This window comes from Schistocerca nitens, chromosome 5, assembly GCF_023898315.1.
Source record: "Schistocerca nitens isolate TAMUIC-IGC-003100 chromosome 5, iqSchNite1.1, whole genome shotgun sequence".
In the NCBI taxonomy this organism is placed as follows: Eukaryota; Metazoa; Arthropoda; class Insecta; order Orthoptera; family Acrididae; genus Schistocerca; species Schistocerca nitens.
Window position 1 is genome coordinate 200,260,053 of NC_064618.1, and position 288,358 is coordinate 200,548,410.

The following is a 288,358-nucleotide window of genomic DNA, read 5'->3' on the forward strand; positions in this document are numbered from 1 at the left end:
AGAACAGAACTGAAAGAAAGGGTAGCTTGAAGGGGCAGAGGGGAACAAAGGAAGAGGGAGCCATTTGTTGCTGGACCTTTGAGTGGCAGCAACAGAAGAGAGATGAGCTTTGTTGTTGTTCTCATAGTGGCATGGCAAATCGAATTGGTTGACATTTTAAAAACTACATGGATTTTTGTATTTCCCAACCACTAATGGTATGAGCTTCTCAGAACCATATGGGTTACAACACGACCACCGCAAGTCCCCCCTCCTGGGGGTTAGAATAGGCCTGAGGTATTCCTGCCTGTCGTAAGAGGCAACTAAAATGAGTTTCACACGTTTCGGCCTTTATGTGATGGTCCCCTGTTGGGTTTGACCTCTATTCTTCAAAATTTTCCCCAAGAGCGAGCCACTTGGGTGCATTGTGTCCACCATGCATTGAGATCTTTAGGCCACTTTCTCGTCGTCGCATTGCAGTCCCGCCCATTCTCTCTTGGGCGACTCAGTTTTTTGTTCAGCATTTAGAGGACAAGTTTGTGGAGGTGGACGGCTTGTCCAAAATGAGATCTGGGTCAGTCTTGATCAAAACAGCATCGCCTGCCCAGTCAAGGGAGTTACTTGCCTGTGACAAGCTGGGGGATGTTTCTGTAACCATCACTCCCTGTAAGAGCTTAAATATGGTCCAGGGTATCATATTTCACAGGGACCTTCTTTTGCAGTCCGATGATGAGCTGCACGCCAATTTAGAGCGGTGAGGTGTACATTTCGTCCGGCGTGTCCACTGGAGTGCAAGGGATAATCAGGTTGCTACCGGTGCCTTCATCGTGGCCTATGAGGGTGATACATTGCCCGAGAAGGTCAAGGTGATGTAAAGCTGTATATCCCTCCTCCGATGCAGTGCTTTAAACCAACACTGCATAGCATTTTTCCTACATGTAAGTTATTTGCATGTAAATCTGTAGAATTCCAACAGATGGCAGCAGCACCTGTGTCAGTGTCTCCTCGACTTCTGTGAGCTTATGTGTAACATTGTTGTTCCTGAAATCTCTGTTGTATTGTTTGTTGTATCTTTGACAAACGTGTTCTGTGATCTGTAATGGCGGCTGTAGACTGATATTGAATTAGTGTCTGCATTTACGAAGCAAATATGGAATTTTGAAGTCTTCAAAAATCATTTTTATACAGAAAAGATATGGAATTATAGATATCAATGTTGAATCTGGGTTTTCTTTTGGTTCTAGTGGGGAAAATATATCAAAATATAAGTGTAGTGTTTTTGCTACAACATGCAACAAGGGCAGTTCTTTACAGTGTACAGTAATTGCCAGATTCATTTATTTGTAGTTGTTTCTTAAATAGAAAATCACTATTTGAATCTAAATAAAAGTTTTCATTGCTAATGGAAGTAATAATGGATTTAAATTATTTTTATTTTAGAGGTATGGATGTACAATTCATTGACAACAAAGGACAGAAAAGAAAGAGGAGGATGATATTCTTGCCATCCTTGAGATGCCCTCTGGGAATGAAGATGATTTCTCATCAGATGACTCAATTTTTGACCCAACTGTAAACATAGACACAATAGTTGACAATATTAAGGAGTATTGTCCAACAGACTCTGAATCTGACAACTGTAATAATGAAACTTCTCATGTCTCCACAGTTCCAGCACTAGACTTGCCTCATACGCATAATATGAATGATAAATCTAAGTCATCAAGGAAAAAGCTGAGAAGAGATCATGTAACATGGAAGCTGCGTAGTTTTGATTTTTCAGTTGATAAAAAAATATTCAAAGGGAAGCTCCATCTACCAGATGAAGTTTGTGCTTTGGAAACACCATTTCAGTTCTTCAAATATATGTTTACAGATGGGTTACTGAATCACATTGCAGAACAAACAATATTATACAGTGTTCAAAAAGATCCAACAAAGCCTTATAATACAAACTCTGAAGATCTTTCAAAATTCATAGGAATCTGAATCATATCATCAGTCATGTCTGCAAGAAACACTAGGCTGTATTGGGACCCAGCCGTGGGGTTATCTGTGATGTGTGAAACAATGTCAGTGAATAAATTTGAGAAATTGAGTCCGTTTTTGCAATTCAACGACAGCACCAAGGAAATTCCTCATGATCAGCCAAATTGTGATAAGCTGCATAAAATTCGTCCAGTCATAGAGACACTAAAGAAGCAGTTTTCCACAATACCACTTGCAGAGAATCTTGCAATAGATGAGCAGATGTGTGCAACAAAATCAAGGCACCATCTAAAGCAGGGCTTAACAACTGGCCAGTTTTGAGCGCGAGTACTCGCGTCTGCTCAGGCACGTGCTCGCGAGCAGCTGCAAGGTCGCGGAGTATGGAGGGAGGGGAAATGCGCGCGCACGTTTGAATAGGGCCGCAGCGTGCCTATTGAATTCGCGCCGACTGTGTAACGTTTAAAGTACTACGATCAGCTCTTAACAGTCACTTCGCTGGTTAAGAATCATGTGAAGTCGCCGTTGTGTAACCCCAACCATGCTTTCGCAGTTCAACCCCCATTGGGAGGAATTTTATCTGTTTACTGAAAAAGATGGTGTTGCAAAATGTTTAGTATGTCACAAAACGGTGAATTCTTTTACGAAATTTAATTTGCAGCGACATTATATGTCGTACCACGCGAAAGACTACGGACGTTGAAAATGTGATTGACCAGATCGTGCACAGGAAGTTATTAAACATAAAAGGAAGCTATCCGAAGAAGATCTGGACAACGAAGAAAAATCAACTGAGGCAGCTCTGAGTGGGTTACAAAATTGCTTTGCTTTTAGCAAACTCCCTGCGCCCCTTAACTGATGGCGATTTAGTAAAAGAATGTTTGGTAGTTGCAGCGGAACATTTGTGTCCATCTCAAGTTGAACAGTTTCGGATTTTGCCATTATCTAACATGACCATTATGCGTCGCATACAGGACATGGCAGACGACGTCCAGAGCCAGCTTGCAAATATCTGTTAAGATTTTATGGCGTATTCTCTAGCTCTGGACGAAAGTGTTGATATCACTGGAACAGCGCAGCTTGCCATATTTGTTAGAGGTGTTAACAGAGACCTACAGGTGAGGGAGGAGATCCTCGATGTAGTAGCCATGAAGAACACTACAACCGGAGGTGATATTTTAAGTAGTGTTGAAGAAAGTGTTGAAAATATAGGATTGTCGTAGAATTCTTTAGTTTCAGTGTCTACAGATGGTAGAGGCATACACTAAGCTAATAAAATTATGTGGCAAGTGTACATTCTCCTTTATTTGTTTCATTTGTCGCAGTAATTCGTGAGTGATATCCCTGCAGGTGGCCGCGGATTTACACTGACTGGCGGCAGCTGTTGTGTACCCCACGTGACTCTCCCCACTCTCCGCTCTGGTCCGGTAGTGGGGGTAGCGTGCTCGTGCTGCTCCGTGCTCGCGCCTTGCTGCTCACAGCTTGCTCCGCGAGCAAGTATGTTGTGAAGCCCTGATCTAAAGCAATACATACCTGATAAGCAACACAAATGAGGTTACAAAATTTTCATGTTGTGGTATATCTGGCTTCACTTAGGATTTTGAAATTTATACGGGACAGGAAAATCTTCCAGCACACCCCTTGCAAGATGAACCGGACTTAGGTGCCAGTAGCCATGTGGTTGTCAGATTAGCACGATCTATCGTAGAGGGAGACCAAGAGATGAATACACTAAGCAGATTCAGAAGGGTGTAGGCTGCAGTAGGTACTGAGAGATGAAGCAGCTTGCACAGGATAAAGTAGCATGGAGAGCTGCATCAAACCAGTCTCTGAACTGAAGACCACAACAACAACATTCCAAAGCATGTGGGTAATAAGTTGTACCTTGACAACTACTATAAAATCTTAACTATAATGACATACTTGGCTTCTCAAGGAATTTTGTCTCTGGGAACTGTTAGGAGAAACAGAATTCCAGACTGTGAACTTCCAATGGATGATGATTTGCGAAGGAAGTCAAGGGAAACCTGTGGAGTATGTGACAAATGTAAGTGGAAGAGATGTATCCTCTGTAGTATGGAAAGACAATAAATGTAACATTACTGTCAACATATGCAGGGGAACTACCAAGGTGTGCAGCCGAAAGGTACAATTGCAAGAAGAAACAGAGAGAAGTGATAAGTGTTCCTTATGTGATACAGGAATATAACAAACATATGGGGGTGTGGGCCTTCATGACAGTCTGCTTGGACGCTACAAAATTGTAATAAGGAGCAAAAAATGGTATGTCAGACTATTTTATCACCTACTAGATGTTGCAAACCACCAATGCCTGGATTCCCTACAAGCGTGTTGCAAAGCAAAACACAGGTTTAAAAACACTGAAATTGTCTGAATTTCGGATGGACGTTGGGAGAAGTCTGCAAAGTAAGAGGAACACAAGAAAAGCGAGGTAGACCAACATCCAGTCCTCAGAATGAAGGGAAAAGGTCTCCTGTTGCAGCTCAGCCAACAATTGATGTACAGAGAGATGGTGTTGGTCAGTGGCCAAAAGTGATGAAAAGCGTCAACGTTGTAAGTGTGCCAGCTGCAAGGCATTTACGGTAGTCCAGTGTGAAAAGTGTGGAGTAGCTCTGTGTGAAGAACATTGATTGCTTCAAAATTTATCACATTGAATAAGGGTAATTTATTACAGTGTTTGTTTCTAAATATTTCATGGTGACTGACAGTTTTGCAAAATTATGACTGTATTGTGCTGAATTGCATCTCAGAAGCTATGAAATATTGATTGTACAGTTTGTTAAATGTGCTAATCTAACCTAATTCATGTCACACTGCATGATGTAGCATTTCTGCCCGATATTAGTCTCACTGCATGATTTAGTGTTCCCGCACATTTTTCGTTTTGTACCCATAATGCAATAATAAATGAAAATTTGTGGAATCTTAAAAGTTATTCAGTTTTTCTGCTCAAAATTACTGAAATAATTTTTTTACCATGATTTAATAACTATAAATAAATTCATGCAGTGTTGGGTTAAGTGCTGGATGTTTGGCCATATGTCTTCCCGCTGTACTTCCAGTGTCACATGGCGAGATTACGGACACCCATCACATCCCAATACTCCATGTGCCCCGCCTCCTATCTATGTCAACTGCGGAGAGCACTATTTGCCTTGCTCGCCAGACGGCAGGAATCTCCAGAAAGAAAGGAAAATCATGGAGTAAAAGACCCTGGACTGACTGACATACACTGACGCTAAGAGAGAATTTGAATGCCTGCATCCTGTGTATATGACATTGTCTTAAACTGCCGCTACAACAGTTCTGGCACCATGAGCTCCGCCAACCAAAGCCACCACTCACAGCCGGAAGACTACACCTGGCCCCTTGATGGTGGGGGCCATTTCCCCCTCTGTTGCTCCTGCACCACCTACTTCGGGAGCAAGAGCCTCCCAACCATCAGGGACGTCCATCCCCACTTCTAAGCCAGAGAAGTGTAAGTCTTCTTTGGCTTCTCTTGCTAGGAAGGGGTCTCTTGGGTCACTCCCTTCCCAGGTTTCTGCTAGCAGGAAAGACAACACCCGCCAGTGGCTGAAGAGCCCAAAGCAGCTGGTTGTAGGGCTTCACGCTCATCCTCAGTCTTGGAGACTGAGCCAGTGAAGTCCTCTCAGCCAGGGAAACCCAAAGAGCAGTGAGAGAAATCCAAAAAGAAAACCCCTAAGATCAAGGAAATTGCGGTGGCACCCACACCACCGCTACCTACAAGCTCTGCGTCTGAGAAGGGGATGGAGATTTTGGCGTCGGCGCAGGACCTAGATCTCGCCAGACCCTCAAACACAATGTAAATAGACTGCTCAGGCAAAAAGTCGGTGGCAGCAGGTGACCCTGAGGTGTAAACTGCCTCATTGAATGTTCCATGTCTTCCTAGTCTCACGATGTCATCCTCCAGTGGAATTGCAGCAGTTTTTCTCACCACCTGTATGAGCTACGGTAACTGCTAAGCTTTACACCTGCTATCTGCATTGCCCTCCAGGAAACCTGGATCTCGGCAATGCGGACCCCTGCACTCTGCGGCTATAAGGGATATTACAGGAACCGTAGCAACTGTAATCGAGTGTCAGATGGAGTTTGCGTTTATGTCCTAAACTCAGTCTGTGGTGACACTGTGCCCCTTCAAACCCCTCTTGAAGCTGTGGCTGTCAGCATAAGGACGATGTAGGAAATAACTGTGTGCAATGTATATCTTCCTCCAGATGGTGCAGTTCCCCCTGAATGTATTAGATGCACTGATTGGTCAACTCCATAAACATTTCCTACTTTTGGGAGATTTTAATGCCCATAACCCCTTGTGGGGTGGTACCATGCTTACTGGCTGGGGCAGAGATGTCGAAACTTGACTATCACAGTTCTACCTCTGCCTCTTAAATACTGAGGCCACCATACATTTCAGTGTGACTCATGGCAGTTACTCGGCCATTGATTTATCAATTTGCAGCCCAGGACTTCTCCCATCTCTCCACTGGAGAGCACATGACTACCTGTGTGGTAGTGACCAGTTACCCATCTTCCTGTCAGTGGTCCAGTACCAGGCCTACGGACGCCTGCCCAGATGGGCTTTAAACAAGGCGGACTGGAAAACTTTCACCTCTGCTGCCACCATTGAATCTCCCCCACGCGGTAACATCAATGTGATGCTTGAGCAGGTGACTACAACAATCGTTTCTTCAACAGAAAACGCAATCCCTCGCTCTTTAGGATGGTTGACGGAAGTCGCTGAAGCAATTATGGAGCATCGGCTAGCTCTACAGTGGCACCCTTCCCTGGAGCACCTCATAGCCTTTAAACGGCTCTGTGCCCGTGTTCGTTACCTTATCAAATGATGGAAGGAGGAGTGTTGGGAGAGATACATCTCGACTATTGGGTGCCATGTGTCTCATTCCGAGGTCTGGCAAAGATAAAACGTCTTTTTGGGTACCAGGCCCCAACATGTGTCCCTGATGTTAGTGTAAATGGCGTGTTATCTGCCGACGCAAACACAATTTACAAGCGCTTTGCTCAAGCATCTGTGTTGGAGAATTACCCCCACCCCCAGCCTTTCGCACACTCAAACGGCGGCTGGAAGGGAAAGTCCTCTCATTCACTACTCAACACAGTGAATCCTATAAGCTCCATTTACAGAGTGGGAGTTCCTCAGTGCCCTTGTACATTGCCCTGACAGCTCCTGGGCCTGATCATATCCACAGGCAGATGATTAAACATCTCTCATCTGACTACAAGTGACACCACCTCATCTTCAACCGGATCTGGTGCAGTGGCGTCTTTCCATCGCAATGGCGGGAGAGCACCATCATTCTGGTGCTCAACCCGGTAAAAACCCCCTTGATGTGGATAGCTATCGGCCCATCACCCTCACCAACATTGTTCGTATTCTGCTGGAATGTACGGTGGGTGGGTTGGATCCTGGAATCACGTGGCCTGCCGGCTCCATGTCAGGGTCGCTTCAGCCGGGGTCGCTCTACCACCGATAATCTTGTGTCCATCGATTCAGCCATGCGAACAGCCTTTTCCAGACGGCAGCACCTGGTTTCCATCTTTTTTTGACTTATGTAAAGCATATGACATGGCCTGGTGACATCATATCCTTGCCACATTATATGAGTGGAGTCTCTGAGACACGCTCCCAACTTTTATCCAAAACTTCCTGTCGCTCTGTACTTTCTATGTCCAAGATGGTACCTCCCACAGTTCCATATCCAGGAGAATGGAGTCCCACAGGGCTCTGTATCATGTCTCTCTATTTTTAGTGGCCATTATTGGTCTAGCAGCAGTTGTCTGGCCCTCTGTCTCACCTTCTCTGCATGCAGACGACTTCTGCATTTCATACTGCAGCTCCAGCACTGGTGTTGCTAAGCAGCGCCTTCAGGGAGCCATCCACAAGGCGCAGTCATGGGCTCTAGCCCACGGCTTCCAGTTTTCAGCCACAAAGTCGTGTGTCATGCATTTCTGCTGGCGTCATCGAGAGCCAGCACTTTACCTTAATGACGATCCACTCACTGTAGTGGAGACATATCGATTCCTATGACTGGTTTTTGATGCTCGATTGACTTGGCTCCCTCATCTTCGTCAGCTTAAGCAGAAGTGCTGGCAGCACCTCAGTGCCCTCTGTTGCCTGAGCTACACCAGTTGGGGTGCAGATCGCTCTACTCAGCTGCAGCTCTACAGAGCCCTTGTCCAATCCCGAATTGAGTATGGGAGTGTGGTGTATGGTTCGGCAGTGCTGTCAGTGTTGCATTTACTCGACCCTGTGCACCACAGCGCTGTTTGACTACTGACAGGAGCTTTTAGGACGAGTCTGGTGACCAGCGTGCTGGTGGAGGCTGGTGTCCCTCCATTGCAGATCAGAAGTGTGTAACTGCTCGCCAGTTACACAGCACACATTCGTAGTTCCCCTTTTCCCGCTCGCGGCAATTCATCCCCTGCATCGGCAGCCCAGGTTGGGGCTAACGATTGTGGTTCACGTGCGGTCCCTTCTCTCCGAACTGGAGTCCTTCCGTTTACTACCTCTACCTGCGGTCCATTCACGTACCCCTCCGTGGTGTACGCCTCGGCCGCAGCTTGGTCTGGACCTTTCACGTGGCCCTAAGGACTCCATTAACCCTGCGGCTCTCCGCTGTCACTTCCTCTCCATTCGTGATATGTTCTGGGGCTCTGAAGTGGTTTACACCGATGGCTGATGGTGTGTTGGCTTTGCCTACGTGCACGGCGGCCGTATTGAACAGCATTCCTTACCTGATGGGTGCAGTGTATTCACTGCAAAGCTGGTGGCCATTTCTCGTGCACTTCAGTGTCTCCGTTCATGCCCTGGGGAGTCTTTTTTTTTTATGTACTGACGCCTTGAGCAGCCTGAAAACTGTTGACCAGTGCTACCGTCGTCATCCTTTGGTAGCGTCCATCTAGGAGTCCATCTATGCCCTGGAACGGTCCAGTCGTTCACTGGTGCTCATCTGGACCCTTGGTCACGTCAGAATCCCAGGAAATGAACTTTCTGACAGGCTGGCCAATCAGGTTACACAGAAACCACTTCTGGAGATGGGCATCCCCGCAAGTGACCTACATTCGTTATTACACCACAACGTTTTTCAGCTTTGGGAGATGGAGTGGCATAATCTCAGTATGCACAACAAACTGCGAGCCATTAAGGGGACCACGTATGTGTGGAAGTTTTCGATGAGGGTATCTCTGAGGGACTCTGTGGTTCTCTGTAGGCTCCTGCATGGGCTACCTCCTGCAACGTGAAGACCCACCTCAGTGTCGGTACGGCTCAGTGTCGATGCAGCGGCCGGTTGACAGTGGTCCATGTTCTCCTGGTACGTCCTTCTTTGGCTGTTCCGCGACGTCATCTTTGGTTGCCAGACTCGTTATCATTGATTTTAGCAGACATCGCCTCATTGGCTGATTTGGTTTTACGTTTCATCTGTGAGAGTGGGTTTTATCATTCAATCTGAGTTTTAGCTCATGTACTTTGTCCCTCTGTGTCCTCCACCCTAGTGCTTTTAGGGTGAAGGTTTTAATGTGTTGCAGGGTGCTGGCTTTTCCTTTTTATTTTGGTGGTTGGCCAGCCACTGTAATCTGCTTCCTTGATTTACTCTCTTCTAACTCTTTCTTGCATCTCTCTGTTGTTCTTTTGTCCTCTTTCGTTCCTTTTAGTGTTTGTTGCCTCTTCTTCATTCTTGTGGTCTTTCCTTTCTTTCCGTTTTGTGTTATATGTCTTGTCTATTTTATTCTGACATTTGTGGAATTGTTTTATTAGGAACAAGGGACCAATGACCTCGTAGTTTGGTCCCTTTCCACCTCTTTTAAAACAACCAACCAACCATCTTTTGTCCTTGTTATCTCGTCTTTTTTCCAGGAATCAAGTTACAGAAAACGCCAACTCCGTCGATATTGAATACATCTCTTCGATGATACAGATGAGAGAGCTTGGATTGAAATTACCATGTCCACTCATCGGCGTCTTCCAAAAAAATTTACTCTGCGACTCTCCATAGATGCTGACAGCACTGATTTTATGCCTCTTACGACAGTGCTATAGCTCAGAGCTCACAAACCCAGAAATTCCTTTTTTCTGAGAGATTTCATGAGCCTTTTCCTGAAGCATCAGCCAGACAAGGGAATTTGCCGAGAGTTGATGTGTTTGATCCTTTTGAACAGTAAATCCTCCACTTCATCATATTTGGCTTGCTCATGTGCTTGCTATTGCTGCTAAATGAACAACTTGGCAGACTTACCTCTATTTTCTGTATTTAACTTACTATCGATGAGAGAGTAGACTTTGGTATCTGAAAGTGTTCTGCAGCCTGGGTTCTATTCTACTTTGCACTGCCAACAACATGTAAGATTTGCTGCTTTCATGGTAGCGTCAGAGTATTATGAGCTAGTTACTGTTGGCGGTAGCATATTGCGATTGATTGTTTCAGTAGCATATCGCGAGTGATGGAGCGAAAAAAAAAACACACACACACACACACAGACAGATACAGATACAGATACAGATATATATATATATATATATATATATATATATATATATATATATATATATATATATATATATAACAGAGGGAAACATTCCACGTGGAAAAAATATATCTAAAAATGAAATATGTCTGCTTGTGTCTGTATGTGTGGATGGATATGTGTGTGTGTGCGAGTGTATACCTGTCCTTTTTTCCCCCTAAGGTAAGTCTTTCCGCTCCCGGGATTGGAATGACTCCTTACCCTCCCCCTTAAAACCCACATCCTTTCGTCTTTCCCTCTCCTTCCCTCTTTCCTGATGAGGCGACAGTTTGTTGCGAAAGCTTGAATTTTGTGTGTATATTTGTGTTTGTTTGTGTGTCTATCGACCTGCCAGCGCTATATATATATATATATATATATATATATATATATATATATATATATATATATATATATATATATATATATATATATATTTGCTGTTAACAAATGGTCAAACAGAGACAGAGCTCTAGATCTCAGAGGCGTTGGACTTGGTTAACCACAGCATCCTGCTGCAAAAGATGTACACTTAAGGAATCGCCATGACTGGTTTAAAAGCTAGGTGAAAGATTAATAGCCTTATGTTTAATTAAATGAAATAAAGCCCTCATTCTTCCACTTAAATCATAAAGCATAGTGTTCCCCAAGGCTCATTCTTAGGCTCCTTGTTTTTTACTTCCAATAAATGATCTCCCACATAGCTTATCAAACAGGAAAACCGTTCTGTTTGTCACTTGAGACCACTGTTCTTGTGTCAGCTACAGAAGAATCTCTGTAGTCTGCTGTAGATAGAACCACAGATCAACTGAACTCATGGCTTAAAGATAACAGGCTGCTTCTTAATGTAAAAAAGACAGTTGGAATAACTTTTCACACTGCCCAAGAAAGATGTATGGTAATCTATGTCAGTGGACAAAAATAATGTTGAATTTGGCAATGAAACTACGTTCTTGGGGGTTTAAATTACTAATACCCTTACTTGGAAAACACACAGTGATTTAACTAGCACAAAACACAGATCAAGAAGGAATGTTATAAACATGAGTACTCTAATGACAATGTATTATTCTTCCACTCGATACTTAATTATTATGGAATTATTTTTTGGGGTCAGAGTCCTGAGTCTGTTAAGTTCTTTAAACTTAAAAAGAAAGGAATCAGAATAATTTTATTCAAACAGAAAAAAAAAACTAAACCGCTATTTAAGAATCTGAATATATTGTGCCTTCTGTGCCAATACATACTAGAAATATTGCATTTCACGAAGAGAACCATTAACAGACTTGACAGAAATATGGACTATCACAATCATGACACAAGATCAACAATCTCTTTAAGACTAAGTCCTCATTAAACTAACTTGTACAGTAATGGTGTTAAATGTATGGGAATAAAAGAGATCCAGGAGGTAAATAAATATAAAATGAAACTAAAATGTCTTTTAATGAAACACTGTTTTTACACCATCTAGGAATTTTTGAAATCTGACCTGTTGTAATAAACAAAAGCATATAAAAACGGTCTTCACTTAAACCATTTTCATGCACATCTTTTTCTGTCCGTAGAAAAAAAGTAAATGAATTAAAAGTGTTACTGTTGGACTACACTAGTCACCTTGCCCACTCATACAGCACATAAGAAAATAAGATGCTAAACCATATGAAGTTGTAGCTATTAGAACCTGTGCTGTATGGGTAAAAATTGTTATCTGTTTATAAAATTTCTGACTGCTGTATGCAAAGAACTTTTAGTAAACATTGTGTGAGAATACTGTATGATATTCATGCTGCGTATGTTGCTGTATGTAGTTTGCATTCTCTTATCCCGTGTAATCCTATTTTTGTATTGACTTCTCCCATATCGATTGTACAAGCTTCTGTATTGATTTGATCTATGGAACAGATAATAAATAAATAAAGTAACTCAAACATAAATAAAGAGCAGGAATAATAATTTTGGTGGTTTTCTTATGTAGCTGTCACAGGTGTAATCACTTTTCTGCTCTAAAAAAAAAACTGAAAACTAATAACACATTCAGTGAAGTGCTTTTTTTTTTTTAGCATCTCCAGACACTATTAACATTACGAATAATTACACGTTTTAATATTATATGCTTGAAAACAGCTTGCAACGGCACCACCCCTGAGACACAATAATACCAATAAAAAGACAACATAGCACTGCTTATGGAGGTTCGCATTTTGTAATCAAATTTCGTATGCTGCAAATAACCTAAAGTTTCAAATCACAAAAGCAAACTGTGCAAAGGATTTTTTTTTTTTGTGCAGTTGCTGAAACATGGGACTCAAATGCCGTGAACATAATTAAACAAGGGAATCATTGCAGTCAAAGACGAGTCCAGATTCTGATAACAAGAAAGGAGAAGCAGTTGTGATGAGAATGTGAAACAAGGAACAGAAAGTGCCGACAGTAACGTGTCAAATACATTGTTCTTAAGCAAAATTGTCATTCATCCTATAAAAACCAGAGAGACGAAAAGTGTCGTCTATTCACAATGATACATTGTCAATAAGAGCAAAAAGTGCCACATGAATGAACTCAATTTTCATACAGCTTAAGATAGAGAGCAACCAAAGTAACAAGAGGTTACCAGTACTCTAGGTGAGTGTGGGATGAAATTTCTGTGCAGTATCTTGCAGATGGCACATTTTGCTCATTGTTTATTTCTCGGATGTTTCACACTAATGACCCATCTAGGCTATCACAACATTCATATGTGAAATATCAAGGTACCAGGTGGTTATAATTAAAGTACACCTATTCACAGAGGTCCATAGTTGGTTGTAATTATTGTGTGGCAGGGAAAGTTGGTAGATGTGCTAATGCGTTAATGCGGAAACAATTTACACTGGAAATAAATTATTTACAGTTGTGTCCACCTGGTGCAAATCCAGCACTGTTTACATTTTGTGTGACCACACGACATCGACACTGTCATTTGAGAAGCCATAACGTGAATGAATAGCATAGATGTCAAGAAGAGAGACCGTGTGCTATTAGTGAAACTGTTTTATGCTAACAGCAGCCATTACAGTGCCGCGTTGAGAGAGCATCACTGACTGATGTCTGAGAAGAGGTCTGATGTCATTAAATGGTTTAAAATAGATGGTGATGAAATTCGAAAACACGCGTGAGCATAGTGTGGCACCTGGCAGAGGAAGGCATCCTATTCCAATGGAAGTTATTGCCGAGCTTGCTGTTGCTGTGACTGACCATGCAGCAAGTGCCTAAGGTAGTGCTCAAGCAGTGTCATGAGAAATGTCCATACCATGGTCATCAGTATGGAAAGTTTTGTGGTCTGTTTTACACTGGTACTTACACAAGATCCAGATGGTGCAGCAATTGAAACATTACAATCTGCAGCAAAGTTCTGTATTCTCTCTCCGATTTCTGGCACAGATCGAAGTTGACAATATTCTACGGAGTGGTGAGGCACAGTTCACACTACAGGGTGTTGTGAATATACAGAAATGCTGAATTTGGGGTATTGTTAAAGCATGTATTGTGGACGAAGAACCATTGCACTGACCGTATGTGACTGTGTAGTGTGGATTCACAAGCACCTTTATTCTCGGCCCGTTCGACTTTGATAAGAATACATCCAGTGGGCCTGTTAGGTGTACTGTGACATCTACATGTTATCAAGACCTCCTTGCACATCATGTGATTTCTACTGTGGAAGAGGGCAACTGTGTGGCAACCAGTTTTCGTGCATGATGGGGCAACACCATATATCACTTGCCCAGTGAAAGATCTGTTTAATGCAACCTTCCGTGAATGTGTTATCTCGAGGGCTTCTCTGGATGGATAGTATGCAAGATCATCTGATCCAAATCCATGTGACTTTTGGCCCTGGGGATGTCTAAAAGAGTGCATTTACCAGGGACACATTTGGTTTCTACCTGATCTGAAGGCCAGTATATAGGAACATGTTGCTCAGATTCCACTGGAATGGCTGCGAACGACTGTTGATACATTGTTTATGGATGCAACAACTCATCGATGTATTGACTAAACTGTGTAAGCACTTGTTTGACCTTTTCTGCCAGTGTTCTGTTTCTAATCTATTACATATGGAAACATTTCTATACGTCTTCTTGTATCCGCAGCAACAGACTTCCGTCTGTTGGCCAAAGTTGGAACTAACTTTTTCTCCAGCAGAAATCGGTTCCGCATTAACGCATAGTTCCCATACAAATTACAGCCCACACAGGCCCTTTGTGAGTAGCTGCACTTTTTTTATAACCACCTGGTATCAGCAGTCTCTGTAGTCCATCTGAACCAGTTTAAGTCCGTGCATACTAGTAGCTCCTTACAATAAACCCTTGCAAAACTTCGGTAAGATTAATATGTCTTTCTTTCTGTAATTAAACCTAATGACAGTTACCAGTTTTATTTAACCAAAAATGATGACGAAGTTATTACAGTACAAACTTGGCTTAGGAAAGGAAACCTGCTGTGACCACTTCAAATGACCCATACCGGCATTTGCCTTAAATGATTTAGGGGCACCGCAGAAACCCTTAATGTGGATGACCGGATTTGGGTTCAAAATGCAATTCACTTGAACCCAAGTACATTAACTTGACCACCATGCCATCTCACTTGGTTGCAGTAGAAGAAGCGTCTAATGCTACAAGCTGATGTGAAGCCAGGTGAAATTTATTATTAAAACAGAACTAGTGGTTGTTGTCAGGTGTAATGAAATAAAAAAAGAATTTTTTTCCATTCCAATAGATGGACAATTATGTCGTAGATCACAAAAAGTTCAAGTCGAACCACCTACAGTTTCTGCTCCTGTGATTTCCAGCCAGTCACTTACAACAGTTATAAAATGTAAAGTCACTCAGTACTAAAAGCGAATATGTACCTTCACTCATATCCATTTAATGACAGACTAAAACTAATAATTGTCCATCCATTGGGTTGTATTCCTTGTTCATTCTTCTCACCTCTGTTCTCCTAGAATTCCTGTGTTTGAATTTCCTCTCCTTATGGATTAAAGACATCACCGATGTGTTGCTGCACCACACTTTTTTTTCCATTACACCCAACTGCACAATATAATTCATTTGCTCCATTGCTACTTCTCAACCAGCAGTGTTAGAGAATGAGTACCTTACCTCTCTCTGTAATTATCATCTACTGTTGCTGGTTATTCCTGTCAGAACACAGTGGTTGTATCCATTTTCAAAGAACTTCAGTGATATCTACATTTTCAAAAATTTTGCGCAAATGCAAGTACGTTACCTTTCTTTAAAATGTGTAAATATCAGTATTTCTTTTTTAATTCCCTTGTGGCTGAAAAATTTGAAAAGTATTGCTATAAACACACTCTGGCCCTAGGAAGCAATGAAAGAAAAAGAAAACTAATGTTTCTAAAAAGCCACACGAACAGATAGTGATACTGGGAAACTTTGTAGCAGTGGAAGTGATTGTGATAGCTGCGAGGTAAAGAAACATGTCGTAGGGGCCAAGTTTGGGTATAATGATTACCTGACTTCTGTATCTAATACAATGCTATTTGATAATCACACTAGACAAAAAACTTGGTCATCACAGGGAACCTGACGCTACTGGACCCTACTGCTGTGTAACACCACGTCTGGACTTGATAATGGCTTCACTTTTGTGAAGAATAGAGTCCACCAGTTTTTTCAGGTATGCCAGGTCCATCTGAAGTCACTCCTTGTTAATTGGATCCTGTTGGGTTACTAAATGACTTGAGATGTTGATAGCTACATTTGCCCTCACCATCCCAAATAGTCCTTGACATGTCATGATCATCATTAAGAAATGGCAACACTTGGTCACCCAAAATATCCAAATTTACATTATTCTCATTTGCATTAACTTAAATGAGTGGGAAAAAGACGAAAAAAATTGAGGAACAATATGTAATCATCGCCAGCCTGGACTACATCTCCTACACACTGCAGGTTAAGCACCTCATTGGGCCGTCAATCCACTAGACGCCATGCATCATTTGAAAAGAGGAAAAATCATGACTCATCAGATCACACTACAAGGCTCCATGCAGATACTGTCCAGTTTCTGTGTTTAACCCATTGAAGACTTGCAGCTTTATGTGCCTTTGTGAACTATGACCTTATAAGACGTATCTGACTCCAAATGTTCAGTACATGTAGTCCCATATTTGTTTGCTCAGAAACGAGTTGATATGGGTTTGTATCCCTGAAACCTTGAATTACTGTTAGGTTTGCAGACGGTTCTCTTTGACCGGGTGAAGGACTAGTGTCAGGTCCCTGTCAGTTAGGACCTTTTCATTAACAGTGTTCTAACACTGAATTACTTGGCTGCGAGTGGTTCACCATTCCTTGTAGATATGTTGGATTGTCCACGTTGGCTCAGCAAATCAGACAATTTTACTCTTGCTGTGAAGATGGGCATGTCCAACCACAGTAGCTCCTTTCAGTCACGCCTGCACATAGACCCATCTTACTACACTGCTTTTTTACAGCTGATTGGCTCATGAACACCACTTCACTGCCATGACTTACAGCATCAGTGGAGTGCCACATGGCTGCCCAGTACCAGTTCTATACCATACTCGCTGAATATACAGCATTGCCTGGGTATGTATTTATTTCAGCCTTCTATTACTCTGTCTCCTCCTTCCCCTGTCTCTGTCCATCCTCTCCTCCCCCATCTCTCTGCCCATCCATATCTTCGTCTACCCACACTCTGTCCATCTCTGCCTCCACCTTCTCCCTAACGATCTTTCCCTCACCATTATGTCCGTCTCCTCCCCCACCCCCCTCCCCCACCCTCCTCCCCCACCCCCCTCCTGCACCCTCTTGTTCTACATCTCCTCTTGCCCCCTCTCGCTGACCAGCTCCTCCATCCCTCTTGCCTCCTCCTCTCCCTGATCGTTGATTATTTTGATGGCTAGGTAGCAGAATATCTTAACTTTATATACTTCGTGACCATCAACACTGATGTTAAGTTTCTTGCAGTCCTCATTTCTGCTACTTCTCATTACTTTCGTCTTTCTTCGATGCATTCTCAATCTGTATTGTGTATTTATCTAAAAACAAAGATGATGTGACTTACCAAACGAAGCGCTGGCAGGTCGATAGACACACAAACTAACACAAACAAACACACAAAATTCAAGCTTTCGCAACAAACTGTTGCCTCATCAGGAAAGAGGGAAGGAGAGGGAAAGACGAAACGATGTGGGTTTTAAGGGAGAGGGTAAGGAGTCATTCCAATCCCGGGAGCGGAAAGACTTACCTTAGGGGGAAAAAAGGACAGGTATACACTCGCACACACACACATATCCATCCACACATATACAGACACAAGCAGACATATTTAAAGACAAAGAGTTTGGGCAGAGATGTTTCCCACGTGGAATGTTTCCCTCTATTATATTCATATCATTAATTTGTATTCTGTATTTATTAGATTGTCCATTCCATTCAGATCATGCAAGTTCTCTTCACTTTCACACAGGATAGCAATGCCATCAGCGAATAGTATCATTGATATCCTTTCACTTTGATTTTTAATCCCATGCCTGAACCTTTCTGTTATTTCCATCATTGCTTCTTCGATGTACAAATTGAACAGCAGGAGCGAAAGACTACATCCCTGTCTTACACCATTTTTAATCCGAGCACTTCGTTCTTGGTCGTCCACTCTTATTATTCCCTCTTGGCTCTTGTACATATATGTATATTACCTGTCTCCCTATAGCTTACCCCTATTTTTCTCAGAATTTTGAACATCTTGCACTATTTTACATTATCGAACACTTTCTCAAAGTCGACAGTGTATGTGCCTTGAGTTTTCTTTATTCTTGTTTCCATTATCAGCCACAACGTCAGAATTGCCTCTCTGGTGCCTTTACCTCTTCTAAAGCCAAACTGGTCGTCATCTAACACATCCTCATTTTTTTCCATGCTTCTGTATGTTATTCTTGTCAGCACCTTGGATGCACTAGCTGTTAAGCTGACTGTGCAATAGTTCTCGCACTTGTTGGCCCTTACAGTCTTCGGAATTGTGTGGATGATATTTTTCCGAAAGTCAGATGGTATGTCGCCAGACTCATACATTGTATACACTGATGTGAATAGTCGTTTTGTTGCCACTTCCTCCAATGATTTTAGAATTTCTGATGGAATGTTATCTATCCTTTCTGCCTTATTTGCTCTTATGTCCTCCAAAGCTCTCTTAAATTATGATTCTAATACTGGATCCCCTATCTCTTCTAGATCGACTCCTGTGTCTTCTTCTACCACATCAAACAGATCTTCAACCTCATAGAGGCCTTCAGTGTACTCTTTGTACCTATCTGCTCTCTCCTTTGCATTTAATAGCGGAATTCCCATACACTCTTAATGTTGCAACCCTTGCTTTTAATTTCACCGAAGGTTGTTTTGACTTGCCTATATGCTGAGTGAGTCCTTCCATAAATCATTTCTTTTTCAATTTCTTCACATTTTTCATGCAGCCACTTCATCTTATCTTCCCTGCACTTCCTGTTTATTTCATTCCTCAGTGACTTGCATTTTTATATTCCAGAATTTCTCTGAACGTTTTTGTACTTCTTTCTTCCATCGATCAGTTGAAGTATTTCTTCTGTTACCCATGGTTTCTTCGGAGTTACCTTCTTTGTACCTAGCTTTTCTTTCCAACTTCTGTGATTGCCCTTTTTAAGAGATGTCAGTTCATCTTCAACTGTACTGTCTACTGAGCTATTCCTTATTGATGGCTCTATAGCCTTAGAGAACTTGAAGCCGATCTTGTCATTCTTTAGTACTTCTGTATAACACTTCTTTGCGTATTGATTCTTTTTGACTAATGTGTTCAACTTCAGCCTACTGTTCATCACTACTAAATTGTGATATGAGTCTATATCTGTTCCTCGGTACGCCTTACAGTCCAGTATCTAATTTCGGAATCTTTGTCTGACCATGATGTAATCTAGCTGAAATCTTCCTGTGTCACCCAGCCTTTTCCAAGTACACTTCCTTCTCTTGTGATTCTTGAACAGAGTTCGCAATTACTAGCTGAAATTGAATACAGAACTCAATTATTCTTTCTCCTCTCTCATTTCTTGTCCCAAACCCATGTTCTCCTGCAACCATTTTTTCTACTCCTTTCCTTCAACTGCATTCCAGTCCCCCATGACTATTAGATTTTCTCTCCCTTTACGTACTATACTATCCTTTTAATATCCTCATATACTTTCTCTATCTCTTTATCTTCAGTATGCGATGTCGGTATGTATACCTGAACTATCATGGTGTTGGCTTGCTGTCAATTCCGATGTGAACATTCCTGCCACTAAACTGTTCACAGTAACACACGGTCTACCCTACCTTCCTATTCATAACGAATCGTACTCCCGTTATACCTTTTTCTGCTGCTGTTGACATTAACCTGTACTCATCTGACCAGAAATGCTTGCCTTCTTTCCGTTTCACTTCACTGACCCCTACTATATCTAGATTGAGCCTTTGCATTTCCCTTTGGAGGTTTCCTAGCTTCCTTACCACGTTTAAGCTTCTGACATTCCATGCCCCGAGTCGTAGAACATTATCCTTTCCTAGGTTATTCAATCTGTTTCTCATGGTCACCTCCCCCTTGGCAGTACCCTTCTGAAGATTCAAATGGGAGACTATTCCGGAATCTTTTGGCAATGGAGAGATCAATTACAGACCACATGTCCTGTGGATAAACGTTATATGTCTTTGATGCAGTGTTTTCCATTGCCTTCTGCATCCTCTTGCCGTTGGTCATTGCTGATTCTTCCATCTTTAGGGGCTGTTTCCCACCCCAAGAACAAGGGAGTGTCCTGAACATCTGTCCCCCCCTCCGCCCTCTTTGACAAAGCCATTGGCAGAATGAGGGTGACTTCTTATGCCAGAAGTCTTCAGCCGCCAATGCTGATTACTAATCAAAATTTAAGTGGTGGCGTGTTTCGAACCTGGGACTGAGGACAGATGCTACCCCTAGACCATTGGTGCAGGTTCCAGATTACCCTAAAAAAAGAAATCAAAGAGTCTCCATGAACAAGCTGGCTCCAAGACAATAGTTCTCTCTCAATCCACCATTCAGGATGCGTGCTTAAGTAATTTGGTTCTCCATCATATTGGAACCACACATACAGGATGATCCATTGATAGTGACGCGCCAAATATCTCACGAAATAAACATCAAACGAAAAAACTACAAAGAACGAACTCGTGTGGTTGGCCCTCTGCCATAGGTCAACGGATATCAACTGCGTTTTTCTTAAATAGGAACCCTCATTTTTTATTACATATTCGTGTAGTCGTAAAGAAATATGAATGTTTTAGTTGGACTACTTTTTTCGCTTTGTGAGAGATGGCGCTGTAATAGTCACAAACGTATAAGTATGTGGTATCACGTTACATTCCGCCAGTGCGGACGGAATTTGCTTCGTGATATATTACCCGTGTTAAAATGGACCATTTCACAATTGCGGAAATGGTCGATATCGTGTTGATGTATGGCTATTGTGATCAAAATGCCCAACGGGCATGTGCTATGTATGCTGCTCGATATCCTGGACGACACCATCCAACTGTCCGGACCGTTCGCCGGATAGTTACGTTATTTAAGGGAACAGGAAGTGTTCAGCCACATGTGAAACGTCAACCACGACCTGCAACAAATGATGATGCCCAAGTAGGTGTTTTAGCTGCTGTTGCGGCTAATCCGCACATCAGTAGCAGACAAATTGCGCGAAAATCGGGAATCTGAAAAACATCGGTGTTGAGAATGCTACATCAACATCGATTGCATCCGCACCATATTTCTAAGCATCAGGAATTGCATGGCGACGACTTTGAACGTCGTGTACAGTTCTGCCACTGGGCGCAAGAGAAATTACGGGACGATAACAGATTTTTTGCACGCGTTCTGTTTAGCGATGAAGCGTCATTCACCAACAGCGGTAACGTAAACCGGCATAATATGCAGTATTGGGCAACGGAAAATCCACGATGGCTGTGACAAGTGGAACATCACCGACTTTGGCGGGTTAATGTGTGGTGCGGCATTGTGAGAGGAAGGATAATTGGCCCCCATTTTATCGAAGGCAATAATGTTGTATCAATGTTACTACAAGATGTTTCACTGCATGACAGAATGGCGATGTACTTCCAACATGATGGATGTCCGGCATATAGCTCGTGTGCGGTTGAAGCAGTATTGAATAGCATACTTACACATACTGACAGAGACAGTTCAGTTTCCTAAGCTCACTGGCGTAGAAGAAAACACGAGGTCTGAAGAATTCATTGTGGCCTTGAAAGAATTACAATGATAAGTTTTATAAAGATTTTTAGGGCACTGTCTCTTACATCTGTTTCCTAGCTGTTTTCGAGTCTGGTTGCCATTTCAGTTGAAAGCACCCAAGTGCAAGTGCAGATGTAACTGACATGCAAGGTAATTCCAGTTTGAAAGACAAATCTTTTTGCGTTAAAATGTCCGGGTCATCTACATTGCTTTCCTCAGGTAGAGTTTCCAAGTCTTCATAATGAGGTGGCAAAAGTGCTACAATATTTGGATCGACATATTTGTGTGAAAAACATTTTTTCGATTATGAAGATAAATAATCCACGATGAATGCAACACTGTGTGAAATTTTCTGCATCTGTCTGTATGCCAACGTTTAGTGTCAGAAAAAACTTATGTCTTCAGCGCGCCGAAATAATGAAATAATACTTATTTCTTTTATAACCTTTGTGAAATGTAAAACCAAGTGGTATGCAGTGCGACTGCGCTGCAATTTAAATGCGTTCACAATTTTCCCCTCTTCACCATCCTCCCACTAATACAGCGTGGTGCAGCGGTGGGGGAAATGTCAAGCGAGTCTGAGTGCTTTGGCACTCGTACCCGGGGCGTGACCGCGAGCCAAAATCTTGGCCACCCGCATGTTAAATACTTGTCAATGATCTTAATACATAAATTCATACATATAAATCATACTGAATTTGAAAAGGTGCTTCTTATTAGCGTCCATGCTTGAACTACAGTGCGATCCATATAAACCTTCAATGAGTCATAACATTTGAACCAATAAAAGGACATATTTATAATTTTGTGAGATAATACACAATTGGGAGATTACATATATACAAAGCTCTCACAGCAAATGTTGAAAGTGCTCTCCACCGGTATCGATGCACAACTGAATCACTTCACTATATTCCGTGACGCTCCCTGAAATGGATTCTCGCCATTGTTGCTTATTTCGTGTGTAGCGACCTCACAGAGTTCTGCAGTTGTCTGTGGCCTAGTACACTCTGGTGATTTTGGGGGAGGGGAGGATGGGGCACAAAATTTTTGAGATTATTTGGTCACCAAAGAAACTAGTTATAAGCTGCATGAAAGGTTTAGACATGTGACACGTTGCTCCATCTTGTAGGAAGTAGCATTCTGTAAGTTTGACATCATCCAGCTGCTCCTCATATGTATTGAAGATGCCCGTATAAGGTGAAAGAAAATGGGCCCAACAATCCTATGGCAGTCTATGTTTACCACTGTGACTGTTTAGCACACCAGTTGTTTCCAGCTTTCTTACATTCGATAAAATTGTTGGTTTTGTTGGAACATCGCGCTCAGTGAATTCTATCAGGAATGCGCGTTGTGCTGTAATCAGTGAGTCAGTCTTCCAGTATATTTTCACAATAGAAACCCGCTAAGTGTGTACTGCACGTTTCTGCCAACTGAAGGCTGCGAACGAATAACTAATTTTGCTCGTTATTGTCAAGCGGTCCGGACTACACACTCACAGATTCGCAAGCTGCGACCGACGAGACTACGAACGAATTAATACGAGCCGAGCAAGTGCGCAATTTTACCGGACAAAGCATCTCATGTTTACAAACTGCGACCGACGAGGCTACGAAGGAATTAACACGAGCCGAGCAAGTGCGCCATTTTACCGGACAAATCATCGCATTAGCAGAAACGACAATCAACTTGCCAACAATGGAAGGTACGATTCTCCCAGAGCTAATGAGACCATTCCCGTCTCTACGAGCTTTCGGAGGGAAATTATTACCCTCTGAAGTAGTTCAGGTTTATGTGGATCGCCCTGTATAACGCGTTTGAAACGTAAGTGGAGCAAGAGGTAGCAATAATCAGTGAAGATGTATATTCTTGAAGGTGACTACTTTCAATGATTTGCTTCGATTCATTTCACAAAATCCATTATGTAAAATTCCTGCAGAGCTGCTACAACGAACATGGAGATACAAACTAAGCGTTTTTTCAACAGATCTTCAAGGAAAAAGATAAGTAAATTGTGCTATAGAATTTTGTCAGGCATAACGCTGAACTCAGTCAGGTGTTGACTATACATGTTAAATCCCTCCATGATTTTGGGGCCTGTATGCTGTTCGGATTCGTCTACCATACAGGGTTAACTGTTATCTCCATAATATGTGAATTTGTTATATATTAAAAATAAAGATTTGTAGGTTGACATATTCTATTGGCAAAGTTATCCCACAACATTTAACTTCGTAACTTTCCACTCGGTCGTTCCTGTGACAGTATTCTTTCTCTAAAATTGATGCACTTGCTATTTTCTATTACTACTTAAAGTTCGCGTCATCATCACGGGAACATTCTATGTGAATCAGACTTTCGTTAGAACCACCATAGAATAATTTGCACAATAAACAGAACACATGGAGTATGGGAAGAAATGTGAAATTAATTGTGTGAGTACGTTTACGTCAACGTGAGCTGATGCTGATGATTTTAGGAAATGTACGTCGTAAGAACATTTGACATTAAAAGTAATTATTCTTTATTTATATCATTGGTAAACCAATATTCTACAGCATTGTAGTCGTTTTTAAATTTGGTGACGTTTTAATACGTTACAGTTGAATTAGCGTACATAACATACCGTGATAATGAGTAAAAACGGAATCAGTTTTGTGAAACCAAATTCTGTGTCAAATAAATTGGCACTTAACACAATACTTGCACTGCGTTGCTACTGAAATAAGCAAAAAGAATGAAATCTCTGGGCACAGTACTGACGGTGCAAAACATATGAAGGGCTTATTTCAATGGTGGTACAAGTCCATTACCTTCACTTTTCTGTCTATAATGCTTCTGAAATTAATGAGCCAAACAAACAGAAAGAAAGGTTCATCTGTAGCAAGAAGCCATATGCTTGAATAATTTTGGTATCCGAACTGCAGGTTTTTCAACGCTTATTTAACTTTAGGACTCTGTATCTCAATATGAACAAAAGTGGACTTGTACCACTATTGAAATAAGCCCTTCATATGAAAGTGACAAAATATTTATCCTTATCCTCCAATGTCACTAACGATTGAACATTGTTGACACAGGATTAATTTAATGGCAATGACTGCTTTTGACCTCAATACTTGATTATCAGATGTTTTAATTTCTATACACACCGTATGTTACTATATATTCTTTATGAATGCTACACCATATACAACATACCTGTAAATTTATTATATCAGATTATTTACAATAAGATGGGTTATACACTCTATGACCAAAAAGAACGATTAAGTAATTACGATAGATAAAAACTTCACTGGATAATGGTTGGAAACGAAACATATTGGAGCACTGAAAGGAAGCGTAGGAGAAGGAGGGAAATACAAGAGGAGTATTTAGCACAGATTCTGTGGATAGAAAAGGAAGAGCAATGAAATGTAATCACTTGGAGCGCTGGAATTGTGGAAGGATGTTTTCCCATCCTTTTTTTAAAAGGATATGAATAAAATTATGCAAAGTACTTTAATGTCTGTTGTGGATGGATATGAAAACAAAGTGAGTACTGTAAGAAGAAAGACGCAAAGGAGAAAGACTGACAGTTTCTGAAGAGGCACGAGAAAGAAAAATTGCCACGGAGGGATTAGTTAAGTCCTGAAGCAAACGGAAGAACAGAAGAAACTTATCTTCGTAGCTATACTACAGTGCATGGTTTCGGTCTAGCTTTAAATTATAATTTTTCTGAAAGGTATCAGAATCTTACTACTGTGTTAGAAAAAGTCTGTGGAATTCTGCAGAAAATTTGGCCGGAGTAAAACAGACGCCTGTGCTTGATTTTGAAGACGTTATTCGTCTGAGCAGAATTCGACCGTCCTTCTGTAGTTGCTCTGTATTAGAAAAAGAAGTAAAAAAGAAGAGTCAGAATATATGCAATGACCCTGCATTTACTTAAATATCCACAGGTTCCACGGTCTAGCTGTGACCAGCAAGGCAGCAGAAAGCAGCGTGGCTGAGAAAACTTCAACGGCGCATGCGCGGTTGTCAGTGGGCGGCCGCCCGCTTGCGAGTCGTGGCTTCGGCCCCTTCCAGCTTGTACTCGAGGGTGCCACTACGGTAGGCGCGCGGGTTTTCAGACAGCCGCTCAGTGAGGTCCTGCTGGCGCTCTTCTTCTGTAGCCTCCGACAGCGCCTTTCCACGGCCGTAGAACGTGTCTTCCGTGTACAGCCGGTCCTTCTGCCGGTACGTTCCGTGCAGCTGCGAAAATATAAGCGTTCCGTTGAATTTACACCACACAAAAAACATAGTGGCATAATGAAGGAAAACAGTTCCAACAATTCCATTAGAATTTTCAGCAATGCCACAAAACGCCAAGGAAGAATGCACATCAACGGAGCTAGACATTTACGAAATCATAAAAAATACCTCAAAATCAACCAAACAACTGGCGATGACTCGATTACAGGAGACTTACAGAAAAGGTCAGAACCAAAGTTTTTAAGAGACCTATGGACTTGACTTATGAGAACACTCGGAAAACAGAAAAGATCACAGAAGTGTGGAGACAAACTAAATGTCAACAATAATAAGCAGTTACTGTGTAGTAGACTCTGTACTCGTTGTGCCACAATGCTGAGAAGAGTTTGTTGTGAAGAAACAGAGGCAAAGTGCTTCTCATCAAAGTGGCGAATTAAGATGATATTCTAGTTTTCAAAAAATGGTAGCACTAGGCACTATAAAAAGGCATGTCTGTCAGGTGAGACAGCAGGCAGAGGTATTCCTAAGGAAAACAAAATTACTTTTCAGTTGCCCAAGTTAAAGCATATTGAATATAAGTCAGATATGAGAGGGAAGATGGTTGCTTTTGAGTATATTGATGGACTAACCAAGCATGCAATATCTCTTAAACGCTACAATATCCCTCAAGTCTACCTCATGAGAAAGCATATGTCACTGGTAGTGTTCCAATAACGATAAAAAGGAGTGAATGATCTGCAAAAAATTTCACATTTTCGTGCATAATACAGTCACTTTTGTGATGCACTTTTCTAATGGACCATAACATACACAGAGGAAGAGGACAATGAAGGAGAAAAAAATAGTCATAATTATTCATAGGTCTTTCTGGAGATCCATATCAACTTTGCTCACTTCCTGATTTTGTCGTGTGAAATAATATTATGGAAGTTTTTCTGACAGTTTATTGTTTATTTTATTAAAATTTTTAAATTTCTACAGTTATATAAATCATAATTTAGAGAAAGGGCATATGTCCAGTCTATATAATCCACAATAATTGCCTTATATGTCACATGCTGGAGTAGTTTTCCTTCCAGTATTGTGACAAAATATGCAAAACTTCAGAAAACTTTCATGTAAAAACTTTTGTTTCGAACTATCTATGAAGTTTATCATATCTACTGAAAATTTTCACATATGTTAGATATGTCCTTTTTACATCTTTCAGTTCAATTACAAATGAGAGTCATTTCTACTATTGACTTGCAAACTACTTTCAAAACTTCTCCTAAATGAATAAAAGAAACTTTAGAAAAGTAACTGAGAGAATGCCAGATTGGAACCTAAAGGGTAGCTCATGCACAGAACCTATTTTTATCTTACAATGAAAAATTCTCCACAAAACATTAACCAGCACATGTGTTGTACCATTTATTGATATGCAGAAAGCATTTGATCGTGAAGGTAGAGGAAATTGATAAAACCATGAAAGAATCTGGTGTTGAATTGAAATCAGCAGTGAAGGCAATATATAAGGAAAATGTTTAAGAAAAACCTCTCAACAACTCGAAATAGAACCTGTTGGTTCAGAAAAAAATGGATCGGGAAACCAGAGTTAAAAATCAATAAACAAAATCCATAACACTAGGAAGGAATTAAAGTATAATGTTTAGCTTTTTCAGACGATTTTTCAATAATTTTAGAAAATCTGAAAGAAACATCACTCAAATTAACGATCTGGAAAGAACAATCAATAGAAGTCATCGCAGAATTTCAACTGAAAAAAACAAACTTTATGATAAAGACAAAAAAAATTTGCACAAAATATGTAGAAACACATGTAAGTAAAGTAGGAGGACTTTGTTTATTTATATATCATGGAGGAATGGGAAAGCAAAATGGAGTATGGAGATTTTTAATAGATGTATGAATTTATAAAGTGAATTCACTGCATGGTTTACGCAAAACTATCTGCAGCAAGAAGTAATCCCTAGAAATAAAAAAGTAAAATACTGTATCACAGTGAAGATACTAGGATGTTTATTTTCATATTCTGTCGCTTGCTATACACAATCTATTAATCCTACAGAAAAAGATCAACAGGACCTTTTTTTGTAGGAAATATAACGTAGGTAAATTTTGTTCTAGGATATGTTTTTGCTGGAGACAACAATTTTCGAGTTATTGAAGAAAAACGCTTTGAATGTCACTTTTGTACGTTTTGATTGAATAACTACGTTAAGGTAGGACTAATAGTTTGTGCTTAACACGCAAGAGAATATGAAAATCTTGCACATGGATTTGAAGGCGCTGAGGGTTGCGTAAAACCCATGTGTAGGAGCATCTGAATCCCCCTGCACAAGGACAACAAAAACAAACAATAAGCTACAAGCTAGGTATGATAGAGATACTTGAAAGATGAAGTACTAGAAAAGTAATGGGCACTATACAAGCATCAAAGGGTTGGAAAAATGGAAGCGATGAAGGGAGCTACAAAAATACACAAAAATATTAGAAATAATGGAAAAGTGAAGATAAATCTTCTTTGGACACCTCTACCCAATGGATGGCAACAAGATAACAAAAATTTTTGTAACTGTGGCAAAAGAACTTAATAGCAGGGATGACAGGCATAAGAAAAGTACTAGAGAAAAACAGTGTAAAAGAATCGTAAATAACGGAAAGAGACTAATTTAAGAATAATATTAAATTTTTATTTTCAAGATTGATGGAAGACAGGAAAATACAACGTGGCAAGAAGATGAAAGACTTCTGGTAAATTGGGAAACAACAATGAAAGAAAAAAATGAAGTTGTGTGATTGCAGTTGGTCAAATCGAAGTTTAAAAATGAAAGAGTTTTGAGGTGAGCATGAAAATCGTGCTGTATGTGATTGATAATTATATATGATTAAATTCAATTCTAGAGCACTAGAGCCAAAAACTGCTGAAAAAGTTCATTTATGAAATCACTGCAGTGTCAAACTAGCGGTTGCATGAATTGTAACATCGAATCAAAAAGCCATTTGTGTTTCTGGCGAATTGGCTCTAATGGTTCCTTGGATCGAGTCTTTTATATTGATTGCGGGAGAATACTGCTATTCCAGTTGACGAGTGATCATGAGTCACAGATACATGTATAATGCCTACTGATGACCTAGCGCAATGCTCAGAAGTGAATGCTGAACTATAGCCAAATGCAACTTTGCCATGTTTAGGAAAAGTACTAGACGTTTATAGACACCATGTGGATTGGACGCTATCTTCTGGCTATTTGGAACCACAAATGAACTCGTGGATGTGGACGACTTTCGTAAGAAAAAGGAAGATTTGGGTTCAATGCTATGTGAAGAAGGTATCATTACAGACATGGCACAAGCTCGAAGTCGACGGTGTATATGAGATGGCTTAGCAGTAGCAGGAAAAAGTAGACACTGGCCGAGTGTAAGGCATAAAACATATTCTACAGGGACACCAGACGACGGCTACTATAGGACATCAACACTTCTATTCGAATATCCTCTCGTCTTATTTTTCATGAATATTATTTTTCACACTATGTTTGCCGGCCGAAGTGGCCGTGCGGTTAAAGGCGCTGCAGTCTGGAACCGCAAGACCGCTACGGTCGCAGGTTCGAATCCTGCCTCGGGCATGGATGTTTGTGATGTCCTTAGGTTAGTTAGGTTTAACTAGTTCTAAGTTCTAGGGGACTAATGACCTCAGCAGTTGAGTCCCATAGTGCTCAGAGCCATTTGAACCATTTGAACCACACTATGTTACAAAATAAAGGTAAATAACTGTTCACACAACACTTCCTATGTGGTGCATATTTACAACTACAAAATAAACACATATTGTGAACAAATGAAGAGATACTGGGAGGAAACGAAGAAAAGTGCTAATTAGGTTCAAATGCGTTCTTTAATTGGTCATAAAAGAAACTTGACCAAATGAAGTCAACAACAGATTATGATCCTGTCATGCACATCCATATGTTGATGCTGGTACAGTACATTTTGCTTGTCTACTAAATAACAATTTACGAATAAGAGAAGCAAATAGATAATGAATATATGTGCACCTTAAAAAATGGTTCAAATGGTTCTGAGCACTATGGGACTTAACTTCTGAGGTCATCAGTCCCCTAGAACTTAGAACTACATAACCCTATTTAAATTAAGGACATCACACACATCCACGCCCGAGGCAGAATTCTAACCTGCGACCGTAGCTGTCGCGCGGTTACAGACTGTAGCTCCTAGAACCGCTCGGCCACTCCGGCCGGCTGTGTAACCTAATTTAAGAAACAGTAGAGGGTGTTCTCTAGCTTCCATGTTTTGAATACTTGACTACACCTGACCTCTGTTTTGTAGTTAAATTTTTGCATCGGCTTTGTCGTCAAATGAGGGGTTAGTTAGGTCAAATGTAAGGCTCTTCTGTGATGTAAGCTCTATTCTTTATGATCTCCTTAAATGAGTTACTTCCCCTGCAAATGTTACGTGGTTCATGTAAAGCAGTTTAAAAAGACACTATGTTTTGGAATTACATGACACAGGGCCATGTCTCAGTATAACACTTTAGACATGCTAATTACTTTCCACTTCACAACTTGGAAACTAGCTTGAGAAATTAATTATATTTTTATCAATTTGCGTATTCACATGCACAAAATTAGTTACACTCATTACAATTATTTATCAGCCTTTTTCTATACTATGTCCCAGCTTCCAGAATGATCTGTTTACAAGAATTGGAGAACAGTACGCAGTACTTTGAAGTTGTTGTTATCACCTAAGTGAAGTTCTGAAATAAGCAATTCACAGGCCGAAAACGCAACAAGCAAAGATGCAGTATGACTATGTTTAAAATGCTCTTGGTGAGCAAGTTTACCAAAGAGCGAAAGATAAAGTATAGCAGACATCACAGTCACCATTCTTTCGTCTAACAGTGATTTCCGTAAATCAGTACTTGTGCAAGAGCTAGAAGTGACATTTTCTTTGAATATGTAACAGAAATTCACTAAAGTGCTATCTGAACTCACCTTGTCCCAAATGTATATGTTGAAGGCAAAGTTGACGTGGAAGTACTGGTGGTGATTGTCGTGGAAGATAGCGTCTGGCTGCCAGGGCTGCCACCAGTACGCCTTGAAGTTGATGCCCGAGTGATCGATTATGCCGTGGTAGTACGTGTAGAGCGCCACGCCACAGAAGGGGACTGTAAATTATTAATGTTGACTTTGATTAGCATTCAGCAAAAAGAATGTTCAAATGTGTGTCAAATCTTATGGGACTTAACTGCTAAGGTTATCAGTCCGTAAGCTTACACACTACTTAACCTAAATTATCCTAAGGACAAACACACACACCCATGCCCGATGGAGGACTCGAACCTCCGCCGGGACCAGCCGCACAGTCCATGACTGCAGCGCCTGAGACCGCTCGGCTAATCCCGCGCGGCAGCATTCAGCAAATATGTTTATACACAGCTATTAAATTATTTCCCACACTTCACTCACTGATTTTCACAGATTTAAATTACAGTTGAGATATTTCTAACAACTGCACATTTGTCAAAGTCAGACCGAGCGTGGCAGCACAGTCGTTAGCATACTGGACTCGCATTCGGGAGGACGACTGTTCAGTCCCGCGTCCGGCAATTTGATTTAGGTTTTCCGTGATTTCCCTAAATCGCTTTAGGCAAATGGTGGGGTAGTTCCTTTGAAAGGGCAAGGCTGACTTCCTTCCCAAATCCAATGAGAATGAAGTCCTCGCTGTTTGGTCTTTTCCACTAAATCAACCCAACCCCAACCCAAGATGCACAGTTAGTCAAAGTCAGTTCCAGTTTCACAGTCCAAGGGCAAGAGGATGCAGCAAACATCTGTTCCTCCACTACATGACTCCTTACGGTGTAAGTCTGATGATGATTTCTATGAAAATGTAAGCGGTGGCTGGAATCTAGCACTTCCACAGACCACGGAATGTTATACTTGAAACGTGCAATTCCCACCATTGATACCTTAGGGTAAAATATTCAGTTAAGTATCTATATACTTTTAACCTTGATAACTTGGAACACGCAGTAGAAAGGGTACATTTTTAATTTGTGTTGCACACTGTGTGGTGTCGTCCAAAGAGCGAGGTGCCAAGGCAAGGTTGGTACCTCGCGACGGAGCCACGAGTAAACATAGTCGCTGCCAGAAGCAACAACAAATGAGAGACGGTGGTATAGACACGCCCACAAGAGCTTCCATGCGCAACGGCACCAGCTCGCTCATCGCCGATGACAGCAGCACCTTCTCTCTTTCGAGACAGCAGAGCGACAGTTGCATTGCACATAACTCTGCATAAATGTTAATCGTCAAGTGCACTCTGTCAGAAGAGACTGTAGTGTGCGTCATTTACGACGGCGGCCGAGTTTAGGTTCGTTCTGCGCATCTGACGTCATAAAACACAGTCAGCCAATGAACAGAGAACGACATTGCCAGAGCTCGACTGCAATGCAGAGCACGGACGAGTGTCTTCAGTTTCAGAAATGTTCAGTCATAAATAAAGTAATTGAACAAAAGCAATGTCTTCATAGCAGACTTTCTTTTATAGAAAGTTTGGAAAAAGCGTTCTTTATACCAATTGCTTCATATTCTATTAATTAATTAAACCAAACAAGCAATAAGCCTCCTAATTCAGGCGGTAGCAAGGAAAGATGTTTGTATCATTCTCACGAACCGCTTTTTCGCAATAAAGAACAGCGGTAATTATTTCCTATTGTGTTTTGACGAAACGTGACTAATTGATAATCAGACCAACAGTGTTTGTCGGTATTTGGCGTGATGTTTGAGTCTTCCAGGAGTTCTGTTGAACGATAAGCTGCGTTAGCATAATGGTTAAGATGTTTGGCTGCTATGTGATGGGTTCTGAGTTCAAAGCTTGATTGGTGCACAATACTTTCTTTACTTAAAAACAATATCGAAGTGTCTTACTTCATGAATTTTATTCGTTTGAATGTAATTTTTTGAAATTTCTAGTGCTTTGTCTCTTCATTGTAATCATAAGTTTTCGGTTTTTTTAATTTTGTCGTCCAATATTTCTTTTCACAGCAATTAAAAACAATGAAAAGGCACACATACACTATTCATGTTATCTGTTTTGTTTGTATATCTTCTCTTCCGCAATCTCTGTTTTACTATTCATATTGAGATATATTCTTTTGCGACAGCAAAAAATCAAATGGCTCTGAGCACTATGGGACTCAACTGCTGAGGTCATTAGTCCCCTAGAACTTAGAACTAGTTAAACCTAACTAACCTAAGGACATCACACACATCCATGCCCGAGGCAGGATTCGAACCTGCGACCGTAGCGGTCTCGCGGCTCCAGACTGCAGCGCCAGAACCGCGCGGCCACTTCGGCCGGCTTTGCGACAGCATTAAAAGTATTATTTAGAGCAGAATTTCGGCTCGTAAGTTGCCGAGCTTCTTGATTGTCTGACTCAATTCTTTGCTTCGCTGCTTTGGCAACATCATATTCAATGTTTTCGTCGACTGATCTATGTTTTGGCAAGTATTTGCTATCCGTTGTGACAAACACACATTGTTTGCGCATTGCGCCTCACTGACAATATATTTTAGTTTCTATGTTTTATTACGTCCACAATCCAGTTTTGTGTACTTAGCCAACTTTGGTTTAATCAGAACGTTTTAGAAAAAAAGCGAAATGACTCTGGTATAAATAAAAGTTTTATTACAGTCGCTGAAGATGGAATATTTCCCAATATTACATACGACCCCTATCTGGTGGCGATGTGGCTCTGAGCGCTATGGGACTCAACATCTATGATCATCAGTCCCCTAGAAGTTAGAACTACTTAAACCTAACTAACCTAAGGACATCACACAACACCCAGTCATCACGAGGCAGAGAAAATCCCTGACCCCGCCGGGAATCGAACCCGGGCGCGGGAAGCGAGAACGCTACCGCACGACCGCGAGCTGCGGACACCTATCTGGTACTTAAATTAAATGAGGCATTGTTATACAGTAAATTTTATATGAAATTTAGGTATATTGTCCACATTTCATTCTCAACATTGTGGCAACTAAAATCGACCATACGGAAAGTACACACTAAGGACTTTTACCTTTGCAAACTCTTCAAATTTTCGTGCAATGGTTTACTACATTTAATGCTGCACAATAACTGCGTTGAACATCGAAACAAAATTAAGTCATTTATGGGCGGGGGGGGGGGGGGGGAGGTATCAGTCAAGAAGATGTGTGAAAATCAAATTTTTGGGCCAAATAGTTTTTGTGAGATCGAATGATAAGTGTGTCAAAGCAGTCGGAACACCATGTGTCTGCACAGGCGGCGAGCAGTGTAGTGATGACAAAATAGCGCGGAATGCGGGGAGCACGTCTCTGTAGCAGCGAAAGGGTTAATGCGGCTGTGGTGGCTTTACTTCATAAACTGCGCGCTCCCCCCTAAACGTAAGTTTGCGAACTATACTATGGCGCTGCTTCTCATGCCGCGTGCGTCGTTTGCAACTGGCAACGCAGCAATCTCCCGCGTCTGGGCGGGCATGCGCGAGCCGCAAAGATAATTGAACTATAGTTCTTTATCAGGTGATACAATAATGTTCAATGGCAGAAATAAATAATCATTACTTTCCTGCGGGCGTGGCATGTTACAGAATTAAGTATTTCATCTTGTTCAATATCTATTGAAGTGATCTGATATTTTATATGTTGTAGTATCATCTCAGCCCCTTCTGGCGTAAAGCTAAGAACCCACCACTGTACTGACGAGTATTATTTCGTCTGGTACAACAGAGTGGCTGTTAGGTGTAGAGGATATGCACAGTGAGGACTCCAGGAGCTGCTAGTGGACTCACCGAAGTGGCAGGGGATGACGAAGAGCGGCAGACACAGCGTAATCTGGATGTGCATGATCTCCACTGGGTGGATGGCTGTCACGGAGAAGGCCGTCGGTTGCTTGTACTTGTGGTGCAGCTTGTGGAAGTGCTTGTACAGGAACGGCGTGTGGTAGATGCGGTGCAGCCAGTAGGTCGCGTAGTCCTGTGAGGATGCAAATGTTGCAGTGTGATGGTAATCGATATCGATACAGTTTTTCAATATTAAGTCAACGTGAACATAATCGTTGTACTAATAGCAGAGTCATCTGTTAGGTGCTGTTGTAACGTTTTTCTATACCAAACATTAAATTGTAAAATACAGCGAGAACTGCCACTGTTGTGTAATACCGAGTTATGCAAATAGTTTGTTATTAAACCAAACATTAAACTGTGTTTAGCCGGCCGATGTGGACGAGTGGTTCTAGGCGCTACAGTCTGGAACCGCGCGACCGCTACGGTCGCAGGTTCGAATCCTGCCTCGGGCATGGATGTGTGTGATGTCCTTAGGTTAGTTAGGTTTAAGTAGTTCTAAGTTCTGGAGGACTGATGACCTCAGATGTTAAGTCCCATAGTGCTCAGAGCCATTTGAACCAGGTATGTAGGTGCTTTGTAAAACGTACTGGCTTAACGTGAATGGTCAGTTAGGCATTCTTATTACGAAAGCAGACCATAGTTTGAGTCATTAAAGCGAGCAGTGCACAAGATAGACGTACAGTACCAATCGTTCGCCGATTCTGAAGTCGCCACTGTTGCGACACCTTCGAACTCCCGCGTGTGCCTCTGCGGCTGCCGCTGTTAGGTGACTCTGTAGGCAGTGATCTGATAGCCCATGTTTTTGAGCACTTCTCGTAATTTATTGTGGCCGACGCAGTCAAAGGCTTTAGCATAATCAATAAAGCAAAGATACACATCTTTCTGGAATTCTTTTGAATTATGGAGAAGGCAAGAGACTTCCGGAAAGACCTGTATCTTGCTTTATTGATTGTGCTAAAACCTTTGACTGTGTCGGCCACAATAAATTAAAACCTTAGAGTACCAGATCGCCTTACATGGAACTTATACTCTGATCAAAAAGCCACGGTGAGGACCACATATGGAGCAACTAAATGGGAGAAGATTCAGAAAGGAGTACAAGGCTGCATATGGGGCCCTGTGTATTCAGTCTCTAACGCAGAACACGTTATGAGGAATGCCGGGCTAGGTGAAGAAGAAACTGTAATTAAAATAGCTAGGATAAATACCTGTATAAATAACCTAATATATGCAGATGATACCATACTGATGACAGAGCGTGAAGAAGAGTTAAAGATCTTCTTACTGAAGGTGAAAGAAGAAAGTGCTAAGACTGGTCTAAGGTTGAATGTCAAGAAAACGAAAATTATGGCAACTAAATCTCTCTCTTCATAGCGTATAGGAGGAGATAAAATGGGGGTAGTTTATGTGTTCAATTTTCTCGGCTCCCAGATTTCTGCTGATGGTGACTGTAGTTGCGACATCAAGAGATGCTTGTTACTTGGTACGAAAGCAATGTCCAACCTTGACAATCTTCTGAGAAGTAGAGACGTAAATTTAACAACTAATGTCCGTTTCGTGAGGGCTATGGCGTTTCCAGATGTGCGGATGTGAGATTTGAACCATAAGAAAGACTGAATGGCGTAGAACAGACACTTTTGAATTGTGATGTTGGAGGAAACTCCTTGGACTTCCTTGGATCGCAAAGAGAATGAATAGGTCAATATTACAGCTAAAAAAACCAGACTGCTCTTTGAAAGGTCTGACACTGAAACAACAACTTACCTACTATGGGCACAGCATGAGAAGACATGATCCACTGGGGAAGACGTTAAAGCTGGGAAGAACAAAGGCAGTAGGAGAAGAGGGCGGCAAAGGGTAAGACGGATGGATGGCATCACAGAAGTAAAGGATTGCAACATGGCATGTCTCCAGGAGAAAGTGCAGGACAGAAGAAATTGGCAGTTTTTAGTTCATGGAGTCACGGAGAGTCTGAATCGGCTAAACGAATGGAGAAAGAGAGGGAAAGAGATAGTGAGAGAGGGGGGGGGGGGGGGGGGGGCAAGTGGCGGCGGTGCGACTGTGGCCCCTCCTAGACGAAGGTGCCTGCTTTCTTCGGCAGACTGTAACACCAGTTCTCATCCGCCATCATCTTGGACCCTGCAGCGACCATCTACATTCTACGGACTCAACCCCGCTGTAGGCCCGGCTGAACCCGTTTGTTTTGCTGGATCTGTATCGTCAACGGCGGCGCTTACCATCGGGTGATCCAGTGACATAATGGCCGACTGTTCGGGGTTGTGAATCCTGGTGTGCCTCGTTGAACCCGCAGAGAGCTCTGTGGCTATTTTTTAGCTGGAAAGACTCTGATTGTGATTCAGGACACCGTTGGTATGGCTAGCCTAAGGCAAGTTGGCTCTTAACGCGTGGCTCCACTCTTGTAGGTTACGGTGTTTAATTGGAGCACAGTTTTTGGGACAAATTATAGTAAGTTTTATTAATTGTGTTCATAAATGTGGATAGTTGTTGTCTATGTAAAAAGAAAATGTTTTCCATTTTATTGAGGCTTAATGTCCGTATCTCGGCAGTACTTTTTCCCTGCATGGATAATTCAGGATTTGTAAACTTGTTTCATTAAATTTGCTTTATTATGACACCTTTTTAAATTATTGTTGTGGAATTTTATAACTGCTGAGGAAATTGTTGAGTGTATCTATTTTACTGTTTGAAATTATATTATTTTAGATTGACTAAATGAGACTTTTGAATATTGTTGTCCTCTTTTATAGGAGTTTTTGAAATAAAAGTGTAACGTCTTCTGAAGAAACGTATCACACTCATCTCAGTCTAGCCCTTGCATGTATTTATTCGGTACCAAATTGTACTCTTTAACTTTGCTCGTTTGCGGAGGGTGCTGGCGGCGAAAGTTTGCCATCTGCTCTTAGAACATTACTTGTTGGTTCAAGCCTCGCCTCCTTCTCCGAGGACAAGCAGATTATAACAAACAAAATAAGCGACCAGCTAATTGTTTAATGCGTCGCAGAACTGTAAAAGTCGATGCTGAGCAGCTAGAATGACCAGGTACAGCCTCTTGGCTTATTTTTCTTGATAACAATAACAACCGCTACGCACAACTACATGAATCAACAGTATTTTGACGGTGGCTGCTTCATAGCTGCGGCGCACAATGTTGTTTCGTAGCTAAGGTTGACAACGAGCGTAAACAGTCCGTAGCAGCACGCATTGACAGAATACCGAAGCAACGACTGTGCTCATATCCGCAGCCAAAGGCCTTTAAGCTCCTCCTACGAACAAATGTCCAGACTTCAGAATATTTGCATTTGGAGACCCTATTTATTGGAAAACGTTCTTGTGTCGATGAATACTACTACTTCTCAAATTATTAGGTACTTTTTAAATCTTCTGTTCGTTTACAACGTAAATTACCATAAGTAATAACGTTTTTGAAGCCAACAGCTCACTTGCTTGAATGAGTACTAGAAATAATGTAGCTTTGTTTTTCGTCACATTTATGAACAATACTTCACTTAGGATTTCTGGAAGGAACATTAGCACATAATTTCTTTTGTAAATTAGTATTTGGTATTTTTATTTTTCTGACGTGTTACACATCCTCAAGGATGTCCTCGTTATGGGTCTACAGAAAGATCAGTTTATCAGATCGAAGCAATAAAATCTAAGAAAATTTTGTCTCCAATTGCAATCTAAAAACGTTATACGATCAAAGAAGTTATGCAGGAGAGATCTTATATTCGAACTACGTTTGATTTATTTTGTTACTCAACTTCCGACGTTCTTCACGATGTACTGCCAGCCACAGCTTAAGTAGAATTTTGGGCTGATAAATTTTTCCTCCTCGCCGCATAGCAGTTTCAGTTACTTCCAACGTGGGAGACAGAACGTCGGAAATCCAATAGCGTTAAACTAGAGGTTTACTGCGCTTCTCTCATTCTGCCCAATGCGTGTTAAAAATGGGCCGAATGGCAGGCGCTGTTTCAGTTGAACTATGTCCTCGTTAAACAATGCGGTATCGGTCAGAGAGAATGTAACCTGTAACTGCCTACGTAACAAACAGGGTTCGGTGCACGCACAAAAGTCAGTCTCGAATTTGATTCATACTGCGTATCTAAAGCGATAAAGCTTACGTTGTTCTTATCTCTAGATTTCCGAGATTGTAGTCCAATACATCGACAGCTTCTCTTACCTATCTTCATCTCGTGTGTCGAGCTTGGATTTCGGTTGCTCTTTATCTGAACCCCAAGCAACCAATCTATTATTATTATTATTATTATTATTCTTATTCGTGGATCTTTCACAACAATATTTGTCTGCCAGCGCCGAAAATTGTCTTCCACTGCAAATACGCTACTGAGGCGTTTCCTGCATTGGACTGGCGCGTTTTGCAACGATGTCTGAGCAAACTGATCGCTGCATTAGACGTTTTACTTAAAGCTTATGTCTCTGTTTATTGAATAATCCGAACAGAATGTTGCACATTATGTAATTTCTTTGCTTTCACTTTGAATATTCACAACTGCGACGGAAGTCATATAGGAATCACTTGGACCTCACAATTACAATCACGTACCACCCTCGTATTCGCAGCTTAACTAGAGTCCAGACAATGAACAATCGAAATCTACGCTAGACATACCTGAGGAACACATCTAGGAGAACTTAAGTAATTTGAGAAAGATTGTTCATCTCGACTAAAAACATATGGATATTATTAATTTCACCGGGTAAATTTGAAAGATCACGCTATTATAACAGAACGAACAGTTCGCAACCTAACATTCTATGCATCGTTAGTCTCAAACACTTTTTCTTCTCACAGAAAACTATAATCGACAGTCCAACCAATCCGACTGTCATTAGTTTTTTATGTATTACTCTTAATTTAGCGGAAGCAGCACTGACTGGAAGATAATTTAAACTGCGAATAATTGCCTCGAGGCATGTCTGATTGTTCGTAGTCGTTAAATCGAAGCTTGTATATGAAACTGGTACTATTTTTTGCGAATTTTAATTCTCGATATTCTGCTCGAGGTGGTGTATGAGCGAAATGACGCAGAGGCTGCAGAAGAAATGCGAAGAAATCGAAAAAGAAAGATTGATTCAGCATACACTTTCTTTTTGATTCATCATTTTCTGACTGGTTTGATGCGATCTCCATGAATTCCTCTCCTGAGCTAACCTCTTCATCTCAGATTAGCATTTGCATCTTACGTGCTCAATTATTTGCTGGATGTATTCCAGTCTCTGTCTTCCTCTACAGTTTTTACCCTCTGCAGATTCCTCTAGTACCAAAGAAGTTACTGCTAGTGTCTGAACAAGTGTCCTGTCATCCTGTCCCTTCTTATTGTCAACGTTTTCCGTATGTTCCTTTCTTCCCCGATTCTTCAGAGAACCTCTCATTCCTTATCAGTCTATCTAATTTTCATCATTCTACTGTAGCGCCACATCTCAAACGCTTCGACTCTCTTTGATTCTGGTTTTACCATTGTCCATGATTAACGACCATACAATACAGTGTCCAAACGTACATTCTCCGAAATTTCTTCCTGAAATTAAGGCCTATGTTTGATAACAGAACACTTCTCTTGATCAGGAATGCCCTCTTTGCCTATGCTAGCCTGCTTGTTACGTCCTTCTTGCTTCGTCCGTCATGGTTTATGACTGAGAAGTTCATTCTGAAACTGTCCGGCATTTGGCGAAGTTTGAAAGTTTCCGTGGCTAGGGATCTAATACAGAATCTTGACGTTCTGTGATTAATCTCACGGAGGAAGCTTTTGACGGTGCTGCTTTATCCGTTCTAAGGAAAGGTTTCAATCTTGCATCGTCTCCCAAGTGTTCGCTAGTGGTTGTTCTGTTGAATAGGCTGGTTTCAAACTACCTCCTGATGTTGCAGAGGAGGCTAGGAAGGAAGCATGTCGTGAATTGATTGGGGCATACCAATTGATGCAAACATTACCATATAGAACTCTGTACCATAAGGACACAGTCAATAAGTGACTATGCAAATCACAATACATAAAATTACTAATTTCGTTTATTACTATCATTGTACTCTGAATTTGTATGGTTATTTGACTGCAATAAACTTATTATTAAAATTTAATTTGTCTTATCATACATTCCTTCAATTTCTTCGCTTTCTGCAGAGCTAGGAGGTATATACTCTATGCTCATGTCTGTTTTTTTATGTTTTTCTTATGTACTGAAGTTGTTGAACTTGTAAATACATTGACCTCTAAAGAAGAAATTACTGAACTGCTTGACAGTAACAGTGAAATGCTCAAAATGGAAATTTTAATGCCAACAGTTCCTATAGTAAAAAGGACAAAAGTGTAAGTTCAACAATAAAAAGAAACTACAACTGCAGATATGTTTTAATCCATGTGGGCACAAACTCCATCTGCAGCATTAGTTAGGAAGAAATAGTGACTGAAACACAGAATCTTGATTAGATCAGCAAAAACTGTGTGCAAACCCTCTAGTGGTAATTGGTGGTATAATTCACAGATCAGCAAGCGATACTTTCGTTAACAGAATAAACACCTGCATTAGGGAACAGTGCGTCAGACTTGGAGCCGTATTCATTGAATGAAAGTTTTTACAAGATAAATGTCTGGGGGAAGAAAGACTAAACCTCAAAATGTTAGGCTCTATAAACTTCAGGAAAATGTTGATAGACATGTGTGAAACCTCTAAAAGCAAGACAGGCCAATACATTCTGATAGGGGTGACAAAACAAAGGTACGAACTGAAAAATATTAAGTGTGTATACCAAAGAGGATGCAGTGAAAATCACAGTCAAAAACAAAAATTACGTACTGATGCAATGGAATATCAACTGCTTACAGCAGACCTACCTAACTTAATTGATGAACCTAAAATTCTGCTTTCAGAATCTGTAAATATAAAAATAATTTGTGTGAATAAATACTGGGTAACAGAAGATTGTCTACAAGTGTTAAATACACTCCTGGAAATTGAAATAAGAACACCGTGAATTCATTGTCCCAGGAAGGGGAAACTTTATTGACACATTCCTGGGGTCAGATACATCACATGATCACACTGACAGAACCACAGGCACATAGACACAGGCAACAGAGCATGCACAATGTCGGCACTAGTACAGTGTATATCCACCTTTCGCAGCAATGCAGGCTGCTATTCTCCCATGGAGACGATCGTAGAGATGCTGGATGTAGTCCTGTGGAACGGCTTGCCATGCCATTTCCACCTGGCGCCTCAGTTGGACCAGCGTTCGTGCTGGACGTGCAGACCGCGTGAGACGACGCTTCATCCAGTCCCAAACATGCTCAATGGGGGACAGATCCGGAGATCTTGGTGGCCAGGTTAGTTGACTTACACCTTCTAGAGCACGTTGGGTGGCACGGGATACATGCGGACGTGCATTGTCCTGTTGGAACAGCAAGTTCCCTTGCCGGTCTAGGAATGGTAGAACGATGGGTTCGATGACGGTTTGGATGTACCGTGCACTATTCAGTGTCCCCTCGACGATCACCAGTGGTGTACGGCCAGTGTAGGAGATCGCTCCCCACACCATGATGCCGGGTGTTGGCCCTGTGTGCCTCGGTCGTATGCCGTCCTGATTGTGGCGCTCACCTGCACGGCGCCAAACACGCATACGACCATCATTGGCACCAAGGCAGAAGCGACTCTCATCGCTGAAGACGACACGTCTCCATTCGTCCCTCCATTCACGCCTGTCGCGACACCACTGGAGGCGGGCTGCACGATGTTGGGGCGTGAGCGGAAGACGGCCTAACGGTGTGCGGGACCGTAGCCCAGCTTCATGGAGACGGTTGCGAATGGTCCTCGCCGATACCCCAGGAGCAACAGTGTCCCTAATTTGCTGGGAAGTGGCGGTGCGGTCCCCTACGGCACTGCGTAGGATCCTACGGTCTTGGCGTGCATCCGTGCGTCGCTGCGGTCCGGTCCCAGGTCGACAGGCACGTGCACCTTCCGCCGACCACTGGCGACAACATCGATGTACTGTGGAGACCTCACGCCCCACGTGTTGAGCAATTCGGCGGTACGTCCACCCGGCCTCCCGCATGCCCACTATACGCCCTCGCTCAAAGTCCGTCAACTGCACATACGGTTCACGTCCACGCTGTCGCGGCATGCTACCAGTGTTAAAGACTGCGATGGAGCTCCGTATGCCACGGCAAACTCGTTGACACTGACGGCGGCGGTGTACAAATGCTGCGCAGCTAGCGCCATTCGACGGCCAACACCGCGGGTCCTGGTGTGTCCGCTGTGCCGTGCGTGTGATCATTGCTTGTACAGCCCTCTCGCAGTGTCCGGAGCAAGTATGGTGGGTGTGACACACCGGTGTCAATGTGTTCTTTTTTCCATTTCCAGGAGTGTAGGATTAGTGATTTTAAGGTAGCTAACAGCTTTTGTAGGAGTACCAAATCTTTTGGAGACTCCTGCATTCTTGTTGATTCTTTGGTAAATTATAAAATAAGAGAAAATTTTAATTTTTTTTATGGAGAGAGTGTGTTCGATAGTTGCTTTATGGAGTTAAGTGGCTTTCACAAAATTTTGCAACTTAATTAAGAAATATGGTTTCAAGTCGAAGTTCCTGAAGGCACTAGAGCAAACAGCAGATGAACGACCTGCGCTGATAATATTATGTCACACTGCCAAATTGAAAATGCGATGAAGGAGACCTAGGTATTTCAGATCATTCAGCTCTGTTTACTGATGTCCCAAAAGTGGAGTTATTAATCCAGGTGAAGTAATATCACAGCGTCTGAAACAGCTGGTTTACGTTCGCTTAGAGCTGATCCGGATTATGTTATTTTACCTGCGGACAAGATCAAAGCTACCGTTGTTTTGGACAAGCAGGATTACGCTGCAGTGTTTGCTGTCTGATTCAGCTTATCGCAAGCTCGGTGCTGATTTCACAAAATGTGTTTAGAGAAAGACTAACAGCCTCCTGAAGAAAAGTTCCTTGTTGCAGGAGACTATCAAGAGTTTTAATTGTTTCTGTGCTGTTCCTCCTACGTTATACGGTCTCCGTAAGTTCGTCCGATTGTGAATAAAATCGATGCTCCGACAAATCGTGTGCCAAAACAACTTTTACTCTGTTGACCCATGTAGTAGGTCGATGGGGGCGCCACATTAAGAACTCGGTGGATTTATTACGTCGAATAGAGGGAATGCGTTTGAATGACTCTGATATTATTGTAAGTTTTGATGTGGTCTCTCTCTTCACTCGTGTTCGTCTTTATGATTCGTTACGGTTGTTTGAGTTTAGGTTTGGTGCTGATTTAACGTACTTATTTCGACATGTATTGACTTCCACTTACTATTTATTCAGTGACCAGTAACTACCAGCAGACAAATGGAAACCCGTTGTCTCAATGACTGCCAATTTGTTTATGGAAGATTTCGAAGAACGTGCATTGGAGTCGGCGGCTTTGAAAACTGCGTGTTTTTCCAGCTTTGTGAACAATACTTTTATTCTTTGGCCTCATGTCAGTGAGAACTTGAACAACTTTTTAGAAACCTGAATTCAATCCACCCGAATACTGTTTTCACGATGGAGGTGGAAAAAGAGGGCTGTCTTCCCTACCTTGACATATTGATAAGGAGGAAGGTGGATGGTACGTTGGGACATGCCTACTCATATTAACACAATGACTTGTATCTGCAGGCTGATAGTTGTCAACATCCGGTGCAACGTGGGGGGAAGGTACTTGGCACCTTGCTTCACAGGGCCCATGTCATCTCAGACTCTTTAACAGTTTGTCAGCTGAGGTAGCCCATCTCGAGGTCATCTTTCTTCAGAATGGTTATAGTGAAAGACTGATCAGACGAGCGTTGCGCTATCTACCAACTGTGCGTATCGCGTGGTTGATGATGATACTGCGCTGGCACCAAAGTCTACGACCTTTTTGCCTCACGCAAGAAGCTTTTCGAACAGGATTGGTTGTACACTCCTGGAAATGGAAAAAAGAACACATTGACACCGGTGTGTCAGACCCACCATACTTGCTCCGGACACTGCGAGAGGGCTGTACAAGCAATGATCACACGCACGGCACAGCGGACACACCAGGAACCGCGGTGTTGGCCGTCGAATGGCGCTAGCTGCGCAGCATTTGTGCACCGCCGCCGTCAGTGTCAGCCAGTTTGCCGTGGCATACGGAGCTCCATCGCAGTCTTTAACACTGGTAGCATGCCGCGACAGCGTGGACGTGAACCGTATGTGCAGTTGACGGACTTTGAGCGAGGGCGTATAGTGGGCATGCGGGAGGCCGGGTGGACGTACCGCCGAATTGCTCAACACGTGGGGCGTGAGGTCTCCACAGTACATCGATGTTGTCGCCAGTGGTCGGCGGAAGGTGCACGTGCCCGTCGACCTGGGACCGGACCGCAGCGACGCACGGATGCACGCCAAGACCGTAGGATCCTACGCAGTGCCGTAGGGGACCGCACCGCCACTTCCCAGCAAATTAGGGACACTGTTGCTCCTGGGGTATCGGCGAGGACCATTCGCAACCGTCTCCATGAAGCTGGGCTACGGTCCCGCACACCGTTAGGCCGTCTTCCTCTCACGCCCCAACATCGTGCAGCCCGCCTCCAGTGGTGTCGCGACAGGCGTGAATGGAGGGACGAATGGAGACGTGTCGTCTTCAGCGATGAGAGTCGCTTCTGCCTTGGTGCCAATGATGGTCGTATGCGTGTTTGGCGCCGTGCAGGTGAGCGCCACAATCAGGACTGCATACGACCGAGGCACACAGGGCCAACACCCGGCATCATGGTGTGGGGAGCGATCTCCTACACTGGCCGTACACCACTGGTGATCGTCGAGGGGTCACTGAATAGTGCACGGTACATCCAAACCGTCATCGAACCCATCGTTCTACCATTCCTAGACCGGCAAGGGAACTTTCTGTTCCAACAGGACAATGCACGTCCGCATGTATCCCGTGCCACCCAACGTGCTCTAGAAGGTGTAAGTCAACTACTCTGGCCAGCACGATCTCCGGATCTGTCCCCCATTGAGCATGTTTGGGACTGGATGAAGCGTCGTCTCACGCGGTCTGCACGTCCAGCACGAACGCTGGTCCAACTGAGGCGCCAGGTGGAAATGGCATGGCAAGCCGTTCCACAGGACTACATCCAGCATCTCTACGATCGTCTCCATGGGAGAATAGCAGCCTGCATTGCTGCGAAAGGTGGATATACACTGTACTAGTGCCGACATTGTGCATGCTCTGTTGCCTGTGTCTATGTGCCTGTGGTTCTGTCAGTGTGATCATGTGATGTATCTGACCCCAGGAATGTGTCAATAAAGTTTCCCCTTCCTGGGACAATGAATTCACGGTGTTCTTATTTCAATTTCCAGGAGTGTATTTTGCGAAAATATGATGTGAAGTGTGTTTTTCGACCACTTTCTAAGATGAGCTTCCTCTTAGGTTGAGTAACGTATAATGCTGGTTTGTGTAAGGCGGGTCTACTGTATTCCTTGCCGCTGTGGCACGTCATATATTGGTCAGGCTATCAGGACCGTGGAGGATCGGTGTACTGAGCACAAGCGGCACAAACGCTTACAACAGCCGAGCAAATCCGCCTTTGCAGAACACTGTTTTGCCACCGATCATCCTATGGAAGACAATGGAATGGAGATTCTGGTATGCATTTCCAGCTATTGGGATAGTGTTATTAAGGAAGCTGCTGAAATTACGTTAGCTAGTAACCTTATAAATAGAGATGGTGTTTTTTCTGTTTAAAAAAAAAATTCAGCATAGAATCCTGCTCTCCCCGCTGTCAAAAAGCAGCGGGAAAAAGTATATGCTGCCTCACCCGTTGATTATTACTTTCTTTATGGATAACTTCTGACGTCGATCATCTTTGTCTTGCGACGGCGCCAGTGTTTACCGTATGTGTGTGGGTACGTGCGCGAACCCGAGCGCGCGCCCGCGTGTGTGTGTGTGTTTTATCTTTCCGGAATTCCTCTGATAACCGATGTTTTAAATTCCCTTGCATAGCGCTTTATTGCTGCAGGTTTCGAAAATGGTAGGGTGCGCTCCTGTCGAAATATCGGCGGTTGTCGGAGACGTCACCTTGCTTCATTCCCGTAAGTTATTTGGAAATTGCCACACAGTCGCTACTTAGTGACCGGGTGCACTGTCATACTGATACGAACATTTATTGTCTCTGAACTGTTTCTCTACTGTGTGCAGTACAGAACGCTGTAAAATGTATTCATTTCCCTTGGCAGTTAGCATTTTCTTAAGGCGATAAGAGACCACATCCTACCCACGAAAAACACCCTCAGACCGTAAGACAACCTTCTCAGTAGTTCACTGTTGGCACTTCAAATGATGGCAGATAACGTTCTCGAGGCATTCGCCAAACCCAAACTCTTACGTAGGATCGCCACACGATATAGTGTGATTCACCATTACAAACCACTCGTTTTCAGTCATCCACGGTCGAGTGGCTCGCTCTTTACATAACCCCAAGCGGCACTTAGCACTGACTTCAGAAATTGTGCTAAGTGAACTGCTGGTAGCACTTTAGAACTCACAAGTGATTCCGTCCATTGGTTTCATGCGATTTTCTTACATCCGCCCTCCGCAATGCTCGACGGTCCCTATCCGTCTGCATATAATGTCTGCCTCTTCTTGGTTTAGCTGTCGTTGTTCCTTCGCGTCTCCACTTAACAACGACGTCAACAACAATCGACCTGGCCAGGTCGAAATGTCCCTGATGGATTTGTTACCCAGGTGACATCTAACTACTTCACGTTCGAAGTCACGGAGCTCTCTTGACCGACCTGCTGTTACTGCTGCTCTACTGAAACAGACTATTTCCTGCCTCTTGTTATACTCTTGTGTCCTCCTCTCGAGACACCTAGTTGTCAATTCCGCGTTACATAAGTGTCCAGATAATTTTGATCAGCCAATTACGCGTTCATAAGGGTGTCCGGATAATTTTGATCAGGTAGTGTACGTCGTTTGAGCAGATCTAGAAATTGTGGAAATTCAGCAATTCGGGAGACTGTCCGGCTGTGATTATACTGTGACTCACCTGGTATATGAATATAACCGCCCACTGCAGGAACCACCAGGTCCAGCCGTATTCGTCGAACTCGTAGTAGACCCTGCTCCAGCCGCCGTTGCTGATGTAGCAGGCGAGCGTGGCCGTGAAGGAGCTGGTGATGAGCAGGCTGAAGGAGCCCACGAGGATCTCGTGGCGCTCCAGCTCCGGCGACAGGAACTTGGTGGGCTGGCACTTCCACTCCTCGGGGCGGTCGCGCTGCCGCACGTAGAAGTACCACTGCGAACAGGCGAGGACCACACTCACTCAGGCGGCCTGTAGCCAATTTTCTGGAATCGTTCTGACGTATAGGACTAAGGCAAAAAAGTGGGCAACTGTCTCTGAAAATGTTATGCAACATATACTACTGGCCATTAAAATTGCTACAGCAAGAAGAAATGGAGATCATAAACGGGTATTCATTGGACAAATATATTTTACTATAACTGATACGTGATTACATTTTCACGCAATTTGGGTGCATAGATCCTGAGAAATCAGTACCCAGAACAACCACCTCTGGCCGCAATAACGGCCTTGATACGCCTGGGCATTGAGTCAGAGCTTGGATGGCGTGGCCCATGCAGCTTCCACACGATACCACAAGTCATCAAGAGTAGTGACTGGCGTATTGTGACGAGCCAGTTGCTTGGCCACCATTGACCAGAAGTTTTCAGTTGGTGAGAGATCTGGAGAATGTGCTGGCCAGGGCAGCAGTCGAACATTTTCTGTATCCAGAAAGCCCCTACAGGACCTGCAACATGCGGTCGTGCATTATCCTGCTGAAATGTAGGGTTTCGCAGGGATCGAATGAAGGGTAGAGCCACGGGTCGTAACACATTTGAAATGTAACGTCCACTGATCAAATTGCCGTCAATGCGAACAAGAGGTGACTGAGACGTGTAACCAATGACACCCCATACTATCACGCCGGGTGATACGCCAGTATGGCGATGACGAAAACACGCTCCAATGTGCGTTCACCGCGATGTCGCCAAACACGGATGCGACCATCATGCTGCTGTAACCAGAACCGGATTCATCCGAAAAAATGACGTTTTGCCATTCGTGCACCCAGGTTCGTCGTTGAGTACACCATCGACTGCTAGTGATACGAGGCCGTTGAGTCCAGCACGGCGTTCCGTATTACCCTCCTGAACCCACCGATTCCATATTCTGCTAACAGTCATTGGATCTTGACCAACGCGAGCAGCAATGTCGCGATACGATAAGCCATAATCGCGGTAGGCTACAATCCGACTTTTATCAAAGTCGGAAACATGATGGTACGCATTTCTCCTCCCTACACGAGGCATCACAACAACGTTTCACCAGGCAACGCCGGTCAACTGCTGTTTGTGTATGAGAAATCGATTGGAAACTTTCCTCATGTCAGCGCATTGTAGGTGTCACCACCGGCGCCAACCTTGTGTGAATGCTCTGAAAAGCTAATAATTTGCATATCACAGCATCTTCTTCCTGTCGGTTAAATTTCGCGTCTGTAGCACGTCATCTTCGTGGTGTAGCAATCTTAATGGCCAGTAGTGTATTTCAGAATATTTTATGCTCATTCCCTTGATCATTGCAGTCGATTTCTGACGCTTCTTCGCAAATGCGGACTATATTCGATACCACCAGTTGTTTCTTTTATTCTTTTACTTCTTATTTTTATTTACTTTTTAGTACAGTGAAGAATTGAGAGTCTCTGACCTTGCTAGCGAAGGATAAGAGTCTTTTTAACAGGAACAGGCTAAACCATAAAAATGTTCAGAGTCCAAGACTGGGTCCCCCACCCCCATACTCCATGCGGTGGACGGGACGGCTTTTTCTGCCGGAAAAACAGCAGCATTGTTTGTGGAATGCTTTAGAAAGATAAGAAATCTCTAGTCAACTGTCGCTCTCCAGAGGCTGGCGTGTGAACAGCCGTTTGCCTCAGGAGTCACTCCACAAAATAATGTCGGTCTAAATTTCAGATTCAGTGACCTGATAGGTTCTTACTGTTGATTTTGAAGAGCACGCATTACCTTATCTATCACTGCATGCTGGATGTCTCATAGGGCTGTTTCAAAATTATACCGTGGAGAGGGAGAGACTTCCTGCCTTCCTCCCCAACCCAGAACACTAGTTGTGAGATATGGTGAAAAGCCGAATGAATTACAGATTGTTTATCATTTTAAGATAAGCTTTAATGAACAGAACTCGCAATGTCTGCCACCATTGGCCAGCGACACAGCGAAATTTCATAGCGTCCACAAAGAGTACACGCACTGATAGACGATGGAAGAGTAATGACTTGCAGCTAGGCAGTGGAGGATGTCGCCAATTGAGCTCTAAGTAAAGGGAGAGAACTGAACTTAGAGCCTCCAGCCAGCACCGCCACTGACTTCATATTTAAGTAATCTAGCTAAGATGGGCCACCGTTGCATTCACCGATTCTCTAGGTATGTGCTATTAGTTCACTCCCTTCAGGAGAGGTATACACAGTTTTAATGCATTGAACCAGCCAGTTTCTTGCAATAAGTACTTTGGCGATCTTACTGGTGTTGAGCCTATTTTTCCGTGTTCCTCCTGTAATTTACTAACCATGCTTACGGTCACTAGTCGTATTTGTGGATTTTTCATATAACTTTGCATTTATCAAGCTACCTGCCTATGCGAAGGTTAGAGTTTTCCATTAGAACCCCACCGGCCGGTGTGGACGAGCGGTTCTAGGCGCTTCAGTCCGGAACCGCGCGACCGCTACGGTCGCAGGTTCGAATCCTGCCTCGGTCATGGATGTGTGTGATGTCCTTAGGTTAGTTAGGTTTAAGTAGTTCTAAGTTCTAGGGGACTGATTACCTCAGCAGTTAAGTCCCGTAGTGCTCAGAGCCATCCATTAGAACCCCTTGTACAAGTATTAAATATTCAATTATTTATCTCACTTAGTAAGACTTGCACCAGGCGAGCGGTCTACCCGACGGGAGGCCCTCGTCACACGCCATTCTTTTTTTTAACTGATCTGTTCTCTTTATCAATAATAAATGTGATTGTTATAGTAACCAATTGTTTCTGTTATAGATTAGAAGATCCCTCGTCTCATTAATATCTCTATGTGCGAGGTGTGGTACCCATATTGTCTTGCTTGATTGGTCCACCCTGTTAATTACCATTATTAAGATCTTTTTGTTGCGTGACATTATCATTTCCTTTAATTAATTTGCATGATAAACTGTATGCTTCCCTCCTCTGTAGGCCACCTTAGATCTGACTCTAGCATCATAGGGGTGTTCAAAAAACCACTATCGACACCCCACACTAAGATTCACGGACGTCTCTGCTTTTTTACCTCGACCTTCTTGTGGTTCAGCATTCTCTCTATGATTTGATCGCAGTTTTGTGAACCTCCCTATGGTATCATGACAAGCTCTCTATGTCGTTAGTCGTTGTGTAACATCAGTGAAGACTGCGGCTTAACATTGTGTTTTGCTCAGTTCCGATTTCTAAATGTATCAGTTTTTATTAAGCTTAAATTTATTTTTCATTGCTGTTTTAGCATACTTCCACCTGGGATTCAAACAAATCAGAGACCCCCCAGCAAGCATGAACGTTGACGAAGCCTCTCGCGGTCTGATGCAGGCTAAGTAACCAGATTAAAATCCTGGCGGTTTGCCACTCCTGCGAACTGGGGCACGCTCCTTTCAGTTTACAAGAAATGTATTCGCAATTGTGAATACAAATGAGACTCCACATGTACAATTTACTGGCGACGTATGAAAATTTGAGCCGGACCGGGTCTCGAATGCTGATTTTCTTCTTTACACGTGTGGTCGCCGCCTTAACTACTTCGTCTTTCCGGCACGCGTCCAGGACCGACCCGAACCTCCACATGTTAACCGTCTGTCCACGTCCTGCATTTGCACACTCGCTACGCTGTGACTCTTGCAGGGGAAGACACTTACCTTTTACTGTCGCGGACTTTGCGTAGGCACGTAAAGACTACTTGCAGTGTCTGTAGACTTTGCGTAGTAGACCGTTAAAGACAGACATTACAAATAGTAGTCTATTTGTTTCCTCCGACAGGGATTGTAAGAGCTGTGGAAACGGCTGGGTGAGGTAGCGCAGCGTTGCATTCTGACGAGGGGACCTTCTGGGAGGTGCATCGAGTTATGAGCTCCCACTTCGCCTGCTTATAGTGTGAATAGGCACCTATCACACCAATGCGGCCTCGTTTTTGAAATATTGCCTGTTAAAGTTTCGGTAGCTATTTATATATAGAAAAGTTTCACGATTGTGGCAAGTGAGCGAGTAGCCGAGTAAGGCCGGGTGTGGTGGATGGTCGGAGGATGGGAGTACTGTTTCGCAGCATCCTGTGTTGATCTGGCGTCCGCACTGAGATCGTCATCAATATGGTCGCTTAAGAGGAGTCTTGGGCGACCAGGTTAACTAAGGAGGGGTGCACCGCGCCAGGCAGGAAACTGAGCAGCCAAAAGTCCCCGTGGCGGTCAGCAGAGGGATAGCGTCAGAGAGTGGGAACTGTCTAGCAGCCTGTCCGATACGGCCAGACCTACACCCAACTCTTTTTAGTCTCACTTGCTCTTACTTTCGGTATTCGCTCATATTCCTACGATTTCTTCCTAGATCAAACAATTACGCACACATTATTTGCTAGAAAGTGTCACCCTTTCTTCGAATTCCGCATTCAGCCATTACAAAATTCAGGCACATACCTGAAGACTTGACTACATATTTTTCCATGAGTTGTATTTGCAATTTCTAACTTAAATGAGCTGCTTCACTAGTGACTTCAAAAAATAAGGAAGGCTAGATTTGACACACTTTAAAAAAAAAAAAAAGTGGCAAGCGAGCGAGACCCCCGTCTAGGCGACCCTGGTTCGAGACCTGTCTATACTACTTTTGTTTTCTTTTTGTTTTTTCAAATGCTTGTTTTAATTTATAATTACTCATGAAAATTTTGCAAGGAATTGATTGAAAAGAATTACAAGCCTCTATAAATCAAAATTACACATTGAATGTCACATTTTGTTTCAATATTTTGCGTTTATTTTTATTTTAACAGGAAACTAACCGCAATCAAAACGTTGGCATACATAAATTTGCCTATTTACCTGAAAATTGAGAAAAGTTGTTAAAATATTTCTTTAAAAATAATCATAAACCCGTCATACAAATGTTGGGACAGGGTCCTACAAAATTTTGTAGCTGTCAGATCGTTGACGCGTCGTCGCGCCTAAAACCCGTTTATGGTCCGTGACCGTTGGCGTTTCCCTATTTGTACCTGCCGTTCCACGAATAAAAGGGCCCTACTGTCTGTGTACGTGAGTAGCGACGGTTATAACTGCCGAATAAACGTTTCTCGTCACTTGAAAGCTTGGCTTTGAAGTGTGCAGCCGTTTACCCTTTAAAATGGAGCAAAAAGTGCAAGTTGTTCACGACTTGTCAGTCTGTGCAATTTTGACAATATTGAACATTTGGTGTGCTCCACCTAACAATGAAGAGCGGCAGGAGTTAACAAATTTTGACAAAATTTGACATTCAATGTGTACTTTTGATTTGTAGAGGCTTGTAATTCTTTTTGATCAATTCCTTGCGGAATTTTGATGATTAATTATAAATTAAAAAGGCATTTTAAAGAAAAGGAAACAAAAGTAGCATTGACGGGTCTTGAACCAGGGTCGCCTGGACGGGAATCTCGCTCCCTTGTCACTCGGCTACTCGCTCACTTGCGAGATTAGTGAAACTTTCCTGTATAATAAAGAGCTGCCGCAACTTTACAGGCAATGTTTCAAAAACGAGGCCGCATTGGCACCTACAATTTTAGAGTGTGATAGGTGCCTACCCACACTATAAGCAGGCGAAGTGGGGAGCTCATTACGCGATGCACCTCCCAGAAGGTTCCCTCGTAAGCTGTCCTCCAAACTTCTTTCGTCTGAGAGGTGACACACAAACTATAGCAATAACGATAAAAATGTTAAATAATAGCCTCTGCTAAGCCATCTTTTTGTTCACCCATTCTAGCGAAGGTACAACTGCAATTTGGTTCGAGTTAATTATTTGCAGCCTTCCAGGTCGAAGCCATGAACGCAGCTTAAGTTAGCAGCGAACAGCTCCAAGGCATCAGTATTTCACCGGCGAGGGGTGGAGAAGTTTTCGATCAGTTCCTGACCAGTCGAATGTGCGGCAGTCTTAACAATTATATTACAAAGCTTACTGCAGTGCCTAGAAAAGTAAAGATTTATGACTATTGACAGCGATACGTTCGTCGGGTGAATACGTTAAGCTCAGCGACTCCTTTGATGATATTCAGTAGGTATCAGCTATATACTGACAGAAGTTTCTATCCCCTCTCTCTCTCTCTCGTAGTTTAATTTGCATAATCGTCCCCCCCCCCCCCCCCCCCCCCCCAAGACCTTGCCGTTGGTGGGGAGGCTTCCGTGCCTCAGCGATACAGATAGCCGTACCGTAGGTGCAACCACAACGGAGGCGTATCTGTTGAGAGGCCAGACAAACGTGTGGTTCCTGAAGAGGGGCAGCAGCCTTTTCAGTAGTTGCAGGGGCAACAGTCTGGATGATTGACTGATCTGGCCTTGTAACACTAACCAAAACAGCCTTGCTGTGCTGGTACTGTGAACGGCTGAAAGCAAGGGGAATCTACGGCCGTAATTTTTCTCGAGGCCATGCAGCTTTACTGTATGGTTAAATGATGATGGCGTCCTCTTGGGTAAAATATTCCGGAAGTAAAATAGTCCCCCATTCGGATCTCCGGGCGGGGACTACTCAAGAGGACGTCGTTACCAGGAGAAAGAACACTGGCGTTCTACGGATCGGAGCGTGGAACGTCAGATCTCTTAAGCTGGCAGGTAGATTAGAAAATTTAAAAGGTGAAATGGATAGGTTAAAGTTAGATATAGTGGGAATTAGTGAAGTTCGGTGGCAGGAGGAACAAGACTTTTGGTCAGGTGAATACAGGGTTATAAATACAAAATCAAATAGGTGTAGTGCAGGAGTAGGTTCAATAATGAATAAAAAATAGGAGTGCGGGTAAGCTCCTACAAACAGCATAGTGAACGCATTATTGTGGCCGATATAGACACGAAGCCCTCGCCGACTACAGTAGTACAAGTTTATATGCCAACTAGCTCTGCAGATGACGAAGAAATTGATGAAATGTATGATGAGATAAAAGAAATTATTCAGGTAGTGAAGCGAGACGAAAATTTAATAGTCATGGGTGACTGGAATTCGATAGTAGGAAAAGGAAGAGAAGGAAACGTAGTGGGTGATTATGGATTGGGGGTAAGAAATGAAAGAGGAAGCCGCCTGATAGAATTTTGCACAGAGCACAACTTAATCATAGCTAACACTTGGTTCAAGAATCATAAAAGAAGATTGTATACATGGAAGAAGACTGGAGATACTGACGGGTTTCAGATAGATTACATAATGGTAAATTGTAAGACATTTCCAGGGGCAGATTGGACTCTGATCACAATCTATTGGTTATGAACTGTAGATTAAAACTGAAGAAACTGCAAAAAGGTGGGAATTTAAGGAGATGGGACCTGGATAAACTGACTAAACCAGAGGTTGTACAGAGTTTCAGGGAGAGCATAAGGGAACAATTGACAAGAATGGGGGAAAGAAATACAGTAGAAGAAGAATCGGTAGCTCTGAGAGATGAAGTAGTGAAGGCAGCAGAGGACCTAGTAGGTAAAAAGACGAGGGCTAGTAGAAATCCTTGGGTAACAGAAGAAATATTGAATTTAATTGATGAAAGGAGAAAATATAAAAATGCAGTAAATGAAGCAGGCAAAAAGGAATACAAACGTCTCAAAAACGAGATCGACAGGAAATGCAAACTGGCTAAGCAGGGATGGCTAGAGGACAAATGTAAGGATGTAGAGGGTTATCTCACTAGGAGTAAGATAGATATTGCCTACAGGAAAATTAAAGAGACCTTTGGAGAAAAGAGAACCACTTGTATGAATATCAAGAGCTCAGATGGAAACCCAGTTCTAAGCAAAGGCCGGCCGCGGTGGTCTCGCGGTTCTAGGCGCGCAGTCCGAAACCGTGCGACTGCTACGGTCGCAGGTTCGAATCCTGCCTCGGGCATGGATGTGTGTGATGTTCTTAGGTTAGTTAGGTTTAAGTAGTTCTAAGTTCTAGGGGACTAATGACCACAGCAGTTGAGTCCCATAGTGCTCAGAGCCATTTTCTAAGCAAAGAAGGGAAAGCAGAAAGGTGGAGGGAGTATATAGAGGGCCTATACAAGGGCAATGTACTTGAGGACAATATTATGGAAATGGAAGAGGATGTAGATGAAGATGAAATGGGAGATACGATACAGCGTGAAGAGTTTGACAGAACACTGAAAGACGTGAGTCGAAACAAGGCCCCGGGAGTAGACAACATTCCATTAGAACTACTGACGGCCTTGGGAGAGCCAGTCCTGACAAAACTCTACCATCTGGTAAGCAAGATGTATGAGACAGGCGTAATACCCTCAGACTTCAAGAAGAATATAATTATTCGGATCCCAAAGAAAGTAGGTGCTGACAGATGTGAAAATAACCGAACATTCAATTTCATAAGTCACGGATGCAAAATACTAACGCGTATTCTCTACAGACGAATGGAAAAACTGGTAGAAGCTGACCTCAGGGAATGATCAGTTTGGATTCCGTAGAAATATTGGAACACGTGCGGCAAAACTGACCCTACGACTTACCTTAGAAGCTAGATTAAGGAAAGGCAAACCTACGTTTCTAGCATTAGTAGACTTAGAGAAAGCTTTTGACAATGTTGGCTGGAATACTCTCTTTCAAATTCTGAAGGTGGCAGGGGTAAAATACAGGGAGCGAAAGGCTATTTACAATTTGTACAGCAACCAGATGGCAGTTATAAGAGTCGAGGGGCACGAAAGGGAAGCAGTGGTTGGGAAGGGAGTGAGACAGGGTTGTAGCCTATCCCCGATGTTATTCAATCTGTATATTGCGCAAGCAGTGAAGGAAACAAAAGAAAAATTCAGAGTAGGTATTAAAATCCATAGAGAAGAAATAAAAACTTTGAGGTTCGCCAATGACATTGTAATTCTGTCAGAGACAGCGAAGGACTTGGAAGAGCAGTTGAACGGAATGGACAGTGTCATGAAAGGAGGGTATAAGACGAACATCAACAAAAGCAAAACGAGGATAATGGAATGTAGTCGAATTAAGTCGGGTGATGCTGAGGGAATTAGATTAGGAAATGAGACTCTTAAAGTAGTAAATGAGTTTTGCTATTTGGGGAGCAAAATAACTGATGATGGTCGAAGTAGAGAGGATATAAAATGTAGACTGGCAGTGGCAAGGAAAGCGTTTCTGAAGAAAATAAATTTAACATCGAGTATTGATTTAAGTGTCAGGAAGACGTTTCTGAAAGTATTTGTATGGAGTGTAGCCATGTATGGAAGTGAAACATGGACGATAACCAGTTTGGACAAGAAGAGAATAGAAGCTTTCGAAATGTGGTGCTACAGAAGAATGCTGAAGATTAGATGGGTAGACCATATAACTAATGAGGAGGTATTGAATAGGACTGGGGAGAAGAGGCGTTTGTGGCACAACTTAACCAGAAGAAGGGATCTGTTGGTAGGAAATGTCTGAGGCATCAAGGGATCACCAATTTAGTATTGGAGGGCAGCGTGGAGGGTAAAAATCGTAGAGGGAGACCAAGAGATGAATACACTAAACAGATTCAGAAGGATGTAGGTTGCAGTAGGTACTGGGAGATGAAGAAGCTTGCACAGGATAGAGTAGCATGGAGAGCTGCATCAAACCAGTCTCAGGACTGAAGACCACAACAACAACAACAACAACAACAACAATCGTCCGTAATTATTCGGAAAAAGTCCGCAGCTCGTGGTCTTGAGGTAGCGTTCTCGCTTCCTGCGCACGGGGTCCCGGGTTCGATTCCCGGCGGGGTCAGGGATTTTTCTCTGCCTCGTGATGACTGGATGTTGTGTGTTCATCATCATTTCATCCTCATTGACTCGCAAGTCGCCGAAGTGGCGTCAACTAAAAAGGACTTGCAATACGGCGGCCGCACTTCCCCGCATGGGGCCTCCCGGCCAACAGTGCCATACGATCATCATCATCATTCGGAAAAAAATCGTAACATTTTGCAAGCGTTCACTATACTCGTCAACTCTATACAGCTACAGCTACGTGTTATTTATGTCTGCATTGTGATCCCGCAGGGATACGTATGGAGATGTTTTTAACAATGGCTCAGAAGTACGATAGTAGCTGATCTACACAGATGCCATGCTCTCATCAAGAAGAATCGAAAAAATCTGTAGAAATCCTTTTCCTTTCCCGGACACATCCTAGTTCAAGCCACATTCAGGTCCATATGATTCTATCAAAATGACGCGGAAATCGCCGTTTTTGAAGTAATCAAAGGACCATTGACAAGCTACTTTCAAAAAGTGTTTGAGAAGTAAAAAGAAGTCAGAAAAAGCTGTGTTGGCCAACTGTTGCAGGATGAATTAGTGTCATGTTACGGTAACAGGTCACAAGTTTTTTTTTTAAAACCTAGGGCAAGTCTGATTCAGGTGATACAGGATGTAGGTTCACTATGCAAAGACTTCGCAAAGGAAGACACTGTTGTAATTGTGGGTGGGGCAGGGAAGTGCATAGACAGAGATCATAATTATTCTTATTCAGTTGAGAGTGACTTGGTGAAGATAGCTGTAGCAACGACACATACCAATGTTGGGTTTGTGTCTGTTCTGAGTCGCCATGATCGGTCTTATTTAAACTCTTCTGTTAGGAGAGTTAATTTGGAGGTGGAAGGCTGCTTGGGTCAGGTATGGGGTTTCGTAATGGCGAGTTTCCTCCTGACCTTATCAGTAGGTGGGACCACACTAGGAACTTGGCCTTCACTTCAACAGGAAAGGGAACGGGAAACAGTCTGGGCTAATAGTAAATAACTGTAGGGGGCCACTATCACATGTGGTAAAGTACCAGCGGTTACAAGTGACAGAAAAGCAGATTCTTTAGGGTAGGGAGGGTAGAACCAAAATATGTTCAGAGAAGATTGAAAATGATATTCACATTGACAAAACAGTACGCTAGAAAACAAATTTTAAAGTACAAAATTCGTGCAAACAGCCCCCAATTGAAACAGCTGATGTTCAGAAGCTTAAAGTAACAGAAAAATTAGGGTCATCCAATAGTAATTGAGCCAGTGCCCAAAATCAGTTATCCTCATTGCATAAGAATATCTGTGGACTGAGGGATAAGATAATGAGTTGCTTATTCGTGTCGAAGAATTAGAATTGAACAAACCAGTTGATTTAATCTGCCTCTCTGAACATCATGTGACCACTGGAATAGATATATTATATGTTACAGGATTTAAGCTAGCCTCTTACTGCTTTAGAGAAAATATGGAGAAAGGAAGAGCTGCCACATTTGCCACAAACTGCTGTAATTTCAAGCGCATTGATTTTAATAAATTTTGCTCAGAGCAGCACTTAGATGCTTGTGCAATAGATATAGTATTTCGTAATAAGTCCTTTATAATAGTAAGTATATACGGAGCACCTTCAGGAAACTTGAACTTCTTCATAATAAAATCTGGAGGCTCTGTTGTCCCATTTCACAGTAAAAAACAAAGAAATAGTGGTTGCTGGTGATTTTAATGTGGATTTATTGAAAAGCTCTGTCAGTGAGCGATTATTGCAATCAATAACACTGTCATTCAACTGAATTCCTACTGTGAACGTTGCAATTTGGGTATGTAAATGATCTGAGACCGCTATTGATAATGCCTTTGTAGAGAAATCTAGGGAAAGAGTCGTATCACAAAACCAGTAGTAAGCGGGCTACCTGATCATGACATTCAGCTTCTTACGTTAAATGTTGAAACTTGTCAAGATACAAAATCTATTAAATCTGAGTACAGAAGGGTAATGAATCAGTAAAAATTGAGAATTTTTGGAGGTTGCTCAAAGGCATGAAATGGATAGATGTTTACAGTATTTCTGACTCAAATGGAAAATACGAAATATTCGTTAATTAGAATGTAATTTTACGGTTTATCAAAATTTCATTCTGATGAAGACATCTTCAGCAGGTGTCGAAACCTAGGTGAAAGTACCTAACAGTTATTTGCAACCGGTTGGCAGTATGTTGAAACTAGCATACGATTGTTGAGTGACAGCCATGTTCAAAACTGTAAATATTCGTTAATAAAGTTACTTCCTCATTTGGAAATTGTTTTATCCTAAAGGTAATCGAAATCAAACTTAAGTCTATAAATAAACCATAGATTAGACAAGGAATAAACGTATCAAGTGGAACAAAAAGCAAGCTGCATATACTGTCTAGGAAAAGCTCTGCAGTGCATCACAAAGAATATTGCAAGATACTGAAGCAGGTAATCCAGAAATCTAAGGAGCTTTATTATGACATAAAGATAATTACGTCAGGCAACAAAGCTGTAAAAATAACTGAGACATTGGTAACAAGTGTATGTAGTGTTGCAAACTTCTTAAACAAGTACCTTGTTTTTGTTACTGACAGCTTGGGGTTATCAGGTTCGGTGAACATTGTAATGTATTTGAGATCAGTCTTTAAAAATAACTTCAATAAAATGGAAATGATACTCACATCTCCCCAAGATCCATCATAAAATCCTTAAAATACAAGTATTCGAATGATTATGATAATGTATCAACGAAGTTAATCAAAGAATGTTACTTGATTTGAGTTCTGTCTTAAGTTATTTGTGTAATCAATCTCTTATAAGGGGAATATGTCCATACTGGATGAAATATGCTGAAGTTAAGCCTCTTTTCAAGAAGCGGGTTAAAGAGATACCGTAAAACTATCGACCAATTTCACTTTGGCCGACTTTTTCAAAAATAATTAGAAGGTAGTGTTCAAGCACCTTCTTACGCATCTGACTTCCGATATGGAGAAGGCGATTTACACGTACAGTGAGAATTGACTTAACTCCTTAGCTAACGAAGTAGAAGCTACTGGCATTTTCTGTGATCTGTCAAAAGCCTCTGACTGCGTGAATCACAGCATTTTCTTAAGTAAATAAGAATATTACTGTGTCGCTTGTAGTGCAGCAAAATGGTTCGAGTCTCACCTAGCTAACAGAAAGCAAAGGGTGTCGTTACGAAGTAACAGTGGAGTAAGCAATCAGTGTTCATCTGACTGGGAATTAATTACATGTGGTGTTTCTCAAGATTCCATCTTGCGGCCGTTGATTTTTCTTGTGTATATAATGAACTTTCGTCTGTTACTTTGCCAGAAGGTAAATTTGTTATGTTTTCAGATGATACGAACTTAGCAATAAATAGCAAGACAAGTACAGATTTAGAAATGGTTGCTAATCAAATTTTCACTGACATTAATAAATTATTTAAAGCTAATTCACTGTCATTAAATTTTGAAAAGACCCACTATATGCAATTCAGAACCTGTAATAGATTTCCTTCCAGCATGTGTATAACATACGAAGACACTCAGATAGAAGATGATGACAGTATTACATTTCTGGGATTATAACTCGATGAGAAATTCAGTTGGGGAAGGCACACCACAGAATTGCTGAAGCGCTGAACAATTCTGTATTTGCAATGCGAATGATGTCACATGTAGGAGACCTTAAAAAAAAAAACCACTTGCATACTTTGCTTACTTTCATTTTATTGTATCATTTGGGATCAAATATCAAATTTTGGGGTAAATCGTCAGACCAAGAAAATATTTTTAGAGTGGAAAAGCGTGTAAGAAGACTCATTTGTGGTGTAAGTTCAGGAACATCATGTAGAAATGTGTTTAAGGAACTAGGTATTCTAACCACTGCTTCTCAATACATTTATTCCTTAATGAAATTTGTTGCAAATAATATGTCTCTATTTCCAACCAATAGCTCAATACATAATATCAATACTAGGAATAAGAACTATCTACATAAAGACCTAAAATCACTTACCTTGGTCCGAAAACGGGTCCAGTATTCAGGGAAACACATTTTCAATAAATTGCTGGAAAGCATTAAAAACTTGGTTTCAGATAAAGCACAGTTTAAGAAGAGTTTGAAATACTTTTTGGTAGGCAACTCCTTCTACTCTATAGATGAATATCTTAAAAGGGACTGTTAGATTAACTTAAGTAAAACTATCTATCAGATTTCAGTGTTGAAAACACGTCGTCACACCAGTCAATATTAGGAGATTTTGTGTATGAAAAATTTATTAAAAGTGCATAACTATGTTTCATTCTGACAGTGTATTAATTCCGTAAATATTAGCAGTTCCAGTTTACTGTAATGTACTCACATACTTTGACAATCTCTGGACAAATGGTCGGGGAAATGACTATTATATTCAAATGTTCTATGTTTTTTTATGTTATACTTTCTGACATGTTCCACACCCACGGCAATCATCTCACTTTTGGGTCTATGGAGCGAAAACTGAATCTAATCTATTCTACATTTTTATACATCATGTCTACATATTAAGTTCTCAACATAGTCACCCTGGCGACGAACACATGTCTCCCAACGAGACACTAGTTTGTTGATATCGTCACTGTAGACCGTTTGACTTTGTTGACGGAGCAGCTTTAACCAGTCACAATGTATTTATAGTAAGCAGTTCAGAAAGTTAAACCACCATCATCAGATAAAAATCAGTGTTTTAACTTATTGTTTTCTGGTATCAGACAGGGCCGTAGGTTACCCCAAAGTCGCACACACATCACACACGTCTCTTATTAACTGACATCAGTCTAACTGATTATAGAGGAGGTTTAACGCCCTGAAACGCGTTCTCGTAGTAAAAAGTCCTGACTGTTTAAAGTAGCTTGTAGTTTCAGCTGAGCAGGTCTTAAGACATAGAGGAAGAACCTCGAGTTTGTTCGTGTTGCGCGCGTCATCGGTAGCGGACGGATCGCGAGATAACTCGTGTTTATTATAAGCTGCCTTTAGACTTCATCGAGTTAGGAGTTTACACCAGTAGGAATTATAGAAAACATGATTGCCTTCATGTCGCTTTTGGTTATTTAGCTTTGTGAGTGTACTGTGATATTTAAAAGTGTAGTGTTAGCAGTTAGCCAACACTACGCACACTACTTGGTTGAGGAGGCCGAATGCACGCGTTAACTCACGCAGGCTAGCGTGAGGTCTGAAACAGGATACGTAATGAATGCTATAAAGAAAAGTACGTAGCTGCTGGAATACTTAACTTTAATCCATAATTGTTGTACATCGCTCTTGACGATACAAGTGAGACTCTGTAGATACATGCAATGTAATGCTAATGGCGCCTTGCTAGGTCGTAGCCATTGACTTAGCTGAAGGCTATTCTAACTATCTGCTCTGCAAATGAGCGAGGCTTCGTCAGTGTGCATCGCTAGCTAAGTCGTCCGTACAACTGGGGGGAGTGCTAGTCCGTCTCTCGAGACCTGCCGTGTGGTGGCGCTCGGTCTGCGATCACTGACAGTGGCGACACGCGGGTCCGACATATACTAATGGACCGCGGCCGATTTAAAGCTTCCACCTAGCAAGTGTGGTGTCTGGCGGTGACACCACAAAAAGATTTACCATTTCCGTCTCGAAGTTCCTCCTACTTTTAGAGATGGCGAATGAACGACCCTGAAGAACTTCTGGAGGATTTTTTCCGATGGGTATCCACATGTTCGTAGTGTGAATGAAAATCTGAATGACTGTGTGGAGGAATGAATTAATTGATTCTGAAGACGATCTCAGTGACAGTGACATTTTTAGACCTGTAGAGAAACGAAGGTGGCAATGTTGCCAAGTTCAGCTGTTCATTATGTGGTCAGTATATTTCCAAAGCAATATGTCTCTGTAGCCTCCGTGGTTATCCTGAGCTTTGGTGACGACCTGATTGAACTGTTTTGCAAGGATCAGAACTCAAATGGTCTCCTGTTACATAACTTAGACGTGAAGAACTACCTCGGCCTAATTTTTCTAATGAGACAAACAAGGAAAGGTAGATGGAACGATTATTGGTCAACAGATCCTCTAATAGATACCCCAATACTTTCAGTACTACAAGTCGCAATAGATTTGAATTGATTTAGAGATTCAGGCCCTTTATTGACAACACAAAATTGAAAAATAGGCTTGGGAGTCACTTCAGAGTCCAGCTTGTGCTGGATTATTTCCTCGATAAATTCAGGACAGTTTACAAATCAAAGAAACAGTTGTCTTTGGACGAGAGGACGATTCTATGGAGACGCCTGACGTTTCGAACGTACAATACTGCAAAGATTACAAAGTGTGGGTCACTTGTTAAGATGGCGCTCGAGAGTGTCACACGCTGTATCTGAAATATGGCGGTTTACGCTGGAGAAAGAATTGGAGCAAGCTATTCTCTCGGTTCTTGGCCATTATCTTGGTATCTGGCACCGTAACTACAGGACAGTTTTTACAACAGCAGTTCTACTGAGTCTGTGGTACTATTACAGCAATCTCTGTAAGTCAAAGCATCAAGAATGAGGAAAGGTATCATAATTTTCTGTAGTAAAGGCGGCATTCTTCTTCTTCTCGTATGGAAAGACAAGCACGATGTCAGAATGATATAAAAAATTCATGACGTTTCTGTCTCAAATACAGGGAGCAAAAACAGAAAAACTGGAGAGGATATACTGAAGCCTGCGCGGTGAAAAGCAATACAATGCCCACATGAAAGGAGTTGATCATGCGGATCAGTATATTTCGTCCTATCCTATTGTAAGGAAATCGATGAAATTGAAAAAAAAATTGTCCAGTAATAAACTGTGGACTTTTCAGCTCTTACAATTTACAATACCCTGAATCCAGAGAAAAAAATATAAGCAATTTCTCCTTTTGGTGATGGCATACTGGATCGCCGACGATGATAAAGAAGGCTGTGATAGTCAATTCACTGAAATTATTAACATATTTAGATGAGAGGGCGAAAAGTGCATTTCGCGCAATTAAAAACAGCTTTTCTTACAAATAAATAGAGAAATATTAAAAGTAGCGGCAGTACTGTAAACTTTAGATATGTAAGAAATTAATTAATGTATAATTTAAATTGCTTGTTAATATTTACACTTATAAATTTGAAAAGGGAGGAAAATCATAGTAATTATTGTTTGCAAGTAAATTATGATAGATAAAAGAAAAGTGTTAACAGCATAATATTTATCGGAAAATTTCCGTGTGATTGGATATATACAGGGTGATTCAAAAAGAATACCACAACTTTAGGCATTTAAAACTCTGCAACGACAAAAGGCAGAGCTAAGCACTATCTGTCGGCGAATTAAGGGAGCTATAAAGTTTCATTTAGTTGTACATTTGTTCGCTTGAGGCGCTGTTGACTAGGCGTCAGCGTCAGTTGATGCTAAGATGGCGACCGCTCAATAGAAAGCTTTTTGTGTTATTGAGTACGGCAGAAGTGAATCGACGACAGTTGTTCAGCGTGCATTTCGAACGAAGTATGGTGTTAAACCTCCTGATAGGTGGTGTATTAAATGTTGGTATAAACCTGAACGTCAACAAACCTGAACGTCAACTACCCGAGGCGATGGATCGGCCGCCAGGCAGCCCGTGACAGAGCACTTCATCACTGGCCTACAAGAAGCCCTGATCTTACCCCCTGCGATTTTTTCTTATGGGGGCATGTTAAGGATATGGTGTTTCGGCCACCTCTCCCAGCCACCATTGATGATTTGAAACGAGAAATAACAGCAGCTATCCAAACTGTTACGCCTGATATGCTACAGAGAGTGTGGAACGAGTTGGAGTATCGGGTTGATATTGCTCGAGTGTCTGGAGGGGGCCATACTGAACATCTCTGAACTTGTTTTTGAGTGAAAAAAAACCTTTTTAAATACTCTTTGTAATGATGTATAACAGAAGGTTATATTATGTTTCTTTCATTAAATACACATTTTTAACGTTGTGGTATTCTTTTTGAATCACCATGTATTATGTGTATAAAAGGTTAAAATTAAGAATTACAACAGTTTTTACGTTCAGTACTTTAACTGACATCAGTGGTGCTTGACCGAGGTTTCCAGGGTGAACAGCAGCAATTTGGAGGAGTCGACGTTTGGACGTCGTTGAAGGCGGTCACACGGTATTAGCCTGTATTAGGAGAAAGTTTTATATGAGGAGCGGTGAAATAGCCGCTATTTCATGTGTGTGAATAATTCAGAGTTCCTACTTTCGGACACAGATATTTTTCAGTATCTGACGAACTTGTTACTTTTCGGATTACGCGAGATACAAGCCGCACTTATAAGGTCTCAGTGTGCAGCGACTGTGGAATTTATGTTCTGATATGCTGTGTAACTATAACAGCTTCCTACAAATAACTCACGCAATTAATCGTGGTTTGTTCACCCGCCTCCAAGATCTTAAGAAACTCAGTGAGGTTCTCAAATTAATTTACTGTGAACAGTGACTTTCGATTTTTCTATGTTCTTACCGGAAATAAACTCGAATACGTGAGTTCGCGCGTGATTTTTGCATAGCAAATCCTGCCTGTATTTATATTAATAACTTTGTGGAACATTGGGTACTATGCCACGAATGTGAGTTGGCGCCCCATACACGAAACATAGCCCAACATGTAAGTCCTACCACATTTACAGAGGCCCATTGAAGTGTTTGTGCTGCGTACTGTGTGGGTAAATCTTTTCGAGCAGTAGATGATACAGGGGGTTTAGAAGTTTGATTTTCGGCCAGCTGATGAGGAAGATTATATTTTATTTCGTCATCCACACCACATGAAGATTCCTATACAAACTGTACGGTCATACTGCAACCAACCTGTCTGCATGCTGTACATGATGCATTTATATCTGGAGTTACGGTCCGGGGTGCAATGTCATATGACAACAGGAGCAATCTCGTGGGTATCCCAAGCATCCTGACTGCAGCGTTCTACGTCAATCTGGTGATTCGAACTCCTGTGCTGCCAATCGTGAACAGTATTGCAGTGGGTGTTTTCCAACAGGATAACGCTCGCCCACATACCGCTGTTGTAACCTGTCATGCTCTACAGAGTCAACCTGTTGCCTTGGCCTGCTCGATCACCAGACCTGTCTCCAGTGAGTATATATAGAACATAATGGGACGATAACCTCAGCGTCATCTATAAACAGCATTAACTGTCCCTGTATTGACGACCAAAATGCAACGGGCATGGAATTCCATTCCACAAACTGACATCCAGCACCTCTAAACAGAATGCATACACGTTTGCATGCTTGCACGGCGGTTACACCGGTTATTAATGTACCAGCATTCCATATTTGCAATGGCTTCTCTCATGCTTACATTAACGTGTGATCTTGCAGTTTTAATCATTTTAACGTTACCTACCCAAATGTATACCCGAAATCTCATTACTCTACGTTAATTATTTTCTGGTACTACGATTGTTTCCGTCAGTGTAATACCGTTTTGTATGCGGTAGTCATATGAATGCACGGAAAGGGTATTAGAACACCTGCAAGACAATCACGTCGTGTGGGCTGCATACTGAACGGGCAGCGCACAATACCCGACTACTGCCATAAATGGGAACAACAATAGGAGCTCATAAACCAAATACACACCAATCAAGAAAACATTTTCAGCAGAAAGGAAAAAAAAAAAAAGGAAAGAGTGGTTTGTGAGGCACTTACGTGTAGGAAACCGCCAATGCTGAAGTACATGAAGTAGGAGACGAATGAGGCGACCAGCCAGTAGACGCGCAGGTTCTTGAGGCGCAGCGCCTCCAGGCTGAGGTTCTGCCACGAGAAGTCCCAGCCCTCGGAGCGGTCGCCCAGCTCCCAGCCCAGGTAGCGCGCCGTGTGCACGGCCGTCAGCAGCCACTCACCTGCACAGCACAACCACAACACCTCGCGTCACCAGCATACCCATAGCCGAGAGCCGCGCTCTGCTACAACTAGCGTCGCTGTTGTACTGAGAGCGCGTAAAAATTTCGCAGCCGTTCTATCAAGGTCGCTAACACAACTACTTGTTCTCAGTAAAAGTTCACAACATTTGTTACTGTACTGGCTGTCCCCAACCATGCGTTGCTGTGGCTCAGTCTGGTTAAATGGAAAAGAAAGACGAGAAAAAGCACAGGTTTCTACTACGAGAATGTATGGGAACTGGATATACACTCCTGGAAATGGAAAAAAGAACACATTGACACCGGTGTGTCAGATCCACCATACTTGCTCCGGACACTGCGAGAGGGCTGTACAAGCAATGATCACACGCACGGCACAGCGGACACACCAGGAACCGCGGTGTTGGCCGTCGAACGGCGCTAGCTGCGCAGCATTTGTGCACCGCCGCCGTCAGTGTCAGCCAGTTTGCCGTGGCATACGGAGCTCCATCGCAGTCTTTAACACTGGTAGCATGCCGCGACAGCGTGGACGTGAACCGTATGTGCAGTTGACGGACTTTGAGCGAGGGCGTATAGTGGGCATGCGGGAGGCCGGGTGGACGTACCGCCGAATTGCTCAATACGTGGGGCGTGAGGTCTCCACAGTACATCGATGTTGTCGCCAGTGGTCGGCGGAAGGTGCACGTGCCCGTCGACCTGGGACCGGACCGCAGCGACGCACGGTTGCACGCCAAGACCGTAGGATCCTACGCAGTGCCGTAGGGGACCGCACCGCCACTTCCCAGCAAATTAGGGACACTGTTGCTCCTGGGGTATCGGCGAGGACCATTCGCAACCGTCTCCATGAAGCTGGGCTACGGTCCCGCACACCGTTAGGCCGTCTTCCGCTCACGCCCCAACATCGTGCAGCCCGCCTCCAGTGGCGTCGCGACAGGCGTGAATGGAGGGACGAATGGAGACGTGTCGTCTTCAGCGATGAGAGTCGCTTCTGCCTTGGTGCCAATGATGGTCGTATGCGTGTTTGGCGCCGTGCAGGTGAGCGCCACAATCAGGACTGCATACGACCGAGGCACACAGGGCCAACACCTGGCATCATGGTGTGGGGAGCGATCTCCTACACTGGCCGTACACCACTGGTGATCGTCGAGGGGACACTGAATAGTGCACGGTACATCCAAACCGTCATCGAACCCATCGTTCTACCATTCCTAGACCGGCAAGGGAACTTGCTGTTCCAACAGGACAATGCACGTCCGCATGTATCCCGTGCCACCCAACGTGCTCTAGAAGGTGTAAGTCAACTACCCTGGCCAGCAAGATCTCCGGATCTGTCCCCCATTGAGCATGTTTGGGACTGGATGAAGCGTCGTCTCACGCGGTCTGCACGTCCAGCACGAACGCTGGTCCAACTGAGGCGCCAGGTGGAAATGGCATGGCAAGCCGTTCCACAGGACTACATCCAGCATCTCTACGATCGTCTCCATGGGAGAATAGCAGCCTGCATTGCTGCGAAAGGTGGATATACACTGTACTAGTGCCGACATTGTGCATGCTCTGTTGCCTGTGTCTATGTGCCTGTGGTTCTGTCAGTGTGATCATGTGATGTATCTGACCCCAGGAATGTGTCAATAAAGTTTCCCCTTCCTGGGACAATGAATTCACGGTGTTCTTATTTCAATTTCCAGGAGTGTAGGTCCCAATCTCCTACTCTGCACCTTACTCTGTCCATCTTCTCCTCCCTCTCTCTACATCTACATCTACATCTACATCAACATTTATACTCCGCAAGCCACCCAACGGTGTGTGGCGGAGGGCACTTGACGTGCCACTGTCATTATCTTCTTTTCCTGTTCCAGTCGCGTATGGTTCGCGGGAAGAACGACTACCGGAAAGCCTCCGTGCGCGCTCGAATCTCTCTAATTTTACAGTCGTGATCTCCTCGGGAGGTATAAGTAGGGGGAAGCAATATATTCGATTCCTCAGAAACGCACCCTCTCGAAACCTGGACAGCAAGCTACACCGCGAAGCAGAGCGCCTCTCTTGCAGAGTCTGCCACATAAGTTTGCTAAACATCTCCGTAACGTTATCACGCTTACCAAATAACCCTGTAACGAAACGCGCCGCTCTTCATTGGATCTTCTCTATCTCCTCTGTCAACCCGACCTGCTACGGATCCCACACTAATGAGCAATACTCAAGTACAGGTCGAACGAGTGTTTCGTAAGCCACCTCCTTTGTTGATGGACTACATTTTCTAAGGACTCTCCCAATGAATCTCAACCTGGCACCCGCCTTACCAACAATTAATTTTATATGATCATTCCACTTCAAATCGTTCCGTACGCATACTCCCAGATATTTTACAGAAGTAACTGCTACTAGTGTTTGTTCCGCTATCATATAGTCATACAATAAATGATCCTTCTTTCTATGTATTCGCAATACATTACGTTTGTCTATGTTAAGGGACAGTTGCCACTCCCTCCACCAAGTGCCTATCCGCTGCAGATCTTCCTGCATTTCGCTGCAATTTTCTAATGCTGCAACTTCTCTGTATACTACAGCATCATCCGCGAAAAGCCGCATGGAACTTCCGACACTATCTACTAGGTCATTTATATATATTGTGAAAAGCAATGGCCCCATAACACTCCCCTGTGGCACGTCAGAGGTTACTTTAACGTCTGTAGACGTCTCTCCGTTGAGAACAACATGGTGTGTTCTGTTTGCTAAAAACTCTTCAATCCAGTCACACAGCTGGTCTGATATTCCGTAGGCTCTTACTTTGTTTATCAGGCGACAGTGCGGAACTGTATCGAACGCCTTCCAGAAGTCAAGGAAAATAGCATCTACCTGGGAGCCTGTATCTAATATTTTCTGGGTCTCATGAACAAATAAAGCGAGTTGGGTCTCACACGATCGCTGTTTCCGGAATCCATGTTGATTCCTACAGAGTAGATTCTGGGTTTCCAGAAATGACATGATACGCGAGCATAAAACATGTTCTAAAGTTCTACAACAGATCGATGTCAGAGATTTAAGCCTATAGTTTTGCGCATCTGCTCGACGACGCTTCCTGAAAACTGGAACTACCTGTGCTCTTTTCCAATCATTTGGAACCTTCCGTTAGCTTCGTCCATCTCCTCCTCCTTCCCCTCTCTCTGACCATCATCTCCTCCCTCTTTCTGTGTCCACCTTCTCTCACTCTCTCTCTACCTCCTGTTGCCCCCATCACCTCCTTTCCGCTTTCTATTTTCTATGTCCATTTCCTTTCACCCCTCTGCTCATCTCCTATTCCTCTCTCTCTCTGACCTTGAACCTTCTTTGTTATTATTGCAAATTCAGATTCTGTAGCAGCATTCTAATCATAATTCGATAAGCCATAAATACAATTTTTCTGTTTGCTCACAGTGTTTCACCTTTATACAGTTTATATGTATGTATCGTTGAATATTATGTTCAGCGTGATTTTAATTAAACTTTCAAAACGTTGTAGAAATAGCCCCACTGATTAGAGTGACGTCAAACTGCAAAGGAATATTATCGGAGAAGGGGGAAAACGTATGGCAGAAGAAAAAAAAAGTAGTGTGGAAATTGGCCAATAAATGGCGCTGTATGTGTCAGAATATGTAAATGAAAACACCTGTCATGCGCACGACCCACTGAAGTTGGTATAAACACACCGGGTACACAGCTTATCCTCCTTTCGCGTCTGCGACGTTCGCCATGGCTGTCGTAATGCTCGTAAAGCTGTATTACAAGAATGATGACTATGCACACGTCGCTGTGCAGAAGTTCCGGAAATTGAAGGTTCAAATGGTTCAAATGGCTCTGAGCACTATGGGACTTAACATCTGAGGTCATCAGTTCCCTAGAACTTACAACTACTTAAACCTAACTAACCTAAGGACATCACACACATCCATGCCCGAGGCAGGATTCGAACCTGCTACCGTAGCAGCAGCGCAGTTCCGGAGTGAAGCGCCTAGAACCGCTCGGCGACCGCGGCCGGCGGAAACTGAAGGGTTTGAAGAAAGGCGTTGGTCCGATGACTGCCGTGGGTTTGGAGAAAATGATTCGGAAAATCGAAAAGACGGGTTCTTTTGGTGTGCAACCTGGTAAAGGTTGCATCGACGCGCCCCTGTTTCCACGTCGCGTTCTCTTCACAGATGACTGTAGGTTCACAAGGGATTGTGTTCTGAATGCTCAAAATAGCCATGTCTGGGCGGACGAAAACCCTCATGCCACGCATGTTTAGGGATTTCAAGACGGGTTTAGAATTAACGTGCGGGCAGGTATTCTGGACGGTCATGCGATTGGACCATACCTCCTTCCATCCAAGCTTACGGGTCCCGCATACTTTGTATTCCTACGACAAGTACTGGACCGGTTCTTGGAAGCTGTGCCATTGAATGTCCATCAGGAAATGTGGTTTCAGCATGATGGAGCACCACTTCACTTTTCACTGGCTGTCCGGAGACATCTCAACAGACGGTATGGTGAAAGATGGATAGGCGGTGGTGGTGTAATCGCGTGTCTGCCACAATCGCCGGATTTAACCCCTATGGACTACTTCTTGTGGGGTCGTATGAATGGCCTAATTTATGAGTCACCAGTAGAGACAGATGAAGATCTGATGGCACGAGTTCTGGCCGCTGCACAAGACACTGAAGAGACACCAGGTGGGATGGAGAGAGTGTACCAGAACATGCTTTGGAGGTACAGTGTGTGTAACAACGTTGGTGGTCGCCACATCGAGCCGCTTTTGTAATGCATCGGTACGTTGCGGTTGGTGCCGTAGATGCTGGGTTCCTGTTGTTGTCGACTAAGGTAAACCATAAGGTGTAAGTTGTAATGGAAATGCGTAAGTAATAACGGAACGAGTCAGTATTCTTTTCAAATGGATTGCAACAATTGTGCTAGGTGACGCCTAAGTAGATTCCCCACGTAGGTGTGGATGAGACAATCATCTGCCTTGAAACTGTCGTAGAACGGATACGATACGTTTCCGGACATGGGTTCCTATTCAAAATGTTATGTACTCACTACCCTCTACATGTCCTAGAAGTTTGTAACAGGAATTTCCGACCACCCTGTATGTATTCCTCGTGCTTACGTCATTGGTTTGGAAAGAGCCTTACTTGTGTACTCTCCCCTTCATGTCTAACAAAACCTGATTTGTATACACTTGACAGAATACAACCGTAAAAAGCCACTTATATCTCGCTAAAGCCGGACACTTGGTAACCCTACTCCCGAAAGTGGATCAGTTGACTCTCCAGTTGAACTACAGTTGACCTTCTGCTTCGCTCTGCTGTCATAGGGCCATGCACCCCTTAAAAACCTGTTGGACGGAAGGATATTGAGCAACGCACTAATTCCGCTCATGTGACAGGCGCTACAAAATAGCGGGAAATAGGCGGCGCGTTCTGTGCGCCCGACGGGAACTACAGTGTCGTCTCGCCGGTTAACGCCTGCTGCTCAGGCAACCCTTCTCACTCTGCAGTAGTGTGTGGAGTCTCACTTCCCCTCGTCTATAGCAGTCACAAAACATCCAACATCCTTAGGAGAACTCTAAGTTAACCTACCTCCAGAACTCATAGGTTTATGAAATTCGACTTGTTGACGTACTGTCAGATATTTTCTTTTAAGTCGTGAGACATTCTATTCGTTCTTTTCCTTTCTTTCGCTGAACTTTTCATGTCTACATTAAGTGGCACGTCCAGAATCCTCTATAATCTGTGAAACTTGAGTTTCTCCCGGCGTATGAAATGCTCAGTCAACTTACGGGAATGGCTAGGTGACATCATCGACAACCATCGATATTTCGACATGTGCACACTTCGTCATTTCCAACGCACCAACACAACGAACGAGTGCTCCGCAAGGTAAGTTAAATCTCCAGTAAGCGGGGCTTGGCCGGCCAAGAATCATAATACGGGTTATGCAAAAGACAACACACACACACACACACACACACAAAATGGTTCAAATGGTTCAAATGGCTCTGAGCACTATGGGACTCAACTGCTGTTGTCATTAGTCCCCTAGAACTTAGAACTACTTAAACCTAACTAACCTAAGGACATCACACACATCCATGCCCGAGGCAGGATTCGAACCTGCGACCGTAGCAGTCGCACGGTTCCGGACTGCGCGCCTATAACCGCGAGACCACCGCGGCCGGCGGTTCAAATGGCTCTGAGCACTATGGGACTCAACTGCTGAGGTCATTAGTCCACTAGAACTTACAAGGGAACCTCCCCATCGCACCACCCTCAGATTTAGTTATAATTTGGCACAGTGGATAGGCCTTGAAAAACTGAACACAGATCAATCGAGAAAACAGGAAGAAATTGTGTGGAACTATGAAAAAATAAGCAAAATATACAGACTGAGTAGTCCGTGGGCAACATAGGCAACATCAAGGGTAACGTGGGCACAGGAGCGCCGTGGTCCCGTGGTTAGCGTGAGCAGCTGCGGAGCGAGAGGTCCTTGGTTCAAGTCTTCCTTCCAGCAAAAAGTTTAAGTTTTTATTTTCAGACAATTATCTGAGTTCAGGCACTCACACATAATCAATTTCGCTCTCCAAAATTCCGGGACATGTTCAGATTTGCTTGGACATAATCAGGATTTGACGGTCTACACACGGAAAAATTTGAAAACGTTAAAAACATATGTTTTGACAGAGCACAGAGAAAACTGTGCGACTGTGAAACTGTTGCATTCATTTGTTGCAGTTTATGTAACACACACTTATGTATTTTGGAGTGATTATCACATCCACAAGAAAACCTAAATCGGGCAAGGTAGAAAAATCTTTTTACCCATTCGCCAAGTGTGCAAGTTAGGTGGGTCGACAACAAATTCCTGTCTTGTGACACACATGCCGTCACCAGTGTCGTACAGAATATATCAGACGTGTTTTCCTGGATCAAATGTTTTCGGTTGCCATTGGAGAGGCACGTCCTTTCGTCTACTAATCGCACGGTTTTGCGGTGCGGTCGCAAAACACAGACACTTAACTTATTACAGTGAACAGAGACGTCAATGAACGAACGAACAGATCATAACTTCCAAAAATAATGTGAGTAAACTTTTCGCTTGAGGGTAGACTTGAACCAAGAACCTCTCTCTCTACAGCTGCTCACGCTAACCACGGGACCACTGCGCTCCTGTGCACACATTACCCTTGATGTTGCCTATGTTGCACACGGACTACTCAGTTTGTATATTTTGCTTATTTTTTTCATAGTCCCACACAACTTCTTCCTGTTTTCTTGATTGATCTGTGTTCAGTTTTTCAAGGCCTATCCACTGTGCCTAATTATAACTAAATCTGAGGGGGGTGCGATGGTGAGGTTCCCTTGTTAGAACTAGTTAAACCTAACTAACCTAAGGACATCACAAACATCCATGCCCGAGGCAGGATTCGAACCTGCGACCGTAGCGGTCTTGCGGTTCCAGACTGCAGCGCCTTTAACCGCACGGCCACTTTGGCCGGCACACACACACACACACACACATACACACACACGCGTCTTTAACAAGTAGCATCACCCCATAATCAAAGACGATGATTGAAGTTATCGATGGTGAATATTAATTATGATTGTTTTAGAAACTTTTATTATTATTTTATTCGTGGCTGTAATTTTCAGCAACTGTAGTATATATTTTTCAGAATAATTTAATCGTCGGTTGCAGATATATTTTTAATCATTATTTTAGGAATTTACGTAGTCGATTCAACTTCTTTCTTTTTAAAAACGGTATTTCGATTTAACTCAAGATACGTCTTTCAATTTGTATATTAATGATCCTTGCCAATTATTACGTAATTCGCAGTTGGAGGTTCGTTGTGGCTCTGTGTTCATGGGAAGACGACTCGGTGTAGAGAGATGACTCGTTTTCCCGGCTGCTTTCTTCCCACGTTTTGGATCGCGATGTCGCTGCTTCTTGATATTAATAGGGGCACCTTGTGTTTGATGTTGTTGTTAAACAATTTATTATCTATACTCACCACAGTCTTTCTACTGGCTTTGTCTAATGGAAGGATTAGTAAGTTCATAAAGATTTCTTTCCATTTCGGAATTTTCGGCCGCGGTGGTCTAGCGGTTCTGGCGCTGCAGTCCGGAAGCGCGGGACTGCTACGGTCGCAGGTTCGAATCCTGCCTCGGGCATGGGTGTGTGTGATGTCCTTAGGTTAGTTAGGTTTAAGTAGTTCTAAGTTCTAGGGGACTTATGACCTAAGATGTTGAGTCCCATAGTGCTCAGAGCCATTTCGGCATTTTCCTTGTCATTTATTTAATGTAGGTTACATAGATAAGTTAGAAACTATAGTTGCTGTGGTAGACGGAGTGAGCTATGTGGGTGACTATTCAGCCAGTGGATGATCTCTTGCAGGCAGGGAATGGCTTAAAGTTTGGTACCAAGATCGGTGTTGCATCGAAACGGTTCGGCGAGGTTCCGGTGATCGGACTAAACTTTTGTTTACTAATTTACCAAATGGCTCCGACCGTTCGACATGAAAACTTGTGCTCCAGAGTCTCTAGTTCGCTGCACGTGTCGCAGTTGTCTGTACGGACCAGTTTATTATTGGTCGGTATCGTCGTGGTTTTAACAACCACCGGCTGAGGACGCAAAGTTAACTCTGACCAGGGAGAGAATTAATGACACTTACTTACCCGTTGGTAACATATATTTACAACCGGTAACTTCTGATGTCGGTCATCTTTGGTAGTGTGGTGGTGCTAGTTGTTTAGGGTGTGTGCTCGTGTTAAATGGTTCAAATGACTCTGAGCACTATGGGACTTAACATCTATGGTTATCAGTCCCCTAGAACTTAGAACTACTTAAACCTAACTAACCTAAGGACAGCACACAACACCCAGCCATCACGAGGCAGAGAAAAGCCCTGACCCCGCCGGGAATCGAACCCGGGAACCCGGGCGTGGGAAGCGAGAACGCTACCGCACGACCACGAGATGCGGGCGTGGTCGTGTTATCTTCCTGCATCCACCGTAGTATGCTACGTGGTCGACGTAGCCGCGCCTACCGAGGGTTTAAATTTCCTTGCACAGCATTCTGTCTTTGCATTTGTGGCTTGAAATTAGCTGTGTGTCTCTTGGCGAAGTATCGGTGGTTGTCGAAGACATCACTCGGCTGCGTTCCAGTAATTTATTTGTTTTCTATAACGTGTTTTGCTTTTTACACTCTCTATCTCTTAATTTTTTACCTCTTATTGTTCATTTCAGCTCCAGAGGCAAGTTAACAATTCCTAGATGCCGAAACAATATCCCACTGTGACCAAACTGTCAGTTCTTCTTGTACAAGTCTTCCGTAGAGTTTTTTTCTCACTTACTCTCATTATAACTTCATTTGCACTTTACCCCACACTTGTTCGATTGAGTGGCCATTAAAATGCTTCCACGTTACCGTTATTCGGAATTCCGAAGGTCCATATTTACTTTCAGTTGATGCTATTATTGAGACTATCCATTCATGAATTTATTCTTCATTTCAGTATCAATGTCCCACATAACCCTTACGTCCAGAAGTTCGACGTTGGCCGTGGTCTGCTTTTTCTGGCGCCTTTCTGAGAAGAACAAGTTTATTATTTGCTCTCCGAATCAAAATCATGAACCTGTACCTGATACGAAGGAAACCAAGTATGACATACGAGCGGTCGTATCATAATTAACATTTTAGGGACAGCCTCGGTCACAGTGGTTAGGGCAGGAGAATGGCTGCTTTTCACGCATTTTCCAATGGTCATAGCACTGTAACTATAAATGCAACAAAACCGTGTGATGTGTCATTTGGAAGCATGAAATTTGCCTTAACTATTTCTAAAAGAAAAGACGACTGAGGATGTGTTAGACGATGATCAGTTTGGTTTCAGGAAAGGTAAAGGCACCTGAGAAGCACTGCGGCTGGTAATGGAAGCAAGACTAGGGAAAAATCAAGACACGTTCATAGGACTTGTCGACCTGTAAAAAGCGTTCGACAATGTAAAGTGGTGCAAGATGTTCGAAATTCTGAGAAAAGTAGGGATAAGCTATAGAGGCAGACGGGTAATATACAATACGTACAAGAGCCAAGAGGTACTAATAAAAGTGGACGACCAAGAACGAAGTGCTCGTATCTAAAAGGGTGTAAGAGAGTGATGTAGTCTTTTGCCCCTACTGTTGAATTTGTACATCGAAGAAGCAATGATGGAAATAAAAGAAAAGTTCAGGAGTAGTACTAAATTTCAAGATGAAAGGACATCAGTGATACGATTTGCTAATGACATTGCTATCTTGAGTGAAAGTGAAGAAGAAGTACATGATATGCTGAATGGGATGAAAAACCTAATGAGTAGAGGATAATAGTAAATAGAAGAAAGACGAAAGTAATGATAAGTAGCAGAAATGCGAACAGCGAGAAACTTAACACCAGGATTGATGGTCACGAAGTAGATGAAATTAAGGAATTCTACTACCTAGGCAGCAAAATAAGCAATGACGGACGGAGCAAGGAGAACATGAAAAGTAGACTAGCAACGGCAAAAACTGCATTCTGGGCAGATAGAAGTTTACTGGTATCAAACATGGTCCTTAATTTGAGGAAGAAATATCTGAGAATGTATATTTGGAGCACAGCATTATATGGTTGTGAAGGGTGAACTGTGAGAAAACAGGAACAGAAGAGAATCGAAGCATTGCAGATGTGGTGCTACAGACGAATGTTGAAAATTAGTTGGACTGATAAGGTGAGGAATGAGGAGGCTCTGTGCAGAATCGGAGAGGAAAGGAATTTGTGGAAATCACTGACAAGAGGAAGAGACAGGGTGATAGGACATTGTTAAGATATCAGGGAATGACGATCATGGTACTAGAGGGAGCTGTAGAGGAAGACAGATTGGAATATGTCCAGTAAATAATTGAGGACGTAGGTTGCAAGTGCTGCTCTGAGTTGAAAAAAAAATGGCATAGGAGAGGGATTATGAGACAGCAAGATTAGCAGATATAGAAACATACCGAAGTGTGTTGTTATTCCAAATAAACTTGTACACGCCGTTCGTGTTCATAATGTGGCTGCGTGTGGTATGTTTTGAAACTCCCTCAGTCATACAGAGAGCTGCATCAAATCGTTACACCGCACGGACGTATGTTTTCGGCATGCTTTTCCCTTTTGGCTCTTACTGAATTCGGAGGACATTTTGAGGTAGGTGTTGTGTTGGTGAGTGTGTGTGTGTGTGTGTGTGTGTGAAAGAGAAAGAGAGAGAGAGAGAGAGAGAGAAGAGAGAGAGAGAATTGTAAACACTGACCAGTAATGTAGTATATATATTTCGTACCGTCGTTATCCGAGATTAGCCGGCCGCTGTGGACTAGCGGTTTTAGGCGCTTCAGTCCGGAACCACGCGGCTGCTACGGTCGCAGATTCGAATCCTGCCTCGGGAAAGGATGTATGTGATGTCCTTAGGTTAGTTAGGTTTAAGTATTTCTAAGTCTAGGGCACTCGTGACCTCAGATGTTAAGTCCCATAGTGCTTAGAGCCATTTGAACCATTATTAGAGATTATTTTTAATTTGTTCTAAAAATTTATATACATAGATAAAACCAATCTGTAATAATGTAGCTGCAGAGGACGGACACAAATGTGGAAACGTTGCGAGAAATTCATGGTTGAACTTAAATGGGGATGCTAGACAAACTGGCAGGTTGCGCTGTTTTAACGTGAGCACAAACGACAACTTCGCAATGTCCTATATATGCTGAAAGTGTCAGTCATGGTCAGAACAGTGTTCTGCAAAGTTGTGAGTGAATTATGTCGCAGCTAAGTGAATTCGAACGTGGGCAAGTTGTTGGTGCTAGCACGGTGGGTTCTCCTGTAACCAAGGTAACCGAAGTGTTTGGCCTTTCTAGAGACACCGTATCGAAGATTTATATTGAATGCAGGGAAAGCGGGAAAATATCATCCGCTAAATCACAACGCTGACGTCTGTGCTGAGCGATGGTCACGGACGGTCATTACAGAGGGTTGTGAAGAAAAGTAAGAGGACGATAGCTGCCAGACCCCCTGCAGAACTGATTGTCGCACTCTCAAACCCTGTCAGCACCAAATCAGCACGAGGAGACATCCATACCCAGGGAAATGCAAGGCGAACTAGAATTCCGAAACCACTCATTAGCGATACAAATGCCGTTAACAAGAGAGCGCGGTGCCGTAGCCTAAATTCTGGACTATGGAGCAACGGAAGGACGTCATTTGGTCGATAAGTTTCGTTTTGCACTTTTCCCAACTTTTGGCCGAGTTTACGTCCCAAGAGCGAAACATGGCGGGGGTCTGGTGGTTACTGGGGCAGTCATATCATGGTCCTCCACGGACCACCATCGTTACACTGCAAGATCGCGTTACTGCCAATGATTATGTGACCATTCGGGCTAATCAGATCCATTCCATGATGCAGTATTTTTCCCCCAATGATGCTGCTTCATTCCAAGACGACAGACCATTTTCCATCGCCCACCGACTGGTTTTGTGAGCACAGGGATGAATTATCGCTTGTCCGCTTGCCACCAGTCGTCAATGTTATTGAGTCTTTTTGGTCTACCTTGGTTAGAATGACGCGTGATCGCTATCCAGCTCCATTATCGTCACCTAAGCCTGCCACTGCTTTGCAGGATGAATGATATAAGATGGAGTGTGGAGAAAGCTTCTGATATAAAGCTCTCTGCTGCCTTGATCGCGTGTATTTACACTGGAGTACTAGTTTCGACAGGACTAAGCTGCCATCTTCAGATCCACAGAGTAAAGCATAATTTCATAACCTGCACTCTGTGGATCTAAAGATGGCAGCATAGTCCTGTCGAAACTAGTAATCAGTGCAAGGGAGGGGTAGAAAACCTATGTGCACTCCGTGTGCATACTGGGGGGAGTCATTCAAGATGTGGAAAGGGTCCTTCCGGATGCCATGAAGGGTACAGGGTACACCCATCTGCAGGTGGTCGCTAATGTCGGCACCAATGATGTGTGTCGCTATGGATCGGAGGAAATCCTCTCTGGCTTCCGGCGGCTATCTGATCGGGTGAAGACTGCCAGTCTCGCTAGCGGGATGAAAGCAGAGCTCACCATCTGCAGCATCGTCGACAGGACTGACTGCGGACCTTTGGTACAGAGCCGAGTGGAGGGTCTGAATCAGAGGCTGAGACGGTTCTGCGACCGTGTGGGCTGCAGATTCCTCGACTTGCGCCATAGGGTGGTGGGGTTTCGGGTTCCGCTGGATAGGTCAGGAGTCCACTACACCCAGCAGGCGGCTACACGGGTAGCAGGGGTTGTGTGGCGTGGACTGGGCGTTTTTTTTAGGTTAGATGGCCTCGGGCAAGTACAGAAAGGCAACAGCCTCAAAGGGTGCGGGGCAAAGTCAGAACATGCGGGGATCAAGCAGCAATCGGTATTGTAATTGTAAACTGTCGAAGCTGCGTTGGTAAAGTACCGGAACTTCAAGCGCTGATAGAAAGCACCGAAGCTGAAATCGTTATAGGTACGGAAAGCTGGCTGAAGGCAGAGATAAATTCTGCCGAAATTTTTACAAAGGCACAGACGGTGTTTAGAAAGGATAGATTGCATGCAACGGGTGGTGGCGTGTTTGTCGCTGTTAGTAGTAGTTTATCCTGTAGTGAAGTAGAAGTGGATAGTTCCTGTGAATTACTATGGGTAGAGGTTATACTCAACAACCAAGCTAGGTTAATAATTGGCTCCTTTTAACGACCTCCCGACTCAGCAGCATTAATGGCAGAACAACTGAGAGAAAATCTGGAATACATTTCACATAAATTTCCTCAGCATGTTATAATCTTAGGTGGAGATTTCAATTTACCAGACATAGACTGGGACACTCAGATGTTTATGACGGGTGGTAGGGACAGAGCATCGAGTGACATTATACTGAGTGCACTATCCGAAAATTACCTCGAGCAATTAAACAGAGAACCGACTCGTGGAGATAACATCTTGGACCTACTGATAACAAACAGACCCGAACTTTTCGACTCTGTAAGTGCAGAACAGGGAATCAGTGATCATAAGGCCGTTGCAGCATCCCTGAATATGGAAGTAAATAGGAATATAAAAAAGGGAGGAAAGTTTATCTGTTTAGCAAGAGTAATAGGAGGCAGATTTCAGACTACCAAACAGATCAAAACGAAAATTTCTATTCCGACACTGACAATGTTGAGTGTTTATGGAAAAAGTTCAAGGCAATTGTAAAATGCGTTTTAGACAGGTACGTGCCGAGTAAAACTGTGAGACACGGGAAAAACCCACCGTGGTACAACAACAAAGTTAGGAAACTACTGCGAAAGCAAAGAGAGCTTCACTCCAAGTTTAAACGCAGCCAAAACCTCTCAGACAAACAGAAGCTAAACGATGTCAAAATTAGCGTAAGGAGGGCTATGCGTGAAGCGTTCAGTGAATTCGAAAGTAAAATTCTATGTACCGACTTCACAGAAAATCCTAGGAAGTTCTGGTGTTACGTTAAATCAGTAAGTGGCTCGAAACAGCATATCCAGACATTCTGGGATGATCATGGCATTGAAACAGAGGATGACACGCGTAAGGTGAAATACTAAACACCATTTTCCAAAGCTGTTTCACAGAGGAAGACCGCACTGCAGTTCCTTCTCTAAATCCTCGCACGAACGAAAAAATGACTGACATCGAAATAAGTATCCAAGGAATAGAAAAGCAACTGAAATCACTCAACAGAGGAAAGTCCACTGGACCTGTTGGGATACCAATTCGATTCTACACAGAGTACGCGAAAGAACTTACCCCCCTTCTAACAGCCGTGTACCGCAAGTCTCTTGAGGAACGGAAGGTTCCAAATGATTGGAAAAGAGCACAGGTAGTTCCAGTTTTCAAGAAGGGTCGTCGAGCAGATGCGCAAAATTATAGGCCTATATCTCTGACATCGATCTGTTGTAGAATTTTAGAACATGTTTTTTGCTCGCGTATCATGTCATTTCTGGAAACCCAGAATCTACTCTGTAGGAATCAACATGGATTCCGGAAAAAGCAATCGTGTGAGACCCAACTCGCTTTATTTGTTCATGAGACCCAGAAAATATTAGATTCAGGCTCCCAGGTAGATGCAATTTTCCTTGACTTCCAGAAGGTGTTCGATACACAAAGCAATCGTGTGAGACCGAACTCGCTTTATTTGTTCATGAGACCCAGAAAATATTAGATTCAGGCTCCCAGGTAGATGCCATTTTCCTTGACTTCCAGAAGGTGTTCGATACAGTTCCGCACTGTCGCCTGATAAACAAAGTAAGAGCCTACGGAATATCAGACCAGCTGTGTGGCTGGATTGAAGATTTTTTAGCAAACAGAGCACACCATGTTGTTCTCAATGGAGAGACGTCTACAGACGTTAAAGTAACCTCTGACGTGCCACAGGGGAGTGCTATGGGCCCATTGCTTTTCACAATATATATAAATGACCTAGTAGATAGTGTCGGAAGTTCCATGCGGCTTTTCGCGGATGATGCTGTAGTTTACAGAGAAGTTGCAGCATTAGAAAATTGCAGCGAAATGCAGGAAGATCTGCAGCGGATAGGCACTTGGTGGAGGAAGTGGCAACTGTTCCTTAACATAGACAAATGTAATGTATTGCGAATACATAGAAAGAAGGATCATTTATTATATGACTATATGATAGCAGAACAAACACTGGTAGCAGTTACTTCTGTAAAATATCTGGGAGTATGCGTACGGAACGATTTGAAGTGGAATGATCACATAAAATTAATTGTTGGTAAGGCGGGTGCCAGGCTGAGATTCATTGGGAGAGTCCTTAGAAAATGTAGTCCATCAACAAAGGAGGTGGCTTACAAAACACTCGTTCGACCTGTACTTGAGTATTGCTCATTAGTGTGGGATCCGTAGCAGATCGGGGTGACAGAGGAGATAGAGAAGATCCAAAGAAGAGCGGCGCGTTTCGTCACAGGGTTATTTGGTAAGCGTGATAGCGTTACGGAGACGTTTAGCAAACTCAAGTGGCAGACTCTTCAAGAGAGGCGCTCTGCATCGCGGCGTAGCTTGCCGTCCAGGTTTCGAGAGGGTGCGTTTCTGGATGAGGTATCGAATATATTGCTTCCCCTACTTATACCTCACGAGCAGATCAGGAATGTAAAGTTAGAGAGATTGGAGCGCGCACGGAGGCAATCGGTAGTCGTTCTTCCCGCGAACCATACGCGACTGGAACAGGAAAGGGAGACAATGACTGTGGCACGTAAAATGCCCTCCGCCACACACCGTTGGGTGGCTTGCGGAATATATATGTAGATGTAGATGTAGATGCAGTGTATATACACGCGATCAAGGCCATAGGAAGCTTAATATCAGAAGTTTTCCTAAAACGGAATTAAGTGATCTACATCTACATCTACATGGATACTCTGCAAAGCACTTTTAAGTGCCTGGCAGTTGGTTCATCGACCCACCTTCATAATTTTCTATTATTCCAATCTAGTATAGCGCGCGGGAAGAATGAACATCTATATCTTTCCGTACGAGCTCTGATTTCCCTTATTTTATCTTGGTGATCGTTCCTCCCTATGTAAGTCGGTGTCAACATGGAGAAAGTTGTTGATTGGAATTTGGTGAGAAGATTCCGTCGCAACGAAAAACGCCTTTCTTTTATTGATGTCCATCCCAAATCCTGTATCATTTCTGTGACACTCTCTCCCATATTTCGCGATAATACAAAACGTGCAGCCTTTCTTTGAACTTTTTCGATGTACTCAGTCAGTCCTCTCTGGTAAGGATCCCACACCGCACAACAGTATTCTAAAAGTGGACGGAGAAGCGTAGTGTAGGCAGTATCCTTAGTAGGTCTGTTGCATTTTGTAAGTGTCCTGCCAATAAAACGCAGTCTTTGGTTAGCCTTCCCCACAACATTTTCGGTGTGTTCCTTCCAATTTAAATTGTTCATAATTGTAATACCTAGGTATTTAGTTGAATTTACGGCTTTTAGATTAGACTGATTTATCGTGTAACCGAAGTTTAACGAGTTCCTTTTAGCACTCATATGGATGACCTCACACTTTTCGCTATTTAAGGTCACCTGCCACTTTTCGCACCATTCCAATATTTCTTCTAAATCGTTTTGCAGTTTGTTTTGATCTTCTGATGACTATAGTAGTTGATAAACGACAGCGTCATCTGCAAACAACCGAAGACGGCTGCTCAGATTGCCTCCCAAGATAGGAACAGCAAAGGGAACACTACCTTTGGGAACGCCAAAAATCACTTCTGTTTTACTCGACGGCTTTCCGTCAATTACAAGGAACTGTGACCTCTCTGACAGAAAACCGCTTTCCAGCCGACATTGTCAGATGTTTGTATAAGATTGCTTTGAAAATCATACAGGAACCGATTTATCCATTCAGAAATGACTAAAACCGGTTATGAAGGCCAACCGGTTTTCTACATCGTACTAAGCATGTAGGCATAGTAAACTTGCAAACAACTGCCTGCTGCATCGCCATTGCTGGTTTCATCTTGCAAAACAGTACGCCATCGTCTGTGATGTGTCCAGAGTGGAGTTTACCATTGTTAACAGATCATGAGTAAGAGCGGAAGATAAGACCTTAAGCACTACAGGAACATGTAGACATGTATTTAACGTAAGGCGCAGTCGGGTCTAGTGCCCAAAAAAGTCGAGCGCGTGTAGAATGAAACATTTCCTAACAGGCACCAATCTAAATTCGTTGCTCTCAATACAAATTTGAGACAATACGAGAAACTTGGTCGTTCATGCCAAAGATAGTCGGCCGTGGACCTGACTGTATTGTTTGTACAACAGAATTTTTATATCGTCGGTGGTGTTCGACAGTGGAAAAAATTCACGATTACTCACGTACCAGTGTGCACATTTACAAGAATGCCGAGCGGAGAATAGTGCTGTAGCATCAAATACAATGGGGCCAAATGATTTTGAAACCAGAGCTCAATTCTGTCAGTGCATTGTTTTGTAACACATAAATAAAGGCTTAATATAGAGTCGCTGCTGTCGCGTAATTGTTGCTCTAAGCTGAAGTTGCTGTCATGAGTTGTAGCTTGTTCATGACAATAAAAAGCGAAATATTTGTTTCTGATAATTAGTTCCATGTCTCAAAATACGATTTATGATTCTATATGTTTAACATTGCATCAGTTTTTAGGCGATCTGAATGTTATATTGTTCTTGAAGAAGCCAAGATTGACAAGTCTTATTATAATGACCGGTTTCGACAGATTTACGCTGTCATCTTCGGATCTTGTAACATAATTAGCTGTATATGTTTGTTACAATGCTGAAAGTCACATAGTGATATTGCATCAAATAAAACGTGGCGGGAAACATCAGCATGTCACAAATAAAATAAATGTGACTATCAGTATTGTAGATCTGTCGAATCCGGTCAAGTAATAAAAAGAATTGCTAACGATCTTGGCAAACTTGATTCTTCAAGCATAATATATTCAGGAGTCACTGCTGTCCTTTGTATCTGGGATATTCTGTATTATTTATCATCTTCTGTTTTATCTAACGTCTTCCTTCGCAAAGAATTTGTTAAAGAAATAATCATTTAAAATTTTATTTACTGGTAAACAAGTCATTAATTAGTTAATTGTTTCAGCCATCCTGTAGATCTATAAAGGAAGACGAACTTTCGTGATGTAATTGAATTATAGATTAATATTAATAGAAGAAAGTAGGCAATGAAACCACTTCGGACGGATGTGTTAAGAATTAATTACCATTAATGACAAATTACTATAATCTATGCTTATTAAGACAATAAATTAACAAAATTAGTAGGAAAGTCGATTCTTCGAAAAAAGTTACTTTGGCAGTGATGCTAAGCAGGTGTTCTTTATCTAGTGCTGCAGTACTACCATTCACACGAGAACACTATTATATCTGAAAGAATTACATCTTTATAATTTCTGGAATGTAGGCCTGTTTGTAATGAACATTATTGTTTATGACGGTACTGACAGGGACTTCCAGTCTCTGACTCTAGATAGCATGATCACGTGTAGATGCAGTAGCTGATAAGATACGCTCTCAATTCCTTTCTAGATTTTAAGGGAGTCCCAGTTTCATTTTTAAAGTCGAACTGTCGAAGAATTTTGAGACAGAATATCACTCTGAATTCTTCACGAGGAAGAAGTTCAGTAGGGACGTCTTATGTATCAAAATTAACTGATAATTCAAATAACAACAACGGTGAAATATTTTGAGAGATAAAGCGTAAGAAATCACACCTCTCTGACGAGGCTTGTATGTCTGATAATCTTATTTAAGTCATATTCTTAAATGGTTCAAATGGCTCTGAGCACTATGGGACTCAACTGCTGAGGTCATTAGTCCCCTAGAACTTAGAACTAGTTAAACCTAACTAACCTAAGGACATCACAAACATCCATGCCCGAGGCAGGATTCGAACCTGCGACCGTAGCGGTCTTGCGGTTCCAGACTGCAGCGCCTTTAACCGCACGGCCACTTCGGCCGGCTTCATATTCTTATTATTTGCTTGTATCGAGATGAATATTTTATTCACTATAGTTCCATTAGAACAAAAGATAGTGTATAAGATAACGGGGAACGAAAGACAGAAAAATAAGTAGAAACTTTGACTTCAAAAGCAAAACATGATTAAAAGAAGTTCTAGGTGAGTATATCAATGATTCCGTTTCATGGTATTATCCAAATGAATTTGACTTTATCTGGGCTATTAAGGTTTTATCTCTGGTGTTTGTTGGCCCTTGTATAATTAATTTGACTGAATCGGCACAGGACGAATTTTTGTAAGAACCCGGTTACTACTGATTCAGGCGAATAGCGTACTGTGATTGCTATTTTTGCTGAAAGGAGTCGTGGCACAAAGGTAGCCTCTTTCGGAACTGGTGCTCTTGTCTGTATAAGTAAAAATAAATTAAAGTTGCAATGTTCGACAAAAACCACGTCCTTATTATTTAACATATCAGCGTTTTCAGTCATTGCAGTTCCTAGAAGCATTTACCTCGCGCATCCAAAATACTTTATTCTGTTTGGCAAGTTACTTCAGTGTAAGGAATGCTATGTTTGTGAGTGTGTGCTTGTTCATATTTTCTGTGTGCCTCTAAGCGTGAATATGTGTGTGAGCTTGATTTGCTTATGCGGGTGGACACATGCGGAAGTGCGCGCTCGTGTGTGTGTGTGTGTGTGTGTGTGTGTGTGTGTGTGTGTGTGTGTGTGAAGGAAGAGGTAAGACAGAGGGTGCAAAAACTGAGCAGCAGCTCGAAGTAACGACGTTAATTAAGCTGCGAGGATGAAAGAATGGACTAATATGTAAAAATGACAATATAGTCGACAGCATCACCTTGAGAGATTCAGCGAATGTAAGAAAGATTAAGGAAAGGCAAACCTACGATTCTAGCATTTGTAGACTTAGAGAAAGTTTTTGACAATGTTGATTGGAATAGTCTCTTTCGAATTCTGAAGGTGGCAGGGGTAAAATACAGGGAGCGAAGGGCTATTTACAATTTGTACAGAAACCAGATGGCAGTTATAAGAGTCGAGGGGTATGAAAGGGAAGCAGTGGTTGGGAAGGGAGTGAGACAGGGTTGTAGCCTATCCCCGATGTTATTCAATCTGTATATTGAGCAAGCAATAAAGGAAACAAAAGAAAAGTTCGGAGTAGGTATTAAAATCCATGGAGAAGAAATAAAAACTTTGAGGTTCGCCGATGACATTGTAATTCTGTCAGAGACAGCAAAGGACTTGGAAGAGCAGTTGAACGGAATGGACAGTGTCTTGAAAGGAGGATATAAGATGAACATCAACAAAAGCAAAACGAGGATAATGGAATGTAGTCGAATTGAGTCGGGTGATGCTGAGGGAATTAGATTAGGAAATGAGACACTTAAAGTAGTAAAGGAGTTTTGCTATTTGGGGAGCAAAATAACTGATGATGGTCGAAGTAGAGAGGATATAAAATGTAGACTGGCAATGGCAAGGAAAACGTTTCTGAAGAAGAAAAATTTTGTTAACATCGAATATAGATTTAAATGTCAGGAAGTCGTTTCTGAAAGTATTTGTACGGAGTGTAGCCATGTATGGAAGTGAAACATGGACGATAAATAGTTTGGGCAAGAAGAGAATAGAAGCTTTCGAAATGTGGTGCCACATAAGAATGCTAAAGATTAGATGGGTAGATCACATAACTAATGAGGAGGTATTGAACAGAATTGGGGAGAAGAGGCGTTTGTGGTACAACTTGACAAGAAGAAGGGACCGGTTGGTAGGACATGTTCTGAGGCATCAGGGAATCACAAATTTAGCATTGGAGGGCAGCGTGGAGGGTAAAACTCGTAAGAGGGAGACCAAGAGATGAATACACTAAGCAGATTCAGAAGGATGTAGGTTGCAGTAGGTACTGGGAGATGAAGAAGCTTGCACAGGATAGAGTAGTATGGAGAGCTGCATCAAACCAGTCTCAGGACTGAGGACCACGACAACAACATAGATATTTAAGATAATTCTCATATATTATTCCGTCTCAGTTGCACATTTTTGATTAGGTTACTTGTTTCAATCGTAGTTCTCTGATAAGTGGTTCTGAGTTGACAAGACGGGATGCTGACGGAACTACTTAGATACGAAAATGATCCAGAGTGATCGCAACATCTAATCCAATTAAAAATATGCAAGTGAGACGAAGTAATAAATGAGAATTACCTTCACTATCCAAATGAGTATTTATTTGTTCGTTTTCTATACTTTCCTGTACAGTTTATCCATTTAAGACGAAGCTTTGTTGAGTTATTGTACCTACGCGGGCAAAGTTTCCTATAGGGATAAGAACCACCTGCCCTTACAAAGAAGTAGAGGCACTGCATCGCATGTCGGGAACAGCTAGTCTTATATTTAAAACGAATGATTATTTGCTCTGTTGATATACGTTCCTTTACGACTCTTCTCATTACGATGAAACTTGTATGCGTTGTGCGCACGTCCGCGAAGGTTTTTGTACGAGTGAAAAGGGGGTGTCAGAGACTCATTATCTGAATAAAAATGCTGTGGGAATAAGATAACCCTACTACCACTATGGGTGGCGCGAGGAGGGGGGGGGGGGGAAGGGGAAGATAAGAAGGGATGACATTTAGAAACGACCTGTTGGTAACTCTTTCCTGTAATTAGCAGACTTGGAATACTTTAAAAATATGTATTGCAGTCTGTCTCTTATTAGCATTGTTTAATGCATCAACCACGTCGTGAGAATGAGCGCTGCAGAAAGCCAATAATTTTGCCAGCGTCATTTGGGGTCAAAGATCATACCACGACCTCGTTTACCAGAGGTACATTTAACTTCCTATCTAGAGTCGCGTAGTGTAAGACAACCATGGAAGTAAAAAAGGAAGGGAAGATGGCGCTGTACGTCATTTAGAAGCCAGAGGGGACGAGGCCTGCCACAATTTGAAATAGCCCTTAGCAGACTACTGCTTACGATTGCTTCTTGTTCATTATTTCTGTAGTGTGCAAGCAACAGCTGTTTCAAATACTAAAAATTACGTACGGTGCTTACGTGAATAACGTAGTGTCAGGAACGCAATTTTGAACGTTTTTCTGTTATTGAATGCGTACTTGTTCTATTAATAGGTCACATTTGGCCTCGTTAATGTAACTTGTTTTTCGTTGATGTATTTCGAACATCCAAGAAGAATAGGCTGTGATGTGGAAAGGACGCTTTCGTAATCCATTTATTTCCACTTCTAGTGTATTTATAGCGATAGCAAATGAAACTGAACTCCGAAACCAACGCTTTATTTGCTTACTAGTACTGCTTCTTGTTCGTCAAATTTTTAGCTTTAAACTAGTATGCAAAACATTTTTAATGTTCATATTTGCTAGAAACTTACTTATGCGTTCTTTTTTAGCCCATAAACGTGTGCAATGAGGAAAGAAGCAAGGCATGCTATCGTATCTTGTGCCTGTGAAGAAAGTGAAGATTATTGAAATGTCATCGAGACAGAACTGCGTAGGGGTTGATAGGAAATCTAACGTTAACTGATAGAAATAGAACCACTACAATAAAAGTAAACAGCGCAAGCATAATTCATGCTTGCAAGAGAAAATATTGCTCGTGCGGCTTCAGTTACGAATAAAATGTGATTCCTTTAAACTTTAGATTGCAATCAGATCAATCAGTACGCCCGTAAACGATGTTGTTTGACTAAACACCCACGTCTCCACACAACCAAAGCACCAGGTGCTATTTGCTATACGACCATGAAAGTCAACAGACATCCCCAACGGTCGAAACTGGGCGCAAGCACTCAGAGTGACGTCACGGGAATATATCACCGCCGTGAACCATGGAGGTATAAATGCGGTGAACCTAATGTTTTTGAGTTACGTTACATGGCGGACGTCGGCTTCTAGTTTGTAACGTAATCAGAACTCCCTTCTTTTATTACCCCCATGGAATCAACGGAGAGTCGGACAGTTGCTAGCAACAGTCCTTTTTTTCCGAAAAATTTGAATATTTCTATAATTACATGTTGACGCACGATTTAGATGAAATTTCAGAGCGAAATTCCCTAGAGATACGGATGAAATATGTATACAAATATGTATGAAATATGTTACATATATATGCGTGTGAAAAATCCGGAGACAGAAAACTAGTAAACAATAAAAACAATACGTTTGGATTACGTAAAATGTGCCTCAGATTCGCAAAAAAATGGTTCAAATGGCTCTGAGCACTATGGAACTTAACATCTGAGGTCATCAGTCCCCTAGAACTTAGAACTACTTAAACCTAACTAACCTAAGGACATCACACACATCCATGCCCGAGGCAGGATTCGAACCTGCGACCGTAGCGGTCGCGCGGTTCCAGACTGAAGCGCCCAGAACCGCTCGGCCACCAGCGGCCGGCTCAGATTCGCAGCTTTGAGTAATTTTGGAATGTAAAATGCTCATCCAGTCAATTTCTTTGAGTGATATTTTCTAGGTACGTTAAATGAAAGAGATATTCAGCAAGACGAACGGTATTGGATCTTCTCGTCGGATGGCTACACGTGTTTCCTCTTGATATGTGGTGTCAGTCACGACCTTCCATCTGAACTTGCCCGAAAGGTAAACTGACACGATAAAGCGACGATACCTAATCTCTCTCAGATAATCAACTAGAGACAGCTGGGCCATTATCTAGATCTACAATGTTATCCAAATTGCCCGTAACATGATACTCGCAAAAGTGATTGAGAACCGAGTTCCAGTATTTCACTGATTATGAACATGCTGGCATTTTTTTTCCGTAGGCTTGGAGTATCAACGTATTCATTCTGGTTCTATCTGTTGCACTGCTTAAGGTTTCTTGTCTTCAGGACAAAATTTAGATTGGAAATATGCAGTACTTTGGACAGTTCGTATTGTGAAAAAGAAACCTGACGATCAGCTACCAAATACTAAATAAATGGATAATTTCATGATTTGTACAACTAGCCGGTTGCAACAGGATTAAAGTTGACCTTGTTTCGACACCGACGATGGTGTTTCGACACCGACGATGGATATCTTCATCAGAAGAAACCAAAAACAATTACGTATAAAAGATTACAAAACCATTAATATGGAGGAAAAACCAAGACTAGATGGTTATTATACTAAACGAATTTATGAGGTGACTATACTTACATGTAGTGGCAGTTGAAAACAGATTTACGAGCAGAATGATCTCGTCTTATAAAATAACTTTTTAAAATCATGTTTAAAATTACATAAAAATTACAGGTATTGGAACTGGCATAACAATGCTGCTTGTCAGTAGAAATTATAGGTACACGACGCAGCCCGTAAGGGCTGTACGAGAACAACAGGACTCAGGTGTCTATAAAATTAGCTGTGACATGTCCAGCCCATCACATAGGACAGACAGGACGAGCAATTGCTGTTAGATTTAAAGAACATCTCTTGGAAAGAAAGGTACAAATATATATAAATAGTCCTTTGCTGATCATTTATTAATTACGGGTCATAAACCTAAAGAAGTTCATGACGTCAGTATCCCTCACACAGAAAAGAAAGGCTTCAGACTTGATGTCCTTGAGGAATTAAAAATTTTCAAACATCTTTCTCGTAATGACCGTTTAGCTCTGAATGGTCAGTTGCAGTTACGTAATAAAAATTTCTTTAATGGTATAAAGCCCTTACTTAGAAACGGCTAAAATTGGCATCTCTTTTCCCTCAGAGTAGACCCTAAAATACTCTCTTCCTCTCTCTTTTTCATTATTGCCTTGTAATTCATTTTCACACAAAATGTGTAGATTGTTTGCTATTGAATGGTCCTATGTGAAATTTTTATTTTGCCTAATCCTGTGTATAAACCTGCGAGATGAACACTTATATGCTATTTAAAATATTGTTGTTAACGTATGCAGCTGATTTCTTCGATTGTTAACCGTTGGCGCGACCTGTTTCTTGTCCACATTGTAGCGACTGCTCCTCTTAGTCTTATCTCACCTCCAGTGCCTGTTTCCTCAAACAGCCCTCAGCGGTTTAGAGTGTGCTACATCATGTAGCTACAATTGTTACTGGCAAGTACCATTGTTATGTCAGTTACAGTGCCTGTAACTTTTATTTGGTTTCAAATATGATTTTAAGAAGTTATTTTCTACGACGAGAGCATTTTTGTTAGTAAATCTGTTTTCAACTGTCACTGCATGTGAGAATAGTCACCTCACAATTTTTTTCAGGTTTTAACGCTATATCGAAACCAGGTCCTCCATATCGAAACCAAGTCAAGTTAAATCTTGATGTAACCGGTTCGCCGTATTATACAGATCATATTTTTGGACGGTTGCTGGCTCACAAACATATTTAAAATTTAATTTTAACCTTCTGTCTTTGTAACTGGGTTTGCATCAAGGCGGTTTATAACACTCTGTCCGTTAGTTTTAACGGTACTTTACAAAGTTGGTGCGACCCTGGTCATGGCGACTGAAAATTAAAATTTAATCAAATGACCTCAGCAATCATAATTAGACGAAATCATATATTCATAGTTCCGTACGATCAGCAACAAAGACAATGAACGAGGCTGCAACGAAAACACTGGACGCCTCCAGACGCTTGCCTTAAATTTCCTAGCATGAAAAAAAAAAAAAAAAAAGAAAGAAGAAGAAGAAGAAAGAAAGAGGAGGATCAGTAGGACATCCATTCGCCTACGAAGTCGATTGAAATGGAACATGAGTTTGATTTGTAGGAGTCTGAGAAAGGAGATAGGCAGTTTCCGTTCCAAAGGGACAATCCCGCCATTTGCCTTGATCCATCTCAGGGAACAACTGAAAATACAAATCTAGATGTGCAAACTGGCAAACTCGAGTCCAGTCGGCCAACCATTATACCGTCTCTCGTTAGGTGTTGCATCCACGAGCTCTCGCAGCTTAAGTTGATGGAAATAAGTCTTTGAAGACGGTAAAATTGTGACAAAGAAGTATTGAAAATTTGTTTCAGGCATTGTCTGGGGACCTTCGCCAAACAACATAAGACAAATGTAAAACAATCAACAGATGGTAACGCATATTTTTTTCTTTTTTTAGTTAACACTGTTCTGAATGGTTTTGATGCGGCCCTCCACGAATTCCTCTCCTGTGCCAACCTCTCATCTCAGAGTAACACTTGCAACCTACGTCATCAATTATTTGCTGGATGTACTCCAATCTCTGTCTTCCTGTACAATTTTTACCCCATACAGTTCCCTCTAGTACCATGGAATTTGTTACCTTCCTCTTGTCAGTGTTTTCCATGTATTCCTTTTCTCAACGATTCTGCGGAGAACTTCCTCATTCCTTACCTTACCAGTTCACACAATTTTCAACAAATTTCTGTAGCACCCTATCTTAAATACTTCGATGCCACCCTTTTACGGTTTTTCCGCAGTCCACGTTTCACTGTAGTGTTACAAGCGTACAATCTCAGAAATATCTCCCTCAAATTGAAGCCTATATTTGATACTAATAGACTTCTGTTGTCCAGGAACCCACTGTTTGCCAGTGCTAGTCTGCTTTTTGTGTCCCCTCTGCCCCGTCCGTCATGGGTTATTTTGCTGCCTATTTTATACACTCCTGGAAATTGAAATAAGAACACCGTGAATTCATTGTCCCAGGAAGGGGAAACTTTATTGACACATTCCTGGGGTCAGATACATCACATGATCACACTGACAGAACCACAGGCACGCAGACACAGGCAACAGGGCATGCACAATGTCGGCACTAGTACAGTGTATATCCACCTTTCGCAGCAATGCAGGCTGCTATTCTCCCATGGAGACGATCGTAGAGATGCTGGATGTAGTCCTGTGGAGCGGCTTGCCATGCCATTTCCACCTGGCGCCTCAGTTGGACCAGCGTTCGTGCTGGACGTGCAGACCGCGTGAGACGACGCTTCATCCAGTCCCAAACATGCTCAATGGGGGACAGATCCGGAGATCTTGCTGGCCAGGGTAGTTGACTTACACCTTCTAGAGCACGTTGGGTGGCACGGGATACATGCGGACGTGCATTGTCCTGTTGGAACAGCAAGTTCCCTTGCCGGTCTAGGAATGGTAGAACGATGGGTTCGATGACGGTTTGGATGTACCGTGCACTATTCAGTGTCCCCTCGACGATCACCAGTGGTGTACGGCCAGTGTAGGAGATCGCTCCCCACACCATGATGCCGGGTGTTGGCCCTGTGTGCCTCGGTCGTATGCAGTCCTGATTGTGGCGCTCACCTGCACGGCGCCAAACACGCATACGACCATCATTGGCACCAAGGCAGAAGCGACTCTCATCGCTGAAGACGACACGTCTCCATTCGTCCCTCCATTCACGCCTGTCGCGACACCACTGGAGGCGGGCTGCACGATGTTGGGGCGTGAGCGGAAGACGGCCTAACGGTGTGCGGGACCGTAGCCCAGCTTCATGGAGACGGTTGCGAATGGTCCTCGCCGATACCCCAGGAGCAACAGTGTCCCTAATTTGCTGGGAAGTGGCGGTGCGGTCCCCTACGGCACTGCGTAGGATCCTACGGCACTTGGCGTGCATCCGTGCGTCGCTGCGGTCCGGTCCCAGGTCGACGGGCACGTGCACCTTCCGCCGACCACTGGCGACAACATCGATGTACTGTGGAGACCTCGCGCCCCACGTGTTGAGCAATTCGGCGGTACGTCCACCCGGCCTCCCGCATGCCCACTATACGCCCTCGCTCAAAGTCCGTCAACTGCACATACGGTTCACGTCCACGCTGTCGCGGCATGCTACCAGTGTTAAAGACTGCGATGGAGCTCCGTATGCCACGGCAAACTGGCTGACACTGACGGCGGCGGTGCACAAATGCTGCGCAGCTAGCGCCATTCGACGGCCAACACCGCGGTTCCTGGTGTGTCCGCTGTGCCGTGCGTGTGATCATTGCTTGTACAGCCCTCTCGCAGTGTCCGGAGCAAGTATGGTGGGTCTGACACACCGGTGTCAATGTGTTCTTTTTTCCATTTCCAGGAGTGTAATATTTTTTGTTACTGTTGATATTATCTCATATTCTCTTGATCAAAAATCTTTGTCTTCTTTCCATTTCACTTCAATGACCCCCACTATTTCTAGACTGAGCCTTAGCATTTCCCTTTTCAAATTTTCTAGCTTCCCTACCCCATTGAAACTTCTAATATTCCACGCCCAAACTCGTAGAACGATATCCTTTCGTTGGTTGTTCAATCTTTTTCTCATGGTCTCCTCCGCTTTGACAGTCCCCTCCTAGAGGTGCGAATGGGGCACTATTCCGGAATCTTTTGGCAATCATCACGACACTTTTTCAATTACAGGCCACGTGTCCTGTGGATACACATTAAGTGTCTTTAATGCTGTGGTTTCCATTCCCTTCTGCGTCATCATCCCGTTGATCATCCCTGATTCTTGCGCCTTCTAGGAGCAGTTTCCTACGCCATGGTCACCTTGAAAGCCCTCTTTGACAAGGCCGTTAGCAGAAGGAAGATGATTATGCTGAAAGTCTGCGACCGCCACTGCCTGTAATTTTGGTTCAAAATGTATGCAGTGGAGGTGATCGAACCAGGGATCCAATACGTTTTGATTACTAGTCAAGGACGCTATCCCTACATCAAGGGTGCAACAATTTCTTTGATGTACCATAACTAAAGTTCCTATTTTGGTATTTTGTACCTCGCGGCTGAATGGAAATTTGTTCCTCTATTATTTGTGCAAGAATGTAGTTAATAATCAGAGTGGTGTAAAAACTAGTGATAAACTGATGCATTGTATCTTCATGAAACAAAAAAGATGAAAGAAGTTATCAAGTACTTATACTGCAAAAAGATACAGTACAATATTAGTGATAAGATTAAAGTTAACAACCAGTGCAACGACACAAAATTTCACTAAGGGAACAACGTTCTTATTTTCATTTGCACAAACTAAATACTTTCAATATCTCACATAACATGCAGTTTACATTCTGTTGCTAGTACGGTTAGATTATTCAATGCTCCCCAGTTTTAGAGCCACTTAATTAAACTTAATTATCCTCTGATCAGAATGGGATCCTTGCAGCATAGTCTGTAGTTAATGGCAGTCATAATAAAATATTTTGAATGTGATGCAAATAGTTGGATAAAGATGCAAACTATATTTATTTGAAGAACGTGGTGGCAGAATATACTATCAACAGAACCTAAAACGAACCTTTCAAAATCTGCGCATTCAGTACCAAAATATGCTTTAGGCCCTAGACGTAGACCTTCTACAATTATTTTACAAAATATGGATTATATTCGAACTTGGTTTTTGAAAACGCGATTTAAATGTAAAGACACACAGATTGCATTACGAAGTCGTTGTTTGAACCCAAAACAATTTTTTAGATCTGAGAATAAATTGCTCTAATCTGTAGAAAATTCTTTTTCAAACTGATTTTGTTCAGATTCCCTTGCTACTTGTTACTGACAGTTAACAAAGAGTAGGTCTGACTTTCTCGCGCACGTCACGATGTTTTTCTTTTATTGGTAACTGCTTGTAAGATTTTCCTACCGCACTTGCCTGTATAATTTCAAAGAATTTTTAATCTCACATAGGAATGTGATAAGGGATGTATAACGTGTAGTACAGTGCTCACATCGATACTTGTGACAGTAGTTTGGAGTTTAAACACAGTGAAACGTGTCAGCAAAGTTTTTTTTATCAATGTTGTTTTGTGAATGAAATACTTTTAAATACCAGTCTTGCTTCAGCACTAAAAGGAGGTTTTTTACTTACGTTTTCGAAAAAATATTTCAGCGGCTGCAGTGTTGAAATCCGACTTCGTCCTAGGAGAGAGGTCATTGCCATGTTATGAACGCCTATCGAAAATTTCACTCAATCAGTGTGATTTGAAAAGTGCTTTTTAAGCTCTGAAACTAAATCGCAACGACTGTGTACTAGAATTTTCATTCTCGATTACTCTGAAAATACAAGGCCTCTAAGTACTGAACTCACTTCGTTCAAGTAGTGAGATGAAGCACTATAATTTTTAAGATACAAAGAAATGGCATTCTTAAGCGGAAGAAACCAAATAGTGTCGCTACGTATCTCCATTCCTACATTTTACTGCAAACAAACTTCGTATTATAAATATTCTGGTTGATTCTAATCGATATTTCACTCAATTTTCCATTGTTTTATAAGGAGTAGGCGTCGATAAAGTACCACGTAAGTGATTACACTCAGTGAGTGGTGTTGGAATCAGATCTAGTTCCAAAAATATACGAAACAGGAAATTTGCCATCAGATTTCGAGAAGACTTGACCACTGCGCTATGGAAGATGGAACATAAAGGAGTAATATTATATCGGACAATCAATATGATACCTCATTCTCGTTAACAGCTAAGTAAATAATATACTACTGGCCATTAAAATCGCTACACCACGAAGATGACGTGCTACAGACGCGAAATTTAAACGACAGGAAGAAGATGCTGTGATATGCAAATGATTAGCTTTTCACAGCATTCACACAAGGTTGGCGCCGGTGGCGACACCTACAACGTGCTGACATGAGGAAAGTTTCCAACCGATTTCTCATACACATACAGTAGTTGACCGGCGTTGCCTGGTGAAACGTTGTTGTGATGCCCCGTGTAAGGATGAGAAATGCGTACCATCACGTTTCCGATTTTGATAAAGGTCGGATTGTAGCCTGACGCGATTGCGGTTTATCGTTTCGCGACAGTGCTGCTCGCGTTGGTCGTGATCCAATGACTGTTAGCAGAAGATGGAATCGGTGGGTTGAGGTCGGTAATACGGAACGCCGTGCTGGATCACAAGGGCCTCGTATCACTAGCAGTCGAGATGACAGGCATTGTATCCGCATGGCTGTAACGGATCGTGGAGCCACGTCTCGATCCCTGAGTCAACAGATGGGGACGTTTGCAAGACAACAACCTTCTGCACGAACAGTTCGACGACGTTTGCAGCAGCATGGACTATCAGCGCGGAGACCATGGCTGCGGTTACCCTTGACGCTGCATCACAGACAGGAGCGCCTGTGATGGTGTACTCAACGACGAACCTGGGTGCACGAATGGCAAAACGTCATTTTTTCGGATGAATCCAGGTTCCGTTTACAGCATCATGATGGTCGCATCCGTGTTTGGTGACATCGCGGTGAACGCACTTTGGAAGCGTGTATTCGTCATCGCCATACTGGCGTATCAGCCGGCGTGATGGTATGGGGTGCCATTGGTTACACGTCTCGGTCACCTCTTGTTCCCACTGACGGCACTTTGAACAGTGGACGTTACATTTCAGATGTGTTACGAACCGTGGCTCTACCCCTCATTCGATACCTGCGAAACCCTACATTTCAGCAGGATAATGCACGACCGCATGTTGCACGTCCTGTAGGGGCTTTCTGGATACAGAAAATGTTCGACTGCTGCCCTGGCCAGCACTCTCTCCAGATCTCTCACCAATTGAAAACGTCTGGTCAATGGTGGCCGAGCAACTGGTTGGTCACAATACGCCAATCACTACTCTTGATGAACTGTGGTATCGTGTTGAAGTTACATGGGCAGATGTACCTGTACACGCCATCCAAGGTCTGTTTGACTCAATGCCTAGGCGTATCAAGGCCGTTATTACGGCCAGAGGTGGTTGTTCTGGGTACTGATTTCTCAGGATCTACGCACCCTAATTTCGTGAAAATGTAATCACATGTCAGTTCTAGTATAATATATTTGTCGAGTGAATACCCGTTTATCATCTGCATTTCTTCTTGGTGTAGCAATTTTAATGTCCAGTAGTATATACAGAATAATAAGAGGCAATAGATGAAGTACACTTGGTACTGGAAGAACCTGTAAAGCGAAGCCAATGCTTTCCAGTCTTTTCTTAAGACACTATTGTCTCAACGTCAACTACTTTGTTTGAAGCTGACCACTGAGCTCCCTGATGTTGAGTCTGTAAAATGGTATTCCCAGACTTTGAGAGGGCCTCCGACAGTGCAAGGTAGAACAGCAATTCAGAAATCTTCAGTAGAATGGGGAAAATCACGGGAAAAGATAAATAATCTACAATATTTGAAACAATTTGAGAGAAAGTAATGGAACTTGAAAACAGAAAAACACTTAGTGTTGAGGGACGTGCAAGGGAGAAAGGCAGTTTATCTCCATCGCTGTTCGACTTGCATGTCGAAGATGAAGGACGTGACAAATTTTCAGAACTGGAATAAGAAGGTAAGGGAATGGGCAGAGACGCTTTGTAGGTTGTACGGCGTTTCTGGGCGAAAGCAGAGAATATTAAAGTGAAAGCGTCAGCGTAGTTAGTACAGAATATGGATTAACATAAAAGAAAGCTAAGACAAAAATAAAGAATAAAAAGACAGGGAATAGTTACTACACATCAGCAGAAGGCGTTAAATGAGTCTGCTGTCTAGGCATTAAGGTAACGTAACATGTTCGCGGCAAGAGATACATATGCGGATTGAATTTAACAAGAGAGTATGGAATACTGGTGTAAAACTACGAAAAATGTTTGGAAAGTGTGGAGTATGGGGAAAGGAATCCTATGCCGTAGGAAATACACATGGAGCAACCGGATCAGATTGGGGTGCCTTAGGGATATGGCTGTCAAGTAGGGGAAGGAATCCAGCGTGAACTCTGTATGCATACTACTAGGAGAAGTCATTCCAGATGTGGAAAGGGTGCTTTCGGATGCCATGAAGGGCACAGGGTGCAGCCAACTGCAGGAGGTGGTTCCTATCGGAACTAATGATGTATGTCGGTTTGGATCGAAAGAGATTCTCTCCGGTTGCTGTCGGCTAGCTGATGTAGTAAAGACTGCGTCTTGCTTGCGAGATGAAGGCGGAACTCGCAGTCTGTAGCATCGTCGACAGAACCGAATATATTCCTTTGGTACAGAGACAAATGGAAGGTCTGAATCACTGGCCGAGACACTTCCTCAATCTACCATCGATATTTTGGCGAAAATACATGTTTAAAGTCGGAGGTAGGCATAAAACTTCGTCTGTAATTGTTCTGAATGCGTTATCAGAAAATTATTTTGTTGAACAGTTAGTTCAGGAGCGTACTCGAAATGTAAATGATTGCGAAAACATACCTGACCTCTTGGCAACAAATTACCCGAGGAAACGGAGAGCATCATGACGGATACAGGGATTAGTGACCACAAGGCTGTTGTAGCGAAACTCAATACTGTAATATCCAAACACACCAAAAATAAAAGTAAAATCCATTTAAAAGAGCAGATAAAAATTCGCTTGAGGCCCTTCTAAGAGACAGCCTCCACTCCTTCCAGTCCGAATATACACTCCTGGAAATTGAAATAAGAACACCGTGAATTCATTGTCCCAGGAAGGGGAAACTTTATTGACACATTCCTGGGGTCAGATACATCACATGATCACACTGACAGAACCACAGGCACATAGACACAGGCAACAGAGCATGCACAATGTCGGCAATAGTACAGTGTATATCCACCTTTCGCAGCAATGCAGGCTGCTATTCTCCCATGGAGACGAGCGTAGAGATGCTGGATGTAGTCCTGTGGAACGGCTTGCCATGCCATTTCCACCTGGCGCCTCAGTTGGACCAGCGTTCGTGCTGGACGTGCAGACCGCGTGAGACGACGCTTCATCCAGTCCCAAACATGCTCAATGGGGGACAGATCCGGAGATCTTGCTGGCCAGGGTAGTTGACTTACACCTTCTAGAGTACGTTGGGTGGCACGGGATACATGCGGACGTGCATTGTCCTGTTGGAACAGCAAGTTCCCTTGCCGGTCTAGGAATGGTAGAACGATGGGTTCGATGACGGTTTGGATGTACCGTGCACTATTCAGTGTCCCCTCGACGATCACCAGTGGTGTACGGCCAGTGTAGGAGATCGCTCCCCACACCATGATGCCGGGTGTTGGCCCTGTGTGCCTCGGTCGTATGCAGTCCTGATTGTGGCGCTCACCTGCACGGCACCAAACACGCATACGACCATCATTGGCACCAAGGCAGAAGCGACTCTCATCGCTGAAGACGACACGTCTCCATTCGTCCCTCCATTCACGCCTGTCGCGACACCACTGGAGGCGGGCTGCACGATGTTGGGGCGTGAGCGGAAGACGGCCTAACGGTGTGTGGGACCGTAGCCCAGCTTCATGGAGACGGTTGCGAATGGTCCTCGCCGATACCCCAGGAGCAACAGTGTCCCTAATTTGCTGGGAAGTGGCGGTGCGGTCCCCTACGGCACTGCGTAGGATCCTACGGTCTTGGCGTGCATCCGTGCGTCGCTGCGGTCCGGTCCCAGGTCGACGGGCACGTGCACCTTCCGCCGACCACTGGCGACAACATCGATGTACTGTGGAGACCTCACGCCCCACGTGTTGAGCAATTCGGCGGTACGTCCACCCGGCCTCCCGCATGCCCACTATACGCCCTCGCTCAAAGTCCGTCAACTGCACAAACGGTTCACGTCCACGCTGTCGCGGCATGCTACCAGTGTTAAAGACTGCGATGGAGCTCCGTATGCCACGGCAAACTGGCTGACACTGACGGCGGCGGTGCACAAATGCTGCGCAGCTAGCGCCATTCGACGGCCAACACCGCGGTTCCTGGTGTGTCCGCTGTGCCGTGCGTGTGATCATTGCTTGTACAGCCCTCTCGCAGTGTCCGGAGCAAGTATGGTGGGTCTGACACACCGGTGTCAATGTGTTCTTTTTTCCATTTCCAGGAGTGTATAAGCGTAGACCAGATGTGGTTTGAATTCAAAGAAATAATATCGATGATTACTGAGAGACATATACCAAATAAATTAATAAAAGATGGTACTGATTTCCCATGATACACTAAACAGGTCAGAACACTGTTGCAGAAGCAACGGAAGAAGCATGGCAAATTTAAAAGGACGGAGAACACTCAAGATTGGCGAAGTTTTCTAAATCTGGTAGAAAATCGTGAGAGATCATGGTCGTATTTGAAGTGCCAGTACCAAGACACAGTTAGTACCTTCACTACAACACAGCGAAGGCGGTCTTACCGATGACACTGCCAGTAAAGCGGAATGACTAAATACGGTTTTCCAAGATTCATTCTCCAAAGCAGACGACGTAAATATTCCAGAATCAGAATCAAGAACTGCTGCCAACATGAGTGACATAGAAGTAAATCGTGTAGCAAAAGCATCTTAAAATGCTTAATAAAGGCCAGTCCACCAGTCCAGATTGTATACCAATTAGATTCCTCACAGAATTTGCTGATAACATGGCTCCGTACTTAACAATCATATTCGAACGCTCGCTGAACGAAAGATCCATACTTACAGGGGAAAAATGCAAATGTCACACAAATACTCAAGAAAGTGAGTAGGAGAAATCCGACGAATTAAGGACCCATAGAATGGCGTCGTTTTGCAGTAAGATTTTGGAACACTTACTATGTTCGAATATTATGAATTACTGGTGTTTCGAGTGGATAATCACTCATCTTCATGTAGATGAAACAAGAGTTTTTACAGAGATTTGTTCCAGTTGCTGGGACTAATAGCCGTCTCGATGTCAACTTGTAGCGTAATTATGGAGGAAAACAATGGCAGTACAAGAATTATCTCCTTGACTTAAACATTTTTCGGGTTTGCAACCAGAATGATATTATTTGCTTTTCCGATGTGTCGGCGGAGAACCTCCAGTCACTGGCAAAGCGCCTCGATGACTGACCTCCACTTGAGGAAGCATTCCTGTTTATTCTTTGAGACACCAAATCCACGTGACTGAAAGCTCACAGAGTGAGATACTTTTTCTTGTCGATAAACATACTGATAATTGTTTCCTGTAGGACATATTGAGCGAAAACCCGATAAGCTCCTCAGTATCGCCATGAGCTTTGCCTGTAAAGTTAAAGATTTTAATATATCTGTCATTATTGTAGGACACCATTAACCAGAAAAATTAACACTCTGTATGGAAATCTCATCATCAGCGCCAGTCATTTACAGCTGTCTGAAAGTGTATCTGCCTGTCGGAGGTTGCCGCCACCTCCGTTTTTAACAAATGAAATAGCAAAATATGGCTGCTTACAGGTTATATCTTTTTAAGAATTCGCGAAGCCACCGTTTTATTATGTGAATTGTCGACAGAATAGGAACCTGTGTTTACGCTCGATTCTAATGAAAACAAATCATTATGGCTAGATCCAATAACATGCAATCTATGCATAAGACTATTCGCCTCCACACTGCACCCTGAAAAGCCCCGATACATCCCCACGGGATGTTGGTACATTTACACATACAGGAAAGTCATACTCAAGCTTTCTGCGATTCCCTAGTTAAAAAGTTGAAGATGCTGAAACATAATAACTACTGTTTAGTTCTGTTTATGAAAATCTACCCCTAAAAGTATATCTTCGACGAAATGTATTACTATTTCAATAAAAGACTTTACAGGTTAGTTTATGACTCGATTAATTAATTGAAAAATTAAAATGTCGGGGACAGTCCTTAGGGATAAAAATTTTTTTGTTTGTCATTAATTAAAGACGAAATAATTATAATGTTCTTGACAGTGGTTACGTACAGACATTTTCTTCGAAAGGTAAATACTATGAAGTGTGCGTTGACCTGTGCGAAAATATAGCTGATACAACGTTATATAGTTCTTTCAAGGTAAGTTAGGTGAAATGTCTGTCAGATAGAGAAGAAATGCAATTGAATGTTTCACAGAACTGAATTATTTTTCTTCGCTAACTGACTCTAGACGCTTGACGTAGCTTACGTGGGAAGTGTTTGACAGCGGCACGTCAGTCATAATCTCCTATAGGTTAAGGCAATTCTAACAACAGCAGATTTTCGAAGAAAACTCTGTTATACGTAAGCAGTATATCTGGGGCAGTTTTCTAGACATTCTGAGAATCATTTGCCACTTAAGCAATTGTAGAGGAACACTACTTAAAGATGATAAAAACTGGTCTTATTAATATAAAAGTGGTAAAGGTAAGTCGCAGGATAATATTTACCTATTGAGATTGTTACTGCTGCCACCTGTTGTTTAGTCGAAAACATTTCTCAATTCCTTTTTTTTTTTTTTTGTGTACAGAAACTACCGGTCACAAAAGCCTTGAAGCTAGATAAAAAGGGTTTAAGAAAACGTTAAGTCAAAATGACGGCCTACTTTGTCAGTTTTAATATTTCTACTGGCATTCACTCTCCCGCCGTGTTTCGTGCCTGCCTACATTTCTTTCTGTATCTGCTACACTCATACTTCAAGAACCTATTTTAGCTTCCAAAGTCTGACATACTTTATGCCAAGTGTTTGGTTTTGTCTGTCGTGTGCGTGCTGAAACTTAAGGTTTATTGTTAAGATATTACAAGTTGAGACTCTGTTAACATTTTGCATGCGTTTTTACATTTTGATTACTATAGAATTAAAAATATTTTGTACATGTTATTTATGGTTTTTAATGTTCCTTCTTAGATATTCTGGAGACCTTATTGTGAGCAGAAGCTGTAGATGTAAAAAGCCTCATTATACTTTCACTATTCACTTTTTTCTTCTTTTAGAAGTAAACTTTTCCTTTAAATACATTTGATTCTGTTTGCCTCAATTTTTATAGCTACAGTAGAATCTATACGGGAACTTATGTGAAGTATCTAGATATTATTCTGTGTTTTAATGTATCACCCTTACAAAAGAAATTTCATGCTTACACAATTTGCATAATATTAAACTCGACTATTTTTTTAGCTATATATTTTGGTTATGTTAAGTTGTTACAAGTTTTTAAATACGTGTGGTTCACAACAACTAAAGATGCTGTTTATTATAGCCTATTCAAATGGACTGAAAGGTAGCAAGAATAGCGCACGCGCAGTATTCGACATGAAGTTCCGCACCGTCGCCTAGTAAACAAAACTGCGGAACAAGTATGTGACTAGACTGAAAAATGCCTAACTTAGATACATTATTAATAGAGGGAAATTGGCAGAAGCAATATAAATTTTCAGTAAACTTTAAATAGGTGCGATAGCACCGTTTCTGTTCCCAATGTATGTAAATCACATGACAGATGACTTTTGCAGCTGTATGAGGTCGTTCACTGAAAAAGCAGTTGTATACAGGGAAGTGATATCGTTACGAACTTTTGCGTAGTACAGGGTGTAAGAGGGCTGCTTCTGTGTTGGCAACGCTGTGTAGCGCTTTGAATTGGATCTCAGACTGCGCTTTCTTTGTAAGAGATTCTGTGGCTGGTTGGACTCGTTGTTGGAAGCTAATCGCCAGTAGCGTTGGGCAGTTGGAAGTTTGTCGTCAGCAGTGATGGAAGTACTTACTGCTGGCTGGTTGGAGGTGGTCAGCCAGCAGTGATGGATGTTAGATGTGAGAAGTTAGCACTGATCGCGAGTAGAGGTCTGAAGTGTTAGCGTGGGCTAACGACCTGTACATGTTCGACTTGGAGAGTGAATATTATTCATGATTACATACCTTTGTACTAGATGTCACATTATTAAGGTAAAAAAATACATTATTTGGTTGGCAACAAAATCTTTCTTTTAAAAACATATGCCTGTTAGTAGTTAGTGGCTTTAGTAGTTAGAATTTTTTATCTACATGGCAGTATTGACTCTCGCTGAATTGCAGTATTTCGCGTAATGAAGATTTTTGTGAGGTAAGTGCTTAATGAAACGTATAGGTTATAGTTAGAATTTCTCTTTAGTCAGGGCCATTCTTTTGAATTAATTATCTGAAGTCAGATTGTAATTTTTTTGAGCAGTCAGATTGCATTGCGCTAGAATATTGTGGGTCTGTGTTGACATGATAAGAAAAAGTAAAGAGAAAGTACGCTCAGTACGTTCAGTTTTACTCAGCTGTTTCAGAATCAAATAACGTAGAAGCTTCATCTTCTCAGTCATTCAACAATTTAAGTACAGACACACTCATTTAAATAAAGAAGTTTCAAGGAAAGCTTGAAGATCGTCGATGTCAGGTGCAAAAACTTGCAGCTGAATGTAATGGATGAAGCACACCAACACTGTGTCACTGTGCGGGAGAGAATTAGCCACTGGAATCAGTAACAACGGCTAAGTAAGGTGGGGTTCGAGACCGGAATGATTTGTGGTGAAAGATTGCACACATATACAAGGGCTTGTTAAAAGTAATGCCTCCGGATTTTTATTCTGTTTTCAATATTGGTCGAGGTATTACATGTCATGCATTGATTGTGACCGGGAAAAGTATCTCACGAAATAAGCATTAACGAAAAAAACTACAAAGAACGAAACTCGTCTAGCTTGAAGGGGGAAACCAGATGGCGCTATGGTTGGCCCGCTAGATGGCGCTGCCATAGGTCAAACGGATATCAACTGCGTTTTTTAAAAATAGGAACCCCCATTTTTTTTTTTAGATTTTCGTGTTGCACGTAACGAAATATGAATGTTTTAGTTGGACCACTTTTTTCGCTTTGTGAGAGATGGTGCTGTAATAGTCAGAAACGTACAAGTATGTGGTATCACGCAACATTCCGCCAGTGCGGACGGAATTTGCTTCGTGATACATTACCCTTGTCAAAATGGACCATTTAACAATTGCGGAAAAAGTCGATATCGTGTTTATGTATGGCTATTGTGATCAAAATGCCCAACGCGCATGTGCTATGTATGCTGATCAATATCCTGGACGACATCATCCAAGTGTCCGGACCGTTCGCCGGATAGTTACGTTATTTAAGGGAACAGAGGTGTTCAGCCACATGTGAAACGTCAACCACGACCTGCAACAAATGATGATGCCCAAGTAGGTGTTTTAGCTGCTGTTGCGGCTAATCCGCACATCAGTAGCAGACAAATTGTGCGAGAATTGGGAATCTGAAAAACATCGGTGTTGAGAATGCTACATCAACATCGATTGCATCCGTACCATATTTCTATGCACCAGGAATTGCATGGTGACGACTTTGAACGTCGTGGACAGTTTTGCCACTGGGCACAAGAGAAATTACGGGACGAAGACAGATTTTTTGCATGCGTTCTATTTAGCGACGAAGCGTCATTCACCAACAGCGGTAAAGGAAACCGGCATAAGTGTATTTTTGGGCAACGGAAAATCCACGACGGCTGCGACATGTCTAACATCAGCGACCTTGGCGGGTTAATGCATGGTGCGGCATTATGGGAGGAAGGATAATTGGCCCCCTATTTTGTCGATGGCAATCTAAATGGTGCAATGTATGCTGATTTCCTACGTAATGTTCTACCGATGTTTCTACAAGATGTTTCACTGCATGACAGAATGGCGATGTACTTCCAACATGATGGATGTCCGCCACATAGCTCGCGTGCAGTTGAAGCGGTATTGAATAGCATATTTCATGACAGGTGGGTTGGTCGTCGAAGCACCATACCATGGTCCGCACGTTCACCGGATCTGACGTCCCCGGATTTCTTTCTGTGGGGAAAGTTGAAGGATATTTGCTATCGTGATCCACCGACAACGCCTGACAACATGCGTCAGCGCATTGTCAATGCGTGTGCGAACATCACGGACGGCGAACTACTCGCTGTTGAGAGGAATGTTGTTACACGTATTGCCAAATGCATTGAGGTTGACGAACATCATTTTGAGCATTTATTGCATTAATGTGGTATTTACAGGTAATCGCGCTGTAACAGCATGCGTTCTCAGAAATGATAAGTTCACAAAGGTACATGTATCACATTGGAACAATCGAAATAAAATGTTCAAACATACCTACGTTCTGTATTTTAATTTAGAAAACCTACCTGTTACCAACTGTTCGTCTAAAATTGTAGGCCATATGTTTGTGACTATTACAGCGCCATCTATCACAAAGCGAAAGAAGTGGTCCAACTAAAGCATTCATATTTCTTTACGTACTACACGAATATGTAACAGAAAATGGGGGTTCCTATTTAAAAAATCGCAGTTGATTTCCGTTTGACCTATGGCAGCGCCATCTAGCGAGCCAACCACAGCGCCATCTGGTGTTCCCCTTGAAGCTAGACAAGTTTCGTCCTTTGTAGTTTTTTCGTTTGATGCTTATTTCGTGGTATATTTGGCCCGGTAACGATCAATGGACCACCCTGTATATTACTCGGTCAATTATCCCGCTTTGCTGACGCAAATTGCAACCCCTTGTTGCTAGAGGGCTCCCAACAGTTGACAGTAACATGTCGGTGTGTAACGTAACTATGTTGGTATACTGCAAGAACTTCAGAAAACTGAAAGCACGAACTCGGAGATTACATCCACACTTGCAGCACCCTTTCCTTCAACATGACGATGCCAGATCGCACACGAGCGCCGCGACATCTGCAGCAGTCCTACACCTTGGGCTCGCTGCCATCGATCAGTCTCCATACAGTCCCGTCTTGGTCCCCGTCCGATTTTATTCTGTTTACAGAACTTAAAGAACATCTTGGAGGACTTCTCTTTGAAAGTGGTGAAGCGGTGCAAACAGAAGTGAGGTTGTGGCTCAGTCAACAATGTCAAACACTCTACAACGATCGTAGCAGCAAATTGGTCTCTCGTTCGCCAGGGTTTTTTTAAGTAATAAATATGAAGACATGAAGAATAAAGATGTAGAATGTTAATAAAGTTCGTTTTATTTAAAAAGCATTAAGAATATTTACATAAAAATTCTGAGGTATTACTTTTCAACATGTCCTCGTAGCTCTGGAGAAGGCAGATTGGCTTATACAGGGTGCGCGCTTAAATCCGGACAAATGAAACTCTTTTAAAAAAGCAAATTTATTAAAACAAAATACAAATGAAAACGAAAATCCTTTTACATGTAAGTAGTGGTATCTTTAAAGAATAACATCACTCTGCGTCACCCCCTTCAGCCGCAACAACCGCCTCCAATCTTGTCCTGAAGCGATCGCACGCACTCTTTAAAGGAGCACTGTCCATATTCGCGAGTGCTGTTTCGATAGCGGTGCGTAGAGATGTAACATTAGGATGCCTCGTCTTATTGGTAACTCTTTCGACTACGCTCCAAACATTGAATTGTATGTTAACCGGGGGCCTAGAAACGACGGATAGGCTCCGTCCCCGCCGCAGCCGCAGTGGTCCACAACGCCACGACGACTACCGCCGTCGACTTCACCCCTCCGCCGCCCCAAAAATGGTTCAATGGCTCTGAGCACTATGGGACTCAACTGCTGAGGTCATTAGTCCCCTAGAACTTAGAACTAGTTAAACCTAACTAACCTAAGGACATCACAAACATCCATGCCCGAGGCAGGATTCGAACCTGCGACCGTAGCGGTCTTGCGGTTCCAGACTGCAGCGCCTTTAACCGCACGGCCACTTCGGCCGGCTCCGCCGCCCCACACCGAACCACTCTTTCAGGGGTTATTGTGCGATTCGTGGGAGCCCCCCCCCCCCCCTCCTCCTCAGGGAACGTCTCACACCAGACGAGTGTAACCCCTATGTTTGCGTGGTAGAGTAATGGTGGTGTACGCGTACGTGGAGAACTTGTTTGCGCATCAATCGCCGACATAGTGTAGCTGAGGCGGAATAAGGGGAACCAGCCCGCATTCGCCGAGGCAGATGGAAAACCGCCTAAAAACCATCCACAGACTGGCCGGCGCTCCGAACCTCGACACAAGTCCTCCGGGCGGATTCGTACCGGGGACCAGGCGCCCCTTTCCAGTTCAGAAAGCCGTGCGTTAGACCGCACGGCTAACCGGGCGGGCATCCAAACATAGTAGTCGAGGGGGTACAAATCCGGGCTATCTGGGAGCCAGAACTCCTTTGACGAGAACATGTCAACGTTATCCGAAAACCAGTTTTTGACTAAATGGCTCTTATGGGGTCCTCTCTGCCATCCGATGCATTGTTCGCTCGCTGACATTCAATACTGTCGACAATTTCCTTGGCGATTGCCCCAGGTCCTCCGAAATCAGTGCCTTAGCCTTTCCCATGACTGCTGCAGTTTGTGACACCCGTTTCCTCGAATGAGGTTTCCTCGCCGGGTTAGCGGAATCTTCCCCATTCTCCGAAGCGTTATACCTGGCCACAACATCGAAAACAGTTGGTCTCGGGTACTAGAATCAAACTACACTCCTGGTAATTGAAATAAGAACACCGTGAATTCATTGTCCCAGGAAGGGGAAACTTTATTGACACATTCCTGGGGTCAGATACATCACATGATCACACTGACAGAACCACAGGCACATAGACACAGGCAACAGAGCATGCACAATGTCGGCACTAGTACAGTGTATATCCACCTTTCGCAGCCATGCAGGCTGCTATTCTCCCAGGGAGACGATCGTAGAGATGCTGGATGTAGTCCTGTGGAACGGCTTGCCATGCCATTTCCACCTGGCGCCTCAGTTGGACCAGCGTTCGTGCTGGACGTGCAGACCGCGTGAGACGACGCTTCATCCAGTCCCAAACATGCTCAATGGGGGAGAGATCCGGAGATCTTGCTGGCCAGGGTAGTTGACTTACACCTTCTAGAGCACGTTGGGTGGCACGGGATACATGCGGACGTGCATTGTCCTGTTGGAACAGCAAGTTCCCTTGCCGGTCTAGGAATGGTAGAACGATGGGTTCGATGACGGTTTGAATGTACCGAGCACTATTCAGTGTCCCCTCGACGATCACCAGTGGTGTACGGCCAGTGTAGGAGATCGCTCCCCACACCATGGTGCCGGGTGTTGGCCCTGTGTGCCTCGGTCGTATGCAGTCCTGATTGTGGCGCTCACCTGCACGGCGCCAAACACGCATACGACCATCATTGGCACCAAGGCAGAAGCGACTCTCATCGCTGAAGACGACACGTCTCCATTCGTCCCTCCATTCACGCCTGTCGCGACACCACTGGAGGCGGGCTGCACGATGTTGGGGCGTGAGCGGAAGACGGCCTAACGGTGTGCGGGACCGTAGCCCAGCTTCATGGAGACGGTTGCGAATGGTCCTCGCCGATACCCCAGGAGCAACAGTGTCCCTAATTTGCTGGGAAGTGGCGGTGCGGTCCCCTACGGCACTGCGTAGGATCCTACGGTCTTGGCGTGCATCCGTGCGTCGCTGCGGTCCGGTCCCAGGTCGACGGGCACGTGCACCTTCCGCCGACCACTGGCGACAACATCGATGTACTGTGGAGACCTCACGCCCCACGTGTTGAGCAATTCGGCGGTACGTCCACCCGGCCTCCCGCATGCCCACTATACGCCCTCGCTCAAAGTCCGTCAACTGCACAAACGGTTCACGTCCACGCTGTCGCGGCATGCTACCAGTGTTAAAGACTGCGATGGAGCTCCGTATGCCACGGCAAACTGGCTGACACTGACGGCGGCGGTGCACAAATGCTGCGCAGCTAGCGCCATTCGACGGCCAACACCGCGGTTCCTGGTGTGTCCGCTGTGCCGTGCGTGTGATCATTGCTTGTACAGCCTTCTCGCAGTGTCCGGAGCAAGTATGGTTGGTCTGACACACCGGTGTCAATGTGTTCTTTTTTCCATTTCCAGGAGTGTATTTCAATGGGCGAACGCTCAGCGCGAAGACATTTGATAATAGCGGGTCTTCGATTGTACTCTGTACTGAAGTAACTCTTGAAAGACATCGTGTCTCAGAAATCGTCTACAAATTTCAGTGGCAGATGCTATAAGGAATTCGTTGTGCAGCAGGTAGAGCACTTCAAAATTCCGAAGGCCACATTCGTAAACGACTTAAGAACGTGTTAGTTCTTCGAACATACACCTCTACATAACGACCACGGAGCTAAAATTACAGAAATTCTTTGCAATACGTGGGGGCACAAACAGTCTTTCAGTCCACATATCAGCAGCTAACAGAATTGGGAGGAGGGAAACGATTCTTGCGCTGTCTACACTCCCCTGCTACACACTGTACAGGGTCTCGCGGAGTACGGATGCTGATACAAAAGCGTAATACTTATACACGACCATTTCATTGTTTCGGAGCATGCGCCATGTAACTGTTAAGGAGTGCGTACGAATTTCGTTCGGTTTTGTCACATTTACGCTGGTACTGGCTGCTAATCTGAAACTATCAAACCATATTTTGATTGCACTTAGAGCATTCAACATACAACAGTTGTTCAATAATTAGTGTCTCAAATTTTTTTTACACTTATTAATATATACGAAGAAAATGTCATTTTCTTTGAGTCATCAGTCTTCTGACTAGCCTTCGGCCTGTCCCGACTTCCTCTTCTGTGTCAGCCTTTCCAGCGCAGAGAAGCACTTGCAACCTATGTGCTCAATCATTTGCTGTGTGTACTCCAGTCTCTGTCTCCTTCTATTGTTTTTACCCTCTACAGCTCCCTCTGGTACAATGGAAGTTATTCTGTGATGTTTTAACAGATGCCCTACCATCCTGTCCCTTGTTCTCGTCAATATTTTCCATATATTCCTTTCCTCGTCCATCCAGCGACGAATTTCCTCATTCTTTAGCTTAACAGTCCACCTAATTTTTAACATTCTTCTGTAGCACATCGTCTCAGATCTTACGATTCTCTTGTGTTCTGGCTTTCCCACAGTCCATGTTTCACTACCATACAATGCTGTGTCCCAAACGTACATTCTCAGAAATTTCTTCGTCACATTGAGGCCTTTATTTGATGCTAGTAGATTTCCATTGGTCACGAATGCCCTGATTGCCAGAGCTGGTCCTCTTTTTATGTCCTCCTTGCTCTGTTGGTCACGGTTTATTTTGCTGCCTACGTAGCAGAATTCCTTAACATCATCTACTTCATGATTACCAATTTCGATGGTAAATTTCTCCCTTTTCTCGTTTCTGCCATTTCTCAATAATATCGTCTTTCTTTGATTTACTCTCACTTGCTGTTCTGTACTAATTAGACTGTTCATTCCATTCAACATATCCTATAATCCTTCACTTTCATTGAAGATAGCACTGTCACCAGCGAATCTTGTCATTTATATCCTTTCACCTTGAATTTTAATCCCACTCTGGACTCTTTCTTTTAGTTCCGTCACTGCTTTTTCGATGTATAGATTGAGCAGTAGGGGCGAAAGACTGCATCCCTGTCTTACACCGTTTTTAATCCGAGCACTTCGTTCTTGGTCTTCCAGTCGTATTGTTCCTCCTTGGTTCTTGTACATTACCCGTCTTTCCCTTCTGCTTATCCCATTTAGGTGCTGCAAATGTGATGCTTCTTCAGCACGTGTGCGAATTTTCGAACAATTGTGACAACTCGCATAACCGTAGTGACCCAAGAAAATGACGTCTAAGAAACAAATTCATTCAACTTATGTAGCTCATATGAATATTTGGTTTTGGGAAAAGAACCGCTGGTGAACGTCCATAAACGTTTGTGTGCAGTTTATGGTAATGATGTAGATGATAGTAATGTTGGGCGATGGGTAAACAGTTAAAGTGCCAGGAAGTGCGGAAACTGAGCTCCACGTTCTGCCACCTCCGTGTCGTCCCGTCACAACAGCTGCTCCCGCCATAATCAGGAGCGTCACAACACGGCAACTGACCCCACATGTATCGGTCAACAATGCATCGGTGTGAATGACAGATTCTCGGAAATTAAAAAAATGTGCCCGAGATGTATTTCATGTGGAATTCTCACAATAGACAATAACATTCGAATAAAAGCCATTTCATCCGAACTGTTTGAGCAGTTTGAGGCCAATGAAGGGGCATTTCTGTCATGGATCGCTATAGGTAAGAAACACTGGATCCATCACTTTGAGCCGGAAAGCAAAAGGCAGTAGCTGATATGGTACTGCCCGCAATCATAAAAAGGAAGGCAGCTTTCCCTGGTAATGACATTCTTTTGGGATAGTGATGGAGTCGTTCTCGCGGAAGTGGTGCCGAAACGGTCAGCCAGTATTTGAAATGCATATGTGAAGACGCTGGACAAAATAAAGAACCGTTTCCGACACGTTCAGCCTGTCAAGAATCCAAAATCAATCTTGCTCCAACACGACAATGCACACTCACATAGAAGTCTCAGAACTTGGGAAAGCATTGTCAGAGTCGGCTGGAAATCGTTGCCTCATAAACCCTATAGCCTAGACAAGCTCTCTTTGTTTGGTCACTTAAGGATTCTCTACGAGTGACACACTTTGAAGATAATGAGATCGCAATTCACGCAGCGAAGACATGGCTACAAACACGGGACGAGAGCTTTTACTAACAAGGAATATGTGGTCTTAAACAACTCTGCCGTAAGGCACTAGCCGGCCAGCGTGGCCAAGCGGTTCTAGGCGCTTCAGTCTGGAGCCGCGCGGCCGCTACGGTCGCAGGTTCGAATCCTGCCTCGGGCATGGATGTGTGTGCTGTCCTTAGGTTAGTTAGTTTTAAGTAGTTCTAAGTTATAGGGGACTGATGACCTCCGATGTTAAGTCCCATAGTGCTCAGAGCCATTTTAACCAATTTCGTAAGGCCCTAGAGTGCTTAGACCACGTAGAAAAATATTATACGTAAAATAGGGCTAACTGATATTGACACTAAATTCTGATTGTTAAGAATAAATACCTTCTGACAAAAAGTTACAAGACATGGTGAACGACTCTCGTACACACAAGCCTGTAAAATCCGTCTGATGTCGCTTTTTACCAATGTGAAACCAGTTAGGGTACATCATTAAGCAAACCTTTTACAATTTATTTTTGTGTACACCGCTGTGTCCTACGCAAATAGATCGAATTCAAGTTGGGATAACATTCAAAGTTTCATTTTTGTTCGTTGAATAACCGTTCCGCCGGCCGGTGTGGCCGTGCGGTTTTAGGCGCTACAGTCTGGAACCGCGAGACCGCTACGGTCGCAGGTTCGAATCCTGCCTCGGGCATGGATGTGTGTGATGTCCTTGGATTAGTTAGGTTTAAGTAGTTCTAAGTTCTAGGGGACTGATGACCTCAGAAGTTGAGTCCCATAGTGCTCAGAGCCATTTGAATAACCGTTCCGTTCAATTACCTTTCCGTGTTTGTAAAAGACGGCGTCGCACATCTGAATCCCCAAGAAATTGCCCTAACTAAACTGTAAATTCATGGTCTGCATAATATTTTGATTTATTTGAACTGGTAACCTGCCTTTGGAAAATGGTCTCTGAAGACAAGAAATGACACGAAACCTATTACTATCCTCCCACTATGAAGACAATGAGAGAATGTGGAGTTAATCACTACCATATTGTGGATAGTTAATACTACGTGGTTATACTGAATTTTTAGGGACAAACTCATGCGTACGTTTTTAATTATAAGCGTGGTAAAGGGGTGTTAATGAGTTACAGAAAATGTTAAGGCGTACAAGAATAAAGTGGAAATCAAAATTTTTGCACTTTCTACGGTGTTCTCCGTCAACATGCAACCCAGTTTCAACATAACATCAAATTCAGAGAGAAAGAGAGAGAGAGAGAGAGATAGTCCCCGTGCCACTATGGAGCGTGATATTGATTGCCGTGCAGTCCTATTAAATGTGGTTACAATTGCACTCACTGTCTGATGTGAGTCTATTCTTGCCTGTTGCAGAATGTAGCTGCAATGTGCTGAGTTTGACCGTGCGTGGTCTATCACCATCTGCTTTGGGCGGCAGTATCTGTGGTTCGGAACGCTCCCCATGCACGTGAAACAATGCTGTGAGCAATACAACTCCTGGGCGCACTCGCCACACTTCACCCTTCTTTTAGTTTCCCGATGATTCTTCCCGGCCATGTTGTAATGAAGAACACCCCCACAGTGCACCGCAAATCTCGCTGATTAACACGTGCAGTCTTTTTCCCTTTCCTTCGACTGCCTCGTGTTGGGGGTCCAGGCCGATTTGGCACTATAGTCACACCGATTTCACGCCATGTGACCTCCAGCTTTCTGTGCACGATTGGGAGACCTCTGGCGAAATGCTTCCTGACTTTCAATAATTTCGACCCAGCAGTTAATATGTCATTTCATCTCGTCCTTTACCCTCACATAATTCGAGGGTTGAAACTTTAACAGTGGCAACTATTTATTTACAACTCGTACAAAATAGAAAGTTTTGCTGACTTTCAAAGTAGTCACCAGCACTGTGTATAACCCACTGCCAGCGATGTGGAAGTCGTAGGATACCCTTAGCAGTGCCAGTTATGTTGACAGTTCGAGCGGTGCGTTCTATTGCCCGACGGATTTGTAGCTGTTCTGAAGCGAATGGTTCAAATGGCTCTAAGCACTATGGGACTTGACATCTGAGGTCATCAGTCCTCTAGACTTAGAACTACTTAAACCTAACTAACCTAAGGACATCACACACATCCATGCCCGAGGCAGGATTCGAACCTGCGATCGTAGCGGCTGCATGGTTCCGGACTGAAGCGCCTAGAACCGCTCGGTCGCAGGGGCCGGCTTGAAGCGAATGTCGTGAAGAGTTTCCTTCAGTTTAGAAATCGAGTTGAACTTACGAGAGCTTAAGTCAGGGGAGTGCAGTAGGTGGTATAGCACTTAGTAGCCCCATCAGTTACACAAATCAGTAACAGCTTGCACTGTACACCCTTGAGCATTGTCCTGCAAAATGATGGTCAGGTCCTGCAGAAAGTGTCATCACTTGTGTCTCTAAGCTGGTCGTAGGTTGTGTTCCAAAAATGAACAGCATAGAGACAGAAGTGATGACACTTTCTGCAGGACCTGACCATCATTTTGCAGGACAATGCTCAAGCACGTACAGTGCAAGCTGTTACTGATTTGTTTGACTGATGGGGCTGCTAAGTGCTACACCACCTAGTGCACTCCTCTGACTTAAGCCCTCGTAAGTTCAACTCGATTTTTAAACTGAAGGGAACATTTCACGATATTTGCTTCAGAACTGCTATATATTCTTCGGGCAATAGACCGCGCCGCTCGAACTGTCAACACAACTGGCACTGCTTAGAGTATCCTACGACTTCCACATTGGTGGCAATGGTTTATACACAATGCTGGTGACTACTTTGAAGGTCAGTAAAACTTTGAAACACGTATCTATTTTGTACGAGCTGTAAATAAATAGTTGCCTCTATTAAAGTTCCAACCCTCGTACTAATTCTTGAAACTTTGTAAGCAGATCAATTGTCAGTCTTCAAGCTGAGACAAGAACTAACGGAACATTCTTTGCCAGAAAAATGAACAGCTTCATGGGACATTTGCTACAGCATTCAGCAATAGGTAACGCAGAAAAGGGGTAAACAGCAGGGGTAGACAAAGACTAGAATACCCAAAATAGGCTAGAGAGTATATTGGACACAGTAATCATTCAGAGATGAAAAGATTGACATAAGATAGGAAAAGTTGGAAGACAGCATTATACTAGTCGAAAGACAACGTGGCCACACGCGCCGGACTTTAGCACTTCTAGGAGCTCTTTTGTTCAGGAGAAACGTACCAGCTAAATCGCCGAACTACGTTTCACAGGTGTTCAAGTGTCGCGGTTAAACTTGATACGAAACACCTGCGCCGAGAGATAGCCTCGTGTGTCAGAGATATGAGAACACCTGCTGTCTGCAGAGAACTGGTATCGCCATTCTGATTAGCTCAGGGACCGGGGGAGAATTTTTGCGAGGCCCAGTTGTAGCTAGATGGCGAGTGATCTAAGAATTCTCTAATGAACTACTAATGCTGCCTTTCATTCAGATTGACATGGAACCAAAATTGACACAGGCGACCGCTCTTAGACGTTTGTAACTGGTGCGAATGCCGAGTGCGTCTGTACGCAGCCGATGATACAGAGAAATGCGAATGTGGACATTAATACATTGGATTTCTATCAACGTCAGCTGGCATAGCAAGAACAGGCTTTTTGGTCTAGCTCGAATCTTCTTGACGTGCGCACTGATTATAGCACAAGCGGCACTCCTATTCGTGTAGTTTGGGAATCAATGTTCAGGAGGTGCTTTTGAAAAATTAAAAAAAAAAAGGTTTCTTACTTTAAAATATTCTCAGGGAATTTTATTTCATTGTAGTGTTCTTCCCAAGTTCGCCAGAAGCTCATTCTCGAGTTACAAGGCCATTTGTGAAAAAGTTTCTCCGAAAACCAAGCACAGCGGGGAAAAAAATAATCGACGTATAATTTCAGCGACTGCCTAACAGGTATTATGGAAGTTATGAACGTGTTCTAACTTGAGATCAGACCAGCCTGTTATAACTTCTGCACAAACTAGGGCGAAACACGTATGGAGCGTGCAAAGCAGCTAATGGAAGCTGCTAAAGAGGTCCACTGGACCACTATGGCCACGAAGAAGTAGGAGGATCGACTTTTTGGATATGGAAGGATTGCTTTGTGGTCCAGTGATCGCTAACTATAGGTAGTTTACCTGGAATACAACAAATGTAACCGAAAGTTTTAAACGCGCTTTTCTGGAAATCGTATTTTTCAGATCAGATTTGTGGGAAACATAACTTGACATCGATACGAACGACTTTGATTGGAATTTGATGCCGGCATTCTAAATTGAATTCTCTATTAGCGTAAGTAGCCGTTTTGCGATATCTTCAAAAGTCGATTTTCGGTGTCTCGATCGTGTGTACGAAGAGGATGACATTTGTTTCAGCATGTCAGCATTTTGGTAGAACTTCATATTTTCAGTTATTCTATGTATACCGATGGGAAAATATATTGAAAATGACTTAGCTACACAACATTATTTTGTTACAGATTCAGTCGGACATCTTCGGGAATTCCCGCCAGTGACCAATGTTCCGGCTGCAAGGGTTTCTTCCGACTGGTCCAGAGGTTACGGAGAGCATAGAGCATCCGGTGTCGACACAAAAATGATTTCTTAAAGAAAAAAGTGTAAGGAATAAAACTATATCGTCAGATTTAGCGTTACTTTTTACTGTACTCGAAAAAAATTACGAAAATCACATATTTTTCATGCGCTCTAATAGAACTACCGTCTTAAAGATGTTCATTGCCGATTGGTTTTCTTATTCTTTCCTGGCTCGAACAACGCCCCATCTCTAGTGACATCAATTTTTAAACTCTTATTCTGTCTTGTTTATTCGATTCCCCTCGTCGTCCTCAATTTTCTCCCTTGCTTCTAAAAAAAAAAAAAAAAAAAAAATTAATCGTGTGCCCATGGATAATTTTTTTTCCTTCTGGAAGGAATTCTTCTACATCCACAGTATTTCATTATTTCATTGGTCGCTAATTTCGAAACAGAAGCCCCGGTTTCAAGCGCGTATGCTCGCTGAAGGTAGCCAAGCTGTCATCGTATATTGCTGGCCAATTGTCAAGGAATATCCACAGTTTTCTGTCTTACTGTCGACGGCACACTGACATCACTTCTGTGCTTGTCGATTAAGTCTATTATTTGCGACATCTGGTTTTCCAATATGCGTGATTCTTAACTTCGTAGCCAGACTCCAAAGTGAGAGCGACACTAGATAACGTTGCTACAGTGTAATTCGCGGCTTTCGATAATATTCGGGATTACAAAGACTTAGTTTTGACTTGTCAGAAGCGATGCAATTATATTCACTGTTTGATATTTGTCTTATCACAATGAGTGCTATACGCGAGTGCTAGATAAGATGAAGTGGAATTCTTCATTGACCTCTGGCTGTATGGATCTATCAGTACTTTCCAGAATGTATGGTTTAAAATTATTGCTACGAAAACGTGCTGAAAAGTACCGTAATGCCTCCGAATTTTTTAATGCTTGTTAACATTCTTCCTGTCTACATACCTGTGGCCCTCTGCTGCTAGAGGGTTAGGAATTGTAGCGCGTAACATGGCGGTTTGTATCTTAACTACAAGGTCGTGGTGAAAATTAACGCCTCCGAATTTCTTTATTCTTTTCTCAATATCGATTCAGGTATTACATGTCATGCGTGTTACTCCGTCGAATTTTCCCCTTCGCCGACATAACTCGCAACCCTTTACCCTTTTAGGGCTACGAACTGTAGCGTACAACGCGGCTTTGTGTAACTTGACTATGTCGGTGTGTGAATGAGCGTTAGAAAACTGAAAGCACGAATTCTAAGGGGAGCACACTTTTCTTCTGCATGAAAATGCCAGATCACACACGAGCGCTGCGACATCTGCAACAAACCGATGCTTTGAGGCCCTCGATCAGTCTCGACAGGGTCCATTCGATTTTCATTTTTTTTCCAAAACTTAAAGAAATCCTTCGAGGACTTCACTTTGATAATGAAGAAGTGCTTGGAACAGAGGTGTTTGTGGCTCTGTCAACAAAAACTGGTCACCCGCTGGGAGAAATGTATTTGTCGCCAGGGTGACTGTTGTGAAATAAATGTGTGGACATGAAGAATAAAGATGAAGAATAATAGACTAACGTTTGTTTCATTCAAAAAGTTTTAACACTTTACGCACAAAAAGTCGGAGGCGTTATTTTTAATCACGCTCTCTGAATTTGTTAAATATTTGCTACGCAACGGGGAAAAGGGTCTAAATATTGTTCATTTTACTTTTTGGTATCTATTTGACTATCGCCCTTGTTCATGTTATCCACGTGTGTTTTGCAATTTTCTACAGTTTGTTAATGTTAAGGCAAAATCGTGGTGGAAGATGTTACAGCTCAATAATGTCTGGCTCTAAAAACGAATGCCACGCGAAAACTCTGAATTATCAATGTTAGAACTTGATCGCGAATCGATATGCATCACCGGCACTATGACAATTCATCAAAGGTGTTTTGGTACCTTGATGGTTACCGTGTCAATAGTTATGATGTCCCTAGGACACTCACGATAGGATCACAAATGCAGAAGTGGTAAAATCCTGCTACAAGTGCTTTCCCGCCGCTCCACAGTCAAATCGCTGGCGAGCTGACTGAGTAGATCGTCAGTTGTCCTAGTCTGGCTCTGAGGAGGCGAGGTGACGTTCGTTTGTCAACCAGTTGTAGGCCGTCGTGAGCGCCGGTTTAAGCCCGTGCAAACATTTTTATGAGGCTGCTCTGGCTTTTGATTCGATTTAGTGTAGCTATGTTTTATTAAGCAGTTTACTGGGCGAAGTGTCAGTATTTTGAGAAAGCAAATAATTTACTAATCATTTGCTGTAAGTATGTACACGGTTCAATCACATTAATGTGACTACCCTCTACGTTCGACGTCAACGTGCAATAACTACTTACAGACCGTAGGTGGCCGCACTAGCAGTGAAGGATATATTAAGCGAGCCGGGGGAACGCGGGAAACAGAGCAGTCGTTTATAAATTATAGGGCGCAGCAGTCAGTCGTCCTTTTTATGTTTTTTGTAGGTTTTATTCCGAAAATCCAGATTTCGGCTAGTGCTAGCCACTATTTTCTAATCTCGTCGCATGTTGGTTCCCTGTTGTTCGGGCGTCAGTCACAGTTCTTTGAATACTCAAGTAATCACATAACAGTTGCTGAGTGCACCCAGTTTCCGAATGGAAGGTAACCTGAGTACAGTCGTTCTACATCTACATCTACAGGGATACTCTGCAAATCACATTTAAGTGCCTGGCAGAGGCTTCATTGAACCACCTTCACAATTCTCTATTATTCCAATCTCGTATAGCGCGCGGAAAGAATGAACACCCATATCTTTCCGTACGAGCTCTGATTTCCCTTATTTTATCGTGGTGATCGTTCCGCCCTATGTAGGTCGGTGTCAAAAAAATATGTTCGCATTCGGAGGAGAACGTTCGTGATTGGAATTTCGTGAGAAGATTCCGTCGCAACGAAAGACGCCTTTCTTTAAATGATTTGCAGCCCAAATCCTGTATAATTTCTGTGACATTCTCTCCCACATTTCGCGATAATACAATACCTGCAGCCTTTCTTTGAACTTTTTCGATGTACTCCGTCAGTCCTATCTGGTAAGGATCCCACACCGCGCAACAGTATTCTAAAAGAGGACGGATAAGCGTAGTGTAGGCAGTCTCCATAGTAGGTCTGTTACATTTTCTAAGTGTCCTGCCAATAATACGCAGCCTTTGGTTTGCCTTCCCCACAAAATTTTCTACGTGTTCTTTCCAATTTAAGTTGTTCGTATTTAGTTGAATTTACGGTTTTTAGATTAGACTGATTTATCGTGTAACCGAAGTTTAACTAATTCCTTTTAGCACTCTTGTGGATGACCCCACACTTTTCGTTATTTAGGGTCAACTGCCACTTTTTGCACCATTCCGATATTTCTTCTAAATCGTTTTGCAGTTTGTTTTGATCTTCTGATGAATTTATTAATCGATAAACGACAGCGTCATCTGCAAACAACCGAAGACGGCTGCTCAGATTGTCTCTCAGATCTTTTATATAGATAAGGAACAGCAAAGGGCCTATAACACTACCTTGGGGAACGCCTGAAATCACTTCTATTTTACTCGATGACTTTCCGTCAATTACTACGAACTGTGACCTCTCTGACAGAAAATCGCAATGTGGGAACGGAGCGATTTATCTGACGTCGAAAAGGGGCATGACGATTGGCTTTCGGGCCAAGGGTAGAAGCATTTATGAAACAGCCACCTTTGTAAACTGGTCGCGTACCGCAGTGGTTAAAGTATGGCAAAATGGCCCTCTCGAAAGCAGGCGCCAAGGCAACTGTGTCGCATCACGGGCCATAGATGACAGGCATTAAATGTATTCTCAACTGAGAATATGGATAACCATCAGAATGGAATGACAATGATGAAAATTTGTACAGGACCGGGACTTGAACCCGGTCGCCTTACCATTTGGCTATCCGTGCACGACTCACAGCCACACCCAAACTTCCATACGTTGTCAACAATGCGTCTACAACCTGTATTCGTGCATCCATTATGTATATTCACGTAAAGGCAGGACATTGCTCGAGCATGTCGAATGGAATGTTACATCGTAATTCGAGAATAACACAGGCACTGCAATGTCGTATAGGTGACAGGGGCCAACAACGGCTGCAAAGATGTGTACGAGTGAATAGACGTGCAACTGTTGTCCAACAGACTTCCCAGATGAACGAAGAGACTAACAACAGCGTCTCCTAAACGACCGTTGCTGTACTTGGGACTCTGCAGAAGGCACTTGGTTCATGCATCCATTCTGGCTGCCGTCCATCAGCAACAAAGGCTGGAATTTGCACGCCAATACTGCAACTGGCGTCCACTGACTGGCGACAGGTGGCCTTTTCATATGAATCACTTTTTACGCTACAGGCCATTAAAATTGCTACACCACGAAGATGACGTGCTACAGACGCGAAATTTAAACGACAGGAAGAAGATGCTGTGATAAGCAAATTATTAGCTTTTCAGAGCATTCACACAAGGTTGGCGCCGGTGGCGACACCTACAACATGCTGACGTGAGGAAAGTTTCCAACCGATTTCTCATACACAAACGGCAGCTGACCGGCGTCGCCTGGTGAAACGTTGTTGTGATGCCTCGCGTAAGGAGGAGAAATGCGCATCATCACGTTTCCGACTTTGATAAAGGTCGGATTGTAGCTTGTCGCGATTGCGGTTTATCGTATCGCGACATTGCTGCTCGCGTTGGTCGAGGTCCAATGAGTGTTAGCAGAATATGGGATCGGTGGGTTCAGGAGGGTAATACGGAACGCCGTGCTGGATCGCAACGGCCTTCTATCACTAGCAGTCGCGATGACAGGCAACTTATCTGCATGGCTGTAACGGATCGTGTAGCCACGTCTCGATCCCTGAGTCAACAGATGGGGACGTTTGCAATGCAACAACTATCTGCACGAACAGTTCGACGACGTTTGCAGCAGCATGGACTATCAGCTCGGAGACCATGGCTGCGGTTACCCTTGACGCTGCATCATAGACAAGAGCGCCTGCGATGGTGTACTCAACGACGAACTTTGGTGCACGAATGGTAAAACGTCATTTTTTCGGATGAATCCAGGTTCTGTTTACAGCATCATGATGGTCGCATTCGTGTTTTGCGACATCGCGGTGAAGGCACATTGGAAGCGTGTATTCGTCATCGCCATACTGGCGAATCACCCTGCGTGATGGTATGGGGTGCCACTGGTTACACGTCTCGGTCACCTCTTGTTCGCATTGACGGCACTTTGAGAACAGTGGACGTTACATTTCAGATGTGTTACGACTCGTGGCTGTACCCTTCATTCGATCCCTGCGAAACCTTACATTTCAGCAGGATAATGCACGACCGCATGTTGCAGGTCCTGTACGGGGCTTTCTGGATACAGAAAATGTTCGACTGCTGCCCTGGCCGGCACATTCTCCTGAAACCGTCTGGTCAATGGTGGCCGAACAACTGGCTCGTCACCATACGCCAGTCACTACTCTTGATGAACTGTGGTATCGTGTTGAAGCTGCATGGGCAGCTGTACCTGTACACGCCATCCAAGCTCTGTTTGACTCAATTCCCAGGCGTAGCAAGGCCGTTATTACGGCCAGAGGTGGTTGTTCTGGGTACTGATTTCTCAGGATCTATGCACCCAAATTGCGTGAAAATGTAATCACACGTCAGTTCTAGTATAATACCTTTGTCCAATGAATACCCGTTTATCATCTGCATTTCTTGTTGGTGTAGCAATTTTAATGGCCACTAGTGTATGTTCCATCGGACAGTTGGCAATTAGCGCGAAAGGTGTGAAACGTTTGAAAGTAAACACCCTGCAACAGTTATGGTCTTAGGAATGTTTTCATGGCATTCCCTGGGAGATTTTGTTATTCTGGAAAGTCAGAATAGATCGACATAAATGTGGCATGTCCGCCCGTACATGTAGTTTGTTCTTTGCAGATTTTTTTCCTCGGTACTGTGGCACAGTGCAACGTGTCACACATCTCGGAGTGTACGAGCGTAGCTGAAAGAGCACTAGGATGAGTTTACAGTACTCTCCCGGTCACCAAACTCCTCGGATTTGGACCGTCGAGAATCTGAGGGAACATCTCAATTGGGGTGTTCGCGCCTTGGATCGTTAACCGAGAAACGTAGCGCAGCTGATCATGGCTCCATATCTCTTCCAGAACCTCACTGACTCTCTTCCTGCACCACTCGAAGCGGTCCGCCCTGCAAAAAGTGGTTTTTCAGGTTTTTGCCAGGTGGCAAGGTAAGATGACTGGACATTGTAGTAGTGACCGCAAGTGCGTATTAGAGCCCCCCCCCCCCCCCCCCCCCCCTCGTTTCTGTGTCTGCATGCGAAGGATAAACTCAGGAACTAATGTAGGGATTTTGATGTGTTTTTTCTCTAATAGATAGACTAATTCACAAGGAAGGTTTGTGTATATAATTTGTAATTATAGTAAAGGAAAATGTGGAATACTCATGGTCACCGAGAGAGAATGGCCATTATGGGTATGCCAGGGGAGATCATTCGAAAGAAAACGTCTAGTAAACATGGGCTCTAAAATGCATACGTTAAGAGCTGGTAGGAGCCGACCTCTGGGAAGACCAGTTTGGATTCCGTAGAAATACTGGAACACGTGAGGCAATACTGACCCTACGACATATCTTAGATTAAGGAAAGGCAAACCTACGTTTCCAGCATTTGTAGACTTAGAGAAAGCTTTTGACAATGTTGACTGGAATACTCTCTTTCAAATTCTGAAGGTGGCAGGGGTAAAATACAAGGAGCGAAAGGGTATTTACAATTTGTACAGAAACCAGATGGTAGTTATAAGGGGCATGAAAGGCAAGCAATGGTTGGGAAGAGAGTGAGACAGGTTGTAGCCTATCCCCGATGTTATTCAATCTGTATATTGAGCAAGCAGTAAACGAACCAAAAGAAAAATTCGGAGTAGGTATTAAAATCCATGGAGAATAAACAAAAACTTTGAGGTTCGCTGATGACATTGTAATTCTGTCAGAGACAGCAAAGGACTTGGAAGAGCAGTTGAACGGAATGGACAGTGTCTTGAAAGGAGGATATAATATGAACATCAACAGAAGCAAAACGAGGATAATAAAATGTAGTCGAATTAAGTCGGGTGATGCTGAGGGAATTAGATTAGGAAATGAGGCACTTAAAGTAGTAAATGGGTTTTGCTATTTGGAGAGCAAAATAACTGATGATGGTCGATGTAGAAATGGCAAGGAAAGCGTTTCTGAAGAAGGGAAATTTATTAACATCGAGTACAGATTTAAGTGTCAGGAAGTCGTTTCTGAAAGTATTTGTACGGAGTGTGGTCATGCATGGAAGTGAAACGTGGACGATAAATAGTTTGGTCAAGAAGAGAATAGAAGCTTTCGAAATGTGATGCTACAGAAGAATGCTGAAGATTAGATGGGTAGATCACATAACTAATGAGGAGGTATTGAATAGAATTGAGGCGAAGAGAAATCTGTGGCACAACATGACTAGAAGAAGGGATCGGTTGGTAGGACACGTTCTGGGGCATGAAGGGATCACCAATTTAGTATTGAAGGGCAATGTGGAGGGTAAAAATCGTAGAGGGAGGCCAATAGATGAATACACTAAGCAGATTCAGAAGGATGTAGGTTGCAGTAGGTACTGGGAGATGAAGAAGCTTGCACAGGATAGAGTAGCATGTAGAGCTGCATCAAACCAGTCTCTGGACTGAAGACCACAACAACAACAAGAGCTATGAACACTTCTTCATCTTAGAAACTATGAACAAATTTCATCTACTGCTGGCTCTTTGCTTTCCAATATTTTGAGAGGGTTAGTACCATCCAAAACAAGAAAAATATTGTCCAGTAAACATGGACTCTAAAGCTGACACCTTGAAACACATGAGAACTGAATCATCTCCGCCGCTGTGAAACATCTATTCGACTGTACAACTGTTCATAGCTCTTAAGGTATGAATTTTAGAGCACATGTGTACTGGACAATTTTTTCTTGTTTTGGTCCCTACTATCCACCTCCCCACAAAAGTATGGAAAACAAATAGCTTACAGTAGAAGAGGTTTGTTTCACATTATCGAAAATGCAACGCTCATAGCTCTTAAGGTAAGCATTTTAGAACGCATGTTCACTAGTCCTTTTTGCTTCGAATGCCCGTATCTCTCAGCTCCATCAATACTGACCATTACTCCTGGGACATCCTCTATGTCTTGTTGTCTATTCGACATTTCATTGGCGTTTTGAATGACACCTCGTAAAAATGAGCTGGTCACCTACAGAGGAGGCGGTATCTGGCGGGAAAGGCACAGTCGCCACAACATCACTGAGCAGCGAAGCTTTGCCCACCCCTCCTCCTCCTCCTCCTCCTCCTCCTCCTCACATACGTAAATTTAAGTCCCGCTTTTGTCTGCATGTTCGGGCTAATCCGATGACCCGCTGTAGGGATTGTGGTACGGATTCTACTTAGAGGTAAACTAATTTACGAGGAAGGCTTGGATGAATAACTTATAAATATATCGTGCAAATTGGCTGAATTACCATGAATTAAAGTCAACTGCCGCTGTGAAATCGATGCCACTGGCATCTAGCGGCAAATGGCAGAAATCACAGTGCGGGCCGCTGCTGCGTGATAGAGAACGTCCATTTCATCTCCTCCGCTCGCTCGTGATTGTGTGACCTATTGTCGTTTCCCATTTTGGTGCTTCTACATTCTGTTCTGCCCGCATATCTTCGTGGATCAAGTCAGTGTTCTCCGCGCCATTGAGCTACACGAAATTATCACCAGAACATTGGAAACTACTGTAGGTATTTTTACACTGCTTTCTTTAATACATAGACTGCTTCAGACAGAACTGGATCGCGCGTTAGCTCGCAGCATCCATCACTCCACGAGACGTCATTCCGAACGCCAATTAGATATGGAACGCCTAAAATTTGCGCTTCCTGAGAACTTTCCTGGTGTGCGCTGCTTGCATCTTTTACGTTATATGAAACTGACGTTGTTCGGTTGCCTAATGTTATTTTCTGAACTTTAATCATAATCATAATTCTAAGCAGTGGCCCGTGAATAAAACTACCGCTGCGCCACACAAGTCGTTTGGCCGTACGTGCTTAGTGCTACGCATGTGAAGCCGTGGCGGGTCGCTAGTGTCCCACAAAAATATGATTTGAGCTTTTACTTAACTTCGCTCTTAGACCATTCACTATGATTGTTCAATTTACCCCTTTCTGAAATGAATAAATTATTGTTGTGTTATTTGGCTGATTCAGGGCGAACCAGAGACTGCATAAAGCTGAAACCACGCATTTTGAATGGAATTTCATTGACATTATCACACAGTCGAACAGCAACTCCTTTCATCTTCATTCGGAAAGTTTGACGACATGCGCATCTGCTTTTAATTTCACGGACACACTGGTGGTCAAGACAGGCTGCTGGAGGAGTTTGGACTCGATGCGTTAGCGGCGACGGTGCGTCCGCTTCCGTTGCGTTCTGTTTTCTTCTGCATTCTGTCAAAGCGACCAAATATATCCAGATGGTTATATGAAGTACAGTTCGCTCTAGTGATGACAGAGTTTGGTCTCTTCCTCTTTAGGGCGGCTCTTTTTGGTAGGTGTTACCAAATTGAGAAGAGATCTTTTAAAACAGGGGTAGAACACGGAATTAAAACTGTGACATCAGCCGCAATCGGTGACTAGTGAAAAGTTGTGCTGGATCGGCTTTACATTTGTGGTTGTCTTAACCGTTTTTTTTTTCTGTTGATCTCATTCTTGTATTTGTTAGGGGCGGACGTCCCAAGACGGTTGTTCAAGTTTATCGTTGATCCATTCACTCAGTTTTTTTTTCATTACAGAGGGCAGCTAACCCTCTCACCGAACACGCTGAACTACCATGCCGATCACTTCGGCTATCTGAGCGCGCTTCACGTCCAACCCAAATTTCCAACTTGTTGCACACTACACACGCACGTATCGTCCGTTGTCCGTTACCCTCATTGCTGTCAGACTCGCGCTCATTCCCGCAACAGGCCGGGTGAAGAGATCATCTGCACTGAATGACCTTTAATTGTCATCAAGGTGCCTATATTTATATGTGTTGTGTCTATTCTTTCGGACATGTCTTGCCGTAAAGCAGCATCTGTGTTACAACATCATTCCTGAAATAGACTGGCCTGTCCAGAATCGCGACCTGAACCCATGGAACACCTCAGGGATGACTAAGAGTCTTGACTTCGCTCCAGACATCAATGTCCAACGTCAGTACCTTCTCTCGTTTCGGCTCTCGGGGAAGAATAGCCACTCATTCCTCCACGACGTTCAGAACATCACTGAATGTGTACCCAGAAGAGTTCAACCGATCATAAAGACGAAGGGTGGACATGCCCCATATTAATGTCCATTATTATGTATCCGGATATCTTTGATCAGTTAGTCTTTCTTGTATGAAATCCCAGTATAAAATGAAGGCATTCCCGCTGTTTTGGTCCCAGTTCACTGTCCCACATAATTATGAACAGAGATATTTGACACAGAGATGGATAATTTCATGCAGTGTTGTAATGGACAGCTCAAGTTATGTTTAACATGTAGATAAGCTTAAGATATTGCGCGAGGTGTTTACGTAAAAAAATATAATAATGCATTTCTGGTCGGTAGTTCCTCCTCTCAGACGACACAGTGTACGATAATCTGATAGTTTGAGACATTCTGTATACCCATCGTGGTTTATGGTATGTGTAATGTACATACACTGCAGAAACTGATGTAGGCATGGGTATTCAAATACAGAGATATGTAAACAGGAAGAATACGGCGCTGCTGTCGGCGACGCCTATGTAACACAACAAGTGTCTGGGGAAGTTGTCACATCGGTTACTGCTGCTATAATGGCAGGTTATCAAGATTTAAGTGAGTTTGAACGGGGACGCGAGCGATGGGACACAGCATCTCCGAGTTAGCGATGAAGTGGGGATTTTCCCGTAGGACGATTTCACGAGTGTACCGCGAATATCAGAAATCCGGTAAAACATCAAATCTCCGAAATCGCTGCGGCTGGAAAAAGGTCCTGCAAGAACGGGACTAACGACGACTGAAGAGAATCGTTCAACGTGACAGAAGTGCAACCCTTCCGCAAATTGCTGCAGATTTCAATGCTGGGTCATCAACAAGTGTCAGCGTACGAACCATTCAAAGAAACATCATCAATGTGGACTTTCGGAGCCGAAGGCCTACTCGTGAACCCTTGATGACTTCACGACACAAAGCTTTACGCCTCACATGGGCCCGTCAACACCGACGTTGGACTGTTGATGATTGGAAACATGTTGCCTCGTTGGACAAGTCTCGTTTCAAATTGTATCGAGCATATGGACGTGTACGGGTGTGGAGACAACCTCACGAATCCATGGACCCTGCATGTCAGCAGGGACTGTTCAAGCTGGTAGAGGCTCTGTAATGGTGTGGGGTGTGTGTAGTTGGAGTGAAATGGGACCCCTGATACGTCTAGATACGACTCTGATAGGGACACGCACGTAAGCACCCTGTCAGATCACCTGCATCCATTCATGTCTGTTGTGCATTCCGACGGCCTTGGGCAATTCCAGCAGGGCAATGCGACACCCCACACGTCCAGGGTTGCTACAGAGTGGCTCCAGGAACACTCTTCTGAGTTTAAACACTTCCTCTGGTCACCACACTCCCCAGACATGAATATTATTGAGCATACTTGGGATGCCTTGCAACGTGCTGTTCAGAAGAGATCTCCCCCCCCCCCCCCCCCACTCCCTCGTACTCTTAAGGATTTATGGACAGCCCTGCAGAATTCATGGAATCAGTTCCGTTCAGCACTACTTCAGACAATGGTCGAGCCCATTCCACGTCATGTTGCCGCACTTCCGCGAGCTCACAGGAGCCCTACACGGTGTTAGGGAGGTGTACCAGTTTCTTTGGCTCTTCAGAGTAGTTTTCACAGGAAGCCTTTAGAACGGTTTCGCGACAATTTGGTGTTGTCAGTCGCTTTGAAAAGCATGTATCCTAAATCTGTATCCTATCTGTATCCTGTATCCTAAATCTCCTGCAGATTCCATACGACCACCTTCAATTGTCACTGGGTCATTGGGTATAATACAGACTCCAGCAGACGTGTCTGGTAATCAGCCAGTTGTTTCAAAATACAGTCCGCTCTTAATAACTGATGGGGTCGACGGGAGAAAGTGCTAGTCCTCAATTTCCCAAGGATTAGTTTGATCACATTATCTGTTATGTTTTCGAACATGCTGCTAACAAGTAGTTCCAGTTGTATATTAAACGCTTCCATACAAATAGTTTCTGTTCTTGTTATATTTGTGTGCTTATACTTTAACCAGCATATAATATCCAATATATCAATATGACGCTAATGTAGGCTGGCACTTCTTTCCGCCAACCCCTTCAATTTTTCCCACGGAATTTCGCGTTATAGCTCAGTTTCTGCTTTGACAAATTTAAGTTTTCGAACAATATGTAAGAGGTAGCCTGCTGTTGTAGTAGATATTTGCTTTTATCTCAAACATAACATTACTGAATGTTAAACTTGCGTTGCTGCTTTTCAGAAGTTTTCCAAACTCTGAAATGTTTTTGCAAATACTTGTACTTTCATTTGCTAGTTCTTTAATGCAGTGTCTTCAGTCCAAACAAATGTGTTTCCTAATTAAAAAAATATTTTTCGTTATTGTTTGCATCCCACACGTTTGACCACGTTCGTAGCCGTCTTTGGTGTGCAATACACTCCTGAAAAATTTATGATTGACAATACAGCTTTCAATTTGAGAGCGCAACAAGAAGTCACGCCCCAGTTCGTCACAGAGTCTTAGAAGTCTGGTTCAGACTTTCCACTCCACACACATCCAGATAATCTCAATGGATCCGAGCAAATGTTGAAAATTGTGAGATTCCTCGGAATACCGCGAGTTAGTTTTCTCTGTCAGTTGCTCGAAATACCTGACTTGGTAATTCAGGCGGCAGCTATCTTTTCTAAGGATGCTAGTCATAATGTGGAGCTGGTTACCAGCTACGCCCTGGGATGGCCTGTTCCACACGTTGAAATGATTCTCCCTGCTACGCAAACAAGAAAATACTTTGTAATTCGCCATCCTTGCCAAAATTTCTGTTGGAATGGCCGGTTCCACACGTTGAAATGATTCTCCCAGCTACGCAAACAAGAAAATACTGTGTAATTCGCCATCCTTGCCCAAATTACTCCCAGTGATGCTATTTATTACTCGCCGTACGTGCGAAGTGCAGACTATTGACAGACCCCTCCTACAATTGCTTCAACATGACACCTCTAGTGCAACGTTTCTATCAGGTGACGTGTGACTGTTGTAACTGCACCCCTGTATACAACATTTAGATCACTCCTGTACAGTCGATCTCCATTGATTAACACTTTGCTGTACGCACGTCTCGAACAAATTTATTCGCTTGGCGGAGGCAGCGCTAAGTCGGGTTACTTGGCTTGTCGCCGGCCGCTTGTCACCTTTCCGTTGATGACAAGCTTCAAACACATTGACTTTTGCACGCTTTAATTTTCCGGAAATCCTCTATTTTGCCGTATCGTTCCACAAACTCGAATTTTCTTTTCAAGCAATTTCTCTGCAAGTTCTATACTGTTATAATAATTATCCATGTAGAGGTGATGCCACTTTCCATAAGAAGGTGTCAATAGTTCCATCACTGTTTTTGTCAAAGGTTGTCCAGCGCCGGAATATATCTTGAATGAGGAAATGTATCGCGTACTCTAATCACACAGCATCCGAATGGGTATGCCACATTTCGTAATTTTCGACGGTTTGTGAACTTCATCAATTTAGATGTTTTGACTTAGATTAAACGGTAGTCTAAACTCTTTGGAAAAATAATCAACTACGAATTGCACTTTGAAAAGCCGGTCGGCATTATCCGGTTTATTGTTTCTGTCGGAAAAATGTAAAAATGATAATATTTGTCTGAATCGGTTGAGGGACATCGTTTTGCGAAATATCGGTGTGTCTGTCAATGGATTCGTTGGCCAGTAATAATCGATCCTTTTTTTTTTTTACAATTCCCATAAGGATAGCAAGCCCAAACCATTTTCGAAGCTCGGGTCCCGTAACGTCGACACATTTGGCATTTATTTAAAATCCATTTTCCTTCTATTGCAATTTTGACTGTAATACTTGTTGGTTTCGTTGCCAATATATTCAAATAGATCGTTCCCAATATATATTCTACGATATCCACGACGCTCTGTGTATCTTTGGTATACATGTGTGGACCCGGAGATCCTTCAAATTTATTACTGGTCCTCAGTAAACCATAGTTTGTCTTCTTCGTCTGATTCATCCGAATCAGTTGGCAACCGCAACGTTCTCCGAATTCTTTTTAGACGTATTTCACTATCTTCCAACGATTCTCCTTCACTTTCACTTTTTTGATATCCAGTGTCTTATTCCCAATCGACCAAGTCGTCCGGAACGTCAGACAAGACGTCCGTGCATTCATCGTAAATAATCGTATCGTCTCTTTCGTCTGCCATGATGAAAGTGCACAAGTGCTTATAAAAACAAAAAACTTGTTGACGTGTGTAACTTATTGTTACCTAAACAAAACACCAACAGAATGAAAAAGATACTAAAGTGCTGTCACCGGTCACTGCGCAATAGTACGCTTACGACACCACTGTGGCGTCGCCGGCCACTGAGCGATACTATGCACACGACACCACTGTGGTGTCGCCGGCCACTGAGCGATACTATGCACACGACACCACTGTGGTGTCGCCGGCCACTGAGCGATACTATGCACACGACACCACTGTGGTGTCGCCGGCCACTGAGCGATACTATGCACACGACACCACTGTGGTGTCGCCGGCCACTGAGCGATACTATGCACACGACACCACTGTGGTGTCGCCGGACGGCGAAGTGTCAATTAATGAGTATTGTATGAATTACTACATCTCACACGAAACATCCCTTCACGTGTCTTATATCTCGTAACTCTTCGGATGACTTTAACATCGTTCTGCAACTGCACGTTGCTGGTACGTCCAGTTCCTTCTCTTCTGGTTTTATTATTGCAGAACATGCCGTGCTACAAAGTTATTATTTATAATTCGTTGCCCTATTCCTAGATAAATGTTTGTGTCTGGCAGATTTCTTTCACGTAAGATCGCATGGCATTGATAGGCCAGAGACCCCACCAAGGGAAGTTTGGCCGCCAAGTTGCAGGTCTGTTCAGTCGACGCCACATTGGGCGATTTGCGTGTCGTTGATGAAAAGACAATGAGGACGACACAACAGCCAGTCCCCGAGCGGGGAAAATCTCCGACCCGGGTCCGGTGCGTGGCAGTCAGACACAATGTGCTAAGAGGGCGGACTTTTATGTAAGAAACTAGCATAGTGCCCGCTGATTCGCTCGCATTGACTGTATGGACTGAAGAGATTCTTTTTGTTTTTGTATAATCGAATTTCTATGTTGTTCACAGACTACAGTATCTTCTAAGTTTTTCACGCTAATTAAGACCATAGAAGCATAGTCTTTTTCGAATGTTCTTTCGATGAAAAAGCGATCCTGGTGGCTGGAGTCAAAATTTTTTGTTAACATGCCTTTTGTGTTCTTGTGCGTACATTTCCGTAGCAACTATCATCCCCTAACAGTTATTTCTTTTATATCTAACCAAGAAATGAAACACCAATTTTACTAAATTTAGCTTTAAAATTATTTTAATGTAACGAAATATTTTCTTAGAAATTTGCATCCCCTATTGCGCTCCCTTAGGAGTTGAATTGCCAGAAACACAGAAACACGCGTTTTTTTTATTTCTAACTGAGAAGTCAAATACCAGTTATTATAATAGATGTAGCCTTAAAAATCCTTTAGTAATTCCTTAGTAATTATTTATTTTCAAAAACTTTCAGCCACTATTTCACCCCCTTAGTAGTCGAGTTTAAAGAAGCTCTGAAACACGTATTTATTGTTTTCTGACTGAGAAATCAAATATCAGTTTTCGCAGTTCCAGCTTCAAAATTCCCTTAATAGCGACATACTTACAAGAAGCCTTTCATCCCCTATTTCAACCCCTTAGGGGTGGAATTTCGGACAATCCCTTCTTAAACGGTATCTACAATATAAGATTCACACCTTCTCCAAATTTCAAGTCTGCATCTTTAGCGGCTTTAGCTGAACAATGATGAGTCAGTCAGTCTTTTATATATAGAGATTTTCTATGATTGCATCCCTTTGCTCCTATGAAACATTTGCATCAGTCATTTTGTGAAATCAAGCTTCCGAGACAGCAGAAATGATTCACTTTTACTTTTGAGTCTTCCACACACTTCATGATAAGTCCTTTTGATAATCTTATTTCTAATACTGCCTGTGATTTGTCTTTGTTTTATCCTTACTCCATAAGAAGAGCTGCTTCGTGTGTCTACCCGATTGTGTTTTCGTCTATGTTTCCGTCATATTGCTTAACGTCTATTAATTTCGTTGAAGATTGTAGTGACTGATAACGTATGTTAACCCTTAAGCTACATAAATACTATTCCAGCGATTTGGTCTCTCAACTGGTATAATGCAAGTAAGAGAAAGTTGGTTTCATCACTACAGTGCGCGCTTTACTAGACGTGGTCCTAATGAAGGAAGTATGCCATTCGCCGTCTTTGATGTTTGAACTGACCTACCCAGCCAGTTACAGTGGGACCTACAGTTCAACTCGGACTCTAGACCATGGCGCGTCTTATCAGTTGGACAGTAATATGTATACGTCACAGATGAAAGAGGTAATAAATTACAGAAAAAATCCCTAGACGAAATGGGTATCGAACCTAGACATTTGGATTTGTAATCTGTCAGCGATCTGTGAGTAAGGTAACGATTACATTCTTATCTGTGTCGAATAAGTTCTAAGGAGACAGAAGGAAGTGAAGAAAAATAACCAAGATTATCTAAAGAATTTAGTAGTACCTCGTGAAACATAGATACAACGACAGTAAGAAATTTTAGCACTGTCCTCCTGAACACAAGATCAACATTTTCCATAGAAGGGAGCGTTTTTTTTTGTGCCTCTTTAAAACATAGGTTGTTGAAAGAAATAAGTGCGGCAGGTACTATAAATACAAAAAAGAAGAACAGGCTACCGAAAATACATTACAGGCAAACGACAAATATTACTGTCCTATCAGTATTAGGTCTAGTAATGGGTGTATCGTTCTCCTCTGTAGCTGAATGGTACTGTAAGTAGCTGATGAAATATGAGTTTCATATGTGCAGTATTGTACTGTGAAACGGTTCAATGTTATGGCAAGAAACACTAAACCTACGGTGTATGTTGATGGTTTGGCAGAAGACGTTGACGATAAAGTTCAGCATGTAGCACTCCTTCTATTTGGTAACATAGTCGATATTCAGATACCTAATAAGAAATATAGAAACATAGTTGTTTAGCGTTTGATGTATCCGAGGCTGGTGAAAATGCAGCAGCTGCAATTGATAACATGAATGATTCAGAAATTTCTTTCAAGAACCATCAGAGTAAATTTGGCAAAACTTTAAAAGATTAAAGAAGGCTCATTGAGACCTGTGTGGTAAGAAAATACTTGGCTTCAGCAATACACAGCTGCAACACCAAAGAAAGCTGTTAATGCAACGAAGAGATCTACGAAATGGAGCGAAGATTGAGGCTGAACCTGAAACAAAGAAAGCGAAGAAAAACCTGCAAGTGTGTTTCTGTATCAAAATAGGAAGAGCTGATGTTGGTCTCATAATAATGACTCTCAGAAATCACATAGCTCCCAAAACCCAAGAGAATTTTAGGTGTCTTCCTACACATGAAAGAGATTTTGGTTATCAGTGAAGTACCTTTCATCGAAAAATATTGGATTTTATGTGCTAAAGAGAACATTTCACCAATCATAATGGCACAGAGGGATCTGTAAATACAAAAGTGCATCTGAAGATGAGAATTTAATTCTCAAGAGCACTGGACACGGAACACTTTTCATGGCAAATTCTGGTCCAAACAGTAATGGTTTACAGTGTTTTCCATGAACTGACAGGTCTGACTGAGTATATGGGAAACGTGTTCTAGTTTGCCACGTTATTGGTGGTCTGGATGTTCTGAATGAAATGGAGAAATGTGGAACAAAACTAGACACAGCAACATAAAAAGTAGCATCTGCAGCACGTGGAGAACTTGTTTCATTCTATTTACAGTGCTATTTGTGTGCCCATCCTCTCCACTAATGTGTCTCCCTTGGAATCTATTTAGCAGCACAAATTAACTTTAATTGTACAACTCAGAATCTATTTAAATCTGTCTTCACTGTGAAGTTATGTAGAAGTTTTGAGTTATGTAGAAGTTTTGGCAAACTGACACATAACCTAATTATCATTAATTTATTTAAAGTTCGATCCACATAAAGTCGTAATATGAGTAATGCACTTGACTACGCACGAAAGTATGGGTTATTACAATGCTAGTGAATCCCTTTAGTTTCTGTTCCGCCTTTTTCCACTCTGGAGTCTATTCTCCCAGCAACTTGGACGAGCTGCCATGAAACTTTTCCACACGGGGGACAGTATGGGGTCATAAATATGTTTCTTTCTGAAGGCCCTGAGTGTAGAGGCAGTTGCTGTGGCTGGGGGCCGATGGAGGCGACGAGCGTCCAGCGGCCCTCAGAGCAGATGGCGTCCTTGCGAAACTAGGAGACTAAAACTTCAGGGCCGTGAGGTTCCTTAAGAATGCTTTTTAGACAGATACGTATCTGCAGGGAGGAAACACCATGAATGCTTTGAAAGAGAAGAATGACATCATAGCAAGGAAATGAGGCAGCCAGGTGTTCTTAATCACACTTGTAAAACGAACTCTGATTGGTTCACGAAAATTATTTCGGTTACTGGGGAAAGGGCTTGCATGTGTGTATGTGGCTCCTGTCCTGTTGGGCAGGATGGAAAATCACGCTTTTGGTGGGAGAGAACTCTTAACTTTTGCACCCACATTTAGAGACGGTTAACGTGGTCAATCCAGTCTAAGCACTCCGTCTTCAGACCACGAGTGGCCTACCGGGACCATCCGACCGCCGTGTCATGATCAGAGGAGGATACGGATAGGAGGGGCGTGGGGTCAACACACCGCTCTCCCGGTCGTTATGATGGTATTCTTGACCGAAGCCGCTACTATTCGGTGAAGTAGCTCCTCAATTGGCATCACGAGGCTGAGTGCACCCCGAAAAATGGCAACAGTGCATGGCGGCATGGATGGTCACCCATCCAAGTGCCGACCACGCCCCACAGCGCTTAACTTCGGTGATCTCATGGGAACCGGTGTATCCACTGCGGCAAGGCCGTTGCCCAATCCAGTCTAAGGGAAGACATTTTTGTAATACATTTCTAATTTTCACTGCTCAGATCTCACTATTTTACTATACTTGGTTAGAGAGATTCCAACGCTGGGAGAGCCAGCACAGTTTCAGTAATAGCAGGCTGAAAAGGCTTAATCTTAGGCGAGCCCAGAGAGGAGCTTTAGGAGACCAGCAGGAAGCTTCTTCCTTTGAAGTCTTGCACCTATCTTCGCCTCCATCTTGCAGAGTTGGACTCTGTCGCAAAATGGATGCAGATGCCATGTCTAGAGTCCACAGCCACCACTTAAGCCATTCGCAACAGCAGAACCATATGGGTACGGTGAGAACGTGCAACATTTGCTCATGCCGTGGAGAGAGGATCGTAAACTTTCTTACTTAGAGATTAGTTTCGCCTAAGTTAATCCACACTGGCGGCTCATCTGCCTGCTACGGGCTTAGGCTAGGGAACTCGTCCTTGCATATAACTTTCTGGATCTATTATTTCTTGTGCGACCTTCAGTTTTATTGATTAGTTGTATTCACATTCATTGGCATTTACATGGGAACTTTTATGCACGTTAGTTGCAATGTTATCGTGCCCTTTTGTGATTCTCATCGAATCATTGTGCACTCAACGCTGACAGTAATCTTCTCATTTTTGTAATAAATTTGCGTGTGACATTTAGTTTAATTCGGTACTTAGACGAAACCACTCTTCAATATATCTATGTGAGCTATGGGCCCATGTTGTCCTGTCTGTTGGGGCCACCCTGTTGTCACTCCAGACTGCAGTAGTTTCCATTGCGTGACTTTCTCATTAATTAAATTCACATGATTTCAGGCGGGGCGATCTGGTTACTGCTTAGGTTACAGTTCTTAGTAGCATCGAAGGTGTATGCTGGGCACCAACACGTAGTCTCACATTTGGAATGTTACTCTCAGATTTTTGTAAGATTACTCGAAAATGGAAATAAATCGCTGTTGAGCGGAGAAAAAAACAACATTGAATATCGTTACTGAGAAATGCCATATATATGTGGTAGTTAATTGATACAGTTAGCAGTACTAATCTGTCTTTATGTAAATTACTGATTTTGTAGCCTTTTTTAAAAGTTTGATGTTAATATCATTGATTTTTACAACCAGAAAGGAAAGATCTAACTAGCATGCGGTGGTCACGGGTTTACTTTCAGTTCTGCCAGGTATTCTTCCTTGGTAGGAGAACTGGAATGGGGTGCAGTAAGCCTCGTGATGCGAACGCAGGAACTACTTAAATGAGAAGTAGCGGCTCCGAGGTCTGGAAAGCCGACAGTGGCTGACCCCATTCCCTCCATATCACATTCAAATGGCTCGACTTAACAGAAAATGGCAGGCTACCAGTTGGCACAGCACCGTCGTCAGGACCACATCGTGGTGTTCATTTTATTTTATTTTTATATGTGTGAATCTCCGCCTAACCAATGCTTTACCTATCCACACTAAAGGAATTATGGGCAGAGCATCATGAGTGACACATGGCGAGGCTGCCTTCCCCGGTTCATAAGCACTGAATACCCTGGCGCAGGTGTATCCTGAGTGCTTCTGCACCTCCAGTCACCGAGCTATGCTTCTCACTTACACTCCCATCGACTTCAGTATCCTTTATCTGCCATAGCCGGTAGACCGTTAACCTTTGAATCGATACGCAATGCCGTACTTTCCTTATCAGAGAAGAACGGAAAGTTTATCGTCTATTTCCTTTATACTGATGACGCCAAGAGTTTTCAATAAATGACTCAACAAGGAATCCGCAGTGTGGTTTCACATTTGATATGTTTCAACGATCTCTTTATTTTTTCCGTCGTGGACGATTAATCAGTTAGTATCACTGGCACACGTCCGGTCACAGAAAAATCGGTAACTCCGAATAAAGGTTGCGCGAGAGTTCATTATGTGCGAGCTAGAACACGAGAAAAGCATCAAGAAAGAAATACTTCTCTAAGTATTAGAAAAAAAACTGAATAATTTAACGAATGAGTACGAAGAAAATGAAAACAGTGAATGAAACTGAGTTCTTCACAGTATTTAGTGTCTATGAAAAGAGCTGGAATGTTACTTCGATCTTCAGAAAGCCATATAAGAAATGCGAATACGTGAAACTACTTTAATACACTCTACTTTTTCTGAATTTTTGAGTTTGAATGAAGCAAATATACTATGGGAACGTACACTGCGATGACAAAAGTCATGGAATACCTCCCAATATCGTGTCGGATATCCCTTTGCCCTGCTTAGTGCAGCGACTCGGCGTGGCATGGACTGAACAGGTCATTGAAGGTTCCCCGCAAAATTATTGATTGGGCCACGCTGCCTCTACAGCCGTACATATTTGCGAAAATGTTCCCGGTGCAGGAGTTTGTGCACGAACTGATCTCTCTATTGTGTCCCATAAATGTTCGATGGGATTCATCTCTGGCGATCTGGGTGGCCAAATCATTCGTTCGAATTGTCCAGAATGTTCATCAAATCAATCGAGATCAATTGTGGCCCGGTGACATAGCGCACTGTCATTCATAAAAATTCCATCGTTGTTCGGCTGCGAATGGTCTCCAAGTAGCCTAACGTAACCATTTCCAGTCAATGATGTGTTCAGTTGGACCAAAGGACCCAGTCCGTTCCATGTAAACACAGCCCACACTATTATGAAGCCACCACCAGTTTGCACAGTGGCTTGCTGACCACTTGGGTCCACACTCGAACCCTACCATCAGCTCTTACCAACTGAAATCAGGACTCAATTGACCAGGCCATGGTTTTCCAGTCTTCTATGGTTCAACCGATATGATCTCGAGCCCAGGAGAAGCGTTGCAGGCGATGCCGAAAAGTTCAAGGCAGATTTCCTTCCGCAAGAAAATGGTAACCTGCTTAGCAACCTTCCTTCAATGCTAGATTACTATGGAACAAATTTGACAGTCCTAAGGATTTATGAACTATAGAGGATAAACTTATAGAAGAGATAAGTCATAGAAGGGTTTTGGAAGCGTAATCTACGTATGCCTGTGTCATTATTTCGACTTTTGTTATAAGTTTATTTATCCTATATAAATAAAAATTTGTAGTTTTATGTCTTAATAGTCAGGTCTATTATAGTCGAATTTCAACTCCTTTGAATTTTAAAACATTGTGCGCTAATTATTTCATTGTTTTACGTTATCGAACAGAAATAACCGTAATCACAACGTGGTGATAGCAGTCAGATCTTGAACAGAAATTTTGTTGCTATTGAATTACAATTAACAAGCATAAGCATCTCTTACCTCTAAATAGTATATCTCGGGTATTACGCTCTGATAGATGTTCCATCAGTTGCGGAGCGGTATACATCATTTGGTTAAAGCAGCGGGAAAATGTTAGCTGCTTCTTAAAATTTGCAGACTTACATAAATTTTAATAGCATTATGTGCATTTTTGAATGACGTTGCTAAGTTAGAATGTGCCGTAGACGAGAAGGAGATTGCACTCAGGGTCGTCAGACCAGTTTGCTAAACGTGTTAAACCACATATGGACTTAGTTTCCTCCTCATCTTTTTGGCCCCCATTAGAGCGACTGGACCCCTCTTTGGTGCCTACCCATATTGATAATTCATATTCTAAACATTTCGTCAAAACGTTCTGACAACACCGATACATTCTGCGAAATTATTTTCTGCTTACTTTGGTGCAGGGAGTTTCCTGAACCATAAACACACTAACACAAAATTTTCATAAATTCATATTAACACACAACAAGAGCCTCTGGAGTTGGACTTCAGTTTTAATCGCAGTATACGTTTTTGTAGGAGAATTACCTTTTTTTGCACAGGTCTTAGTATGCTCGCGGAATAGCTAATTGAGACATTTTCCGGAAGAAAGGCTCATAAGACGAAATGTTTATTTGATATAGGGCTGTTTAAATACTTACTATTAATATATTTGAATAACAACCCGACTTTAATATACGATTACAAGGGAGTAAATCTTTCTATAATACTAGATTTTTGAAATATGTTTTTAATGTCAAAAATTAAGTTTCTGATAAACATTTATAAGCCCTTTTCCCATAAGTCAGTGTGAGTAGGTTATAATGAGCAGACATTTCTTTCATCAAAAGTTATTTTAAAGCTTATAACACTTTAAAATATAACAGTAACATTATCTGTAATAATATATAAGCTGACAAAACCCTCAGAAAGGTACAAGAATAGAATAGTAGTAAGTACATTCACGACAAAATTCAACCATAGAAATAAAATACCATTGTCTTGTCCTGTGGTCCATACATTACGATCGACAGTTTCTGTGGTATAGTTTGTAGTTACTGGAGAACACTTTGTCTCTCTTCTTCTTCTTCTTCTTCTTCTTCTCCTTCTTCCTGCCCTGCATGGATGTCTATTTTCTAAATAACGACTGGCTGCTGCTGAATATCTTCAAGTATATTGTGTAGCCATGAACTACTTTCATCATCCACTTAAAAAAAATCCCTGATATCTTTCCTTTTTCTAGCGTCACTGGATTATGCGCCAGGCCAAATGCCGATGCTCCAAGTAAGCTGACCTGCACATAAGTACTCGCTACATTAAACTCTGCTGAACTCACACGGACCAAGAAAACGTTACCAGTATCTCTAGTTTTGAGATAATGAAACAAAACCTGGGTATAAATTCTACCTAAACCACTGATTAATTTTAAACGATTTCCCGAAAAAGGGGATTTAGTCGAATTAGGTGGTACTGAGGGAATTGCATTAGAAAATGAGACTCTAAATTTAGTACACTAGTTTTGCTATTTGGGAAGCCAAGTAACTGACGACGAAAGAAGCACAGAGGGTGTAAAATGATTATTGACAATAGGAAGAAAAAAAATTGTTAACATGAATATGAATTCAGATTTTAGGAAATCTTTCTGAAGGTATTCGTCTGGAGAGCAGTGCTAAATGGAACTGAATGGTAGACGATCAACAGTACAGGCAAGAAGAGAATAGACGATTTTGAAATGTGGTTTACTCACTCGCATCCTTGTACTGTCGTCGAATGACTCCATAGGTAGAGGCTGAAATATACTAATTGTTAGCATAGCAATATGTCCTGACTCTGACCGCAGGGTCAGGTTAGTTTAGTTAAAGGAAACGCAGAGGGAGCGTCATGAAGAGCGATAAATACTTAGTCCTACGATAGCAAAATTTCTGCATTAACATAATATTATTGATTCCCATTCCTACTGAATTTTCAAATGGAACAAGGGAAAAGCGACTGCCATTGCGACGTATACGCATTAAAATCTTTGACTTATTCTCCTTATTCTAAATATCTAAATAGCACTTCGAAACCCACGAAATAATTACAAAAGCTGCAGAGTAAAAATTCGATCTGGAAACAACCCATAGATTGTGGCTAAGCTATGTCTCTCCGATATCCTTTCTTCCAGGAGTGTTAGTCACGAACATTTCGCGAGAGCTGTGAAGTCTGGAAGGTGAGAGATGAGGTACTGGCGGAAGTAGCCTAAAGCTTTATGGTACATGAAGTTCGGAACCCAAATATCAATCTTCCTGAGCACTTTCAGCTAGTTCCCAAAAAGTGTCGAGAAAATCGACTTTGAAAACTTCTAAACATCTGTAATATAAAGCGGTGTTGCTCAATCCACGGATCGCGATCGACAACTCGCGCGTGATTACTGTAGGAGTAGTTCTTTCAAAATCTTTGTCAGAAATCTATTTAAATGAGCTGTTTTTTGTAGAATACCAGTTTGTTGACAATGTGTCTTTCGCACTGTATTTTAGGCCGTAAATCCAACAACACTGTCTGCGTCTCTTTTGCCGCCATCTGTATGTTTCACAGCTTCCACGATGGAGGAAATTAACTCGATTTCAAAATAACATTTCTTTAAAGTCTGAATACAATGAAGATGACTTTTGGGAATCGGTGAGTGTAAAAACCTATATTACCATTGTAAAATTCGCATCGCATTTTCGTTTTTTAGATCAACTTATCTAAGCGAGACAAAGTTTTCAGCGATGGAAATAGTGTAGAAATAAAGTGGCTGAGCCTCATCTTTCATAGAGTGTTAAGGCTGGCTCGAAGTATTCACCGGATTATAATAGACTTGCCAATGATATGCAAAGCAAGTATCTAAATTTTTTTCAGCATTTATGGGGTGTATACTTTACTTTCTTTCACTTGTGTATCTGATGGAGAGGAAATTACCTTTTATGTAATTAAAATTGCTAATTGGGGCTACGGTTTAGTTTTGTGTTTAAACTCTTACGAATTTTTAAGTCAGTAGCTCTCTAAATGTGCTGAATTCCATATAGCAGATATCAAGCCTAAAAAGGTTGAGCACCCCTGATCTAAAGCGAGATCAGTTTTTCCGACAGGTCGCGTGGCTCTGTGGCCTCGTTGGTGGCTTTAGCTCCGTTCATCTACATCTACATCTACTACTACATGAATACTCTGCAAATCACACTTAACTGACTGGCGGAGTGTTTCTTCGAACCACCTTAACAATATTCTCTATTATTCCAATCCCGAAAAGCGCGCAGAAAAAACGAACACCTATATCTTTCCGTACGAGCTCTGATTTCACTGTGATGATCGGTACTCCCTCTGTAGGTCGACGTCAACAAAATACTTTCGCATTAGTAGGAGAAAGCTGGAGACTGAAAATTTCGTGAGACGATTCCACCGAAACGAGAAATGCCTTTGTTTTAACGACGTCCACCCCAAATCCTGTATCATGTCAGTGACACTCTCTTCCCTATTTACCGATAATACAAAACGTGCTGCTCTTCTTTGAACTTTCTCGATCTACTCAGTTAATCTTGTCTGTTAACGATCACAAACCGCCCAGAAGACTCCAAAAGAGGGCGGACAAGCGTAATGTAGACAGCCTCTTTAGTAGATTTTTCCCAATTGTAATTCCTCGGTATTTAGTTGGATTTACGGCGTTTAGATTTCACTGACTTATCGTGTAACCAAAGTTTAACGGATTCCTTTTAGCACTCATGTGGACGAACTCACACTCTTCATTATTTAGCGTCAGTTGCCAATTTACGCCCCATACAGATATCTTTTGTAAATCGTTTTGCAATTTGTTTTGATTTTCTGATGACTTTACTAGACGATAAACGACAGCATCATCTGCAAACAAACTGAGACGGTTGCTCCGACTGTCTCCCAAATCGTCTACATAGATAAGAAACAGCAGAGGGCCTATGACACTACCTTAGGAAACAACAGAAATCACTGCGAACTGTGACCTATCTGACAGGAAACCACGAATCCATTCACATAACTGAGACGATATTCCATAAGCACGCAGTTTCACTACAAGCCGCTTGTGTGGTACAGTGTCAAAAGTCTTCTGGAAATATAGAAATACAGAATCAGTTTGAAATACCTTTCAATAGCATGTGATGTGTGAGTGAAGATGTAGTTGTGTTTCACAAGAACAAAGTATTTTAAATCCGTGTAGACTGTGTGTCAATAGACCGTTCTCTTCGAGATAGTTCATAATGTTCGAACGCAGTATATGTTCCATAATACTGCTGCATATCGACGTTAATGATATGAGCCTGTAATTTAATGGATTACTTCTACTAGCCTTTTTGAATGTCGGTGTGACCTGTGCAACTTTACACTCTTTGGGTGCCGATATTTCGTCAAGAGAGCAGTTGTATGTGACAGTTAAGTATGGAGGTATTGCATCAGCATACTCTGAAAGAAACGTAATTCCCGGCTGCAGTAATTTTTTTAAACAAAATGATTGCCTTCATGAAGTGTAAAATACATAAGAATCAAAAACGTAATTTATAATGTTCCTTTTTTAATTTAAACAATCTTTATTAGCAGTCTTTTATAAAGTGTCGGTAATTAATGCTTTATATTTGCAACAAAACTGAATTTTTGTGTGCGATATGTAATTAGAAACATATAAATGTGCATATTTCATAAAAATCAAAATTAGATATATGTTAATGAGCATATGTCTTGTGAATTTTATTTTTAAATGACATAGGTATTCGAACTCAACAGAATAAGAACCGAAAAGAATAACGAGCGAAACGAGACTCAATTCAGCTATTACCAGTATCGAGCGTTACTGTTTTCTTTTCATCTTAATGTATTTTACACCTCACGTAAATACTCGTAGAACTTGCACCATTGCCAAAAAAATTGATTCGGTCAGGAAACGAAACCAGGAACCCTACATGGCAGCCGAGCATTCTACCACAGGGACACGTTGCTTGTCGATAAAATCGAACCTATGAATATTTTAGAGTATTAAAGACGCTTGGAAAACTTCAAAGACGACATTCTCGAGAATTTTTAAGAGTTGCGTCGAAGTGCTTTGGTTGATTGACGTTTGGACTCTGAACTTCACGTACCGTAAGTACAAAAAATTGCAAAAACCCGATTACCTCGTGGTCTCCTAGTCAGCTGGTAGAGTATCCGTTCGCGACAGGCCAAGGCCTTGGATTCGAGTCCCAGTCCGGCACACAATTTTAATCTACCAGGAAAATTCAGTTATAAAAGCTGTTTCGAAAACATAAAATTTTTCCTGGGTAGTGCTTTCAGGGGAACGTCGCCTCTCTTACTGATGATCATGTGTTCCTCCTCAAGCGGTCTGTAACAAAACCAGCTCTGTAAATTGATAATTTCACACTTACTATTGTCACTGACGATTCGCACGAAACAAAGTGGGCAGAAGGACTAACTGCTGAAACATTTGGACCGAAGTTCATTTCCAACGACAACAATAGTCATTATACAATGTCTTTAGTCTCAAACATTTTCCGCTACTCTCACGGATTAATCGCATGAAATAAGGTGAAAAGAAATGCTATAGGATCAAAAACACGATGATCGCTGACATATCATGTGCCTAACTGTAGTCACAGGATCCAGCTCCAATGTATAAACAATAGGATTGTTAAAATCTATTCGAGAGGAATTGTTAAAGAGATGGAGTCGCAAGATTATTTTATTATAAGCTAATCCTTAGATGGAGCACCTACATGAGTATTTTGTAAGTGGCCTATCTCGATAATGTCGTGTGAATTATCATAAATCTTCCTCACATCTTCCACACGGCTTCCTGTAGCTGTTTGGTAATTGAACAAGCAGGCATATATGAGATGATGGATATCAAAACTATTTGCCATAATTTTAGCGCGTTGTCCCATAGTCTTGCAGTGTAAAACCACTCAGTGTTTCGTACCTGCCGATAAAACCATTTCTCCAGTTTGGCAGCTAAGACGAGCACTTAATCGCAAAAGCAACAATAGTTTAATCTGAGAAGTCTAGCGCAGCTGGCCACCATTTTGAAGAAGGGTGACTCAAGAAAATTAAGTCTATGTGTGTGGTGGTATCCCAGACTGCCGTGTTGTGGGAAGTGTTCGGCTGATTTTCTTCCTCATTTTTTTTCTTGTCTTGTAAGAGCGTTTTAATGACCTCATTATCGACGGGAAATTTTGTCAGACAAAAGACTCATGACGCAAACTATTAAAGAAGAAATGAGTAGTCAGACTCACAATACCTGAAATATGCAGAAAGAAATGCACCGACAGACGATTAAAGAATGACTCAGAATTTTTACTGGGTACCGAGTACATGAATAGACTAATTTGGGATCACTCCATCAAACAGACACATAAAATTCCACTTAAAAATAACTGATTGCAACGAGGCACAAACAGACTTTTCCGTAAGCGCTGATCGCATCAGACATGTGTTTATCAATATTTGCTTGGACTGATATCTTCTAAAAACTACAAGAACGAAATTGTAAAAACCTGCCGAATCATCAGAGAAAATTCGGGTGACTAACCTGTAACCACATCCCTCTACCCTCCCTTTCCCCCTTCCCACCTCCCATGGATGGAATTTGTGTGCCCTATTTGTTTGCGTTTAGTAATATTCATCTGAAAGAGTAAGAACGTTTTCGAAATGTTTGCCAATCGTGTAACTGAAGCAGGATGCGGCTACCAGCCCGGTATTCTCCTAGTCGGATGCGGGAAACCGCCTAAAAACCACATCCAGTCTGGCTGGTACACCGACCCTCCTTGTTATCCGCCGAGCTGATTCGATCCGGGACCGAAGCGCCATCCCTATTCCCGGAATCGGGGTGCTTACGTGCGACTACCCGGGCGGCTCAAAATTGTGATTTACTAAGCTTTAAAACGCATTAGAGAAGTGACAGATTTCTCATATCAAGGAACACAAGAGGCCAGAAACAAGGGAGACATCAGACATATACTGAACCTGAGGATAGAAAGCTTTCTTCGCTGGATGAACTTATTGGCATACAGCTACCCTCGAAGAAATTACTGGAGGTGTGCACCAGCTGCACTTCATTTTAAGGGAGCGAAACGTGAACCGAATGGGGGCCGGTTATAAGGAGAACTAAAGCATCTGAAATATGTTGCTGGAAAATGATGTTAAAATTTGAATACACCATACCGTATGCAATGGAACGGTAGTAGAAACGATAGATGATAGAAGACGTCTGTGGTAAATCTTTGCCAGCAAAGGAAAAATTTAGCAGCGGTGGTAGAAGTAGTAGTAGTGGTAGTAGTACATTCGTAATGGAAGGAGAAGGCAAAAATTAGAGTACGTGGAATATGTGTTTGATATAACAGGTAAGTGTAGATGAAATGAATTCAGTTAAACTACAGACAGATGAAAATAAAAAAGATCTAATTTCCGGGAAGTCGCAAGTAAAAGGATAAAGTGTGAAGGGCAGTCTTTGTGTTTAGCTTTCTCGAAGTTATAGCAAATTTTCATATGATAAACGGAAGGTTGCTGTTGTTGTCTTTAGTTCGAAAACTGAAAACTGCTTTGACGGAGCTCTCCACAGTAGTCTATCCTGTCCAAATCTACTCTTTTTTGCATATCAGGTGCGTTCTACATCGGTTTGAACCTGCTTATTGCATTCAAGTCGTCTTCTCCTCTACAACTTTTACTCATTAAACTTCCCTCCATTGTCAAATTATATATTCTTTGAGGCCCCAGGACGTGTCCTATCAAACTATTCCTGCATTGAGTCAAGTTGTGCGGCAAGACTGTGTTCTCCCTAATTCGATTCAGTTAGTTAATCGATGTAACCATCCAATCTGCGACATTCTTATGTAACACCACTTTTAAAAACCTCCAATCCTGTTGTCTGTACTGGTTATGGTCCACGTTTCACGTTCATATAAGGTCACACTCCAGAAAAATAGATTCAGGGAAGACTTTAGAAGACCTTCGCTTATATATGACATCAATAACTTTTTATTTTTTTCAGAACCGATTCTTATTGCTTGCACTTTATATCCTTTTCTTCTGACCGTTGTCAGCTACTTTGCCAACCAAACAGGATAAACTGTCTACTATTTTTACTGTCAAATTTCCTATGTAATTCCTTCAGCACCACCAGTTTAATTCGACTACGCTCTGCTACCATTGTTTTACTTTTGTTGATGCTCGTTACAACCTCTTTTTGAGACACTATCCATTCTGTTCAACTGATGTTTCAAGTCCCTTAATATGCCATTAGCAAACCTCGAACTTTTTAGGCAGATAACACTGGTATGCCTAGGATGAATACTAACCATCGAAGGTGACATTATATTGCAACTTTAGTCTCATGTTAAAGATGTAGCACAATCGAAAGTTTGCAATGAGGAAAAAAATCAATGAAAGTAAGAGCAGATCGTTATTCACCTCTCATTGTGGCTCCGAGGATAAATACGGCGAGTGTGACGATGGTGGAGCGGACGAAGGATGGAAGGCGGCTCCAGATCTTCTCCATGGGCGCGTTGTACTTCTCCATCCAGGTGACCGCCATGGGGTCGAAGAACTTGCGGGGCTGGTCGGCGGCATTCTCGACGGTCACGGTCTTTGCTGCCCCGTTGGACACTCCTTTGGCTGCCCCATTGGACACTCCCTTGGCTGCCCCATTGGACACTCCCTTGGCTGCCCCGTTGGCGATGCCGCGGCCCCTCTTGCTCGCCCCCATGTCCGCTGAAAGAGCGCCGAAGCACGGCCGGCCACTCCTTTATACACAACAGATGCGGCCGCTCCGTGCCCGCCTTATCGCCACTCAAATTACTCTGCAAAACAGTGTTATCATTCACATATGATAAAGTGCCACTGCCCGTAGGCATTCACTGGCGAATCACGTAAGCCAATAACCTATTAGAATTCCTTTCTCCGTTCACAACGACCTCGTACTTAAAGCCTAATCAGCCAATAGAAGGTTGTCGGCTTTCGCATCTGGCATATGTACTTTGTAAGCTTTTGTGCTGTAACAGCGCTTGTTATTGATTGACAAAGAGCGTTGGTATCTGACAATCAAACTTTTTTTGAGTATTCAGTCTTCTGGAATGTTTGATACGACTCGCTCCGAATTTCATTCCTGCGGCAGCTTCTTCGTCTTCAATTGTTTGTTGGATATCCCCATTCTCTGCCTTTCCCTACAGTTTTTGCGCTCTAGAAATCCCTCTAGCACTACGGAAGTTATTCCCTGATGTCTTAACACACGCCCTATCATCCTGTTTCTTCTTCTTGTCAGTGTTTTCCATATTTTCTGTACCGTGCCTTGCGCGCCTTAGAAACATCTCGCCGCATTCCAGGCGGTTTGTCAGTCTTACGCTCCCTGGCGGTTGTTATGCGCTACCTCACTCGTGCAACGGACAGGAGTAAGAGAACTTCTCTCTCGGAACTTGCTTCACTACGGAACCAGCCGGTAGTATTGGCCGCCTCGTGCGGTCTTGATCATTTTCCTCATTGTGTCGCCGAGGCAGCAGTGCTGTATTTAGATGCTCAGGTGACAGTAATGATATCACGACGTTATGTGGAGACTAGTGCACTTGGGTACCATTCAGTATTCTTCTTACTAGGTACGATCAACTAAGCGTTTGTTCAAGTCTCGAGTCATGCTTCTCAGCTTCCGATGTTTGAAGTTTTCTCTTGGACTTTTATTGTCTGTTTATGCCCTCTGCCACAAGAGTTTGTTTAGCCAAGAACGTTATGCATTGGCGGTGCAGTAAGCTGCTGAAAGTGTTGCGTTTCCGGGTTCCGCTTAATAGGTCAGGAGTCCATTACACACAGAAAGCTGCTACATGGATAGCGGGGGCTGCGTGGAAGGGATTGGGCGGTTTTTTTTAGGTTATAGGGTCTCAGGAAACCACAGAAAGGGCGTTCGTCTAAAAGGGGGCAGGTAAAGCACAGTAATGTAGTCGTAGAAACGATCGATATTGTAGTTGTAAATTGTCGTAGCTGTGTTGAGACAGTACCAGAGCTCCAAGCCCTAATAGAAAGCACTGAAGCTCAAATAGTTATAGGTATGGAAAGCTGGCTAAAGCCGGAAATAAGTTCAGCCGAAATTTTTTCAAACGACCTAACAGTGTTCAGAAAGGATAGATTAAATACAGTTGGTGGTGGAGTATTTATTGCTGTCAGAAGTAGTTTACCTTGTAGTGAAATTGAAGTAGATAGCTCCTGCGTAATAGTATGGATAGAGATTATACTTGACAATCAGACTAAACTATTGATTGGATCGTTTTACCGACCCGACCCCCCCCCCCCCCCTACTCAGAAGATATAGTTGCTGAACAGTTCAAACAAAACTTCAGTCTCTTTTCAAATAGGTACCCCACTCATACAATTATAGTTGGTGGTGACTTCAATGTACCCTCGATATGCTGGAAAAATTATACGTTTAAAGTCGACGGCAGGCATAAAACGTCATCCGCAATTGTACTGAATGCTTTCTCGGAAAATTATTTTGAACAATTAGCTCACGAGCCCACTCGAAGCGTAAATGTTTTGCGAAAGCATAAAAATGGTTCAAATGGCTCTGAGCACTATGGGACTTAACATCTGAGGTTATCAGTCCCCTAGAACTTAGAACTACTTAAACCTAACTAACCCATGGACATCACACACATCCATGCCCGAGGCAGGATTCGAACCTGCGACTGTAGCGATCGCGCGATTTCAGACTGAAGCGCCTGGAAGCGCTCGGCCACACCGGCCGGCGCGAAAGCATACTTGACCTCTTAGCAACAAATAATCATGGACAAATAGGGAGTATCATGACCAAGACAGGGATTACCGACCACACGGCAGTTGCTGCTAGGCTGAATACCATAACACCTACAACCATCAAAAAGAAACGCAAAGTACATCTGTTTAAAAAAGCTGATACAAGTGCTCTTAACGACTTTTTAAGAGACAGTCTCCATTCCTTCCAATCTGATCACGTAAGCGTAGTAAAGATGTGGAATGTTTTCAAAGAGATAGTATCGACGGCATTTGAGAGATATATACCACATAAATTAATCAGTGGTTGTTGCGATCTCCCATGTACACAAAAAGGGTCAGATCGCTGTTGCAGAAGCAACGAAAAAAGCATGCCAAATATAAAACAACGCAAAATCCCCAAGATTGGCAAATTTTTGCAGAAGTTCGTAATATAGCGCGTACTTCAATGCGAGATGCTTTTAATAATTTCCACAACGAAACTCTGTGTCGGAACCTGGCAGAAAACCCAAAGAGATTCTGGTCATACATAAAGCACACCAGTGGCAAGATACAATCAATACCTTCACTGCACGATAACAACGGTGAAGTCACTAATGACAGTGCCACTAAACACGGTTTTCCGAAACTCCTTCACCAAAGAAGACGAAGTAAATATTCCTGAATTCCAATCAAGAACAACTGCCAAGATGAGAAACATAGAAGTAGATATCGTCTGTGTAACAAAGCAGCTTAAATCGCTTAATAAAGGCAAGGCCTCCGGTCCAGATTGTATACCAGTCAGGTTCCTTTCAGAGTATACTGATGCAAGAGCTCTATATTTAGCAATTATATACAACCGCTCGCTCATGGAAAGTTCCGTACCTAAAGACAGCAAAAATGCTCAAGTCACACCAATACCCAAAAAGGGAAATAGGAGTAATCTGCTAAATTACAAGCCCATATCACTAACATAGATTTGCAGTAGGGTTTTGGAACATATACTGTGTTCTAACATTATGAATTACCTCGAAGAAAACGATTTATTGACTATTAATCAGCACGAGTTCAGAAAACATCTTTCTTGTGAAACACAACTAGCTCTTTATACTCATGAAGTAATGAGTGCTATCGACAGGGAATGCCAAATTGATTCCATATTTTTAGATTCCCAGAAGGCTTTCGACGCCGTTCCTCGCAAGCGTCTTCTAACGAAACTACGTGCGTATGGAATATCGCCTGAGTTGTGCGACTAGATTCGTGATTTCCTGTCAGAAAGGTCACAGTTCGTAGTAATAAACGGAAAATCATCGAGTAAAACAGTAGTAATATCTAGCGTTCCCCAAGAAAGTGTTATAGGTCCTTTATTGTTCCTGATCTATATTAACGTCATAGGAGATAATCTGAGTAGCCCTATTAGATTGTTTGCAGATGATGCTGTTATTTACCGTCTTGTAAAGTCTGCAGATGACCAAAACGAATTGCAAAATGATTTAGATAAGATAGATGTATGGTGCGAAAAGTGGCAATGGATCCTGAAAAAAAGGAAAGTGTGAATTTATTCACATGAGTACTAAAAGAAATCCGCTAAATTTCGACTACGCGATTAGCCACACAAATCTTAAGGCTGTAAATTTAACTAAATACTTAGGGATTACAGTTACAAATAACCTAAATTGCAAAAATCACATAGATAATGTTGTGGGTAGAGCAAACCAAAGAGTGCGATTCATTGGCAGAACACTTAGAAGGCCCAACAGGTCTGGAGTATTGCTGTGCGGTGTGGGATCCGCATCAGGTGGGACTGACGGATGACATTGAAAAAGTTCAAAGAAGGGCGGCTCGTTTCGTACAATCGTGAAGTAGGGGAGATAGTGCCACAGACATGATACGTGGATTGGCAATCATTAAAACAAATGCGTTTTTCGTTGCGACGGGATCTTCTCATGAAATTTCAACCACCAGTATTCTTCTCCGATTGCGAAAACATTCTGTTGGCACCCACCTACATAGGGAGAAATGATGATTGGGACCTGGTAGTGAAGGGAAGACAGGGTTCGGTTACGATTGTGGACGAGGCCGTAATCAGTTACTATTGGTTGCCTTTCACAGTTACAAACATTTATTTTTAAAACAGTAATTCCAGACTCAACAATAAATAAAAAAATACGACACGTTATTAATGAAGGAATAAACAACTGTGTAAATAATAGTGTTTTCAGTGCGTTACAATTTAGCAAATCACTATAAAATACAGATACTGATAATGTTAAGAAAACATAAAAAACAATCCACTGTGATCACGGCTGAAGGCCTTACACGCCAAGAATGGCAATAAATTAAGAATGTTTAAGAACTCGCTGCAATTACAACTGCAGTTAGATGGTATTGAAATATTAAAAAGTAAGTGACCACAATAACAGAAGAAGGTTTCAGACCCCAGGAAAGGCAGTAAATAAGGTTTTAAGGCTTACTGCTAAAATATCAAATTACTTTTTTAAAGCAAATGACCACAATCATGGCTGAAGGCCTTACACACCAGGAACGGCAATTATACAAAAAATGTAGAAAACTGCTGTGAAACAGCAAATAAAAGCAAAGGTTAATTAAAAGAAACAAGCAACTGATCACCAAATGGGTGAAATAAGATGATGGTAACCTTGTAACACAAACTGTACACTGCTAGATTTATTCCAGAAGGCGACCGGAACTATTAACTAGACATAGATAACCTTTAATGTAGGCATTACAAGGTATGGTAATAAATAATACAATAACAAAACACAAGGACCAGTCACAAACGGTGCTCCAGGAATCGACCTCTGAGAAGGTCCGGAAACAAACACTTTCGCGAGCGATGAGATAGGCAGTCAAGAGTTGCATTCACTTCACAAGCTGGTAACTCAGACTAGTGGCAGTCTAACGAATGACTAATGATAATCTTGCTGAAGCTATCTGACGTCCAATAAACCAAATGCAAGAATGGAACAACACGCCAAAGTCGGAACCGGCGGACTGCTCTACGCCCCCAGAATGCTGTGTTTAGAGCGCCTGGAACGAGAAAAGAATCACTACCACCATAGTAGAAGAATAACAAACGGCCTACAATCAAAAAAAGCTGTCAAAACTACACGCCTTACCGGACAGTAGCGGCAAGGCGAGGAAACGTACACGGCCGTTACATACACTTACCCCCGGGGCAGGTAACTGGGGCGTTAGCGGCCACCAGGCAGGAAAAATACCGCTGGTTGAACTTAACAAATTGTAACAAGCTGAACGCAGTAAATAGTAATAAGAAGTCGAGGAAAGTTAATCAGGTCCGTTTTCCCTAAGCATTCCACTCGCTGCTCTTCGCCTCGGCGACACTACGAGCTGTAAAACGAACCCAAGTCACTGGAGAGTCGCGAGATGTCACAATGGTGGAGGTTCCTCTACTTGAACTGAAATGCACTCTTCTTAAAAATGGTTCAAATGGCTCTGAGCACTATGGGACTTAACATCTGTGGTCATCAGTCCCCTAGAACTTAGAACTACTTAAACCTAACTAACCTAATGACATCACACACATCTATGCCCGAGGCAGGATTCGAACCTGCGACCGTAGCAGTCGCGACTCTTCTTAAAGCCTGCAGGATCTGGTTTACGAAGAGGTCGAGCGCCATCGTGACCACAGCCCTTCCATCCGGCGGTCCATGCGCGCCGCCTGGCGTGTTCTCGCAATATGCGGACCTGGCTCCTCCTGAGTCCCCAAGCGAACTGCCCACTCACACGACACGGAAAAACAACGACGTCGCCCCAAAGATAAGGCAACAGTTGCTTCATATTGATAACCGCCGCTGATGCCACCAGCGGACAGGCAACGCTTGCGAAGCGAGTGACGCCAGAGAAGACGACAAACAACCGCAACTATGCCAACTAAAGGATAGGGTCTGGCCTCCAACAGAGGGCGAAAACCTACAAACAGCACCAACGCGATCCGCAGCACGGCTCAATCATCAAGATGAAATAAGAGAAATCAGGGCTCGCGCAGAAAAATTTTAGTGCTCGTTTGTCCCGCGCGTCGTTCGATAGTGGAACGGTAGAGAGAGACAGCTTGAAGGTGGTTCAGTGAACCCTCTGACAGGCACTTTATTGTAAATAGCAGAGCAAACACGTAGAAGTTGATGTAGATGAATTGTTCAATCCACTGTCACGTTATTTGTTGACCGATTTTTGAATAGTCGAAGGACTGTGTAGTCTTGGTTAGCTTCTACCAGCACCAGATTACAGTTGTTGCCGGTGGCTGGCAACTCACATGCAATTTGGTTGGGAATCTCGCCTTATGCAAGACACATTTGGAGTTTTGTTTTATCCAAAATGTTTCAGCACTTCTTGTGCTATCTTCAGTGGGTTGCTTTATTTCCTTTCTGTGAAATTATTATTACACACTGACTTTTAGAGAAAACTTTTGGTACAAAATATTTACATTTGGCAGGATAACATGCCATCACTACTGATTCGACGTGGGTGACAACGATGGCACGCACCCCATCAGCCGCCAAAGGGGCAACACGTAGAGAAAGCGACACTATCGTGTTCTGTAACAGAACTGCAAGGCACAAAACCGCCGTTAGATTGCATTAAAAAGAGGCAAAGAGCAAAAAATTACTTAAGCATTGGAATAAAATGTAACTGGAATACTTGAATAGATTCTGACTTTATTTTTATTACTGAGCATTGAGTTACTCATAGCCATTAAAGTAATTAATGAAAATCTGGTCATACTAAATTTTAAACGTTTAGCAATCACACAGAATGACCCAAACAGGCATCCACCGTCAAACAGTAACACAGCTAATGTTTCTCTAAATGCTCAGTTATTAATGCAAAGTAGCATAGGTAACAAACAACAGCAACCGCTCTAAGTCACACCCAAGCTTACTTAAACTAGTGAACTCACAGTTAATACCTCAATTAGCTTGGCGCCATTTACTACTACGACAATAGTCCCTTATGACAAACTATGTATGCCCTTAAAGGCACTAGCCATAACTTAAACGAGGCTCCATTTAAAGGTGAGACCTAACCCCCCTTAAAAGTAAACAGGCACTAGCCATAACTTTAAATCAAAGCACTACCAAATGAGAATGATTCTGGATTTAGGACTTCAGAAAAGAAACTTAAAGGCCGCCACTGAGAGACAACGACGACGATGATGACGATGACGACAAACACATCCGTCGTTCCTCTACAACACGAGGCCAACTAAATAAATGTGGAGACGCCCATAACAAACAGCACGGACAAGCATAAAACACGTTCATAAAAGAGCCATTTTTGAAAGAGGTCAAAATGTACAACGACAATTCTGAGACCACACGTTAATCAGAGGCAAGTCATCCCCAAATTGCAACGGCAACACACGAAACCAATACAAGGCAACACGATGGCGACACCCTTAAACACTCCGACTTGCTTACAAATAGGAAACACGAGATCACAGCAAACTAAAATCCGACGAGACAAATACAATATGCATCAGACACAGCTGTCACAAACAACGTGTCTATAGATCACACCAACGAGTGGACATCTAATGAACAGTGGACCTCCAGTCTCAATTCAGTGACTAGGTACACACACACGATACTTTCCGGGTATTCTCTCGGTAACGTGTACCTTATTTCATTGTCATTAAACACTATTCGGGTCCTGTTACTTAGACACCGAATCAATCAGATTTCAAACAGTAGCTACATAGTCTTAACACAAGCTAACACAACACAGTCATCCGAATTATACGCCACTACCTTTCCTGTGGTTGAACTAGCAAACATGCGCAACACATGCGTGCCTCATTACCGATAACACGTCACAGTGGAATCACTTGCAGTGGAAATATAACCGATTCCCGAACGTGCGATCCCAATAAACGAGCAAACACAAGCCAATGACAACACAAACCGGCTCTGACAACAGTTCGTGGTGCCGACCGCACGAAGGTTCAAATGGGTCAAATGGCTCTAAGCACTATGGGACTCAACATCTGAGGTCATCAGCCCCCTAGACTTAGAACTACTTAAACCTAACTAACCTAAGGACATCACACATATCCATGCTCGAGGCATAATTCGAACCTGCGACCTTAGCAACAGAGCGGTTCCCGACTGAAGCGCCTAGAACCGCTCGGCCACAGCAGCCGGCCCGCAGGAAGGATCCTAGCCACTGGACTAGCAACGCACACCCGACATGTGTAACTAATCCCTCCTCGCACGTCACATTTGAACCACCCGCCATGGAGCTATACTCGATTGCCGAACACACAACATAAAACAGGCCAGTAACTCTACAAAAGAGCGCCAACAGTTGCATGTGATCATCTTGTGGCGTTGTTGTTCTTCTTATTTCCGTATTTGCTAAGAAAATTGGATAAGGAATTTCGCCTTGGAGTTTTATTTTACCCAGAAATGTTTCATCATTTTTTGTACTCTCTTCAGTGGGTTAGTTTATTTCCTTTCTGTAAAACTGTTATAACGTATTAACATTAGGGAAAACATTTAGTACAAATGAATAGTATACAGCCACACCAACACGTAATGGCAGCGAAAATACTGTGGAAGTTCGAAAAATCGCTGAAAGTGCCCGTGAAACGACAAAAGCGGTAGAAATCAGCGTGTTACCACTCAAACAAAGGAGACAAACACCACAATGTAAAAGTCTAAGTAACACGCAAAATAACGCGAGACATACTCATTTTCGCCCGTAAATGCATAATAAAAATATAAATTACGTTCTGCTGTTTGGAGATGATAAGCTGTACGAGGGTTGTCTGAAAAGTAATGCAACCACCTTCATAACTCTTCAACAGTTGGCAGCATTGGTATGCGGCAGGTAGCCTCTCCTCTACAGCTCCAGATGGCGGGCAGCCTTAGCATTGAACGGTTGTGTTGTTACAGTGTTAAGTATGGAACCCTGCGCAGACGGTCGGTCAATGCTATTTAAGCAACGTGCAGTCATTGAATTCTTGACAGCAGAAGGAGATTCATCAGGGAATGAAAGCAGTTTATGGTGATTGTGTTGACGTGAGTACTGTGCGTCGTTGGGCAAGTAAGTCTAAATATCTTGATGCGGGAACATCTGACCTGCGTGACAAAGAGTAGGAAGTCCTGTGACAGCAACCACCGAGTTCACAAACACAATGTTGACAGATTGATTCAGGATGATCATCGCATCACTCAGAGAGAAAATGCAACAACAATCGGCATTTCACAAGAACGTGTAGGTCACATTATTGCTTTGTTTGGCAAACCAAAAACATCACGTGCCACCACAGCAGAACTTCAGAGACTGAATCTCACCACCGTACAGCATCCTCCATACAGTCCAGATTTAGCACCATATGACTTCCATCTGTTCCTAATAATGAAAGAAGATCTGCAGGGACATCATATTTTTCTGATGAAGACTTTGAGAAAACTGTGAGACTGTGGTTGCGGAAACAGTTTCAACTTCTTCTGTGATGGCTTCACAAAACTTGTTCATCGTTGGCAGAAATGTATACAGTTGGCTGATGATTATGTGGAAAAGTGAATATTGGTAATTAAAAATCGCCTTCTAAGGATTATTTCTGGGTCTGATTTATTAAAATATTCCCATCCAAACGCAACTAACGAAGGTGGAGGCATTAATTTTCACTCAACCCTCGCAGATTGTGTAGCAGACTCAAAGCTACCAACATAACCATTCAACAGTTTCATGTAAGGTATGTAAACTAATGCATACATCCACCCTTTTTCTAAATAAGCTATAAACCTAGACCTTTAGATATATAGTAATAAATAACATGCAATGCATCAGCCCAGTAATACGCACCTCAACTAGGAACTGTAAACAAACCATGTATAATATTTGATAACAAGTTGTTTATTCATAAATGTAAATATTTTGTACCAAATGTTTTCTCTAAATCAGCACCTGAGTCAATGGAGGGACGTCGGGCGTCTGGATGGGGCCGCTGCTTCCACCCAGTTGTTAATGTCCTTTCGAAAAAAGAAAGAAATGTAAAAAAGTACGGATAAAGCAATTTTACAGTAAAAAATTGTTAACCCTAAACACACTCAGAGGTAAAGACCCAGCTCTCCAGTCCCTTACCCACGATCTCTGCTCGTTTCATGTGTCTTCCTTCGCCGGTTCTGCGGAGAACTCCTCATTCCTCATCTTATCAGCCCACGTCAACTTTCTTCTGTAACATCACATCTCAAACGTTCCGATTTTCTTCTGTTTCGGTTACCTCAGTATCCATACCATACAATGCTGACCTCTAAGCGTACATTCATAGAAATTTCATCCTCAAATTAAGGCCTGTGTTTGACACCAGTCGACCTCTCTTGGCCAGAAATGCGCTCTTTGCTGTGCTAGTCTGCTTTTTATGTCCTCCTTGCATCGTCCGTCATGTGTTATTTTGCTTCCAATACAGGATTCGGTAAATTCACCTACTTCGCTATTCTCATTTCTGCTACTTCTCATTATTTTGAATTTTCCGGTTTAATCTCAGTCCATATGCTGTACTCATTAGACTGTCCACTCTCTTCAACAGTTGCTGTAATTATTCTTCAGTTTCACTGAGAATAACGAACTCATCATCACATCTCATCGTTAATATCGTCCGCGGCTCGTGGTGTTGCGGTAGCATTTTCGTTTCCCGCGCGCGGGGTCCCGGGTTCGATTCCCGGCGGCGTCAGAGATTTTCTTTGCCTCGAGATGACTGGGTGTTGTGTGTCTTTCATCATCATTTCATCCTCATTCACTCGCAAGTCACCGTATTGGCGTTAAAGAACTTGTGGAGCGCCGGCCGAACCGCCCCGTCATTTGCTTGTTAGATATACAGATTGAACATCGGTGGCGAAAGACTGTATCCCTGTTTTGGGCCCTTTTTATCCGAGATCTTTGTTGTTGGTCTTCCAGTCTTATTGTACGTATCGTGTATCGCCCTTCTTTCACCGTGGCATACTCATATTTTTCTCAGAACTTCCAACATCTGACATCATTTCACATTGTTGAACACTTTTCCTTGACCGACAAATCCAATGAATGCATCTCGATTTTCATCAGTATTGCCAACATTATCAAGCGTAGAGTGAGAACTGTCTCTCTGGTGCCTTTGCCTGTCATGAATCCGAACTGATTGTCGTCTAACTGATTCTCAATTTTTTTTTCACACTTTTGTATATTATTCTCGTCTGCAGCTTGGATATACTCGGTGTTAAGCTGATTGTGAGATGGGTCTCGTTCCTATCTGCCGTTTTTAAGTTCAGAATTGTGTGGATGGATTTTTCGTAGTGTCTGATGGTAAGTTATGTCGCCAATCTCACATTCTACACACCTGCATGAAAAGTCAGTGCCTTTTCCTCCAGTAATAGAAATTCCGACGGCATATTATCTATCTCATCTGCTTTATTTGATCTCAGGCCTTCCGGAGCTCTTTTAAATTCTGACCCTAATATGGCATCGCCTTCCCCACGCCGGTCGACTCCTATTTCTTCTTCTGTCACCTCATCAGAGATGTCCTCCTCCTCATAGACGGCATGAAAGTACTCTTTCCACCAATCTGCTCTTTCCTCTGCGTTTCACAAACGAATTACAATAGTACTCTTAAAGTTACCACCCTTGTTTTTAATTCCACCGGCGGCTGTTTGGCTTTCCTTCCGCATCTCATCTTTTCTCAAGACTTGAGTATACCACTTCTCTTCACAGTGATTTTTGCTGTCGATTCTCTTCAACTGCAGTTTACTATTCATGATATGACTTTGTTTCAGCTCCTGGGTACGCTTTACAAAGTAATTTCTGATTTCTGAATCTGTGTCTGACTGTGATATAATCCAGCTGGAATCACTTGTGTCTCCGTTTGTGTTCCAAGTATACCCTCTTCTAGTGAGATTCTTGAACAGAGTATTCACTATTAGCATCTGAAATTTATTGTAGAACTCACTTTCCCCTCCCTCATTCCCAGTGCCTAGCATATGTTCTCCCATAACTCTTTGTTCTACCCGTCCCCTATTATCGCGTTTCAATCCGCCATGACTATTAGATTTTCCTCTCCCTTTACGTGTTGGATGACCCGTGTTAATCTGTTCGAATACTTCTTTTATCTCTTACCTTTTGCTAGCAACATTGGCGTATATGGCTGTACTATTTTTGTCGGCGTTGATTTTATGTCGAATCTGACTAGATCATCCATATTAATGAACTGCTCAGAGTAGCTCAGTCTCTGCACTATTTCCCTATTCATAACCTATCTTTTTTTTTTAAAAAAAAAATCTTTATTACAAATTTATAATAAATACACAATCTTAACCCACTTCCTTAAATGATTAGTGGGTCCTAATTTTATCCAACATTAGCTGCAGCTAGATACAAATTTAATTAATTAGTGGTGGTGGTGGTTAGTGTTTAACGTCCCGTCAACAACGAGGTCATTAGAGACGGAGCGCAAGCTCGGGTTAGGGAAGGATTGGGAAGGAAATCGGCCGTGCCCTTTGCAAAGGAACCATCCCAGCATTTTCCTGAAACGATTTAGGGAAATCACGGAAAACCTAAATCAGGATGGCTGGAGACGGGATTGAACCGTCGTCCTCCGAAATGCGAGTCCAGTGTGCTAACCGCTGCGCCACCTCGCTCGGTGATTAATTAGTGAGCTACAGCTATAACTAGATAACAATGGGCAACTAATTTATTTATTATCATTAATGTTGACTTTATATGACCTACGCTTAACTAAACTCTACTGCCTGCAGCGTCACAGTTGTGTCAGTAGTTTATAAACCTACTTTTTTGAGCCTTGCTCACCGAGCTAATCCCAATGAGCGTGCCCCTGACACTGGGCAGGCCAAGAATGTTACTCGCTACAGGTTCCTAAATAACTAGTTTCCTGATCTAAGTCCCACTAACTAGTTCTAATCTAAGTCAATTCCGGTGCTTTGTCCTGTATCGGTGGTGTCGTACCCCCCCCCCCCCCCCCCAGTCCTGTACGCGGCGGATTCCAGACTATGAGGAAAGTCGGCCTGTCCACGCACAGTTGGTATGGGAATAGGGCGCTAGAATCATAACGTATCTTACGCATTTAGCACCCATGGCCTAGGGATACCGTCTGTGGGCTCGAAACCCGTCACTGCTTAAGTTTAGATTAATAATCAGCCTTGCCGGCCGAAGATTTTCAGCGTAAGAAGTCACCCTCATTCCGCCAACGGCCTTGTCAAATAGGGCGGAGGAGCGGACAATGGTTCAGGGCACCATGTTGTTCTTAGTGTGGGAAATTGCCTCTAAAGGCGGAAGAATCAACAATGATCAATGGCATGAGGATGCAGAAGGGAATGGAACCTATTGCATTAAAGACGCATAACGTGTATTCACGGGACATGTTGCCTGTAATTGAAAAAGTGCCATGATAATCTCTTCATTGGCAAGATTCCGGAATAGACCCCCAACCGTAACTCCAGGAGCGTACTACCAAAGGGGAGACGATCATGAAAAAACACTGAATAACCAACGAAAGGATACCGTTCTACGAATCGGGGAATGGAATGTCAGAAGCTAGAATGTGGCAGAAAAGCTAGTAAATCTCAAAAGGGAAATGGAAAGGCTCAACCTAGCTATAGCAGGGGTCAGTGAGGTGAAATGGAGAAAAAAGGATTCCTCGTCAGACGAGTATAGGGTACTATCAACAGCAGCAGAAAATGGTATAACGGGAGTAGGATTCGCTATGGATAGGGAGGTAGGGCAGAGAGTGTGTTACTGTGAACAATTTGAAACTTCTTTATTAAATATTTTACTGTAACTGCTGAGTGAAATAATTGAATGCAAGTGAACCTACCTTCTCTTTACTTATTATTACCATGTCAACACTGATCCACAATATTCTAGCGCAATGCAATCTGGCTGTTCAAAAAAAGGAAATGCAGTTTTACAGATTTCCTTTTTCTGACGGACACACGTCCAGATCGTCCGCTCATAGTAACCTCTCAAACTCTGGCATCTCTCTCGTCACATCCACCAGTGCTGGCGGCTCACCTCCAACTGCCCAACACTATGCGCTGTTCTCATCCAACTGCCCAACACTACACCAACGAATAATCCAACAATGAGTCCAACCAGCCACAGAGTGTCTTACAAAGAAAGGGCAGAGATCCAATGCAAAGCGCTACGCAGCGCTGCCAACACACAAGCAGCCCACATACGTAGCTCCCCTGCTCCCCACAAAAAGTTTTACTATTTATTTTGGGCAGTAGCCAGGATCAATTTGTTAAAATGTTTTCATATAACAATATCAAGTAGATCAAATGCGCACAATTATTAATGCACTGTTGGTCAAAAGAAAATATTGTCCTCACAATCCATAAAGACATTCCTAATCATATAACAGAGTAGTAGTCTATCACAGTTTTATGTACAAAGTCTGAGCAGCAAAAGAAAATGCACACACAAGTAGTGGATCTCCATGCAGTCTTGAAGAAGTGTTGTTCTTCCAATGGAAACACAGTACTGCCTCTTGACATGAAGATTGGTAATGGGCCGCAACACAGCAAAACCACAGCAGAGTCAGTCGAAGTCTTGAAGAATATTGGTAGAATTAGTAGGTCACCACAGAGCAGACCTACAGTATTTCTTGTAGAGATTATGGTAGTTGTGGGCCACCAAGGGTGCCGACCCACTGTAGTCCTTGTAGAGATTATGGTAGTAGTGGGTCACAAGGGTACAGACACACTGTAGTCCTTGTAGAGATGGCCAGCAGCCATCCATTGCGACTGTGCGGGTGCACAATCACAATTGAAGAGTCTTCCGGATAATAAAGCAAGTCCATAAACCACCACTTGTGCACTAACTAATTGTTTGCAATGTCCTTAGAACCAGCAATGTTGTTAACCAGTCCCTTGCTGAATTATCAACACATGTCCAAACACTAACACAGTCATTTAGTCTCAGAGATTTTACACATACAGTATGACCAACAGAAATGTGTGCAGTAAAATGAATCCCTACTATTTACTTAATTTGAAGAACTGGTGTCTATACAATTTGCAGTTTTATAGCATAAGAATACAATTACAATGGTACAGAAAACATCATTGAAGAACATGATAATACAGATAACATTTATAGTAATACAGGCTTTACAAAGGTATAGAAAGAAGCATATACATGAGTATTCCAGGAATTGTGACATAAGTGAATAAATAAAACATGAAAATATTCATTGAAATATTAACTTGACACATGAGCATTAAAAGAAAACAGAACAGAATAAATAATGTCAAAACATCTTTCCAAAGTAAAGAATATATTAGATTTGAGGATAACAGTTTCCTCATCATAGTAAATGCAGCTTAGTACTAGAAGAGAAAATTCAATTAATCTTATCAGGTAAATACACAGAGACAGGAAGAACACAGATACACAAGGGTACACATAATAAACATAGCGGAATAACACAAAAGGAAAGGACAGGGTTTATTTTCAGTGTAACATTTGGTACTGCAGTCCAACTAAAACTTCATTCCACAGATCTTCCTCTTATTACAGCGTTTGTTCCCACAAAAAAATCCTATCTAAGCATGCTTTCTGTATTTTCCATTATCTTAATTCATAATTTATTTTCCATTAGCTTTCCTCATCATTTATTTACCATTATCTTATCTCATCATTTGTTTCCAAGTAAATCCTACCTAAACCTGTTGTCCCTAAACCCTACTTTCATATGTTCATCTCCTCTTTCAAAATTAATTGTTCCTCAATATACAATACTATTTTGGGCAAACTTTTTTTATAGCTTCTCAATATATTTCTTTCCAATTCATCACAGTTCATTCTCTCATATTGCCTACCCCCTCTTAAGCTAACTTAAATCTACTGAGCTCAGATACATAAACTAGAGAACAAGGCAATGCAATGACAAAAAAATGCAAATTGGCAAAGCAACAGCAGTATGTCTAAATTAGCAAAGCAAATGCAACATTACAACTAATATAAGGCAATATGCAGCAAACAAGAAAAATAAATTGGTGGCAACTGGCTTATAAGAGAAGTACAAAGTAACATTCAGTAGGACAATATCTGGCAAATAGTACCAGAAAATGCAATAACTTATACTTAAACACGACAAAGCACAAGCAGAAAAATATTACAGTTAAGACAGCGATGCAGATAAGGGAATGTCTATTTACAACTTAATGCCTACGTCACATCTTAATACTAAGTGATGCACCACAACAATCTATTCTACCAAAAAAAATTACCAATTATATATACAGCTTCTGTTAGCAATCACTTCTCCTTCTCATGCTTCTTTCGTTTCCTAGTGCTCCTTTTTTTTAAAGAATGTATATCCTAAAATTATCATTTAATAAATCTGTAGACAGAAAGACGTTAGTATAAGTATTAAATTTTATTTTATAAAACCAATGCTAAAGCGCAACTAGAAACTAGGTATTAAATAAAATAAACATATATGTACAAGGCAAAGCATGAAAATGTCATTCAATAGTCATATAGCATTTTATAAGTCAGTAAAAGTTCTCTCAACTCCCCTAGAAGGACACTTGTCATAATCAGGTGTGCAGACATAAAAATATTTCTAATCACTTCATAAGCATTTCAGTAAATAGCACAAAGTACAAGCTCCACAGTGTAATCATATATTTCCAAATAATAGCGTGTCGTGTTTGTGATGCGTTCTGCAAAGAAATGTCAATAACGAGGTCAACAGCCTCTCTTTTCTACAACCATGTGAGCGCTTGTGAAAGTGCAGGTAGCTTCAAAGCAGCTAAAGCGGCACAAGGAAAGTTAAAAGTCCACAAAACAATAAGTATATTTCAATGCAGGTAGTGCACAGCCCAGTGTAGCATTACATCAAGGTCACACACACAGAACAATGACAACTTAATACCAATAAAAAAATTTCACAGCTTGAAAATTTATGTTAGAAGTGTATAGAAACGAAAGCTCATGAATAACAGTGTCAAATCTCTTGTAGTATCACAGTGGTTCCTAAAGTAAATGCAAGAAGTTCCCAAAATGCAGAAAAACTACAATTTTAAAAGTGTGAAGTAGTCCAAGTGTGTAATTACGTAAATATGTGTCACTGACATAGTAAAAAATGTGTTTGTCTCTTTCAGTTAAATGATCCGATAGCTGTGTAATTCTGTGTTAGAGAAATATGGTACCGAAGTCTAAAACTGTATAAGCAAATACCATATTAGCTAGTGCTCCTTGCGCTTGCCATACAAATGGAACACAAAGTAAGTGTGTACCCTCCTGAGGATTGATGTAATTATACCCTCAGATTTATAGATTAAACTGCAGAATGAAATGTATCGCCGAAAATATTCTCTGTATCATAGTAATTCTAAAATATTTCGAATATATTCCAACTACGAAAGATAATCACTCAAATGCGTGCCATGTAACACTAAACTGTGCATCTTGCTGTAAGATAATTTCTGTCATTGGTTAATGGCGCCAAGTGTCTTAGTTATCGTCATTCAAAAGCAAAGTTCTCCAGAAGTCAATGTAATTACCTTGTCATATACAAAAGTAAAATGCTATGCGTATAGATAGCATAGCTATTACGTACATTACTGGACCAAGAAAGTACTGCGCTGTAACATGTTGTTGTGTTACAAAAAATACCTATCTCATTGTAGCTATGTCACAGAAGTCATTACCAAAATATGTTTTACTTTCCAGAAGAACACAGGAAAACTGTGCAGACACAAAACAAATACAGCGCAAAAATAATAATGAAAACAGTCACTCATTAGTAGCGTCGTAGTATAATCGTGTAGCCGTCAAACAAACCAAATACTGTGTCGACTGCAACGTATCAGGATGTACTTTAAATACAAAATGTCTTTTCAAGTAAGCCAAAATGTTGCAGTAAAACCTCATTATCAGTACATGCTCCAAGTATATAAGCCTTATAGTCGTATGTAATCCTGCAACCAACAAGCAAAATGTACACACACTGAGACTGTGTCATCTGTTCCCTATAAAAATGCACTCATAAAATTACTGTGTTAATAAGTTCCATAGGTTCTTGACTGGATAGTTGACTTCAAAACATTGTTGCATGTTAACAGTTTCTAAGCGTGAAAAAGCGTAATAGTAATGTGAAGTAAAAAAAAATTATAGCAAAGACTAAGTTAGAAAGCAAATTATCTCTCAATAAACGGTTTTACATGAGAAATGTGGTGTAATACTTTACTTTTCTTGGTACGCATAGTGTCAACTTCAAACCAGTTATCATGCGGTATACATCGAAAAAGAATACTGACATTTTTCTCAAGGTTAGCTTCTGTTATTTTTCTCAGGGCCAGCTGGCACACGTGGCTGCCTGTGGTGCGAGTCATTGTCTATTATCTCTTTGCTGTCGCGCATTGTTACTGGGATTTGGGGATCTAACTTCTAGAATTTCAACTTGTTCAACTTGTCGAGAGGGCCCTGCCCTATTTGAAACCCGCAAGTTCTGATTAAATTCAGGTCTGTCGTCATGATTATATCGTCTGTCATCATGTCGGTAGTTTCTGTAGTTTCTTTCTTGTCGGTTAAGTGGTGGAGAATTTCTCCTGGAATCGTAACTGTGAGATGGGCTGTTGCGTCTGAAGTCATTTTATCTCTGTTGATAATAATTATTCTGGTTCCCATATTGTCTGTTTCTGCAATTTTCTCTGTCATATTCATTACCTCTCTCTGTAACTATTGTTATTCTTCCAACGATTATCGTACAGGAGGTGTCTATTTTGGGCACGATTTGCGTTATAAAAGTAGTCTTGTCGTGTCTGGTAACTATTTCTGTCGTCACGGAATTGTGACGGATGTGACTTTTAATTGTTGTTTTCCTGTTTTCACATCCCACGACAGTCTGTGTCGACTACCAATTCCTGTAAAAGTCCCTGAAAAGCTTCGATGTCGTCTTTACAACGCCCTGCCAAAATAATATGTCTTAAATGTTCAGGCAATTTAATTAAGCAAATGCGGATGAGTTCTGAGGAGCTGTACAGGCTTGAAAAATACTGATTTTTGTGCAACATATCTTCAAAATATTTTACCGGGCTGGAGAATTCAGACTGTTCAAAATGTTTCATCATTATAATGCTGTGTTTTACTCTATCTTGAGTAGCCTGTGACCAATATGCAGAAACGAAGGCATGATAGAAATATCCTTCACTGTGACAGTCACGAACGACCGATCGCATTCTTACTGCTGGTTCATTTTCTAGATGGCCACACATAAATTCTAATCTGTGCTCCAATGACTAATTAGGAGGAAAGCAATGAGCAACGTGATGAAGCCAAGCTTGTGGATGTATATCATTACCGGAAATCTTGAATGTTTTAAATTTATGTGTAGTGATGAAGAGTTTATAGCCAAAATCTTCGTGTCGGTGAGTTGCAAATCGGTCATTGTTACATCGTGTCAGCGGTTCCGTCTCAAGATTCGGTGCACGTTGCCAACTCCTTTCAAAAACTGCAAAATACCCTGTGTTGTTACTTTGTGACTTTTCCTTATTTCTGAATCCCTTTTCCCGTGTCAGAGCGTGAGTGCCCTCTGAAATATGTAATTCTTGTATTACATGAGCCAACTGATCTTGTACTTCCTGCATTTCTCTTTTGTACTATTATTGATTTGTTTCTGATTTTGTTTGAATTTCCTAATTTGCTCGTATCGTTCTGTGTCAATAAAGGTTACTGGTCTTGTGTCATTCAGATCATCATCTACTTCGTAGACAAATTAGTTAGCTTATCTGAAAGTTCTACTACTTTTTCCGATAATTTACTGATTTCTGTTTTACTGAACCAAGTTTCAGAGTGTCCGTTTGTTTTGAAATCGTATCTACTGTGTCCTTTAGGTTTTCCTGATTTTGTATAAGTTGCATAACTGTATTGGTAGATGTTACTGAGTCAGTTTTAGCCTGCAAGGTATCGTGATTTTCGTGAACAATAGTCTGCAGTTCTTTTATGACTGCTTCATGATTCTGTAATGCGTTTTCATGATGCAAAAGAATAGGGTGAAAATGTCACAAATTTGTGTTTTTACATCTTCAGAAATTTTTTGACATTTTGATTCGATTTTAAGCAACTCAGCAGTTAAACCTCAACGTGTTTGTTCGAGTGTTTCCTTAATTTTTTTCTGATTTTGTTCCATTTGTTGCATTAATTGTAATAACAATATATTAGCGTCTGGAACATGTTCCTTTGTGTTTTTCAGCAGTGCATTTGCACTGGCAACATTCGCATTTTCAAATGCAGAGAATGAGTCTTGACTTAATTAAGAAAACGGTTAGGTCGCAAAAAATGAATCTACAGTATTTACAAGATTTTGTTCTGTCATTTCGCATTCTTGAAGCGAGCTATTGCTGACCGATCAATCGACAATACTACTTTGTTCACTGATTGTTTCACTGTCTACACCATTATTTACTGCATGGTCCATTTCCCTGTGCACAATTAACATTATTTTAGACATTTTTCACTTCATCACAAGGTAGTGCCGACACGCTAAGCTCATCATCACAATCATTTCTCAATTTACTTTGTAGCCTAGTGTTGCACTTTTCACTCGCCATGATTATCAGAGAATTTCACACCATAACACAGAAAAACACAATTTGAAGAGCAAAAATAACATTGAAAATAATATATATCTAATTAACTGCAAAAGCGACTGCAAAATACTTATCGCAAATCCACATGCAGGCCACAACTGCTGTGCTCATTTCAATATTGTACAACAATGAAAAACTACAAATATAAAGGAAATTCTCTATAAAATTATGCATTAGCAGTAATAATAACTAATTTCTAATCATGTGCTAATTATTCAAAATACCAGAAAAATCAGAAGATTCCAATGAGGTATCCTGGCAGGGTCGCCAGATGAAACTTCTTTATTAAATAGCTGGCCGGAGTGGCCTTGCGGTTCTGGGCGCTACAGTCTGAAGCCGAGCGACCGCTACGGTCGCAGGTTCGAATCCTGCCTCGGGCATGGATGTGTGTGATGTCCTTAGGTTAGTTAGGTTTAATTAGTTCTAAGTTCTAGGCGATTGATGACCTCAGCAGTTAAGTCGCATAATGCTCAGAGCCATTTGAACCATTTTTTATTAAATATTTTACTTAAACTGCTGAGTGAAATTGAATACAAGTGCACCTACTTTCTCTATACTTATTCTTATCCTGTCAACACTGACCCATAATGTTCTAGCACAACGCAATCTGACTGCTAAAAAAAAGGATAACCCAACTTCAAATAATGAATTCAAAAGAATGGACCTGACTAAATAGAAAACTTAACAATAACCTATATATTTCGTTAAGCACTTACCTCACAAAAATCTTCATTACGTGAACTACTGCAATACAGAGAGTGTCAATACTGCCAGCTAAATAAAAGATTCAAAACTACTGAAGGCACCAACTACTGATAGGCATAGTTAGCAAATGAAAGATTTTAATAGAGAACACACAATGTATTTACCTTAATATTGTTCAAAAATTATATATATAGTCGTGACATCCAGTTTTACAAATTTCCTGTTTCTGACGGACACATGTCCAGATCGTCTGCTCATAGTAACCTCTCAAAACTCTGGCATCTCTCTCCCCACATCCACCACTGCTGGTGGCTCACCTCCAACTGCCCAAAGCTACGCACTGTTCACATCCAACAGCCCAATACTACACTAACGAATAATCCAACAATGAGTCCAACCAGCCACAGAGTCTCTTACAAAGAAAGCGCACTCAGAGATCGAATACAAACGGCTACACAGCGCTGCCAACACAGAAGCAGCCCACTTACAAATTTAGTGATAGGGTTGGTCTTGTCAGAATCGACAGCAGGCCAACACTGACACGCAAGCTGAAGAGGTAGAGAAAGTATACAAGGATACTGAAAGGGTAATGCAGTACATAAAGGGAGATGAAAATCAAATAGTCATAGGGACTGCAATGCAGTTGTAGCGGAAGGAGTAGAAGAAATGGTTACAGGACGATACGGGTTTGAGTCAAGTGATGAGAGAGGAGGAAGACTAATCGAGTTCTGTAATAAATTTCAGCTAGTAATGGAGAATATTCTGTTCAAGACTCACAAGAGGAGGCGGAATACTTGGAAAAGACTGGGTGATAAAAGAAGATTTCAGTTGGATTACATCATGGCCACACAGAGATTCCGAAGTCAGATATTGAATTGTAAGGCGTACCCAGGAGCAGATACACACTCTGACCACAATCAAGACTGAAGTTCTAGAGATTACTCAGGAAGAATCAATACGCAAAGAAGTGGAATACAGAAGTACTAAGGGATGACGAGACACACTTGAAGTTCTCTAAAGTTATAGATACAGCAGTAGGCAGTACAGTTGAAGAAGAATGGGCATCTCTGAAAAGGCTAATCAAAGATGTTGGAAAGATAAACATAAGTACAAAGAAGATAACTGTGAAGGAACCATGGATAACAGAAGAAATACTTCAGTTGATCCATGAAAGAAGGAAATACAAAAGTACTCAGGGAAATTCAGGAATACAGAAACACAAGTCACTGAGAAGTGAAATAAATAGAAAGTGCAGGAAAGCTAAAACAAAATGACTGCATGTAAAATGTGAAGAAATTGAAAAAGAAATGATTGTCGGAAGGACAGACTCAGCGTTTAGGAAAGTCAAAACAACCCTCGGTGACCTTAAAAGCAAGTGTGGTAGCATTAAAAGTGCAACGGGAATTCCATTGGTAAATGGAGATGAGAGAGCGGATAGGTGATAAGAGTACACAGAAGGCCTGTATGAGTGGGAAGATTTATCGGATGTGATAGAAGAACAAACAGGAGTCGATTTAGAAGATATTGTGTTGATTCTCAGAATTTGAGAGAGCTTTGGAGGACCTAAGGTCAAATAAGGCAGAACGATAGACAAGATTCCATCAGAATTTCTAAAATCATTGGGGGAAGTGGCAACAAAACGACTATTCACGTAGGTGTGTAGAATGTATGAGTCTGGCGACACGCCATCTGGCTTTCAGAAAAGTATTGTCCACACAATTCCGAAGATTGCTAGAGCTGACAAGTGTGAGAATTATCGTATAATCAGCTGAACAGCTCATGCATCCACGTTCATGGCAAAGAAAATTGAGGATGTGCTAGATGACGATCAGTTTGGCCTTAGGAAAGGTAAAGGCATCCGAGAGGCAATTCTGACGTTGGGGCTGATAATGGAGGCAAGACTAAAGAAAAATCAAGCCACATTCACAGGATATGTCGACATAGAAAAAGCGTTCGACAATGTAAAATGGTGCAAGATGTTAGAAATTCTGGGAAGAATAGGTATAAGCTACAGGGAGGGACAGGTAATATACAATACGTACAAGAGCCAAGTGGGAATAATAAGAGTGGACGACCAAGAACGAAGTGCTTTTTTCCCCTACTGTTCAATGTGTACATCAAAGAAGCATTAATGGAAATAAAAGAAAGGTTCAGAAGTGGAATTAAAATTCAAGGTGAAAGGGTATCAATGATACGATTCATTGATGACATTGCTAGCCTGAGTGAAAGTGAAGGAGAATTACATGACCTGCTGAATGGAATGAACAGTCTAATAAGTAGAGAATATGGATTGAGGATCAATAGAAAAAAGACGACAGTAATGAGAAGTATCAGAAATGAGAACAGCGAGAAACTTAACATCAGGATCGATGGTCACGAAGTAGATGAATTTAAGGAATTCTACTACCTATGAAGCAAAATAAGCAATGACAGACAGAGCAAAGAGGACATCAAAAGCAAACTAGAACAGCCAAAAAGGTCATTCTTGCCCTAGATAAGTCTACTGCTATCAAACATATGCCTCAATTTGAGGAAGATATTACTGGGAATGTAGGTTTGGAGAACAGCATTATATGGTAGTGAAACATGGACTGTTGGAAAACCGGAATAGGAGAGAATCGAAGCGTGCGTTGAAAATTAGATCGACTGCTAAGGTAAGCAATGAGGAGGTTCCGCGCAGAATCGGAGAGAAAAGTAATATGGCGGCGAAGACTGACAAGGAGAAGGGACAGATCGATAGAACATTTATTAAGACATCAAGGAATAACTTCCATGGTGCTAGAGGGAGCTGTAGAGGAAAACAGAAAGTAGAGTACATCAAGCAAATAATTGAGGACGTAGGTTGCAAGTGCTACTCTGAGATTTAAGTGTTTGCCGGCCGGAGTGGCCGTGCGGTTCTAGGCGCTACAGTCTAGAACCGAGCGACCGCTACGGTCGCAGGTTCGAATCCTGCCTCGGGCATTGATGTGTGTGATGTCCTTAGGTTAGTTAGGTTTAATTTGTTCTAAGTTCTAGGCGACTGATGACCTCAGAAGTTAAGTCGCATAGTGCTCAGAGCCATTTGAACCATTTAAGTGTTGGCACAGGAAAAGAATTCACGGCGGGTCGCGTCAAACCAGTCACAAGACTGAAAAATCAAAGAAATATGTACTGTCTTTTCCCAGAACCCTTCCAAACATCTAAGTGTTCCATCCGCCTTTAACAGTACTGATTTTTCTTGATCGTTCTTATCATATCCCCTGTCAGTATTAAATCTAAAGAAAATTTGACGGGTTCAAGATGTCCACTAGGGTTCCCTCCATCTCTCTCTCTGTCTGTCTCCCTCCCTCTCTCTCTCTCTCTTTGTTATCGGCACTATGTTACATTTGCTTACATTTAACATTCAATACACAAAGTGAAATTTTCTCAATCTTTCTTCAATTACCTACAATCTTCCTGTGACGATATCTGCGTGCACACAATAGCACCGTTAGCGAACAGGACATACAGTGCTAATGACGGTATATGACCATTCTTTATACTGAGAACGTCAGAGGACTTCAAATGGCTCTGAGCACTATGGGACTTAACATCTATGGTCATCAGTCGTCAGAGGACTGTGTTGCGTTCGACTCCTCTTCCGGAATATCACCTCGCACCGTTACAGAAGTATACGCTCTCAGCCTAATTCAAATGGCTTTTTATGAGTTTAAGCTGGCAGGCATTTTCCGATACGAAAACCTTATTTTAGGTCGAAAATTGAGAGCACATTGCAGTTGTTGATTTACAATAACCATTTAAGTGACAAAATGTTTTATCCAGCATAACAGTGAAATACGTGCCAGCATGTACTCTTTGGGAATAGTAAGCAATAAGACTGTTCAGGTTATGTCGACTTCTGTTAGTTAACATACACTCTTACGAGAAAGGTGTATCACAAAGGACTAGGATCCACAACCAACTATAGACTTTGAACATAAATCCACATTTGCAGCCACTTGAATATCAGAGCCCGTTTCACGATGGCCATGAATTGCTTTTACAAATACAGGCGAAACGTCTACCCTACCTCCTGCCTCTGCGCTCGATGTTACTCCCACTGGTGCACTTGACGCTGCGTTACGCAGACTGACATCAGTTAACTGAATTAGCGTTTGAAACAGCAGAAGTAGTAGCTGCATCTTGTAAATCAGAGCCTCATGCAAATTCTGATCGTCTGTAACCTCTTTCCAGTAGTTCATTACACGATCAGCCAGAACTTTATCTGCCATGGAAGTACGCTACCACCATAAAGCCATCCTTGGAGATCTAGGAGAAATATTCAAGAATATTAGTATGATACCTCTAGCTATAAAGCCCAATGAAAGATGAGTAAATAGCATGTCTGTTTCTTTGAAATGCGGTCCATAAACTGTTTTCTTCATGTAGCATATTTTCGTTAATCATTCTGCATGTGCACATTCAACGGAAGTACCGTAATTTATACTGTCTGACTGGCTAACACTTTCGAAAGAACTGTGGAAGCAATATTATCCACAGTGTTCATTCTTCATTAGAAGAAGCATTTCAAAGCATGTAGCCAGCGAAACTATGTTACTAGTGGTGGGCAGGAAATCGCGTATCTGTTAGAAATCACAGCGACTGAGAAGTCACAGATATCACAGTAGCAACTTTACAGAATCTAACTGCGATTTCAGTCACAGTTAGCAGTCGCAAGTAGTATTTCACATTCAAAGACGTGAGCCATCTATTGGTCAAATTTAGCACTGCTTTCTGCGATTTCAGTGACAAGTCGCAACTAAGAGTCGCAAGTAGCATCTAAACAGCGCGGTTAACAGTGGCATCTGTTGGCCAAAGTTCGTACTACGTCCATCTCTGCGGTACGCTATGGAGTCCAACTGCGATTTCCGTGACAAGTCGCAACTAAGAGTCGCAAGTAGCAACTAGAAAGCGCGGTTAACAGTGCCATCTGTGGGTCAAAGTTCGTACTACGCCCATCTCTGCGATACACTATTGAGTCCAACTGCGATTTCCGTGGCAAGTCGCAACTAAGAGTCGCAAGTAGCAACTAAATAGTGCAGTTAGCACTGCCATCTGTTGAGCAAAGTTCATACTACGCTATTCGCTACCGAGTCAAACTGCGATTTCTGTGACAAATCGCAACTAAGAGTCGCAAGTAGCAACTAAAAAGCGCAGTTAACATACTTTTCCTAGTGCCATCTGTTGACCGACGGACGTACTTCGTAATGAGAGCCTTTTGCCTCACGAGATCGATGTGCTATGTGTGCATATGAAGGGCTTATTTCAATAGTGGTACAGTCCATTTTTGTTCATTTTGAGATACAGAGTCGTAAAGTTAAATGAGCGCTGAAAAATCTGCAGTTGAGATACCAGAAATATTCAAGCATATGGCTTCTTGCTAGAGACGAACCTTTATTTATGTTTGCTTGGATCATTAATTTCAGAAGCATTATAGACAGAAAAGTGGAGGTAATGGACTTGTACCACTATTGAAATAAGCCTTTCATATTATATGACGACATGCACATTCAGCATCAGTTATGGTTGGTCAAATACTGCTGTGACTCTGAATGTATTATATTAATAAGAAGCAACATTGCCTTTTTCTCCTGAAAATATCAAGTAACGTAACAAATGTGTTTGATTCTGCTTCCAATATGACAGTTTTCGTTAATACTCCACATGCCTACAGGACTTTGCAATGTTAACACAGCAGAACTCAGACATCTCTATAAGTGTAGTGAAATGAAAACAGTCATATGAATGCCTCACTTTTGTTCCGACACAGTTCAAGACTCGGGAGAAAAGTTTTACACCTGGTGTTCTACATGGCAACTTCACACACAAGTAATGCACTTAAGCTATTCCCGATTTAACTGGAAGATCTGTACTTCCCACTTTCACAACAAAAGCCTCAAAATGCATATTGTAGACTTCGGGATATGTTACGGGTCAGTGTCACACCAAGATTGTGGAGAAAGGGGGGGGGGGGGGGGGGCGGCATGTCACTCTCCAACAAGTGTTTACCAATAAGTAAGTGGCGGAAAATTACGGGTATTCGACGGCTTAACATGTGGAAAATGAGATTTTTATTATTCACTCACTGTATTTAACATTTATTATGCCTTTAAAATCGCACAACAACTTCAATAAAACACAGTTTAATCATTCACACACTTATTTCACAATTATTTCACTTTTAAACAGCAAATCCTCTAAGAGCTGTCTTGAATCTTCACGAATTTCTCTCAACAGCCTTGATGTGGATAGATACGTACAGCAACCAGTAATCAGAGTCAGAACTGTGTCTGCAAAAACACAAGGATTATTAAACAATTTTTGCTGTCACTAATTACTAGCAATATAATTGACAGAGTAGATTGCTAATATTTGCTATAATGAATGTCACATTTTCAAGAACGATCTCACTGAAGTAATTAAGTCCATCGAAAAGCTTAGAAACTAACCTCTCGTCTGACGAAAACGGTCTAAAGACGCAGTGGCAATTTCTTCAGATCTGTTGACAATGATATTTTGAGTTATCACTTTACTGAGTGACTGAAATGTAGTTCAAGTGCCTGTGAATATGTTAGAATTCATTTTCTAAACACGAACTATTACGGTACTATACGGCTACTTACATATTAATTACACTATTAACATTTTCACAGTTGTTTCTTTAATACAAAATTAAAGCCAACGGAAGAAAAAACGTAAAACATACTTGCCAATGACAGGTTTGTTGCGATGCAATTTTCTTTGTTGACAGATGTAACTTTTTCATATGGTGGTAAGTCGCAGAAATCGCAGGAGTCACAGAAATCGCAGAAGTAGCAGAAATCGCAGTGGCGGAGGGATACACGACCTATGTTCCTTAACTGCGACAAATCGCAGTTAAGAATAACAGATACTGAAAAGTAGCATTCACTGAAATCACTGATATCGGAAAATCGCAGTTTAGCCCATCACTATATGCTACTAAGAACTGAGTTCACAACAATCCTCTTGCTTACATGTACGACGCGGAATTAAATTCACTATTAATATGCTCACTAACGACTCCTGCAGATTTTGTGATTTGGGAGATGTTACTACACTTTCGAGGTGTGGCGGTGGGAGAGTGCAACCAATTTATTTGAGGCAGCGAAAGAAGCGACTGCGAGAATAAACTCTGTGTAGGCGACGCTGCTATTGGTTGATATAGCATCCTTGACCCTAGATCGCTGATATGTTACGACTGCTTGAGATATTGGAATAGAAAGACGTATTGTAGGAGCGGATCCAATTGTATTGTTGAACGGAAGCCATTATGGAATTAGTCAGAGAATTATGTTTATTTAAACGCTGAGGCGTTGTGGATAGAAATACGAAAGTGGTTGTTTTGTTAAAGAGTACTAACGTATAAATAAATTTTTATTCAAAGGTGAGCAATTTCTTTTAACAACTTTGGAAATTTGTGCTTCATGTCTACATATACGCATTATTATATATTCGTCTCAGCGGCTTTATGAGTATTAATTCCAGCCTGCACGCGTTCCGGTTCCGTCGCAATAGGCCATCTTTGCACAGGAACTGTAATTTATTAATATTTTCTCCCCCCCCCCCCCCCCTCCAAACTGAGACGACTGCATTTGTACATCTGAGACTTTGCTGCGAATGCAGGTGGCCACGCATGTCTAACTTGAGAAATAAAAAAGCTTTTCAGGAGAGCGGCGTGCAATATCAGCGGTGCAGAGTGCAGAGACTACAGCTTCGTATACGAGGTGTGGCTAGAAAAAAACCGGACTAGTACTGGTGAAACAATAAAACGAATGCAATAAGGCTGAAAGTCGCGTGGCCTGTCACGTGACTCTCGCTCCGCCTACTGCTCGAGTTTCATCTGCCTCCTGCACTCAGTCTGCCCGTGGTGTCTGTTTTAAGTAGTTGACGTTTTGTCTGTGCGTCGGAAAATGTTGAGTGTACAGAAAGAACAGCGTGTTAACATCAAATTTTGTTTCAGACTAGGAAAATCTGCAAGTGAAACGTTTGTAATGTTACAACAAGTGTACGGCGATGATTGTTTATCGCGAACACAAGTGTTTGAGTGGTTTAAACGATTTAAAGATGGCCGCGAAGACACCAGTGATGACACTCGCACTGGCAGACCATTGTCAGCAAAAACTGATGCAAACATTGGAAAAATCGGTAAACTTGTTCGACACTTTCCTTGTCAACTCCTGTTAACTCAGACACTGCTCTGATTGTTAAACGGCGATCTTGTCGAACAAGTTTACCGATTTTTTCAATGTTTGCATCAGTTTTTGCTGACAATGGTCTGCCAGTGCGAGTGTCATCACTGGTGTCTTCGCGGCCATCTTTAAATCGTTTAAACCACTCAAACACTTGTGTTCGCGATAAACAATCATCGCCGTACACTTGTTGTAACATTACAAACGTTTCACTTGCAGATTTTCCTAGTTTGAAACAAAATTTGATGTTAACACGCTGTTCTTTCTGTACACTCAACATTTTCCGACGCACAGACAAAACGTCAACTACTTAAAACAGACGCCACGGGCAGACTGAGTGCAGGAGGCAGATGAAACTCGAGCAGTAGGCGGAGCGAGAGTCACGTGACAGGCCACGCGACTTTCAGCCTTATTGCATTCGTTTTATTGTTTCACCAGTACTAGTTCGGTTTTTTTCTAGCCACACCTCGTAGCTACCATTTGATCATTACGACGACTGTACGAACCTACATCATATAGGTAAACTTATTAAACTTAGGCATTGCTGGACGGTCCTGGAAGCTTAGATCCATTTAAAGGCACTCATAATTAAAGGGAAAAACTTCTTCGTATTGGACATTAACATTTAACTTAACATTCAAGTAACATTCATTCCAACTTTAACATTTCAAGTTTAACATTCATTGAAGTAAATCGCAATTTACATTTCTCTCCCTTTATTTTTCTGTCATTACGTAAAAAGCAGATGGACTACAGTTTTGAGCGTTTGGTGAGCTCTCGAACGTTCGGGGTGTCTTCACCGTGCTCTGGACCAACCCGGACGGCAGTGAAGAGAATATCGACGTGTCGCCGCTTCCGAAGTTGGAGAAGACACTCAGTCCTAACATACTGTCAGGAAACCGAACCCATGTCCGCCCAGCGATTACTCCTGGAAGTCAAACGCCATTGCCCTTGACTTAGTCAAGAATTGATTGGCATTCACTGCGGAAGCAGACACCTGAGGAGACGAGCTTCGAGACGGCTGATGAGTTGACATAACTGAGCCGTGGCGGATCCAGTTCATTTTATCTTCGTCTTTCCGGTACTGTCTTTCACTGTCCCCCCGATAGGCGGTGCAGATTTAGTTTGCAGTTTTCGTAGATGATCATTGGCTCAGAGAGTTTGACATAGGCCGGTGGTGGGTTGTGAGGTGAGAATAGGCAGGAGGGTCACAGCGGTAGGGTATCGCAAGTGGATTTTCGCGCACAACGGTTCTTTCGGCCGTTAGTTCTGCTTGTGCCGAGATCGACTTGTCACTCCTTTGGTAGTGGGAGTCATATTGCTGTATCGACGGTGTCTTCCTACGGTTTTCAGTAGATCTGCACTTCCATGTTTGCCCAGGCTCCGCGGACCTCCAGTTTTACCCTCACCTTTTCTGCTTAGACAAGGAAAATTACTGGAAAATTTTTCCGTCAATATGGCTCCCGCTCTGATATCTGTGCCTCTACTTTAACTTATTGTGTTCTACTTCTTCATTTATTTCATTGGTGAAAATTTTGGATATAAATTAATGATTATCCATGTGCCGGGAGCCGCTCGGGGTAGCCGCACGGTCTAGGGCTCTATGATAGACAGAAATGTGCTTTAGGGAGATTCAGCAGCCCAAGACAACCTAAAATGCTGGAGGACAATTTTAGAAGAACTAGGGGAAACACCAAAGCATCCAAAGCCCAAAATGAGTAGGGGACAAACGGACATGTGAGTTATCATCTGTCGAGGATTCCGAAAGTTCTATTTCCCTTCTCTCGACGAATGATGAAGGCAGTGCAGATGAGGAATGCATCCACTATTCTGTCCCATGCTGAGAAGATAAATCTGGAGAATATTGGATAAGGTGTCTAGGACGTTTGCTTTGGCTACATGAACTACATGCTGGGACTGAGAAACATGGCTGGAAGACTTACAAACGAGAAAATTGCAAATGATAGCCCCAGTGTAATTATAAGTGTATCATTATTGTAATCAAATTGGAATATCTCAACATTACTTCTTGTACTTTTTGTAAAAAAAAAATATTCCTATGGGTCTGCAGTCTTGAATTTATCAAATAGCCCTATCCGAAATTAAGAACCACACTATCTGAAATTGTGCACACTTTTAGTACACTCTCCAAAATGCGCAAGTTTCTTTGACATGAATTATTAAATAAAATATGTTGACTTTGGCTATGAAGGGTCATATATAACCAATATCTATTATGTTTTACATACGTCAGTCATATTCGGGAGCTTTCAGCTGATTTTTAACCAACCATAATTTTAGATTTTCTTATTTATCCGAAAATAGGGCAGGATAATATGCCAAACAAGACCTAATACAGGGTTTGATGATAAATAACAACATTTATGAGACAGAATACTCTTGGACAAAGGTACTGCTACTTTAGCCAGAATGGACAGAACGGCGAAGTATGATGTCCCAGTTCTGATTTGTAATCTGATTTTTAACAACCGAGTCACTGCCCTTTATTACATAAAAGAATTTATAGCATCTGCTGCTACTGCGGTCAGGTTCGTCAAACATTTGTTAGAATGTGCCTTAAGAAAATAACGATTTGTCGTTAGAGAGAACACAGATTATTTTACCTGAGTGTAACTTCCGCATTTCCGTGTTTTTGTATTAAGAGAGGAACTTCGCCATATCCAGTAGCGCTGCATCGCAGTGACGAGTGGACTTGGACTATCATTGTCAGTAACAGACTACAGCTACAGATAGGGTTGCAACACTAAACTAGTAGTTTATTTTTATGTATCGATTTCTTTGCCCTCACAAGATTTTTGCCGTTCGGTCCTGTCTTACATCTGCTTGGAAATAGAACTACAGACATAGTAATAAAAATTTTAACTGTAGCAGAAAAAACATAGTTTATCTATTTTTCCATTTCCTCACCCTGCTGATTTTCTTCCTGGGGGAAGATTTTGTCATGTTTCCCCTCTTTTTCTTGAAAACCTTCGAAGTTATCTATTTTGGTTCCAACTTTTTCTGTGTTTTATATTTCTTCTTTAGGTATTTTCATCTCTTCTAAGACGTCTCAGTACCTTTGATCCATTGATTTTTCTTTTTGGTATTGAAAAGTTGGTAGATTCTTTTAGTTAAACCATAATCCTCCATTCTTTTAATAAGTTCAAAGAAATGGACCCACCTTTCTAATTGTGTCTGGCAGATTGGAAATTTTTTTTGAGATACTTCTTTTTTGCTTCTTAATTTTGAATTTTTTGAGAGACTTCTTTTTCACTTCTTAATTTTTCTGTTTTTCCTACTTTATGTGTAGCAATGCACTCTGCTGCATTGAATGCTTCTGTTCTCATAACTACTTCATTGCGCATAATTTTCACATGAATGGTTACTGATTTTTGGCAGCTTTGTATTAGGTCGCTCTTCTGTCAGTCGGTTTGGAACAAAATTTTGCAATTGATTTTAAACTAACTTCCAGATGAGCTAGAGACTTGATATTATGAACACAGCTCAGAATTGGCTGATAGTATCACAGTGTGGGAATAACAAACATCAGCCTGAAATATGGGAGTGGTTGGGGGGAGGAGGGGGAGGGGGGAGAGTGTAAACGGGACGGCAAAGAAACATAGCGCAGAGCGCCTCCTGTCCAATTCGAGTTCCTGCACGATGGCTATGCTTAGCAGATAGCGTCACAGCCCCTGCAGGCGCAATGTGCGATAGTTACCCGCTGCAGAAAGAGTCTGCAACAACTAATTTGATTTATAGGCGCACCTCTGTAACTCCTGAAACGATTTCTACCAAACTGTACCCTTGCGTCATTGGCACCGTGGAAAAAAATTACCTCGGCAGTGAGACGTCCATTGCACTTCTACAGCTGAGGGTGGAGCTGAAAAGAGATGCTATGAAAGCGTAACCCAGACGCGCTTGGAGCAAACAACCAATTATATTCTACATTATTATTATTATTATTTTGAGTAGTCAGTGTGCTGACTGCTTTGATGCGGCCCGCCACGAAATACTGTCCTGTGTCAACCTTTTCATCTCAGATTAGCAATCGCAACATACATTCTTAATTATTTGCCTGATGTAATCCAGTCTCCGTCTTGCTCTACAGTTTTTTCCCTCTACAGCTCCCTCTAGTACCATGGAGTTATTAACCGATGTCTTAACAGATGTCCTATCATCCTTCACCTTCTTCTTGTCAGTGTTTTCCACATATTCCTCACCTCGCCGATTCTGTGGAGAACCTCGTCATTCCTTCCCTTCTCAGTCCGTCTAATTTTCAACATTCTTCAGCAGCACCACATCTCAAATGCTTAGATTCTCTTCTGTTGCTGTTTTCCCACTGTCCATGTTTTGCTATAACACAGTGTTGTGATCCAAATGTACATTCTCAGAAATATTTCCTCAAATTAAGGCCTGTGTTTCATAGTAGTTGATTTTTCTTGGCCAGGAATGCCCTTATTGTCTGTGCTAGTCTGCTTCTTATGTCGTCCTTACTCCGTCCATCAACGGGCTCTTTTGCTGCCTAGGTAGATAAATTCCTCAACTTCGTTCCCCTTTGTGACTCCTAATTCTAATGTTATGCTTCTAGCTGTTCTCGGTTATGCTACATCTCGTAACTTTCGTCTTCCTTCAATTTACTCTCTATTCATATTCTGTAGTCATTAGATTGTTCATTCCATTCAAGAAATCGTGTAATTCTTCTTTAATTTCACTGAGGATAACAATGCCATCAGCAAATCTCATCATTAACATCCCTTCACCTTGAATTTTAATCCCACTCTCGAACTTTTCTTTTATGTCTGTCATTTCTTCTTCGTTTGTAGACTCAACGGTAGGGGCGAAAGACTTCATCCCTGTCTTACACTCTTTTTAGTCCGAGCATCTCGTTCTCGGCCTTCCAGGCTTATCGTTTCCTCTTGGTTCTAATACACACTTTCCCTATAGCTTACGCCTTTTTTTTTTTTTTTTTTTTAGAATTTCTAATATCTTGCACCATTTTACATCGTCGAAAGCTTTTCCAGGTCGACAAATCCTATGATTTAGTCTTGTTTCCATCAACAACTGTATCGTCAGAACTGTCTCTCTGGTGCCTTCACCTTTCCTAAAGTCAAACTGTTCGTCAGCTGATCCTAAATTTTCTTTTCCATTACTCTATATATAATTCTTGTCAGCAACTTGGATGCAAAACCTATTAAGCTGTTTCTACGATAATTCTCGCACTTGTCAGCTATTGCAGTCTTTGGAATTGTATGATTTTTTCGAAAATCAGATGGTATATCGAAAGACTCATACATTCTACACACCAACGTGAATCATCGCTTTGTTGTCACTTCCTCCAATGATTATAGAAATTCTGATGGAACGCTGTCTATCCCTTTTGCCTCATTCGATCTTAAGTCTTCCAAAGATCTTCCGATTCTAATACTGTATCCCTTATCCCTTATCTCTTCCCTGTCGACTCTTTTTTCTTCTTATATTACATCATCAAACAAGCTGCCCGTCTCATAGATGTCTTCAATGTACTCTTTCCACCAATCCGCTCTCTCCTCTGCTTTTAACAGTGGAATTCCCGTTGCAGTTTTAATCTTATCGCCCTTGTTTTTAATTTCACCGAAGGTTATTTTGATTTTTCTTTACGTTGACTCAATTTTTTCGACAATCATATCTTTTTGATTTCTTCACATTTTTAGCCTTTTCGTCTTAGCTTCCCTGCACTTCCTACTTATTTCATTCCTAAATGCCTTGTTTTCTGTATTCCTAAATTTTTCCCTGAACATTTTTGTACTTCCTTCTTTCATCGATTATCTGAAGTATTTCTTCTGTTACCCATGGTGTCTCCGCAGTTATCTTCTTTATATCTATGTTTTTCTTTCAAACTTCTCTGATTGCAATTTTGAAGATGTCCATTCCTCTGAGCTATTCATTATCGTAGTCTCTGCAGGCAGCCTCATAGAATGTCAAGTTACATCTTTATTCTTTAGTAATTCCGCATACTACGTTTTCACCCATTTTTTTCTTCCTGACTAGGCTATTAAACTTCAGCCTATTCTTTCTCCTTGCTAAATCGTGATCTTAGTCTATATCTACTCATGGGTACGCCTTCGGTCCAATGTCTGATTCTGGAATTTTCTCGTATCTCCCTGCCTTTACCAAATATATTTCCTTCTCTTGTGACTCTTGAACAGAGTATTTGCTATTAGTAGCTGAGATTTATTGCCGAACTCATTTAGTCTTTCCTTCTCTCATTCCTACTATCAAGCCCATATTCTCCTTTAACCGTTCCTTCTACTCCTTCCCCATGACTATTAAGATTTTCTTTAAATGTATTCGCAATTGTGAATGTGGACAATTTTCAGCTGTAGGATGGAATAACGACAGTTAAAATTTGTGCCGAACAGGGACTCGAACCCAGATTTTCCGCTTGTCGTGAGCGATCGCCTTATCATTGTGCTATATGTGCACGACTCATGGCCAAACTCAAACTTCCATATGTTGTCAACCATTCGTCTACAATGTACACTCGTACATCCATTACGCATATTCTCGTACAGGTGAGACATTATACTGGAAAGTCGCTTGCACGGTGACGGAGAATAAATACGATATTGTAGTGACTGTGTTATTCTGAATTACCTTGAAAATTTTCTTTGGACATGCATGCATGCACTTGCGAATACATTTAACATATTTCACAATGGCAGTAGTCCTCGCACTGCCTGTTCCTTTAGATAAGCATGCATATCCGAAGGAACTTCGCATCGTAATTAAGAAGTCACTGAAATATCGTGTTAGATTTTCATCTCCCTGTAAGTGCTAAGCAACTACGCCAGAACAGGCCATGAAGTCCCCAACTGTACCGACCGTCCGCCGTGTCATCCTCAGCCCACAGGCGTCACCGGATGCGGATGTGGAGGGGAATGTGGTAAACACACCGCTCTCCTGGCCGTATGTCAGTTTCCGAGACGGGAGTCGCTACTTCTCAATCAATTAGCTCCTCAGTTTGGCTCACAAGGGCAGAGTGCACCTCGCTTGCTAGCAGAGCTCTTCAGACCGGATGGTCATCCAGCCCGACGGCGCTTAACTTCGGTGATCTGACGGGAACCGGTGTTACCACTGCGGCAAAGCCTTTGGCCTTCATCTCCTTTTCATGCTGAATTATCCGTTCAATATCCTCATATACTGTTTCTCTTTCTTCATCTGCTGTTTGCGGCGTTGCCATGTATACCTGCGCTATTGATGTCGGTGTTGATTTGCTATCGATTCTGATAAGAACAACCCTATAACTGAACTGTTCACAATAACTCAATCTCTGCCCGACCTTTCTGTTCGTAGTGAATAATACTCCCGCTGTACAATTTTCTGGTGCTGTTGATATTTCCGTACACTCGTCTGACCAGATGTCCTTGTCTACTTTCCATTTCACTTCAGTGATCCTCACTATATCTAGACTGAGCCTTAACATTTCTCTTTTCAGATTTACTATCTTCTTTACGTACCTACGTTCTCCTTTCGCTTGATGCCCAACCATCTTCTGATGGTCACCCACCCCTGGCAGTCCCCTCCCAGAGATCCGAATGGGGGACTAGTCCGGAATCTTTTGCCAATGGACAGATTATCATGACACTTTTTCAGTTTCAGGCCATTAACTGTCTTCAATGCAGTGGTTTCTATTGCCTTCCGCATTCTCACCTCGTTGATCATTGCTGATTCTTCCGACTTTTGGGGGCAGTTTCCTATCGCAAGGGAAAAAGGATGCCCTGGAACCCTGTCCGCTCATCTGCCCCCTTTGACATAGCCGTTGGCAGAATGAGGATGAACTCTTATGTCGAAAGTCTTCGGCTGCCATTGCTGATGATTTTTTATTCAAAGTTTAAGCAGTAGCGAGATTCGAATCCGAGACCAAGGACACTACCCCTAGGACATAGATGAAGCGTGGTGATGCAAAACTTTATATATACGTCAAAAAGAGTTTTGCATCACCCCAGTTCTAAGAACTCCTGAAGATAGACGTTGACTTTGGATATTGTATCACAGAAACAGTCTCTTTGACCAAAGATGTCACTAAACACGCCCAAACACACAAAAAAACCATGCATGAGCAGCGCCTATTAGACGGAGGGGGTCCGACACCCGATCAGTTCCAGTCATTCCACCAGGAAGGAGGTACACGGCTCGTGTTGTCTGTAGTTCAACCATCCCTAGACGATCAATACCGCGGTTCGAACGTGTCCGCATTGTTACTTCGTGCCAGGAAGAGCTCTCAACAAGGGAAGTGTCCAGGCGTCTCGGTGTGAACCAAAGCGATGTTGTTCGGACATGGAGGAGATACAGAGAGACAGGAACTATCGATGACATGCCTCGCTCAGCCCTTCCAAGGGCTACTACTGCAGTGGATGACCGCTACCTACGGATTATGACTCGGAGGAATCGTGACAGGAACGCTACCATGTTGAATAACGCTTTTCGTGCAGCCAAGGGACATCGTGTTACGACTCAAACTGTGCGCAATGGGCTGAATTATGGCAACTTCCCTCCCAAAGTCCATGGCGAGATCCATCTTTGCAACCACGACACCATGCAGCACGGTACACATGGGCCCAACAACATGACGAATGGACCGCTAAGGATTGGCATCACGTTCTCCTCACCGATGAGTGTCGCATACGCCTTCAACCAGACAATCGTCGGAGACGTGTTTGGAGGTAACCCGGTCAGACTGAACGCCTTAGACACACTGTCCGGCGAGTGCAGCAAGGTGGAGGTTCCCTCCTGTTTTCGGATGGCATTATGTGGGCCGACGTACGCCGCTGGTGGTTAAGGAAGGCGTCGTTACGGCTGTACTATACGTGACTGCCATACTCAGACCGATAGTGGCCGGCCGCTGTGGCCGAGCGGTTCTAGGCGCTTCAGTCCGGAACCGCGTTGCTGCTACGGTCGCAGGTTCGAATCCTGCCTCGGGTATGGATGTGTGTGATGTCCTTAGTTAGGTTTAAGTAGTTCTACGTCTAGGGGACTGATGACCTCAGATGTTAAGTCCTATAGCGCTTGGAGCCATTTGAACTATTTTGACCGATAGTGCAACCATATCGGCAGCATATTGGCGAGGCATTCGCCTTCATGGACGACAATTCGCGCCCCCATCGCGCACATCTTGTGAGTGACTTTCTTCAGGATAACGACATCGCACGACTAGAGTGGCCAGCATGTTCTCCAGACATGAACCCTATCGAACATGCCTGGGATAGATTGAAAAGGACTGTTTATGGACGATGTAACCCACCAACCACTCTGAGGGATCTACGCCGAATCGCAACCATCTTGTGGATAGCATGCCACGACGAATACAGGCATGCATCAATGCAAGAGGACGTGCTAGTGGCTATTAGAGGTACCGTTGTGTACAGCAACCTGGATCACTACATCTGAAGGTCTCACTGTATGGTGGTACAACATGCAATGTGTGGTTTTCATGAGCAATAAAAAGGGCGGAAATGATGTTTATGTTGATCTCTATTCCAATTTTCTGTACAAGTTCGGTAACTCTCTGAACAGAAGTGATGCAAAACTTTTTTTGATGAGTTAATAAAAACAGAGTAAAATGAGTTACACACACACACACTCATTTTACTCCATTTTTTAACTCATCTGTTGTCTGTCTGCTAGTTTAAAATCAACTGCGAAGTTAGTATTTAACTTCACGATCAGCTAGAGACTTCAAACTTGCACCTAGCTCAGGACTGGAGGGCAATGCAATACTAACCCGTTTTTTGTCTGTAGTGTGGTTGAGGATATTTTGTGTGCTATTGCCACTTCCCCCGTTTTCCTTTCCCAGTGGCGAATGATTCGCGGCAAGAACAGTTGCTGCTAAGCCTTCCTGTGATCTCGAATCTCTATAACTTTTACCTTAGCAGCCTCTTAATACTGTGTAAAGGAAATGTTCCGATGTAATCTCATCAAGATGTCTAAAAAATTTTACACGCACAAGACTGAAAAGCAGAAAATAAAAATTTAAAAACAAGTAACTTTTTAATATAGCACGTTTTTACATCAGATTAAAGACTAGAAAATAATTTCTCCTAGCCTGGTACAGTTTTCTAACTCTATACGTATAGTTCTGAAAATCTGTGATATGACTCTTAATAGTTATGAAAATACTGATAACATTTATAACAAATATGTTGGGGTGCATGCTATATACGATTGATGCATGAATTGTTCAACTCCTGCTATCGATTGCAGGTGCTCCTCGTATTTCAATATAAATTCACAAATATTTTGAAAGCTGTTAAAATTTCACCATCAAAAATGTTGAGGACTACATTTGTGGAATCTGTGTGGGGCAAGGAGAAATTATTTTATACTTTTTAGTCTGATGTAAAAACGTGTTATATTAAAAATATCTTGTAGTTGTCGGTGGAGACTTGATATACCATCTACATTTTCTGTGATCTGGCGTTGCTTTTTACATTGGTCGGTCCTATAGTTTGAACTTCATTAATTTTTCCCAAAATGTATTTTCAACAATATATATTCTGCTTAGGGTGTCGAAATTTCTATACCTACTTTCTCCGATGTTCTTCGGTGGAGGTTCATTTGAGTGATAGTTGATTCTTTTGATTACATGGGTGATATTCAAATATCTGAGTGTCAGCAAAGTATCACATTATTTGTTATTGAAGACTTATGATGGAAGTGATAACACTCATTCTACCACCTGCATTTTTAAAAGAGACTGGAGGAGCGAACATTCGTTCAGAACGCTCTGATCCTTGCAGAGGAAACTTATGGTTTAAGATGGAAGAAACACTTTGTGTAAACTACATGGGAAACCACTACATTATAAAATTTTAAGTGTTCTGATGCAATGTGGTTTTTGCTATACAGATTTGGCAAGGGAATGGAAGGAAATCAGAAATTTCTGGAATGGTAACTGTAGCGTAATAACAAGCGATTGACGTACATTGTGCTGATGGCTCATAGCACTATGTGACTTAATTACGTAATACTGCCATTATTACGAATACGGAAGTGGCGAACAAAGTGCCCACTATAAAAATTAACATACCAACGTAACACGTTGGCGATGACACAGCAGGTAGAACGCGTAGGAAAATGGCGGAAATGTCAAAAAAAAAAAAAAAAAAAAAAAGGAAAGAGGTAGAAGAGTTTATTAGTTTTTAGGCGCTGTAGTAGAGGAAAGAATATGCATAGTGAGTTACCAAGGACCTTAGAGTCAGAGAAGGAAATGGAGGGGAAAAAGATATTTGGAATTCTGTGGTACACTTTGATGGCTCTGCGGTCACAGATCGTGATTTTGCAGAGATAAGTTTGGATTCCGTAGATATGTTGGAAAACGTGAGGCAATACTGACCTTACGACTTATCTTCGAAGAAAGATTAAGGAAAGGCAAACCTACGTTTCTAGCATTTGTAGACTTAGAGAAAGCTTTTGACAATGTTGACTGGAATACTCTCTTTCAAATTCTAAAGGTGGCAGGGGTAAAATACAGGGAGCGAAAGGCTATTTACAATTTGTACAGAAACCAGATGGCAGTTATAAGAGTCGAGGGCCATGAAAGGGAAGCAGTGGTTGGGAAGGGAGTGAGACAGGGTTGTAGCCTCTCCCCGATGTTATTCAATCTGTATATTGAGCAAGCAGTAAAGGAAACAAAAGAAAAATTCGGAGTAGGTATTAAAATTCATGGAGAAGAAATAAAAACTTTGAGGTTCGCCGATGACAGTGTAATTCTGTCAGAGACAGCAAAGGACTTGGAAGAGCAGTTGAACGGAATGGGCAGTGTCTTGAAAGGAGGATATAAGATGAACATCAACAAAAGCAAAACGAGGATAATGGAATGTAGTCGAATTAAGTCGGGCGATGCTGAGGGAATTAGATTAGGAAATGAGACACTTAACATAGTAAAGGAATTTGCTATTTGGGGAGCAAAATAACTGATGATGGTCGAAGTAGAGAGGATATAAAATGTAGACTGGCAATGGCAGGGAAAGCGTTTCTGAAGAAGAGAAATTTGTTAACATCAAGTATGGATTTAAGTGTCAGGAAGTCATTTCTGAAAGTATTTGTATTGAGTGTAGCCAAGTATGGAAGTGAAACATGGACGATAAATAGTTTGGACAAGAAGAGAATAGAAGCTTTCGAAATGTGGTGCTACAGAAGAATGCTGAAGATTAGTTGGATAGATCACATAACTAATGAGGAGGTATTGAATAGAATTGGGGAAAAGAGGAGTTTGTGGCACAACTTGACAAGAAGAAGGGACCGGTTGGTAGGACATGTTCTGAGGCATCAGGGGATCACAAATTTAGCATTGGAGGGCAGCGTGGAGGGTAAAAATCGTAGAGGGAGACCAAGAGATGAATACACTAAGCAGATTCAGAAGGATGTAGATTGCAGGAAGTACTGGGAGATGAAGAAACTTGCACAGGATAGAGTAGCATGGAGAGCTACATCAAAGCAGTCTCAGGACTGAAGACCACAACAACAACAACAAGTATAAAACTTAATATTTTTCTTTAAGAAGAATGAAAAGCCTGCAGCACGAGGAAACGAAATATTTAGAAACTAAGAATCGAGCCGAAGTAGAAATTTTATAAGGTAGTACAGTGGGAAAAAAGGAGGATTGCAACGAAAAAGGAAGTAAGTCAGTTCGCCTCTGCATCAACAGGTACGTCTACACTCTGTGAACCACAGAAGTGCGTGGCAGAGGGTACGTCCCATTTTACCAGTTATAAGCACTTCTTGCCATTCCACACGCGCATGGAGCACGGAAAGAATGACTGTTTATTTAAACACCTGATGTACAGACAAAAAAATGATATATTGTCAGAAAAAATGGTTGATACTAGTATATTCAAGAGAAAGAGCTTCGCAACTGAACAAGTCAATAACGTGTTGGTCGGCTCTGGGTCTTGTGCAAGCAGCTATTCGGCTTGGCACTGACTGACAGAGTTGAGGGATATCGTGACAAATTCAGTCCAATTGGCGCGTAAGAGTGCCGCGGATGACAACCAAGGGATTCCGATACGAAATTAAATGAGAAATGACACCCTAGATGATCTATCCTGGTTGCCGGGCCGTATGGTCGGATCAGCTGTCCGGAACATCTCCAGGGTGCCTATTCTGTATCTTTCCGCCATTGTGCCTATCGTTTCTGTACTCAAAAGCACTGAGCGGTCTAGTGCTCGAATTAGAGCCTTTGCATTATTCAGTATGGATTTCGGTAGCGATACCGTTCGGGTCTAGAGAATCAAAGCTCTGTTGTCGGTTCGTGTCGCGCAAGCCAATCAAAACCAAGCGGCCCCATATCCGCGCATGCGCACTGCAGCGCCCACAGCGCCACGAACACAAATCGGCTAGCAGACGACACAGGCGCGCTTTTCTTCCAAGTACCGAAAATTGCGATCACGTTGCGATAATGCATGACGCCGCATTCCATTGATCTGACGTGCCTGCCTACAACGCCCTTGCCTCATCCTTAACAGTATCTGGCGCAGTATATCCATTTCCACGATTCCCACCTGAAAGGCATAAAAATTTTTACAGTTTCTCTGACCGCATGTTTCCATGCATGCGTAATAACGGTAGCGTATTTGACTGTTGTCTGCAGATTGTCGTAAATGCCGCATTATGTCATCTTATTCTCATTCACACTGACATCGTGTTTTGGATTTTACGTTTCGGAAAATGAGTTAGGAATAGTGTGTAGTACCACCTTGTACTAATACATCTATGAAAATACCCGAAAAACTGATTCTGAGAGTTTCAAAGAATAAGAAGATAAGCAGAATGTGGTTATAACTCGCTCCTAGAGATCCAAATGATTAAGTATCCCACTTCCTTATATGATACACCAACGATTTGGGTCTTAAAAACAGAATTGAAAAAAAAAATCGCATTTTCGAGAGCTCCTGCAGTTCGTCGAAGTTTGCAACATGCATCTCATGAAAGAAAATGTTTCCTATATGGTGCTACAGTCTAAAAATATTACGGCAGAGATCTTTCATCTCTGTCTACTGTAGTTGAGTATTCGATCGCAGATAAATACTTATGACAAGCAAGATTATGTAGATAACTGCTGCTAGTTACATTCCCAGTAATTTAAGGGGCTCCGGAACGCCCTATACTTGCAATGTTAAAATAACGCTTATAAATTACATCTTTCCTCACAAAGTATTTGAGGTAGGAAGTTGAACTTTTTACAGATTATTTATTGGAATATGGGCTACAACTTAACACAGGGATTTTACAAAATTTTAGTTCAGTTATTAAAGATGATTTTTTTTCAATTGTAATGAAAATTCACAACATTTTTTTGCAATTTTTTATTTATATATTCAAAAATATACAGTTTTTTGGAAAAAGGCTGTGTTAAATTATGCAGAAGGTACTGTGTAACATTTACTGAAAGTTTGAAACAAATATGTTTGGAAGATCCTTAGAAAACATGTAATTAGATGAGAAAATAAAAGTTTTGGGAATCGAGCGACAAAGATTGGATTAACTTTTTAGTGCATTACAGGTCCATAGGATGGATTATCTTCATCCTCTGCAAACTCCTCCTCCAGCTTCCTCTTGTTCCTCCTCCTGTTTACTCTTGCTTGTATTTCTAGACTCTTTACAGCCCTGTCTGCAGCCCGAAGGCGTTCCTTGTCTAAAGCAAGCATCGCTCGTACCATGTTAGAACCTATCTTCATTCCCATATTTCTAAATACCTTGCACCTTACAATGTTGCCATCATTGAAAGTCGCAACAGCATCATACACACCAAAGTGAAGTGTTTCTATTCCAACAAATACAGTCTTGGGGATTCTCGACCATATAACACTATTTACACTTTCATTGGGGTTTTGAGTTTTTCCGTGAATACACTTTTTCAGCAGTTCAGGTGCTGCTAAGTCTCTGAAAATAGGTTTTATCACCTATGAGACAGACTATGCTTATGAGTGTACACTTCACCAGTTAGCAATCCTTTGTTATATTTACACCAACTGTCTTCTTCTTTGGGACACAAGCTATGTTGAGGATTTTCATCGTCTTTATTATTTACAGTAATAACACATACCTTTGGCTTTCCAACATTTCTCCTTTTCTTAAAAGCCTTCAGAGGATTTCTAATAACTTTACTTTTACTCATTATTATACTTCAACAAAACAGAGACTCAAGAAACAGAATTAATTACGAATATTTTCGAGATAACGACAGAGTAAATAAACATGAAACAATCGACAATCACACCAGCGATATATATTGAACCATCACAGGTTAGCCACGACAAATACTTTATCTCACATCACTAAAATGTATCTGATGAACACGGACGTTAATAATAACACCATTTGACAGCAGTTTAACAGCGCCACAGTGGGTCACGCCCATGTAGAACACATTTAAAAAAAAAATTTAAAAATAGTTGTAGTCTTCGGAATTGAATAAATTATATATCTATTAAAAGGTAATAGTCTGCAGATTCAGAAAACGCAAAAAAGTAAAAATTGAACTTTTCATGATTTTGAGCCTTTCCAGAGCCCCTTAAGTTGTGCTCTTAGATTCCTAAGTAGCCGCGTACTCGGAAATCGCCACATATTCGGAAAAAATGGTGAATTAATTCTGACAAGAAAAAATATAAAGGTCACTGTCGGTTGTTTCACTCACAGCAATTTCATCTCCAGCAATTCCATACTTCGTATTTTAAACACACAGAAATCACGAAATCATTACTGATGAAGTGCGCTCTTACATGTAAGTAGAATATTGCAGAAAAATCTTAACTTGCACGAATAACAATGTCTCAGTGTTGCATATATGAAGACGAAAAAAAAAAAATTTTTGGTTTTTGCATCCGTCCATGTGTCCTTTCGTAATGCATTCCCGCGCGCTAACCACTTGGCTATGCCAAACAGCAGACGCGCAGTTCTCAATTCTTGTAGTATTGAGTAGAGGAAAGTAGGCTGACCTCGTTGTCAAACGGTGCTGCGTAAATAGTAAATGCGTAATAGTTTGGAAGGTTTCCAATATCAGGCTTCACATCTTTCCATTGTTACTTGAAAGTTGTAAACACGTTTCGATAATTACTAACTAAACCATTTGTGGGAAAAAGTACACAAAGGCACTAGTAACGTCAGTTCACACTCATGTAATATACGTAAGCAGAGCCGATGTCTCGATATTTAATGATCTTTAAACTGTTATATTGACCGAAAACGTTTTTTGTTTTTGTTTTTTTGGATGTAATCATTCACAGTAACAACCTAACCCAACCATATTTCTAACAAAGGAAAATAGTCTACTATGAACTCACTTTCCAACCGGATGCGTCCTCTGGTGATACTTTAGTAACACAATTACTAAATCCAAAGCTAAGACCGCTAAATATCTTTAAAATAACAAATTATAGGTATACATAAACCACAGCTAACCGGTCGACAGAGAAGACAGAAATCCAAAACCTCTCGATACAATTGTCTTAAAATCGGTGGGTAGGACCGTTCGGTAACAAGCCTCAGAAGCTTACTGAATAGGATATTTAATAAAGAATCGAAAATGACGTCACTACCGAGACTAACCTACTACACCGATCGATATGAACGATACAGAATAGGGCTCCAGATACATCTTCGTTGTTCATCGGAGCTCAGTTCGAAGCAGGAGTCGTCACTGAAGGCAATTGCACACCAGTCAGTGAGATTCCAGTGCCCGATCTTCAGCGAAGACGTGTCTGAGACGTTCTGAACTGTGACTGGCTATCAACCACACTGTCATCTGCTGTATGGCCCGACAACCAGGAGCGACGGTGTGGGTGCCACTTCATTTCATAGGAGAGTCCCTTTGGTTGTCATCTGCGGCGCCTTCATAGCTCAGCGGCACATCGACGATACTGTACGCCCTTTTTTTTGCCCTTCCTGGAAAGCCATCCTCGGCTTACGTTTCAGCAAGATAATGCCAGCCCGCATGCAGCGAGAGTTCCTACTATTTGTCTTCCTGTTTCCCAAACCCTACATTGGCCAGCAAGGTCGCCAGATCTCCCCAGTTGAGAACATTTGGAGCTTTATGTGCAGGACCCTTGAAGCAACTCGAGAGTTTGACGATCTAACGCGCCAGTTGGACAGAATCTGTCACGTTTTCGCTAGGGAGGACATCCAACAACGCTAGCAATCAGTGCCAAGCAGAATAACTGCTTGCATGCGGATCAGAGATGGACAAACACCTTATCGACTAGCTCAGTTTTTGAAACTCTTTCTCTTGAATGAATCATCGAAATTTTCTGAAATTGTAAACTTCCTTTTCTGTAGGTAAACATCATTCCTACGTATTTCCGTCCAACACGGATAATTCCTTCGTGGTGCATCGGATTTTTTCAGTTTTTTCTTTGTTTTGAGTGTATTGTATTCCTAGAGCCGGTTGTTGGAACTTTGTAAGTATGATTTATCGGCTGATGATGATGTTTGGTTTGTGGGGCGCTCAACTGCACGGTTATCACCGTCCGTACAAAATCCCAACCTTTGTTCAGTCCGATTTCGCCACTTTTATGAATGATGATGAAATGATGAGGACAACACAAACACCTAGTCATCTGAAGGCAGGTGAAAATCCCTGACCCCGCTGGGAATCGAACCCATGACACCTTGCTCGGGAAGCTAGAACGCGACCACGAGACCACGAGCTTCGGACTGATTTCTCGGAATGGTTTACGCCTGACATGAAATGTGGTATGACGACAATGAAAATTTTCGCGAAACGGGGACTCCAATCCGAATTTCCCACTTTACTCGAGGAGTAACCTTAACCTTTTCGATTATCCGAGCACGACTCACGGCCAGACCCAAACTTCCATACGTCGTCGTCCATGCGTCATACCTGTATCCGTACATCCCATTAACGTTGTTGCCGTACAGGGGAGATGTTTTATTTGAAATAAAATCGGCTGATAAATGCTAAATTGCTGTGCCTGTCTTGTGGAGAAGAACAGCATGCATGCATCCGGGTTCGGCACAAATTTTCACCCTCGTCGTTCCTATATACAGCTGGAGGTCTTTCGTATTTGCAACTTTAAATACATTTCATGTCTTTCACAGCAGATGCAGTCGCCGCAGTGCCTGTTCCTTCACAAGCGCTTGCATGTCCGAAGGAATATTGCATCGTACTTCACAACTCTCAAATAGAATGTCTCCCCTGTACGGGAATAGCATTAATGGGATGTACGACTACAGGTATGACACATGGACGTCGACATATGGAAGTTCGGGTCTGGCCGTGTGTCATGCTCGGACGGTTAAGGTTAGCAGTCGAGTAAAGCAGGAAATCCGGGTTCGAGTCCTGATCCGGCACAAGTTTTCACTTTTGTCATTCCATTATACAGGTGCTGGTTCTTCGTATTCGCTAATACATTTCATATCTTTAATAGCAGCCGTGGGCGCCTGTTCCTTCGGACATCCCCTGTTAGTCTTGTTTGGTAAGGGTCCCACACTCCTCAGGAATATTCTAGGGCGGGTCGCAGGAGTTATTTGTAAGCAATATCCTTCGTAGATTTCCCTAGTATTCTACCAATGAACCGAAGTTTTTCCCTGCTTTACCCACGACTAAACCTATGTGATCCTTCCATTTCATTTCCCTGCAAAGTGTTACACCCAGGTATTTGCATGAGTTTACCGGTTCCGACTGTGACTCGTCCATTCCGTCACTGGGTACTATATTTCTTCGTTTTGTGAAATGCACACTGTTAAATTCCTCAACACTTAAAGGAAGATACCAAACTACGCGCGACTTCGAAATCTTGTCGGTGTCTGACTGAGTGTGAAGTTGCTTTCAGTCTGTAATGTAGGTAACTGCATCGTCTGCGAAAGGTCTGAGGTTACGATTAATACTGTTCGCAAGATATGTTCGGAGAAACCACCAAATACAGTGAAGGTTTAGCCAGTAAGCCATGGATAGCTCATGAAAATTTGCAGCTAGTCGATGAAAAAGGTGGAAAAAGGGTACAAACGATAGAAGGATAACGCTGTATTCCTCTTAGAAATGAAATTAAGAGCAAGTGAATAAAAGCAATATCAGAATGAAAGAGAGACGTGCCAAGAAATTGGGAGAAGTCTGGTGGTACGAAAACATTCATGCGGTACACGAGGTGGATAAACAAAATTTGGGAGATACGAAAAAGAAAAAAAGTTATCTTACGATAAGTAAGTGCATAACTAGAGAAAAGAAGAAACCTACTTATTTAACCTACACTTCCTCAAAAGGCATATAGTGATGATATGCAACTGGCATCGAGTAGCGCAGAAATTGTCTGACGTGCCGGATTTCCACATCTGCCATCAAAGATTTACATGGAAGGTATGAGGGGACGCTGTTAATGGGTAACAGCACTGTAGGATTTAAAAAAAATCATTTTTATTGCCTTAAAACACGATTTGAACCTTCTAATTCCTGAAAAAAAAGTTCTGTGAAATTTCGAACTCCTCCTCTAGCGCCTCCGATGACTCGAAATAACCAACCTCAGCCAGCTCTATACCGCCTTAAGTGTCTGGGTACAGTGAGAAGCATTTCAAAAAAATAAAATGCTAGTTTGGCGTCAGCAAGCTTTTTTACGCGCACGGAAAGGACAATACTTCCCCTTCGAATCTTCGTTTATGTGTGTAGTACTGACTTTTGATAGTTTATTTGAGATCTTTTAGTATGCAGTTTTGTCAATCAAGTAAGAGAGAGTGGTAAAAAGGTGAACTCGGGTAGAAAAGGTGCAGAAAAATCGTATCGAACGCGGCGTCGAAGCAGTACGTCATCAAAGCGTCCGAACAATACCGGGTGATCAAAAAGTCAGTATAAATTTGAAAACTTAATAAACCACGGAATAATGTAGATAGAGAGGTAAAAATTGACACACATGCTTGGAGTGACATGGGGTTTTATTAGAACAAAAAAAAAAAACAAAGTTCACAAAATGCCCGACAGATGGCACTGGACAGTAAAACTGCTACTGTGACGGGTGAGAGGTACGCCGATTTGTTACAGAATCGCATCATCCCCAGCCTGGCTGATGAACACCTGCTGGAACGTACGATGTGTATGCAGGATGGCGCTCCACCCCATATTGCTAGACGCGTGAAAGATCTCTTGCGCGCGTCGTTTCGTGATGATCGTGTGCTCAGCCGCCACTTTCGTCATGCTTGGCCTCCCAGGTCCCCAGACCTCAGTCCGTGCGATTATTGGCTTTGGGGTTACCTGAAGTCGCAAGTGTATCGTGATCGACCGACATCTCTAGGGATGCTGAAAGACAATATCCGACGCCAATGCCTCACCATAACTCCGGACATGCTTTACAGGCCGTTCACAACATTATTCCTCGACTAAAGCTATTGTTGAGGAATGATGGTAGATATACTGAGCATTTCCTGTAAAGAACATCATCTTTGCTTTGTCTTACTTTGTTATGCTAATTATTGCTATTCTGATCAGATGAAGCGCTTTCTGTCGGACATTTTTTGAACTTTTGTATTTTTTGGTTCTAATAAAACCCCGTGTCATTCCAAGCATGTGTGTCAATTTGTACCTCTCTATCTACATTATTCCGTGATTTATTCAGTTTTCAAATTTATACTGACTTTTTGATCACCCGGTAGATACGAGGCCGAGAGCCGTTCGGAAGCAGTCATTGCCTCTGCTCAGAAACTGAAAGACAGTGACCAGAATTTTGATGTGAATTATGGATTGGGGAACAGGGTTATAAATTTCCTTGTCGTTTTCTCTGTTATTTCTCAACATGTGAAATGCAAAACCTGCGGTTCAGACATCACATTGTAAGGATGAAGTTCTCGAGGTTTAGGCTTCACAATAATTATTGCTTGTCCAAAATGCCTAGAAGGTGTTATGCAAGTAATAAGTTTACACGGAACGCATTTAAAATTCGTCCTAGCAATGCGCCCGCTTGGAGTAGAGCTAAACGGAATTATGTAGCTTTGTGCGTTCATGGACCTTCCGCGACCGATATTCCTATCGTTCTATAATAAAGTAGTGGATATGATTTCCTGGGACAGCAGGTTAATGGTAAGAGATTTTTAAAAGTAGAATTTTTTCATTTGTCCATGTCTGTAACACATTTCTAAACTTCAAACGCGTTTTACACGAAATATGATACCTGAAAACGGCATGCACCATAACTCCAATCATTTTCTATCTCTGTATTTGATAATTTAGCCACAACTTTGAAATAACATTTCAAAATGAACCTCGTAGAGGATTTTATATTAACTAATTTAATCAATATTTGTTAACAAATGAGTGCCCTTTTTTATGAAAATTGAACGTCTTTATTTAAACACTCGCCAATTACACAAAAATAAATATTTATAAAATTCCATTCGTTGTTCACTACCTACATTCATGCAGATTATGTAGATTTTTTTTAGTTTTTCAGGTTCAAATATGCACCAGTTACAGTGCGTTCCGCAGATCGCCTAAAATTCATCATGCCGCGGGAGAATTGCTCCAGTGTCACCATATTGTAATATTTTTCGACAATTTTAAAAAAAATATATTTGAATATATGCTCAATAACTACCCCAAGTATTATTTCTCTGTCACCTTTCCTTCAGCCCAAAAAAACTGTCAACAAAACCCTTTTTTTAGTCGTTTGCAATTGTGTTACCCCTTAAGAGTGATGCCTTTCAGCAACTAGAGGGAGAACGTGTAGCCGCAGCAGTTTTTAAGGATTTGAATTTTGGAAACAGAATCGGTTGAAGGGAAACTCACTGATTTCGTGAATCAGTAATGACTTATCTTGTGGTGAGAAATGAATTTCCGATATACATTTGCGCTGGTGCAGAAGTACTAATCGCGAGCAAAGTGCAATTGTGTTACTCATCCTGAATTTCAACACTCGGGAGCATCCGAAACGACAACATGAAAATGAGTAATTAATTTTATCAGTTAATGTCAGGTGAAGTGTAATGTTATGGCTCTGAGGGCAACCATTTACATTCCATTCATTCAAGCTTTCATGTTACGAAATACTCAAGTGCGACTGCACTGGGAACAGTGCGTTAAGTACGCAAGTACGCAGGCGCGATGTAAGTGGGGACAGGACCATCGTACCGGTCTCATACAGCAATGTGACTCAGATGAATGACGCATCCTGTTTCATCATGTTGATGGTCCTAGTAAGATATGTTGCCTCCTACGAGGACGCTGCCACAGTTAAGTTTGCCACAAGCAGAGGTCGTTACTGAAGACATTCATCTGAGCATCCTGTACCCTGTCTTTGTCACGGAAGGACGGTGGAAGCTATCGATTGTACCGGTATTAATATTGACGAATTGAGTCACTTCAAAGTTAATGCCTTCTTAACCCGCTGAGCACGAAATACATCTTAATGACGGACCAATGAAAGCGTGCCCTTATTAACAGAAGAAAAAAAAAAGGTTTAGTATTATCAACGTAGCTATAAATGTAAGCTAGCTAATCGATGTTCCAGTTCCATCCTTCTTTTATTTCATCATTATCCTAGGATGCGTTTTGATTGACCTAATATGTAAACACATCAATTCCAGTTATACATTGACGGGAAAAAAATCACAGCCCCCCTTCTATCAACCGTGTACCGCAAGTGTCTAGAGGAACGGGAGGTTCCAAATGATTGGAAAAGAGCACAGGTAGTTCCAGTTTTCAAGAACGGTCGTCGAGCAGATGCGCAAAACTATAGGCCTATATCTCTGACGTCGATCTGTTGTAGAATTTTAGAACATGTTTTTTGCTCGCGTATCATGTCACTTCTGGTAACCCAGAATCTACTATGTAGGAATCAACATGGATTCCAGAAACAGCGATCGCGTGAGACCCAACTCGCTTTATTTGTTGATGAGACCCAGAAAATATTAGATACAGGCTCCTAGGTAGATGCCATTTTCCGTGACTCCCGGAAGGCGTTCGATACAGTTCCGCACTGTCGCCTGATAAAGTAAGAGCCTACAGAATATCAGACCAGCTGTGTGGCTGGAATGAAGAGTTTTTAGCAAGCAGAACACATCATGTTGTTCTCAATGGAGAGACGTCTACAGACCTTAAAGTAACCTCTGGCGTGCCACAGGGGAGTGTTCTGGAACCATTGCTTTTCACAATATATATATATAAATGACCTAGTAGATAGTGATCCATGCGGCTTTTCGCGGATGACGCTGTAGTATACAGAGAAGTTGCAGCATCAGAAAATTGCAGCGAAATGCAGGAAGATCTGTAGCGGATAGGCACTTGGTGCAGGGATTGCCAACTGACGCTTAACATAGACAAATGTAATGTATTGCGAGTACATAGAAAGAAGGATCCTTTATTCTATGATTATATGATAGCAGAACAAACACTGGTAGCAGTTACTTCTGTAAAATATCTGGGAGTATGCGTATGGAACGATTTGAAGTGGAATGATCATATAAAATTAATTGTTGGTAAGGCGGGTGCCAGATTGAGATTCATTGGGAGAGTGCTTAGAAAATGTAGTCCATCAACAAAGGAGGTGGCTTACAAAACATTCGTTCGACCTATACTTGAGTATTGCTCATCAGTGCGGTATACGTACCAGGTCGGGTTGACAGAGGAGACAGAGAAGATCCAAAGAAGAGCGGAGTGTTTCGTCACAGGGTTATTTGGTAACCGTGATAGCGTGACGGAGATGTTTAGCAAACTCAAGTGGCAGACTCTGCAAGAGAGGCGCTCTGCATCGCGGTGTAACTTGCTGTCCAGGTTTCCAGGGGTGCGTTTCTGGATGAGGTATCGAATATATTGCTTCCCCCTACTTATATCTCCCGAGAAGGTCACGAATGTAAAATTAGAGAGATTCGAGCGCGCACGGAGGCTTTCCGGCAGTCGTTCTTCCCATGAACCATACGCGACTGGAACAGGAAAGGGAGGTAATGGCAGTGGCACGTAAAGTGCCCTCCGCCACACACCGTTGGGTGGCTTGCGGAGTATAAATGTAGATGTAGATGTAAAAAGGAGTTGTGCGATATAAACGAAAATTGGTAGCCTTATTTCTACATCTGAAAGATTTCTCGCCAGTCGCATAAGAATGGCACTAATAGAGCGCATGTAAGGATGCAAATCAGGTTTGTCTTAAGTACTTGCTGTAATAATCGTGAGCGTTAGTTACCTTTTAGTCTGGGCATGTTGAGTTGATGTTAGTCAAGAATGCCTTTAAGGCGATAAAGACGCGATTATTAACACTTCACTGACTTTGAACGAAGTCGTGTAATAGGGTTATGAGAAACTGGATGTTCCTTTGGCAATACTGCAAAAACACGTGGCGGGAATATAGCCACTCCACATGATTGCTGGCAGCGGTGTGCACGAGAATGTACCGTCGGAAGAAGACCAGGCCTCAGACAGCCAGTTGACACCGCCAAAAGGAAAGACTGTCGTGTTCGACGTATGTCTCTGGCGCATCGTACCGCATCTGGAGCAGTAATTTAGCAGCAATTGGCACCAAAATGATACAAGGAACTGTTTCAGATCTGTTACTTCTGGAACAGTTCCGAGCCAGACGCCCCGTAGCGTACATTCTAGTAACCCCAAAACACGCCCATTTGTGATTTCAGTGGTATGAAGCGAGAGCTCCTTGGAAGAAAGTGTGGAAGTCTGTTGTGTTTTCTGATGAAAGCTGGTTCTGTCTCAGTGCCAACGATGGCCATGTGTTGGTTAGAAGGAGTCAAGTTGAAGGACTGCAGCCAACCTGTCTGCGTGCTAGACACACTGGACCTACACCAGGGTGTGATTTCGTATGATTACGGCAGCAATCTCGCGGCTATCCCACGCACCCTGCCTGCAAATTTTTACGTCAATCTGGTGATTAGACGTCTGTGCTGCCATCCGTAAACAGCATTCCAACAGGATAACGCTTACCCACATACCGCTGTTGTAACCCAATACATTCTACAGACGGTCGACATGTTGCCTTGGCCTGGGCATCACCAGATCTGTCTCCAATAGAACATATATGGTGTAAGGGGTTCACCACCCTGCTGGAGCAAATGTAATTTCGATGTATTGCTCATGCGCTGCCTGCAACAGAAAATATCTTTTCTGCAATAGAGCCGCAGGTCAGAGCAGTCTCGGTAGCAGTTGCAATCGCTCGCTGGTTCAGAGTAGTTGCAGTCGCTCGCTGCTACAGGGCAGTTGTAGTCTGTCGCTGGTATAGCGCAGTTCATAGCCATGTATTGCAAGGTAAATTTTATTATTTTTGTTGGCATGCGCGTAGTTAAGTCACTTGTCTGAGATATTAATATGAATTTGTTTCAATCTTTTTGTGATTCGTCAGCACCAGTTGACCCAGATATGTAATATTCAATTTTTCATATAATGTATTGCAGGTCCTTATCAATAATGTAAAAGATCTTCAGAATATAATTTTTACCAGTGAACAAAAAAAGGAAGGAATAATTTTGCGTTAAGTCATTGCCAGTCCCGATCGAGTCATTTATTCACATTACAATATTTCAGAAATTTTCTCAGATCATAGTCATATGTTCTTTAGTAATCAGACAACCAGCTGTGCAGCTGTGTCAATAAGCAAAATCAGTTTTTCTAATAATTCAGATCTCAGACAAATGTTGTTCAATATTAGTAGATAGGCCAGCGTTGCTCTAAGCTGTGCCATTTACGAGCAGATATATAGACAGCGTTATCCGGCGACACCATCATGAGGTAAGAATTTTTCAGTTTATTTATCATGGACATATTTAGATTGATATCAAAGGGCCTTGGCGTAGCGCTACTTACGTCAAAATTTATCAGTTATTTTATACGAGAAGGTTACACTTGCCGATATCCGGCCAGGATCGTAATTTTGAGAATTTTCTGAAAAGTAGTCAGTTATGTACCTGCTCTTACTTATCCAGTGGTAAGTGTGGTATGAATTTGGCGCAAGGCATTTGCTAATTTGTCATATTTTTTCACAGATCATCGGCAATTTATTGCTCTTTGTTGTCACTATATTTGCTCCACTCTGTGCCCGCTTTGTCTTTGTTTGATTTTGTGTCCACCTTCGACTTACGAAAATGCCACAAAAAACTACAAACAGTATATCACGAAGTGCAATGAATAAAAACGCTGATCTGAGTAGTTTAAATGATAATACCAGAAATATTCAGTCTCACAGTTCCTTCAACCTTAGACAGTCAGTGCGTGTCAACCACCAGTAACATTTCAAATTTAAACGATGAGCAAACAGATTTAATTATGTCCACAGTAAATGTAACAATAATTGATGACGCGGCGTTTTCCACTACAACTAATGCTGCCTAGTTTCACACATCGGATGTGCAGAATTTACACAGTGAGCAGCTAAATGTTACTAATGAAAACGAGCAATTTACTCAAAATACGTCAGATTTTTTTTTGGTTCCGGTGTAGTGACCAACCGTGCAAAACCAATCAGCAGACCTTCCCATGAATCAGACAATGACCAAATGGATACAGAACAAGTATAAAATGCAGATACACTATCACAAAGCATAAGAAAGGGTAGCTAATTTTGACGTTGATCAAGATATGGCAGTATTACTACAACTTAATGAAAACAACATTCTGTTTCGCTGCTCTCATCCTGATAGAAACAACTGGTTACTCTGCATTCCTGAAGAGCTTGTTAACAAATTAATTTGGTACACTCTTTTAAGCTACACCCATTATGGAGCCAGAAAATGTATTCTCATCCTAAGACAGAATTGTTATTTTGCCAACATGGAAAAACGTATTCGGTGAGTTTTAGCGTCTTGTAAACTCTGCCAGAAAGCTAAATCATCCACTACTTCACATATAATACCGTTATATGCTATTGCACCCACTGAATTAAGGCATATTGCCGCTGTAGATATCTTTGGACCGCTTCCTAGATCTAATAGAGGTTTTTGTTACATATTTGTCGCTGTTGAACTCACTTCGAAATTTGTTACCTTTACTGCGTTACCCAAAATTATTGCTGAATCTGTTTCAAATGCATTCTTAAAACATTTTCTACGTGATGTAGGTCACGTACTGAAAGTAATTTCCGACAATTTCGATCTGTAACGTGGACACGTGTGTTACAAGCTAGAAACATTTCTCCGATTTATTTATCCAAATATCATGCTTCTTCCAATCCTTCCGAACTTTGGCTGAAGGAAACTGGTAAATTATGTAGAATATACTGCCATAAGAAACATTTTAATTGCGACACACACTTTTTCATTACAAGACGTAATTAATTCTATACCAAATGAATCCACTATGTTATCTCCTACTGTTATTTTGAAAAACCTTGAACCACCCAATAAAATTAATGAACTGTTATCTTTTCCTACATCACGTCGACTACGTCACCATGAAATAATTGACATTGCGCTTAACAATAACAAGCGTGGCGCAGAGCACCGCAAAAAACAGCAAAAACAGGTTCGTAAATTCCGTGACTTTCAGATACGACAGAAGATATTGGTACCCAATCAATATTTATCCAATAGAGGAAAGAAAAGATGCTGCACATTTGAACTTCTATTCGCTGGCCCATATAGAATCCGCAGCATTCCTCACCCCAATGTAGTACATATCGAAACTTTAGTAATCAGAAAGTCGAAAGTAACCACCACATTTCAAACGTCAAAGCCTTAATAGAATGAACTTGTTTAATGATTTGTCACACTGTAATGCTGTTTCCAGCTACATTTACATTTATGTCACGACGTACTGATTATGATTATATTTTTTCTTGGCAAATGCCCGGTAAGATAAGGTTAGGAGGTCGCTTTTCTTGTAATATCAGACCGTGCACATTTTATAAATAACATAATTTTTCTTGGCTAATTCCCAGTAACTTGAACTTAGCAGATCAGTTCACTTACTGTAATCGCAGACCTAGCACATTTTCCACTTTATAATGTACACATAATGGTTTTCCTATAGAGAATAGAATATTCTCTGTATATACTATGTAGTTTTTAAGATATAACAAACAGCAGTTCACTTTGACATTTTGCATTATGATATCCCACTATCTTGTTTATCCCACTATCTTGTTTATTGCATATTTCTTTATGCCACTACATTGTGATATTGTGTATGAATTTCTGCACTTGAATATATTCGTGTCTATGGATTTGTACCTACCACATTTTTCTGTTATGCTATGCTATATGCACATACCTTGATGTATGTTATAAAACAAAAAAAGTTTTCTGATGTTATATTTGATCACATCAATAGAAATAAGTTTTTCCTTTATGTATATATAATGTAAATGCTAGATATTAATCCATATTTGTCATTTTCAGAAAGCAATATCCTGTAAAAGAAATAAATTAAATAACCACAGTGTTTACTGTAAACTGATATGGATATTTCAACATCAGAATGAAAGAGAGAAAATGCAACACTTTGACATGAAAAGTAATTGGAAAGGAATTAACAAGCATTAACAAGAATATACTATACACACCACATGATAGCAGTCTTGACTAATTACTTGTCTTTCAGAGTATGACGCGATTATGGCAGACTATCAAGTAAAACTATATACATTAATTTTAGTGATGAGGGATGTTAGACGTAAAAAGCTCTATAATATGTGAAATGATGATGAGAATGAAGTAATATGAAAGAGAATGATGATGGTAATAATGTTATACAAAGAAAATGACACTAGAGAAGTCATGCCTTGAACTGACTCAAACAAATGATGGTGATGAACTCTGAAGTCTTTATTTTTTGCATATGATGAAAATGATTAAGTTTTCCCTTTACTTATGAGATGCTACATAGTTATTTAAGTATTTGTTGTAGTTTTTTTTGACAGTATGTCATTTATCGCTTAGTATAATGAATGAATAGTTTTGGGAGAGACAAAATACATTCATATTAAACACAAGTTTTCATTACCTGTTAATTCAGAGTTTATCACCTTTCTGCATAACAGGCATATATTTCTTCTTTCAGCTTAATAATTCACTTTGTATTTTTTCCAGGAATAACATTTTGTTTCATCAGAATCATTTTTTAAAAATGTTTTTTATGTTACATGCTATAGACACTTAGTTATTAAGCCTGCTCCACTACTTGTATTTTACCTACTTCTTTCTATCATTCATGAATGTGATCACATATACTTTACTTATTTGATTACCTTGCTGCAGTTGACTCATGACGAATGACAAATGATATTAATCATTTTATTTCCAGCAGTAAATCAAAAGTAAATATTCTCATGCACCAGCAGTTAACCATTAATCCCAAAGCAATGCATTACTAGTCCAAAATATATTGCAAAATTCTGTTCTTGTACTATGTATAGATTCCATTACCTGTATGAATCATTAGGTTAGGCACCTTGATCACTAGGTTACATGTCATACATTTTTAAGTATCTCTTATGTCACTTGCACAATATTATATGTACTTACTAGCAGCTAAATGCTGCATGTAATAACACGTATTTCTGGATAATGATTGGTATATCATCTGTATCAGTTAATGAAAATTGACAGGCCACTGAGTGCCAACACTTCTCCAGCTAAGAATATATAAGATTACTACTGATGATTTCTATGTTACACTTATTTAATGTTTTAATTTAATTGTTTGGCCGATGAACGCCAAAATATTTTGTAAAATTGTCATGTAAAGCTTCCTAAAAGCCACATAAATGAGTAACATAAAAAATTTTTCTGATCTACTTATTATGTCAGATCAAGTATATATCTATGTAAAACCGCCAATGGAACGCTCATGTGAGCTTACCTTACATATGTTATAAGACTAAACGTATCCTTCAACCTCTGCCCCAATTATCACCAATTAATGAGACTTTCCTATATCATGCCCGTCCTCGTGTTCATGGAGCACTCTATTTGGATTTGTTTGCACCAATTCTGCGTTGATTTTGTATAGATTATGGATTCTACAAGAATGTGGTGTTGACATATCAAGCTGTCCACCACACTGACCAACTATGCTATTATGGGCCTACTGCTTGGTGTACCTAAGGTACTACCAAAAGGCCATCATAAAATATTAACACTACATTTCAGTGTCTTGGCTACAATGATAAATGCTTCGGAAAAGAGAACTTTAGATCGTCACACCTGGTGTTGTGCTTCTGCGAAAAGATACGGACTTTTCAAAGCAGTTTGTGCAACCCTCTGTGCTACAACCATGATGCTATCCTTTCCATTCCTCACCTTCTTCTTATAAAAGATACTAATGACATATACTAAAGAATAATTTGAATTGACAGTGCAAGTGGACTTTTATATGATTCTTAATATTCATAACTACCTTTGCATGTTCAGTGCTTACGTAATTTGTCAATGATTTCATATATACTCTGTAACTATGTAAAAAATATGTATATTCATTACCAAACCTCATTTTGTAGACTTAGTGAACTAAATATGTCACATCTATTTGCATCAGAAAAAATTTGTTGCTCGTGATAAGTCCAATTGACTCACCATCGCTGCCAAATTTTTACCGCCCCCCCCCCCCCCCGTCCCCCCCAGTGGAGGGTTATGTAAGGGGTTCATCACCCTGCTGCAACAAATGTAATTTCGATGTATTGCTCATGCGCTGCCTGCAACAGAAAATATCTTTGCTGCAATAGAGTCGCAGGTCGGAGCAGTCTTGGCAGCAGTTGCAATCGCTCGCTGCTTCAGAGTAGTTGCAGTCGCTCGCTGCTACAGGGCAGTTGTAGTCTGTCGCTGGTATAGCGCAGTTCATAGCCATGTATCACAAGGTAAATTTTATTATTTTTGTTGGCATGCACGTAGTTAAGTCACTTGTTTGAGATGTTAATATGAATTTGTTTCAATCTTCTTGTTATTCGTCAACACCAGTTGACCCAGATTTACAATATTCAATTTTTCATATAACGGATTGCAGATCTTTATCAATAATGTAAAAGATTTTCAGAATATAATTTTTACCAGTGAACAAAAAAAGGAAGGAATAATTTTGCGTTAAGTCATTGCCAGTCCCGATCGAGTCATTTATTCAAATTTCAATATTTCAGAAATTTTCTCAGATCATATCATGTGTTGTTTAGTACGACCAGCTATGCAGCTGTGTCAGTAAGTAAAATTAGTTTTTCTAATAATTCAGATCTCACACAAATGTTGTTCAGTATTAGTAGATAGGCCAGTATTGAACTAAGCTGTGCCATTTACGAGCGGATATATAGACAGCGTTATCCGGCGACACCATCATGAGGTAAGAATTTTTTAGTTTATTTCTCATAGACATATTGAGATAGATTTTGCGGAGCCATGGCGTAGCGCTGCTTACGTTCAAATTTATGTTTTCATGAGTTAAGATATTAACAAAAAAATTATCATTTATTTTATACGGGAAGGTTACAATGGTACATCATCAGACTATAACACATCTTCGTATTGATCGAAGAAGCGCAATAGCCATGGAATTCTGTCTCACAAACTGACATTCAGCACCTGTGCAACAAAAATCATGCACCTTTCTATGCCTGAATTCAACATTCTGGCAGTTACATCGGTTACTAATGTACCAACAGTATATTTCTGTGAATTGTATTCTGTTTCTAGGCTCTCAGTTGACAATAAAAAGCACAGGACCAAAATTATGGGATGTTTGGAAATATGTCGAAGGTGTCCAATATTCAGCCGTATAGGTCGCGTCAGAATACTTTGATTTATGTGTAATGAAACCCGACGGTGAAACGGAGACGAACTGCAATGAGTCATCTGCAGCGGTATTGCATCACTGGATCCGCAGAACTAATCAGGTTTTGATTGAAAACTGGAATCGTATGTTATTAATTGAGAAGTACTTTGAGTCGCACAAGTTGGCTACTGGTGATGCGGTATCTTTGCGGAGGTGCGATTTATCATATTCAGGCTGCGCAGAAGACAATGTGTCGTGGTATGAAGCGGCATTTCTGAATACGAAGACACTTGGGAGGCAGCTGCATTTGTGTGAGGATACAAACATAGGTTAACTAGCATTGACTCAAAAGATAGTGGTCGTAAGCAAAACTGTTATGTGCCGTTTTGTTCAGAATTGGGATTCGATGACTGCCATTCAAAACTACACAATATTATACTCTGAAGATTGAGTGGTTGAGTGGCGTGTGTACTCGCACATTCTGAAACAAATTGTTGAATGACGGCTATTTAATAGAAATATCAGAAACAGTGGTGGTCTGACCATAATGCTTAGGAGTCTTGAAATGTTTGTGTATAGTGAAATTATTATTGATGAAGCGATTATAAGTCATCTTATTGAAGCTGATTGCCAAATTAAGCATTGTCCTTTTGTCGAAGTCGATTATGATGCGACGATGGTCGAGAATGAATATTTCGATGTCTTAGCATCGGATGGTTGCACGTCGTCTTCAAATTGGTTCAAAATGGCTCTGAGCACTATGGGACTTAACATCTATGGTCATCAGTCCCCTAGAACGTAGAACTACTTAAACCTAACTAACCTAAGGACATCACACAACACCCAGCCATCACGAGGCAGAGAAAATCCCTGACCCCGCCGGGAATCGAACCCGGGAACCCGGGCGTGGGAAGCGAGAACGCTACCGCACGACCACGAGATGCGGGAACGTCGTCTTCGAATGAAAACTGCAGTGCATGGTATGCAGGCGTTGTGTAGGAGATATTCTGTTGCACGGCATTTACAAAGATGTCAGAGGACTCTTGTTACATTAATGCCTGGCTGTCGTGCTATGACTAACTGGCAATGTACATATTTTTAAGTATGGTAATGGAATGTATAACGACGCTGCTTTACAGTCACATACACTAGAAGAACAAAATCTAACAGAAGTAATTAAGTTTTTTTAAGAAGTATAGTAATGTTATTATTAATAAGACGAGGGTGTCTAAGGTAGGGGCTCAAAATTCATGACCTCAGTACGTTAGGATCTGTGTAAGTCACGAAAGTGTGTGGAAAAAGCTACAAATTGTCATATATGGGTATACTCCTGAATTTATGCTCCACGTGTATTGAAGTTACTGTTCAATTGTTATAACATACTAAAAAAAGTATTTGTCATAAATGTTAATACAGCAACAACAAAAACACAAAGAAGTATTTGTAATAACGTTCCCCATGAAAATTTTCATAAATACAATTAGTTTTAATGTATTTCCCCATTATAACATAGCCAGTCACTTTCACTGTTGCAAATCACTTGTAGGCCATGAATGAATAATTTTTTCACGTTTTTTCAACCTTCTAGAGTTGTGTCACATAAATTTGCATGTCTGTTTAGATGAAGAGCGTGTTTCGTGATTACAAACTAAGCATTTCGTGCAACGAATTTATTTCTCTCCCCTTGCGCTTTCCAATATCTAAAAAATAATATTATCTTAATAAATGGGGAATAAAATTAATTTTTACTAACACTTCCAAATTTCGTCCACGGGACGATATTACGAACATCCACAGATTTATTACAATCGTCGCTTTAGCAACGTAGGCCAAACTCCTGACTCTAGCGATTATAAAACTAGAAACTACAACAAACGACTGAAATACAGTTCTGTATTTGAACATACTAGGAACTGCAGGCTGTTAATGTGACTGTCACACTAACTCACTTCAGCACGAAACACTGAATTCCCTCTCATACGCAAGCTACACGTGCTCTACACAACAAACTCTCTCGACAAACCAATGGACTCAGGTCATGGGTACACACGAAGCTAAATAGTTTTTACCAAATGAGGAAACTGAAAATTCCTAGAGGGACGAAATTAGTAGCGGGGACTATATTAAGGTCCATTATCTTATTAGTAAATATGAATCTACATGTTCAGAAAAACAACGAAAGATAAATAAGTTGGCAAATCATATTATGTTCTACAAGGAATGTTAGAAAAAATCTATGATAGTACAGAACCAAGAAGAGGAAAGACTACAAATGCAGCAATACTAACAGTAACATGATATCCCTATTATGTGTCTAAAAGGTGTTCGTAGTCTTACCATGTTATTAATAAGAATGTTGTTTAAAATCATTTTCCTATCTTTTAATAAAGTATGCACCTATTTTTCAATGATTTACAGACAGTAACTAAACCAACAACAAAAAATTACATGTGGCGTCTGCCCTTTCGGACACGTCCGAAAGGACAGAAACCACTTATATAATACTATAGATACGTATCGACGAGCAATACAACTCTTTCCATTCCATTTGCGAGAATACAGCGAGCTTGTGAGCAAAGGGGAAAATAAACGGGATCACAAAATCAATGGTGAGCAGCACTTGGGATTTTTGAAACGACCGTGAAGAATTTCCGGATGGCCAAAGCGGTCAAGACGACAATCGCCAAAAGCGGAGAATCCGGGTTCGAGTCCCGGGCCGGTACAAGTTTTCAAGTACATCTACTGAATTATTTCGACGTCCAAAGCAGCAATGACATACAAATTTCTTTTTAATTATAATTTAACATAAAAATTGTCTCTGGTTTACACAAAATTTTAAACACCCATGTATTACATTTTCAACGAACCCCTGTTACTGACCTTTGAGATTTTTACCAAATGAGGAAACTGAAAATTCCTAGAGGGACGAAATTAGTAGCGGGGACTATATTAGGGCCCATTATCTTATTAATGAATTATAATGGACAATTTACACTGAGGTATAACGATATGCACATTTACAGGTTGCGGTAGTATTGCGTACAAGGTATAAAGGGGCAGCGAGTTGGTGGAGCTGTCATTTGTACTCAAGTGATTCATGTGGAAGGTTGCAAACGTTATTATAGATGCAGGACAGGAATTAACAAACTTTGAACACGGATTGGCAGTTGCAGCTAGAAGCATGAGCTAGTCCATTTCGGAAACAGGAAATTCAATATTCCGTGATCCACAGTGTCAAGAGTGTGCTGGGAATATCAGATTTCAGGCATTACCTCTCACCACGGACAACGCATTGGGTGATGGCCTTCACTTAACGATCGACAGCAACGGCGATTGCGTGGAGTTGTCATTGTTAACAGACAACCAGCACTGCGTGAAACAACCGCGAAACCACTGTGGGATGTACGCCTAGCGTGTCCATTCGAACAATGGGCTATGGCAGCAAATGACAAGGCGAAGCCTTTGTTAACAGCAAGATATCGCCTGGAACGCCTCTCCTGGGTTCGTGACTATGTCGGTTGGGCTCTAGACGACGGGAGAACCATGGCCTGGTCAAACGAGTCCTGATTTCAGTTAGTAAGAGCTGATGGTAGGATTCGAGAGTGGTGCAGACCCCACGGAGCCCTGGACCCAAGGCACTGTGCTAGCTGATGATGGCTCCATAATGCTGTGCGCTATATTGATATGGAATGGACTGGATTCTCTGAATATTTGGCAACTTGAAGAGCATTTGCAACCATTCACGGACTTCATGTATCCGAACAACGATGGAATTTTTACCGATGCACCATGTCACTGGGCCACAGTTGTTCCCAACTGGTTTGAAGAACACTGTAGACAGTTCGAGGGAATGATTTGGCCACCCAGACTGCCCAATATGAATCCCATCAGATGTTTACGGGACATAATGGAGAGGTCAGTTCGCGCTTAAAGTCCTGCACACGCAACACTTTCGCAGTTATGGATGGCTCTAGAGGTATCGTGGCTCACTATCCCTGTAGGGAACTTCCAACGACTTCTTGAGTCCCTCCCTGGTCGAGTTGCTGTACTACTCAAGGAAAAAGGAGGCGCGACACGATATTATAAGATATCCCGTTCCTTTTTTGTATGAATGGTAATGAGCGGTTGGCATCATGGCCGGGAGGCCACTTACGGGGCAAGTCCGGCCGCTTTGGTGCAGGTCTTATTATATTTGACGCCACATTGGTCGACCCACGCCAGATGGGGATGAAATGATGATAAAGACAACACTCAGGGCCTGACCGGAGAAAATCCCCGACCCAGCCGGGAATCGAACCCGTGCTCCTTAGGACGGCAGTCCGTCACGCTGACCATTCAGATATCTTTTTTTTTTTAATGTTCCCGCTCATTGTGAGCGGTGGTCTTACCCTTTTTTTTGTAGGGCAGCTAAAAAAAAGAAATAAAACAAAATCATAGCCATCCCTACGGGGCACCGCCACTTGTGTCCCTGCCAAACAAAAATGAACTCTTACCTCTTAAGGCGTTCCCATCCTAACTATACGTAACCCCTCCCCCCACCCCCCCTTCATCTAAAATGTGAAGAAACTATACTATTCGGGACTGACGTGTGTGAGCCAACCCATAAAAATACGATGAAAGGAAGTGGGCGAAGGGTATTTGTAGTAGGATGTGGAAGGTTTGTTTTTCGTTATGTACAGTATGGACATATAGATATCAATGTGCGAACAGTCATGGATAGTCAAGCCTTGAAAACCAAAACAGAATGAAGACACCATCGAAGATAGTAAACATAAATAACATGAAAAGAAAGCTACCACTTCGTAGTCAGGCTACCCAGCAACTGCGCCCACTGATAAAGATAGTTCAATGTGTGATCGTTTGCACTTCGTTCTGACCTCATCTACCACTGCCTGGAACTTCCAACTACACGGAGGGATGTGAAAGGCACTCCATAGGTAGTTTGCGAAGCATCATCGATATCTGGTATGACCTGCAAAAGCATGATGTCTTTCTTGCAAATAGAGCCAGAAGTGAAGTAAATTATTGTGACCATCACGATAGACGTAATGGACCGTATGTTCACGTATCTAGGTGACGGAGATGGTCCAACTCTTGGGGTAAAATGTCTCATCCTGAAACAATAACGTGCGTGTAGATATATACTCCGGTGTAACGTGCAAGAGATGAGCCAGCATCTGCTTCACTAGGTGCCAAACCGGCTCCGCCTCTCCACAGCTGAGGCGGTGCTCGTCAAAATCTACTGTAGTACAACCCACACAATTGGGTGATTCTGCCATGTGGATATTGTAGAGACATTCTTGTGTCACCAGCCTCCCATTAACTACTATGTATCATTGGGAAACAACATCGGAATCAAGCATGGTATCGTGTACAGTCTTCCACACCAAGCCCCATCGTACATCATAATATGTTAGTTCGACCACATTAAGGGGGAGGCGTTGCAGCATGTCGTGATATAGGCGTCGAGTTGTGGCCATTCGCGGTGTCATGATCGCTACACTGCAATAACTTTATTCTAAATAGAAACGTCCTGTACAAAAGAGGGGCGCTTTGATGTCCTGTAGCGGCACCGGCGCTCTTAGTGAAGCAGGTCGAAGCGATGTCAGAAGCAAACCCAACATAGAGGACAACGGCTCTGTCATGTACACTTGACAGCAAAAAAAGTGGGTCACTGCCGAGTGCAACCAACATAACGTAGTTGTGTTGCAGGTCCTCTAAACACCAAAACCCTGTGGGGTACAGTCGTTTGACTACACACAATGGGTACCGCAAGAGACTACTAAGAGACCAAAGGTCTTTATGGCAGTCAGTCTAAGCATCAACTAATATCGTCATACAAAACATATTAGAAAACACGTTCTTAGCGATGAGACACCCCATAACACTCATAAACTAATCTTAATTACAACAAGTAACATTCCAAAAGTTCTGAGAAAACGGATTATTTTACATATATCGTACAGTAATCGTTAGTCAAAATTAAATACTTGAGACAATATATGGAGTTACAAAGCTGTATCGCAATTGGAAAAAAGTTTTTCGCTCTCTAAAAGGTTTTCCATCCACGTGCTAAAGGTCGCTCAACGGCGAGTGGCTCTGGAAACTGGATATTGGACGAACCAGTAGAAAAACGCGATTAACGGCAACAGGCACTCTAAGGAAATCTCAACATTAACAGCGAATCACCAGTAATATCATTGTTCTTGTAACACGTCAACAGCTACGTGTACACAAATTTGAACTTTAAATGACATGACCAACGTCGTCGTTCTGGATCTGGATGCAAACCCAGCACCTATAGCCATTGCTAACTAAGCTAATCTTTGTTTGTGCCTTATTGAGAACGGATCACTAGGCATAAAGAGACGTGAAGTATAGACGTTTGCACCAGTATCAGCTATAAATTCAGATCCTGAAAATAAATGACGAAAATGTTTGTATTGAACTGGGAATCCTGTCATAACAGTTACCATCCTGGGAACCACCCCCAACGACGTTTAATATGGTGTCATTGACAAGGAACAAGGTATGCTCATGTTTAAAACTGAAATGCCACCATATAAAGCTTGTGACAGGGATGCGAACCCAGCACCTAATCGGATTGTTAACGAAGTACAGTCATGCTCAAAAGTATCCGAACGACCTGGATTGCATTTCGCCTGATTCCCATGCAATCCACATAACGCAGCTGTCTAGCAGGTCCTCTAATCGCTCCTTGATACAGTCGTTTGACTATTGAAAATGGTTCCAACAAGTCACCACTAGAAAACACTGCTCTATATCGCCATAACTCAGGATGTAAAGTAATACCACGATACTAAAAATATCAGGGAACACCTCATCACAGATAAGGCTTGTAAGCTCGCATTTATTGCAATAACTGACATACCTGAAACGTTACCACTCTCATTATTACGTCAGATGGGTAATGCACGTAGTAAGTTCGTCGTATTCATGATTTCCTCTTCAAAGTAATATACCATACTTGTTATTTAACACAAAAATCATTAAAAATTTACGTTATTCACGAGCAGCTAGTTGAGAATATGTATGAACTTCAAATGACACGACGAACCGACTCGTTCTGCATATGGATTCAAACCCAGGTCATGCAAACTAAGATTTCGTGACTGACGGAAATTAACAGTCATTCCTGACTAGGCATAAAGAGAGTGATATACCTCGATTTTAGACAGTATCAGTCAACAAATATCAACTTTAAATTACATAACGTAAACATTTTTAACGGTCGCGAATTCCTACCCAGCATCTATTGTCCCCTGTTAACGAACTACGAGAAATGTTAAATACTGCTTCTTCACAAGTAACTTACTTGAAATGCAGTGAGGTATAGCTTTGTGTTGGGCAGGGATTCGAACCCAGAACCTAATCGGATTGTTATCGAAGCACAATCAACTTTGACATATCGGATTTTCTCGGCAGTAGCTAGATGTATTAAGTGAAATGACGAGACGAAACATTAATTTTTCCTTTCCAGGACTCCAACCCGGCACGTATCGCTGTTATATTCTAGAGAAAAGGAACGTTAAGTATGGGTTTCTTACACCAGCAGCGACATGTGAGCATGTTTGAACTAGAAATAATATGACGAAGTGTTCAGTGCTGACTGAGAATCGAACCCCAAACATATCGTTGTTGACTACACACAAAGAGACGACACTTACCGAATTTTTCTCCACCAACAGCTCGGAATAACATCCTTGAACTTACAGTGATCTCGGAAATAGTTCTGTGTCTCACTGGGAGTCAAAAATATCAGATATCGTTAGTGTTGACAACGAATGAAAATACATTAAAAATAAAAATTATTATCCACCAGCAGATAGGTGTTCTCATGCTAGAGCTTGATAATACATAGTGAAAAGTTTAGTTCTGGGCCAGGATTCTAACCCATTCATGCGCAATATGGGGAGATGTTGAGGAATCGCAGTTTTGAACAAACAACAAGTTGTAGTCGAGCTGTATTGTCACGAAGGGATCAAATTCCGCGTTAAGGGCGGTCTGAGTTGCATTCCCAGTTCAGAACCAATTTTATCGACATAGAGAAGCTCAAATAAAAGATGGAATAAGTGTCCTGTGACCATACACAGGGTTTGTTTCGTCACTAGAAATAAATAACTATAAGAAAGATTACTGGTGATAGAGTTTCTACATGTCACCTTTCCCTACTTTGTTGTGGTTCCACCTAACGTCTACTTGGTAGAGAAGGAATATCATGTTTAATGTGATTTTCAGACCACAATGCCATTATACCTTCTTCACTTGGCGTAGATAGAAGAGAATAGAATCTACCTGTCCCTATAAAAAAAACATCGGCAAAAGTTGGAATCGAACCGAGACCAACATCATATGAAACCATCATCAGTCCAACAGACCAGCACACCCACTTCTCTATCCCTAATTTCCTTATCATAACATGGTTGCGGCACACAAGATGAGAATTCCGACACACAGGCTCCCTATAGTGGTTTGCAGGATGTTCACCACATTCATTTACTTGGTTGACCGAATCGCCATGAACATCAGAGAATTCGCATATATCGTTGATGATTAATTTCTCTCTCATGTTTAGTAGTGTTTTAACAACACTAAAAGAAACCTTACGAAAACTGTGTACTGTATTGTAAGAAATGAAATACAACTTCCCACGATAACCTTACGACGAGAGTCTGTTTTAACAAAACTGAGTATCTGTACACAAGCGTGCCTCTATCTGCACGAATTAGTAAAACACTATTCACTTAGATTTCGATTGGGTCTGTGTTTCAATGGTATGCTGTGTCATACTCAACAGGTATGCAAACATGGCTTTTTATAAATAAAGTTACGTATTCCTAGAAACCCAAAATTTGCTTGTCAGCAGCGGAAAGAGGCGTTACCTGTCGTGGAGCATTGTAAGTTTTTCAGCATTTCACTTTGAGCCGAAAATATTTTCTTGCGATTTTCTAATCAATTTATTTCTTTCATACTTATCATCCTGGCATGGGAGTCTTAAGTGAAGAACATTATTGAATTTCGTATCGTTGACGGTCGATTCGAATTTCTTCAGAGACGCTTGTATTGTGTAGCAGCTTGGCAGTCAGAAAGCCGAGATCTACGACCATTAACACACCTTACTGAGTCGAGCTGCCAAGAGGATTTGATGTGTAAAGGTTTTCTTCTGATTTTGTGACAGAATTTTTTTCTGGGAATTCGCAGCTTCATGAAATAATACACAAAAAAAGCTCGGACGCGCTGCCCCTACCACGGTTAGAACTGACGATTTTCTTAACCGTTGCAACACGAGACACGGGCGGTACCACGGGGCTACGAACACACTGCTGCCAGCACGCCACTCTCGTTATGGTATTGGTCGCTCAGCCTCATAACGCATCGTGAAAGATATTAAAAGTTGTCACTTATGTGAAGAATAGCATTTCTTTAGCAAAAAAATTGAAATTTCTGTCTCAGTGTCTTAGTTTACGTGAGGATTATATACCACGAGTCATTCAAATGGAAAGGGAATACCAAGTGAATTTAGCGAGTCAATTCAGTACCATACGCGGAAGTGATTGCACTGTCACAGTGTTGCCAAATGTTTGTGACGATGTGGCCAATTCTCAGCTGTGGTAGGAACAGCTCTGTAGCGTTACAGGAGGAGAATCCTGTGCTCGTGTCATAGGAGGATACGGGGAGGAGGCGCGGGGTTTGGTTAGTATGCAGCGTTTTCTCCTACCAGCTGTGTCAAACTTTCAGGTGTGTAATCTTCCATCACGATTACAGAGTCCCACAAAATATATACGAATAAAACACTTACCTTGTTACTTTGTTACAAAAGATTATTTCAGTACAATAAAAAGTCTTTAGAAATCAACTTTGCCAACCTGTCACGAAAAGTAAGATAACAAACACTTTGCACCTCGAATTCGATTGCATCTATGTGCAGTCTTGTGATCATACAAGTAGAATTTCAAGAATTGCACGAGAATGTAGAAAAATGTTGGTGCGAATGGAAGGTGTAAGAAACACAGTTACCTAATTATTCTGTACCACGTAATAATCAATTCATTTGATAATTCAGAAGAGAAGAAACGAAAAATTATGCCCATTAAGACAGAAACTAAAGTGCAGATGCGGGCACTGTGCAGATCTGCGCTTTTTGATCTTCAGATCTATACAAATAATGTATACTAACCAGCGTATTCATTGCTTTCGTAATGTTTCACTCTTGTGTAGTCTTCTTATGATGAACTGGATCTACACCCATGAGTCTGATTTTTTCTTTGTATCCTTCCATCTACTATCTTTGTGTGTTATTGTTAGGTGTTCAAAAAGCAAAACATAATGCCTGCTCCCACGAGGTATTAAAATGAGGTCGCAAAAAGCCTAACGTATTATAATCAAAATACAGTGAGACGCCAATTTGTCTGTCGTCATAATGTTAAGTGGACAGAAATAGTTGGGTGTTATTGTCGTCTTTTCTTATTGAGATTTTCATATTACCCTGACACAGGACGCCGAGATAAATGTGTATATACTCCGTGACAAAACATCCCACATTCCATTCATCCTGATCCATTCGTTACGTGCATCGGCGGCAATGAGTGATTGGAAAGCTGTTGTGGGGTGACGAATAACAATAACAATGGTAGTATTTACAAATCAATAATCAAGGATGTTTACTGCATTACAGACGATTAACAAAATAACCAAGAATGGCTGAGTGTTTAATTGGCGCACTGAGTAGGTGTTCTTACCACTTTGTTACTGAATTCTGTTCTAGTTGTTTGCAGAGAGAAAACAAAGAACCCTGTGGCCATACATATCGCTAGTACAAAGAGATATTACCTATCAGCTATCCTTGCTTTACATCACGAGACGAACATGGCGTCACTGAGCTGATATTTGAAATACATTCCTGTTTTCTCTCTCTGTCTCTCTCTCTCTCTTTTTATTTTTATTTTAATTTTTGAGGAAAACATCGAGAAGCGCGATAATAAGCAAGTAGGCATATAACCTGTTTACAGTTATTTTCATCGGGATTCATAATGCAAAAATACAACTTTTAAGTGTGTTATTGCGTAATTCCAGTTATTGCCAGTCTATTCGTGAGCTTGCGCGCATTCAGTGGGGCGAAACCTATCACAGAAGCAAGCAAAACACAAATATTTCTTGCACCATGAGCAACATATAAACGAAATCTCGCTGCACTGACGTGTTGTCCGATGTATTGCACGGAAAACATATCTGATTCATGTTGCTAAATACAGCTCTATCAGATATCAATTTGGAAGCGTACCAAGTGTATGAAAGTATACCTTTAAATACGCAGAAAGGCCCATAGAGGTATTCGACTGAAACACAGCTACGACCAAAATTGTAACTGGGGTCGACAGCATCATCGTCTAGCACCTTGACAACTCGAACAGTGACAGTGCTCGGCCGGTTACTTACGTTTACTGGTATCAAAGCTACAGCATGAAAATACAAAAATGTTAATAACTCGAAGATCATTAGTTTTGGAACCCATAGAAAGTAAAGCAGTCATCAGTCGCAAGAGTGGTTTGAACACCACAGTGCTTTAATAGGCACGGACTTGTTGGAGGTGGTATGCTGTTGCTTTCATCCGACCTTTGAGTTGACTTACCTAGCCAGTTAATAGGGAAACCTACAGTTTTACGTGGCTTTCGGACCACAGTGCAACTCGGCATTTTTCACTTCAACAAACACTGCCCCAGGAGAAATATGTGTAAAACGGCACATAAAAATGGTGTGACTGGTGAGGGATCGAACCTGAGACCTTCGTATCCGCAGCCTTGCTCTTTATCACCTTGCCACCATGCAACCAACACTGTGGGTTCTGCTTGCCATTAAAATTAAGGATATCTCGTTTGAGCCTGCGGTGGCACTTGCGTGTCCCTTAGGAGGCCTTACCTTTGGGACTACCCTCTTATACGTGTGTGTAAACGCCTTCCAATGCCCACTCAAGGAAGACAATGATACCTAGTCTAGCTTCAATATTACAAATAAGCCTCTGTTTGTGGATGAACGCAGACTTAGGTTGATAATCATTTTGAATATTTATCAGTACTGTACCCATTGGTGTGAAACTCGTTTTCTACCAATGATTCCCACAGCTACAGGAACACTACTTTAATACCTCTTACACAAAATACTTACGCAGTGCTATCAGACGAAAAGATCAACCTAACACAAACTGTGGGAAGCCTGTTTTACAACCTTCGTACCTGGATAAAGAGCTTTTCCTATTTGAGATATCTGTGAACGTTGCTGCATAAGACGATTTAAGAAGAAACTAAATTTCTTCAGCTACGCCAATGTTTAAAGAAATCGTGTTAATGGCACTGAATCGTAGTTTGTAAATCGTTTACCAGCCGTACTCTGCCGCATTTCGCTGGTTCGAAGGCAAAAAGCTTATTGACAAATTTCACAGAAGGAGAAGGGGGACGAAATATCTCCCACTCGAAGGTCATGTTGTTTTACTTAAATGATTACAAAATCGGGTAAAACGAACAATGAGGTTGTCAGTATAAGCACATTACTGTTGTCAATATGATGTTGCACCGCCCAGGGCCTGTAATGATAAGGGCCCATTTAGGTCAGGCATATTGTACACAGAAGTGGAAGAGAGAGCACCACTAAATTCTACAATGCGTATGCATTGCATACACACAGAAATTACTGTTACAGTGTACTTATGGAGCCCAATGAGTGAATTGCATGTTTTCCGGTGAGAAAGAGCACTGGCAAACAGTCTTCGCTATATTGGGTTACTTAAACTGGCGTCACTTTGAGCTAGAATTTATGACCAGCGACTAAGTGTAAGGACAGTGAGTCGGATGCGGGTTTTGTAACTGTGAAATACTTTCCTTACATTATGGAAGCGAATATTAAATTTGAACTAATATTGCGAAAATTTTGGACTTGGATAGCTTAGAATGAAAATCTTTCTGTTTATTGCAAACAATTGATTTTCTAAAACATTCTGTGTCATAAACAACTTGAAACAGGTCACGTCGACCAAATCATATGGAAGAACCGACAGCGACGTATATTGGAAGGCAGTAAGATCCCTTGGCTTTTGGTTTGGCAGTATTCGACAGCCATTTCTAGGCGCAAGTAAATGAAGAAAGGCAGCGCGTCTTCGTTATCAAGTAACGTCTTCATCAATTACTTTAGTTTTAATGTGATCTACGAGTAATTGCTGATGTTTGATATTAACATGAAAAGGATTCCGTAGACAGGGAAAGAACTTGTTCTTGGGCAACTAGTTCTATAATGACCAAAAGGACTTAAATGATCTTCAAGCACATGTGTTCCAGCAGGGGTATGAAGAAAATGATAGTAATAATGACGGTGATAATCGAATTATCCGGTAACTTCACACTTCACAGCGGATTTTCTGGAACTAAGAAATTTCCTGAATTAGTGAAAATTTCAAAATGGCTTCAAATCGAGGCTATGACGCTTAGAAGAGTCTTTACATCCTGCTGACATGAGAATAGCATAATCTCCACGTCAGAAGCTTGCTTCTACTTAACCATTTAATAAACTCGCGTGTTTTTCCACCGTGACTAGTTTAGTAAGCTAAGCACATCATCCATTACAGCACACTCATCGAGCTGGGAAATGTGGCCACAATGGCATGGTGGAACGAACTATCACAAGTGCAATGCGTGGGTTCAGGCATTTACTTTTAAGTGGCACAAACAGATTTACTTTACCTCTGGTAACCTCAAGAGAAAGACGTTATAATCCAGAATCCGCATTAAACATCACGTTCCTTCATTCCAAACTGGGTAGAGCCGGTTTACGTTGGAAAATGACATAGGTGGAGGTCAGGGTAAACAGAAATACTGTCACCAGTAAACTTACTTACATTAGAAAATTTTATTTTATTTGATGAACTGATAACCGCCTAAAGGAACAGGGCTCTTATTTTATTTGTACTTGATTGAACTAGAGACGTTGAAAAATTTGGTGCTCGACTGTGATTCGAATTCGTATCCCCTCTTTCGAGGAGCTGAATCTCTCGGAACAGTACAGTTCAATCATTTCATTCCTTTTCCCAAGACTGCAGTCTTCTCTATGTCTCCTCCAAAGGTAAATATGTGGGTCCGAATCCTGATCCAGTACAAAAATATTCATAATTTCTTTTCAAGCCCTATCACGTGCACACCGGCCTGCTAGTGAAAATTAACGTGCATTTTTAATGTCTGTTCATGATGCCAACAATTTCTGGACAAACACGCACACATCTTACTGTTGGTGAGTAAGCAATTGATACTTAAGCAATATTCGTGGACAATAAAGAAGAACGATAGGAGTGCGGTTCGATTGTCGCTCAGGCACAAAAATTTGTGTCCTTATTTTAGATTGAACACCAAGTAGCTGGCAAGGAAAACCGATACGTAACATTTGATTTTACTTTGTTAACAATCCGATTACGTCTTGGGTTCGTATCTCCGTCGCAGAACTTCACATCATGCGCTTCATCTTTAAATTCATACACACTTCGTTACTTCTGAATTGAGGTATATCAGACATCTTTCATAGTTAGTTAACAGGGGTGAAAGGGTCTTGATAAGAATCCCGGTTTATTACAAAAACTGTCGTCTTTTATTTTCAAGTTTAGATTTGCTTACTGATATAGGCGAAAATTTCGGTACTTCGTGACTCTTCATGGATAGTCAGCAATATGATATGATTAGATTAATACTTGTTCCATAGATCATGAATACGACATTTCGTAATGATGTGGAACGAGTTATTTTAATGAAAGATTTCTTTACATACCAGTATTCAATTTCTTTACAACAATTTTTTACCCCCTCTCTCTCCCTCCCTTTCTCTCTCTCTCTCTCTCTCTCTCTCACACACACACACACCCACATTCTCTTTTTATTTTTATTTGTTTGTTGTGCTCCACTATCGGCGAGTCACGAAAGCGTCCGTGAATGAGTTTCTTAGTTTTGAGTACAGTTACGAAAGAAATATAAAAACAACTATGACAGTTACTGATTTATGATGCTTAGTAGCAGTCAGTTCTGAGTATTATTAGCAACTAAGCTCCAGTCCCCAAACCTAGTTACAGAAATGCGAATCAGACGCATTACGTATTCCAGGCCGTAGCAGCCGCGTCTTTGAGGCGCCAGCTATGGTCACTTCCCAGCCCGCTGTAGGATCACATCGGTTCGTCTTCTTCCTGCTGGTAATGTAAGTGAGATTTGGCAACAACGCAAGGTATGTTTGGCAACTCTGTGATCGACGAGTTACTTCCTGGTGTGCATGGAATTAAGCCTCAAAGTTCACTTGATTTCTCGTGTCATTTCCATTGAATAACCTGAATTGTTATCGCTTGAGGTGTAACAGAAGATTGTAAATTTAAGGTTTTCAGCCCTGCAAAGTCATTGAACGTGGGAATTGCAACTAATCTCGTCCTGTAAATAGCTGTTTACGAGTTCTAGCCCCTATTGGCCTCGTAAGAGGATGGCGCAAAACACATCTATCCGCTAGCTCTGTGTTGACGTGCTGATTTGTGGAAATGGCGACTGATATGGTTCGCGGTTCCAGCCTCGCTGAATGTAACGTTTTTATCCCTTCTGTGTAAGAGCTGCAAGCACTCAGATCAAACATCGATAAGCAAATCGTAAGAAAATACTTTCAGCTCATAGTGCAATGGTGAAAAACTTACAATGCTGCACGACAGGTAACGCCTCTTTCCGCTGCTGACAAGCAAATTTTGGGTTTCTAGGAATACATAACTTTATTTATGAAATGCCACGTTTGCACACCTGTTGGGTATGACACAGCATACCGTTTAAACACAGAACCAATCGAAATCTAAGAGAATAGTGTTTTACTAATTCGTGCAGATAGAGGCACGCTTGTGTACAGATACTCAGTTTTGTTAAAACAGACTTTCGTCGTAAGGTTATCGTGGGTAGTTTTATTTCATTTCTTACAATACAGTGCACAGTTTTCGTAATGTTTCTTTTAGTGTTGTTAAAACAATACTAAACACGAGAGAGAAATTAATCATCAACGATATATGCGAATTCTCTGATGTTATCTATAAGTCTGACAATGCACATGCAGTTTATTGATTACATGCATGTAGAAAACTTGTTCTGTGTTAAAACTGTCAAACAAGGTTTGAAGAAGAATAAAATGCCACTACCAGACGACAGCTAATGTAGAAAATATTTTACTGACTATTTTGGCACGATGCGCTCTCCCCATACGTAATACAAAAGCTTCGAGCGCATCTGCTACCTGGCCGTCTATTAAACCTGAGAAGAACAAAATGATGCAGAAGTTAGCCTTTTTCCACATGCGACTATTTTGGGTTGAGAAGTGAAGAGAATTATGTTCAAACTTCCATTAAATTGATAACTTCAGCAGACAGCAGAATTGCGTTTAAAAAAAATGTAGTAGTGAATGGAATAGAACACGCGGCGTCTTATCAACAGCGCGCGACACTTACCGTCACGCTACTAGCTGTGACGTAGCTACAGCACCTCTGGAAGTGAACAACAGTTCCTCCAGAACTTCGGCATTCCACAGTGCTGTGAGATAATGCATATGGCCGGTTATAGACATCTGAGAGACAGACAGTTACAGCATTTCTTTTGCACTGCACGATGGTTTCAACAAACAGATAGCGCGATAGAGTAGCTCAAATGGAAAAGGAACACTTCCTATTTAAATTTCTGCATCCTACACTGTTGGCAGTTCTGTTTAGGTGACAGTTAAGTTATTTTATTTCGGTGATTACAAAATAGAGCCGAAAGTATGCACTGGGTAGCCAAAGCAGCTAGTTCATGGCGATTCGGTCAACCAAGTAAATGAATGTACTGAACATCCTGCAAACCACTACAGGGAGCCTGTGTGTCAGAATTCTCATCTTGTGTGCCGCAACCGTGTTATGACAGAGAAACAAGTCGTAGAGAAGAGGGTTTGGTGGTCTGTGGGACTGATGATAGTTTCATATGATGTTGGTCTCGGTTCGATTCCAACTTTTGCCGATGTTTTTTTTATAGGGACAGGTAGATTCTATTCTCTTCTATCTACGCCAAGTGAAGAAGGTATAATGGCATTGTGGTCTGAAAATCACATTAAACATGATATTCCTTCTCTACCAAGTAGACGTTAGGTGGAACCACAACAAAGTAGGGAAAGGTGACATGTAGAAACTCTATCACCAGTAATCTTTCTTATAGTTATTTATTTCTAGTGACGAAACAAACCCTGTGTATGGTCACAGGACACTTATTCCATCTTTTATTTGAGCTTCTCTATGTCGATAAAATTGGTTCTGAACTGGGAATGCAACTCAGACCGCCCTTAACGCGGAATTTGATCCCTTCGTGACAATACAGCTCGACTACAACTTGTTGTTTGTTCAAAACTGCGATTCCTCAACATCTCCCCATATTGCGCATGAATGGGTTAGAATCCTGGCCCAGAACTAAACTTTTCACTATGTATTATCAAGCTCTAGCATGAGAACACCTATCTGCTGGTGGATAATAATTTTTATTTTTAATGTATTTTCATTCGTTGTCAACACTAACGATATCTGATATTTTTGACTCCCAGTGAGACACAGAACTATTTCCGAGATCACTGTAAGTTCAAGGATGTTATTCCGAGCTGTTGGTGGAGAAAAATTCGGTAAGTGTCGTCTCTTTGTGTGTAGTCAACAACGATATGTTTGGGGTTCGATTCTCAGTCAGCACTGAACACTTCGTCATATTATTTCTAGTTCAAACATGCTCACATGTCGCTGCTGGTGTAAGAAACCCATACTTAACGTTCCTTTTCTCTAGAATATAACAGCGATACGTGCCGGGTTGGAGTCCTGGAAAGGAAAAATTAATGTTTCGTCTCGTCATTTCACTTAATACATCTAGCTACTGCCGAGAAAATCCGATATGTCAAAGTTGATTGTGCTTCGATAACAATCCGATTAGGTTCTGGATTCGAATCCCTGCCCAACACAAAGCTATACCTCACTGCATTTCAAGTAAGTTACTTGTGAAGAAGCAGTATTTAACATTTCTCGTAGTTCGTTAACAGGGGACAATAGATGCTGGGTAGGAATTCGCGACCGTTAAAAATGTTTACGTTATGTAATTTAAAGTTGATATTTGTTGACTGATACTGTCTAAAATCGAGGTATATCACTCTCTTTATGCCTAGTCAGGAATGACTGTTAATTTCCGTCAGTCACGAAATCTTAGTTTGCATGACCTGGGTTTGAATCCATATGGAGAACGAGTCGGTTCGTCGTGTCATTTGAAGTTCATACATATTCTCAACTAGCTGCTCGTGAATAACGTAAATTTTTATTGATTTTTGTGTTAAATAACAAGTATGGTATATTACTTCGAAGAGGAAATCATGAATACGACGAACTTACTACGTGCATTACCCATCTGACGTAATAATGAGAGTGGTAACGTTTCAGGTATGTCAGTTATTGCAATAAATGCGAGCTTACAAGCCTTATCTGTGATGAGGTGTTCCCTGATATTTTTAGTATCGTGGTATTACTTTACATCCTGAGTTATTGCGATATAGGGCAGTGTTTTCTAGTGGTGACTTGTTGGAACCATTTTCAATAGTCAAACGACTGTATCAAGGAGCGATTAGAGGACCTGCTAGACAGCTGCGTTATGTGGATTGCATGGGAATCAGGCGAAATGCAATCCAGGTCGTTCGGATACTTTTGAGCATGACTGTACTTCGTTAACAATCCGATTAGGTGCTGGGTTCGCATCCCTGTCACAAGCTTTATATGGTGGCATTTCAGTTTTAAACATGAGCATACCTTGTTCCTTGTCAATGACACCATATTAAACGTCGTTGGGGGTGGTTCCCAGGATGGTAACTGTTATGACAGGATTCCCAGTTCAATACAAACATTTTCGTCATTTATTTTCAGGATCTGAATTTATAACTGATACTGGTGCAAACGTCTATACTTCACGTCTCTTTATGCCTAGTGATTCGTTCTCAATAAGGCACAAACAAAGATTAGCTTAGTTAGCAATGGCTATAGGTGCTGGGTTTGAATCCAGGTCCAGAACGACGACGTTGGTCATGTCATTTAAAGTTCAAATTTGTGTACACGTAGCTGTTGACGTGTTACAGGAACAATGATATTACTGGTGATTCGCTGTTAATGTTGAGATTTCCTTAGAGTGCCTGTTGCCGTTAATCGCGTTTTTCTACTGGTTCGTCCAATATCCAGTTTCCAGAGCCACTCGCCGTTGAGCGACCTTTAGCACGTGGATGGAAAACCTTTTAGACAGCGAAAAACTTTTTTCCAATTGCGATACAGCTTTGTAACTCCATATATTGTCTCAAGTATTTAATTTTGACTAACGATTACTGTACGATATATGTAAAATAATCCGTTTTCTCAGAACTTTTGGAATGTTACTTGTTGTAATTAAGGTTAGTTTATGAGTGTTATGGGGTGTCTCATCGCTAAGAACGTGTTTTCTAATATGTTTTGTATGACGATATTAGTTGACGCTTAGACTGACTGCCATAAAGACCTTTGGTCTCTTAGTAGTCTCTTGCGGTACCCATTGTGTGTAGTCAAACGACTGTACCCCACAGGGTTTTGGTGTTTAGAGGACCTGCAAAACAACTACGTTATGTTGGTTGACCCGGCAGTGACCCACTATTTTTGCTGTCAAGTGTACATGACAGAGCCGTTGTCCTCTATGTTAGCTCACATTTATGTCTGCCGCGCCGTTATCCTACAAGCCTCACCAGTTTGCTTCTGACATCACTACGACCTGCTTCACTAAGAGCGCCGGTGCCGCTACAGGACATCAAAGCGCCCCTCTTTTGTACAGGACTTTTCTATTTAGAATAAAGTTATTCCAGTGTAGCGATCATGACACCGTGAATGGCCACAACTCGACGCCTATATCACGACATGCTGCAACGCCTCCCCCTTAATGTGGTCGAACTAACATATTATGATGTACGATGGGGCGTGGTGTGGAAGACTGTACACGATACCATGCTTGATTCCGATGTTGTTTCCCAATGATACATAGTCGTTAATGGGAGGCTGGTGACACAAGAATGTCTCTACAATATCCACATGGCAGAATCACCCAATTGTGTGGGTTGTACTACAGTAGATTTTGACGAGCACCGCCTCAGCTGTGGAGAGGCGGAGCCGGTTTGGCACCTAATGCGGCAGATGCTGGCTTATCTCTTGTGCGTTACACCGGAGTATATATCTGCACGCACGTTATTGTTTCAGGATGAGACATTTTACCCCAAGAGTTGGACCATCTCCGTCACCTAGATACGTGAACATACGGTCCATTACGTCTATCGTGATGGTCACAATAATTTACTTCACTTCTGGCTCTATTTGCAAGAAAGACATCACGCTTTTGCAGGTCATACCAGATATCGATGATGCTTCGCAAACTACCTATGGAGTGCCTTTCACAGCCCTCCGTGTAGTTGGAAGTTCCAGGCAGTGGTAGATGAGGTCAGAACGAAGTGCAAACGCTCATACATTGATCTATCTTTATCCGTGGGCGCAGTTGCTGGGTAGCCTGACTACGAAGTGGTAGCTTTCTTTTCATGTTATTTATGTTTACTATCTTCGATGGTGTCTTCATTCTGTTTTGGTTTTCAAGGCTTGACTATCCCTGACTATTCGCACATTGATATCTATATGTCCATACTGTACATAACGAAAAACAAACCTTCCACACCCTACTACAAATACCCTTCGCCCACTTCCTTTCATCGTATTTTTGTGGGTTGGCGCACGCACGTCAGTCCCGAATAGTATAGTTTCTTCACATTTTAGATGAAGGGGGGGGGGGGTTACGTATAGTTAGGATGGGGACGCATTAAGAGGTAAGAGTTCATTTTTGTTTGGCAGGGACACAAGTGGCGGTGCCCCGGAGGGATGGCTATGATTTTGATGACAACGCACGAAGAGACGTTGAAAATGCAACTGTTTTTCACCAGTAGTTCGGAGTGCACATGCTAGGGTTTGAAATGAAATAATGAATATTTTGTGCTGGTCAGGATTCGAAACCAGATAGGTGCCTTTCGAGGACGCCTAGAAGAGTTTGCAATCTTCGGGAACACAGTGAAATCGAATTCTAATCCCAGTCCAGCACCACAATTTTCAACGTCTCAGTTTCAAATAAAGTAAGAGCCTTGTGAACTTACATGGCCATTGGTTCATTAAATGAAATACGTTTTCTAGTTTACGACGGCTTGCTGGTGACAGAGTCTCTTCCTTACGGGGTTTCTCCATCTGTCACAGCTCAAACGAATGCTTAGTCGGCAGCGAAGGGATGTTATCTTTACTGCGGATATTGAACTACGGAGCTTACTGGCGTTCTGCACTTGGCGTTACTAGGGGTGAAGGAGAGCTACTTGTGTGTGTTAAAAATCTACGCCTGACATGAGATGTGAACCTACACGTTTTACACATCAATACAAGATCAATCCACCAGACCACAGAACCCCCCGCCAAGCACATAATTACGAATAGCAGAGTATTCATTTAGATGTAGATGCAGATGTCAAGGGACGCGTAACAGGAAGGAGGGCGGGATCTGGGAATGGATAGAAGTGCAAAATATTAGCGTGAAATGCTTGCAAAATATTGCTTACTTAGACGTGTGTCACAGTTTGTTTTATGTTAGGACCGAGAGATAAGGAAGGACTGTTCTCAGAACGAAGAATGGGTTATAGGGAAGGGGAGATCAAAGAATACGGTTTCATAGGTAGTGAGAGGAACGATAAAGAGTAAAGACAGCAGCAATTAAAAGAGAAAATGTAGCGTCATTGGAAACCGCTAAATTTGTTTACAAAGTTTTGGGGGAGTGTAATAGAAGGGCACTTGCGGCGATAGAGTCAGAGAGAGAGTGTGTGAGAGAGAAAGAAGAGATATTAACAACGAGTAAACATAAATCATATGTGTGTGAAATCTTATGGGACTTAACTGCTAAGGTCATGAGTCCCTAATCTTACACACTACTTAACCTAAATTATCCTAAGGACAAACATACACACCCATGCCCGAGGGTGGTCTCGAACCTCCGCCGGGACCAGCTTCACAGTCCATGACTGCAGCGCCTTAGAACGCTTGGCTAATCCCGCGCGGCGAGTAAACATAATATGAAATCGTTGGCGTATTGTGTGGAGTACGGAGGGTGTATTCATGGATGGAGGGGAAGAGAGAGACGTATTTGAAATAACAAAAACTATTGTGACGGAGTCCATCTACGCTGATTAGTTTGTAAGTATGTAGACAGCGTATAAATGAAATCAAAATAGAATACTTAACAAACTGTATATTCAAAATAAACCCACTTGAATTAAAAGGGCAACTCAAAGGAAAGCTAACTCATATTGTATCTTTTCTGTTGCCACGCGATCTTCCACTAGCTCCCAAAGAGGAAAAATGACGAAAAAGAAGACATAACAAAACATTTTAAGAACTCTAATATTTTATCCAGAATCCTTCATTATTTTGTACTTCTATCACGCATAAGCCGTCGGGCGTAACAACCTGAAGAAGCAACTTCCTCCCAGGCTTCCAGGACGCAGTCCCAAAGAGCGTCCGCAGTAGTTGGTTGGTTTCGTGGCCAGTTCTCTGTTAACGTTCTGGCGACCTCAGTCCACATGTTTTCCATGGAGTTCATATCAGCCGCCCGTGGCGGCCAGTCCATGACGTTGACGCCAATCGTGGAGAGCCGCTGCTGAACAAATGCAGACTTGTGAGTGGGAGAGTGGTCCTCTTCCAGTGTGACGTCCCCTTCTGTGTACAGCATTCGCACTGACGGAAGCATCACATTTTCCAATATGTGGGCATACTGCGCGCTGTCCAGAGTTCCTTCTATCCTGTGAAGAATTCCCGCCCCTCTCGCAGAATTTCAACCCCAGCAGGTAACAGATAGCCGGCCACTTCTTCTCGTCGTGGTTACATATTCGCGTCAATGGCGAGTCCCTTGCGGCCTGTAAACGATTCGTGGACCGTCGTTATTGGTGGAAAACACCTTCTCATCAGTGAAAATGACGTTGTCCCACGACGCCCTCAGATGGAGCTCCGCAAATGCTAGCCGGCGTAAAACGTTGTCTTCGCTGAGCTCTTGTTTCATGGCGGATCGTCGTGCATGCAGTCCAGCGTCCCTCAGCCTTCGGCGAATCGTGTCACTGGAGCCGGGGAAGTTGGTCTCCCGCCGCAACTGCTTCGCGTTCAGAAAGGGATTTTCTCTGCTCCTAGACGTTAGATCCCTGTCTTCCTGCTGTGAGATCACTCTCTTCCTGTTTGAGCCACGAGCCCTGTTGGTGGTGCCTCTTTCAAGGCAGATCCTCCACCATCTCGTTGCAGTGGTATGTGGTACGCCATACCGTCTGCCAGCTTCTCTGATGGAACATCCTCCTTCCTCAACGAGAGTGACGACTCTACCTCGGCCGGCCGAAGTGGCCGATAGGTTCTAGGCGCTTCAGTCTGGAACCGCACGACCGCTACGGTCGCAGGTTCGAATCCTGCCTCGGGCATGGATGTGTGTGATGTCCTTATGTTAGTTAGGTTTAAGTAGTTCTAAGTTCTAGGGGACTGATGATCTCAGATGTTAAGTCCCATAGTGCTCAGAGCCATTTGAACCATTTGTTGACTCTATACCTCGAATAGACCTCTCCCAGTGAGCCATTACGGCAGACAGCCTGATGTGTATTTTTTTTTCCTTTATTGTAATTTTAATCACCTATACAGGCGGGCTGGCAGCAGCACATTACGCTGCTCTTCAGCCGTAAGTGGAACAATAACATGACATAGAGGTGATACAGACAATACAAAAAACGGCGGGCAAAAAATGGAGATACAAAAAAACAATAAACATGAAGCCGTTCACGTTGGACGATAAAAACACTAACACTTGTGGACACGGCGCACAAAACACGGAGAACGGCGATGGCACATGTGAACAGTGGAGTCGTAACTGCACGAAACACAAAACGAAGCATACACACGAGATACTGATGTCGATGATCTCCGGCGCGCGAATGTTCACTATGCGTGTGCGAGTCCGGGGACTGATGTGTATTTCTGCTTGCCGCTCTTATACTGATTCCAGGAGAGGAGGTAAACATATGTACGTCAAACGGAGCGGCAGAGGCAGAGGCATGCGGCGCAGCCGTGCTGGCTCGTCCCGGGCTGTTGGCCCACCAACGCCACCGCCAGCTCGCTCACTTCTATCTCGCCTCGGCCAGCCTGGCTGGCCCGTAGCTCGCGAGCCGAGGCTAGTACAGACCCGAGCCGCATGGCCACGATCACCCCTTGAAGGATCAAAAGTTACACCTAACCTATCCAAGTCTGTAATACAAACTAACGCAGCTACAGCTATTATGCTATAACATGTGCAGGCACACCTACAGTTGACGATTTGTTCAAATATTTGACGAACAATACTTTCAAAAATACACTTATTTTAAACATAGCTACCACAAAATATTTCACCTAGCTAGTAATAGCACGACGCAGGAAACTATACTTTCTTGTAAGCGCTGTGCATTAGATGTAGCCTTAAGAAAACCTGTATTCAACCACGACAACTAAGCGGAATGTAAAAGTAAACAGGTTTGGCGGCAGCTTCTCCAAATAATAGTATCTACTTAGTATATAATACACGTTTTGTGCACTTATAACATGTACTCAGTGTCTCTGAAACAATACGTGCTGCACGACGGAAATTACTTTCTGCTGAGGCACTTCATTTACATATCAATGATACACGACTACTAGAGAACATTGCTCTTTACGGCAGTCTATCCACTTGTAAATTAACGTCATGATATCGCAGATATTAGGCAACACGTTACTGGGGATGAGTAAGGCCTTAAGGTTTGCAACTAAACATGCTACTCCTAGCCGGCCGCGGTGGTCTCGCGGTTCTAGGCGCTCAGTCCGGAACCACGCGACTGCTACGGTCGCAGGTTCGAATCCTGCCTCGGGCATGGATGTGTGTGATGTCCTTAGGTTAGTTAGGTTTAAGTGGTCTAAGTTCTAGGGGACTGATGACCACAGATGTTAAGTCCCATAGTGCTCAGAGCCATTTTTTGCTACTCCTAGCTACTACTGAATATGAAATTGATTATTAACGTTTCTTCATAACCATGTGTGCGGCGTTCGACTCTCGGGTCAGCATAGACGTTTTCGTCACCTTATTTCTAGTTAAACGTGTGCACATCTCGCTGATGGTGGACCTACATTGGACATTTCTCGTCTGTTCCTGGTTAGACAACGACGGCGGTAGGCGCCGGGTTCGAATCCCGGTCAGGCAATACAACTTCAGTCGTCATTTAAGGTTGCAACCCCACTACTGGTGACAAACTGTGATATCTACATTCTGATTTTACGTAGTTATTCAACAATCCGATTGTCCCCAGAATTACATGATGGCATTTCAATTTTAAACATGTGCATCCTTTATTCCTTGACAATGCAACACTATACAACGTCTTTCGAGGTTAATTACCAAGAAGGCAATTGTCATGTTAGGGTTCCTGCTTTCGTACAAACATTATGGTCATTTACTTTCAAGTTGAGAATTGATAACTGATACTGGTGCAAACGTCAGTGTTTGACGTCTCTTTCTGCTTAGTGATCGAGTCTCGATAAGGCACACAGCTTTGCTTGGTTAACAATGGCTTTACGTTCTGGGTTTGCATCCGGATCCAGAACTAATACGCTGGTCATGTCATTTAAAGTACAACTTCGTGTACAAGTAACTGTTGATGAGTAATGTGAACAATGATATTACTTGCGATTCGCTGTTAATGTTGGGATTTCCTTCGAGTGGTTGCCGCCGTTAATCACGTTTTCTTTTAACTGCTTAGTATTACATAAAGTTGATGCGAAACCACTCCCCGTTGAACGTTGAACGACGTTCAGCATGTGGGTAAACCTTTTAGACAGCAAAGAACTTGTTTCGAATTGCCATACAACTTTATAAATCCATATACTGTCTCAAATTTTTAATTGTGCTTAAGGATTACTGAACGATTTATGTGACAAAACTAGTTGTCCCATAACATTTGAAATGTCACTTATTGTAATTAAGTATAGTTTACAAACGTTAAGGACTGTCTGATCTCTTCTGTACTATCGTGGAGTTACTTTACATCTGTACGGACTGTCATAAAGACTGGCGTTCTCTAGTAGTCTCTAGCGGTACCCATTGTTTATCTTACAACGACTGTACTGTGGAGGGTTGCGACTATGTGCAACACAGATATGCTATGTTGGTTGCATTCATTCAGGTGCAGCCTACACGTTGGAATTCAGGGGTGACCCACTTTTTTTGCTGTCTAGTAGTCTCTAGCGGTACCCATTGTTTATCTTACAACGACTGTACTGTGGAGGGTTGCGACTATGTGCAACACAGATATGCTATGTTGGTTGCATTCATTCAGGTGCAGCCTACACGTTGGAATTCAGGGGTGACCCACTTTTTTTGCTGTCGAGTGTACATTAACTAGGCCGAGATAACTTTTTTCCTTGGAGAGGGTAAGAAATACGTATCTGATCTTCAGTAACATACCAGTGCTGACGAAGTATCCCAGCGCTGCCATAATGCTACGCGCCAAGGGTTTCGGAATGGGTAGCGTTTGGGCGATTGCGGTACGCGGGACGCAAGATATATATTGGCATAATGCGCCTGCTGAACGATGTTGAGGGAACCAAATTACTGATTTGCATTTCCGGCCTGAATTTGGTTTAGAAGGCGTCGATAATCGAGCTTCGTCGCATGTCGTTCATGAAATCTAAGCCCAAGCAGCGGACAATATCACTGCGTAAGGGGGCAATGTGTTCCTGCGTTAGCCCTATCCCGATACTCAAGGCGACAGACTTGTCAACGTTGATTTGGCCTCCAGAAGCTGTACTGTAGGTTGCAATCCAGTCCAAAGCCGCCGCCATATCGGCAGCTCCACGTATGACTGTCATCAAATCATCCGCATATGCGGTGCAGCGATAGATGGAGCCGCCAAACTGTATCCAAGTGAGCCTGCCTTGGAGACCATACAACAAATGTTCTAAGGCCAATGCAAATAATAATGTAGATAATGGACATCCCTGTCGTACTGACCGGCGGATCGGCATGGGTGCTGTCATTCTTCCATTAACAAGAGCTCGAGAAGTAGCACCATGCGGAAGGCGTGTCAACACTGTGATACAGGGGTCGGGGTATTCCATGCGCCGTAGAACAGCCGTGAGGAAAGTGTGGCCCACACGGTCAAAAGCCTGGCTAAAGTCGATAGACGCCAGGGCTGCCAGCAAACGTCTCACCCGTGCACGGGAGATGAGATCCGTGTAACGACATAACGCAGTTCTGATGTTGTTGGCCTGCCCCCAAGAACATCTGATCGCTGAACAGGACGTGCGATAGTGTGCCGCGAATACGTTCTGATAGCAGCCTCGAAAAGATCTGTTCAATAATGTTAAGGAGTGATAATCGCGGACATACTTCTGTCCCTTCGGGTTATGGATGGGTACAATCAGTTCTTCCAAGAACGGTACAGACAACGGTGGACATCAATTCCTGACAAATTTCAACCCAACAAGGTACCAACAATTGTTTAAAGGCTCGACAGAACTCTAATGGTAGTCCGTCGATTCCTGGTGATTTATGGGGAGCACCTTTACCAATGGTGTCGAGCACTTCCTCTTGTCTAACTTCTCCCTGTAAAGTCGGTACCATGTCTCGTGGAACTGTTCCGTGGGCACGTGCAGAAACGGTGTCTACCGTTGCCGAATCAGGGAGCACTGCTGAATAAAGGTGAGCGTAATGCCCATAGAAGGCTTCTGCTATATCTGCTTGTTTTACCACGTGTCGACCGTCGTCCGTTATCATGTCGGTTACCAGCGCCCTACTGCGCTTCCTGTGCTCTAAGAGCACGTGGTGCATAGATGGCCTTTCTGATTGTAGCTTGTCTGGAGTACGCGACTGTATAACGGCGCCCTGTAAATGATGGCGTGCTAAGGAGACGAGCTGCGCTTCTGCGCGATTGACAATGATCTGCCTGTTGAAAGGTGGCAACACTGAGCCACAGCGCCAGAGATCGCGCTAGAGAGTATTGTTCCGACGCCTCCACTGGCAGTGATTATTGAGAGGTAGCGGTGGGCAGTGCTTGTCGAGAGGTCGTGGTGGAGAGTGCTTGTTGAGATGTGGTAGTAGCGAGTCGGTGTGGAGATGTTGTAGTAGTGAGTGCTTGTTCCATGTTTTATGCAGTTGTTTGATGGGCTAGACAGCAGATGTTGTTCCAATGGAGATATTGTAATGATTAGAGTGCTTTTCATCAATATATATGAAGGTAACAAAACTCGTCACTGTACGAAAATTACACACAATGACTCTTTATCTCCAACAATACCATTCACACGAAATGTTTCCCACAAACACGATTAATCGAACAATTGAAATAATGGCACTAAATTGTCAAACCCATAGACAAGACAACAGAAATTAAATTTTGCAAAATACCATTAGAAGAATCCCAATTACCAAATCTACACATGCAATATAGACTACAATTACTAAACTACAAATTACTACAACAATACTACTGTCTACTATTTTTACAATCAGAAGAATTCCAAGGGACGATCCTGGCAGGGTCGCCACGTGCATGGGGGCTTAATTATTTAAAAAAAAGAATGCAAATAAATTTAAATTTTAGTAGCTGTATGTTCGGTTACGAAGTGTCGTAAACGGTTGGCCCTGACTAGTTTTAGTACGCAATCTGACTGCATAGAATAACAACAAACAATGAAAGAAAATTTCCGTTAACACAATTAATTAATTAAGTCCCCAGCAACTATAAAACCAACGCAACAACAAAGCACAAGTGTAACTGTTCTGTGTGTGGAAGTGTGATTCAACGTACACATCTGGCACGGTTCTTCTTCAATAAGACAAGAAATTTTAAATATCATTTATACTGAAGTAATTAAAAAAAATAGAAATACTATAATTGCGCAAGAAAACCAGAATTACACTCTAATACAAGAACACAAGCCAGATGTTTTGTTGACGCATTATTCAAGACATTGAAATAATGAGAAATAAAGCGAGTTTTGTTACCTTCATATATATTGATGAAAAGCACTCTAATCATTACAATATCTCCATTGGAACAACATCTGCTGTCTAGCCCATCAAACAACTGCATAAAACATGGAACAAGCACTCACTACTACAACATCTCCACACCGACTCGCTACTACCACATCTCAACAAGCACTCTCCACCACGACCTCTCGACAAGCACTGCCCACCGCTACCTCTCAATAATCACTGCCAGTGGAGGCGTCGGAACAATACTCTCTAGCGCGATCTCTGGCGCTGTGGCTCAGTGTAGCCACCTTTCACTGTCAGGTGAGGGCTCCTTAGCAAGACAATCCCGTAGGACGGTGTAATAAAAGTTTTCCGTGCATCTCCTCCATGCTGCCGCTTCCCGGCCGTAAGCCATGAATGTGCGCCTAAGAGCAGGCTTCGCACATTCAATCCATCAACTGGAGGTCGATCGGTAACGACCACGACGCTGTAAGGACGCATTGCAAGACTCTTGGATAGCACCTTTACATGCCGGCTCGTCCAGATGGGCAACGTTCAGTTTCCAGGGGGGCCTACTGCGCCACACACGTGCAGTTGGGAGGGCAATGGTGCAAATATAGGCTGTGTGGTCGGTGAATGCAGTTGCCAAAGCTCTGCTCCTCTCGTCGCCGTCGAAAGGGTGCTTGTGACGTAAATCCTGTCTAACCGACTTGACGAATGACTTGTATAATGGGTGTAACCAGGAGCTGGGCCATGGATGTGGCGCCACGTGTCGAGCAGGAGGAGGTCACGCACTAGCATTTCCAATTCCGCACACGGACGCGATGTGGACGGAGATAAAGTACAGTTAAAATCGCCTCCGATCACCATATTGTCTATGCGGCCCGTGCAGAGACGCGTAATATCTTCCGAAAAAAAAGGGGGCTCGATCTCTCCGTCTCCCTGATCCTGAAGGGGCATATAATGGCTCAAATGGCTCTGAGCACTATGGGACTCAACATCTTAGGTCATAAGTCCCCTAGAACTTAGAACTACTTAAACCAAACTAACCTAAGGACATCACACACACCCATGCCCGAGGCAGGATTCGAACCTGCGACCGTAGCAGCCCCGCGGTTCCGGACTGCAGCGCCAGAACCTCACGGCCACTGCGGCCGGCGAAGGGGCATATACATTGATGAGTCGTACACAGTTGACAGTTGCAGAAATGGCTCTTGCATTCGGTAGGTATAGTACGTCCGCAGCCGTCAAGCCTTCCCGTAGCAGGACAGCCACACCACAATCGGTAGAAGAGGCGTGGGAGATGTCGGCGGTATATCCGTAGAAGTCAGGGAAACCAGCTACATTTAACTCCTGTAAGAGCGCCACGTCGATGTTCGCCGCGTTGAGCATGCGTTGTAGCATTGTCAGTTTGTGTGGTGCCCTTATCGCGTTGATATTGATTGTGGCAAGGCGAAAGATGTGCTGCCTAGACTCTTCACCTAGGGTAGACGCCATGGCAATCGAAGATAACTGCAAGAGATGCCGGATCCACCGAACCCGTTACAGATTAAGAGTCTTTCACATTAGGAGCGGCATCCCCAATGCCAGCCCCTTCCCTGTCCCCCGTGCCCTCTCCAGGAAGTTCCTCAACATCGTCCGACCACTGTGGGTGTAACACGATGCTGTGTAGCTGATCGGCACCTAAGTCTCTTTCACCCACATCGTCTTTGGAAGAGGTGGACGTAGCGCCATCCATCGACGCGACCTGCTGCATCTGTGGAGCATAATGTAACTGGGCAATCGTGGTATGGGCAAGTTAACCGTCTGCACCACTTGCATACTCAGCAGGCGCAGCATCCATGCCGTCTGACGAGATGTCACCTTTTTGACCGGCCGTGCGTAGGAGTCAATCATCAGAAGGGGTCCGCCGACGTCGCTTGCGTCGTGGAGGCGAACGTTGCTTTCGAACGTGGACATCCGTAACCGAATGTGGGAGGCAATCCAGTGTCTTATCGCCTTCCTCTAGGAAAGCCGCGGTCGGGACAATGTTCACGTCCACGTCCATCGCGTCTGGATTCCGTGGGACTGTTGCTGCTGTTGTTGCGGTGGAGGGGGCGACATCTGGGGTGGCATAGATGGTCCCTTCTCTTCCTCCCTTGGTCCTTCTGACGTCGATGGATGTGCCCGACCGCCCGTTTCTTCTTCATCTATTGTGCGCATCGTCGTCTGAGCGTATGTGAGGGGCAGGATTGTCGTCCCCGTCGGCGAAACGGAGTCTCCCACTGGTGTCTGCGTAAGTCTACGTTGTAAGCAGCCCGATCGAACATGGACTTCCTGCCCACATCCGGTACAGGTACGCAGTTGACCGTCGTACATTATGATTGCACGACAACCACAGATGTTCAGATAGGACGGCACATGTTTCTTGAGCTCAAGTGTAATTTGGTGCACACCATTGTAGACCTTATACGTCGAAAAAGTTTGCCACTTTTCTGCAACGTGGCTGATGACATTGCCATATGGTCGGAATCCGTCCTTGGCAACTTCCTCTGGGACCTCGAAGGGGAGCTCAAAAACCCTTAGTCCTCAGGCTCATGCCTGCATGATCCACCGTCACTACACCGATATGCCCGTCAGAATGTTTAAATCTGAGAGAGTTCGCGTATTTAGACACCATTGTCGCGCAGATCTCTGCACTGATCATTTTAACATAAACCACGCCCGACGACAGTCGCCGGATCTAAACAAAGATCGTCGCGTATGAATTCTATTTCATAGGCTCGAGGACGCGCGTGATCTAGTTGGAAGATAATTCCGATCGTATCGTGGCGCCATGTGTGTGCCATAGCCGCACTGAACTTGGAACAAATACAACTCACGCCGCGAGGAAGTAAACACAAGCAAGCGCTCACTGTCGCGCACGGCGGGGCGCAGAGTACGTCCTCGCCCCACCGCTTTCGAAAGCGAAGAGGGGAAATGAACGGTTTCACAACATTAGTGGTGAACAGCACTTGAGAATTTCAGGCGGTCAGGAAGCGTTTCCGGTTGGCCCAAGCAAGGCGACCGTTTGCGAAAAGCGGAGAATCTGATTTCGAGTCAGGCCCGGCACAAGTTTTCAAGTGCAGCTGTTGAATTATTTTAATGCTCAAAGCAGAAAGTCATACATATTTCCATTAGCAGTAATTTAACATCAAAAGACGTCTCCGGTTTAGATAAAACTGTTAACACCCATCTATTACTTTCACAGTATCGTTTCCAACTAAGAACTGTTAGGGGATCTTTGATCTATGTAGATTGTGGAGTATAAATTAATTATAAGGCACAATTTAAAATATGCCGTAAATAATAATCACTGCTATTCTGGCACAGTCGGGCCATTCGGGATCGACCGACCTCCGTGTCATCCTCTGCCAATGGCGTCGTTTGAATGCTGTATGGAGAGGAGAGTCAGCACACCGCACTACCGGCCGTTGTCGGGTTAGCAGACCTAATGCCGCTACAACTCGGTCAAGTAGCTCCTCATTTGGCATCATAGAGGTGAGTAGACCCGTTCGTCCTACCAAGACAAGATCCCTGGCAGTAACGGAAATCGAACCCGTGTCCTCCGCATGGCGGACAGCGACCCTAACCACTATGCTGCGCAATCGGACATCAAAGCCATAGGCGTAATTAAAAGGACGGCCTCGAACTTCATTCCTAAACACAATTAATTTTGTGAAATTACTGTATTTCATGAACACGAACAGCCGTTTTGATTAACAATATTTGCTTTTTATTGCGAGCAGTGATTCCTGGGAGCATCACGCTGGCACCATTTGGCTTCTGTCGTCGTTGATAACAGTCTCAGTCCTGCGAAGACGAGAGAGTAGCCACATATGCCATATCCAGCTGCATCCACTAATTGATCATTAGGTCCTACACATCTGTCAAAATACAGGAATCTTCAGGGCTACATTCCACCTGCTGTTTCAAATAATCACGTACGATAGAATTCTCTCGAGCTCCCATCCGCCGCGGGTGGTTTATAATCCAAGAGCTTTCGGCGGAGTGAATGTTTTTTGGTTGCTGCTTCCATCCTTATATAGCCGCGCTGCCTTCTGTGACGTCACTGGTGCTCGAAAAAATGTGTGTGATATCTTATGGGACTTAAGTGCTAAGGTCATCAGTCCCTAAGCTTACACACTACGTAACCTAAATTATCCTAAGGAGAAACACACACACCCATTCCCGAGGGAGGACTCAAACCTCCGCCGGGACCAGCCGTACAATCCATGACTGCAGCGGCTAAGACCGCTCGGCTAACCCCGCGCGGCTCACTGGTGCTCGCCACAGCGCCATATGAAGAACTCTTTTCGTCGCTCGCACGCCACGCCTACTTCAGCCTTCCGGAGGCCGGGTCGCAAGCCGTGCTTAGCTATAGACCACAATTTTTATTGAGGGTGTCGTCGCAAATTTTATCTCGATCGCTTCTCTACTTACGCTATCCCATAAATTACTAGCCCATGTAATAAATGATGCATCTTCGAATGCAATACGATGTCCGTTTTCTAGAGCGAGCTCCGCTAGCGCAGATTTCTCAGGATACCGAAGTCGAGAGCGTCTCTCGTGTTCTACATACCGCTATTAAATAGTGCGCGCGGTCTCTCCAACATAAAGTTGTCCATACCTACGCGCCATTTTATATACTCCTGGAGTTCTGAGGCCTACACCGTCTTGCACATGCCTCATAAGTAAGTCGTCGAATTTTTGTTGGAGCCCTGAAGACCGAATCTGTTTTATACCTCTTTAGCACCCGAATAATCTTTCCCGTTACTGAGCCACAGAACGGCAAAAACACAAGCTTCTTTGAGGCCTCCTCGGGATACTTATGCTTCCGTGTTTTCGGAATGTTAGCTTGCGAATTATGGCGATTGTTGTAACCGTTTTGCTTGAATACCTTCCGTAAGTGACTCATTTCCTTTGGCAAGTTCAGCATTCGAGACGGCTTCCGCTCGATGCACCAAAGTCCTCAGAGCAGAACGTTTCTGTGACGTATAATTTTTTTGATCAGTAAATATAGTCATGAACCATGTCTTCATAAGCCATATACGATTTCTGTAGGGTTAAGATCGAGTGATTTTGAGTGCCAATCGAGGTGCGGCAGGGTGTGTGAATGGTCGTCAAGCCAGGCACTGAACACTATTGTTATCACTGTGAAGGGGCATCCATTGAGCCGTGCTGCGGCTCGCGTTGGTGCTGTTTGTAGGTTTTCGCCCTCTGTTGGAGGCCAGACGGTATCGTGTAGTTGGCATGGCTGCAGTTGTTTGTCTTCTTCTCGTGTTGACTGGTGCCACTCGATTACGCAAGCGTTGCCTATCCGATAGTGGCAGCAGCGGTGGTCATCGATACGTAGTAATTGTTGCCATATCTGTGGGCGACGTCGTTATTGTTCCGGATCGTGCGAGTGAGCCAGTTCGGCTGGGGACTAAGGAGGAGCCAGGTCCGTGCAGTGCGGGAACACACTGGGACCGCTGGCGGCACGCATGGACTGCCGGACGGAAGGGCTGTGGTCATGAGGGTGTACGACCTCGTCGTAAACCGGATCCAGCAAGCTTTAAGATGACTGAATTTCAATTCAAGTAGAGAAACCTCCACCATTGTTAAATCTCGCGATTCTCCAGAGACTTGGGTTGTGTTGCTGCTCGTAGTGTCGCCGAGGCAAAGACCAGCGAGTGGAGAGCTTGCGGAAGGCGGATCTGATTACCTTTCCTCGACTTTTTACAATTTGTTAACTTTAACCAGCGGTAATTTTTCTTGCCTGGTGGCCGCTAACGCCCCAGTTACCTGCCCTGGGGGTTAGTGTATGTAACGTCAGTGTACGTTTCCTCGTCTTGCAGGGCGTAGAATATCGGAGACGAAACCGCCGTGCTATAACGCTGTCGTAGAGGACAACCAAAGGGGTCCCGCTATGAAAAGGAGTGGCAGCACGTTCGTCACTCCTGGTTGTCGCCATATGGCGAGTGACAGCCAGGTTGATGTCTCACCGCTGTCCGGGAGGTCTCCAGATACGTCTTCGCTGGTCATTGGGGCTCAGCTTGAAACGGGCGTCATCACTGAAGGCAATTCTACTCTAGTCAATGAGACTCCGGGCCAAAGACGCGTGCCGTGGCTCTGTTTTCTAGCAAATTTTACTCCCAGAGCTATGCAATGTGTTTATCCTCTTTCTGAGCACGAGAACTCGGTCACCTAAAGAGATGTTAAGGCAGTGTCTTATCAAGCAAATGGGAAACAGCGGCACACAAAATGAAAAGGACGTCGCTACGGTCCCCAAGGATGGTGATAGTGTGCACAATATTACATTGTAAAATAATACGCGTATAATGTGTGTAGCGTGCGCAGTGGATATAGAGTGTGTGTAGTCTGAGGTTTTCGGGCGCTAAACAGCGTGGTCATTAGCGCCCAAACGCATAGAAACAGGAACACATGCGGTGAAGGGACGAATACGGGTAGCGAACAAGGAGAACGGCTAAAAGACACAGACCTGACACAATTCCAAATCCTCACATACAGAGGCAAAACAAGAGGAGAAGAAACGCACTAAAAAGGAAAGGAAACACAAGGAAAAGAGAACAGAAATCGAAGTGAAACAAGTAGGTAATCGTGACTGGCGGACCTCTTACCTAAAATCTGGGTGAGCCAGTCACCCAGCAGCACATTAAAATCCTCTCCCTAAAATCCGAGGCAACAAATTGGACATGACACAAAACCGCAAGACCTTAACCACAGTCGTTCTGTCGTCTTGCATAATAGAGGGCAAATCCGGTGGCAAGGAAACCACCGCCCTCTGGTCAGAGAAATAAAAGACAGTCAAGTAAAATTTGGTGGACAGTAATCTGGACGCCACAAGCACTGCAGATTGGGGGGTCCTCCCGCCGGAGTAAAAAACCATGCGTTAAGGGACTGTGACCGATGCGGAGGCGAGTGAGGAGAACCGCATCCCGCCTGCATGACTGGTAGGACGTACGCCATGGCCGCGTGGTGGCCTTGACCAGATGCATCTTATTTTCACCGACTGCCAGAAACGAATGAACAGAGTAGTTTAACATTATTGAATAACTTCTATGTAAAACATGATAAACCGAATGAGGTTGTATTCGAGAGGAGGGAGGTACCAGTTTTCATCCCATCAACCTCATTCAGGTTTTTCGTGATTTCCCTAAATTATTTCATCCAAATGCTGGGTTGGTTCCTATTATAAGGACACGGCCGACTACCTGCCCCATCCTTGTCAAACTAGACCTTTAAGTATGAAAATACCTGTATATCTAGTGTCATGACGGTGCAGTTAAATTGTAACACCATGACATGTCCAATATCTTTGTAATAGTGATCCGCAGATGAATAAAATAACAGCAACAACAACAACCGTATCTACTACTACTATTACCAGAACTTTCACTATGGGCGTGGCTTATCTCGCATCCTTTGCCAGTTTAGTATTGACACACTGTTCTATTCAAAAGCTAGATAAGCTTGGATACAGCACAATAACCCCCCACCAGCAATGTTGCCCCTTTCAAACTCTGTCAAGTTACAACTGTAAAACTTGTTAGTTGGGCTGCAGCTCCAGTCTAGGCATCAGATCGCAGTGTTTCGTTTGTAAATTCCACATTTTAATTGCCGTTTATTCTATAGTTCTTCTGACCTTAGTATGGATACGGACTGTGATACCTATTTTCAGATGCGAACTGAGTTGGTGACACTTCGCTTGTAGCTCCAGGCAGTGCTTGCTTTGGTCACGCAGCTTGAGGCAGTAGCCAGTGTGCACAGCTGTGGGAGGCTGGATGTGAGGACGCAGTTTACGGCCAGCACGTCTCTCGTGTTCCCTGATCGGTCAACTACTGTGACCGCCCCGGGTATTGCCCGCATTGACGCATTGAGAATGACACCTCACTTGTGGCTGATGGGGGCGGGGAGGGGGGGGGGGGGTTGCTTCATCCCTTGTTCGTCTGACGAATAGGTTTCGGGCGATATCTGTGGGTGACAATGATCTTGAGCCAGATGCAATCACTCGCCCTTCTCTAGAGGAAGCCTTTCAGCCCACAAGATCTGGGCATTCACAGAGAATAGAGTTACTGGTAGATGGAAGCTCCTTACGGATATGGCTTCCAAGGAGGGGGCGAATTCCAGTGTGCACTCTGTGTGCATGTCGGGAGGAGTTTTTCCAGATGTGGAGCGTGTGCTTCCGTATGAGACGAAGAGCACAGGGTGCAGCCAGTTGCAAGTGGAGGTTCGTGTCGGTGATAAGGATGCATGTCGCTTTGGGTCAGAAGAGAGTCTGTATGGTCTCAGGCTGCTAGCTGAAGTGGTAAAGTCTGTCTGACTACCTTGTGAGATGAAGTAGAGCTCACCATCTGTAGCATCATCAAAAGGAAGGACTGATCACCTTTGGCGCTGAGCCGAGTGGAGGATCTGAATCAGAGGCTCAGACAGTGTAGGTTACAGATCCCTCATCTTGCGCCATTGGGTGACGGGGTTTCAGGTATTGCTTAATAGATCTGGTGTCGACTACGCGCTGGAGGAAGCTACACTTGATTGGGCGGGCTTTTAGGTTAGAGTGTCTCGGAAAAATGCAGAGACGGTTTCAGTTTCAAAGGCTGCAGGACAAACACAGAAAGAAGGTAGACACAACAACAGTCAAAATTGTCTCTGTAAAAGGTTATAGCTGTATTGGAAAAGAACCATAGCCCCAAGCTCTAACAGAAAGCATTGAAACTCAAATATTTCTATGTACCGAACGCTGGCCAAAGCTGGAGACAAGTTCAGCCGAAAAAAGGATGTAACAGTGTTCAAAAAGAATTAATTAAATAGTCGGTGGCCGCGTCTTTGTTGCTGTTAGAAGTAATTTATCTTGTTGTGAATCTGAAGCAGACAGTTCCTGGGAGATAGTGTGGATAATGGTTAGACTTGACAACCGGAATAAATTTGTAATTGCTTCCTTTTACCTATCCTCCGACTCAGATATTTCAGTTGCTGAACAGCTCAAAGAAAACTTGAATCTTATTTCAAATAGGTTCCCCACTCATACAAGTAAAGTTCGTCGTGACTTCAATCTACCCTCGATATGATGGCGAAAATACGTATTCATATCCAGTGGTAGGTATAAAACATCGTCAGAAATAGTACTAAATGCGTCCTCCGAAAGTTGAATCGGTCAGTGTTGAAAGGCATTAAGTACAAATGTGCATATTTTGTTTTGTTGAACACCAGGAATTACTTGGACAACACGCTTTAAACAGCACTGGAAATAATTAAGTTAGCCTTCCTCTTCTATGTTAAACTCGTACTGCAGGTTAGGTCTGCGAAGCAATAAAACATTAAGTCACGGACATATTACTTTTCAGCTCTGTGCCATTGTGTGTGTTGGCAATGCTGTTACGTGCTGCTTCCTGTGCAGATCTTCCTGCATGGTTTCATATTCATCCAGTCGTAGTTTGACTGTCATACCGAAGTTAGTCTTACGCTCTGTCGCCCAAACGAAAGTGAAATGATTCCACTCATAAGAAAAACGTAATAAAACAAGTCATTACCAAAGGTATAGCTTATATTAACTACAGTTGAAAACACGTTGCAGAAACAAAACAGGAGAGGAATGCAGGTCAGTACAAACTTCTGCTATATCAGTGTTCACGATAATAAGCTTTATTTTCACACTATCTTTTTCCGACGCCGAAGTAGCTATGCTGGTATATCCTGTATTCTTTTCCAATATCTATCGTAGAAGACTTGATTAAATGACAGGTTGTTGAACTATCGTATTGATTGTAGGTGCCAGACCTTTCCTTTAGAAATTTCATGACCTCCCGAAGAAAGTTGTTCAAGATTTGTACCTGATGGGACTTATTGAAGTTTATGAGGTCAAGAAGCGCAGACCTCGGAAATTAGACTTTGATGGAAAAAATAAGAGTTGTTCTAGTTTTCGGTATTTTCTGATGTGTGGCTCACATAGAGTGCAAGTATGTCAAAAAGCACTTCGTAATTTCCACTCCATTAGAATGAAGTGGGTGTTCTCTACAGCCCACACGTTAATAAATGAGAAACCACCACAACATAAACGTGGGAAGAATGCGAAAGGAAATAAAATTCATAAAAGTATCTTGAAAACAATAGATGAACATATATAGTCTTTTCCTTTAAAGTCCTCACATTATGCTGGAAAGGAAATTCAGTACTTAGATTCGAAACTGATTGTGAAAACAATGCATCAGATGTACTGTAACGCGTATCCAGACGTAGCTGTGAAATATGACCATGGACCATGGACCACGAACCATGGACCTTGCCGTTGGTGGGGAGGCTTGCGTGCCTCAGCGATACAGATAGCCGTACCGTAGGTGCAACCACAACGGAGGGGTATCTGTTGAGAGGCCAGACAAACACGTGGTTCCTGAAGAGGGGCAGCAGCCTTTTCAGTAGTTGCAGGGGCAACAGTCTGGATGATTGACTGATCTGTCCTTGTAACACTAACCAAAACGGCCTTGCTGTGCTGGTACTGCGAACGGTTGAAAGCAAGGGGAAACTACAGCCGTAATTTTTCCCGAGGGCATGCAGCTTTACTGTATAGTTAATGATGATGGCGTCCTCTTGGGTAAAATATTCCGGAGGTAAAATAGTCCCCCATTCGGATCTCCGGGCGGGGACTACTCAGGAGGACGTCGTTATCAGGAGAAAGAAAACTGGCGTTCTACGGATCGGAACGTGGAATGTTAGATCCCTTAATCGGGCAGGTAGGTCAGAAAATTTAAAAAGGGAAATGGATAGGTTAAAGTTGGATATAGTGGGAATTAGTGAAGTTCGGTGACAGGAGGAACAAGACTTTTGGTCAGGCGAATACAGGGTTGTAAATACAAAGTCAAGTAGGGGTAATGCAGGAGTAGGTTTAATAATGAAAAAAAATAGGAATGCGGGTAAGCTACTACAAACAGCATAGTGAACGCATTATTGTGGCCAAGATAGACACGAAGCCCACGCCTACTACAGTAGTACAAGCTCATATGCCAACTAGCTCTGCAGATGACGAAGAAATTGAAGAAATGTATGATGAAATAAAAGAAATTATTCAGGTAGTGAAGGGAGACGAAAATTTAATAGTCATGGGTGACTGGAATTCGGTAGTAGGAAAAGGGAGAGAAGGAAACGTAGGAGGTGAATATGGATTGGGGGTAAGAAATGAAAGAGGAAGCCGCCTGGTAGAATTTTGTGCAGAGCATAACTTAATCATAGCTAACACTTGGTTCAAGAATCATGAATGAAGGTTGTATACATGGAAGAACCCTGGAGATACTAAAAGGTATAATCCCGGAAACACTATTAGGTATAAGATAGATTATATAATGGTAAGACAGAGATTTAGGAACCAGGTTTTAAATTGTAAGACATTTCCAGGGGCAGATGTGGACTCTGACCACAATCTATTGGTTATGAGCTGTAGATTAAAACTGAAGAAACTGCAAAAAGGTGGGAATTTAAGGAGATGGGACCTGGATAAACTGACTAAACCAGAGGTTTTACAGAGTTTCAGGGAGAGCATAAGGCAACAATTGACAGGAATGGGGAAAAGAAATACAGTAGAAGAGGAATGGGTAGCTCTGAGGGATGAAGTAGTGAAGGCAGCAGAGAATCAAGTAAGTAAAAAGATGAGAGCTAATAGAAATCCTTGGATAACCGAAGAAATATTGAATTTAATTGATGAAAGGAGAAAGTATAAAAATGCAGTAAATGAAGCAAGCAAAAAGGAATACAAACGTCTCAAAAATGAAATCGAGAGTAAGTGCAAAATGGCTAAGCAGGGATGGCTAGAGGACAAATGTAAGGATGTAGAGGCTTATCTCACTAGGGGTAAGATAGATACTGCCTACAGGAAAATTAAAGAGACCTATGGAGAAAAGAGAACCACTTGTATGAATATCAAGGGCTCAGATGGAAACCCAGTTCTAAGCAAAGAAGGGAAAGCAGAACGGTGGAAGGAGTATATAGAAGGTCTATACAAGGGCGATGTATTTGAGGACAATATTATGGAAATGGAAGAGGATGTAGATGAAGATGAAATGGGAGATATGATACTGCCTGAAGAGTTCGACAGAGCACTGAAAGACCTGAGTCGAAACAAGGCCCCGGGAGGAGACAACATTCCATTAGAACTACTGACAGCCTTGGGAGAGCCAGTACTGACAAAACTCTACCATCTGATGAGCAAGATGTATGAGACAGGCGAAATACCCTCAGACTTCAAGAAGAATATAATAATCCCAATCCCAAAGAAAGCATGTGTTGACAGATGTGAAAATTACCGAATTATCAATTTAATAAATCACGGCTGCAAAATACTAACGCGAATTCTTTACAGACGAATGGAAAAATTAGTAGAAGCCGACCTTGGGGAAGATCAGTTTGGATTCCGTAGAAATATTGGAACACGTGAGGCAATACTGACCCTACGGCTTATCTTAGAAGCTAGATTAAGGAGAGGCAAACCTACATTTCTAGCATTTGTAGACTTAGAGAAAGCTTTTGACAATGTTGACTGGAATACTCTCTTTCAAATTCTGAAGGTGGCAGGGGTAAAATATAGGGAGCGAAAGGCTATTTACAATTTATATAGAAACCAAATGGCAGTTATAAGAGTTGAGGGGCATGAAAGGGAAGCAGTGGTTGGGAAGAGAGTGAGACAGGGTTGTAGCCTCTCCCCGATGTTATTCAATCTGTATATTGAACAAGCAGTGAAGGAAACAAAAGAAAAATTGGGAGTAGGTATTAAAATCCATGGAGAAGAAATAAAAACTTTGAGGTTCGCCGATGACATTGTAATTCTGTCAGAGACGTCAAAGGACTTGGAAGAGCAGTTGAACGGAATGTATGGTGTCTTGAAGGGAGGATATAAGAAGAACATCAACAAAAGCAAAACGAGGATAATGGAATGTAGTCGAATTAAGTCAGGTGATGCTGAGGGAATTAGATTAGGAAATGAGACACTTAAAGTAGTACAGGAGTTTTGTTATTTGGGGAGCAAAATAACTGATGATGGTCGAAGTAGAGAGGATATAAAATGTAGACTGGTAATGGCAAGGAAAGCGTTTCTGAAGAAGAAAAATTTGTTAACATCGAATATAGATTTAAATGTCAGGAAGTCGTTTCTGAAAGTATTTGTATGGAGTGTAGCCATGTATGGAAGTGAAACATGGACGATAAATAGTTTAGACATGAAGAGAATAGAAACTTTCGAAATGTGGTGTACAGAAGAATGCTGAAGATTAGAAGGGTAGATCACATAACTAATGAGGAGGTGTTGAATAGGATTGGGGAGAAGAGAAGTTTGTGGAACAACTTGACTAGAAGAAGGGATCGGTTGGTAGGACATGTTCTGAGGCATCAAGGGATCACCAATTTAGTATTGGAGGGCAGCGTGGAGGGTAAAAATTGTAGAGGGAGACCAAGAGATGAATACACCAATCAGATTCAGAAGGATGTAGATTGCAGGAGGTACTGGGAGATGAAGAAGCTTGCACAGGATAGAGTAGCATGGAGAGCTGCATCAAACCAGTCTCAGGACTGAAGACCACAACAACAACAACAACAACAGGCAGTATTTTTGCGAAAATTACGATTTTAAGTTTGGTAGACCACAGATACATGTTTGTTCTGTTTGTGAGGAGCTTAGTGCTAAATTAAAAAGCCCCTTCTCTGTGGCTTCAAAACTTGCAGCCAAGGGTGATTTGCAGATTCATCTTCGAAGGAGTCGAAAGTTTTTACGAGTCTCTAAAAGAAACCAAGTCTCATTGTCTTCAAAATGAAGAAATATGTGCCATTACCTTTGACTATATGCAGAATTTGCCCTTACCAGAAATTCCTGGGATAAATGTGAATAATATCCACTATTTAAAAGATGATATCACCGTGGTATATCTTGAACATGGGGGTGACAGAAGAAAAGGTCCGAATGAGGTGTGCACATTTCAGTACCACTACACTAAAAACTACGTTCCTGACACAATCAAGCTTCTCAGCTTGTTCTCAGACGGATATACTGAAGAAAACCGAAATCACTCAATGATGAGAATGTGTGTAGGACTGACTACAGCTGGTAGATTTGAGTCAGTTATTCACATATTTCCTGAACGTGGTCATTCATACCTACCATATGATAGAAATTTTGGGGCATTCAAAAAGAAAATAAAAAAAATGTGATAGACTTTATATCCCAAAAGAATATGTTGAATTAGTAGCAAACAGCAGACAAAACGTGTAAGTTCATGTTGCAGGGTATGATAAAATAACTGACTTTGATAAATGGTGGCCACCGTACTTTAAGAAGACTTATATCAAGGGAAACTGAAGGATTCTCAAGAAATAAGAAGCAGGCGTTATCTCCATTAAAATTCAAGATCTGCAACAACAAGATTGGAGAGGTTGAAACGTCTGTTTACAACAACTCTCCTGTTACACACAGAATCTTCATGGGAAAGTGCTGCCTTATCTTGCCATGCCCTCTGAAAAGGTATACAAGGAGTCCCCACAAACTTCAAAAAGATGCAGGACATTTGAAAGTTAGTGAAATATCTTCCTCAGGACGCGACGGAATTTTACGAGAACAATCTAAAATGCCCAACAACTGGTATTCTGAGTGAATCTTTCCATACCTAATAAGACATGTGTGTTAGTCTGTTTCTGCATGAACTTGAATTATATTCACTCATAGTAATAGTATATTTTGTAATTAACATTACTATTGACCATTAATATGCATTCAATAATCACACATGATTAATATACCATATTAAATTTAGGAACCAATGCAGGTCGTGAATTTACTAGCAACCGCAGGGCTGAAAAGCATTATGTCCGTTTTGGAAAATGAAAGTAAGTGAGGATTTAAAGTTGAAATTTATTTTCACTAACGAAAATTACATTCTAAGATATTATTTTATAGCTAATAAGAGTTACTACCAAAGTTATTTGGCTTAGATAAATCTTCTCCTGAAAAGTTGGGGAATGGAGTTAATGCCTTTCAGCTCCGACCAATTCAATTATTTTGATCAATCACTCCAAGAGCCCATTCTAAGTGTAAATGGTTGCGAAAACATACTCGACCTCTTAGCAAGAAGCAATCCTGATCAAATAGAGAGCGTAATCACGGTTACAGGCGTTACAGGGGTTAGTAATCACTAGGTCGTTGTAGCGAGACTGACCACCGCAACATCTTAATCCACCAAACCCAGGCACAAAATACATCTACCTAAAAAAGCAGATAAAAATTCGCTTGACACTTTCCCAATTAACTATATAAATATAGACCACACGTGTTTTAGATTCAAAGAAAAAGTCTGAGGCATTTTAGAGAGTTGTACCGAATAAATTAATAAAAGATGGTACTGATTCCTCGTGATACACAACACAGGTCAGCACACTGCTGCAGAAGCAATGAGAAAAGCATGCCAAATTTAAAAGAACACAAAATCTCCAAGATTGGCGATGTTTTACCGAAGTTCGAAACATAGCGCGGACTTCAGTGTGAGATGTTTTTAATACCTCCATACGAAACTCTGTTTCTAAACTGACAGAAAATCCAGAGAAATTATGGTCGCATGTAAATTACACCAGTGGCATGATACAATCAATATCTTCAATGAGCGATACCAATCGTAATATTACTGAATCCAGCACCACTAAAGCGGTGTTAATAAACAAAGTTTTCCTAATATCTTCTCCAAAGAAGAAGAAGTAAATATTCTAGAATTCGAATCGAGAACAACTGTTCAGGTGATTAACTTTAAAGTAGCTGCCCTCGGTGTAGCGAAGCAGCTTAAAACGTTGACAAAGGCAGGTCTTCTTCCGGTGCAGATAGTAGGCCAAAAAGGTTCCTTCCAGGGTGTGCTGTTCCCCAACTTAGTATGAAATGGCTTAGTATGAAATGGCTTAGTATGAAAATGGCTCGGACGAATGAATACGATTGGACGTGAATGTGTGCATATAACCACACCACGTGAGAACACCACGTGTACGCCCGCCTCGTGATCCACACTGGTTCAAAGGATAGAGCGGGTTATTTGGGAAACGGGACACCCCATGTTGGGAATAGATCAGGATCTCGTTATGTTGCATAGACAGGACAATGGAAAAAAAGCTGGATCTACTAGAACAGCTGGAAATTACGATACATAGCGTGGATAATCAGAACACACTGAATGAACAGCTAACTGGTGATACAAACAACTTTTTCAAACATTCCACTGGTTTCTTTTAGTAACTACATTTTTAGCAACTGGCAGGGTACCATCATTTCATGAGGTCCTTGGAACATGTATACGTTATCTGTTTGTATAGACATCTCTGTGACTTCCTTGTTTACTTGCGTGTGAGCTCACTCGCGTTTCAGTGTCATGTTTGGCTACGTGGTGTGTGGTATCAACGAGGACGCAAGGGTGGTTTACGATGATAGAGCAGAGAACCATGTGGTTAGATGTTGAACACCATAGGCGTCACCATTTTAGAGTTTTTTATATTTTGACGACTACGTGGAGATGCACTTTGGAAGACACGGCTGCAACAAGGGAAGTAGCCACGATGTTTTAATTTTATAATCAATTTTATTGTGCCTGGTGCATGTTCCATTTTAGCGAGTTTTAACAGGTTCTTTTACTTTTTATTATACTGATGATGGAAGCTTGACTTCCAAAATGCGTCAATCTTAGTGTTTTACACTATAAACAAGTGGTTGAGCCGATATATTTTTTAACATTGGGATGTATCAGTATGAGTGGAATAGCGCAGAGGGGGGACGATAGTACTTACAGTGGAGCAGCGTATGCTCGCTGTAGAAAGTTACTTGACAACGAAGTCGTGGAAACAGTTGTTTCCTGAGAAGTTTAATGGCGTTTGCAACGAAGAGTGCCATACAACACGTAGACCTAAAATGGCGTCAGACAGGATCCCTTTTGACAAGTCAAAAAAAAAAAAAACATTACCAAACGTGCCCGCACGCCAGATAATGAGGCTACAGTTAACCAGAAAATGCTTCAGAGTCCTACCAAATCGAACAGACGCTTGCAGTAAGAGATCAGAATACCACATCGATCATGCCGACGCATACTCCACCTGGATCTGCAGATGTATCCCTACCGAGTGTCTTTTGTTCACGAATTAAAACAATCAGATGCTTGAGCCGTGGTGAAATTTGAAGAGTGCGCCGCAGCGCATAGTGTAAAGCAGTCGCCTTCCGTTTCTGGCGGTGGCGCCGCTGTGGCAATCGCAGCTTTGGTGTCTCCCTCTGGTGGGAAAGGGGAAAAGATGCCTGTTCACGTGCATTTAAGGGGCGCTATGAGCTGGTCAGTAGGTCAGCCGGGTCAGTGTGGGGTAGTCAGTGTCTGTCTGTCGTCCGGAGTGCTAGTATGTGTTAGGCCGCCAGTCTGTTCAGGCAATGGTCATTGGCGGTTGGATCGATCGGTTGGTCGGTCGCGCACTGGGACACAAGATGACTTGTCCGTATTGAGCGTCGGCGCATGTGAGGTCACCACGTCAGTCCAGTGGGCCGCGCCGTATAGCGAGGGGTAGTAGCTTCGCGGCCGACAGGAGAGCAACAGGAGTCAACCCACTACATCGGTCTGGCCGGGGCGAGCTGCGACGCCGTGAGACGGGAGATCGGCGCGCCTTCCTGCGTCCGTTGAAGCGGCTGGCAGCGGACGGTTCGGGAGAGCGTTTTGGGGGTGCTGCGCCAGGTCTTCGCCAGAAATCTCAGTTTATTAGAAATTAAGTGATCCTTGATATGTTGTTTCATTTACTTGTTAAATTCTACTTGTTTTCTTGGTCAGTCTCTCGTCCCCAGCTTGCTCGTCTGTCTCCCGTCCGCATTTGTTAGGCAGTTAGTTAGTGTCTGTCTGTCTGTCGGTCTGTCGTAAGTTAATAGCTGCCTCTGTCATGTTTGTCGGATTCGGTGTTAACGAATTTATTACTTAAGGTGTAAAGGCCGAATTCCTGAAATATGTTTTTCTCTTGCCTATGATCTTGAGAGGCGGTATATGTGTAATGTAGAGCATGTTTGTATGTTTTATGTAAGACTGCATTTCATGGGTTTTTATTTAGTGTATAAAGTTGCCACCCTTCCACCGTAAGAGTTTTTTTAAAAAAAATCAAGTTACGCCTTTGGTGGCAAGTTAATTTTCTTAATGTTAGTGTTTTGTACCATTTCCATCCCTCCTACGGGGTGCGTAGTTTATGTGCTTGCGTGAGTTGTTAAAAATTTTAGTTTAAAGTAATCTGGTGTGTTGCAGATATGCACCAGTGCAGTCTTTCAGAGGTTGTTGTGAGCGGTCGTGATTACGGCCGTGTCAAAAGGCAGCGGCAAGGTTCTCAGCCCGAAAGCTCATACTGTCAATATTTGTTCTTTCTGCCTCTGAATAAAATTGAAACTTGATATTTTGAGGGTGCTTTCTGATTATAATTTTAAATCTGTTAAAAAAAGGGGCTTTTAGGAATAAAATTTTCATTTGTTGAAAGAAATTTAATTTGTTTTCACCAGTTACCCACTGGCAACTACTTCCACACTCACATAGTGTGATTAAATGTGTTAATGTTCTTGATGAATCGCTAGTAAATAAATTATTAAGAAAAGGTTTTGAAAGTAAATTCACGGTTCAGCACATCCAGTTTTGTCAGAGGCGGTTCACTGAGATAACAATGCATGGCTTCGACACGGATCTGTTCTTTATGTCTTATGAAGCCAGATTTCGCCTGAGTGATTATGTCAACTCACAGAATCACAGGTTCTGGGTAGCGGCAAATACGGATAACTTCCATGAAACACCATTGCTTGATCAGAGGGTTGGAGTCCGGTGTGCAGTGTCTGCATGCCGCCTTACTAGTCCCATCTTCTTTCATCGGACGCTGACTTCGGCCCATTACATTGCCATAATTGTGAAACCATTTGTGGCAGCATTAACGGAGCAGCAAAAGACATACAGTTACTTTCAACAGGTGGGAGCAGCTGCCCACGCAGCCAACCGAACCTTGAAGCACATTTATACAATCTTCACGCCTGACAGCGTTGTTAGCAGAGATCAGTCAAGTCGGCCCTAACTGGCCATCCACGTCACCTTATCAGTCAGTGTGCGATTACTTTGTGTAGGGAGCCCTCGAGTATAAGGTGTAACACAACAACCCTCATAGTCTTCAAGAACTGCAGCAGATCATTTCGGATAAGACTGCAACAATTCTGGCAGTACAGCTTCGATACGCCTTCAGCAAATTGCTGACGAAGGCCCAGAAGTGCCAAGAGATGAATTGTGGTCACTTTCAACATACGATATATGCAGGTTAGTAATGTACTTCCTTTGCCGGCCGGGATGGCCGAGCGGTTCTAGGCACTACAGTCCGGAACCGCGCGACCGCTACGGTCGCAGATTCGAATCCTGCCTCGGGCATGGATGTGTTTGATGTCCTTAGGTTAGTTAGGTTTAAGTAGTTCTAACTTCTAGGGGAGTGATGACCTCAGAAGTTGAAATACAAATAGCTCTTTACACACACGAAGTAATAATGAGTGCTATCGACAGGGAATCTCAAATTGAGTCCATATTCATAAATCTACAGAAGGCTTTCGACACTGTTCCTCACAAGAGTCTTGTAATCAAATTGCCTGTCTATGTAGTACCTCTTCAGTTGGGCAACTGGATTCGTGATTTCCTGTCAGAAAGGTCACAGGGCGTGCTAACCGACGGAAAGTCATCGACTGAAACAGAAGTGACATCTGGCGTTCACCAATGCAGCGGTGTAGGCCCTCTGCTGTTCCTAATCCACATAAAGGATTTAGGAGACAATCTGAGCAGATGATGCTGTTAGATCTCCCACATGATTAAAAAAAGAAATCCGTTAAATTTCGGTTACACGACAAATCACACATATTTAAAGATTATCAGATCGATTAAAAACGTAGGAATTACAATTACGAAGAACTTAAAATGCAATTGGCCTTCTAAAGAGACAGGCTACACTACGCTTCTTTGTCCTGTGCTAGGGTATTACTGTGTTCTACGGGATGCTTAGTAGATAGGACTGAAGCGGAAAGAGGGGCAGTTCGTTTTGTACTATCGAGAAATAGGGGAGAGAGTGTCATTGATATGGTAGTTGGGATGGCAATCACAAAAAAAGGCATTTTTCGTTTCGGTGAGATCTTTTCAACAAATTTCAATCATCAGCTTTCTTCTCTGAATGTGAAAATATTTTATAGGGATCTGAACATAATGTCTTGCTCGTGAGAGACCACAGTCTGCGGAAATCTGTAGTACATCTCAGTCTGCACTGCTACTTAGTAATTGATTTGTGTATCGAATATTCTCTTATGTGAAAAATTACATTTTTAACTACTGTTTTTAACATTTCTCAGATCCAAAAGTATTTCACAAGGATGTGAAAACATGCTTGCTTTTCACGCTGAATTAGAATTTTTAGGACAACAGGGCGTTCCTGGAAAGTAACGTGCATACAGTCCCATGCGACTATAGCTAGCTGCGTTAAACGACCCTGAAATAGAGGTGTCTTTATTATCTCACATAATGAACTGGTAGTCTTGCTTTCTGAAATACGTTAATTGTAAAGGTGAAAGTTTTTTTTCTCAATTTCAAACAAATATTTTATTTACAACAGAATGATTCACACTTAGCCTCTGGATTGAAACAGGTAATTTTCTACAAAACTTCCTTTGCACATCATCGTTTCCTGCGTGTGGTTGTGCTGCGTATTAAATTCAAATGGTTCAAATGGCTCTGAGCAGTATGGGACTTAACATCTGAGGTCATCAGTCCCCTAGAACTTAGAACTACTTAAACTTAACTAACCTAAGAAAAGCACACACATCCAAGCCCGAGGCAGGATTCGAACCTGCGACCGTAGCGGTCGCGCGGTTCCAGACTGAAGCGCCTAGAACAGCTCGGCCACTCCGGCCGGTGCGCTGCGTATTAATCAACCATGAATGTCAGTTCAGAACAGATGTCTCGAAATTGTAGATATAGCTGAGAACTTCAACACACCACTAAAAATGATACCAAATGCAACCAAGAGCCATTCCAAAAAGAAGTGGTAGATGCTAATTTCGAATATATCTCTTTTGAGAAAAAAAAGCTGCACCTGATGACACTCGAAAGATAACGAACATACCTCGACACTGACGAATCTCGATCGTACGAACACCTGTGTTTGCTGACGTGACCAATTCTGTATCAGAACGTACTGTATGTACTTACGGTGCAGAAATCAACTCGTATCTGCTTAGCTCCTGCTACTGACAGTAAGTACGGGAATAATATAATACAACAAATTAATTAGAAGAATTTACACGGTATAGAGCAAGTAACTCACTTTCTTCTGCTACAAATTCTGTGGTGAGGTGGGGGACAGAGGGTAAGTACGGGGGAAAACACCAAGGCTTCATCTGATAACTCAGTTCACAAAACCGTATAGAAATTGCTTTCAACAACTCGTAGCAGAAGGGGACTTCTTATACGGATAATGGTGAAACAGATGTCATGCTATAATGATGCAATAGCAATGGTTATCACCCTGATGGAAAAATCTATATTAGCAAGAGTAATACAGCGCCAAGCCTGGTTTAGCTCGTTGTGCAACTGTAATGGGTACAGGCCACTTGTGAATTATTTCCCATGGAACTTTGAACCATTCGTCATTCAGCACGATGACGATAGCAGCTCTAGTCTGCATTTTCTGCGCTATAACCGACAACGCATGTGTATTATCTCCCTGTTCACAAACCGCGAAAAACGTTTACTAAAATTTCAAGTGACAAAGCTTGCACGGGTTTAAAACGAAGTGCCATGATGTAAAGTTCTGTGACGGGAACTCGAACCTAGCGCATAATCAGATTGTTAGCTAAGTAAAATCAAATGTTAGATATCGAAGTTTTTCACCAGCAGAAGACTTTCGAATTTGAAATGAGGATGCAATTTTGTTTCTTGGTCTGGAATCGAACCCGGTATCCACCGCCGCCATAGTTTCCTATCCACTAATTGGTTGTTCAGCATTAGTGGGATGTGTGCATGTTTGACTAGAAGTGACGGCACCTAACGTTATTGTTGACAACACATGAAGACACATTAAAAACGAAAATTATTTATCCCTAGTTGTTCGGTGTGTATATGGTAGTACTTGAAATAGAACCATGGATTTTTTGTGCTGAATCAGAATTCGAATCCACATATCTTTCTTTCGTGGAGACCTGGAGGAGCTTGCAGTCTTGGGGAAACAACAAAGTGATCGAGCTATATCTTACCGTGTGGGTCAGATACCACGAAAGAGAAGATCAGCATCCGAATCGCAGTCTCGCATCAAATTTTTCATCGTCTCAAGTTCAAACAAAATAAGTGCCATTTGACCTTAAATGACGACTGGCTCTTTAAATACAATAAAGTTTCTACTGTAAGAAGCTCACTGGCGGCAGAGTTTCTGTTTGTCGCGGTTTCCACCTGTGTTATGGCCCAACCTAAACCGGTTCTACCCCATTTAGTAGCGAAGGGATGTGATGTTTACAATGTGTTTTCTGAACTACACTGCAACCTGATGTTCTTCACTTGGCATTACTAGAGGTAAAGCAGATCTGTTTGTGTGTGTTTAGTATTCATGCTGGAAGTGCGAATCGAACCCCTACCTCACAACTAAGAAAATAGGACTAGTCCACCAGACCACTGAAGTCCAGTAGTTGCTACATTTATGATTGTGTCGAAACATATGATGCGCGAAGCTTGCAAATTAGAAACACTGAAAACACTCAATTCTCTATTTATTGGTTAATTATCAGCAGGCTTCTGACACGGAAATTTTGCTAGTCTCATGTCATCAGGATGTAAAGATGCTTTCAGCCATCTCATCCTCGATTCGAGGTCATTTTGAAATTTACGCTATTTCAAGAAATTTGGTAGATCGAGAAATACCATTCAAGAGTATGAAGTCACCAAATACATCGATTATTACTGTCATTATCGCTACGAACTTCTTCATTTTTCTGTCACTGCATGCGTGACTGAAGGAAACATTTAATTCTTGTTGTTCATTTTTAGAATCAGTGACCCAAATGTAGGGAAATATTTAGTTTTCAGCAAACAATTGCGGCGTTCTGTGGGAACTGGACCGTCCTTTTTTCTAGTCAATTACTTCTACGAAATACTGGAGAACATAATGATTTCTTCTGTTCGTCAGAGATTTTCAGTAATCAGAATAAGTGACAGTTCTCCGGGCCATGCAGCAAACCCTGTGAGAACCCTGGTTTCAAATGAACGGAGACGTTGACCTGTTGGAGTGGCCTCCGAAAGGTGCTGACCTCAGTCCCTTGGTGGCTTTTCTGTGCCTTTCTTGTGAAGTAATTCAATAGTTTCAAAACTTATACTTCTGCTCAGTCCTATAAAGTACTGAATGGAGTTTGTGAGATGATTTATGATGCAGAGATTGTCTTATGATTTAGACACTGAGTTTCGTTCTGGCCATTTGTAGATCGAATAAAAAGAACGAAAAAAAGATTTACAAACGACAGTATTTCTCCAGCGAGATCCGAACCGACTTGTATATCAGCCATAGCACTGAAAATCGAGTATGTTTCACTAAGCCAACATGACTCTGCTGTGGTGTACTGTTTTTCGTTACGTCCATAATTCCTAATGTAGATTACTCTGAATGTGACATTAGAGAGCAATCTTAGCTCAGGTGTCAGACGTCAAATTTGGGTTCAAACAACGAATTTTACTTGATCAGTGTCACATCTTAAATAGAAGCCATTTGGAGTATTTCGTCGATATGACAAGAGCGTACATTGTTAGACATATAAGATGGCCGAGCCGCCTCAAAAACGAAGTGCGAGTCATTCACTTAAGGCAAATAATATTGCCGGTCACCCCTCAGAATTCTAAGTCCCGCCATATGCAAGACTTGGTAATACTGTAGGATTTGGAAGCGTAAGTTATGTCATTTTTCTCGAAGTGTTACAGAAATATATCTGCTCTTGGTGTAGTGGTAAGCTTTCTGCTCTGTAAACGTAAGGCTCCGCGCTAAATTCCACTCCATTCCCCAGTTTCTTTAAATCGCAGATCAGGTATCTGCTAAAGTTATCAGTGTGATGGAACATCAAACATAATTAGTTTCATTTTCTAATAATAATAGCAAAAAGTGCCAGGAAGATTTCCGACAAACAGCTCATGATTGCGTCAAGGTCAGAACTACACTCCTGGAAATGGAAAAAAGAACACATTGACACCGGTGTGTCAGACCCACCATACTTGCTCCGGACACTGCGAGAGGGCTGTACAAGCAATGATCACACGCACGGCACAGCGGACACACCAGGAACCGTGGTGTTGGCCGTCGAATGGCGCTAGCTGCGCAGCATTTGTGCACCGCCGCCGTCAGTGTCAGCCAGTTTGCCGTGGCATACGGAGCTCCATCGCAGTCTTTAACACTGGTAGCATGCCGCGACAGCGTGGACGTGAACCGTATGTGCAGTTGACGGACTTTGAGCGAGGGCGTATAGTGGGCATGCGGGAGGCCGGGTGGACGTACCGCCGAATTGCTCAACACGTGGGGCGTGAGGTCTCCACAGTACATCGATGTTGTCGCCAGTGGTCGGCGGAAGGTGCACGTGCCCGTCGACCTGGGACCGGACCGCAGCGACGCACGGATGCACGCCAAGACCGTAGGATCCTACGCAGTGCCGTAGGGGACCGCACCGCCACTTCCCAGCAAATTAGGGACACTGTTGCTCCTGGGGTATCGGCGAGGACCATTCGCAACCGTCTCCATGAAGCTGGGCTACGGTCCCGCACACCGTTAGGCCGTCTTCCGCTCACGCCCCAACATCGTGCAGCCCGCCTCCAGTGGTGTCGCGACAGGCGTGAATGGAGGGACGAATGGAGACGTGTCGTCTTCAGCGATGAGAGTCGCTTCTGCCTTGGTGCCAATGATGGTCGTATGCGTGTTTGGCGCCGTGCAGGTGAGCGCCACAATCAGGACTGCATACGACCGAGGCACACAGGGCCAACACCCGGCATCATGGTGTGGGGAGCGATCTCCTACACTGGCCGTACACCACTGGTGATCGTCGAGGGGACACTGAATAGTGCACGGTACATCCAAACCGTCATCGAACCCATCGTTCTACCATTCCTAGACCGGCAAGGGAACTTGCTGTTCCAACAGGACAATGCACGTCCGCATGTATCCCGTGCCACCCAACGTGCTCTAGAAGGTGTAAGTCAACTACCCTGGCCAGCAAGATCTCCGGATCTGTCCCCCATTGAGCATGTTTGGGACTGGATGAAGCGTCGTCTCACGCGGTCTGCACGTCCAGCACGAACGCTGGTCCAACTGAGGCGCCAGGTGGAAATGGCATGGCAAGCCGTTCCACAGGACTACATCCAGCATCTCTACGATCGTCTCCATGGGAGAATAGCAGCCTGCATTGCTGCGAAAGGTGGATATACACTGTACTAGTGCCGACAATGTGCATGCTCTGTTGCCTGTGTCTATGTGCCTGTGGTTCTGTCAGTGTGATCATGTGATGTATCTGACCCCAGGAATGTGTCAATAATGTTTCCCCTTCCTGGGACAATGAATTCACGGTGTTCTTATTTCAATTTCCAGGAGTGTATTTATGGTCGAGAACTTCCTCGCCCCACAGCAGCTAACGGCTGCCGACCAAACAACCCCAGCCGCCAACGTGAGAAGTCTCCGACTAGATGAACACGACGCTATACTATGAGTGTATTTATCATCGGTCATTCTCTTATTTGCCGTTTTCGTAATTATCTCGCAGTTACAATTTGGATTTTGTATGCCTGAAATTAGGAACGTAGTTCAAGTGTAATAAAGAATTGTAGCAAGTGGAAAAAGTCTAATATTTGGAACATATTATTCTCTTTGGGTTTAGTGGAGGGGTGAAAGCAAAAGAAGAAGCTCTGAACCCTTGTATCGTGTGTGGGCGAGTGGTTTTGGGCAAAACACGTCATAAAAAGAGTTTTTTACTTCAAGAAACATTGTTCTGCCATGAATGATTTTGCACATTCAGAAATCCTCGATCACAGACATTCAATAGGTAAAGTTCAGAAGTCAGGAGCTGTAGTACAGCACACACTAATTTAAAACAAAAATCAAAGGAGTAACTAATAATGCACTTTTGCTTGATCGTCATCAGTTGGCTCATTAACAATTTCAATGAAGAATACCTCCTGGTGACAAGTTATGACGTCTTTATAAGAACTTCTTAAGAAGAATTAATGGCTGAGCCCTAACAAAAGACATACGATTACGCTCGAACAAAGGGTAGTTTGAACAAAATATTTTTCCTATGGTGACTCAGAAAAGGTGTTGTGCATTACCAAAATCTCCACTGGGGAGAGTATGCCACAGGTGGTATTTTTTGCGGAAGAACTAAGCGATGTATCGGCTGTAGTGTAAAAAAAATGACCTACAAAGTTTCATAACGTGTTGGTATTATACGGTAACACACTCCGCCCATTTCACTAACAAAACTACCCAGGAGTTGGAAAAGTCATCCATCACGCACTTAGTCTTCTGTTCTTATGCCCTGAAATGGTTACCTTTCAAGCTCCTTATCGGAAAACTCCTCTCCGGACGAAAATACGTTTCAAACCTTGTTTAACGCCATCTTTACTCAGACGCAGTAAGTTTCTACAGGCGTGGACTCGATAAATTACCTGAGCGTTGTCAGACTGTTTTAGATAATGCAAGAGAATATCCTATTAATTAATTTCTCTCTGACGTTTATTGTTGTGTTCATTAAAGAATGGTCAACGCTATTAAAACATACACTGTGCTGTTTCAAATGTAATTCAGATTACCACGATATCCTCACGACGAAACTCTGTTCTAATGGAACATAAAGCATCTGTAACAAAAGCGTGCCCATGTCAGTATGAATTAGTAAGACATTACTCACTCCGGTCTTCAAAAAGGTCGGTGTTTACTTGCTATCCTGTGTCACAGTGAAATAGTATGGAAATTTTTATTTCATATGTAAAATTTCCTTATTGATTTTCGATCTGGCTGCTTCTAGCTCTGTCACTACACAGCTAAAAATGTATCCTTCATGGAGACTGGAACCAGAGTAGCCCCCAGCTCATAGGCGACGATATAACCTCACAGCTAGTGGAATACTACAGCATTGTGTTCTTCCTTACTGCTCCAGTGCTGGCTACGACAGATAAGCTCGCAACGAAAAAGACGAGATTAATTGCAGTTTCCACTTAGAATGACTTTCCTGGACTCAAAACCGAAAATTGATAACTTTACTTCACACCTTATATTAAAATTACTCGGATTATTTAAGAGAAATGATACGAATATATCGAGTGAACTTTTTAGGCTAATTCTGTGTCATTTAGCAAGTAATTGATCGGTCACAGGGTTGCCAAACATATCTTGAGTTTTTGCTAAGATTCAATTATACTTCCACCAGGGACTGCCGGCCTTCAGCGGTCTAGGAAGTGACTACAGTACGTGTCTCAAAGACGTGGCAGCCGATAGCTGAAATACTCTATGTCAGTGAGTGTTATTCGAGCTTCTGTAACTGAGTTTAGGGACTACAGCGACATGACTAACACTATTTAAATGCTCATGCTCTGCTGAACAATTCTTTCACTGGTAGAAATTAAGTATGTCCTATAATCTGATATAGTGGTAGTTTGGCGTTATGCGTTAGCAGCATTTGGATAATCTCTGCAAATTCTAGAACCATTTGCCTATGGTGGCTAAAACCATCTTTACATCCCAGTGTGTTCGAAGCCTGCTGATAATTAATCAGTTAATAGGGAACTGAATTTTTCCACCGTGTCTAATTTGTAAGCTAAGCGCATCATACGTTATGACACAATAACGAATGTAGAAAATGTGGGCTTCAGTGGTGTGGCAGATTGATCCCACTTTCTTAGTTGTGAGGTAGGTGTGCGGTTCATACTTCTGGCATTAATTCTAAATACATACGAAGAGATCTTCTTTACTTCTAGTAATGGAAAGTGAAGAATGTCAGGTTGTGCCGTAGTTGAGATACACATTGTACACATCATATCACATTGCTACCAAATTGAGCAGAGCCGGTTTAGGTTTGGCCACAGCACAGGCGGAAATCGCTACAAGCAGGAACTCTGTCGCCAGTGAGCTTCCTTACACTATAAACTTTAGTGTATTTAATGAGCCAGTCGTCATTTTATGTCACAGAGCTCTTACGTAATTTGAACTTGAGACGCTGAAAAATTTGGTGCTAGACTGGGATTTAAATTCGGATCTTCTCTCTCGTGGTATCTGACCCACAAGGACCGATATAGTTGGACTATTTCGCTAATTTCCCCAAGACTGCAAACTCCTTAAGTTCTCCACGATAGGCAGGTATATGGGTTCGATCCTGTTCAGCACAAAAATAGCCGTGCCCTACCATATGGATGCTGAACAGCTAGTGATAAATAATTTTCCTTTTTAATGTCTCTTTAAGCGTTGTCCACAATAACGATAGGTGCTCTTATTTCTAGTCAAAGATGCACGCATCTCATTACTGGTGAGAAAACACATGGATGGAAAAAAACGGCGGTAGGTGGCTGGTTCGATACCCGATCAGGTAAAAAAATTGCATCCTCACTTCTAATTCAAACATCGACCGCTGGTTAAAAAATTCTATATCTAACATCTGATTTTACTCAGTTATTAACCTGGGTTCGAGTTCCTGTTACAGGACTTTACATCATGGCGCTTGGTTTTAAACACGTGCAAACTTTGTCACTTGAAATTATATTAAACGTTTTTCGTGGTTAGTAAACAGGGAGATAAGGGCCTTGATAGCATTCCAGGCAGGGCAAAAAAAGTGTTCAAGTTCAGGTTTACTAACTGATACCGGTGAAAACTTCGCTGTTTCTCGACTCTTTACACCTGCTCACTAAAGACAAATGTTGTTGTGATCCAGTCTCGCTCAGGCACTAAAGTTTTGCTTAGTTACAATGGCTGTAGGTGCTTGGTTTCAATACAGATCCAGAACAAATAGTTCATGTTCAATCATGTGCAGAAATAATTCCTCGATGATGAGTACAGAGAACGTATTGGTGATAGTTAATGTTCAGATTTCCATAGAGCGCCTGCTGCTGTTAATCGCGTTCCTTGTAACTGGTTAGTTCAACATCCAGTTAATGACAAACCACCCGCTTCAGGTGTGGGTAAACCTTCTAAGAGCAAAAAGACTTCGAACTGTCACAGAACTTCAGGAGTCCAGGTATTGTCTCAAAATTTCTTGTCCATAAAAATATTTAATTTTGCCTGAAGACTGCTTGTGACTTACGTGGCCGTACAACTTACATTATCAGCTGGTACAGCAAGATGAGCTTTACACAAGAGCCGGTCGGGGTGGCCGAGTGGTTCTAGGTGCTACAGTCTGGAACCGTGAGACCGCTACGGTCGCAGATTCGAATCCTGCCTCGGGCATGGGTGTGTGTGATGTCCTTAGGTTGGTTAGGTTTAAGTAGTTCTAGGGGACTGATGACTTCAGAAGTTAAGTCCCATAGTGCTCAGAGCCATTTGAACAATTTTTTTGTGACTTACTTGACGGAGTTACTTAAGTCAAATGCTGTTGAATGTGTTAGTGATTTTGAAATGTCACTTACTGTAATAAAATTAAGTTTATAAGCGTTAAAGATTGCCTCATTTCTAATAACGCATTCCCTAGTATTTTCACTATTGTGGTATGGATTAATTAGATTAAAGAACAGTTTTCTCTAGTGATCTCTTGCCGTATCCCTTTTTTATAGTCAAACGACTGTACTGCAAAGAGATCAGAGGACCTGCAAGACAGCTAACTTTCTGTGAGCTACATGCAAGTCAGTCGAAATGAAATTAGATCGGTCGCTGCTTTCGAAACTATTCATTCATGATACACATCTGTTGTCGCTTATAGCGCTGAAAAACCACAATAGAGCTGCTATCGTCATCGTACTGAATGACGAATGGTACAAAATGTAATGGGGAGCAATTCACAAGTGGCTTGTACCCATTACAGTTGCACAACGAGCTATACCTGGCTCAGCGCTTTATTACTCTTGAAAATCTACAGGTTTTCACCACTGTGATAAAAAATGGTATTATATCATTGTAACTTGACATTGTTTCACCATTATGTGTATAGTAAGTCCCCTTCTGCTACGAGCTGTTCAATTTCAATACGGTTTTGTGAACTGTATCAGTTGAAGCATTTTTATTTTCCACTGTACTTATCCTCTGTCCCCCACACCTTTCCACAGTACTTGTAACAGAATAAAGTGACTTACATTTCCACATCTTCTAAGACTAATTTGTTTTAGTATATAATTCCCTTACTTACTGTCTATAGCAGACACTAAGCAGACTGAGTTGATTTCTGCACGAAAGGTAAATACAGTACGTTTTGATATAGAACTGGCCACGTTAGTAAACACAGGTGTTCGTACGAGGACCGTTTCTTATCTTTCGAGTGTCATCAGGTGCAGCTTTTTCTCTCAAAACAGATTTATTGGAAATTAGAATCTATCATTTCTTTTTTTGGAACGCCTCTTGGTCGTATTTAGTATAATTTTTTACTGATGTGTTAAAATACTCAGCTATATATTCAGTTTCGAGACATCTGTTATGAACTGACATTCATGGTTGATTAAAACGTTGCGCGAGCACAGAACGGGAAACACTGATGTGTAAAGGAAGTTTTGTAGAAAATTACCTGTTTCGATCCAGAGGCTATGTGTGAATCATTCTGTTGTAGATTAAATACTTGATTGAAATCGAGAAACAAACTTTTACGTTTTCAGTTAACGTTTTTCATATAATAAGACTACCTGTGTGTTACATGAGATAATGAAGGATATTTTTATTTCAGGGTCGTTTAACGCAGCTAGTAATAGCAGCATGTTACTGTGTGCACTTTACTTTCCAGAAACACCATATTCTCATAAAAATTCTAATTCAGCGTGAAAAGCAAGCATGTTTTCACATCCTTATTGATATATTGTAAAATACTTTTGATCTGAGAAGTATTAAGAACAGTACTTAACACAAAAATTAATTTTTCACAAAATAGAATATTCAGCACACAAATTGATTGCAAAGTAGCAGTGCAGTCTGAGGAGTATTACAGATTTATGTAGACTGTGGGTTCTTATAACCAAGACATTATATACAGATGCCGAGGCGAATGCAAAAGTCAGAAGTGATAGTAAGATGGCAGTACTGGGCAGTAACTAGACATCTGATTTTTAACTAAAAATTTTGCTATCAACTTCTCTCATGTACAAAATAATACTGAACGAGAAAATATGATGGACACCTCAACATACATATTTAGTACTATTCATTGAATACATAGTGTATAAGTACATTAATAATTGATAAAGCGATTAATATCATGCCCAATTAAAGAACATGTAGCATAGTTATCAACAACTGTTAAGTGAAAAAAAATTAATCTTGAAGTATCCCTGAAATACTGAGATGATTCATTGTAAGACAGTTAAGGAATGATTCTGAACATTTAGTGAGGACGATCCATTATTATAAATAAGTACTCTAAAATATATATTCAGCAGCTGTAAATAATATTTAGACAAATAATTTGACTATGTGTTTTACTATCTAACATAACTGAAGTACTATTTACCATATAAGTGATACTACATCTGATTCAAGACCACATTGGCAATTCTACAACATGGGTCAGTCCTTGGTCTTCGACGATGAAGAGGAAATTGATTGTAGAAAAATTAAATGAAAGCCTGTCATAGAACTGACAATCGAGATTTCGTAAAAAGTGTGCTGATGTAATTGAGTAATTTAACAATAAATTATAATGGCTGTTACATATTTATATTCATTTTTACCAGTTTTTACTCTACGTAATATAAATGATTATCTGTGTAGGGACTTAGTTTTTAAATGGTTTGCTTCTTTGAGAAATCAGAGCAATGGTATAATACATTGCTGTCAAATATTAAAAGAAGTCTCTGATTTCTTGAAAAACGAAGACTTCTTTTAATCTTTGGTAGCAGTTTATTGTACCACTTTAATCTCTAACAGATTGTGCTACTTTGGATCATTACTCTACTATATTTTGAGAAAGGTGACCTTCATTCAGTTTTTGTTGTGAACAGAATTGTTTGTGTAATGTGTCCTTCACTTTACATTGTAAGGCATCTGGATTTTATGGACCTTACATGAGCTTTATCCATAATGTCAGTACAATACAGTATGTCACCCTCAAAAAATAATAAATATATTATATCAACAAAAAGCAATTGCAGTAATCTCATGTACCGAAAACTAACAAAACGATATCTACCAATTTGGAGATGAACTGAGCAGGTGGTTATGGCATTGGAAAACCCAACTTAACAAGAGAACAGCGAGCTTCAGTGCAGAAAGGGATAAGGCCAGAACAATACATTTTTCCTTTTAAGAGTAAGTGGCTGGACAGCTTTAACAGGGCTAGGAAGTGACCCAGAAAGAAAAATAAAATTCACCTCTAATGAGGCAGTGATTGGTTGAAGCCATACTGTGCAATGCAGACGCGACACGGTGGGGAGATTATATAGAAGCATTTTGAGAACTAAAATTTCTAGAGCTCTCTCTTGTCTTGTGGCAGACTGCACAAGTGTGTGGAAAATAGTGAGGGCGTTGAGAGCTTTGCTCCTACGAAGTGTGGATGATATGTTTCATGTATCAATGTGACAGATAGCAAAGAGGTAGTTAATTATTCCTAAAGGAACTTCTGAGGGCAAAGAAATTGTGCACATCACTCCAACCCTTAGCGAGTGTGTAATAGCCATTATTTCGACTAGGGAAAAATTAACGTTCTACAGAACGCAGGAAAGTTGAAGCTGTGTGAATTCAGTCAAGGTCAGAGTAGGGAATTAGCATTGCAGATCCAGCACAGAGACAACGCTGTTGCAGATCCCGCTCGGTAAAGTACCATCGCACATTAGGCCACAGTAAATGTTGAGTCGAGATTTTGAATATCAAAAGCTAGGATACTAACCTACTCTCACATTGAGTACATGAGAGTTTTTCATTGGTTTAAAAAGTAAAATTATTCCCCACCAACTCAGTGCATTGAACAGCAATGCCATTGTACACATAAGTTAGCTGGTGAAGATTTTTAATCATTCTTGCCTGTGATAAAAATTTTCAAACGTAGCAATAACGAATTTAATAATGGTCAATATGCCCAGGAGTTAAATATTTTGTTATTGAGTGTTGGAAGTAACTGAACACGATTGTTATGTATCGCTTAACTCCTGAAAGCACAGTGATAATCTGTATGTAGAATGAAAAAGGGAATAGCTGTTTTGTCTTTCTAGAATAGATCCCTAACTTTCACTTTTATTAATAAATGCATTCTAGTTTCGTGACAGCAGCATTTCTAATTCCACCTAATATTGGCTGCCTTACAGTGCCAGGTTCGTACTTATATAGGATGTCTGTTTACCCCCTAGGCTTGAGAAGACAGTTCAGAAGTTTTGTCCAATTTGCGCGCTTCACAATGGATGTAAATATCGATGGACATATCTCTAGTGCAGGTAAGGTACTCAACTTTTTAAACATCTACATGGACATCCAGTTCATGACAAACCACTTGTTTCAGGAACGATGTTTTACAGGTGCAGGGAAATTTTTTAAGAATAAAAAACTTTTGAATTGTCATAGAAGTTCAGGAGTCCTGATATTATGTCAAAATCTCTTATTCATAAAAATATTTAATTTTGCCTAAAGACTGCTTGCCTGTCTTAAGTGATAGAGGTAGTTAACTCAAATCCTGTTGGATGTGTTAGTGATTTTGAAATGTCACTTACTGTAATGTCAAAACGGATACAGGAGTCGGTGAACACAGGGTTATTGTAACGAGATTGAATATTGTAACCACCAAATCTTCCCAAAATAAACGAAAAATATATCTATTCAAAAAAGCAGATAAAAATTCACTTGACGGCTTCCTGAGAGACAATCCCTACTCCTTCCGAATTAACAATATAAGTGTGTATCAGATGTGGCTTGAATTCAAAGAAATAGTATCGGGAGCAATTGAGAGATTTATATCAAATAAATTAACAAACGACGGAGCTGATGCTCCTTGGTACACAAAACGGACCAGAACACTATTGCAGTGACAACGAAACAAACATGCCAAATTTAAACAGATGCAAAATCCCAAAGATTGGCGATCTTTTGCAGAAGCTCGAAATTTAGCGTGGACTTCAATGTGAGATTCTTATAACAGTTTCCATAACGAAACTTTGTCTCGAACTCTGGCAGAAAATGTGAAGAAATTCTTGTCGGATGTGAAGTATGCTAGCAGTAAGACGCAATCAATGCCTTCTCTGCGCGATATCAATGGAGATACTATCGAAGATAGTGCTTCCAAAGCAGAGTTATTAAACAGTCTTCCGAAATGCCTTCACAAAAGAAGACGAAGGAAATATTCCAGAATTCGAATGAAGAACAGCTGCCAACATGAGTAACGTAGAAATAAATATCCTCGGAGTAGTGAAACAACTTAAATCACTTAATAAAAGCAAGTCTTCTCGCCCAGACTGTATAAGAATTAGTTTCCTTTCAGAGTATGCTGATGCAATAGCTCCATCTTTAACAATCATATAAAATCGTTCATTTGACGAAAGATTCGTATCCAAAGACTGGAAAGTTGTACAGGTCACACCAATATTGAAGATAGGTAATAGGAGTAATGCACTAAATTACAGGCCCATACCATTAACAACGATATGCAGCAGGATTTTGGAACATATATTGTGTTCGAACATTATGAATTACCTCGAAGAAAACGGTCTATTGACAGACAGTCAATATGGTTTTAGAAAACTTCGTTCTTGTGAAACATAACTAGCTCTTTACTCGCATGAAGTTTTGAGTGCTATTGAGAAGGGATTTCAGATTGATTCCGTATTTCTGGATTTCTGTACCACACAAGCGGCTTGTAGTGAAATTGCGTGCTTATGGAATATCGTTTCAGTTCTGACTGGATTCGTGATTTCCCGTCAGGGAGGTCACAGTTCGTAGTAATTGACGGGAAGTTGTTAAGTAAAAGAGAAGTGATATCTGGCGTTTCCCAAGGTAGTGTTATAGGCCCTTTGCTGTTCCTTATCTATGTAAACGATTTGGGAGACAATCTGAGCAGCCGTCTTCGGTTGTTTGCAGATGACGTGTCGTTTATCGATTAATAAAGTCATCAGAAGATTGAAAAACGATTTAGAAAAAGTAGGGTGCGGAAATTTGGCAATTGACCCTAAATAACGAAAAGTGTGAGGTCATCCATATGAGTACTAAAAGGAATCCGTTAAATTTCAGTTACACGATAAAAATGTCCAATCTAAAAATTCAACTAAATACCTACAATTACGAACCACTTAAATTGAGAGGAACACAGAGGAAATGTTTGGGGGGAACACTTTGAAAGTGCTACAGATCTACTAAGAAGACTGTCTACACAACGCTTGTCCGTCCTCCTTTAGAATACTGCTACACGGTGTGGGATCCTTACCAGGTAGCGTTGACGGAGTACATCGAAAAAGTTGAAAGAGGGCAACACGTTTTGTAGTATCGCGAAATAGGGGAGAGAGTGTAACTGAAATAATACAGTATTGGGGGTGGACATCATTAAAACAAAGACGTTTTTCATTCGGGCGGAATCTTCTCACAAAATTGTATTCACCAACTTTCTCCCCCGAATGCGAAAATATTTTGTTGACGCCGACCTACATAGGGAGAAATGAGCACTATGATAAAATAAGGGCAATCAGAGCTCGTACGGAAAGCTATCGGTGTTCGTTCTTTCAGCGCGCTATAAGAGATTGCAGTAATCGAGAATTGTAAAGGTGGTTCGATGAACCCTCTGCCAGGCTCTTAAATGTGATTTGGAGAGTATCGATGAAGATGTAGATGAATAAAATTGAGTTTACAGGTGGTAAGGAGTGTCTCATCTCCAATGACACAATCCTAGACCTTGCAATATTTTGGTATGGATTTATATCTGGACTGATTTCCTTAAAGAACAGTTGGCTCCAGCGATCTATTGTGGTATCCATTGTGTACAGTCAAATGACTGAGACCTACAAGACAGCTACGTTATGTGTGCTGCATAGAAATCAGACGAAACGAAATTCAGGTCGGTCGGATACTTTTATATATGATAGTACATGCACAGATAAACAAATGATTACAGCTTCAGAGGAGTTGGATGACTTATTCAAGAGAAACGCTTTAAGAATTAAGCAAGTCAACAACACCTTGTTCCCATTCAGGCCCTTATGGAAGCAGTTATAAGGCTTGGCGTTGGCTGATAGAGTTCCAACATCTCCCCAATTGGTGCGTTAGGTCGGCAAAAACCGCGCTGGTTAGAGGTCCCAGATCAGCCCAGACCAAAACTCAATTTGAGCAGCCTTCCTGACAATGCTAGGATTTGGCAAGCGCGAAGACAATCAGTAAGAACTCTCGCTGTGTAAAGGTGCCCATTGTCTTGCTGAAATGTGAGCTCAGGATGGCTTCCCATGAAGGGCAACAAAACGGGATGTAGAATATCGTTGATAAACTGCTGTGTTGCAACGGTGTAGCGGATGGTAACGAAACAGGTCCTGCTATGAAAGGAAATGACACACGTCTGTGGAATGGAATCTCATTGACTTGAGTGGAACTGTCTTTAGTGATGTGAAATGGGCCGTGATGAGGAGCGAAGACGTCCCCAACAACATTAGTGTACCAAGCCGACTGTCGCCTGCCATGTGGCCGGAAAACCAGGAGTGGTGGTCTGAGGTGCCATTTCTTTTCCCAGCAGGGTCCCTGTGGTTGCCATCCGTGGCATCCTTACACCACGGCGGTACGTCGACGATATTCTACGTCCCATTTTGTTGGGTTGCATGGAAAGCCATCCTGGGCTTACATTTCAGCAAGATAATGCCCGCCCGTACACGGCGAGAGTTCACTGCTTCCTTTATCCAGCGATACGCATCATCTGCATTTAGAAGTGACAACAAGACTGTATCTCTAGTGTTGGGATTGGGTGGGTGATGTGACATGGACCAGGACGAAATGGAGCCACGATAATGCTACAACGAAGCAGACTACAAAGTTTAATCTTCTTGCACCACAGACGCTACAGTTTGGTGTCATTAGACGTTCACCTTCCAGACGAAATTTTAAGACAAGCTTTTTTAATCCGAGTTCGTAGTTTTTCAGATAATTACAAAAACTGTTTTAAATGCCTCACCCTGTATACTTGACTATAGTAGTCTCACTCCACCCCCTAGCCACCCCCCCTCTTCCCCATGTAAGCAATCGAGATGGAAAAGTCTAAGGCTACGTCATCTAGGAATAGTAGTTAACCAGACGCTGTAAGAAGCAGCAGACTGGGAAAATAGTAAAGGCAGTCAAAGACTTCAAAATGAGGGACAGATAACAGAGGATGTTGGGTCCAATAGCGGCATCAGAGACGGAAAGATTAGCACAACAGTATTGGAGGGCAGCGTGGAGGGTAAAAATCGTAGAGGGAGACCAAGAGATGAATACACTAAACAGATTCAGAAGGATGTAGGTTGCAGTAGGTACTGGGAGATGAAGAATCTTACACAGGATAAGTAGCGTGGAGAGCTGCATCAAACCAGTCTCTGGACTGAAGACCACAACAACAATAGGGAAGAATGTAGCACGGAATAGAGTAACTCGAAAGGTTGATGACTTAAGAAAAAATGTTTATTTTATAGCTCTCCAGAAGCCAACGATTTCATCCTATTTGTTGTCAATGCTTATGGTTCGGTATTGTTTCATGGACGAATGATTTCAGTCACAAAATGTTCAATACATGAAGTGCTGTACTAGATCTCGTAAAATGTTTCCAAGGGGAAATGTTCGTGCGGCACTTGGGGAAGTGTGTTTCCGCTATAGTGCTTGCGTTGCGATAGGAGAATCTTTACACGATGAATAACACCGACTGCGTATGGAACTCTATAACACCACCCTACGGAAGATACATTGTAGTGCCTTTTAATGTAGTCATATTCCGAACTGGTGATTTTGTGATTTTTCCTTCGTATAAGGAAACGGAATCTTATGTTGCGGTCGGGAAGTGACCCCAAGGGTGGTGGAGGAATCGGTCGTTCGTAGGTGAGGACGAAGCGCCGCTTCCTCGCGTGGTCGTGATTATGAGGTAGACCTAAAGTAAGGCATCCATGACTTTTATAGTCCTTTATTCATGTTATGTACAGATATTGCTATACAGCTGGTGAGAAGACTGTTGTCCTTCGTTACGTAGGTGGCCACAGATGTGTGGCGTGCCAATGTCAGCAGCTGCCTGACTATAGTTCAATTCTTTTATCTTGGCGGTTCGCGCATGCCCGCCCAGACGCGGGAGATTGCTGCGTTGCCAGTTCCACGCGCCAAGAGAAGCAGCACTATAGTAAAGTTCGCAAAGTTACGTTTAGGGGGGAGCGCGCACTTTCTGAAGTAAAGCCCCCACGGCCGCATTAACCCTTTCGCTGCTACACAGACGTGCTCCCCGCATTCCGCGCTCTGTGCGATTTTGTCATCACTGCACTGCTCGCCTGTGCAGACACATGGTGTTTCGACTGCTTTGACACACTTTATCATTCGATCTCACAAAAACTATTTGGCCCAATAATTTGATTTTTACACATCTTCTTGACTGATACCTCCCCCCCCCCTTAAATTACTTAATTTTGTTTCGATGTTCAACGCGGTTATTGTGCAGCATTAGATGTAGTAAACCATTGCACGAAATTTTGAAGAGTTTACAGAGGTAAAAGTCCATAGCGTATACTTTCCATATGGTCGATTTTAGTTGCCACTAGAAATTTTAAAAAATTACATTCAAACGAATAAAATTCATGAAGTACGACACTTCGATATTGTTTTTAAATAAAGAAAATGTTAAGCGCCAAACAAGGGTTGAACTCATAACCTTTCGCTTAACAGGCAAATACGTTAACCATTATGCTGATGCAGCACAACATTTAATAGATTTTCCAAAGGACTTTAAAATAGCATGCAAAATACCGACACACACTGTTAGTATGACTATGAATTACTCACGTTTCGTCGAAGTACAATAGGAAATAAACAATTACCGCTGTTCTTTATTGCGAAAGAGCGGTTCGTGAGAATGATACAAATACCTTACCTTGCTATCGCCTGAATTAGGAGGCTTATTGCTTGTTCGGTTTAATTAATTAATAGAATATGAAGCAGTTGGTATAAAGAATGCTTTTTCCAAACTTTCTATAAAAGAAAGTCTGCTATGTTCAATTACTTTATTTATGACTGAACGTTTCTAAAACTGAAGATACTCGTCCGTGCTCTGCACTGCAGTCGAGCTCTGGCAACGTCGTTCTCTGTTCATTGGCTGATTGTGTTTTGTGACGTCAGATGTGCAGAACGAACCTAAACTCAGCCGCCATCGTAAATGACGCGCACTTTAGTAGGAAGTGTTTGAGAGCAGTGACGGGCGCTGGCGTTAGTCACTGAAGGGTGACGGCGGCCGCGTGCCACCAGCAATGTGTGACAGGCACACAGTGGAAAGGACGGTGTTGAAACTGTAATGTGCTGTTTACGCACTTACAACTGGCGCGTGGCACGTTATCAGTATAGCAGGAAACGTTTTATTTGAAAAGTGCTTTGAATAACTAGTGAAGCGGTTGTTGTGGATCACAGTAAAGGTGTATTAGTACAAGTGGCTCTTTTTCTTTTTTGAGGTCATCAGTCTTCTGACTGGTTTGACGCGGCCCACCACGAATTTCTCTCCAGTGCCAACCTTTTCATCTCAGAGATGCACTTGCAACCTATGTTCTCAATTATTTGCAGGATGTATTTCAATCTCTGTCTTCCTCTTTGGTTTACCCTCTACAGTTCCCTCTTGTTCCACGAAAGTCAGTCCCTCGTATCTTATATCCTGTCATTGTGGCCCTTCTCTTTTTCAGTGTTTTCCACATATTCCTTTCCTCGCCGATTCTGCGCAGAACCTCCTCATACCTTACCTTCACAGTACACCTAATTTTCAAAATTCGTCTATAGCACCATATGTCGAATGCTTCGATTCTCTTCTGTTCCAGTTTTCCCACAATCCATGTTTCACTACCGAACAATACTGTACGCTAGACGTACATTATCAGAAATTTCTTCCTCAAATTAAGGCCTATGTTTGGTACTAGTGGCCTTATCTTGGCAAGGAATGTCCTTTTTGTCATTGTTAGTCTGCTTTTGATATCCTCCTTGCTGCGTCCGTCATTGGTTATTTTACTGCCTAGTGTGACATCTCCTCTCCCCATTTGTTGTCGCTGTTGATGTTGAGACGCTACTGCTACAGCTCGGTCGTTGGAATGGAGACGCGACACGCAGTGATGGTTGTCCCCGTCGGATAACGTGGAACAGCACCTGAAAATCTCTAAAGAAAATTGTTCCTCGCGTAATGTATAAAAGTCCGTTTGCGAGTCAGCACAGACTTCTCAGCGATGCGAACTGCTGATTTTAATTGTCTGTTATGGTTTTATGATGATTTGCTATGCCCAGTTAGTTAGTTATTGCAGTATACAGTGAATCATTCATCACTGGCGTCGTTTCACACCACTGAAGCGAGGAAACATTCATTTGTGGTTATCAGTAGTTGTTACGTTGCTGGGCGGAATTGTTCACTGCGGCACGACGCAAATCCAGAGATAATCTATAATGCTATCTTGCTTTCGTGCGTTGTGATATTATTTTGGCAAAACACTCCTTTCAATGCTCAATGTTCATCAAGTCACTCTTTCAATTAAAATGTTCACAGTTAAGTAATTTTAATCATCAACTATCACACAGTTCAATTAATGATGGAGCCCACACGTGAGATTTCCATTACTGACGAACAATTTTATTGTTCATTCTCAGCAGTTAGTTTATAATTATCACAATACACGCACACCGATGGATCAGATCAATTACGATTCTTTCCAGTTAGGTGATCGTGACAATTACGACAACTTTTACAATCGGCGTATTTGTATTATCTTCGTGTGGTCGTGTTAATGTTTCCTACTCCAGGCTAATCAGGTACTGCAGTCTTCGATACTATGTCCATTCTTCGTTGTAACTGTTCACTTTGATGAAGGTTGAGTTCAACAATAATATCTCCAATAGACTCGCATTCGGGAGGACGACGGTTCAATCCCGTCTCCAGCCATCCTGATTTAGGTTTTCCGTGATTTCCCTAAATCGTTTCAGGCAAATGCCGGGATGGTTCCTTTGAAAGGGCACGGCCGATTTCCTTCCCCATCCTTCCCTAACCCGAGCTTGCGCTCCGTCTCTAATGACCTCGTTGTCGACGAGACGTTAAAACAACACTAACTAACTAACTAACTAATATCTCCAATAATTAAAGTTCATTAACTCGTCGTAGACTATCAGAATATCACTTCAGTTCAAGTTCTCAAGTCAGAATAACTGAGAACAAAGTCCGCGCATCTCTATCATACAATATTACTTTTTTTTTTTAATAGAAACAATTTCGTAACCTTCCGTTTGTAGTACTATAACAAACAGTGGTCTCTCTTGACTTGATAGCAAACAAGCTAGCAAGTGACTAACTATTCCATGATCGAGCATTGTAGACGCATTGAATTTCCTTTTCGCCGCGTTTACAACTATCTTTCACAATAAATGTTATCTCTGACCGACATATTACTTTGGACTTAACTTTCGTCGTACTGATATGCAGTTATTATTAAGATGTTTGATAGCTAATTAAAATAACCTTTCTTTCTTTCTAGCTTTATATCATGACACACTCAGTAATTATTGAAATTGGTGTTCATCAAAACGTTAAGGTGTTATATTATTGTCAATGTTGTTGTACCTGTCAAGATAACACTGTTCCCTACTTTAAATTATCATGACATTCTTATCAGGGTTTTCGGGTTTCTTGGGGTGTTACATATGCCCCCCGGATGATGACGTGGGCATTTTATTTCTCGCTTCGGAGTCCCTATCTAGGTCAGGTCCCTGTTTTTAATTTTCACACACACACACATATATGTACAAAATTGAAATATTACCCCACTCATACACCTACATGTACAGAATTGAAATATTACATTTATCAATACAATCACATGAACTTAATGTTCATCACTTATATAATTCACATCATATTGCACTGTGTCGTCGACGTATCGTCGCACTGACGCTGCGTCAGCACTGGACCATGTGAGCTGCGAAACATGGCCCAGTTCGAAGCCCATTTCTCTTCTCCGAACCCCTGGCGAAGCTGCCACGGCATCAGATCATACCAAGCAGCAGTTACGATCCGATTACTTGAGATTGATTGTTGACCTTTGTTGTGAAGTGGTGTCGCCCCTGGTGATTGTACTAAGGACTCAGTACAATCTGCAGCCTGATGGGCCGCATCACCACTGTCGCGAATCTGTAACACTTAGTTCACACTTATCTCTCTCTTGTGTACTCACAGGACACTACCCGTTTACTGGTTCCTACCAAAACTTTGTTTTTGTGTTTATCTAATAATATTATTCATTAGTATGAATAATCTTTGACATTTCATACAAGTCTCATTAGTGTGTTAACACACAAACCGTTCAACACTATCACCACGTTATTGTTACTGTCCCGCTATTCAAATGATTCTCACTCCCCTTTTCCCTCATCGGTTTCTTTGTCTCTCTTCATTACGGTTTTCACATGCTCTCCTGCAAAATAAGTGATCTTTCTTTTACAACAATTTTCTACGTGAACTGATTCTGATTATATTTCTCAGTGTGTTTGCGTTTACATGAGTGTGATGCCTCTTTGATAACATAACGTGGAGGCTTATTAACAAAAATATTTTAAACAAACATTTATAATTAATCTATAATAAATAATTACTTAACAAAACTCCAACAATTCTTGATGGCTCTTGCAATAACTTAATGAAACTCATAGTAATTAGTTGATCCTTTGTAAAATCTATCATCTTCTTGGATGACTCAATTTATCTTAACTATCAAAATAATTATTATTACTAATTACTTATTTACTAAATCTAGATAGAAAGTTGATACATTGTTAATCTTCTCTTGCTTCACAATTTATTCTGTAGTATAAAAATATGAATTCTGGCTTACCTAAAATACCTTTTTTAATTCTATGTGAGGATAGGCTCCTTTTTTCTTCTGTTCTTCGTCCTCTAGAAGGTAACTTCCAGCGTGTGGTATTTTGACAACTCGGTACGGTCCCTTATACAGACTACACCATTTTCGGTTTAGTTTCTTTTTCTTTGATGTTTTCGGATGATTTTTTAACAACTTAGAGTCACCAACTTTACAACTAATTATGACATCTAATTTCTTATTAATTTTTTTTTGTGTATTAGCCTTATGTTGTAACTGTAAATAAGTTTTACGTATAACCTCATTGTGATCCCTTTCCTTATTACGCATATATGGTAAATTACCAAGCCATTCGTCTCCATATTGTTTATTGAATAGAATTTCATTAGGCGCATAACCGGTCGACATATGTGGTAATTCATTGTACATTATTTCATAACTTTCAATTAACTCGATCCATCGATGATGTTGTTTACCTGCGTATGTCATACGAGCTTCTGAGGTCCAGGGAGATCAGGAACTTCACCCTGTGAAATTTCTGGACGAGTTCTTCTAGCTTTTCTGGTCGAGTCAACAGGCTTCATAATTTTGTTGATATCTCGAGTGTCTAAGACTAATCGTATAGCACCATTAGGCTTAGTTACTGATAATAGTGGGCTAGAATATTCGGACGTCGAGGCCTCGATAATTCCCCAGTCCAACATCTTTTTTATTTCTTTAGTTACCGCTTCCCTTTGTTGACCACGGAACTGAATACGTTGTTTTACAAAATGTGGTATGTGGGTCAGTTTCAATATTATACTCGAAGTTTTTAATCACACTTGGTTTTTTATTGAATACTGGTAAATATAATTTTAAAACCTTACTTAATTCTATTTGTTGTTGTGTAGATAAATATTCAGATTCCCAGACTTTCTCGTCGATGCTCTACATATCAGCCTCAGCATCAGTTGGCTTAACACGGTCATTATTCAGATAATGTAGAGCATTTACCAGAAAACAATTAAAATGCTAACAATATTTCCCTAACATAACTCTTTTCTTCATTAATGTTACCTTCAGTGGTTTGTCGTTAACAATCAAAATACAAACACCTTCTTTAATATCAAGGACTGCACTATAATCATACAAAAAATCCATCCCCCATGTGCACGATGTAGACATCGTAGATACTACCAAGAAAGTACGTTCTATTTCGACTCCTTGCAGCTCCACTGCTACCCGTACCTGCTTAATTATCCTTTGCGCCTTAACGCTAAATGCCCCTGATACTGTGCATCCTGATACTGTTAAAGTGATTAATTTCTGCTGTCGACTAACCACATTTAGGCAATTAACTGTCATTACACTGACCGTTGGCCCCGTATCAATTACTGTATTTACCGGTATTTTATTGACTTTTGCTACCACAATAGCTTGTAAAGTAAACCCACTCTTATTTAATTCAGCCCTTGCTTCATTCATTAAATCTTCTTTTGTATCTGATTCATTGTTATGCCTAAGGATGTTTACGGTCTTGCGAAGCTTGTCTCCCTCCTCATTACCAGCCATCCGAGGAAGACCTAAAATGACTGGTTCTCGTGAGACCGTTCGTCATTCAGTATCCTGGGTGGTTCATGCACTTCTACCAAATGTACTTCATTTACCTTTTGGGGATATGCACTGTCTATCACCACAGGCCTTTCATCCGTTAATGGTATAGGTCTATTAGATTCAAAGGACATGCCTTTAGTATTGGTATTTGTCCAACCTACGTTATTCATTTGACATGTCCCCCAATTGGACTTATTTGACGGTTCCGTGGGAGCACATTTGTTTCATCGGCCATCGTCACAACATTGATGGTTTGACGATTGCTGCCTCCCGAACTTCCTTTTCCTATTCGTTGATACCAAATTGACCCTTTGAAAACCATTTGATCCATGTCATTATTATTTTCTACGAATGACCTTTTAGGTTAATTGTAATTCTCCCTTCAATTCTGGTTATTCTTTGGCACGCAATCTACCTGTCCACTACCGTTTTGAGGATTATTTTTATTTCGGTTGAATTCTGGAGAATGCTTGTTATTCTGCTTATTCTGACTCCATTGACAATTACCTCCATTATTCCTAGAATAATAATTATTGCTGTTGTTTTGCCATTGTCTCGCATCCTCCATTGACATATCAATTGAATCTATCAAGGATAGAAATTGCTCTACGTCACTACCAGGTACGTGAATAAGTTTCTCTCTTATATTGAACGGTAATCTTCCTTTTAATACTCTAATGACTTCACGACTCGAAATTGCTTCAGTCCAATATCTTGTTTTGTTAAAATAACAAAATATTGTCTTAAGGTCTCTTCGTCTGGATTGTAAAACTTAGGCTGATAGACCTCTTTACATAAACGCTCTTGTCGACTTAATGACCAATATTTTACTAAGAACAGTATCTCAAACTCGGAGCATGTATTGCAGGTTTCGCTTATTTCAGCGGCCCACAATGCAGCTTCTCTTATAATTTTAAATACTATGATTGGATCTTGTCAAACTTGGTCCAACTACGCGGAAATATTCTCTTAAAAGAATTGATAAATACCTTTGGGTTAATGTTATTCTTTTCACTAGAGAAAACTGGGCATTGTCTATTCTTCAAAATACTGTGTTCGACTTTTAATGAAGAAATACAACTTCGTTGTACATAGAGACCATCCTCTATATCCGATTGTGTTTATTTCCCACGGTTCACTGGTATACGTGCTACGTTGTATTCGCCGACGTTTCCTCTCGGAGTTAGATTCTGAGTGGCTACATATATATTCATTTTCTGGTTTAGAGTCATGAACATACTGTTGCTCAGATGTTCAAGCCTAACTACCTTTGGAGTTGTGTCTCTGGACATAATCTTCGAAAGTTTGGTTTTTAATTTATTTAAATTCATTAACAAAATTATTTGTTAATTCGTTTCCCTTCTGGGCCTATACTTTCCCTACTTTCTGTGCGGTCCCAAGTGTGGATCGCACCTTATCGCCATTCTCTACGGTCTTAAGCTCTATCCACTCAGAGAGATCTTCTTCAAACTTTTTGCTTTGACCTAATAGGTAATTATCATTCTTCTTATCTGAGGTAATCTCTATTCCACTTAAACG

General features: G+C 42.1%; 1 protein-coding gene and 1 pseudogene across 1 annotated transcript; both read right to left on the reverse strand.

The window, feature by feature from the left end:
- Positions 1–24,350: 24,350 nt before the first annotated feature.
- LOC126260481 (lathosterol oxidase-like) lies at positions 24,351–151,708 on the reverse strand. The gene is made up of 6 exons (XM_049957808.1): positions 151,370–151,708; positions 67,783–67,976; positions 48,080–48,328; positions 34,940–35,123; positions 31,098–31,270; positions 24,351–26,076 (listed from the first exon to the last, which is right to left on the reverse strand). Exons 1-6 carry the CDS (start codon positions 151,662–151,664, stop codon positions 25,864–25,866), a joined length of 1,308 nt encoding a protein of 435 aa, XP_049813765.1. The 5' UTR covers positions 151,665–151,708; the 3' UTR covers positions 24,351–25,863.
- LOC126261277 (5S ribosomal RNA) lies at positions 139,546–139,663 on the reverse strand (annotated as a pseudogene).
- Positions 151,709–288,358: the final 136,650 nt, after the last annotated feature.

What these genes read in the sequence shown, in the direction of transcription:
- LOC126260481 (XM_049957808.1), bottom strand. Translation starts at nt 151,664, where the DNA reads ATGGGGGCGAGCAAGAGGGGCCGCGGCATCGCCAACGGGGCAGCCAAG. An exon ending in CGGTTATATTCATATACCAG is followed by an intron (nt 35,124 to 48,079) that starts GTGAGTCACAGT and finishes GCATCCTCACAG; the next exon opens with GACTACGCGACCTACTGGCT. An exon ending in CGTCATCCCCTGCCACTTCG is followed by an intron (nt 31,271 to 34,939) that starts GTGAGTCCACTA and finishes AATAATTTACAG; the next exon opens with TCCCCTTCTGTGGCGTGGCG.